A 274,375-nucleotide genomic window follows, 5' to 3' on the forward strand; every position below is an offset into this window, starting at 1 on the left:
ACTTGGCACCCTGGCCAACTCCTCATCTTTCATCTCCCTGTTTAGAGCTCCCTCTTCCATGAGGACCTCTTGCTTCTGCCCTCCTTGTTGACACTCATTTTACACTTCTGCTGCATTTAGTATGTTTCCACTGCAGCAACTGTTGCAGTTTTAGATTTGCCTATTTGCATGTTTACCTCCCCACCAGATTGGTCGGTCCTCCAGAGAAGGTAATGGGTCCTTTCATCTTTGTATCCCTGGCTCCTTGCACAAAACCAGGTGCAATGCAAATATCCAATTGATGTTTGCTGACTAAATAGACTAGTAAATTATTCTATGGAATTGCATATTCCTTCAGGACTACTATTAAAAATCAGGGGAAAGATGATCATCAAGCACACGTGCGTATACACACAATGGTACTCAAAGAGAAGAAGAATGCCACCCAATGTGGAAACCAAGTCCTCTGCTGTTACAGACGATAATGGCAACAATTAACCACAAGCTGGTCCCTCTCTGGGTACAGATCCAAATGAGAGAGAGACAAAGAACTCAGTCAGAATAGTGAAAGCAGCATTGTTTCTGGCAGTCAGGCTGGAGAACGTGGAGGCTTCTAAGACCCTGTTGAAATTCTGAATATCCCTGAATATCCTATTCAGTCAGGGAGAGGGAATAGCCCTTTCCCCGAATGAAGACCTTGGGATAAACCATCCCCCAGAAGAGTGGCCAGAGCCCTGACCCACAGGTCTGCTCCTACAGGGAAGTGGAGGATGCTGCTTCCAGAGATCAGGCTGCTCAGAAGGACAGCAGTAAAGGCTGTTGTCCCCCTCCATCCCTCAGGAGAAGACCCTTCCTCTGTCTCACCCACCAGAGAAAGTTACTTCTGTTTCCAGGAGGAAAAAAGGAAGAGTGGAGAGTGGCAGAAGTGTTTCTGTCATATATTTCTCTCCTGGGAGTGGAACGGAAGCTCCCTTCTCTCTGTAGAAACACCAGCAGTGGGGGGACACATTCCCCCACTTGCCCCCACTGTGGAAGTGCTTCCAGAAGGGCTGATAGGGCGCCTGGGTGGCTCAGTTGGTTGGGCGACTGCCTTCGGCTCAGGTCATGATCCCAGGGTCCCGGGATCGAGTCCCACATCGGGCTCCCGGCTCAGCGGGGAGCTGCTTCTCCCTCTCCTGCTCCCCCTGCTTGTGTTCCCTCTCTCGCTGTGTCTCTCTCTGTCAAATAAATAAATAAATAAATCTTTAAAAAAAAAAAAAAAAGAAGGGCTGATAATTGTAGAGTCAAGTTTAAGAAGGAAGTGAGAAGTTTTTCCAAAGTCAGAAGGGAAATGGAAAAGTTCACATCACGTGAATCTGAGGAGAGCTGAGAAGAAGCCTGTATAAGAAACTCAGAATCCGAAGTCTAAATACCCCCCAACTTCAAAGCTGGGAGAAGGCGGGGGAATCACTTCACCTCTCTTCAGCCTCCCTTCAGCCATTTGTCAAATGCAGTGGGGGTGGGAATGGGGTCAGTTAACTTCTGTTGTGCTTCTGGTCAAGTGAGATGGCAGAAGGGCTGGGTGGACTCAATATCACTATTGTCATGGGTAATTGTAATAGCCAACGTCACACTCAAGAGATGGGTGACCGGTGAATCCATGCTTCTGCCACTCTAGTCTAGTCTCCCTCATCAATTTCCTCTCCACTTTTCCACCAGGTCCATACACCTCACCAGCCTCTTCCAGCCTCAGCTCTGCCCCAAGACTCCAAGAGACAGAATTTATGCCTCCTGGCCCCTCAAATCCTATTGCAGTTAACATTTAAGAACTCTCCCACACTAATTCGGCTCTCCATGCCCTTGAACTCTGCCTTCAATGTTATCACCACCTCCAGTTATGAGGTTCGAGGGAATACCATGCCTGGGAAATCTCGTGCCCCTTTCTGAATTCAGTAGCCCAAACAGACACAAACAGACCTCCACCCCTGAGGCTCTGTCTAAAACTTGGATGTTGATGGTAAATTCTCAAGTTAAATTCCCTACAACTGCACTTTCTGCCATAGGTTACACAACCAGCAATATTTTGACCTGGGAAAGGTCTACCCCATCATCAGACACATTCAACAGATGAGGACCACAGGTCCTGATGGGGATAAGCAATCTTGGCAAAGATCTCACTGCAAGACAGAGGCGGACTGAGGCTAAAAACTAGTCTCTGGTGCCCAGCTGTGCTGCAAACATGTTCAGCCCTTGAAGTCTGACTCTGTCCTAGACTCTGCATATTTATTTAATCCACACTTGTGGAACACCTGCTGTATGCCAGGCAAGAAACACTTTACAAGCATTAATCCTTATAACAGCCTGAGATATGCAACCTCTGAGAAGCAACTTAACCTTCTTGTGTTTCAATTTCTCCTTCTGAAAACGGGGATTCCAAGAAGTACCTACTTCATAGGGTTATTGTGACAGTACCATTAAGTTAACACACTTAGAGCATAGTACCATAAAACAGTACCCGGTGTAGAGCAAGTATCACATGATTAAATATTTGTGATGTAAATAATAGGAACAAGAACAATGATGGATACAGGAGGGGCCCCTGCCCCAGTCTTAGAGGGTGAGGGAAAAGTTCCTCAGGAGCCACCTACTTGGGTAGAGAGCTGGCCAGTTTCTCACTAGTGAAGGAGCTTCTCACACCTTTGCTCTGGTCCCTGCCAGTGGTCAAATAGGAGACGTAGCTTCAGATGAGAGTAAATACGCTCTCTGAGATGTAAAGATGCATTTGCTAGCTCTTATTTACAGACATGCTAACAATGGAAAACTCATGTTCCCTCATCTGACCAACCCTGAGAGCAACGCCAAAGATTTCCTGTAATGAAGGGGACTAAAAATACTTTTTGATGATGGAGAGGGTGGAAGTTGAGCAATGCTGACTGAGTGAAATACGGAAATGATACCAAATGGCACCCAAGCAACAAAGCAAACAGCCCACCTGGCTTTTGATCTCTCAATCTTACCCCAACACCCGGTGTGTCTTGTTTTGTCCTGGGAGACCATGCTGTGTCTTTGTGTCTGCATGCTACACCTAATTTTCTAGAGAAAAAATTTAGTCAGCCATGACTAATGCTGAATTACAGCCTAAGATGGTTGCCAGCAAATCAAACACCTAAATAATATAACGTTCTCTTCTTTACAACCCTTGGAAGATCTTTAAGAACTGGGAATATGTTTCATGCCTTGGGGACTCAACAACTATCTCCATATTTATTACCAAATTGCTGTTATAATCAGATATATTTCATATTTTCATTAAGTTTAACTGTATTTATTAAATTTAGCCATTTCATTAAACCATCATGGAACAGTTTTCATAGTTCATAAAACTCCTCACATATATTATTTCATTTTACTCTCATCTCCACTCAAGGAGAGATAGTCATCATTCCCACCACCATCGCCCCCTGTCACAGATGGAGAAACTGAGGCACAGAGAAGTGAAGGAGCTTGTCTGAGATCACATGCCAGCAGATGACAGCCTTCTGATGCAAAAACTGTTTCTTCTACTCTATCATGCTGATCCCCTGCAATTCGATTTAACTCTGTTTGGGGTATCCTCATTGTTATAAATCTGTTTATTATGGCTGATTTCCAGAAGAGGCCTCAGCCTGGCCAAGTGGAACCTTCTCTTTTTCTTTGCAAGTAAGTTTTTCCTCTTCTCCTGTCTGGAAAAGGTAGCTTGGCAGCCAATTCAGTGAGCAATTCAATGATTTAGGAACAAATATGTGGTACAGCTGAGTCTCTCCAGATGTTGAGCTAAATAAGGCACAACTGGACTTTTTTGGATCTGACACCTCTTCAAGCCAAACTGGGAGGAGAAGGGGCCTGAGAACCCTTGAGAGAGTAATGATAATATTCTTATTCAGTAACGCCTATTACATGCCAGACTCTTTACAGAGAGGTAGGAGTCAAGATAAATAGCTGATAAATTATACAACTGTATGATAAAATATTATAACTCCCTTCCTTTGGTTAGCTTGCTTGCAGGAGGATTTTTCCACCCCTGCACTGTTGAACTCAGGAGTGGCTGCATGACTTGTGTTGGCCAATGAAAAGTAGACAGAGAAGACACGTCTTCCAGCTTGTGGTTTTCCATCTGCCACATAGACTGGCAGTGTTCCAGATAGAGCTGCCCCGAGTCCCCAGAGAGGGGTGGAGAAACCAAGTTCCAGCCAATCCGTGGTGGCTGAATAGTGTAAGCCAGCACTATTTCTCCACGGGGTGGTAAGCAGCTGATGTTTTTAGACTGTTGTTACAGCAGCATGATACAACTTCTGCTGACTGGTAAACTTGCATGAGATCCCATAGCTAGTATGAGGTTGAGCCAGAATAGTTCTTCTCCAGCATTTAAAGAATGCTTTCTAAGTAAATTAACAACACTAAGTGTTTTCCATTTATTGTCTTTTTTCCCTTTTTTTTAAAGATTTTACTTATTTATTTATTGAGAAAGAGAGAGAGGGAGAGTGTGAGCAGGGGGAGATGCAGAGGGAGAGGGAGAGAGAGAATCCCAAGCAGACTCCACGCTCAGTGCAGAAGCCCGACCTGAAGCTCAATCTCACAACCCTGAGATCATGACCTGAGCAAAAACTAAGAGTTGGATGCTTAACCAACTGAACCCCCCAGGCACCCCTCCTTATATTATCTTAATCAATCCTCACAATGACCCCAAAACATGTATATATAGTTCTTATTTCAATGTTTTAATTAAGGACGTTTTAGCTCACATAGCTCATAAGGAGTAGATCCAAGACTTGAACCCAGATTGTTCTGAATTCATATCCAAATCTCATAATCACTAATCCATGTTGTATCCATGTTCACTTCTTGAGGACACAGGGCTTGAGAAATTGAAAAGAACAGAATGAATTTGCCATCCACTGTCAGACTGTCAGGTGGTAGTTATACACTTACAAAGTCAAGAGAACAAGGTAAGCTGCCCCAATTTATGAACAATCACCCAATGAATACCTTGTGCATGCGCCAAGGAGGTAATAGTATATGGAGCTTCCTTGACACTCCTCCATTCCTGCTTACCTCTTTTCTCAGTTCATTTCTCCTGCTCAGCGACTGACCCAGAGTTCCCTCCTTCTCTCTTGTTAGACAAATGAAGATACAAGAGCTACCTTCCACTCTGAGGATGGAGCCAACAGTACCATGGGGAACAGAAACAACAAAGACTTTGGAAGGAAACAGATCTAAGTTCAAGTTCTGACTTTGCCATTTATCAGATTTGGGAACTCAGGCAAGTTGCTTCCCTTTTGCATCTGTAAAATAGGATAAGTAAGCATGCCTACCTCACTGGACTACTGGAGTGGAAAATGGGTTCTTTTTGACAAGTGCCTTGGGCAGGGCCTGACATATAATACATATTTGATGAATGGTAGTTCCCTTAGGAATTTATTTCCCCATCCCCCCAAAAATTCTGTGGACCTGTCTGCTCTTGCCCTTTGTTCCTAACCTCCCTATCCTTTCCCTGAGAGCACCACATGAGGAAGCTCAGGTTAGCCTATTAGAGGATGAGAAGTCACATGGAGTAGCAGACTTTCCCAGTTGGTAATAAACACCAACTTCCAAATGTAGGTGAAACCATTTTGGACCATCTAGCCTCATCTGAGCTACCAGGTAGCTGCAGCCATAAGAATGACCTCAAGCAAAAGCAACAGATGAACCACCCCACTGAGCCCAGCCCAAATTGCTGACCCACAGAATCATGAGCAAGTAGATGTTATGCACAAAAGATAACTGATGCACAAAGTCTTTAACACACAGCTCTAGGGGGCTGCTGGATTCATAGGATATTCCCATTCTCTAGTACTATCTCCTACATTGCAGGTGTGGACTCCCGGCAGCCCTGCTGCCTTGGTCAAAGGTGAACCCTGTCTGAGATTGGACCAACCATATTCCCTCTTACATCATGCTGGCACTCTAGGTAGCTGGACCACCAGCTGTGGTTGCTGAGATCTCTGGGGTCACCCTGGCTCTGCTCTTCTCAAGACCTGGTCTACCTTTGATGAGCTTCCCTGGTATCCTTCAGATACATTCCATCTCTCCTTGAAATAGCTAGAGTTGGTTTCTGTTGCCTGTACCCCCCAAATTCTTAATGAATAAAAGTCCCCTTCAAAAAGTTTGACCCTGCATATGAGGAAAAGTTAGTCTGTAAGTATGTTTAAATGTTCCTTGTGTCCTGAACACCAGCTGATCTCTGCAGAAAAAGAAAGAGTGAAGAGAAGGCACCAGCCTTACCCTCATGCAGTCTCAAATATGAGAGTCCTCCTGGCTCAGTTTTTTGACTGATTTTTTCCTTAATTTGCAGCCCTGGCAACTAAAGAGAGTTCTGCCAAGTCAGTAGTTATTCGTTATTAACTTGAGTTATAATGTATAATCCTTGGCTTTACCAGGAAAACCCACAAGCAGATCTGAGTCTTTGCTACTTGCCCAAGGCCATTCAGATCCTTGAAAGATGAGGAAGTAAGTCACTTCTCTTCCTTGGTATCCTACTTAGAAGCCCAAAAGGGAGCTAATACTTTTCCTTGTGACTTTTAAGACTTGCTTAAAGGATAGGAATAGTGAATAGGACACTTACAGGCCAGGCACTGTTATATACAGGATCCAAACAACCCTGTGAGAGGTAAGCACTGGTGTTCTCATTTTACAAGTGAAGAAACAGACCTGGAGAAGTGAAAAGGATGCCCAAGGTCACAGAGTCTTAATTCAAGTCCAGGCTTGTTGTCCAAACTCCTGCTTTTCCCACTACCTGGCTGCTTTTCTAAGAAGAAAGCAATAGAAGCTGAGTTGGGGTTGGAGGTGGACGGTGTGTCATGCACCTTATTAACAGTCATTAGAAATGATAACTCCACAGTTCTCCCTGGTTACCAAGATGAATTTATTCCAACACTTCCCAAAGAACAAATTTATTTTGAAATTGTCTCTGTGATATCAATAAGTGAATATCAACAAATGTTCTACCAAAAGGGGGGGCTGGGGAGATTCCTTCAGTAAATAAGATTTGAACTAGTTGCTTTATTGTAGGACACCTCAAAAGCTTAACTCAAAATTTAGAGTAACCCCATGGATCTCCAATGGGAAGATACAGTGTGATATTAGTTGGGGTACACCTTAGGCTGCCATAACAAAGATACTCTAAAATACAGTGGCTAAAATATATCAGTATAAAGATGAGTGGACCAAGGTTGGCCAAGTGGCTCTTCCATCCTCAACACATGAATTCTAAGATGGTACAAGTGGTTACCATTTCTCAGGCAAGGGAAGCAAGAATAGAGGGAGTCTGGAGCAAGAAGTTTTCTCTTTAAGAAGATAATGTGAAAGTTACACACAACACATGTGCTTACTTCCCACTCGCCTAAACTCAGCCAAGTGGACACAACCAGATCAAAGGAAGCTAAAAGATACAGTCTCTAGTTTGGTGCCCAAATCTCAGGCCAAAATTCAGAGAGTTCTATCACCAAAATGCAGAAAGGGAGAACAAATATCAAAGGAAAATTGGCAGTTTCTCATCATTCCCAAATTTATTCACTAACAAAATTCTTTTTTACACAACGTTCCTCAGGACTGGCATTTCATTACCTTATTAGTCAGGATAGGATAGTTAATGATGCAGTGACAAACAACCCTGAATTCCAGAGGCTTAAAACAACATAAGTTTATTCTCACCTGTACTGCATGTCTATAGTGGGGGAGGGATGGAAAGAGAGGGTTTGCTCTGCTCTCTGGGAAGGAGTTGATGGAGAAGCTGTCCTCTGGAACAATGCTGATTTCCAGGATAGAAGGAATGAGAGTGCAGGCGAATCAACCACCACCACATCTAACTTCGAGGAAATCTAGGTTGAGGCTGACAGCAATTCATAGCCTCTTCCTCACATGCATCTCCTTCAAATCAGACCTTTGTTCCCAGAACTGAGGCAGTTTAGACAGAGCCCCCTGTCTCTCTAACAGTGTTCCAGAGTCTGTTGAAGAGAAAGAGGCCTCCTTCTCTCTTCCTTGTCCTGATCTGCCACCATGTTGTACCAATTGGAGTACCAAATACAAGCTCTGGATGATTATGGTAATTGACAAAAGTGTCTGCAATTACTACCTTCCCTGTATCTATGTCCACGTTATCAGGAGACAGAGCCTATTTCTCCAGTTTTTTAATCTGGTTGGGGTTTGTGGCTTGTGTTGACCAACAGAATGAGGCAGAAATGACACTGTGCCCGTTCTGGGCCTCGCGAGGCCTTGTACCATGTCCATCCACTCTCTCCTGAGGAAGACTGCCACCATGATATGATCACTATATGATCCCTGTGTGATCAAGTGTGGGCTCATCTGCTGGAGGATAATAGATCCCACAGAATAGAAATGAGCCATCCCAGCTGAGGTAACACCAGATGATATAGTGTGGGGTGGGGGACACAGGACAGGGCATCCCAAAGCCCAAGAGATTGATCATTAGTGTGCCCTGGAACATAGCAAGGGTCACAGAGGCCCAGGGTAACCACTATCCCAGTCTACATATACCAGGGTTTCCCAGGACATGGGAATTTCAGGGCTAAAACCACAAAGCCTGGGATGAACCAGGATACTTGGTCACCTTACAGCAAGGCTAATCAGTCCATGAACTGCATGGCATTACTTAAGAGGAACTAGAAAGAGTCAGGAAGTGGGGTGTCTTACCCAAGAGCACACAGTTAATTCATTCATCCCTTTTCTTCAATTAATCATACATTCAATGTCACTTAGGTTCACAATCCTGTGACATGGCTGTTTTTCTATAGGTGAAGAAGATTTAATCATAATATACATAATAAAAATAATAATAATAGCCTTTGCCAAGTGTCTCTCATCTATCTGGGATGGTTCTAGGCATTTCACATATATTAATCTATTTAATCTTCACAATAGTCGCAGGAAAGAAGTACCATTATCCCTGTTTTACAGATGAAAAAACTGAGTCCAAAAAAAGGTTAAGTATGTGACAATGTCACATAATCATTAGGTGGCAGGACTAGGACATCTGGGGCAGTCAAGCTCCAGAACATGCGTTCTTTATCAGACACCACACTGTCTGGTGCCCAGCCTGACTGCATTCGAAACAAATCCACCCTCCAAAGCCAGCAGATCCCACCCAGACCCCTCACTCCAGCCGAAATGTCCCACGCATCTTGATGAAGAGGGACGGACAGGAAGATTAAGAAGGTCACAGGTGTGCTGTGCCTGGGTTGAACCTCTGTACAAGAGGTTAACTTGGAGAGTGTTGAACCCTGAAGAGTGTGACCTCATGGGTCAGAGGGACCTGTGATACGGTGCATTACATCACTGTACCTTGCTTTCACAGCTACAAAACTGGGAATCTGGACCAAACTACGATTAAAGCCCTGTCTCGACTTGGGGGAATCCAGTTCACTCAACGATTTCCATTCAACAGAAATAACTGAGGTCAGGAACATCGAGGCAGCCATGAAACATGAAAAAAAAATCAAATTAACCTAAAGCAGCTGGAGCATCATTCCTCTCCTTTTCTTCCTTTGGTAATATGTTTTCCAGGCTGCTCTTCTATAAAAATCAGGCCTCCGATCTCAGGAGCAGCTGAGGAAAAACAAGAAATAAGAAAGATTATTTCTTGTTTGTCTTTATAGATAGCGCCTATAATCAAAGCACTTTTGAACTCTCCACCCCTAAAAAAAAAAAAAAAGCCTGTGTCTGCATTTTTCCCCCTAGAGAGAATGTTGTTGGCTTTCTTCCTCTTCATTTTGACACTTTCACTTCCTTTGCTGCAAGGTGAAGTGGCCACCAGACTCAGGATGCAAGTGTCCATCTCTTTCCACAGTGTTTCATGACACGGGAGCCTCCAAGAAGAACCCGTGTTAAGAGTTTCTCTTCAGGATGATTGGACTGCTCTACCCAGCATTGCTGAGGTAAGTGATTCCTCCAACAGAATCTCTGTGTTACGTTGCCCATAAAAATATTGAAGATGCTCTAGTTGATGATTTATGAGTAAGTCAACTGCTCTTTGCCACTTCCACTTCAAGGTGTAATGAGCTAACCATCCCTTCTGCCGTCTCACTCCACCCAACTGCACTCTGGTCACATTCCCCGCTCTCTGGTGAAGCCATAGATTACTCAGCAGAACCCTGAGGCAGGCTTCAAAGGGTGAGGTTTCTATCCCACTAACCAGACGCTCTCCCTCCCTGAGGGCCAGCAGCACTGATCCTTCCTTGGGCTCTTTCCCTTGCTTTCATGACTCCATGCTTTCCCCTACTTACCCTTGCGGAGGAACACAAGGAGTTTTCTGAAATCAAAAACAGGTATGTTCCCTCTAGATATTTTAAATTTTAGCTCCTTCCTTTCTAATAACCCCTTCCAGAAATGTCAGTAAGGGATGCTAATCAAGTTAGTGGTTTATTGAAAGCAGACTACTTTCAGCACAATGTTGGGCTCTGCTGGGAACCATCTATGACATAGCTGCTATTCTCAGACTTGTAATCTAATTGAGAGACAAGTAGTGCTCATCCACTCATTCCTATGGACATTCAGTACACAATTCTTGAGTGCCTACTGTATGCTAGGTATTAGGGAAACCATACAAGTGGTTTCCAAACTCTGAGCTCTGGCCCCCCGGGGCAGGAGTTAGGGAATGGAGTTATGACAGAGGGTTGTAAATCCACATATGTCACAGTGTCTGCACATTTTTATTCTCTTCTTATTCATGCATTCATTTGACAAATAGGTACTGAGTGTTTATAAACTTAGAATAATGTCTCAGATGTGTCTGTGTATTTTCCAAAAGCATTTGGATGCAGTTGTGATCAATTAAAAACAAATCCACTTAAAAGTTTTACTGAATTTGAAATGTCCTTTTCTCACTGAGTATTTTCTGGGTCAGTGGACACCAGAAGTTCATTCTCACCATGGACCTGCAGAGAAAGAGTTAACACTTTTAAAATGTGTTCTTATACTGGAAAATGTGGGAACATCTGCAAGAGAAGGTTAACAGAGAGTCCATAACAATACCTGAAGGTGTGGGTTTTGTAGGATGACAGGCAGGAATGTGTAGGCAAAGAAACCAGGGAGGTGTGGGGGGGAAGCACAGAAGCATGGGCGGGCACCAACGCTATATTTAAACAACCCTTACCTATGTTGGTCCACGGTATGAAGACCACATTACTTTAAAATATGCACATAAACTCTCTCTTCTAAAACGATTTAGTGACAAGTTATTTTATAAAATTAGTATATCTATCATAACAAATAAATAATCCAGAACATCTAAATCTCCACCTTACTACCCAATCCTGATTATTTAGCTCCATTTACGTAACATAGGTTTTTCTAAAGCAAAATATACTACAGTCGTCTGTGTTCATCATTCTTTATACTTTTCCAAGGGCTTTCCCTATACGTGGTTTGACTGAGCATCACTAGAACGATGAGATGTGGACAGGACAGGACAGGACATTATTCTGATTTTATAGATAAAGTTAGAATGCTGAAGAATAGACAATGAATTACAAGGATACAAAAGTAGGCAAGGGTTAGCTAGGTAAAATTGGCAGGAAAGTGGATTACGAAGAAATGTAAAATGGCCCTGGGATGCAGAATCTGGAATTTGGGAAAGAGGAGGTAAGCTAAAATCCTGTGCTTCTACGGGCGGGCCATCATGAGAGTTCTAAAAAGACTGTGCTCATATTAAACACCAATCTCTTAAAATAGAAAAAGAGACATTTTAAGAAGGGCCTAGAAAAAAAGGCAACAACAAATATTTTTTAAAAAATGGAAAATAAAATCTAGAAAAGACAGTCCAACAAGCAGAGGGATGCACGGCAGGAAAATTAAGGGCAACTAAGTGAGGTTCAAGTTGGCTAAATGGAATTCAACCCAGTAGGACTTTCTGTTAACTGTACTTTCATGGAACAATAATTCATGTGGCCTTAAAAAAGTCCAAAAGATTAAACTATATTGGGTCTCATTTCAGGTGATGCATATTTAAGTGAAAGGCATCACTGTCAAAAGAATGAGCTTGGGTTTGAATTTTGCTTTCAACACACATTAGCCATTAGGCAACTACTTAATACTTAAACTGTCTGAGCTTTGTTTTTGTTTTTTTTCCATCTCTAAACTGAGTATGATAACATTTCCCTTGCATGGTTGCTGCAAAGATTCGAGATGTTATATGCAAAGCACCTAGTAAACTACGCAGGACATTGCAGAAACTCAAGCAGGGAGAGTTGGTATGTTGGGTGGTGATGCTAGGTCTAATTTATATGCATTCTCTTGGCCTGAGCACTAGACTTGGAGTCAACAGACTCTAAGTTTTGGGTCCTGACTCTTCCGCTTAGTAACCATAAGATGAGATATTATTAAAGGTATTTAGGTTTATTCATCCTGAATCTCTTTTTCTCATGTAAAAATGAGTATAATTTCCCCTCCTATTTCTAGTTCAAGGTTAAAATGAAATGGTGTAGGTTAAGTTGCTCTTAAATATAAATGTCGTATAAAAAGAATACCATTGCTACTAAAGTCTTTAAGTGACCAATGTGTCACTATATATGTAACAATTGTATCACTGTAATAAGAACATAGGGTAGAAGTCTCTCCATGTTTTCAGAAGGCCTAGTAGCAACAACAACAAAAACCCCTCAAATTATAAGAAATGTTGAGTTAGCCTAGGGGAAATTGTTCAATTTTATGGATAAGGAAACATTTGAACAGGCTTACAAGGGTCATGGTGGACCGTCCATCTGTAGGTTGACATCAGAAAGGATGAACAGCCTTCTGTCCCGAGTTTATCAGAGAATCAGAGGGTCCTCAGCCCAGGATGTACCAGAGGTAAGCACCCACCCATCTGGCTTAAGCCAGAGAAGTGAAGATATTTAATCACAAGGACACCCACAGGGAGGATCTCCGGCGGCCAACTTGCCCCCTGCCTTTACCTTAGGCTTCTGCTCACTGTTTTCCGTGACTACCCCGTTACTTCGGTGCAACTGCATTCCCCCATGGCTTTAAAATCTCTGCATCTGGTAAATGGGAAGGACTAGGAGAGCAAATGCTAGGTTGCCTGCTAAGCTACAGGACAAAATCTCCCTCGAATGTTTCCGTGTAGGGCCAGAGGGCAGTGAGGGGCTGGAACTTAACATCTTGAAGTTCCTCTCCTCCTTTTGCATTTATGATATCATCCAGGAAACATTTAAACAACCTAGATGGAACGAAATGTCTTGCCAGGTGGTGGCTTGTGATATATACAGACGGCCCCTGACTCACAAAGAAAGACTACAGAGGTCCCATACATACAAACAGCTGCTGCCATCCGCCTGGCCCCCACCACCTTGCAGCTGCCGTGGGCTGTGTGAAAAAATTAAAAAAGAAAGAAAGGGGATAGAAAAAAAAAAAAAAAAAACTTGGACCGCTTGCAGATTCGGCACATTCAGAGGCAGAAGAAGGCAAGAAGCTGTGGAAACAGGAATCGCATAAGGGAATGGACTCTCCAGATGAATCTTCAGCCACGGGCGCTCTGGCATCAGCCCCCACTCTCTTTGCCCTGAAAAATCTCCTCCCGGGAATGACTGTCCTCTTCCATCCGGAAGACTCTATCAATGTACGATTTTGCCTCCAAGCCTTTTTGGAAGAAGGCAGGAATAAATAATTTACCATTAGAAATCTCTTTCAAAAAGCCCCTCCCCTCTTTAATGGTTAATAATAAGAGTGCCTACCTCATGGGGTGGTTGTGAAGACAAAGTGAGTCAATGAAGAAGTTCTTATAACTGCCCAATGTATGCTTTAACACTGAGAAATGTCATAAAAGTGTTGGCTTCCTGTATAACCATGGTTATTTCCACTTTACAGATGAGAGAACTGAGGCTTAGAGAAATTAAATTACCCTAGCTAAGTCATAGAACGTAGAGGTAGAAGCAAGATTCAAATCTAGGTCTGTCTCCAAATCCTATAATCTTAACTACTGTGTACAAACAGTCATATGCCTAGCATTGGGCAATCATTCACACATTAGCAAGAATTTGCTCAAGCACATTGTTTTATGCTGAAAATCAACTCAGCTCAGCTGCACTCAGGAAACAGGAATTTTGACTAAGGAGGGAGGCAAGTAGGTTATTTGGGGAAAGAGCAGAAGAGCTGATCGAGAGACCACAGCTGGGTATTGAGTAGGCAGCCTGGAGGCAGTGACACCCATGGACAGGAGAGGTAGAAAAAAAGAGCAGTTTAGGGGGAGTCAAAGATGAATTCTGACCCAAGTGAAATTTCATCTCGATCTGACTCAGGAGAAGGGGGAGGAAGAGTTCTATCTTTTTCCCCACCTACCATCTCTTGTCCCACCCACGGTTCCAAATTACTTATTAGTACTCTTGGTAGACTACAAGAAAGTTTAAATAAACTTTTGTGGGCTGGCTGGAAACAAAATGCTTCCACTCCCATTTGTCTTGTGTTTCTTTTGGGAAATGTGTGCTGAGTTCCCAACAAATGACTTGTAATGTAATACAACGTCTCCCTGGGTTAGGCACCTTGCTGGGTGCTGGGAATACCAAAGGAGATATAAGGCAAGGTGTGTGCCCTTGAGCAGGAGCCCCGAGGGGGAGAGATGTGTAAGCAGCTAAGAGACAACGCGCTGAGTGCAACGTGCTGAGTATAACAGGAGAGGTGTGTACAAAGTGCCTTGGAGCACAGAGGAGGGGGACGGGGAATTGCTTTTAAATCAACTTTCGGAATCCAACCTCTCGGCAAGTTGGGAGCTGCATGCAATGCATTAGAAGTTACTGTAAGGACGTACTCACCGTTTAGTACTGAATGAACTCATTCTTCAACAGGACTGTTGCCTGCCTTTTTCCTGGCAAGCAGTAATATCAGTATCTGTGTTTTTTTCGAAGAGGTTAAGAGAGAGAGGTGATTGCATGGACCCTGAACTCAGACGGCTCTGGTTTGAATCTGACTTTCACTTACTAGTCATATGACATTTGCCTCTTTCGGTCTCAGTTTTTTTATCTGTAAAATGGGGCCCGTGAAAATACCTTCTTCATAGAGAAGATAAATGAGCTAACGCATGCAAAGCCCAGCGCCCAAGATGGAGTAAACATCTCACCCAAATCTGGCTACAACTCACTGGGTGACAGATATTAATTGGCTTCAAATAATTTCACCAAGTGGAGCTGGGTTTCTGGAAGATCGTTTTAAGGGATACACAGACAAGCATGTTTACATTGTTTTTTAAAGATTTATTTTATTTGGGAGAGGTGGGGAAGGGCAGAGAGAGAGAGAATCTCCAAGCAGACTCCATGCTGAGCACAGAGCCCGGTGTGGGGCTCAATCTCACGACCCTGAGGTCACGACCTGGGATGAAACCCCGACACTTAACTGACTGTGCCACCCAGGCGCCCCTTGCATGCTCACATTTTAATAGCATGTATTTATCTTCACATGTTGGGGGGGGAAATACATAGAACCCATCGAACCCAAATTTTAAAGATATCATTTCCTAAGAGGAATAAAAAAAAATTAGAAATTTTTAGTAAAACTAAAAGAAAGCTATTTAGGAAATAATAGTCAGATGTTACATCTTGTCTTTCAGAATAAAAGTACCAAGCTGACCAGGAGACTTAAATCACGGCTAGGACAGCAGACAGACGTTTCACTTTAAATTTTTCTTCTTCTTTTCTTTTTTTCTTCCCCCCTTTTTTTTGCACTGGGCATGGGCTTGAATTCATTTTAGTTTTCTTAATATCAAATACATATATGAAAGAACATATTAAAAGATTTTTATTTTAAAGGGATATGGGGAAAAAACATCACAGATTAGGAACTGCAGCAAGTGATGGTCTCCCTTTCTGTGTTTTCTCCCTGTAATGAAATTCAAAACTCTCATCGAGGACTCTGGGGAAAGGCACCATTTTCTAATGCCCTAACTAAAGGGAAAGTGCGTCTGAATAGCAGAAAAGAATGCCTTCTGCATGCCCGCGCTTTCTTGGCCCCAATTTCCATCCTGGTGGAAAAATTCCCTGAAGCCTACGACAGCTGAGCTTTTCGCCTGGAATTCAGATGATCAGAAAAGGAAAATTCTACCCTGACGTTCTGGGGGTACTCAAGCAGCTTGTGATGCACACAAAGGCCAGAGAGTGGACCTGCCACCTGCCGCGTCCACCCCACAAGCTGGGGGAGCTCGAGCTCGACGGGATTCGAGTTTGGGGGAGGCAGTGGGAAGGAGACATAAGAGATGAGGACAGGCGGGTGTCGACTCATTCGCTGGGTTTCCCCCAAGTTGCAGTAAGGTCTCTGGGGCACACAGTTACCTCTACCCCTTCTTTGTAAAAATTACCCCCAGGAAAGTCCCTCTGTCTATCACAACAGTTAGCCTTTGAAGCTTATGGAATGGTCATGCCTGGACGGGGTTTCCCTGGGGTCAGTATCCCCATCCAGGCTTCTCCTGGCCCAACTATGTCACCTCCACTGACAGGCTTGAACAGAGCGGAGTGTGTTAAAGGCACACAAGACCAAGGGACACTATGCATGCTATGTCTGTTAAGCAGAGCGGTCGCTTCATACCAGCCTATGCGTCTTCTCCTCTCTCACTCGTCCTGTGCATATGGCCTCCACTAACTGAGCATCCTCCCCTGCCCTCCACCAACCTGGTCAAGCAGTCTTTTTCCCCCAGCTAGGAAAGGGAGAAGCAATGAATCCCCTTGTGGGTCCCACCCTGGGAGAGCAGGGACAGAGGAAAGAGTACTCACTGATTGGGGGCAGCAGGTTTCAGATAAATCCTTTTATTTCAGCCTCAAGAATAGGATTTTCAGGTACAATACAGGACACCCAGTTCCATTGGAACGTCAGAGAAGCAACAACTAACTTTTTAGTAGCAGTATGTCTGAAGTACTCATAATAAATACTTAGATGAGATGTTATTTGTTATCTGACATTCCTATGTAACTGGGTGTCTATATTTTCATTTGCTAAATCCGACAACCCTACTCAAGAACAACCTCATGAGGCTGGCATTATTATTCCTGTTTTAAAGATGGGCAAATGAGGTTTGGAGGGATTGAGTGACCGGCCAGAAACCACAGTGCTTGCGGGCAACAGGGTAGAGATGTCATTTTTGACCCAGACCCACTGATTTCAGGACCAATGATATTTCTACAATACCAAACAGGGATCCGAGCCTTCAACAAAAGGACTAGATAGGATGCTGATGGAGGAAAGTGAGACATTCTCGAAGGAATATGGGGAGATTCTTGGGTGCCTTGTCCAAAATGTAGAAAATCATTCAATAAACAGTGTGTGGCTGTAATTGAATTGAATTATTACCACGTTTGGTAGCTAAAAGACTCTGCTCCTTCCCTATACACACTCCTAAGAAACACTTGTCCCCCCCTCCCAGCTCTAGTCCCCCTTCAACAGGACCCTTCAGCTCCTGCAGGGAGCACTTCACCCCATGTGTATAAGCAATGGTAGATGAGGTCATTGGACACAGCTCCAAAAGAAGATTCGAGTCATGTTACATCCATTTAACACATGGAGGAAACCCACAGGGCTGAAGGAATTGGCTGGCCCAAGGAATAAACCTGTCCTCTTTCAGCTGGACAACCTTCAAAGCTCAGTGTGTGTAGCTTAGTCACCTTGCTTGAACCAGGCCGCCTCACCAGAACTTGAAAATATCGATGTGCACTTCAGTTGGTGTTGTTTTAGGATAGCAGAGGCTGTGGGGATAAAGAGAGGGAAGGGGTATTCTCCTAGAACTCTTTCTCACTTGTACGTAAGATCAATCAGTAGAAACCTTCTGCCTGGTTTCCTTCTTAAATCTATGAAGCTCTATGAATCTGGACACAGGCCTCTTTTGGGAGTACATACAGCTCAGAGATGCCCACAAACCTCCAGGTCCCAAGGGAAATTACTGTGGCTCTGTACGTAGGGGGACATCTTACCCTCCTCATCTTAAGTCCCAGTCTTTTCCTCCAGACCCTCACTGGAGAAGCCACCCGAGGATGGAGGGTAGCTAGTAAGAGCCAAGGAAAATGGCATTGAAAGAAAATGTGCACCCAAATCTGTCACCACCGGGAAAGTTGGCTACCTTATAATCATTTTAATATCTGATGATGAAAGCAATAAATTCTCATTGTGGGGAAAATTTGAAAGTGCTAAAAAGTATAAAGAAACAAAAACTACCCATAATCTCCTCATGCTGAGAGAGAACCTCTCCTAAAATTGCGGTGAATTTCCCAAGGATCTCTGTCCATATAATAAACATAATTGGCCTTATACTTCATCTATGACTTTGTATTCCACTTTTTCTAACCTAACAAATTATAACTTCCCTCACATCATTAAAAACTCTTCAAAGAATCTTCATGACTTTGATGACCCATTAACAGATACATTGAAAATGGCATAATTTATTTAATTATTCTCCTGCTGCTAAAGATAGAGAGTGTTTCCAAGGTTTTTCCCTAATAGAAGTAACATAGCAGTGAACATCTTCCTCACATACATTTTTTTATCAGACCCTCGGCACCTGTTCCCTTATGTCTAAAATCTAATATAAAGTGGCATCCGATATTTGACCCAAAGATATGTGTCTTATCATGTTTTCTGTTTTTGCCATGCCCTACAAAGGGCCCCGTGTCTTCCAGAGGCCCCACCAACTGAACTAGTTGGAGAAACACTGTGGTCGAGTATTGAGCAAGGACTACCTAGTCCCTTGTCAAATGAAGGGGGCTTCTTCACAGCCGGGAGTTCCAATCCCCTGTAGACTCGGGCCGTGGTTTGTAAGAGAGAGACAGAGACAGAAACAGAGAGATAGAAACAGAGAGAGAGAAAATCCCAGGAACCATTCTCGGAGAAAGCACCGCACAATGTAATGCCGCTGGGAACGTGACAATAAAAATCCTCAGAACTGTGCCGCTTGGTATTTTTACAGAACCATTGCTTGCTGATTCAGTTAATGATAATGTTGGGTTCCAAATTTTTTCCAAAAGGGAGTCTTAAGTGTTCTCAACTTGGACGGGGCTGGCTTAAAAATAAACAAATAAGTTATATAAGTCCAAACTTTGGAGGATCAGGTTTTAGAAGCCCAAGCTCTGGCGTCGGATTAAAGGGGCCCGCTCACTTCCTGTGGTGGGGCCTCACGTGCAGCCTTCAGGGAGGAGCAACAAGAGAACATTCCAGCGGTCCCTGAAATCCAGCTTCTAATTTGAGCACCAACACCCACCGGGAACCGTGCAGAGGGCACCCCGCATCGCAGGGCTTAGAAGACAGGGGAGAGAGACAAAAAAGCAAGTGCCACCACGGGTAGCTGGGGACGTACTTCTCTTTCTTTGCTTTCTCCCAGTGTCAGATCTTTGGAAAGGCTTAATGGTGTTATTCAAGAGCTGTCATCTTCTGCTTGGCATCTGGCTGCGTTTTAGTGGGAGGTGAACCGATTACTTGAAAGCTTCTAAGACTCCTCCTCCAGGAAGAAAGACGTCAGATTCCTCAAAGTGACCAGGGTGGAGGGAGCCCCACTTTGGGTCCAGCTGTGGGAACTTTCGAGGGACAGGAGCAGCCCAGGGCTCCGGCGGGGTTCAGAATCCTCCATGCACTCCAAGAGTAATAAGAATATGCGAAATGTCACAAATGAGTGTCTCCATTCAAGTATTTAGGTATCGCAGTTATTGAGAGCTTTGTAAGTGGGAGGTGCTGAGGACCCAAGGATAAAAGATAAAGTACAATAGACCCTGCCCTCAAATTGCTGATTCTCGCTGAGGAGAATAGATCTGGTCACAAATAGCCAGGAAATGCTACATGCCCATCACAAATGGCAGTGGAGACGAGGGATGGACACGGGCCAGGAGAGCAAGATAAAAGCAGTACTCACTTCTAGCCAGTAACCGGCTTTCTGGACTGCGGGCCCAGTGTGGCTATAGCCTCAGATTTTCCAAAGCAGGAGAATGCGATTTTTCTGTAAAATATCCCCATTTTTTTTTAAGCTGGCTGAAAAAAATTGTTAACACTATGCAAACTAAACAGAACATACCCATGAGCTGGATCAGAACAAGCCACCAGTGTGGACCTCTGATGCAGACTCTATTTGTTAATATGGAGAAATATCTACCCTTATGAAAAAAGCACTTTACATAAATATGTTGAATATGATCTTGTTCCAAATCATGCATTTAACACATAGGAAAAAGATGGAAGGTGATACGTCAAAGTGTTAACAATAGATTCTGGACAGCAGGACTATAAATGATTTTTTTCCCTCTTGTTTTTCTGTCTTTAATGACATTTTTACAATGAGCATGTGTGGCTTCCATAATCAGAATTTTCAACAAAATTAAAATTTTTATAAGAACACCCAAGTGTTGTTTTATTATGAAACAGGTAATATATTTTGAAAGCTTTAAGAAATAAGGAAAAATTAAATAAGAATAAGAATTATTGGAAAATGTTAAGAATAATAAGGTTTGAGTAATAAGAAAATAAATGGTGCACATTAGACATTTACAGTGAGCTTTACAGGCATTATTTTACTTATTCTTCTCAACTTCTGTGTAACGGGACTACTGTTATTCCCGTGCACAGGGGAGAGGATGAGGCTCAGAGACATTAAGTAACTTGCCCAACGTCACACAGCTCATAAGTAGCAGAGCTAGAATTCAAAACCCAGGTCATCTGCATCCAGAGGGTATGTGTTCTCCTAACCTTAAGAAGGAGATTAGTCCCCCACTTTCCAAGGTTTCAGTTTCTGAGTTTTCAGTTACCTGCAGTCAACTGTGGTTGGGAGACAGAAGATCTTCCTTCTGACAAGTCATCAGAAGGTCAATAATAGCCTCACGCTATGTCCCAAGTGCCTACACCTGTCACCTCACTTCAGCTCATCGTGTAGGCATTTCATCCTCTCCCATCATCCCAAGAAGAAGGTTGAATACGGTACTATCAGGTATTTTGAGAGAGAAAGCGAGAAACCACATTCACATAACTTTTATTACAGTATACGGCTATAATTGCTCCATTTTATTATTATTAGTCGTTGTTCTTCATCTCTCCCTGTGCCTAAATTAAACTTTACCACAGTCTGTTTGTATAGGAGAAGCATGGTATCTATAGGGTTTCAGGCATCCACTGGGGGTCTTGGAAAGTATCCCCCGTGGATAAGGGGTGAGTATTGTACTAGAAGCAAAGTGAATGAGGAAGGTCAAAGAGATGGTGGTCTTTGACCTGAGCCTTGAAGACCCAGTAAGAGTTCCACCCGTAGAGATAGGAAGGAAACAATATCGCAAAGGAGTTGAGATGATCCCAGGGGGCAGAGCAAGAAGTTCTGATGAAGTGAGGTAAGTGGGCTGGAGACAGTCACGAGAGTCGGAAGTACTAAATGCCAGGCAGGCTAAAGAGTTACACTATATTTATAGTCAGTGGGAGCCATTGACATTTCCAGTACCAGAAGGAGATGGGTGCCATGGTGTTATTAACTTGCTGGGACCGCCATAACAAAATACCACAGACTGCGGGGCTTACACAACAGAAACTTATTTTCTCACAGTTTTGGAGGCTGGAAGCCCAAGAGCAAGGGCAAGCTTGGTTTCTCCTGAGGCCTCTCCCCTTGGCTGGAAGAGGGTCTCCTTCTCACTGTGCCCTCCCATGACCTTTCTGCTGGCGTCCCGCCTTCCCCTTCTCCTAAGGACACAGTCAGATTGAATTAAAGCCAACCCAAATAGCCTCGGTTAACTTGATTTCCTTTTTCAAGGCCCTGTCTCCAAACACAGGCACATTCTGAGGTACCGAGGGTTAGGACTTCACATGAATTTGGTGGAAAACCCAGACCATAGACACCGTTCTCATCTCTTTCCCTCCTCCCCATTTTCCTCAGTACCAAACAGCCCAGCGTGAACAATGACCATCTCTGCGCTGGGACCCTCAACACTTATCACTGAGAAATGTGTTATGAATTACTGCTAAGATTTCTCTCCTGATTCTCCTGGAGCTCTGGGAGTTCAGAAGGCCAGTCGGTGTTGGCCCATGAGGTCACATGCAAAAAAGCACAGTCCAAATAGCCATAGGGGATTTTCAAAAATATTGTAATCTCTGACTTGCATCTTCCCAAGCAAACTTAAAGAGGACCCAAATCATAACCCTCCAGCCACACGGGTAAGCCTAATTCTCCCTACTCACGGCAGCTACTTCCTTTCTTCCCTCTAAACCCCTAGACTACAAAGACAATTCTCTCCCCTCGCCTCTTCCAACCTCCCAACTTTTTATTATTTAATTCCTTTCTACAGGAATCAGGGCACAGGGTCATATTAATAATTGTCTACCTCGGGGCACCTGAGTGGCTCAGTCCGTTAAGTGTCCAACTCTTGGTTTCAGCTCAGGTCATGATCTCAGGGTCGTGAGATCGAGCCCTGCATGGGGTTCTGTGGTCAGCGGGGAGTCTGCTTGAGAGTCTCTCTCTTCCTCTGCCTCTGCCCTTCCCCCCCTAAAATAAATAAATCTTTCAAGAAAATAACCGTCTACCTCATCACACGCAGATATGTCTCCCTAACACCACTAACACAAGGCGGCGTTGGCATAACCCCTTGTAAACCAAAGCTTTTTTTCACTTCAATTCTATCTCCTGACGCTTCTAGCAACTCAGGCAACTAGAAGGCAATTTCATCTTTGGAGGCTGGGGGAAGAATGAGGTTTTCAGAAATTTTTCTGACAAACTTAAGGTTGGCTAGTGGTGGGGTAGGAACTTGCCGGTCCCTACAGCCTTCTTCCCAGGACTCGACCCAGGATGCTTCTATTCTCAAAACAGGTGGCAATGGGGGTTTGGCCCACAGCCCGGAAGTGCCCCATATAATATTAAGAACATTGAAATATCCCAGAGTTGCCCCAAAGTAATTTTCTTTTTTTTTTTTAAGATTTTATTTATTTATTTGACAGAGAGAGACACAGCGAGAGAGGGAACACAAGCAGGGGGAGTGGGAGAGGGAGAAGCAGGCTTCCCGCGGAGCAGGGAGCCCGATGTTGGGCTCCATCCCAGGACCCTGGGATCATGACCTGAGCCGAAGGCAGACGCTTAACGATTGAGCCACCCAGGCACCGCCCCCCCCCCCAAAGCAGTTTTCCCTTGCCAGAAAGCACAGTAAGAGATGGCAATCTACATATAAATGCAGGACTTTTTTTTTTTTTTTTTTTTTAAGATCTTTATGGTGTTTGGGAGAGAGGGGGAATTTTTTTTTTTTTTTCCAGAAGAGTTGTATTTTTAAAGCAGTTTTCCTTTTGCAAAGTGGCAAACTTCCCTAGGTATTTTTCACTCTCAAAAGTTCTTGCAACCTTTATTGACACCCTCTGCCTGTGTCAAATGGCAGGAGCAATGGAAGTCATTTGGCACACGGCAGGGAGATGGCAGGGAAACAGTCCCTCCCCTCCACTCGGCTGTCAGGGTAATCTGTTTTCCTCATTGCTGCAAAGGAAACCGTAAGCGCATTTTGCCCACTCCAAACCCCTGAAACTGGAGTTATGAGGTCGGATGGAGGAGGCCAGGAAAAATAATTTCTTGGGGTGGTTTGCTGCTTTCTGAGGCCTTTTACTAGTGACCTGTAATACTAATTACCCCGCTTTCCTGTCTGAATAAGACATCTTTATGATGATTCACGGCTGTGGAAGTCAGCTTCAATAAACAGGCCACTGAAATTCAATTCTGTTGCATCTCAAAACTGGATTCTTAGGATCTTCACAGGTAAATCCAGTCTCCTTGTAATCCAGGTCAGTGTTAGGTATAGACATGGGAGCAGGAACTCCGAGGCCTTCTGGGGGGAAAGGAACCTCTGGTGGTGGCCCACTTGGGGACAAAGCATAGAATCATTTCTTTCTGCTCTTTTGGGTTTGTTTGTTTTTAAAGGAGATCAATGTCTAAGAAATCCTGGTTCCATCATTTATTGGCTACGTAACATTTTTTTGCAACTTTATCTCTCCGTGCCTTGGTTTCCTCATCTGTAAAATGGGGGAAATAGCAGTACCTACCTCACAGGGTTTTCATGAGGCTTAAATGAGTTAATATTTATAAAGCAGTTAGACCAGTACCTGGTACATAGTGAGGGCTCTCTGCGGATTTGAAAAATACACTTGGAGAAAATAGTCATGTTTAATTAAATCAAGCAGAGTGACCTGAAGGGCAAAGTTGGCTGCCTGTGCCCTGGGATCTGATGCTCTCTTTCCTGCAGAGTGAGCCTGAGTAGGACACCCAGAGGTCAGAGCAGCCCTTCAACAATGAACCAAGAAGTGAGGAGGGAAATGCACAGGTCCAGAGCCGGCCGTTTGCTTTCCCAGACCAGCGAACAATCGTTCTCAGAAACAGTTAGCCGACTTCAAAATTTTCCTCCCTAGAAAAGAATTTTGAGGGATGCTTGGGTGGCTCAGTTGGTTAAGTGTCTGCTTTTGGCTCAGGTCATGATCCCGGGGTCCTGGGATCGAGCACCGCATCGGGCTCCCTTGTAGCTCCCGGGAAGTCTGCTTCTCCCTCTCCCTCTGCCTGCCGCTCCCCCTGCTTGTGCTCTCTCACTCTCTCTGTCAAATAAATAAATAAAATCTTTTAAAAAAATGAATTTGAAAACTATACCTCTGCACGCATGCTTAATTTGCCTAAACTTTAATTTATCAAAATTTTAAGATTAAATGATTGCAGAAGATACATTATACACTATAAAAATTGACATTTGAAAAGAAGACAGTTGTATCACTATTTTAAACAAATCCTATGGAGTTATTATCTCGGCAAATATCCTAGCAATTTGCCACCCATCATTACCCATTTAAAAAATACACAAATGGAAAATAAAAATTAAAAAAATATATACACAAACAAGCTTTTCTTTCATACTGAGAAATCGTACATTTCTCTTTTATCTCCTTAAACTATTCTATTTGTCTTCCTCCTCGGAATTTTATCCTAATAAAATTTTTGTAAGTTAGTCTTCTGTTCATCATCCTGTTGTGCTTCTCTGCAACACACATGTGAATATTTTTTCCTCTGGCCACTAGGCTCTAAATATAAAAAAAAGGAAAGAAAGAAAAGAAAGAAAGAAGGAAGGAAGGAAGGAAAGAAAGAGAAAGAAAGAAAGAAAGAAAGAAAGAAAGAAAGAAAGAAAGAAAGAAGAAAGAAAGAAAGAAAGAAAGAGAAAGAAAGAAAGAAAGAAAGAAAGAAAGAAAGAGAAAGAAAGAAAGAAAGAAAGAAAGAAAGAAAGAAAGAAAGAAAGAAAGAAAAAGAAAAAAAAAAGAAAGGAAGGAAGGAAGGAAAGAAGGAGGAGGGAAGGAGGGATGAAGGAAGGGAGAAAGAAAGAGAGAGAGGTTCTTTGAGATTTAAGTATCATAAGTTACTAGCAACATACAACTGATCAAAACATCATCAATATATTTTAACTTTTGATATGTAATTATAATCTCACAAGTAATTTTAGTGCATTTCAATGAGATGGGTGGAGATATTTCCCCCCAATTAGTTAATATATTCAAGAATGACTATCACTTACTATTAGAGAGATTAAAATTAATCTAATTAAAAGATTAGAATCATTGCTATTCCCGACATTCAGTTCTTTGAACTCCTTCCTAAGTGTATGCCCCAAACACAATATAACTCGTAAGCATCTATAACTTTGATTAGGTCTTTCTCCAATTTTACTGAAAGTAAATAATTGAAAACCATCTAATTTGGGAAAGGATTTGTTATTCAGTCATTAATGTCTCATTCTGTGAAGTATAACCAAAAAGGCCAAGACTTGTAAATTACTATTATTTTACTTGCTATCTTTTCATTTAGAGGCACTTTGTTAAATTAGTTTCAGTAAGAGTTGAGAAAATCAAAATACTTATTTACATCTTTTGGAGTAGAACTACGTTAATGTTTTTATCTTGTGGGGTGCTTTAAATAAAATTTTGTCAAAATCTTATTCAGATTTGGCTCATTCAACTGATGAAAAATATTCTATCATATAACCCAATTATCAGACAAATCAGCCAAGTTAGGTACATTTCTTGTCATTAAAAGTGTGACTTTATTTCTTAAATGAGTGTCTTAATAATCATTTTGGAGAGTATTATTTAAAAAACCACTGAGAAATAAATTATGGAATGCATCATAGAAAATAGATTACTAAAAAGCAGCCACGTTTACATTGATATAGATCAGACATAATTAATTTTATAATGAGTGTAAAACAGGATAACAATGCTGTTTCTCATTACTTGATTTGCGATAAAATAGCACACTATTTTCACCAAATTATGTTATTTGTGGAGCCAGAAATGTGATAGAAAGCATGATACTCTTTCTGTAAGTTGTGTGAATCTGTGCTTCTAACTCTGATATGTGGCTTTGGGAATAATTAAATAAGAATTATGTCCAAAAATCAGAAGTAATTTTGTTAATTTCCTTAGTTCTCATGCCTAAACTTTTGTTTAATGAAGTTATTTAATAAGAAAGTAATATGTATCCATATACTACTAAAACTAACCGAACCAACATGTATCAAATACCTAAGTATTTATTCATAAGAAGTAGGTAAGATACGATTTTTATCAAAATCAGCTCTAACAACCTCATGGAATAGCATATACAATATCTGAAAAATGTAACCTAAAATTTCTATCTTCAGGTTTTATGCAATGTATCATGGAAATCTTGGTGGTCCGAGAAAATATTCCAGTTATATCTTTTAAGAGTTAGCATCATTAATTAGCCTGGACAGCTCAATTGGTGTCAGGCACTTTCCTTTCCAGTTAATGATAAGTCCTAGGGAGGAGGAATCAGACTTTTCTTAAATACACAAATTCTCCCAACACACACATGCACACACATATGCACAGATGTTGCCGTTAGTAGTCAGATTCAACCACAAGAACAAAAAGATTATAGGATACCCACCCATCAGATAATAATGGCCAATATTTAATGGGCACTTACTAGGTGCCAGTCACCGTTCAAAGTTATTGACATATACTAGCACTTAACTGGTCCTTATACAGCAACTTTGTGAGGTTGGTCTGATAAGCGTCCCCATTACCAGAGGAGGAAATGGATACTCAGAGGCCACAGGACTGGCAGCTGGGGAAGGCAATATGTCATCCAAGGGCGCCTTAGCTCAGTTTAATCATCACACACTTGGCCTTCCTGGCACATGAGTTCATTTATTATTACTTCCATTCCATAATTAACCACTACTGGTCCGTAATAGCAACCCCGGTGGTAGGCAGAATAATGCCCTCCCCAAAGGACATCCATATTCTAATCTCTGGGACCTGTGAGTGCGTGGCAGGAGGGCCTTTGCCGATGTGATTGAGTTAGGGATCTTGAGATGGAGAAAATGTCCTGGATTACCCCAGTGTCCTCAAAAGGTGTATCAGGGAACGGGAGGCCGGAGAGTGAGAGTCAGGGGAGACCTGACCGTGGAATCAGAGGTCAGAGTGAGTGACTGCTGATTGTGAAGATGAAGGAAGGGGCATGAGGCAGAGAACAGCAGCCGCCCCGAGAAGCGGGAAAAGGCAAGAAAACAGGCTCTCCCCTAGAGCATGCCGAAAAGAGCACAACCCTCCCAACCTGTTGATTTTAGCCACATAAGGACCAGGGCAGACTTCTGACCTCTCCAACCATAACATAATAAATCTGTGTTGTTCTAAGCCGCTATGTTTGTGGTATTATTACAGAAGCAATAGGAAACTAATTCAACCGCCAAAGCACAAAGCAAGGGCATCAATCAGAGGAGGGCATGAGCATCGACCAACCATCGTATACAAGCTGATGGCAGCACCATGCTTGCTGCCAAATAAAGCCGGGAAATACGTTTGAGCAGCTAAGAAACAACAAATAGGTTCTTGTTTCGGTTCTTGCCTCTTGTCTCCGTTTTGGAATAAGTGAAGATTATCCATGGAGATTCTCATTTTTACTTTTACAAAATTGACTTTGGTGGTTCTTTTTATGAAACTTTCCCCTTCTTTGCTTCAGTATCAATTTTTGCTTGAAGAAATTTTTGCTTGCTTTTCAAAACTTTCCCTTTCCGAACATTTCCTGCTGGGTTTGAGCCCTGACTCTACCAGTGAACTTGCTCCCAGACCATTGGCATTATTATAATTGCTGCAGTAATAATTCATGTAACTACTACCCCGTGCTCAAAGGAAGCACCTTCTCTGCTCTTACATAATTGCTAATTCCGCTGTCAGACGGTCTTCCTGCATCTCAAGCTCCACACAGCAGCCAGAGGGAGTTTTCACTCCAGAAATCTGACAGTGTCATTCCTCTCCTCCAACTCCTTCCCTGACTCCCACTACACTGAGAATGAAGAACAGATTGCTAAGCGTGAGAGCCAAGCGCCCCTCGTGATCGGCCTCCCCTCATGGTCTCCCAAACTCACCTGGCGTCTCTTTCCCAAGCTCTGCCAGACTCCAGCCCTACCACGCTGCTCATCGCTCTGAAACGTGGCAGGTTCTTTCAAGCCTCTGTACCTGCACATCCTGCTTTCTTTACCTAGAGCAACATCTGCTCCCTTTTCCATCAGGCTAATGCTGTCCCCTCCTTCCCTGACTCAAGGAGAGATCTGATTGTTTCCCAGCATCACCGGCAAAGACATAGTAATAGACATACAGGTGTGAGTCCAGAACATCCACCCATTTACCTTTGAGCTGTGGTTTCCTATGTCATCTATCTCTGATTTCTCTGATTTCCTGGCTGGATACTGAACTACCAACCTCTGTTTTCTGGCTTTTTGGCTTTGGTCTTTTCCACTGGACCACCGACACTGTAATGCTCAGTCCCTTGAACCTAGTACCATCTGTAGCCCCAGGTAAGAGACATTCCCAGAGGATTCAGCCTCAGGTCATAGCCACCCATCCCCCTACACACACACACACACACACACACAGCCCAGATGAGAAAACACTAAGGGACACTGATATAATAACAATAATCTATACCTATTGGGTACCACAGCATGCCAGGCATTATGTTAAGCACTTTGTTTCTTTCATAAAAAAGAAAAATCAGGGTTCCTGTGTGGTGCACTTGGTTGAGCGTACCATTCTTGGTTTCAGCTCAGGTGGTGATCAGGGTCATGAGGTCAAGCCCCGTGGCCAGCTCCATGCTCAGCATGGAGACTGCTTGAGATTCTCTCTCTCCCTCTCCCTCTGCCCCTCCCCACTCCTTCTTCCCCATGCTCACACTCTCTCTCTCTATAAAATAAATAAACCTTTTTAAAAAAATGAAAAAGGAAAAGAAAAATCACCTGCAGGTATTATCTTTTCTCCACTGACAGATGAGGAAACTAATTTCACTAAGATGAAATACCTTGTCTAATGCCATAGAGCTTTTAGTGATCGAGCAGCTGGATCACATGACTTTTGGGAGTTCATCAGTTAACCAGCCCCAGTCCATTGTTTTCTGATCCTGTGGACCCCCAGCCACCCCCACCACACTTGAAAGTACTTCTCTGAACTACCAAAGTTACTTTTCATTTAGTTCACTGGAGTCTAATTGTGTGGACCTGTGTGTCTCCCTAGAGACATGAGCTCCTCAGAGTAGGGATTGTGTCTTTCAAAACTGAGCACACAAAAAAAGCACAAAAAACGTCTTTCTAAACTATTACCAGTGGTCCCAAAACATATCCATTGCCCTAGCTTTGCACACCCTCCTTAACTGCATTTATGCATACACCTACCAGGAAGCTAGGAACAAAATTTTGGTCTCCTATCAACCCTCTCAGTTCAGGTTCCCAGGGCAATTATGAGTTCTCCTTCTGAACTGATTTTTAACTGGCATATTAGGTTGGTATTGTAAGTCACTTCCAAATCCCTCAAGAAATCAAAAGTGTTTTTTATTTATAAAAGAATGCATATGTATGTGAGAGTTTAATAAAATCCTAGGAAAGTGAAGTTTAAAAGCTGAAAGGATCTATGGGGGGGCAGGGTCAGCTGGTTCACATCTTCCTTTTTGCAGACAAAACAAGCAAGGTCAATGCCAAACTTAAAAACTAGTCCCTGAATACATTTTGTGTTTGGCCCACCTGATTCTTTTTTTAAGTTGAGTCAATATTTTTAAATTGTGTGCTCATACACACACACATACAGAAAGAGAAAGTGGGAGGGAGGGAGAAAAAGGGTTGTGTTGGTTCTGCTTCTGTTGAAAAATTGAAATATCTGGTAGCCTCTAGGTATATACCCAAGAGAAATGAAAACATCTGTCTATGTGAAAATTTGTACATGAATGATCATAGTGGCATTATTCATAATACCCCAAAGGCAGAGACAGTCCAAATATCCATCAACTGATGAATGGTAAGTGAAATGTGGTAGATCCATATAATCCATACAATCCCTAGAATGGAATATTATTCAGCCATAAAAAGGAATGAAGTGCTGATACATGCTGTAACATGGATGAACCTTGAAAAATAAGTGAAAGAACAAGTCACAAAAGGCCCAATATTAAATGATTCCATTCATATGAAATGTCCAGGATAGGCCAACCTGTAGCCAGGGAAAGAAGATTAGTGGTTGCATGGGGCTAGGAGAGAGCAGGAATAGGAGTGGCTGCTAATGGGTAATGGGTCTCTTTTTGGAGTGACGAAAATGTTCTAGAACTGATTGTGGCAATGGCTGCACCACTCTGTGAATATACAAAAAAACATTAAATTGTTTAAAAAAATACGCACATATAGACATATACCTGCATATACATGGGTGTGTGGATAGATATAGACATGAATATGTAGCAACAGGGGGCCCACATAACTGTGGAATTCTAGTAATTATTGGCTGGATCTAAGTCATGGCTACCGCCTTTGAATGAAACTTCTTCCAAAGTCTCCACCACTCAGCTATCCCCAACTACAAGCTTCACCCACTTCACTCAACTGTTTCCTGCCTGGCCTGGGTCTTTGAGTTTTCAGCTTTGGATCAAGACTATCATGGAATTTCAAAGATATAAAAGATGTCACCAGTCTAATCTCTTTACCAATAGGACAACAGGAGTCCCCATTCTTGTCATGGTCACCATCATTCATGGTCACCTCATTCATGGTCATGAACACCATCCTCTGCTTAAATTCTTTCAGTGAGGGTCATTCACTCCGTAGTAAGTCATCCCATTACTATTGTTGCTACTGTCATTACTGTTAATAACATTTATGTAAGGACTTGAAATTTACAGAATGCTTTAACTGCTTTATCTTGCTTGATCGTCGTAACTAACCTGTTAATTACTTATTGTTATCCACAGTTTACAGATAAACACACTGAGAAATTGGATGACTTATCCAAGGAGGTGGAATTTGAGCTCAGATTTCCTGACTTCAAATTCCATGCTGTTATAGTATGAAACATTGCCAACATACATAAAAGTGCAAAATCAAGTAAGAGACATCCAGGTACCCACCATTGAGATTAAAGAGATGTCAACTTTTGCGGTATTTGTGTCAGAACTCCCCCATGCTCTTTCTCCTGTGCTGGGGTTTACCATCCTTGAGAGGACCCGATCATCCCAATGTGGTGTGTATAATTAAGTCCAATCCCTCCATCATGGAGGGCCATTCTGTCTTCATTTTAAACAGATGTTCTTGAGGATTTCCTTGGTTCAAAGGAAATGTCTAAAGGAAAAGGAGGACACAGAGGGAAGAATGATACAGAAACCCTTGGTGAATGTTCTTATTTTAGCATATATCGTTCGTGACAATCTCTCCCTCTCATTTTCTAACAATTGGTTAACTCTACTTTCAAAAACTCCATGAGACGGACCCAACTGTTTTGTTACACTAGAGTACAACTGTGTCAAATAAGTGGGCTTTAACTAGGTGGGTACGGGCCAGGTTGTAGTAAAACCAATGGTGCTGTTGTGCTGGAATCTACTCAGTGGTTGGGGAAATAACCTGATGTGGGGTGGAGCAATTTGGAGAGGCTTTTCCAACTCTACCACTCGTTGACTGTCCCATCCACACAGTGGTTGGTGTCCCCGGGCCTCCTTTCCATCCTATGTAAAATGGAGCTAAGAACACAGGCTGGACCCCTGTTATCCCTGCCCCAGCCTGGTCCAGATGTGCTCTTTCACCCAGCACAGCTAAGGAAGAATCACCCTATGCCTGGAAATGCAACTCATTTCATGAGCTGAATGCAATCAGAGGGCTTAACCAACTGAGCCACCCAGGCGCCCTTGAGGACTGAGGAGCCATCTCAAGATGAGTCATCTGGCTCAAGAGTTGATTGTCAGTGGTCCTAGCCACACACTTCACCACCAATAGCCATTTCATTTTATCTCTGCACAGATGTTCAAACCACAGATTTCCTGGGTCTGCAGCCTCCCAGGAAATGGAAGCCAAACAACAGATGATTCATATTTCCTCTCAAGTGGCAAGAAAAACTATCTGCCACGGAAATCGCCACCAACCTTGCAAGGCCCTGGCCTGAGGTTCTCCTTCCATGTGCTCAGCTGATGGGCTTGGGCTCGCCTGGGTCCAGAGACTGTCTGTCCTCCCACTGGGTTCTCTCCAAAAATGAGAGGGGAAAGACAGAAAGAGCTGGAGGAGGAGAGGAGAGTTAACATTTATTAAGTGCCAGTGTGAGCTGGGTTCTGACTCCATGAGCCACTTTACATCTATTATGTCATGCAATTTCACTACAATAAAGTGAGACAGGTATTCGATGCTATCTGCCATACTTTACATTCTCTTTTTATTGTCCATTTCCCTCACTAAATGGTTCACTGCTCTATCTCCAGTTTCTAGAACTGGGATATAATAACATATAGTGAATATAAATAATGCTCATACCAGCTACTGTTCTAAGTACTTTAACACACTAGCTCAAGCAAATAGTAATAGTAATAATCAGCACTTAGCTTTTGCCAGACCCTGTTCAATTTTCATACATTAACTCAATTATTTCTCACAACAACCCTATGACTTCAAAATAAAACAAAACCAAACAAATTACTATCTCCACTTTCCAGATGATACAGCTGAGGCATGGAAAAAAAAAAAAAAAACTGGCTTGCCCATTCTCCTATAGCTAGATTCAATTCCAGGCTCTAGTTTCAACCATGATACTAGTCTGCCTCTCTCAAGATAGAGGCTTAATAAATATTTGTTAAATGAATAATCATACCCATTTTACAGATGCAGAAATTCAGCTACTTGCTAAGATCCCACAGCTTGTAGGACCAAACTAGGATTCAAACTGAGACTTGTGTGATCATAAACTACCATAACCACAGCCTATGAATTATTTTTAATTATAACAAGATATACAAAGCATAAAGTTTGCTGTAGTAACCACTTTTAAGTGTACAGTTCTGAGGCATTCAGTACATTCACGCTGTTGTGCAACCATCATCACCATCCATCTCCAGAACTGTTTCATCTTCCCCAGCTGAAACTCTGCACCCATTAAACACTAACTTCCCATTCCTATAAAATTCTTAACAGGGAGAAATGTGGCCAGAGTTCAACCCTGGAGTGAGAATTCAACTATGCGGGATGATTTGAGAGGAGCGATAAAGAATTCCCGCCCTTGAAATTTGCTCCTCTGTTAGCGGTCATAAATTCGGACATTATACCATTAGACAGTCATTCTTTTGATTTTTTAGAGATCTTGAGATCTTCAAGAGCCCAAAGAGAAGGTTGGGATATCAGGCAGCCACAATGCAGGGATGTCTTAAAGGGAAGATTAGGAAGGTTGGCACCGAGAAACTCCCTTCTCTCCTAGCTTGTTCGAGACGGGGGGCTGCCTTCTTTTGTTCACTCATCAAATACTGGGGAGTGTCCATCGTGTTCCAGGCACTGCTGAAGCGCTGGGGATATGCTGATGAGCATTATCATGGGGCTCCACGGAAGAGTAAACAGTATGACCCTCCATGCTATGGAAGAAGGGCTCGAACTCTGGGAACACATAGAAGGAGTTCAAGGAAGGCTTCCCAGGAAAAGCAACAACTAAGCCCAGAACTAAAGTTTGCATAGGGGTCATCTTGATGAAGGTGGCTGGAGAGAAGTGGAGGGAGGGCAGGAAGAATGTTCCAGGGCAAAGGGCACAGTACGTGAAAGACTGGAAAGCGAGATATCAGTGTGAGGAATAGCACAATTGTCAGCAGAGGGGATGAGGCATGGTGTGGGGAGAACAGAGAGAGAGAGAGAGAAGGCTGGAGTGGGTGTGGGGACCTGATCAGGTCAGGCCTTCTAAACCAAATGAAGGAATATGGACTTTATCCTGACAGCAACTTGGAGCTACAGTGGATTTAAAGCAGGAAGGCGGCACACTCAGATTTGCATCTCACAAAATGTGGAAGACAGAAAGGAAGGAGGGACAGAACTGGGAATAGGGCGACCGGGTAGGAGTTGATTATGTAAATCAGGCCAGAGATGAGGGTTCTCTGAACCGGGGTAGTTGGCCACCGCGGAGATGAAGTTGGTGGACAGGTTCAAGAGTGACCGTGGGAGCAGAATTAAGAGGACTCGGTGATTTTGGAGAGATGGGGAGAGACAGGAGTCACAAATGATGCCTGGGTTTCTGGTTTGAATAACCAAATGGCTGGTGGTTATATTCACCTATTCACTGAGATAAAGGACCCTGGGAGAGTGGCTGGTTTGGGGAGAAGTTAATCAGTTCCATTCTGGACAAGTTCAACCCAGGGTCCTGTGAAACACCCCAGGAAAGATGTTCAGGAGGACAGCAAAAAGGGCCCGACAGGTGCTGCTGGTACGATTCTCCCTTTTCTATACATGGGGGTTAGATAGGGTGGAGGAAAAGTTGACAAGAGGAACTAGAATCTAGTTAATTCTAGATAACAGCTACCCACTAATCCACTTATATATATATATATATTTATTTATTTTTATATATATAAAATAACATACACGTTAGAATGGAACACAGTGTTGCTGTGAGACAGTTCTTCTGGGTCAGTAGAGTTTGAAGATCTAGAGCGAGCATGCAGGGGCTGGGGGACAAGGGGCAGGAAATCCCTGGAAATGAGCTTGACAATTTCAGTCCGGTGCTGTTTATGAATTTCTTGATCACAGTATACTCGATTTCTACATTAACAACACTGGCACAGACGTGCACCAGTCAAAAACCTGGCAAGTGGTTTATTGTTAGAGGTGATAGAAGATAAAAGATGCTCTGGAGTCAGAGAGTGGTGATGATTGCACAACCTTGTAAAATACTAAAAACCACTGAATTGTAGACTTTTAAAGGACAAATTTTATGGTATCTGAATTATATCTCAATAAAAAAGAATTCTTAATAAAAAGAATCCTGGCCAGTACTCTTCAGTCACAGTGACCCTGCGAGCTCTTCCCTTTTGTAAGTGTTTCTGGTTGGCCCAGGGTCCTGTGATGTATTCCGCCTTCAGGGACTGAAGATGGTGCCCTCCACCCTCGAGTAACCTTTCCACATCCAATCCTGATGCTTCTCCTTGTCATTGTTGCACCTCAAGAGCAGAGCTGCAGACCCGGCAGCAGGTGCATTTGCTATTGAGGAATGTAAAACGTTGTGAGGAAGATAGAGTTTTGAATGAAGTTAGTAAAGCCCGTAGAGATATATTTTTACATCCAAAGCTATGAAACAAAATTTTTTTTATTTAAAAAAAATTTTTTTAAAGATTTTATTTATTTATTTGAGAGAGAAAGAATGAGAGAGAGAGAGCATGAGAAGGAGGGTCAGAAGGAGAAGCAGACTCCCTGCTGAGCAGGGAGCCCAATGTGGGGCTCAATCCCGGGACTCCAGGGTCATGACCTGAGCCGAAGGCAGTTGCTCAACCAACTGAGCCACCCAGGCACCCCTGAAACAAAATTTTAAATTGAGAAGATACTGTTGACTTTTTATTCAACTCCTTAGCTATGTTTAGGTGCCGAACTTAATGCTTTACAGGCTTTATTTAATCACTGTAATGATTCCTTGAAATAGATAGCAGTATTGTACCATGAGAAAGTTGAGGCAAAGATGACTAGCTACCCCAAGTTCCACAGCTAGTGGCAGAGCCCAGATTTGAACCAGACAACAGAACCCAGTGCCCACTGTACTATCTCTCCTCCCATACCATAGGTGCCCAGAAAGGACTTTATTCGGCTCATCTATAGGACTCAGCTTAGACATTGTTTTATCTCAGAAGCTTCCTCAAAAGCTCCTACATTTGGTGAGATGTCCCTTGTCTATGACACAAGTTGCCTGTATTTCTCCTCTCACGTTATTTATCACACTAGGACATGATTGCCTATTACTTCAGCTGTACTGATTGTAAATGGTGTGAGGGCAGGGATCACACCCACCGGGTCCTGTTATCTATCCCCAGGGCCCGGCATGTGGGTGGTTTTCCAAAACCAAATTGAATGAATGAACAAATTTCTATGTACCATCCCTTACTCTCAAGAGACTTTTCCGGACCTCCCTACTCTGTAATTTAATTCATTTTGCTTTGTTGTAGGTAATGCACATAATATAAAACTCCCCTCCTCCAATGGATTCTCTTTCCAAATGTTCAATGCTTTTCTAATTTTGTGACTCAGACTTGTTGACTGGTTTTTGCCTCTGGGGTCTGTTCTCCTGCTTTTAATTGTGGTCCCAAACTTGTGGTATAATTGGGATATTGGTGATGGAAAAAGGATGGTTTAACTTTTACCTAACTGGGTGACATAGCTGAGTAGGTATTTCTTAATTTTCTCTCTGGTACTCAAAGTTAAAGACTTTTAGCTCTGTTATGATAGCTTTGTACCAAGTACATGTCACGGACTTTCTTTTACAAGTGCCTCCATCCTCCTCCCCAATATGGCATTAGTATGACTCTAAAGACCAAATGGGCTCTGCTTCCATTTTTCATTACTACTCCCACAACTTCATTGCAAAACCTCTACCCTTCCTTTGCCTTTACTTCTGTCTTCCATTTCCACCCCCAATAGGCATGACCCACAATTCAGTCTCCATAAACAAAAGGTGCATTGAAGTAAATCTCATTGCAACTGATGTAGGCCGTTCTGTGACACCCTGGAGTACAGAAAATGCCACATTTCTTTAGCGTCCTAAAGTAAATTAAACCTATAACAGGCCCTGCACTCAAAAGGATCAAGAGTTGCCAAATCAGAGAAATATTCCAGGTTTATTCTTGCCCCCTGCATCACACAAGAAACATGGGGCTTACAGAGATCAGAAATTGGGGGGAAGGTCACAGGTCCCTCACCCATCATTTCAGTGATACCCATGAGCTGCTAGTTGCAAAATCCTATGGTAATTTTTTCTGTTTTCATCTTACTCAAACAATCAGCAACATTTGAAACAGTCAGTTTCTCTCTCTTCCCCAAAAACTTTCTTTCTTTCCACTTTTCTGGCTTGCTCTTCCCCTTCCCTGGCCTCTCCTTCTCTGTGACTCTGCCAATTCCTCCTCATCTTCTCTAACTCTAAAATCAGAGTACCCCAGGCCTCCATCTTTGGACCTCTTCTCTATCTTCACTCCTTGTCTAGATGAGCTCATCAGGCCCCACAGCTCCACAGACCATCAATCCGCATTGATAATTTCCAAAGTAATCTCCAGTTCTAACTTCTCCCTTCAACTCAGACCCCTATAGCTGACTGCCTATTTGACATCTCCACTCAGATGCTGAACAGATATCTACAATTTAATATGTCCAAAACCTGATCATTCCTCTCCCCACCAAATCAGCTCCAACCTCATTCAATCCATCTGCAAATAGGATTGTCTCCTGCTTAGAAATATAATTCCTCACCTCTTCTTCTACTGCCACCTTAGTCCAGGTCACTAGCATATATATTTTTGCTTGGATCATTGCATAAAGGGTCTATCTGCTTCACTTCCATCCTTATCTTCTAAATCTATTCTTCTCACAGCAGCCAAAGTAATTCTTTTAAAACAAAAGTCAGATTATATCTATGCTTGAAACTTTCCAATAGTTTCTCATCACAGAGTAAAATGCAAAGACTTTGCAATGTTCTGCAAGTGGTTACATGGTCTGGTCCTTTGTGTCTGGAATACTCCTTTCCAAATATCCACATGGCTTATTCCCTCAAGTCCTATATGTCCATATTCAATGCAACATTCTCAGTGGAGCCTTCTCTGACCACCCTATATGTAATAGTGTCTCCCACCCCTCTCTGTCTCTCTCTCTGTCTCTCGGCCCCCTTACCAGCTTTAGTTTATTCTTCTGCATGGCCCTTAGTATGATTTCTCATAAATGCATTTATGTCTGTATCGTCTGTCTCCCTCCTCTAAGATGTAAACTCAGTGAGAGAAGGGACTTGGGGCTGCTTTGTTCGCTGCTGCATCCTGCACTCCGACAGGATCTGCCTCCAACTAAAGGCTGTTGAGTGACTGGATGATGGGCTGCCCCTGTCTGTGGAGCCCATGCCAAGGTGGTGACTGCCAGCAACCTCCCTCTCTGCTCCTCGCCAGGGGTCCCCCACTCTCTGCCCTCGTTCCCAACCCTCAAAGCTTTCCACGCAGCCATCCCCACTGAACACTGTGCCTTAGGGTGCCCTGCCACTCACACAACCAGCCCCTCCACACCTCCTTCCTGACTTGCAGGACTGTAATTTCACCTTGACCTTTCAAACACACACACACACACACACACACAGTGCTTCCTCGTGCCCTGGAGGGAAGATGAGCCCTGAGAGGTGGTGTAGCATAAAGCTTAATAGACTTTGGAGACCAACCTCTGTGTCCAGTTCCCTGTCACTTAACAGTTGTGTGACTTGGGGCAAGTTTCTTAACTTCTCCGTGTCTTCCTTTCCTTATCTGCAAAATAGAGATGATAATGAGTCACTTCCTCATGGGTTTGTTGTAATGATTAAATTAGTTAATTTATGTTAAGTGCTTAGAATCATGCTTAGCACAATGTGTGTTCACTCTGGTTTTTGTAAAATGTCCGTGTCTTTCACAAGGGAGGTGAGCTACAGATGAAGAGATGGCTTTTTCTTTCCCAGGGATTCTGCAGCAGCCGCAGAAGAGAGGGAAGAGGGAAGGGGCAGAAGGAGGAAAGGGGTAGGGAGGGAGGGAGGGAGGAAGGGAGGAAGATAGTAAGGAGAAAAACAGATAGATACATTAAGTATGTTTTCATTAAACCCCCCTATTGTGCGGATAGAGTAAAAATTCACATCAAGGGAACTCCTGATTGGAGAGAGATGGGCCCACGTGTAGCTCCCACAACTTCTGTCTCCTGTCAGTTGGGGATGACTGTCCGGTTGCTTTGAGGAATAAATTCATTTCTTCATCAAATATTCCCTAGATGCTCACCATGAGCCAGAACTGTGAACTCTAAAACACCAAGTTAACTACAGGCGAGCGCAATTTCAAGCTGGAAGGCCATGCTTAATGAATGTATCTATTATTCTTGATGTAAAGTAATTTTAGCTTGGGGAGCAGGTGAGGAAGAGGGAGACCTAAAATCTGTATTAATTGAACCATTTCTTAAATCCGTGCCCACCCTACCTTGCAAAGTTTTCTGTATACAATCCTACCTCCTCCATCGGACTGCCCTACCCCAAGTCTGCTGGGCTCAGGGGCTCAGGCCACTGGAGAAAGTGCCATTCAGGGCCAGCAGCACTTGCCCCTGCATGTGGCCAGTGGAGGTGGGCTTCCCCCCTCCTTCAAGTGGGGCCTCAGGTCCCAGGCACCATCTGGGTGGTAGGCCTGACAGCCGAGGTGATGGTAGGCCGGGCCAGGAGCCCCATGGGAAGCAAGCCGGCCATGCACCCTAGGGCCTCCTCTGCCTGGTCTGCGGTGGGGGTGGGGGTTGTAGGCAGGTGCGCAAGGCACACAAGGGGCTCGGGATGGTCTGCAGGGAGCCCCGTGCCCAGGTCAGGCTGTGTGTCCGTGGAAGCCCTGCAGGACTGGCCCCAACCGGAGCAGACACTTTGATTCCTTTCCTCTAAGGCACCACCTGGCAGTGCCTGGCACTCCCCATCCTGAGCATGGCTGACAGCACAGGCGGAAGAGTAGGTGGTGGTGAGGGGTGACATACAACAGGGATGGGACCACTGAGGTTGGCCTTTCAGTAATTGCTTGGTGGCCTCTCCTCTTCCTCACTCTATCAGAATACATCAATTCAGCGCAAGGGGCGCAGGATTTATTGTGCCTGTCCGTCAGGAGCGGGAGACTATGGTGCTGCCTGGCTGCGGACCTCCACCGGACCGTTTAACCTCACTGAGCCTCCATTCCCTCCCTGAACATGACTACATTGGGCAGATCTCTGAGGACTCTTTCCAACCCTAAGAGTCAGTGATTTTTTTTTGGAAGAAATAAAAGACATCATTCTTGCATTCGAGGAATGCTGAATCTAGCTAAGGAAATTGACCTGATGCCCAGGAAAAAGGTGATAGCCTTTGAAGGCAGGACATAAGGAAGGGTCTCCCCGTGCTCTGTAAGAGTTCTGGAAATGACTCACAGAGGAAGGCAGTGGGCCTGGCCCTTGGGGGCAGGTAGGTGCACTCCCACCATCTGTGATGTCATCCAATGTGTTGATGGGTGTGGGCAGCTAGTGGGGACCCCAATAGGTGTGGCTTTGCAAGAAGGTGGCCCAGTGGGGCGAGATGACCTGGGTGTGAGTCCAAGTTAGAAGTGACAAGACTCTGAAGTGAGACAGGCCAGGAGGAAATCCCAGCCTGCTGTGAGGTGCCCCGTCTGTCTTGTCCCTTCAAAAATAGTGCTGCCCTCATAAAATGGTTGCTAGGATTCCATAGATAAAGTATGCCAAGTGTTTAGCATAATGTACGATAGGCAGTGAGTGCTCAATAAACATTAGCGGGAGCCCTGTTTTCTTACAGTTAGTATGTGCCCTGGTGCATCCTCCCTGAGTTGGCCTGAGAACAGTCCCACCCCCTGCACTCATTTCACCCAAGATGTGGGTCAGAAAACTGTGAGAATCTGGCAAGCGCAGAGTTGGGCCCCTTTCCAAAGTCCGTACCAAGGTCCCAGCCTTAGTGCCAGGGCCACATGGCTGAAAGGAGACGTCTCTGGTGGCAGAGTTGCATGGGGGAGGGGCCTCAGAGGACCAGGGATGCCCACCAGCCACCAGGAGCCCAAGGAGGGGGTCAGCCAGCAGGTCCTCTGAGGGGGCACGCAGTGAGGGCTTGTGACTCAGGCTTTTTTTTTTTTTTTAAGATTTTATTTATTTATTTTGACAGAGAGAGAGATCACAGGTTGGCAGACAGGCAGGCAGAGGGAGAGGGAGAAGCAGGCTCCCTGCTGAGCACAGAGCCCGGTGTGGGGCTCGATCCCAGGACCCTGGGATCATGACCTGAGCTGAAGGCAGATGCTTAACCATCTGAGCCACCCTGGCGTCCCTCGTGACTCAGTCTTTCTCAGGCAGTGGCCGGTGTGTACTCATCTTCCACAAGGAGAAGCAACGTGGTGGCAGTTCCAGCCCTGGGCTATCTTTCACTGACAACTTAGTATGTAGGACATGGCCCCACAGTCTTCACCACGCAGGAGAGCCCAGTGCCAACCACACGGGGCAAACAGGGCTGCATTAGCGCTTGCCATCCCAGAGTCAGGCTCAGAAGTGATGAGGGGGGATTCGTTTTCAGCTTTTCTTATTGCCCCCTTTTCACAGTTGGGCACTGCTCTAGTTACTATACTCACAAATGCAAATCCAGACCAAAGATGCAAAGAGTAAGGCGAAATAACCCAACCCAATCCGCTGAATTGAGGAAAGTCAATCATAGGCATATTTTCTTGATAAAGATATGCATAAGTAAACATGTGGCCTAGAGCCTTATACCCCAAATAAATTGATAATATGATAGTCTAAAATAAAACACCGAAAGCTTTACTGCTCCCTCCGGAAACACCCCAACCGCCCGAGCAAAATGGAAAGATTTAAGACATTCTAATGTACACAGCCCCATCGCGGCTGCAGTATGATTATTGTCTTTCAAAGCAATGGTTTTTCACTGATTTGTTTTTGTTTGGTTTGGTGTCTTTCCCCCTCAATGTGATGAGTCTAAGTGAAAAACTTGGCAGCGAGAGGGAATCTGACCATCATTGTGGAATTCGGAGTTGCTCTGTGTTATCCCCTTTCTCCAAAGGTGGAGATTTCTTCCCCCGTCCCTCCCAGAAGCTCACCATGGCGGGCTGTTTTCCTAGAGTTTATGTGTAACTTCCTTGGCTGCGGAGGCCAGGCTCTAGGTTAACTTCTGGAAGTATCTTTGGAAACTCATTCTCAGGCAAAACTCCAAGAAAAAGAGGCCCATGGTGAGGAACTGACATAATTTTTTACACCACAATGAGCATATTTCTGCAGGCAACTGCAGTGAAAACAGGTTGCCAAGACCAATATTGATCTAGTCCTTCATCCAATCAACAAATGCCATTGTTTATAAGATATGATTTTTCTTGGTTAAAGTTCAGAGTTAAACTCCAAGGATTTTCAAAACTATAAAAATGAGAGGCTTTCATACCCTCAAAAAAAAAAAAAAAAATTCCTGGCCAGCTTTCCTCTTCCATGGCTTTTCAAAGTCACTATAAGAAATGTAGCCAAAAAACCATCTTTGGGGTCTTTTTTTTCCTCTGAACTCTGATAGTTCCTTTTTTAAAGGAAGATTATACTCCATAAAAGCGCCTTAAATCTTTGTCCCTCTCCTGAAAATCATGACCCATCACTTGCACAGATGACTAGCGTTTACTTTTCTGCTTCGGGCCTCACCCACCTGCAGAATCCCATAAATCAATTCAGGTTTTTCCAGGTTTAGATTCTAGCAGCGCCCCCACTTCCCACCCCTCTTCTCTAATGTGGAAATGACAGTCTTTTCTAAGCCCCTTGGAGCAAGGCAAAAGGTCTGATTTTGAAATGAAAAGCCTTAGCAGATAAATGGTGACCAGATGGTGCTTTGGAAACCAGTTCCTTGTGGGCCTTCTAGATCCAGATGAGTCTCGCCTCCTGGGAGCGGGCATCGGTGACGAGCAGGGCAGGTTTAGGATGTGGAACTAGGGTGGGATAATAATGAAATTTATGAGATTTCCAGTTGGGCAGCTTATTCTTTAAGAAAAAAAAAAAAAAGTTATAGTTAACAGGGGCCTCACCTTCTTCTGCATACCTGCTCCCGCCCCCCAGGACCTGGCGGAGTGGCTTGTCTACATGTGGTGCTGAGTGTTAGCTGAATGATGGTTTGATTGGTTCATTTGGGGATGCCAACAGTGTACGGATTCATTCCTATGGCCATGTCTCTCAGTTCACTTCTCTAGTTGGGAGGAAATGTGAGCTGAGGATGGTAAGCATCCACTCCTGCCACAAATGGGTCCTGCGTGCCTATCACACACCAGGCTTGTCTAGACACTTGGGTCCAGCCATGAATAAAACCGACAAGCAGTCCCTGCCCTTGGGGAGATTGTGCTGTAACGGGAGGGGAGTGGGCAGATTATAAACACTGAACTAATCTCTTAGAGGAGACACTTTGAGCGCATTGATAGGATGTTCTCTTCCAAAACACAAGCAGGGGAAACAAGTAAAAGACACAACAACCCCGGGACTCTGTGCATCAGCAATAGGAACCGTGGCAACACCCCGAATGCATCGAGCCATCATGAGGCCAAGAGCTGGGGGTGGGGGTGGGGGGCTAATTCTGAGCACTGACAGCTCACATCCACGCAGAACTTTCCAGCCTGTCAAGAGCTTTCACAGACTCTGTTTCCTACAGTCTTCACTAGAGCCCCTGCAGAGTGGGCAAGGACAATCTTTCAGGCCTATAGACGAGCAATCCGAAGTTTCAAGATCAAGGTCGCAAAACCCACACGGCAAGACTGGGCTTCAAGCTGAGCAGAATGATGGCGATAATAATAACAATAATAAATAGGGCGCTTGCCACGTGCTCACCCCTGTTCTAAGTGCTGCATAAGAATTAGCTCAGTTTAATCCTCCAAACATCCCAATGAGATGGATAGGACTGTTTTCCTCGTCTTCTAGTTGAGAGCATTGAGGCACGGAGAGGATGAATCGCTTGTGTAAGGTTACACCGCTAACGAGTGGCAGAGAGTTTGGATTCGAAGTCAGGTCTTTCAAACATAAGCAGCTTCCTCAAATGGTAGCTGCAGCTCTGGGTCCAAAAGCAGTGCAGTCTCTCAAGTGCAGAAAAGAAGGTTGATTGGTTCATCAACTGGCCAGGCATGAATCAATAGCCACATGCCAGAGGAGTTACCATCTCTTACAGCGAACAACCATCTCTCTGTGCTAATAATATATTTCATGAGTGATAGTGATATTAAATAAGAGGGAGAGAAACTCAAAGGATTTTTTTAATTGTCTGAGGATCCCTTTGCTGCAAGCCAGACATCCCATTAGGATGAAGCTGGTTTGGGGCACCTGGGAGGCTCAGTCAGTTAAGCGGCTGCCTTCGGCTCAGGTCATGATCCCACGGTCCTGGGATGGAGCCCTGCATCGGGCTCCCTGCTCAGGGGAGAGCCTGCTTCTCCCTCTCCCTCTGCCTGCCGCTCTGCCTACTTGTGCTCTCTATCTCTCTCTGTCAAATAAATAAATAAAATCTTCAAAAAAAAAAAAAAAAAAGGATGAAGCTGGTTTATCTCTTACTCCTTTGAAATTAACAGAGGACCGTGATTTGCAGTTTTCTTGCTTGATGTTAACCACTCGGTGATTTCGCCCTTCTCTGAACTCCTGCTGTACCCAGGCTTGACAAGACAATATTACGCGTAATTACACTTTGCTTTGCACTCTGACATAACTGTTCTACGTATGCCTATCCTGTCTCCCCAAACAAACGGTAAGATACTCAATGATTAGATCTATATTGGATGCCTTCATTGGCCCTTCAGCACTAACCAAGGTACTTGATCACTGTTTGTTGACTGCTTCAGTGATCATCTCTTAGGTAAGTTTTCAGTGGTTTTCCAGAAGTATTTGTGCTTGTTCCATATTGGTTGGCTAGAGGTATTCATTTTTTCTTTGTTTTGCTCTGTTGCAGTTAGAACTATAAATATTCATATACAAAGACGGTGTGCTGGTAAATGTTTAGCAGCAAGCTCTCCAGGAAAAAAAGAAAACAAGGCCTTGATCTATATAGCATTTCCCATCCTCTGACCGTGGCCTATTTCAAGCTACCAGCATGACGTCAACTGGCTTACAAAACTCCTGAATTTTAACAATTGGTTCTAGTAAGCCGTGAATGTCGTTCCAAAACACGATAATTTCTCCCCCTAAAATATGATCTTTGCTGGATATGGTGATGTGGTTTTCTATCTCAACAAAGGCTTTCTTAGTGAGGGATTGTATTCAGGTTTGCCTGAAATACAGGACCTTTGGTTTGTATGTATGGTAGTTTGAAATACACACTTTAGCTGTGTAGAATTGCTCACTTCGTCCTTCCAGAGTCAGGTTGTACGAAAGGCTTTATATTTAAATTGATGAACCTAAAGAATTAAAGTCTACTCTCTTAAGTTAACCCAACAACCAACCTACATTCTATCCCCTGCCTTCTGCCCCCTTCCTTCTTCCCTCCCTCTGTTCCTTCCTTCCCCCCTCACTTCACCTTCTTTACTGCCCATGTCTTTTTCATCTTGAGTGGTAAGCTTTGCTCTTAACTTACAGTGACGTCGGTGGGACGAGAAAACACTTGGGGAGCCAATGATCTTGCCATCCTAAACCCATGTGAAAACCCACTGTAGAACTTAAAACGACTGTTGGATCGGTTTCCTTTCTAGCCAGTTTTCCAGAAAGTCCTTCTCCTAATTCAGCTTTTTACTTAGGGTTCCTAAAATGTCCTTAATGGGCTGTGTCCTGGGCATAGTCATTTTAGAGGGGAAGAGATAATTCTCTACCCAGTTTGGAGAGTTTCATAGGGTTCTGAGAATGTTGTCTTCTCTGAATTTATAAAGATTCTAACTGCTGGTTTCCTCCTCTGCCCTCCTGGACAACCCCCCCTCCTCTTTATTAAACCTCTGGTTATGAGAAATTCTACTTGCTGTGTGAGTTGAGGGAGGGAAGGAGGGAGGTTAAGACCTATCCATATGTGGAAACTGGCTGCTTCACGACTTGGCTGATGGGGCTGCCTGGGTGTAGGAGAGCAGCAGAAAGCAATTACATTGCTTCAAAATCATTCCCATTGCATCAAAACCATCATTACTATTTTTTTAAAAAAGAAGCTATATGACATTAACAGGTTTTTAAAGGAAAGTAATAAAGATCTGTTTTGTCTAAAATATCAGTGAGACTTTCTATTAAATTTGTTGCGACAAAACCCACTTTTTCTTGATGACTTGGTTCTCAAACACTTCCGCAAGCTCGCATGCTCTTTCTCTCCTTTCTGCTACGTCTGGCTCTTTCATCAGTCTTCCAGCGGGAAGCCTAGGCACGGGTACTTTCAACCCAAGAGCCCGCATGACACCTTTCTCTGAACTGCTCAGACTTCTCCATTTGGTTTCGTAGTAGATGGGTGTTTTCCACTCCAAGTGAACTAGAAGCTCCCTGTAAGCAGAGGCCATTTCACATTCTGCTCGGGTCCCTGTGTTCTGCAGAGCACAGGGGTGTGGAATCCCATAATGATCAGAGCCAGAAGGGCCTTTGGTGAGATCCTCTCACCTAGGCATTGTTACTTTGGTCCATGGAAACTGTCCTCCTCAAGGTATCCGTGAGCTCCCTGCAGTGAGATAGAAAGGACTCTGTGCAGCTGTGTGTGGATACATAGGCATGTATGAGCCTGTTGGCGTTTTACACGGGGGAAATCTTCATCGGTTTCTCAAAGATGTCACTGTCACTAAACTTCTGGGGAATTTGGATATTACCGAGAAAGGAACTGAGTCTCAGAAAGAAGAGCTATTTATACAGTAAATAATCATGGCATCCATACACTCATGAAAGAAACATTCATTTCTGAGATATATTTCACATACCATAGATTCACCCCTTTAAAGTGTCCAAGTTGGTGGTTTTTAGTCTATTGGAAGTTGTGCAACCATCACAGCTCTCTAGTAAGGATTATTTATGGAGAGCCTTGGGGCCAGCTACTGTTCTTAGTGCAGTGGATAGAGCAGATAGATTACATCTCTGCCCTCCAGAAACGTAGCTTCCACTGGAGCAGACAAGAAATAAGTAATCAAACAAGGGAACAACCCTGCTCTTGGTTGACTTGTGTCCCCCGTGAAAATTCATAGGTTGAAGTCCTGACCCACAGGACTTCAGAATGTGACCTTATTTGGAATTAGAGTCATTGCAGATATAATTAATTAAGATGAGGTTGTTCTAGAGAAGGGTGGCCCCATATCCCCTTCATGAAAAGGGGAAATTTGGAAATAGATCCATACACAGAGAGAATGCCCTGTGAAGGGAGATATCTGGGTGATGCAGCAGAAGCCAAGGAACCCACCAGAAGCTGGGGTGGGGCCTGGAGCAGATTCTCCCTCAAAACCTCAGAAGGAATCACCTGCCACCACCCAGTTTGTGGTGCTTTGTTACGGCGGCCCTACCTAACTAATACCTTCATCTAGCTTGTAATTGCCTACAAGGAAAATTATAAGGGTATCATGGGACAGTTGGGGAAGGGGGCTACATTTTACTTTGTACAGAGGGTGGTAATGGAAGTCCTCTCTGAGAAGCCTGGCATGGGAAAATGAGAAGAAGCCACCCGTATGGAAATCATAAAAAAGCATTCCCGACAGTGGATACAGCAAATGCAAATGCCCTGAGGCAGGAATGAGATTAGACTGTTGGAAAAGCAGAAGGATGACAGGTGAGGCTGTGGTACGGTGGTCATAGGCAAGACTGGGACCAAATGAGAATGAGAAGGTAGGAAGGGGCTAGACCCACCTTGGCTTGGGAGAACCATACTAATGGGTTTGGATTGTTTCTAAATGCAATGAAAAGCAACTGAAGGATTTCAAACAGGATTGCCGAGATCAGATTTATATTTGGAAGGGCGGCTCTGGCTGTTGGGTAGAGACCAGATTGTAACCAAGCAAGAGAGCTGGCTGTGAATCCGGGTGGGGGGGCACTGGAGAAGCCCAGGGGTGAGAGGCTGTGACTTGAACTAGAGGGGAGGCTTGAAGGTGGCAAGGAGCAGACCACCTGGAGATGTGTTCTCAAGACAGAATTAACAGGACTTGGGTGCCCGGGTGGCTCAGTTGGTTAAGCATCTGCCTTCGGCTCAGGTCATGATCCCGGGGTCCTGGGTTCTAGTCCCGCATCAAGCTCTCTGTTCAGCGTGGGGTCTGCTTCTCCCTCTGCCCCTCCCCCCAACTCGTGTACTTGCTGGCTCTCTCTCTAACAAAAATAAATAAATAAAATCCTTTAAAAAAAAAAAGAATTAACAGGACTTGCAGGTCGGGGCGATGGCAAGAGAGAACATAAGGGTGTCGCTCAAGTCTTGGGCTTGTGCAGTTAAGTGGAGGGCAGTGCCATTTACCTAGCTGGAACGGCTGGGAAAGGAACAGATTTCAAAGGGAAATCAAGGGCGCCTGGGTGGCTCAGTCATTAAGTGTCTGCCTTTGGCTCAGGTCATGATCTCAGAGTCCTGGGATCGAGTCCCACATCAGGCTCCCTGCTCAGCGGGAAGCCTGCTTCTCCCTCTCCCACCCCTCCTGCTTATATTCCCTCTCTCACTGTGTCTCTCTCTGTCAAATAAATAAAATCCTAAAAAAAAAAACAAAGGGAAATCAGGAGTCTGTTCAATTCACATAAAGTTTGAAGGAACTCAGAGATACTCAAATATACTTGCTAATTAATTTAAATGTGTTTTTAAAACATAAATACCTGTTAAAAGCGAATTAACTTAACTTTTGCTGAGAGAACATTTCTGAGCTTTTGCACCACCTCCGAGGTTGCGAGTCTCGTGCTCCAGGGCCACTCACCTAAGAGGAAAGCGACTCCCATACATTGGAGGTGCTTCTGGAAATTTTTAGCTAACTTCCAGCACCTCTTAGCACATCTCCCTCTCTCCCACTCTCCCCAACCCCTTTCATTTCCTTGCCGGTCTCCCGGACTTAGTTCATTCAAGAAATCGTCTTGGGCCACCTCCTCAGTACTGGGCAGCATGTTCCATGTGAGCAGAACAGCAGTGGATGTTTCCTAGGGCCATCCTAACATTACCAACGGAGTGGCTTAAAAAAATGCAAGATGTATTCTCTGAGTTCTGGAAACCTGAAGTCAGAAATCCACAAGGGTGCATTTCTTCCTAAAGCCCTAAGGGAGATTCCTTCCTTGCCTCTTCCAGCTTCTGGTGGTTTCAGGTCCTCCTTGCCTGTAACTCACATGGCCTTCTCCTCTGTGTGTCCTCAACCTCCCCCTGTCTTGCTCTTAGAAGAACACTTATCACTGGACTTAAGTCCTGCCCAGATAATCCAAGATGATCTCATCTCCAGATCCTTAACTTCATTACATCTGCAAAGACCCCTTTTCCAAATAAGGTCACATTCACAGACATTGGATGGACATAGATGGTGGAGGGTGAGGGGCACCATTCAACCAACTACAAGCAATGAATGTGAGGCTTGCTCTCTCTTCTTACCGGACATTAACTGAGACCTGAAGGTAAATATCAACTAGCAGAGCAAAAAAGAGAGAGACAGGCAGAGGAACTGGCACATTTGAAGAGAGAGCATGGAGCATCTGAGGACATGAATCGAGTTAGAAAGGGTGCGGGAGGAGGTCAGAGAAGGTGGGCAGAGCCGGACCATTGAAGGCCTTGCCAGCTCTGGGAAAATGTTTGCACTTGGAGGCAATGGGGAGCCAGTAGGGATTTTAGGGGAGGGTCATGGCCAGGTGTGCATTTGAGAAGGGTTAGCCTTGTGTCTTACAGAGAATGGGTGTGAGAAAGGAAAATTGGGAGCAGACCGGTCAGTTAAGATGCCCACTGGGAGTCTAGGCAAAACATAGCAGTGGCTTGGACCAGAGGGGTGGAAGGGGAGTTTTGGAGTAGAATGGTAGGTCAAACCACCAAATTTTACTGGATCTTGTCTCTCCCAACCAGAGATTTGATTAGTCATATTGAGAAAAGCAATATGTGGAGACCATGCCTTATTGTAGTCTGGTAAAACCATTTAAAAAGGGAGTCGACCTTTATAAATTAATTTGAAAGGCTTGAGGAAGACCTTTTTAGGAGGGCAAATGGAAAGCTTATAATGATTGGTACTGAACTCACCCTGAAAATATCCCTTCCTTTTCCATTCAGCTATGTACTCTTGTGGCCTCGAAGAGTGACACTGGTGTAATTTGGAGGTTTTAATAGCCTCTGCATGGAATATGTGGATGTGTGGTTGCTACAAGTATTTTCATTCTGTATTTTTATGGCCTGAGCTATTTTAGCCAGTGATCCCCATGCCAAGAGGACCCAAGTAGACCCCAAAAGCCCAATTATTGTCTCGAGGAAACTGGATGCCCAATAACTTGGACAGTCATGAGAAGCGGCTGTCCCAGGATCCAGGGCCATGGGCCCTCCCTCCACGCAGAACCGTGGAGTGGTCCTCCTGGTTGAAAGGTAGAACATCCTCCCTCTCTTGGCAGTGTCATTTGTATTCAATGTAAAACCAGAAGTGGATGGAAAATTTGCCCACTTGGAAAAAACCAGCAAAAATACAAGCCAGTATTGGGTATTTTCACCCAATTCCTTCCACTATGACACAAAACTTTTAAATTCCCCTCCCCAAGACCCAGCCTGCTCTGCAGCTGAGGCTGTCCTCAGGCCCAGATTTGGGCTGGAACTGTCCTTGTCTCACGGATCGGTCTCATCTCTCCCCACAGTTCCCCATGGGGACACAGCCTGAGTCTTGGGATCTCTGTTGCTCCTGCAGAGTCTCACAAGTCCTGGGCCTACAGATGTGCTAAGTACATCCTCAGCGATGAGCAGATCTGTGATCAAAGGTTTTGGCAAGGGGGGAGAATAAAACAAAACAGAATAAGGCACTTCCACCTTAAGAAAATACAGTAAGAACATCTTACCAGCCAGCAGTGTTGATTTCCCACAAGCCCTGCACAGGCAATTCCGAGACTCAAGGCCCACTTGGGGCCCAGCGCCATGGCCAAGGGTCCTTCTAGTTGTGTGGCCTCGAGCAAGGCCCGGCCAGGGCTGGGCCTCCGCGGTGTGTTTTTTCGAGAGAGGAGTGGCGGGAGGAGACCCCATGCGTGGTGATGGGCACTTCACCCTCTCTACTGTGGCCTGTGGCCGTGTGCATACACCGCTCTCTGTGGCGGGTGGGGAAAAAGCTGCAGACAGATTCTCAGTGATGTGCCCAAGAGAGAAGCGAGCAGAGGACTCGAACAGAAGTGAAAGCCCGCCCCAGAACCGTGGTTGCTGAGCAAATTCCCCTTGAGGCACCCGGGTGGACACTGCGGGCAGGAACGCGTGGCTCTGCTCCTGTCCAGTCCTCTCTCCACCCGCCCCACCCCTAACCCCCCCATAAAGGACACTTGATCGGAAAAACACGAAGGTATAAGCACTCCTACCAAGATGTGCTTGTGGGTTCAAACAGGGCCACCACCCTGAGGCCTGGTAGGCCTGCTGGCTCCTAAATGGCCCTCTGACCACTCAGTTTCTGTCACCAATGCCATCCGTGCCAGGAGCGCAACCCCCTAAGGGCCGGGCCTTTCCTTTTCTTTCCGCCCTAGCTCCTTCCCTTCCCAATGGGGTCTCCAGACCCGGCTCTGCACACAGCGGGCATCCGAAACCACTTGTTGATTAACCCTTAAAAATAAGCCGAGTCGGGGTGCTCAGAGCCGGGAAGAGCAGGATGGGGGGCGGAGGGGCATGGAGCTGCACGGGGCCGCCGCGTGGAGCCAGAACTCTAACGAGAAACAGGCCCCGGCACTGAGGGGAAATTCATTACCCTGCCTCTCCTTCCCAGCCCTTCTCCCCAGAGCCAGCCACCAGAGAGCTTCGGGCCCAGCGCCACGGCCAAGGCCAGGCCTCGGCCCCTCCCAGGGCTCTACAAACCCCACCCCCCAGCCTGAAAGGTAATGCATGTATTTATAGCCCAGTTCGTCCCCCCAAAAAAGGATTTCAAGCATCTTTCCAAGATGGAAATGATACCGTTAATGAAGTAAATTTAAAAAGAAAAATGAGTCAAGGGGAAAGTCAAGTTAGGATTATCTAAGGTTGGAAATTCAGGCTGAGGGAGGGCTGGTTTTTAAGAAGAGGATTCTCGGGATTCCTTGGGGTGTCAGCAGGCGGGGTTCTGCCCCAGTCCACCCACAAGTCCTGAGCACCTGATTAAGGGAAGCAAGATTAGCCAGAGAAGATGACTGTGTGTTCTTGGTGGCGAGCAGGGCGGCTGTGTCGAAAATCAGGGCAGAGTACTCGGGAAAAATACGGATTGGGACCCAAGCACGGTCTAAGTCAAGGAGAATATGTTGGTACTGCCCGTGGTCGCCGGGGAGTGAGATGGGGAAGCCCTGGGGCCCGGTTCAGGTCTGGGTTGCACGGCTGGCCAACTGCTCCTACCCTTCATTTGTAATTTCCCTCAGCTTCGGCTGTAAAAGGGCTTGTGGCGAGCCTCCGAAATCCCCCTGAAAAGAGAGCGAGCATGCACCTAACTCGACAGAGCAGGCGTGTGTACTGACTCCACGCATTTGCATGTATGAATCCCCGTAAGACTCCTACCAGCCCCGTGAGGCAGGCGGGCCGTTCTCTGGAGTTCACGGATAGGGAGGCAGAGAGGTGGGAAGTCACTTGCTGAAGATCACACTGGTACTTGGGAGAGGCAGGGTTTAAAGCCAGGCACTCTGCTTCAGGTTTTGTGCTCTGAGCCACTCCTTTACAGTGTTTCCAGCCTCCAAAAGTGATAGCTACCTCCTACACATGCAGGCCTACGGAATAAGCGGATGAGTTGCCATCATACCTCATTGAATAGTTGGAGGGTGGCTGTTTATATCACACCTGCAAAGGTGTATGTGTGCATTTTAAGCTTGGATAGATTCTGCCTCACTGGCCCTCAAAAGGCTGTATCAGTCGTCACTCTCAGTAACAGTGTTAGAGACCTAGGTTTCCAAGGCACTAAAATAACATCTTACACTGCAATATGATCTTTTTTGGGTGTTTTTTGTTTTGTGTTTTGTGTTTTTTGATTCAACAAATGCTTAGTGAGCCCTTGCATTGGGTCAGGAACTGTTGTAGGCACTTGGGATCGATCAGTGAACAAAAGAGACAAAAATCTCTACCGTCACAGAGTTTGTGTGGTGATGGCTTTAGACTCTTTTGTCGTCATACAGACTTGGACTCTGGTCCCAGGATTTCCTGCCTCTCGCTGGGTCTCACACAGAAAGAATTTAAACTGAAGGATTGAACAACCGTTCCCTGAACTCCGAAGGAACAAGCCTCCGTGATGTCATTGGAGTCTCTGAGTGCCTCAAGAGAGGGGTATTCCCGGTATAAACATCCCCATCCTAGAGATGTGGAGCCAGAGGCGCCAAGAGTTAAGGCCCTCATTCCAGATGGCCCGCCCAGGGCTAAGGGGCGGAGCAAGGAGAGAACTTTGGCCCAGAGTCCGGTGCTGATTTCACCCCACCATCGCGGTTAGATCACTAGGAGGGAATTCATCTGGGGCCCAAACACATATTTTGGCCCTTAATCCTATAGCATCTACTGATTGCATCATTCATTTGGCACTCAGGATATGTTTGCCCAGATCCTTATTTTTTTGCTCAAGTATGTACACATTAATCTGTAACAAAGACAAATATTATTAACGTATTAATTCACGTTATCTTCCCTCTTCTTTTAGATTCTGGTTTTCTGAGTCAGTTTCTAGACTATGGTTCATCAAGGGCAATCCTATTAATGGACCAACAGAAGAAACTAAAGAGGCCAGAAAGGTTAAGCCGATCTTCAGAATAAAGACCAGAGGAAGTACGGGACGAGAGGGACAGCAAGGTCCTTGGGCTAGGTGTCTGGAGAGGATTTTGAGATTTGAAAAGTGAGAGGAGGGAAGAGAGAGCATTTTGGAAGAAACAATACTGACCACCTGGTAGGTTCTTAGTAAATGTTTCCTTACTGCATAGATGAACAAACAAGAATGAATAAAGGAAAGAATGAATTGAATGAGTTGAATGAAAAGCCACCATGTCTGTGGAGGCTACTACAAGTGGCAGAGATGAGGAGAGTTTTTAAAAGGCTTTACAGTGCATAAAACATACGTTTTGGATGTTTCCTCAGAGACCAGGTAACAATTATAATAATTTTTGACGGTGGATGTGCTTCTTTTTTTATTCTTTTTTTTTTTTTAAGTATAGTTGACATACAATGTTAGATCAGTTTCAGATGGACAACATATGATTCAACAATTCTACACATTATACAATGCCTACCACAGTAAGTGTAGTTACCATCAGTCATTATACCCCGTTATTATAATGTTATTGACTAGATTCCCTATGCTGTACTTCTTCATCCCCGTTACTTATTTATTTTATTTTATTTATTTATTCATTTATTTATTTAAAGATTTTATTTATTTATTTGACAGAGAGAGACACAGCGAGAGAGGGAACACAGGCAGGGGGAGTGGGAGAGAGAGAAGCAGGCTTCCTGCGGAGCAAGGAGCCCAATGCAGGGCTCGATCCCAGGATCCTGGGATCATGACCTGAGCCGAAGGCAGACGCTTAACGACTGAGCCACCCAGGCACCCCTTATTTACTTTATAAACTTGAAGTCTGTAACTTTTAATCCCCTTCACTTATATCTCCCATCCCCCCTTCCCTCCCCGTATGACAGCCACCAATTTGTTCTTTGTATTCATGAGTCTGTTTCTGTTTGTTTGTTCATTTATTTTGTTTTTTAGATTCTGCATATAGGTGAAATCATACAGTATTTGTATTTCTCTGCCTGACTTATTTCACTTAGCATAATACCCTCTAGGTCAATCCATGTTGTCTGGATATGCTTCTTTGAGGAGCATTCCAGAGATGTGGACCATAGGACTTGCTGGGTTTTATATGGGTTTCACATTGAGGAATAACCATGTGATGCGCTCCATGAAAGGCTGAGTGTACAGAAATGAATAAGACATGCTCTCTCACACTAAGGAGGTCACAGACAAGTAAACAGATAGCAATGTACATCTCACTTTGTCAAGGACTAAAATAGGGGCATGGGTAGAATGTATGGATTCTCAGAGAAGGCAATCCCAATTTGGCCTGGGGTCCTGGGGAAAGTCTCATGAAGGAGGTTATGTCTGAGGGTGGTCTTGAAGTATAAGTAGCAGGAGCTTTCCAGGTAATGAAGAAGAGGAAAGGCATTCCAGAAAGAGAAAGAGCAGAGACAGAGAACCCTGATCTGACAAGTTGGAGGCAGAGAAGAGGGAAAATTCAAGGAGGCTGGAGGGAGGACATGAGAGGAGCCCGTGCTGGAGGATAGCTGGGCTGGTGGTAATAGGTTTTGTGCTCCCCGCTGAAAAGTTGGGTTGGTCCCTAGCAAGCAAAGCCAGCAGAAGAGAAGAAAGAGGAGCAGATTTTTTCCTAAGGATATAAGAGTGATATCAGAGGATGGATTGGGGCCAAGAGAGACTCGGGGCTGAGAAACTATGTTTTATCTCCCACCTTAGTCCAGTACTTGGGGGTGATTGTCCAAGTTGGTAACCATGCTCTCCAACTTACTAAATCTCTGAACTTTGGGGAGTTACTTGATTTCTTTGTGCATTAGTTTTCTAAATGGGAATAATAAAACCCACCTCATAGATTTGGGGGCACCTGGGTCATGCAGTTGGTTAAGCATCCAACTCTTGGTTTTGGCACAGGTCGTGATCTCAGGATCATGGGATCGAGGCCCAAGTAGGGCTTCATGCTCAGCACAGAGTCTATTTGGGATTCTCTCTCCCTCCACCCCTCCCGCCTCTGTGCACTCTTTCTCTCTCTAAAATAAATAAATCAATCTTTTTTTAAAAATGAAAGGCAATGAAAAGACACGGAGAAAACTTAACTGCATATAGCTAAGTGAAATATGCCAGTGTGAAGGCTACAAACTATTTGATTCCAGCTACATGACATTATGGAAAAAGCAAAACTATAGAGACAGTAAAAAGATCAGTGGTTTGCCAGGGATTGAGGGGAAGGCAGAGATGAATAGGTGGAGCACAGGGGATTTTATGACAGTGAAGGTATTCTGTATGCTACAGCAATAGTGGATACATGTCATCATACATTTGTCAAAACCTACAGAACATCCAACACCACTAGTGAAGTCTGACATAAACGATGCACTTGTTAATAATGTTCATCAGTTATAACAAATGTGCCACACCAATGCAAAATGTTAATAATAGGAGAAACTGGGAGGTTGGAGAGGGAATATAGGGGAACTCTGTAGTTTCTGTTCAATTTTTCTATAAACCTAAAATGACTGTGAAAAGTACAGTTTATTCATTTAAAAAAAATCAAAGACAAACACGAGTAAAAATAGAAGTAAGGCCACTAAATGGGAAGGAAAAATAATAAAAAATATGGATTGATCCAAAAAATCAGGAGCAGGGAACAATTAGAGGGGCTAATCACCCAATTTCTGCAGTTCTGAGATAGGGAGACTGAGGCTCAATGGCTCTGTGATGGCCATCTACACAAGCGGGGTTACACAGGACTTAATCTGATCCTTTCTATGACCCTATAGGCATAGAATTCCCGAAATTGCCTTGAAGAGTGCCAACTTCTGTCTGTGGTTAGCTCCATTTATCTAGAATGGCAGGCACAGAGTGGCCTGGTTAATTTCATATTCTGTTTAAGTGAAGGTTGCCATGGATACCATATATAGTCATCCAATTTTCTCAGAATTAAAATGTATGCAATAAAACTGGTTTAAGGAGAAAAGTAGGCCAAACATAATTTGAATTTATTCAATGATGAGTTCTTAGTGACGAGGCAGGCACTCCAGGATCCATCAGGGCCTCAATGTGTCATTCCAAATTTCACTTATCCTTGCTCAGAACTGCAGAGACAAAAGGGCTGGGAGAGGGGGATGAACCCTCCTCACTTGACCATAAAGAAGAACGCTGGAAGTGGCTTTTTTGCTTAACCCCCAGATACTCACCTGTGTCTCTGTCTCAAGAAAGCAGTGTGGAGAATGTTTATGCAGCAAGAGTAGAAGAAAAAGCTCTCATTTGAGTCATCTGATGGTTCCATCCTGCATGACTGGCAGCCATGAAATTAAATCAGAATCCTTTCCTGTGTCCTTTGTCATTACAAAGACCTGGGTAATTTCTTAACTAACCAAGCTCAGTCCTCCAAGCAGAGAGGTTAGCTGACTGTGGAACGAGTAGGACCTGCTGTTTAGATCCCAGCTCTGGCCCATCCTGGCTACAACACCTTGGCTAGTTACCCAATATCTATGTAAAATGGAAATGGATAGTAGTCCCGTCCACCTCAAAGCGTGGTTGTGAGGAGTCAAAAAGAAAATGCAGATAATGAGCTTGGCCCGCAGTAAGTGATAATAAATATTAGCAATTATTATGGCCGTGGTTAATATTCATCTAGTCCGTGGAAAGGACCTGCCACGAGACTCGGTATCAGGCTCCAAATGACACTGAATTAATACCATCCCTGCCCCCGAGTTGAGCTGAGCTTTGCAGAGTCTTGTATTCGTTTATTTCTTTATTTTTTTCATTTGGAGTGGCTGCTATTTCGGGATATCTGAGGCAGCAGGCCCAGGGTACATGACCATATGTCCACCTCATTCCAAGAACACTCTCCCAGAATCTGCCGCTTAGGATGTGGAAATCCGTAAATGCAGGGCAGCCTCCGCTTTGGTGGTGGAGCATCTGGGTGCTGCTGACATGCATCAGATGTCAGCACATTTGCTGCACGTCTCCCTGCTGGCCGAGCCCGGCTCCGGCTGGCTTTCACATTCTCATTCCCCGGTGTCCCGAGAGAACGCTCCTTCACCGCTCCGGTTTCTGGGGTTCCCAAACTGCTACTTGTTTCCAACCCCACCCCACCCCCCACCCCACCCCCGGCAGCTCTCGCCCATGAGACAGTTCTGGTGTGATGAGCAGGCCATTTGGGCTCCCGTGTTCCTGCAGTTACTGGACACATCGCCTTAGCTTCCCCACCCGCCCTCCCCCTAGACCTTTCCCTTTCATCTGGAAGCAGGGATCTGGACACTGTCTTACAGGTACGCTTGTGAAAGTGAATCTGCCACGGGGATTTATTTGTTCAAGCTTATTCGCTTTTCCGAGGCAATCTGGTTGTAATTTCAGCGGCAGACTCTTGGTTTGGCTACTTTATCCATCACTCTGCGTTTTGCCATTTTCCCCAGTTGCTGCTTTGCAGGCTGTCTCTTTCTGTTTGGGTTATTCCTTTGAAAACATACACCCAAACACACAATTGCGCACAAACGCACACTCACACTCACACCCACATACAGACGTGCGGGAGTCTCTCCCATGCAGGAATTCAAGTGAGTTGGGTATCTGGATCTCAAGGTCACAAATATTTGTCCTTAAGAGCGACGTTCGATTCAGATAGCCGTGATCTTTGCCACTTTCAGTCCCCCTTCCAAGTCGTGTTTTGCTCCACATCTCACGAGGTTCTTAATTCAAGTCTGTATTTTCTTGCATCTCGTTTCCAAGACTCTGCAATCCCCCTCTCTGGAAAAGACAAGAAAAACAATGCCCAAGAACACAACATGTTACTAATCAACAAAACTCTAGGTAAAACTCAAATTTTACAATGGAATTGGACAAAGGGCCAAGCAGCTCTCCCCTAGGAAATAATCTGGAGCTGGCGAGAGTACGTCTGTTCCCTCTGGCCGGCTCTCTAAGAATAGCCTGACCGGGCTGGTGTCTGAATGCTGCCCGTTCATTCATATAGAACTTGGCCCCACAGGGGCCAGAAACTCTCTGTACCCAGAAACTCTCTGTTACCTTGATATTTTGAGTACTACATCTGAATGGCTCCTTGTTTTGGCCCTGACTTTTTTTCCCACCTCCATTAACTCAGCTCCACAGGCGGAATCCGCACTTAATAAAACAACTATCGGCTAATGGTGCAAGTCACGGGAGCCTTCGAGCTCTTCCTGGCTTTGTTTTTCTAAAAAGTACCCAAGACTGGAGCCAAGCGAATCAGCATATACCCATGGGCTTCCTTGGGAGAAATTAAAACAAGTTAAGTAGCGGGATGGAGAATCAGGCAAGGAGCCGAAAAGAAATTTAATAAACTCGGTGCCCCTCTTCTCTTTCCTTTTGGTGAGATCTTACTGAATGTGGTGGAAAGTTCTATGGGTGTTTGTGGTGGGCCAAATTGCCTCCTCAGTTGGATTAGGGTGTTGTATAGCTGAGTGAAATGGCAGGAATCTGTTTTGAGTGGGTCAGTGTGCTTTAACGGATAGAACGGAACCCTGGCACACTTCAGAAATGGGTGAAGAGGGGTGCCTGGGTGGCTCAGTCGGTTAAGCTCTGCCTTCGGCTCAGGTCATGATCCCGGGTCCTGGGATTGAGCCCCGCATCGGGCTCCCTGCTCAGCGGGGAGACTGCTTCTCCCTCTCCCGCTGCCCACCCCCCCAGCTTGCGCTCTCTCTCTCTCCCTCTGTCAAATAAATAAATAAAATCTTAAAGAAAAGAAAAGAAAAGGGTGAAGAATTATATACATGTCCTCCATCTTTGTATCTTCTTCCTTCTCTTGGGCCTTCCAGAGTACCCACAGGTTGTGCTGCTTTTAACTTGGCTACAGTACCCGCCCCCCCCCCGATTCCTGGGGGGTAGGTTCCAAGACCCTCAGTGGATACCTGGAACTGCAGATAGTACTGAGCCCTATACATACCACCTGTTTTTTCTGTACATACAAAATATAAAGTTTACTTTATAAACAAGGCACAGTAAGAGATTAATGACAATAACTGATAATAACATGATAACATACAACAACTATAACAATATACTCTAATAGGGATGCCTGGGTGGCTCAGTTGGTTAAGCGTCTGCCTTCAGCTCAGGTTATGATCTCAGGGTCTTGGGATCAAGTCCCTCGTCTCTCTCCCTGCTCTGCAGGGAATCTGCTTCTCCCTCTGCCCCTTCTCTCAATCTCTCTCTCTCTCAAATAAACAAATAAAATCTTTAAAAATATGTATACTGTAATAAAAATTACATCAATATAGTCTCTCTCTCTCTCTCTCTCAAAATATCATATTGTGCTGTAACTGTGTTCACACTTCTTGTGATGATGTGAGGTGACAAAATGCCTACGTGCTAGAGGAGATAAGATGAGCGACGGGGGCACTGTGACTAGCAGCACTAGGCTCCTATTGACCTTCTGATGACAGATCAGAAGGAGGATCATCTGCTTCCTGACCACGGGTAACTGAAACCACAGAAAGCAAAACTGCAGATAAGGGGGCACTCCTGCCTTTGAAGGAACTGCACCCCACCTCGAGCATCCCCTCCTAGCCAGAAGTACTTGCCCCTGAACTTTGCATCCTACTTCCCTGCATCAGGATGTTCCCCTCACTGGGAGGCAGGAAAAAAGTCACAGCAAAGGGCACAGACTTAGGTGACCCGAGACCTAGGTTCAAATTCTGTCTCTGTCACTTATTAGCTGTGTGTCCTTGAGCAAGAGACCTCACCCCTCTGAGCTTTGGTTTCCCTGTCTATAAAATGTGGATTAGGGGCACCTGAGTGGCTCAGTCGGTTAAGCGTCTGCCTTCGGCTCAGGTCATGATCCCGGGGTCCTGGGATCGAGTCCCGCATCGGGCTCCTTGCTCCGCGGGAAGCCTGCTTCTCCCTCTCCCACTCCCCCTGCTTGTGTTCCCTCTCTGACTGTGTCTCTCTCTGTCAAAAAAATAAATAAAATCTTTAAAAAAAATAAAAAATAAAAAATAAATAAAAATTTAAAAAATAAATAAATAAAATGTGGATTAATAATAGTGCCGATACGGGCATTTTTAGGGGATAATAATAGTAGGATAAGAAGGGTAGGATGAGGGTGCCTGGGTGGCTCAGTTGGTTAAGCAACTGCCTTCGGCTCAGGTCATGATCCTGGAGTCCCGGGATCGAGTCCCGCATCGGGCTACCAGACTCCTCCCTCTCCCGCTCCCCCCTCTGGTGCTCTTTCTCTCTCTCACTCTCTCTGTCAAATAAATAAATAAAATCTTAAAAAAAAAAAAAAAAAAAAGAACGGTAGAATGATAGTAAGAAAAGCACAATAGGATAAAATCAGACAACAAATGTGAAGTACTGAATCAGGATTAGAAGCTAGGTAGTCTGACGAACGAGACCACATGCTTGGTGACTGAGCTCTGCTGCTGTCTCTAAAATGGTTTTTAAAAAGTCATCACGAGACACATGTTCATCGTAGTGCTATTCACGATAGCCAAAAGGTGGAAATGACCAGGTTGACCAAATGTTTGCCTTTCTCATTCTTACACTGCTGGGCACCATAATTCAGGCAAACTTGTTTTTTTATTATGACTTATACGAATGTACCGATAATACTAAGAACAACAATAACAACATTTAACGCTTACAGAGCAAGCGATCGGCAGAGCCAGGGTTTGAATCTGAGATGCTCAAATGAGACCTTGTTCTAATCACTAGGCTCTACTGCCCACGGTTGGTCTTTTAGGTAAGTTCTCTTGTTTCATTAAATCCTCTTTATCTCTCATACGACCAGTGGTTCTTCTCGTCTCCTGGCAAATAAGTTCAGTTCATCTCTCTTCTATTTTTTTCCTTCAAAGAGTCATTGGCTTTCCACACTTTTGTTTTAGCATCGAAATGGCCCACAAAACAGATCCAGAGTAAAATTAAAATGACAAGCCTAGCTTTTGCATTCTGGCATCTTATAACGAAGTATGAGAAAACATCTCCACCGATAAATTTTGACACCTTGAGTAAAGTATTCCACTCTTCTGTCATTTTTATCCTCCAGCCCTGAGATTATGGCAGGAATAAAGGCCTCCCCTGGGCTGTCTGACAATATCCAACAAGGAAACATGTAAGTGGGCCTTATAAATATCTGCAAAAGTGATGGATTCTGAACATTAAAAAGCATAATGAGAGAAACAGCCACTTCTATGATGTGACCTGTTTACAAAGTCTATTGACTGAAGGAAAGAGATCAATATTTTAACACCATCTTATACCCCAAAGAACCACAAAACCATAGGAGAAAGGCTGGAGCCTCAGGGAACCAAAGGGTGATTATTTTAAATGATCAATTGTTTAGATTGACCTGGCCAAGCAGCTCCTTTGAAGTGCTCTTTTGATTCAACGAATCACTTTTTTGACTGAGATGGCCAATCGGTTCAGCCCAGTTGTAAATTTAAGGCATGTGGTCCAAAAGGAAATGTAACTGATGCAATTATTGATTTAATTATTTGTAAGATTTATTTATTTATTTGAGAGAGCGATCGGGGGGGGGGGAGGGAAGGAGAGGGGCAGAGGGGGAGAGAGTCTTAAGAGGACTCCGTGCTAAGCAGGGAGCCCAGCTCCGGGCTTGATCTCAAGACCCCGAGATCACAACCTGAGCCCAAACCAAGAGTCCGACGCTTAGCCGACTGCGCCACCCAGGCACCCTGATCCAATTATTTTTAAAGTGTCTATTTTATCTGGGACGTCTGGATGGCATGGTCAATTAAGCATCTGCCTTCAGCTCAGGTCATGATACTGGGGTCCTGGGATCGAGCCCCACGTTGGGCTCCCTGCTCAGCGGAGAGCCTGCTTCTCCCTCTCCTTGTGCTTGTGCTCTCTCTCTCAATCTCTCAAATAAATAAATAAAATCTTTTTTTAAAAAAGGTGTCTGTTTTATCAGTTCCCATTTTCTTCCCATCTGAAGAAGTGTGCTTGGAAGTCTCAGGGAAGCAATTAATTTATAACCGAATCTGTTTAAGTTGAAATATTGTATCACCTCCCTATAACGACAATGACAGCCCATTAATTGAGCACTGACTACTTACCATCCGTCATGAGAGGAATGTTTTAGAGTGGCAGTTGAATACGTGGTTTTCGTGGCCAATTCCACCATTCTGTGGCTGTGAGCAAATAGCTTGGTCTCTTTGTACTTGGTTCCTTCACCTGTAAATCATAACACCAATGCCATAGGGTTGTTGGAAGGATGAAATAAATTCACACATGTGAGGGCTTTAAAAGAGTGCCCGGAACCTGGTATAAGTTGGCTTCTTTTTTTTCTCAGCACCGTCTAAGTTTTGTGTTATTACCGCTCCATTATAGTGAAAGGAAGCAAAGTTCAGAATGGTAAATCGTTTGCCCAAGGTCTCACATAGAGTGAGGAGCTGGTTTTCCTTCTGCAGATGCGTCAGCAGTATTGTATGCACTGTAAAAAAAGAATTAAGTCAGTCTCTTTTTTGTATAACTGGCATCCTGAAATGATTAAGATTCAGGATAGCTGGTGCATGACTGGGCTTGTATTTCCCCAGAGGGTAAATAAGGCATTAGTGAATACATCGGAGGACTGACTGTGAGAGAACTTGTGGAGCTATAAATTGAAATACCGGAAGAAAAAAAACAAACAAACTATGAATGATGACCTTCATGTTATCCTAATTTTCATTCTTAATGGTATTTATGTGACCACAGGTGTCAAGGTAGCAAGCTCTTCTGTTACACATTTGACTGTCTTATTACGTATCATCTGATCTGTCTCCTCCAACGAGTTTTTCTTCCCCATTTGGGATTATACTCAGTTGTCCTTTAGAGAATTATAGCCCCCAAGCCTCGAATCCCTTCAGCTTCATGAAGATGTTGCTTTGTCTCTGTTTCCTACGTGTAAATGTTAGTCCGTCTTTCAGCTGCTGACTCTGTCTTCTGAGTTGAACTTTCTGTGCAATTCTCCCCAGCACCTTATTTTTGGGGTCGTTGGGATCATCATGGTTGTAATTCTTTTTTCATTTCCAATCTGTCTCTTCAAAACAAAAATCAAAGTGAATAAGCACAGAGTATATACTCTTATGGAAAAAACACTGAATCAAGCAAGGTCGGGGTCTCATTTGTATGAAAACTGAGACTCTCGTTCAAAAGGAGATTAGAGGGCGCCTGGGTGGCTTAGTTGGTTAAGCAACTGCCTTTGGCTCAGGTCATGATCCTGGAGTTCCAGGATCGAGTCCCACATCGGGGTCCCTGCTCGGCAGGGAGTCTGCTTCTCCCTCTGACCCTCCTCCCTCTCATGCTCTCTGTCTTTCATTCTCTCTCTCTCAAATAAATAAATAAAATCTTAAAAAAAAAAAAAAAAACCAAAAGGAGATTAGAAAGTGTTTCTGTGAAATGTCCCTTTTTGCAAAAGTCAAGGAGGAACAAGTTAGTGGCCATGAATGGTTTCTGTCCTTGTGAATTCCAGACACCTTAGTATTTAGGTGGCATAGAATATTATTAAGAATAACAGGATGTCTCTAGCTTAGGCAGGAAACCATTTTCAAAAAGTGTCAGAGCTCATTGTACAAAAAGATTATAGTTACAAATAGTAATGGTGGATTCCACCTCGGGTTTGGAGGTGAATGAAGGCGGTTTAGAGACTATAAGGGTTTCCTGTTTTGAATTTAGGAGAAGCCAAGACTTTTGTAAATATTTTTAGATGTAATGCTTATGGAAGGCAAAGAATACTAACCCAGAATGTTGAATAGCACAGCTGAACGTTGGTTTGCACATTCTAAGTAATTTAGACTATTGGACAGAGTACTGAACTCCTGTAGTTTTCCCTTAACTTCTTACCTAAAAAGGGCAATAGTGAGAAAATGACTTTAACCAAAATATTGAACAAGTATTTATTAAAAGCCTGTGGCCCAACTAGCATTCTGCAGAAGGCACTCCTAGTAGACCCAAAGGAACCAGAAGATGAAATACACACTACTGAGGATTTATTAGGGGACAGAAGAATAATAAAATTACAAGCATGAAAGAACCCAAGAATAATTCCCTAGTAATATATGGCAGAGGGGTATGTTCTTCCCCTAGATGACCACATGGCTTACTCGCTCACCTCTTTCAAGTCTTGCCCAAATATCACCTTTGTATGAGAAGTTTCCTAACCATGCTATATAAAAATTGCATTAACCACTCACAAACCCTGTCTGTCTCCCCCTGCCCTGTTTGGCTTTTCTCCATCATCTTTTAGCTTATTATAAAATTTTGTCATCTACCTTACAACACCCCCCACCTGTAAATGGAACCTTCATAAAAGCAGGGGCGGTTTGCATTTTGTTCATTGCTGAATCCTTAGCAGGTAGTAGAGTACCTGGCACATATTAATACAGGCTACATATTAGTGCTGACAGTTTTCAAAAATAAGTAACCTTTGGCGATGTTAATGAGCAGAAGCTTCTCGGAAGAAGTGACATGTGTGCCTTTCAGCCCCAAACAAATGGATCTGATCAAACACAGCGATTACAACCACAGGTTTGGAGTTCTGGACCAAGCTCTGCCTCTATGGAGCTATGTGACCCAAACCAAGACACTTAACTTTGGTTTGTGTGGATCTCTGAACACATTTATACCTGGAGCCAAGGACTTTTGACTCTAAATGAGTTTGGAGAAAAAAAAACAAATAAAACAAAACAAGACAAAACTTTGAAAAGAATTACTGCATTCTGTTCTTGGTCTCTCCTGGCCAAAACGGAAGCAGCAAGTATTCAAGGTGATGCTTTGCACAATGGTCGTCTTTGTTGATGTACTTTGGGTACGGCGGGGGGCCTTGGGTAAATTCATGAAGAAAAGTTTTTTCCCACTTTGGGTGGCTGGGCCCCATTCCAGCCTTCTCAGGGCCCTCACGATGCCCTTTAGCTATTCCAAAAGCCCTGCGGGGCACCCATCCAAGCCCGCCTGCTCCCAAAGTAACCCACACTCAAAAATTATGTCTTCCTGTCCTTTGCTCTCCAAGCAAAAAGTCTGCCTCCTCAGGTCCCCTGCCAGTTAGGACTGGATTCCGATGAGCTAATTCCCTCTAGGGTGGGAATGACAGATTGTTGGCTGGGCTAACCTTCTGTTTTCCTCACCACCAAAGTGAGGCCTGATGCTAAAGGAGGAATTGGAAAGGAAGGGAGCTCAGACTATCCCGTGCCCAGAATCTGCCTGCACTTTTACTATATTAAACTATTTCATCCACAACCAGGTAGATGATATTACTCTCTGAGGAACTGAAGTTCAAGAGAGGTAAAGAATGGGCAGACTCCAAGAGTGTCTGTATTATCACATCACTGCACTGAATAAGTGAGCCTAGAAATAGAATTCTGGATTCTCTAGCAGACTTCTGGAGCAGTATTTTGGGCTGTGAAGAGAGGAGTCCTTTGCAGCTTCCTACCTCAGCCACATAACCTCTGGCTGTGACCTTCAGTGAGTAAGCCTTGTGACCTTGAGGGAATAATTTCACTTCTCTCACAGCTCTGTTTCCTCAAAGGAGAGATGGTAATAGTGTCTGTTTTAGTTACGTCTTGCTTGTAACAATTCATTCCAAAACTTAGCTGCTTAAAACCACAATAGTCATCCCGATGGGTCAAGAATTTGGGTGTGGCTCAGGGTCGTTCAGGACGTTGCAGTCAAATGTCGCCCAGGGTCTGCCGTCACCTGAAAGTCTGACTGGGGACTGGAGCATCCACTTACAAAATGGCTCACTCACATAGCTGGCAAGTCCGTTCCTCTCCGTTTCGGCCTCTTCACAGAGTTGCTTGAGTCTCTTGACAAAATGGCAGTTGGCTACCAAGAGCAAGCAAGCCAAGAGACCAAGATGCAAGGGCAGTGACTTTATGCCTACCCTCGGAAGTCACATACCATCACCTCTGCCATATTCTAGTGGTCACCCAAGGCAGCCCCTAATTCAAGTGGGAGGGAACCATGCAAGGGACATCTTGGAGGTTTCTACCGCAGAATCTACTCCACAGGTTGTCGGAAGAATTAAAACAGCACGTTAAACCTGGAACATGATAAATACTGAATAAATGGTAGCTATTATTGCAAAGTGCTGAATGCCAACCAATACTAGGGCTGGTTCTGACTCTACACTTTGCCCTGAGTTTTATGCTATTTTGGACTTTAACAGGAGACTCCTTTGTGAAATACATGAGCCCTCATTAGAACCCGATAGGAAGAATCCAGAAAGCCAGAGGGCTCACAAAAAACATCAGCAAAAACAAACACCAGTACAAAGAACAGATGAAGCAAACAACATCTGGGGCCAAGCTCCTGAGGGCCAATGGCAGCTAGTTGGCCCTGGTAGGCTCAACAGCTCAGCCAGCCTGGGAAGCACCTGGAGCACCTTGTCACTACCTCCTAAACTGCAACAGCAACAACAAATGTATCTCTATCTCTTATCTTTATCTTGCAGGTGTTATCACTTAAATAGTGTAGTATAGTGTTTTCCCACCTTGTATTCTGGGAATACAAGGCTGTCTATTAAATCCCTTTTTGGAGCCTTGCAGTGCACATTCTGCGGCATTAAAGACTCTAGGAAGTCCTATACATAAACAATAACACAATTGGAAGGAAAAAAACTCGTTTAGTTAGATGTGACCCAGCACTTCGCAAACTTGTTAGAGCTCAACATACACTTTTTTTTTTTTCTTCCTCTGCAGGTTTAAGCCTCCTATGTGGAAGCACTGCCTACCTCCTAAAGGCATGATCATGCATAAGCCACTAAAACTTTGTGGCCCTTAGTCGCTTCATGATGAGTGTAATGTGCATAACACACACTTCGTAGGGCTGTTGAGAAATGAGAAAGGTACCTTGCCTGGCATCTGGGTCCCAGTAAGAGCATGGACTTGACAGTCAGAGCTTGGATCCTTTGGGTTCCAATTCCAGCTCCACCTTTAAGGAGCTATTTGACCTTGACCAAGTTCCCTTACCTCTCCTTCAGTGTCTTGTCCGTAAAACAAGGAGAATAATTGCACCTATCCTGTAGCTTTAACTTGGGGATAACATAAAAGGGAGCCAGTGAAACACTGAGCCCTTGCTTGGCACACTGCCAGGACTCCCTCGTTGTAGGGCATCATGGTGATTGTGTGGCCGGAGGTCACAGGGCCGGTAAGCGACAAAGGGAGTTGATGAAGCCTAGCCCACCTGCCTCGGAGCGCATGTGTTTTTTCCCCCTCCGTCGTGCCATACAAACCAACAGCAGAAACGAGATGTGGTCATTTTCAGAGCGGCTCTGCAAGAGGATTGCATCGGCAGTTGGGGACAAGTGGGTGGCAACAATTGAGGAGAGCTTCCCAGAAGTGGTGGGGTTGCAGGAGGATATTTAAAGACAAGGAGGCAGGTGGCTGGGCAGATGGGGATGGCAGGGTTTACACAGTCAGGACAGCCGGGACAACGGCTTAGAGGCGTGAGAGGCGGCTGGAAGACGCCAGCTTTGCTGGAACAAAGCAGCAGGTGAGGGCCATAGAGTCCACACTCCACGCACCCAGGGAGGGCTGAGGCAGAATAAAACCCTTGGCAGGGAGACTGCGGCCCCATTTGCCTTTTTCAATCAATCAGCCAACAATTGAGGGATAGGCCCTGAAGCAAAGCCCGATTCCTACCTCCCCCAGCTTCTCCCGAGCCACGGCTGCGAAGATAATTGTTTAACTTCTGAGACCTTCTCCTCCCTCCTGAAGCCACAATCAGCCGTACAGAAATTTATTTGTATGACTGAGCTCCTATTTCTGCTTTTGCCATCACTGCAGATCAGTTCGGGTTTTGTCCCCCTGCCAAGTGCTTTTCATATTTTCCAGATCACTCCAAAATCTGTATGTGCTGCCTGGAGCAGGTTTAAGGAACAATCCAAGATTTCTTTCTGAATAAGCAGTTATTTGTACTTTGTTTTGCTTTTCTTGGTTACTGAAGAGAAACAGTGACATAAAGAAAGCACTGGTAACACTTAGCATTGAGCAGCACAAATGTCAATGGTAGTGACTTTGCAAATAAATAGTTACATTGTCAGGCGCGCACAAGAGTCTCATTGAGGAAATGTGTGCAGAGACTGTTAACAGGGTTAACACTTTAGGCACAGTGTAATCAAGGAAAGACTGTAAACTTTGTACAAAGTGACCTCAGAATGTACTAAAAGCAAATGCCAACCAAGGATCCCAGGATATATTTCCAGACCAGTCACAATGCACTGGAAGGAGAGAAGGAGCGAGAGAAGAGGGAGGGGGAGAATCTGATAGAGAGTATCTTTGTTTATGGAGAAATGGGGAACGTTTCCTTAATTGTTTCGGTGATTATGGCAAATCCAGTTACACTCTGTTTCATTCTCTGTTTTTATCATGGCCAAGAGATTTTTTTTTTTTAATGAGATGTAAAATCCTTTTTCCCACTTTGCACTATTTTTTCTTGTAAAGGATGTTATTGTAAAGAAACTAGAATCTCTTTGGCAAAAACTTAAGTGACTAAATACTTAGGACTCCCACCACCCTCTTCCCAGAGATTTTGGCAGATGACAATGTGGGCGAAGCCATTTCTGTCCTGCCTCCCTGTTTAGGGCTGCCAAATTTAGCACTTAAAAATACAGGATGCCTTATTAAATTTGAATGTCAGATAAACTACAAAAAATTTTTTAGTATAAGTATGTTCTGAACACTGTACGGGACCTACTAAAAATTGTTGTTTATCTGAGATTCAAATTTAACTGAGTACCCTGTATTTCATTTGATCACCCCTTTCCAATTGACTATAGATGTATAGGTTTATTTCTGGACTCTCAATTCTATTCTCTTGATCCATATGTCTATCTTCATGTCTGTATCTTGATTACCCTAGCTTTATAATGAGTTTTGAAATAGAAAAGTCTGAGTCTTCCAACTTTGTTGTTCTTGTTAAATACTGCTTTGGCTACCTTGGGTCCCTTTTAGTTCCACATGAATTTTATTTCTGCAAATAAGCCAACAGCGATTTTGATATGGGTTGCATTGAATCTGTGGACCAATTTGGGGAATATTGCCACCTTAATTGTAATAAGTCTTCCAATCCATGAACATGGGATGCCTTTCCATTTATTTAGGTCTTCTTTAATTTATTTCAATTATGCTTTGTAGTTTCCAATGTATGTCTTATACTTTTTTGTTGTTAAACTTATTCCTAAGTATCTTATTCTTTTTAATGCTATTGTAAATAGAATTTTCTTAATTTCATTTTCAGATTGTTTATTCTACTGTATATCAATAAAATTGATTTTGGTATACTTATTGCTATGACATTTAAGATTGCAAGTTTGAAGAACCACTGTTCTAGTGAGATATAATTTACATTTTCATTGCCTGCTACAAGGATATTACTAGCTTGGCTCTTTGAGAAAATGCCAGTGGCATTGGCTAAGGGACCAGAAACATATAACCTGTCAGACTGTGGGCTCAGGCGAATTGATAGAAGTGGGGAAAAGCAAAACCCCCACAGGCAGATGTGTTGTCCTTCGGTACTGTAGCTGCCGGTTTCTCTCACTAGACTTTCAAACTCTAGGGTCTTCTGCACAGTTCTCTCTCTAAAGTACAGTCTGGTGCCTGCTTTGAGTGTTTTGCCTGACTCACTGACTAAATGGAGGGGGGAAAGTGGAACTGCTCAGGGGACAGAGCTCAGCAGAATCTTATTTTGCTTAAGGGCCTCGAATCCTATTGTGGTCAGGTGTGGCTCATTTACAAGCACCCTGATCATAAAGAAAACAAAAACAAAACAATTTCTAGGGCTACAAAAGTATTATCTATTACCTATATGACATAGTGTACTAGTTTTTTTATTGTTGTCACTTTATAGTATTTTAAAAAAATAGTTGCATAGCATATTGTCCTTTATTCTTCTTGTTCAAGATTGTCTTGACAATCTTTGACTTTTTATTTTTTTAATATCCTTTCCATTGCTGGGTCCTTAGTGGGACATTGACTGGATTCAATAACATTTTTATATTAACTTGGGAAGGATTTTATTTTCATGATTTTTTCTAATCCAAGATTTTGGCATGTCTCCCTATTCATTCAAAGACATGTTTTATTTCCTTCAATAAAATTTTACTGCTTTCTTTATATAGGTTCTAGACTTCCATAGTTCAATTTGTTCATGATTCTATTTTTAAAGAATTTATTTTGTAATGTCTATATGTAACTCATTATTACTAATACAAAGAGAAGTTACTGATTTTTGAAAAATATTTATCATATGCTCAGTCACTGTACCAATCTCTTATTGGTTTTAATATTTTTAATTGAGTCATTTGGGATTTCTAGGCATAAAATTATATAATAGGCACAAAAAATAACTTTGCCTCTTCTTTTTCAATATTTAAAATCTTCATTTGCTTTTCTTGTCTTATTACATAGTTAGAACCTCCCAAATAATGATAAATAATAGTGGTGATGTTCATTTACCTGTTGAAGTCAAGAGTATTTGCTCTTGAAAATTCTGTAGCCAATACAAACTGTAATACAAAACAGGAAAATAAACTATACCATTTTTGGATATAACAATAATTATATTTAGGATATATATAATAATGAATAATTCCCTGAGAGCAGAGTAAGCTCGAGTCTCCACAGGATAGAAATAAAGACTTGAAGGAATTTTTCATTCCTTAAATTCTTAAAAGAAGTGATGGGAGAGAGGAGCCAGGAAGAATCTGATCTATCCAAGATGGCAGATTAAGAGTTCAAAGATTAGGAACAGCTGGGGAGAACAAGAGACCAGAGATCAGAAAGCAGGATTTTCTTGGGCAAAAGCCAAGAAAACCAGCTGGGAGGTGACCACTATGTCAAAATAGTTTTATGCAGAAGCCAAGGAGGGAATGCATATCTCTGAAAGGAAAGAATCTTGACGAGTAATAGAAAGTCTTGACAAGCAGCTTCTAGAACAGAGTTTTTCAAGCTTTAAAAATATGACTTGTCATCTTCCTATCAGTGTAGTGGAGTCCTTTGCCTAGCACAGTGACTTGTATACAGTTGGTCATGAAAAAAAAGTGGTTGATTTAATAGACAAGAAGAGAGAAAAATAACAATATCTCAGAAGCCAAAGAAAAAGCAATGATTTCTAATACAAAAAGAGATGACTTTTTAAGTCTTTTTCTAAGTAAGCATTTTATTGAACGTGCATACAGAGAAGTTACAAATTGTACACCTTAATAAATTATTAACCCCCCCCCGCCAACCACCACTGAGGACAAGAAACAGAACATTACCAGTTGCCTAGATGTTCCCTTTGAGCTCCCTCCTAGCCACTACACCCTTCAAGGGTAATCACAACATAGATTAGTTTTAGCTATTTTTTAACTTTGTGTAAATTAAAATCACACAGTATTTACTTTTTTGTATCTGGTTTCTTTCATCCAACATTGCGTTTTTGAGACTCCTCCATGTTGTTTCATGTAGCAATAATTTAATTTCACTGCTATATAGTTTTTCCATTGTATGAATATAGCACAATTTATTTATCTATTCTGTTGTTGATGGGCATCTAGGATGTTTACAGATTGGAACTATCAAGAATAGTGCTGCTATGAACATTTTAGTACATGTCTTTGGATGAATATATGTAAGTTTCCATAGGGCCTACATCGAGAAGTACAATTACTACAGATATCTGTATTTTCAGCTTTAAAACACATTATTAGGGGCACCTGGGTGGCTCAGTTGGTTAAGCGACTGCCTTCAGCTCAGGTCATGACCCTGGAGTCCTGGGATCGAGTCCCACATCGGGCTCCCTGCTCAGCGGGGAGTCTGCTTCTCCCTCTCACCCTCCTCCCTCTCATGCTCTCTGTCTCTCATTCTCTTTCTCAAATAAATAAATAAAATCTTTAAAAAAATAAAATAAAATAAAATACATTATTAAACAGTTTTCCAAGTGGTTATACCAATTATGTTCTACTAACAATATATGGGAGTTCCAGTTGCTCTATATCCTCACCAAATCTGTGTTGTCGTTTACATTTTAGATATTCTAGTGGGTATGTAATGGTCTTACATTGTAATTTTAATTTGTATTTTCCTGAAGATGAATGAAGCTAAGTGAACATTTTTCCTTTGGCTGAAAAATTAAATCATGTCCAAGGTAAAATATCTAACAATACAATTGTATAGGTGTGCCTGGCTGGCTCAGTCAGGAGAGCATGCAACTCTTGATCTCTCAGGGTTGTGAGTTCAAGCCCTACATCGGGCATGGAGGCTACTTAAAAAAATAAAACAAATAGAAGTATAAAAAATTAAGCCCATGGTATTAGTTTCCTAAAGCTATCATATCAAAGTACCACAAATTAGGTGGCTTACAATAGGAATTTATTTTCTTAAAGTTCTGGAAACTAGAAATCTGAAATCAAGGTGTTGGCAGGGCCATACTTCCTCTAAAACCTGTGTGGGAACCCTTCCTTGCTTCTTCCTAGCTTCTAGTGGTTTATCAGCAAAACTTGGCATTCCTTGGTTTGAAGATGCACCACTCCCATCTTCTGTCTTCATGCGATGTTCTCTGTATGTTTGTGTCTTCACATGGCTGTCTTCTTATAAGAACACAAATAATATTGGATTAGGGACCCACCTTACTATGACCTTATCTTAATTATATCTGCAACTGCTCCACTTCTTTTTTTTTTTTTTTTAAGATTTTATTTATGTGACAGAGAGAGACAGTGAGAGAGGGAACATAAGCAGGGGGAGTGGGAGAGGGAGAAGGAGGCCTCCTGCGTAGCAGGGAGCCCGATGTGGGGCTTGATCCCAGGACCCTGGGATCATGACCTGAGCCGAAGGCAGATGCTTAATGACTGAGCCACCCAGGCGCCCCAGAAATTCAAGGTATCTTTTTTGGGTGACACAATTCAACCCATAACACTCCCCTTCACTCTTTACTCTTTTTTTTTTTTTAAGATTTTATTTATTTATTTGACAGAGAGACACAGTGAGAGAGGGAACACAAGCAGGGGGAGTGGGAGAGAGGAGAAGCAGGCTTCCTGCAGAGCAGGGAGCCCAATGCGGGGCTCGATCCCAGGACCCTGGGATCATGACCTGAGCTGAAGGCTGCCGCATAACCGACTGAGCCACCCAGGCACCCCTTCACTCTTTACTCTTAACAATTTAGTACGTATCCTAGAGAAAATTCCTTATGCATTTACAAATGTATGTATATAATATGTATATGGGTGTTGTTTACATGTACACAAACATATGCCATATATTATCACACTGTACATGTTACTTGACACTTTTTATTTTAAAAACATTTTATTGTGGTAAAAAATACCTGACATCAAATATACCATTTTAACTATTTTTAAGTGTGCAATTCAGCGGCATTAAGTACATTTACAATTTATGCAACCATCACCACTGTTTCTAGAATTTTTCATCATTCCAAACAGAAACTCTATGCCCATTAAGCAATAACTCCTCATTCTTCCCTTCCCCAGGCCCCAGTAAGCTCCATTCTACTTTCTGTCCCTATAAATCTGCCTATTCTAGTTACCTCATATAAGTGGAATCACACAATATTTGTTCATTTTTGTCTGACTTATTTTACTTAGCCTAGTGTTTTCAAGGTTCATCCATGATGTAGCAAGAGTCAGAACTTCATCCCTTTTTATGGCTGAATAATATCCTATTGTATGTATAGACCACATTTTGTTTATTCATCTACTGATGGACACGGGCTATTTCCATATTTTGGCTATTGTGAATAATACTGCTTTGAACACTGGTGTACAAGCATCTGTTTTGAGTCCCTATTTTCAATTCTGCCATATTGCTTTTGCCACTTAATAAATTGTGGCCACCTCTTCAATCAGTACAGATAAGGCTACCCCATTTTTTTCACCAATTGCTTCGTATTCCATAGTATGATGTGAGGATGACATTCTATGGAAGTAAATTTTATCCTGGCTAGGTGGTGAAAATGAAGAGAGAATCTGAGACTATACAATGGAAACATAAGTTTTCTTAAAGTGGAGTTTGTGGAACCCTGTGGTTTCCCAGACATACTCTTATAAGTCTACACATTTTCTTTATAAAGTGAAATTTTGTGCTTTCATTTTTGAGATAATCTATAATATAGTTGTAAGCATCATTTGGATCATCTGAATGACCAGCTGTTAAACAAGTGTTGCCAACCAACGTTGGTACCCTAATTTACTGTGGTGTCTATGATTGTCATGACACCAAGTCAAGGAGTAACACAAAAAGAATAGAGAAGGGACACCTGGGCGGCTCAGTTGGTTGAGCATTCAACTCTTGATTTCAGCTCAGGTCGTGATCTCGGGGTCCTGGGATCAAGCCCCACGTCGGGCTCCACACTCAGTGGGGAGCCTGCTAGAGATTCTCTCTCTCTCTCTCTATCTCTCTCTTCCCCTCCCCCCGTCTCTCTCTCTAAAATAAATAAATAAATCTTTGGGGAAAAAAAAGAATAGAGATAAACCTAGTAAGCTCACTGTGTTACAGACCCAGTGATGTCATGTGCACTATAGGAATGAAGGTGTTTAAGTAGTTCGAATAGAGGAAAGTGGTAGAAGAATGGGACCATCACAGTAGTGAGAAGCCAAATAAAAAAAATCTATGACAGAGTAGTCAGTACTGTTCCCACAGTGGGGGGGAGGGGGCAAGGGGGGAGGGTGCAATAAGGTGGACCAAACAATTTCTCTGGAAACGTTTGAATATAATTTTTAAATTTGCTCTGAGTTCTCTCATTGCATATGTAAAAGCTGTAAGTATAAGGAGACTATAACTAGTTTTCTATTTATATATTTTAAAGTTGTGCTCTTTGAAAGCTAATTTAAATCAATAATAAATGTTTATTCCCTATCAAAAATTTCCATACATTGCTCAAGTCTGAGAAACACTAACCTAGCAGTTTAACTTGATGCAGAATTTCCAGACCACGGCTGTCACAATGGGAAATGTCAGCACAAACAGCTAAATAGGTCTCTGGCTGGAGAACATCAGTTTTTGAACATGAACGTGGATTTATATGTAAATGTTTCTCTACTCCAAAGTCAGAACAAATGATTCATGACATTGGGCATATCAGAAAGGCTGGGCCTAGGAACTAGGCTGGTTTTCCATCTGCCCTGGTTCCACCATATCTGAATCCCAGCTGCCTCTTTTCTAAACTAGAGATTGACAACAGTATGAAACTTGCATGTTTGCTGTAAGGATCGTATGTAACATATTGAAAGCATCTGGGGAATATTAGGGGTGTTCAGTGACAGCTACTGATATTACAGGGTCATTTGAGCTGTAGGTTTGGAGCTTGTTCCATGAGCTTTATGTCATGCTTAAGCCTTTTCCACACTTGGGAAAATAGTCTCAACTGGGTAACTGAATATTACACTTATAATCAAAGTAGTATTTGCTAATGCTATTATAGAATGCAAAAATACAAACAAAACAAAGTAAAAACTCTTAGATTAAAGTCTCATTGATTGAATTTTTTATCAACTCTTCCTGGTTGGTTAAGTTTTGTAAAGCAGATATTTCAACCCTCAATGTTAGAACTATTTTGAAAGTCTGCCATCCACTTTGATACGGTATATTTTGTGGATTTGCCCCTGCATCCCTGGTCATGGCTAAAATCACTGAAACTTCACGTGTGGATGTCCATCTATAAGTTGTACAGGAAATTGAGCTAAAGCTGACTTCAGATTATAACTGGAAGCTTATTGTGGTATTTTACGATCACCCTGGCATCTCTTTGCTTTCTTGTGATTGATTATTATTGTAAAATTGGAGTGTAATGAAGGTCGAGATTCTGGCCCCTCTGAGTTTACAAACAGTAATCATATTTTCAACAGGTACATGGCCTAAAACAACATCAGTGAGAAATGATGACCATCATGTTGAAAGGTTTTGGAATGTTGCTTTACTTACACATTCCATCTTTCCCCTTATTCGTAATAAAAATGTTGAGTAATAAGGTTGGGACACGCCTAATGGTGTCTTCCCTTAACACCAGAGTCTGTCCACTTCCTCTCACCGCTACTGCAACTCTATGGTCCACATCATCCTGCACCTAAACAAGTACTGTAGCATCCTAGCTGGTCTCCTTGCTTCTCCTCTAGCCCCTTCCGATCCATTCCCCATACACTAGGTCAGAGTGGCCTTTCCTAACTGTAAATCAGATCATGTCACTGCCTGCTTAATACTCTCCAATGGTTTCCACAGCATGTAGAAGAAAACCCAATCCTGACTGTGGTTCATACAGCCCTACCCGACCCGGCCCATGCGTGCCCCGCCCACTCCACGGACACCACTCCAAATACTCCTAGTACATTCCCACTCTAGGGTCTTCATGCTTGCCATGTCTTCCTCTGCCTAAAATGCTCTGTTTTGTCATCTTTGCATGGTTATTTCCTTCACATCACTCAGCTAACTCCTTAGAGAAGCCTTCCTTGCCCACACATGCCATCACCCTGGGTCTAACACCTTGTTTTATTTCCTTAAAAGCACTCAGTACTCTGGTTTCAGCCCTGCCGTTTATTGGGAACTACCTTATGCTAGAGTATCTCTCCCCCTAGAATGTAAGCTGCGGGAGTGTCTTGTCGCTCAATGCCTAATATGATGCCTACCCTTAAAATTCTTTCAATAACATTGCTTGAATGAGTGAATGAATGAATGAAGAAATGAAGGAATACCCAAGTTCAGAAATCACCTAAGTTCTAGTCCTAGCTTGGTTGCTGAGTAATGGAGTAAACTCTGGCAGGTACTGAACCTCTTTGGGTATCAGATTTCCCTATGAAATATACTTAGTATATTTCTAGAAGATCATGAAGGGCTCTTCTTGTTTTATACTCCCCTGGTCTGTATTCATTTATTATTTCCCCCTCTTCTTACCTTCCTTCTCTCTCTCTCTCAATCTCTCTCTCTCTTTCTCAGCAGCACTCCCTTGGATTCAAAAATAATTCTAAATCAGTTGGCGATATTTTATGCACAAACAGAATTCTCAAGGATGGATGGTCTGTAGACACTGAACTGTCATCACAACCACATGTTGTAGTGTTTATTTTTCCTGCCCAGCCAGCCCCATCAGAACCACACCCTCCACTGCCAAGCCACAACCCCACCCTGCCTTTGGAAATAAAAATGGAATAGCAGGCTCCTTGGCTTCTGGAAAGAAAAAAAAAAAGAGCTGCACAAATTTAGTATGATGTTTCTGCAGAAGTCAGGGTGCCACTGACAGGATTGATAACTTTATAAAATTTCTTAATATAGTAAAGTCTGTGAAGATGCTAAGGGGCAGTGATATCAAATTTTAGGTACTGCCAGAAATAATTTCTTTTTTTTTCTTTTTCCTTTTTTTTTTTTTTTTTAGTGGGGGTGGGCAGAGGGAGAGGGAGAGAGAGAATCTTAGGGAGACTCCATGCCCAGCACTGAGTTAGAGCTCAATCTCACGACCCTGAGACCATGACATGAGCCAAAATCAAGAGTCGTACGCTTAACTGACTGAACCACCCAGGCGCCTCTGCCAGAGATAATTTCTTCATTACTTTTTCTAGGCCACACCTAATTACAGTTACTACACTTGAACATGCTTAACGTTTAGCCATTTAGTTTATAATATGCTAGAAGTATACATTAAAAAATAGTATAATAATGATTAGATAGCAACACTATACACTAAAATGTATATCATTCCTTATTTCAGATCCTCTGAAAAATGGTCTCAGGAAATGAAAAAGGGATTTCTCCCATGTCTGGAGGAACTGAAGGCAATATCAGCTGCAAGGATAGATTTTTAATTTGCTTGGAAATGCATATCTGCAAACCGAGTTTCTAAAATTTTGAAAAACCACATGGAAACTTAGAATCACAGCATTTATGAGCTTGGAGAACACTGTGCCCTTCCTTTAACAAATGAGGAAACTGAAACTTAAGGAGATCAAAAGACTAGGCTAAGGTCATAAGGCCCATTGTTGCTGGAGATGGAACCAAACCTCGGGTCTCCTGCTTGGTGGTTCCACGATTTCCTCATCATCACACCATGCTGACTTTATGAAACACTGTCATTACTTGCAACTTTCAATCATGGGTGCCAACCCAGAACATAGCAGATCAGGATATAAAATGGTCAGTCCATTAACTGAGAAGCCACTTGAGGAATTATAGTATTAGTTGTTATGCTGTTGTTACAGTAATTGCTAATATTTGTTGAGTTTATATGTCAGATACTGTACTAGGTGTGTTATTTGCATGATCCTATTTAATCTACAACTAGTCCAATGGGGTAGATAATAATAAGAACATTAACATTTATGTGCCATGCACTTTTCTAAGATTTGTACATCAATAAACCATTTACTCCTCAAAACTATCCTATAAAATAGTATTATTACTCCTGTTTACAAGTAAAGAAACTAAGTCATAAAGAGGTTGGGTCTTGCTCAAATTCAGACTCAAGGACATACCCTTAAACCAATGTTTAATCTGCTTCTCTATGCTTTACTGTCTTCTCATTAGTTTCTACTTTCCCATTACCCAACTGTTAGGAGAAATAGTAAATAGCTAACCTAAGCTTCTTCTCCCTGTATTTACCTATCTTCTCAATATTAGCTGGCAGTAGAGACATTTAAAGATAGAGGAACTGGGGCACCTGGGTGGCTCAATCTGCCTTTGGCTGAGGTCATGATCCCAGGTCCTGAGATCAAGCCCCTTGTCAGGCTCCTTGCTCAGCAGGGAGCCTGCTTCTCCCTCTCCCTCTGCCTGCTGCTCCCCCTGCTTGTTCTCTCTCTCTCTGTCAAATAAATAAATAAATAAATCTTTAAAAAAAATAAAATAAAGATAAAGGAACCAAAAAGAAGAGAAAGCCATCTACAACCTGAGTAACTTTGGACAATCCAAGATTTTACTATCTTATCAGCAATGTTTAAACTTCAACAAGTTTTAGGCTATGGCCTCTGGAAGTGTGTTTTCTATCCATGGTGGCTTGGTATAAAAGCATAATCCATGAATTACTATGTGAGCTAGATTCTTTCTGCAAGAAGGAACAGAGATGCTCGTGTTATGTCAGTTAGTGGGGAAATGTGTTACTATGAATACCTGGAGAAGTGGGGAAGCACAGGAAATGGTCTCAGTGGCTGCACAGCCAGGCCTCATGGAGGAGCATCCATTTTTCTTCAGACTGCAGTAGAAGCTCTAGTCAGCCAACAACAATTCTAGTTGTCTACCATAGCAATGACTCATAATCTGCCGTTTGTCTCACAATCTGCACATGATCAATTTACTTTTATCTCTTGTCTTACATTTCTCTCCTGCCTCTGCTCTGAGTCTCTCTTCTTCTGCCTCTATTTATCATCCATGGTTTTTTTCTGTAGGACTTACAATCAAACTCCAGGAGAAAGAGGGGTCTGTTCGGGTACATGAGTAGACCTATTGGTTCATCAAGTAGATGATGCTCCCATCATGCAGAACATTTACACCAAGCCATCTCAAAGTCTATAGATGGCTGCCCATCACCCGCTTCCCCAGTGAGGGATAGACTTCCAGGTCCACTAGGATCTGGATCACACAAAGCTAAGCTATGGACCTACATGTTTAGAAGGGAACATTAATTGTGGCTGGCTCTATGTATGACTTGTCTGGTACACATACAAATCCTCTTTCGTGTACTTAAAGTGCTAATCAGAACAAATGCTCTTACTGAAAAAATAAAGTATTAAATTTAAGAGTAAATTTAAGAGTAAAAAGGAAAAAATAAAGTATTAAATTTAAGAGTAAACCAAACAATAAAGGGTCATTGCTAACTATTCTCTTATTGTAGACTTTGGCTAGAGTTCCATTTTTGGCTGTGGTGTACTCAGAACTGAACATCATACACTTTTTTAATGCTCTTGAACATCAGCTCTCTCACCTGTTGAATCTATAGTCAAACTATTTAGTTGATTCAGGATACAAAAAAAGCAGCTGTCATCTGTCTGTTCTTTGTAACCCAGGAGCTCTGATAAATCTGACATTTCAAAATGGCCTAACGTTGGAGGATTTTGAAGTTGTTTTGTTGATGGGATTGACTTACAAGGTGATGGAAATAACAGTACCTTGAGGTTGCAGCCCATTTTGTATTTTTGAAGTGCTCTTCATTGAAATGCCCCTCTTTTACTCCTTTGTACTTCCCCAGGCCCTGACTAACCATAAAAGGCAAATCCTTTGCAGCTCTGCTGAAAGCTCCTCTCCTTTTCCATGAAGCCATTTTGGTTTTCTAAATCCACCTGGATCACTTTTTTCTCTGAACTCACCGTGGTTCATTGCCTCTGCTGTTCATGCATGACACCTCTTACTATAATTGCTTTTAGGAAACCATAAGTTTTTGCTCGTTTATGGTAATCTCCTTGAGGGCAGAGAAAATGACCAATGTCTTATCCTCTAAGCCACTTAAAACCATATCTAGCACATCAAAGGCATAAAAAAAATAGAGGAGGGGGAAGCATGAGAAAAGGCATGATTGTGCCCACTTTATAGAGGAGGAAGTTAAAACACAGCACTTGGGTGTTGAGGAAAATCTTGCACTAACTCATGGTGGCCCTAAGCCAAAGTACAGAAGCAAAGAAAGAAACTATTGAAAGGTAGAAGAAGAGGAAGAATGAGAAGAGACAGGAAAGGAAGAGATGCATCAGCTGGAGGGCTAAGATGAATGGATAAGCAGGAAAGAGGGGGAGTTTTTTTAAAAGAGAGGGAGATTGGGGGCCTTGGGGGGCTCAGTCAGTTAAGTGTCAAACTCTTCATTTCGGCTCAGGTCATGATCTCAGAGTGATGAGATGGGGCCACGGGTCCAGCTCCATGCTCAGCGGGGAGTCTTCTTCTCACCCTCTCCCTCCTCTCTCTCTCTGCTCCCTGCCCCCCGCTCACACATGTGCATACACTTGTGCACGCTCTCTCTCTCTCAAATAAATAAATAAATCTTTTAAAAAATAATAAAAATAAAAGGGAGGTGGAAGATAAGGGCAGAAGAATAAGGCAGAAATGCATTTTTATAATCTCCTTAAGAAAATGCTTTATGCCAACCAGAAGAGCTAATTTGGGCTTTGGGAAGTAGAGAAAAAATGAGGAAGGTTCTATCCTTTGGCCAAAGGTAAGAGAACTGAGAAAAGTAAAAAAGAGGATAAAGGGGAAGAAGAAAGGGAAGTGGTTGGTCCTTTTTTGGTTATTAAAATTATTCCAAACAAAATCTGTTTTTGACAAATTTGCAAAATCAAAGGGAAAAAAGAAAACCACAATGAAAGGAACTTAAGAATCCAGATTATACTTTTCTTGTTACAATGGAGTATTTTACTATAGTTATAAAGTTATTTTCACCTTCTATTTTATTCTATTGATGGTGTAGACCCAAATAGCACCCTGAAATATCAAATGCTCTATCAAGACCAGGAATGTGACCAGGTATGTGATGTTTTGAGTGAGAAATTCAGTGCAATTTGGATAATTGTAGGCCAAACTTCTAATGCATGAGTTTAAATTCTCTGTCATCATGTAAGAATTTTTCGACCATTTTAAACCAGAACCTTCAAGTGGCTATCTAATCTGGCAATGTTGTATGGCCATCCTAATTTTATTCCTATTATGCAAAAGTGTCGGAGATAATTCATTCTAATTTTATTTAAATTAGAAAGTAAAGGTAGAGGTATAACATCTTTTCCCCTAGTTTTTAGGATACCTTTCTCACCCAGTTTCCTCTTCCCACTCTGACTACAACTTTTTGAGTTTTCTTTGAAACCTCCTCTTCCTAGATTCTTCCCTTGTGTTGGTATTTCTTGGGAGTCCACCTTTGACTCTCTGCTTTTTTTATATTACACCATCTTGTTTGCTTTATTTCCCTTGTTTCAGTTATTATTCAGAGGAAAAGACTCCCCAAACTCTATCTGCCACCTAATCTTTCTCTACAGAGCTTCAGAACCATAATTCCAAGTTGGGACATCTCTAGTGTGGTCCTCAGGCACCATGAATTTCATATGTCCAAAATTTATCTTATCTCCCCACCAAAACTTGTTTCTCTTCCTGTGTGCTCTTACAGCAGCGTTATCATCCATCAGGTTTCCCAAAGCAGAATCCTGGATATTATCTTTAATTTCTCCTTCTGCACATCCATTTATCTGGCCTTATGGAGTCCATCTGTTGTGCATTTCTTGAACTGTCTACTTCTACCAGTCTCAGTTGACTCTGAATTATTCCCACAGCTCCACGATAAAATCTTCCTGACTTTCTTTCCCCAAATTATGTCCGGTGCCCCAACTTGCATTGTACCGTGACTCTCTTTTACAATATATATTGGTTTATGCTGTGCTAAGCTGAGGTAACAAATAGACCCAAATATGTAACTGCTCAGCCATTAGGAGCTATTTCCTGCCCAACAGCCTGAGCTAGTGTTCAGGTGGTCAGTGCAACTTTTCTCCATACATTTAGAGAAAAAGCCTCCTCTTGCTTTACTTCTCTACCACTCCCTATCACTTCTACTTAGATGTCCCTGTTAGAGTTCAGTCACATGACCACACCCAACTGCAAGGGAAGCTGGGAAACGTAGTTTATCTGTCCACCTGGACAAAGAAGCAAACAACCCGTGTGGAAGGAAAGCACTCTGCCACCATAGCACTTATCACAATTGTTATTGTACACTCATTTGTACAATTGCATTATCATATCTGTTTCCTTCACCAGATTTTAAACTCTGTGGAGATAAAGGCATTTTTATCCACAATCTGGTCCCAATATGCCTCAGTAAATAGGTGTTGAATTAATCAATATATTTTTATTAATCTAGATCTCTAGCATGTCCAGCCTGGAGCACTGCAGCAACCTTTTAAATGATTGTCCTCTTTGCTCTCTCCGTAGTGTCTGTCGTCCATAGAGTCTGACCTCCATATTGATCTTTCTAAAAATCTGAGCATTTGATCCTGCCATTTCTTCTACTTTAAAATTCTTCAACAGCCCTGCATTGCCTTCTGAACTCTTTATCTTGTGCTCGCTTCGGCAGCACATATACTGAACTCTTTATCTTGCCAGGCAATTCCCTTCCTGTTCGTCTTTCTAGCCTTACTTCTCATCGCCGTTCTCTTTCCACATTCCCTCCCATCGCATATGCGCAGGTGGTCACTCACACTCTCACACAAACTCTCCCTCTCCCTCCCTCTCCCGCCTCCAACCTCTCACACTGAAACACTGACACTTCCCCCATGCCCTTCCCCTGCTCACTGCTCATTGTCTTTGAGTCTCAGCTTAGTTTGTCCCTTAACTGAGGATGCCCATTAGCCCCCAAGATGGTGTTAGTGCCCTTCCTCTGTGCTCCCATGGCCCTCTGCCCACTGTAGGAGGTATTTCATGGCTTGCCTAAAGTTATTAAGTCCTTCTCCTTCAGCAGACTGTCCTGCCACATCTTATTCCCTGTAGTGCTCCTGGCACTTAACATATTGCTTAGCATATAGTCTACATCCTGGAAATAGAGGATGGATGGATGAATGGATAGATGGATAAATAAATGACATTTCATAGAAGAAGAGTTGTAAGCCACTGTGTTCAATTTCCAAAAAGATTGGGCATCACTGGTGACATCTGTTAAGAAAGCTTTAGTGGAAGAAACACCCGGTAATATTGTGCTAAGGGTAGAAGCGTTAATTATCAAAAAAGTTTTCCAAGTTTCTTTCCATAATCTGAACCTCTTAATCATCATCTTACTGCAAAAATTCCAAAGAGGTGTTTTTCTTCTCTTCCATAACATTAATTGTTAAAACCCACATAGCCTTATCCGTGTACTTTCTGATCGTGCAAATCTTCGATAAGTTGTCTCTTCTCTTGATTTCAAGGTAGAGCAGGGGATGGGTTTACACAGAAACCCAACATTTAACTTCCTTGTTTTTCCTGAGGCTCACGGAGGTAGATGGATCTCTAAATCCAAGGTGTAAAATATATGAGGATTTGATTTTTTTCAGGTTGCGTTTGCCTGTGTCTTGGAGTCTGGAGGGGGTGGGGCTTGGAGATGGGACAAAGCTTGTCCAGGTCCAGGCTTCCAGTATAAATGCAATTCAGTAGCCAGAATAACAGACTCCCAGTTTAGGAATTTGTCAAAGACACTGCCCAAGGATCATTCCTGGGTTCCTCTGAGTATATTAGACTAACAAAAAACAAACAAAAAAAGCAACTTGCATTCATATGTAAATGTCAGTATTCTATCATCACCTGAGCAAGAACAATAGATTTCTAAGTGCCTGTTATTGCTATAGGCAAATGAATGAATTTAATGAGGCAGTCACATGGCAAGAAACTTTACAGTTTCCGAAGTCAGAATAAAAAAAGATCCTCTGACTTAATTTATCTGCCCAATTACATCTGACATTCCTATAATAATAACAAATGAATATTTTTAAAAAATAAGCGTAAGCTTCTAAACCAGTGCCTCTATTCCAAGAATTTCACTGAATCTAAATTTCCTAAAACCGTATTGAGTAGTTTGTAAGCTGTTTTGATTTTTATATGGAGAGAAGAAGGGAAAGAACAACACATGCTATGATTTAGCTTCAACTTCCTACCCTGCTTTATTTTCAGTCCCGTCAGAAAACCACGTTCTTTGCTTGCCTCACTCTTTTATTTTTCCAAAAAAGTATCCTCTTCTCTGCAAGGTTCTGGTCCAAAATAATCAGTATTGGAAGTTGGGCTGTTTTTGCTTCATTTCTGTGGTCTGAGTCATTCTCTCCAATACCAGGATGCCCTTAGGGAAGATACAGAGGAAATGATGTCATTCCCTTTGGTCTTTCTCTTTCACGCTTTGGGCTTTTTCTTTGGGCCTGAGCCTTAATGAATCTGCTTCCTAATTAGCCAGCAAGGAGCACAGTAAACCAAACATGGGTCCTCTGCCTCTCCCTTCTCCCCCCTAAAGGCACACACGCTCTTTGCTCCTTCTGTGGGCTCAGGTGATTTTGCCAGAATTAGCACCTAAATCCTCTCAGCACCATTGTCAAGCAGCTGGAAGCAACGGTATTTATTATGCCTATTTTATGAGCTGGAAACCAAAAAAAAACAGAGTGTCTTGTCCAAGGCTGAGCAAGGCCAAAAGGAGAGGGGAGGGAGCAGCAACTGAGGGGGATGGGAAAGGCGGGGTGAGTATCTCCTGGTTCCTCTGCTTCACCTCCCAGCCATGTCCTTCACATGCAAATGCGGAAAGCAAAGGTCTAAATCCAGAAAATCTGTTGAGAACGGATTTCATGTATTAACTTGATAAACGTATGTTCAATCCTGTGCATTTTAGACGCTGTACCATTTCATCATTCTGACTTTGAATCGGTTTTCTTCTTTTTCTCTGATACCCAGCTTCTCTGGCTGTTCTTCTGGTTTCTTGAATTGGCAATTGACAAATGCATGTGCTTTCATTTGGTGGGAGGAAGAACTGGGGTGCCTGGAGCAGGCTTTGCCACTGTACCCCCACTTCAGCTACCCAGACAACCATGGCACTTGGCCTTGCTCACAGCACTTTCTCAAATACCCTGCCCTCTGAGCCTTACAACTCAGAGTTAGTTTCACTCCTGGCTCTTTGTGTTGAAATGATCTGTTTAATGTGTCTGTCTCCTTGGCCAGAATTCAGCTTCTTAAGGGCAGGGGCTACCTCTTCATTCTTTTTGATCACCCCAGAGCCTTAAATTTTAGTGGAAGCCCATGAAACGACTCCTCAAACTACACGAAAGAAAAGGAGGAACAGGTGAAGGGTGGGTAGAAGGAGGAGAATCCAAGGGAGAGAAGTGAAGGGGAGAAAGGGGACAGGAATGCCTGAAGCAACAGAAGAGAGAATTCAAACTGGCATCCCAAATTAGTTTGAGGCAGCTAGCATTTATTGTTACAAAGGATCCAGAACCTCAGAAGGAAGCAACGCACTTTACTAAAAAGTTACCAGAAAGATTCCATGGAAACAGAAGGAATCCGGCTCATTGACTAAGCTGGTGTGTTCCTCAACATGTGGAGTGGCAGGTATGGGGCTTACGAGACCAATTCCTGACTCTTGACTCTGGGGGTGGGATCTCAGAGATTTTTTAACAAGCATCGCAGGAACTAGAGTTTGAAAGGCCTGGCTGGGGTCTTTCCTGAGTGCCTTCTTCCCCCTCCATCCCACCCAGGTCCTTAGTGTGGAGCGGTTTCCCTCAAAGACCTAGCCTTCTATGGGAAAGCCTGGTTTGTCAATTTGGAAAGACCCCTGAGACTCCAACACATAAACCATGATGCCCTCTCGCTCATTCTGCACAGCGTCACTGTGACATTCGCGCACGTGTGCATGCACGCAGATACGTACCCACGTGCACAGACATCCACGGGTCCACATGTTCACACATGCCTGCAGTGGCTTCCAGATCTCTGCAGGGCCAGCGCCTTGGGTCACTTCTGTGGTCCCTTCAGATGCCTCCTGACTAGGGCAACCCTGACCAAGACTGGGTCTGGATATTTGGTAGGGGAGAGAAAAAGCTGTTTAGGGCAAAAACTCCTTGAACAGAAGAAGTTCTTTGTATTTCAGAACTTTGGCTTCTGTTTCTAGACTAAACAAACAAACAAACAAACCACCACCAAGAGATATTTGAAGGAAAGAGAAAATGAAAAAGTTAAATATATTTTCTAAAAGTCACTACGGATTTGGTGACAGACAAACTTGCATCTTGCCTTCATTTTTTCCAACGTGATTCATTCTTCTCGGTTCCTAACACCTGCCTAAAAACAGGGCTCTCTTCTCTCTGGCCTTAGGGTGTGCCAACCATGTCTGAAGCCATGAGGTAGGTCTAATAACCAGGGGAGGGCTGGGGAGGGGTGGAGGGAAGTCTTACTTGATCTACATAATGTATTCATTGTTTAAAAGCATACATTGCGCAGAAAGCGGTGGTTAGATTTGTGGTGTGAACGGGGAGCCTGATGCATGCTCCAAGAGCAAGAATTTCCATGCCCAAGGTGAATGTTTACACTGCAGAGGATGGAATCCCTGTTAATACCTTAGGTTTTCCTTCCACGAAGGTGGCATTAAGTTTGGGCTTTTCTGGCCCTCTGAGTTTTTCAAAGCAACCCACAATAAAAAAGGAAGGGTCGACCAGCCTGAGTTTACTTGCCGTGAAAAGTGGCTTGTGTTTCCCAAGTTTGCTCGTTTGTAGGACTCCCTTTCTACTCTCTCTCACTTCCCTTCTTCTAGGTTGCCTCAGCCTCATTTTTTTTAGCTCCTTGTCAGTTAATTCACATTTCCTGATTTGGCAAACAGCACCCCCCTACCCCTTTTCTTGGGTAAAACTTCCTGAGTTGACATAAAGAGGGCTGTTACCTCACCAGAGAGCTTCAGGAGGAAAATAGCATTTAGGTTTAATTACATGAAGCCCCACAGTAGTTACCACTTTATAAAATCCAAGTGACTTTTTTACTAAGCTCCCTGTTTTCCAAAGCCGGCTGGCTGGCTGGCCACCTCCAAGAGGGCAAGATGCGGCCCCCCGGCCTTGGCAGGCAGCGAGCACGAGGGCCTTTCCTGCTCTAGCTGGCTGAAGAGAAGCCGGGGGCGGCAGAGAGGGGTGTCGATTTCCAAGGCTCTTCTGGAATCTAAGGGAAGGAGGGCACATATTACGGTTAACCGTTTCTTTGCCCAGAGACGCACGCGGGCCTTCAGAAAGGCCTGGAGGCACGGGGCCAAGGAGCTGTTCACACAACTGCCTCAGTCCCCTCGTCAGCTTTCAGGAACAAGTGGGGAAGTGGGCAGCTGTTGTCATTGGTGGTCACCATGGCCTTTCCCGGTGGCCCTCGCACCCACTCTCACAGAGCTTCGCGCTTCCGCACACAACCAACACGTAGCCACGGGCACTGACACCTTCCCGGGGACCTGTCTGGGCCCATGTTTGCTTCTCTGGCGCTGTCTGCATCATCTCTGCTTTGGGGAAAGAGAGTGTGTTATTGGTCCACTCCTTTGCCACCAGTGGGTCTTTAGTTGGATGTTACCTTCTCAGAAAAGAGAAGATGGAGTCCCCAGACCACAGATGGAGTCCCCACTCGGATGGATCCTAGGCTACCATCTTCTACTTTATTTTCCTCCATGACACTCGTCACCTCCTAACACGTTGGGTACATGCGTTACAACCTACTTCTCTATTCTTCTCTTCTGCCACCAGCCCCTCCCCCACGCCCCACAGCCTTGGCCTCTTAGAAGGGCAACGCCAAGGCTTGGAACATGGGCTGTTGTGTTCACCGCTACACCCCAGCACCTAGAACAATGCCTGGTAGATAGTAGGTGTTCAGTAAGTATTTGTGGGATGATGAGTGAATCTGAGGAATTTCTGAAACCGAAAAGAAGGTATGGGAAGGTAGAGTTTTTGATCAAGGAGAATCTTTCTAAAGTACCAGGGCCAAAGGAGGGGGGATGGAAGGTACGGAGAAAGAGAACATTTGAGTGCTGAGGAGTTGGCTCCCTGCCACTTCATGTTTATGATAAATGAGTGAGTTACATGTCATCGTTGACATCTCATAAATGAAGAAATGGGGCATAGAAAGGTCATATGCTTTCCCAAGGTCACGCAGAGAGAATGTGGCAGGACAGCCTCCGGGATTCTGACTCTCTAGGTGAGTTCTTTCCACTCTGCGGCGGTGGGTTCCCTTACCTCTATCTGGGACAAAGCCTGGGCAGTTGGCATCCTAAGCAGATTCCATTAAAATGCCCAAGACCCAGATTCAGATCCCAGCTCTGTCACTCACTGGCTGTGCAACCTTCAGGCAAGGCTCTGTGTCTCTGGGGTCACCTGCTTCCTATGAAGACAATGGGAAGGTGGGACCTAACATCCTCATTCTTCTTACTCCTCCCAACAGCGGGTCTTAATAACTCCAGAGGAAGAAATTAAAACCCAGAAAGACTACGTGACTTGCTGGTTGGGTTAAGCAACACGTTAAGTTGATGGTCCGGAGCAAAACCACCCAGGTGGGAGGTGTCTTGACATATCATAATTGTCACCCCCTCCCTAAACCACACAGTTTTTATAGCTCAAAAGAGATATTAAGAGTGACATGCTAACTGTGAAGCTATTGCAAATGTAAAGTAGACATACTTGTAGAAGTTTCGGATTTAAAACACGTTCTTTAAGGTGACTAAGCAAAGCCTCAGCAATTATGGCTAATGAGGTCTGGGGGCCGAGGGGTCCTGCTTGGGCGAGGCTTGGCTGCCCCTGAGGATGGATGCTGCACATGCTGGTGGAATTGCTTTCCTGAAACGGTACAATCCACAGAAGTCTATTAAACCACAATCTATGGAAAATCTCAAGTTACCTTGGGCTCCAGGCTTGGCTGTACTCTGCTGTTAACACACCAGAATGCTGTCTCTGTTGACCACCTCTCTGTTGTCGTGGCTTTGCTGGTTAGATGCTGTCTGCGACACACGTGAGAGTCGCTTAAAGGGGAGAGAAAACAAGTCTTTGCTTCACTATGACATCCGGTCCACAGGAGCGGTTTCCATTGTTTGACGTTTAATTGAGCGCATACCGTGTTAAGAAAAACTTCAAATAAGCCAACGAAGTGTCAGTGTTAGTATCCCTGTATCTTCGGAGAAAGGCTATTTAGCCAAGAAATCCTTCTCCCTCTTGCCCTTGCAGCAAGAGCAGAGTCAAATAATATCTTCCTTCTTCAACCTGTGAAATTGGCTTCAATTTTTCTTTTTCCTTTTGGCTAGATGGTAGTCCCTCTTCGCTGTCAGAGAATCATGGGGCCACATAGTTTTCTATAAGTAAAAAAGCCAAACTTGTGAAAATTATGCTCTGATCCCTCTCTGTAACACTAGCACTCATGGAAAATCCAACATTTATGGAATTTCTTAGCTTATGATCTAGGAATCTCCACTCCACCCCCTGCACCACCAGACCAGTCTCTCCCTTCTCTTGGGTCCAGGACTAGACTGTAAGCCTGAGGGCTGTGAAGCCTGGGTTCTCCAATGCGTGGCCCCAGTGGGTTGCCCTTGAGAGTTGCATAGGTGAGTGCCAGCCTGGCTGAGCTGTAGGTGCCCAAGAAAGCCTGGGCAGCCCCATGAAAAATCTGGTTTGTGAAAAGCATGGCATGAAGGACACACAGCCTTACAGGGGTGGAGGGGGCCGATTCATCTCTTTTGCAGGATTTAAACTATCTAGGATGGCAGCGACAGAGGTAAATGTTAGCAAAAGGAAGAGACTTCATTTGTACATGTTGGCTCACATTTTTCTGAGAGAAATGCCCTCCCAACCTTCTCCAGCCCCAAAAGCACAGAGGAAGAATTTTGCTGGCACAATTAGTGTTTTTAAATGTATTATTTTTCACCATAGGTTTCTGTCATGTTTTTTAAAAATTGGATTCAATATCCATGTCATGTTTACAAGTTTTTTGTGCATGATATCTTCATGTTCTTTTTCCTGGTATTTAGCTATATCTTATTTTCCAAGCTAGTTCCTTTGCTCAATATTTATTGAGCACCTACTATGTGCGATGCACTGGGTATAGTATTGTGATTGAGAATGCCAAGGTTTGTTTCTTTTTTTTTTTTCCCTGCAATTTTTAAAATTTTAATTCCTGTATAATTAACATAGTGTTAATATTAGTTTCAAGTGTATGATATGATGATTCAACAATTCCATATATTACTCAGTGCTCTTCAAGATAAGTGTACTATTCATCCCCTTCACCTATTTCCCCCATCCCCCCACCCACCTCCCCTCTGGTAACCATCTGTTTGTTCTCTGTAGTTAAGAGCCTGTTTTTTTTTTTGGTTTGTCTCTCTCTCTCTTTTTTTTTACTTTTTCATTTATTTTGTTTCTTAAATTCCACATATGAATGAAATCATATATTGTCTATCTCTGACTGACTTATTTCACTTAGCATTAGACTCTCTTGCTCCATCCATGTTGTTGCAAATGGCAAGATTTTATTCTTTTTATGGCTAAATAATATTCCATTGTGTGTGTGTGTGTGTATATATATATACACACACACACACACACGCATCACACCTTCTTTATCCATTCATCTATGGAGGGGCACTTGGGCTGCTTCCATATCCTGGCTATTGTAAATAATGTTGCAATAAACATGGTGGGGGCGCATGTATCCCTTCTCATTAGTATTTTCCTATTCTTTGGGTAAATACCCAGTAGTGCGGTCATTGGATCATATGGTAGTTCTATCTTTAGTTTTTTGAGGAACCTCCATACTGTCTTCCACAGTGGCTGCCCCGGTTTGCTTTCCCCACAAGCACACAAGGCTTCTCTTTTCTCCACATACTCACCAAAACTTGTTGGTTTTTGTGTTCTTGATCTTAGCCATTCTGACAGGTGTGAGGTGATACCTCATTGTGGTTTTGCTTGCATTTCCCTGCTGATGGTGATGCTGAGCATCTTTTCATATGTCTGTTGAGAATGCCAAGGCTTTGACATTCTAATTAAGAACTCTTCAGTAACTGCCCCTTTCCCCTCTACTTGCTGTCTTTGTGTTCTGGTTACTTTACCACATATGCTTCATATTCATCTTCAGTTTTTCTTCTACAGATAAGGTGTGCTAAAATATAATTTTCAAAAAGGTAAAATCATGACTCTCATACAAATGTAAAATAAACATATGCAAAAGACTTCACTTAACTCATTAATCCATGAGGGAACCAGAAAGATGTTAAAACAGATTCAAAGGACAATTTGAAGATCAAATATATATGGAGGCAATCTGGAATGCCAAAATGAATTTACCAGTAGATGCAAAATTGCCTGGCACATAGTAGGTACTCAATAAATATTACCTGTTGTTGGTAAACGTCTGTCATACCTGGAAGTTCCTAATGACTATCACTAAATTAAACCTGATTGAACAGAAGGGGGGTTGGTGATCGGAGCCTCGCTATAAACATAGAGGGGCCACTTACAGAAGAAGAAGACAAGGTTTGCCTAGCAGGCTGTTCTGCAAATGATATTTGAAATGTTTACACCAATTCCTGTAGTCGCTTCAACTTGCTTTTAATTTAGGATGATCCTAAGACCAGACTAGACAAGCAGCGATGAATTTCAGTAAAACCTCCCAAGAAGATAGCAGGTTTTTGCATGTCACATTTGAACTTCTCATTTTCAGGTACAGAGAGAGGAAAAAGGATTTTTGTGAGTGGCGTTGAAATGGTCTTTTTAAGACTAGAATCATAAAGAGATGTTGCCTCTCCAGATGGCATGATAGAAAAAGGCAGCCCTGTTTGGTGGCCAGGAGAGCACCCCTTCCTGCCCTCGCCTACCCACGGACCTGTCTCCGTCACTTCATTCTCTGTGCCTCAGATCACTGAGCGCACCATACTTTGTAAGCTGTTCTATAAAGGTGCATTAGGAGCTTGGCAAACATTTGATTCAAATTTCATTTTTTACTGCTTTAAAATTGGTCATTAAAAGCAAATGGTTTGATTAATGCCAGACAAGGCATTTTCAGAGGCCCAGCACCCTGCTGCATACTCCCTTTCCAGGAGAGCGCACAGAGTGGCCCCCGCATTCAGGGTGGAGTCTTCCCCGGGAGCCCTGCCCTGGAAAGTTGTCATGCACAGACCAGGTGGGCAGGGGTGGGATGAAAAATCCACATAGGGAGTTCCAACACTCTGCAAGAGGCTATTTCACACTAATGCTGTGCAGTAGGCAGCCGATAATTCACCTGTCTTTCTCATGTGAATCTACCTGAAGGAAGGCAATGGAATAATTTAATTTCAAAAGTGGACTGGAGGGGGGCGCCTTGGTGGCTCAGTGGGCTAAGCAACCAACTCTTGGTTTCGGCTCAGGTCCTGATCTCGCAGGTGGTGAGATGGAGCCCTGTGTTGGGCTCTGGGCTCCGTGCTCAGTGGGAGTCTGCTTGGATACTCTTTCCCTCTGCCCCTTCCCTACCCCTGCCTCAAATAAATAAATAAATAAATCTTTAATAAAAAAGTGGACTGCAAAACCTTGAAAAAAAAGCAAATGCTTTGGGTTGAGAAAGTTCTGGAAATAGTTCTGGTAATGGCTGTACAACCTTGTGAAGGTACTTAATGCCACTGGATTATACACTTAATGATCAAAGTGGTAAATTTTGTGTTAAATATATTTTATCACAATAAAAATTTTTAAAAAGCAAATGGACACTCAGATGGGTTATATGCTAAATTTTCATAAGTTGGAGACGCATTTCCTCCCATCTTTATTTATTTGAAGACTATCCTGAGACTGAAAGGGGACTATTTAAAAATTGTGACCACTTGCAAATACATTTATATCCAGATCAGAATCTCCTTAATATTTATCAAGTAACCAAAACTAAATACAGAAATACAACGGAGGCTGGGTCTGTAACTATTTTCCATTAGGTCCTATTTCTAAATGTTCGTGTTAAACAAAAACAGCCTCTTGGAATGACATCATAATAAGGAGTTGTTTTCATTGTAACATATAAAAACAATTTATGCTAAAAATGCCATTTTAATCTGTTATATTTTAGGATACTACTGAGAGTCCTATTGCTTAAAAAAAGTTTGAGACCACTCTATGACATCATCTTAAAAATTCTCTCTGACTTGTTTATTATGATAATTATAAAATATTTAGTGTTTGAAAAAGATTTATATTCTGTGGGTTGCTTTTAGCAGCCAGTGAAAAAATAACTTAAACAAGATGTATATTTATCTTCAGAACAGGCAAATCAGAAAGATGGGATTATCCAGTAAGTGTATCCCCCAACTTCAACTGGCTACATGTAAATAATCATAGACACTGGAGTGCTGATTTCTTGATGTCTGAGCAAAAGAGTTATGCTAATTTAATAGTTCTTAGTTTTGAACTTATAAAGTTGTTTTTTAAAACCCTTCTGTTCTAATTTAATCCTCCCTTTTTATTTGAGTCATAGAACTCTTTGAAACAAAGTGCTTCACCCTTTCCAAATTATCTAGATCAGGGAGGACCTCCCCTGACAAATTTTCATGCAAACTTTATGTGTGTGTGTTTATCTAGGGGAAGGGTCATAATTCCATCAAATTTTCAAGGGATTTTACAAGACGTAAATAACGGCCTCTATCCTTAATCTTCCTTTTCTTTTTGCTAATATAAATCTTTTCTATGAATCATCTAAAAAGGAATTTTGCTATGGACAGTACAATCAGGCCACCAAGAGAAATAAACCCTTGAAAAGGAACATATCCATGCCTGGCGCATTTCTTTCTTCTGGGATAAGCTGCCGACACCGTGTCAAAATCCCCATCTACTATGAGATTGTGCTCAAATTTTAATTTCCAGTTTAGTATTGAATATGGGAACGTGGAACAAAATCATCTGAGGAAAAAAACAAAATAAACTGGTGCAACTGGTGCAAGAGAGAGAGAGAGGAATGATACATTTGCATATTCAAATATGCATCTAAGAAATTTAAATTATGACATCAAATGCATTTGATATATTTCATAATATTTTAATTTCAATTTAGTTGAAATCAAGAAAATATTGCCCCTTTGATTTTGAAGTGTAAAGTCTTATTTTTTTAATTAAAGATATACAATTTTCTAAAGCAAAAGGGGTCAGAAGCTACTGATTTTCTGATTTTTTCCTTTTTCTTACTGAATGCATTTAAATAAAATTCTTATTATGGTGATTTTTGTGGTTTGGTAAGGCATCCAGAAAACTTAATTAAAAAAGTAAATGATATTGGGCATTTTCTCACAATATCTAAATTCATCAATATATTCAAATTATGGAATAAAATCGGGTCATGATCATTGAAAGCACCTCTCAAACTGGAAAGTTCTTTTTAATAGTACTTATTTTATTGTTATATGGTATGTGACCTACAAAATCCAAAAGTGAGAGACGAGATGTGAAGACAAAAGAAGGTTACAAATCATAAGATTACTGTCCTCATACTCATTCATCAGAACAAGCCCAGATGTATTTCCTTAACAGTTGTGTTGCTGGATTTTTAAAGGTTGTCTTTCACTTACTAATCCCTTACTGTAATTAAGATTCTTCAACCCACACTTCCTACTTATGGAAATAAATTTTGGTTTTGCAACTGACTAACAGTTACTTGGTCAGAAAGTGACATTACCAAGTTGAGAGTACCCCTAAGCATCTTATCTGGTCCATATCAACTCTATCTTTTCCTCTTTGGTTTGGGAAGAGAAAGCCTATCGTATGACTTCCATCTCTAGGATAGGGTAAGCTTAAATGTTCCTTCAAACACGGATCTTAGTGTCCAGACTCTGGAAAGGCATTTCTGCACGTCCCCAGAAAACTATTCTAAGCCCGCACACATCTATCACTACCATGATGGCAGCCAGGTTCTGATGATCTGGAGTAACATCTGCCACCTTCTTTCAGTTACCTTTTGCTGTATAACAGAACTTAGCAACTTAAAGCAAACGATAAACATTTATCATCCCGACCCCACTCCATTTCAGCCATCCCCAGTGTAGGAACAGCTGTGCCTGCCTCCACACTGGTCACACCGCCACTGTTATTTCAGAGAATCTCCTGCAAGATTCTCGGCCTTGAAATTTTAGCAAATAAAGATTACAGCCTGGTTCTTCCTACAGTCTGAAAAGAGAATGGGAGAGAAGGGAGAAGGGTATGATTTGAGGCCAAAGACAAGAATGTCATCAATAGTAAACGTATAGTAATGGCTCCAAGGTCATGATCGCCATCAAATTCAAATCCCACCCCAAAGCCCTGTGTAAAGATGGCATGTGACCAAAGGCAGATTCCAGACAAGTCCCCAGCAGCATTTTCCAACCAGATTGCTACCTCCTTAATTCTGTTCTACCTAGAAATTCTTGAACCATCCCTGTCTGAATATAAATTAAGTGCATGCCCAGAGCCTAGCCCAGCACCTGATGTCTTAGGGCAGCTTATTGATTACATGAGTAAAATTGCCCCCTAAGAGTGCATTGAAGAGTTCAGTCTAAAAGCCTTTAAAACATTTTTTTCATGCTAGCATATTAATTTTGAAGACTTGCTTTAGACCTTCCTCTGGGGAAGTGATTGTAGAACATGTACTGTGGGTTCTTGGCTTAACATATTTTCTATCTCACATCTGATCTTTCTGTCCTTCAGCATCCCATAACCCATTGTTCTGACTGTGCTTAGAACCTCCTATCCCCACCAGATCCTGAGAACCTTAAGGGCCTGAATTTGGGTTTAGTTCATCTTCTTTGATCCTGTACAGGGTCTTACAAACAGCAGATGTCCACATCAACATTTGTTCATTTTGGGCAATTTCCTTATCTGAAGGGCACCCTGCCTTTTGTAAAATGATGTCATAAACTAAAAAGTACTGACTGGCATTTTTCAGGTGAAAAAGCAAAGGAATAAAAGTAGTGTGGTACGGGAGAAAGAAAGTGAGTATCGATTTTGAACCATTCCGTTGTTCTTCAATCTGTGTTCAAAAATAAAGGAGCTCTTTAGATCATTAAAGAAGGAAGAGAAAGATGATATCAAACAGAAGATGACCAGGAGAGGGTCTAGCCCTACATTTGCCATTCACTGAAATGTCCTTGAAGAGCTCACCTCCTGCTTCCCAGTTCTCCCATTTGCAAAATGAGGGTATTGCACCACACAGCACTGAGGTGATTCCCAATACAATGATCCTAATATATTGAGGCACTGGACTTAATACAACATCTGAGGAGAATAAGGTCTGCTATTTGTCCTCAGAAGTATTCTCCAAGAGGATGTGTAGGTAACTATGGACATTTTATCAGTTATCTATTGCTATGTGATAAATTACCTCACTTTACCCCCCAGTTTTAGCTGAAACTTAGGGGGGGTTAAGCAAGAATACACATTTCTTCTTTTATAGAGTTTCTGAGGGTCAGGAATTCAGGGGGTGCGTTAGCCAGGTGGCTCTAGTTTAGGGTCTCTCAGGCTGTAGGCTAGAAGTTGGCTGGGGGGGATGCGGTCTGAAAACCTGACTGGGGCCAAAGGGTCTGCTTCCAAGATGATGTGCTTGCTTGGATCTTGGCAAGAGATTTCAGTTGCTTGCCACATGGAGCTCCCTGTAAGGTTGCTTGAACGTCCTCATGACACTGCAGTTGGCTTCCCCCGTAATGAGTGGTTTAAGAGTGAGAGCAAAGAGGAAGCCACATGCTTTTAAAGACCTAGTCTCACAAGTCACATATTGTCAATGCTGCCACATTCTATTTGCTAGAAACAAGTTATTAAATACAGCCTGCACTCCAGGGAAGAGAAATTAGTCTCCACCCCCTAAAAAGAGGAGTATCAAAGGATTTCTAAATTTATTTGTGAATTTGTGAACTTACTCTAAACATCATGTACTGGTGAGGGTGGGTCAGCAATGCAAGACAGAGTACGGAAGTTGTAACAACGAACATTTCTAGAGTGACTCACTATTGAGAAAGCATCTCCCCTTGTATTCTCGTTTGGTTGTCACAACAACCCAGTGGATCAACAGCATTAATATCCCCATTTAGAAATGAGGAAATGGAGGCTTAGGTGACTTTTGTAAGGTTATTCAGCAAGTAAGTTGTATAGCTGGTAATTAAGCCCAGATTTTCTGATAGAAAACATGAGATATCTCTACTACCTTCAAAATGGGAACATTGGCAGAAAGGTCTTTGCTCAGACAAGTGTCATTGGCAAGTCTGACCATTCCTTATTACCCACCGATTGTTTTTACTCATTTTTTTCATTTAAATTTTTATTGTCAACTTATAGACTTCATGGACTTCATGACAATGACTTGAGGCAATTTACAAATGAAATAGTTAAGAAAGCAAGAGGAGTAAATACTTCTAGGCACCAGAGTTTATCAGATTACACTTGGCAATAAATTTGGTTCATATTTTTCTGGCAGCAAAGGTGAAAAGAGAAACATAATAGGCAACAGAGGTTTCACTTTCTGACAAGAGGGAGCATACATGTTATCATTGCCTGAGGCTAAATTCAAGAAGGAATTTATCACATGGATCTGTGTACAGATAATGCAACTTGACATTGTGGTCAGTAACTTCAGTCTTGCTCGTGTGATATTCTCATACCAACCCTGTATATAAACAGAGGTCATACCTCACTTAATTTTTGTGAATACATTTGAGCAAGAAGCTAAGAAAAATGCAGCCTAGGCAAACTGTCCTCCAACTTCTTTACCAAATTAAGGGATGGAACTTGGAGAATATACATGAACGGATGATTAATCTGTGTGCTGGACTATCTCCCTCAAATATCAGGCGTTGTAAGTGAGAGTCCTTAAATGAACTGCTGAATCTTATTTCTTTGTCTTGACATCCTCTATCAGCCACCTATAATATAAATGTTCTATATTGTCAGTTAAATTAGGAGTTTGGGATATTTGCTATGGGGGAACAAGGGATGCTGATATTATGTTATAGAAAAACGTAAAACAAGTAAGGGCCATATGAACTCTAAATCCCCTTTTGGACCAAAATGCTATGATTCTGTGACTTTAAGGGTGAGATGCTAATATGCATTCTTGTCGCCATGGAGAGCCAGCCCACTCTGGCCTGGGTGTGAGAAGCAATGCTGTCAAAAGCCTTGGCCAATTTTTTCCCCCAAAAGGAATTTCAAATATATCCAAGGTCCTGGGTTAGTGACTGATTGAAACCACAGCTTTATACTGCATGACATAGGATCCTGGAATAGATAACTTTAGCCTGAAAAAAAGTTAGGGCAGGTGCAAGCAGCTGTCCAGTCTTGCCATAAAAGCACTCAAGTTTAGTTCCAGTAATGATGTGCTTTCTTTAAATGCTACAGTTCTTTCAGGATTTGTCCCATTAGCTGAAAAATACACCCTAAATATTCCCCCCAAAAGTAGATGACTTAGTGTGCTTTTATTTGGATATTAGAGTACTTATAAATATTTCATTTATTAATGGGAATCTGCCTTCCAGAATAGAACTGTAAATTAAACACATAAAAATCAATAGCCCTTATTTCTGTTTTAAACCACTTGGTCTTCCTTCAAGGAAGTAGACAGATAATAAAGTAAATAATCCTTCATTTAAAAAAATAAAAAGCATTCTTCTTGAACACAGTTTCTGTGCCCCTGAGCCAGTAAGTATTCACTTACAAGCTTTGCTTTCTGTTTACCTGTATTTCTGTACTACCTGACTGAGAAGTGCTGCAGAGAGACAAAATCAGTGTGCATGGAAAGAGTAGAGAGAAAAGAGTCTTACTCTTTGTACAGTAACCCAGAGTCTAGAAGAAGAGGCAGTCCAGGAGGGGCGGCCACTTGTCAGAACCACCAGTGTGTTGAGATTCTCTTCTGGTCCATGGGTTGTGTGGACCAGGGGAGATTATTTGCCTGTCCTGTTAATAGGACATTGTTCAGTATAACCTTTTATATCAAATAGAATTATAAACGTTCATTTTCATGGCACATAGAAAACTTCAGACGTTGGAAAACAACCGAAAGATCTTGTTGCAAAGTTGCCATTTACAGAAAAAGAACAGGTTTGACAATTTTACGATCTTCCGAGCAAGGGGGGAACAATTAAGAAATTAGCTCCTGGTGGGGGGAATTTAGTCTGTAGCGTTGTATGAACTGAATGAATAGTCACCAGGAAGAAAAGCTGGGTGAAGATCCTTCTTCTACGCAGAGAAAAGGCAGGAGGGGGCAAGAAGGTGTCCCTGCTTTGGGGAGTGAAAGGTATTTGAATCTAACCAGAGCACAGGACCAGGGGAGGGCAGTGAGCGGGAGTGGGAGAAAAGGAGGGGGGCATTGGCAGGAGTCACACCCCGGAGGCATTCTTCCACTGCTCAGCCCAGGCCCCTGCTCAGGGGCAAGTCAGCTCGGTATCTTTTTTCCTTCCTGGGCTCCAGACCCCCAGGGCTCTCCTGCCTTTCCTCCCTTTGATAGCTATCACCACCCACCCTTTCTCTTGCATCTGGAAGGTGGTGCCCTCAGCTTGCACTTTGTTTCCTGTAAAATAGCACACAGCTTTTTGGTTAAAAAAAACCAACGCTAATTTCAATGCTAATTATGGTAGCAAAATGCTTGAGGAATAACAAAAATAATAGACATGTAGATGGAAAGTTTTAAATTTGAGTCACATGATTCGATTTACATTTTAAGAGACCACACCAGGATATCCCATAGAGAATGGACTGGGAGTGGGGGAGGGGGGTAGAGTAGAAGTAGGAAGAAGGTGGGAAGGTGATACAGGTAACCCAGAGAGAGCTGATAGTGCCCTGGACTACGATGTAGTGGGGAGAGGGTAAAAAGTATTAGATGTGGGGCGTAGTCTGAGCATAGAACTAATGGGACTTGCCAATGGATTGGATAGGGTTGGTGATGAAGAGACAAGAATCAAGGAAGAACCACTGAGCCCCTGGGTGAGTGTTGCCCTATTCACCAGGCTTCGGCCCTTCCTAGGAATGATCCCTTCCAGACATTTCCTCTGGACCGACTAGCTTTGGGCTTTGGGATGAAACGCTGAACATAATTGACAACATCTAAGTAGGGAAATGACAAGATCGCTTTTCTCCTCTTCCATTACACCCGCATTTCCTCCATGAGAATGACTTTGTCGGGTGAAGTGACAAGGATGGCTGCCACCCAGGAAGAGAAGGTGTGAGTGTGTGTGTGCACGCGTGTGGGGAGGAGGAGGGCTTCTCTCTCTCTTTCACAGTGTGGCTGCTTCATCTGGTGAGTAGTTGTCTTTTTTTGGAAAGCAGAGTGGCTGTACTGTTATGGATGCTGGACCAGAAAGCATTGATGTGATGGGAATGGGAGGAAAGGCTGATAGCAGCACAAGACGTAAAAGAATGTGTAGGAATTCCCAAGGCACATTCGCCCCTACTGCACCCAATTCTTGAGCTTGGTTCTACGACAAAAGCCAGTCTGCTGGCAGCCCCTTCCATCTCTTTTGGCCATGCTACATCCAAGAATCAATCACTGGGCTGATTTGGGAATTGGAGGAGAGGTGATGGCCGTGGATGTTCAGCAGCTTGGTCCTGCTCATCTAATAATCATATGATTCAAGGACGTTTGAAGGGCAGAAAAGAGCCTCCTAAGGGATTCACTGCCTCCACAATCTGGGCCCTTCTGCTGCGTTCACGTTCAGACTGGTACAATCGTATAACCACAGGAAACCACTTCATTCCTGCAGTGCTTATATGATATCCGTCTTTGAGAAACAGAGTCTTTCTATTTCGATCTGCTAAGAAAGCACCTGAATTAATGAGCCCAGGTGAGTTCATGAGGGTGCAATGGAGATATAAATAATTCCCTAAGCCTCCACTGAAGATCCTTCCTTGGGATCTGTCTTAAGTGGGGGTTAGAGGGACTAATTTGACTCCTTGACAGGCAGTTTCTGTAATCAGCAGCAGTGATGTCATCACCTCTATAGAATAGAAAAATTGCTAATATTTCGCATGCTGATCTCCCACTATGATTACAGAACACAAGGCTGCTGGTCACACCCACCCCACACACCCTACCCTACCTCTAACGACGCTCTTTTTTCTTCAGCCTCGGGTCGCTGAGAATAGAGGTGGGCCTAAAGTCCATTGCTGAATGTGGCTACTAAGCATCAAGTTGTGGGTGATGTCCCTGTGTTAGGGCAATATTAATCAGGCTCAGTATCAGTCAGGTGGCTTAGTGAAAGAAGGTATTTACTTGCCCTTTCTTTATTCTCCACTCTGTTTCATAAGTTTCAAGGAAGCTGCCATATATGTACTATTAATATCTTATTCTTTACCTTGATGAATAACCATTGATTTTCTTTAACCAGTGACATTAATGTTTATATTCTATTTTCTTTCTAAGTAGAATATTTTTCTATGTACCTGATGTAAGCTTTACATTTGTAGATGGCTACCTACCACACCCTCTATGAAGATCGAGGTCAACAATAAAAGAGCTTCATACAGAGGCCAGAATTCATTCTGCATTCTGTTAACAAGCAACATCCATTTAAAATAGCAATAGTGTTGGGCGCCTGGGTGGCTCAGTCAGTTAAGCGACTGCCTTCGGCTCAGGTCATGATCCTGGAGTCCCAGGATCGAGTCCCGCATCGGGCTCCCTGCTCGGCAGGGAGCCTGCTTCTCCCTCTGACCTTCCCCCCTCTCATGTGCTCTCTGTCTCTCTCATTCTCTCTCTCAAATAAATAAATAAAATCTTTAAAAAATAAAATAAAATAGAATAGAATAGCAATAGTGTTTTCAAGGTCCTGCTATTATTCAGGCAGGGACTCAAAATGATCACTTTTTCGGATCACTTTCTTGGCATACATAGAAGGTTAAATGTAAGATGTGTTCTGTGGGCAACTGTCTGCTTAGTTTCTTTCCTAGACAAGTGGTTAACCCATGTTGCATAGCCTGTGTTTATAGAATTCCAGAAAGGTTATGTCATAGAAATCACTGGTGTGTGTATGTGTGTGTGTGTGTGTGTGTGAGAGAGAGAGATTTATAGAGAGAATGTAAACTGAAACATCTTGAGGAGAAATCCATCAGTTTACAGTTGATAGAGGATGCTGGCCCTAACTTGTTGTCTACTATGGTCACTGTTTTCTGTTTGGTAAGGAGTGGAGAGCCAAAGAATACATCCAAATGGTAACAGAGCACAAAACAGTGAAAGTCAGAAGCACCGATTTATTAAGTCTATCATTTGTAAAGCTAAAAAAAACTTCCTGAAGGTTGTAATCAGATGCAAGAAGCTTCCATTTACATTTTTTTTGAAAAGCCAATTTATTTTGTCCCCAAATCTCTGAGGGTTCTTTAACAAGCATCAGCTTCTAAAATAAACAAAGAGTATAAGGGGGAAAAAATAGAATTTATTAGAAGGAAAAAGTCCCCAAGGAGCTTTTATATTTTTAACATTGCCTTAAATATTAAAAAATGTTATTATACTGTTTATCCCCAAGAAATGAACTAATTTCTTGGGGCCGGGTGAGGGGAGTGCTATTTTAAATTCAGGGTTTTGTTTCTGGTTTTAAAAACACAATTAGCACAATTACTAAAGAAAATGTTTCTCCTGATATCCATAAAACAGTTTAATGTTTTAATTTACCTGAGCCACCAACTAAACACTATAGGCCATTTTGAAAACTTTCCCTAATCCTTGGAAATAGCATGCTTTCTCTTATATTCTTTCATACACTAATCCTTGGAAAAAAACAAACCTTCTCTCATTTTCTATTCAATGTTTGCTATTGTTGTAATCTAAGAAGGGCCTCTTTGAAAAAATGCAAAATTAAGTTTAACCCACAGTTGAGTCTTACATCCTGTGGTCTTGGAATTTTAAAATTTCATTCAAAACACACATTATAAACAAGTCTCCCAAATGACCATCTAGAGAGGAATGTGGCAAAAATCCAGAAACTATTGTAATATTTGGAACTAGCATAAGCACAAATAATCAGTGTGTTTTTTCGAGAGGGGATTATGGGTTGCAGTTTTACAAACCCTACAGGGGATTTGCACAAGATGGGCAAAGCTACTTTCCATACTGGTTGTGTGCCCCCAAAAGAGACCAAACACTTTCCAGTGAATGAAGAGGAAGAAGAGGTATTAAAAGGATCTTCTTAATAACTAATATTTGCCCAATGTAATCATAATTTGAGGAAACATTCTGGTTTATAAATTCCTATAAAACTTAAGTTCAAAGCAGTATTCTTGATGAGCCTGTTTCTTAACACATTAGTTAAAGTATTCTTAACAGTGGAGGCTGATTTGGGGTGAACACAGGTTTTGGAGAGGACAAGGCCTTAACTTAACTTGTTTGCGCAAAACCAAAATCAGTATCACCAGGTCAAGAAAATCCACATTTTAGAGGCAGGGAGGCCGGTGGAGTTATTGACATACAAAGTAATATTCTAAAAAAGCACTTTTAAGAAGTAAATCTGGGGCACCTGGCTGGCTCAGTCAGTAGAGCGTGTGACTTTTGGTCTCAGGTTGTGAGTTCAAGTCCCACGCTGGGTGTAGAGATTACAAAAAAATAATAATAATAATAATAATAATAATAAACTTAAAAAAACAACCCCCCCCAAAAAGAAGTAAATATATAAAAACAGTGTGAGTAGAATTGAGACTAACCATTTTAGAAGTATTTAAAATCTAGACTTCCAAGAACCAAGGTAGAACAGAGAAAGTTGTTAGTACCGTAAGATATATACCCTGTCCTGTAGAAACACCCCATTTCCCTCCCCTCCAAAAAAGAAATGAAAGAAAAGAACTCTAAAAAAAGAATGGGGCAATGAAATAAATATACTTTAAAGCTCAAAAGATAAAATATTTAGGGGCAGGGGGGAGAGTCAACTAAGAAGCTAGAAAGCAGTCACATTTCAAAATGATTCTTATCTTAGCAAAGTTTAATATAATAATATCGTAGGCATTTCTCATTTTATAACTTAGTTAATTTTATGAGCCTAATAATCAAGTCTTCTAAACCCACTTAGAAGAACATCCTTATCTGGAGGATTCACACTCAATTTTAGGCTTATTCCCAATATCATAGTTAACATGTTGGGTAGATCTGAAAACCCTGATGGTATCTAATCTTTTTCTGCCCATAAATAATTGAATGTGAGTAGATTCTACCACCTCTGTAATATGTCAGTTTCAGTTTTAATACACTATTCTGAGAAATTTTTGTGAACTAATATAGCATTTTCGGCTGTTTTGCTTTTAATCATCATGAAAATGCATCATTTCACTGGGAGGAACCAAGGAAAAAGATTTTCTTCATCTAAATTGTACAAATTTGATAATGCACAAACAGGAATTGCATTATCCTGGCAAACAACAAGCAGTTTCTCAGAAGAGATAGGCTGCTTTAAAAATAATGTAGGAATCACTCCCTGGGATAATTATCTCTGAATATTAGCTCTGATAATATGTGACCCTAACAGACAAAATGAAGCTGGAAGTTATTATCTTGTGATTTCTTAATGATGCTGAATTATTTATGCCAAACCTCCTCAACATATCCCAACTTCCTTTACAGTAATTTTTTCAAATGAAAACTTCTTAATAAAGAAGCAAGGTTTGGGGAGGGGTGGAAATGGCATAAAATTATAGCTTAATTGGCATAAGTAAAAAGGCAAAAATAGGGCTTCAACTCTGGTTTGTCCTCTTCTGATCTGGGTGTGAAAACAGCCAAATTTCAGCACTGTGTGTGTGTGTGTGTGTGTGTGTGTGTGTGTGTGTGTGTGAGATGGGGTGAATTATAAATATGAATGACTGGCCTGAGGATTTTCTCATTCATAATTTGCATTCAGAATTTGAATGCTCATCACTTTTCCTTTTCCCATGGAGAATTTACCAAAGAAGGGTAGAAATCCTCAAGTCTATACTTTCGAAAGACCTTGGTCTCTACATACTGCTGAGTCTAAAGAACTTAAAATTGTAAAGGTTGTTGCTCTCTACTTGTATTGTTCAAAACCTTCTTAAAGGAATGACACAGTTAAAGTACTTTGAGCAGCTTAAGTACAATGGAAGAAATTTTTTTTTTTTTTTAAAGATTTTATTTATTTATTTGACAGAGAGAGACACAGTGAGAGAGGGAACACAAGCAGGGGGAGTGGGAGAGGGAGAAGCAGGCTTCCCGCAGAGCAGGGAGCCTGATGCGGGGCTCGATCCCAGGACCCTGGGATCATGACCCGAGCCGAAGGCAGACGCCCAACAACTGAGCCACCCAGGCGCCCCTACAATGGAAGAAATTTACTATGACTAGGGCAGTCGTCCGAATAAAGTCAGTTTACCTCTCCCCCTACCATTTTCCACTCCTGTTTAATTTTTTGCATCATTTCTATCATTATTTAAAATAGTCTTACTTACTTGTTTACCCTTTTATTATCTATGTCTCCATCCCTGAATATAAGAGCAGTGATCTTGTCTTACTTGCTCGAACCTGGATCCCCAGTACTTAGAACAGTAAGTGTTCAGTAAATACTTTTTTTGAATCCCTGGATGATGGAGGAATAGATTCAATGAGGTGAAAATGCATAGAATAAATTGAGCCATCAGGGCCCTGAATGATGTATTTGGTGGAGTAGAGGCAATAGGCAGAAAACTGAGTTAATGAGTTACCCAATGGCAAATTTAGAAGGTTCTACTGAGACAGACTTAGTTTATCTGGCCTGTGTTTCCAGACAGAGGCCTTTATAGTGAATGTCTTAAGAAAGTTACAGATGAATGAATACCCTAAAACATCCAGAGAGGGGCTTTGCTGATCCTATGGCTACCTTGGGCCAGGCATTTTGCATGCAGATTACATGTGTTACTTACTATTCACTACAAATGTATGAGGTGAGTATTAATATTAACCTCCTTTTGCAGACAGTCCCAGATGTTAAGGAACATACTCAAGGTTACCAAGTTGGTATGAACTAAAATCCCTCCCCTGTGCATCACATGGCCTCTGTGAAGTTCCTTTAGTAACAGTCATGAGTCCAAATTAAAAACACAGACACTGTTATATTTGGTTTAGATCCTTTTTTCCAAGTTCTATTTTGTACTGAGACTTGATAACTTTGCTGCAAAAAAGACAGCTAATTATAGAATATTCCTGGAAGGATACTCAAGAAATTGGTTATAGGATTTCCTTTTGAAAGGTTAACTGAATGGAGACCACAGCCGAGGGATATTTGCTTTTCTCTGCCATTGACTGTTACCAGCTAAAAGGCAGGATACCCACTTACATTTGAGTTTCAGATAAATAACAAATAATTTTTTAGTACAAATATGTCCCAAATACTGGATGGGGCCAATTTATACTAAAAATTTATTTGTTGTTTATCTGAAATTTAGCTGTACTTTAACTTGTGTCCTGTATTTTTATTTGCTAGATCTGCAACTCTATGTGCATTCACTACTATGAATTTTAAATTTTGTTCCATGTGTACATATTATTCATTCTAAAAAAATAATCAAAAAATTTTTAAAGTGGTTTTTACAATTTGTCACATATCAAAAGGCAATTTTAGCAAAGGATAAGAAGTAGACATAGCATAGACTGAAATTAAACATGTGGCCTAAGGATAACTTTTCTAAATAAGTAAAAAAGAACTAAATTTGCAAAGATAATTCTGGCATGCATTTTGCCAGCAGAGTACAGCTAAGGGAAAAAAAAAAAAAAGTCTGAAAACACACTTTCTGATGAAGTTGTAGTCATTGGGGCCCTGAAGGAGACACTGCAATCATGGGTCCTGGGACAAGACTAAGTCAGGAGAGGAAAGAAATTGTTACCTGTATTCCCCGTACTTTCAGGGCCATTCAGGTGGAGCCTTAAACTGACTGAACTTTAGAGCTGGTAGGATCTTTGGGGATTTTCTTTTCAGTTTCTTCATCCTTTCCTGCACATTTGAAAATAAGGAAGTTCCATTTCCAACTCCAACCCCCCACAACTCCCCACCCCCATCACCAGCTCTCATCGGTAGCCTAGAGAGGGTGTCCCAATTCTTAGGTTCTCAAGGTAACATTAACGTACCTATTATGTAATTACCCTACAAATCTCAGCCTTGGGATCTTAACTCACCAATGGTAATGAAAGAGAAAGTGACCCAGCAGGCCTAGTATAGGACAGGTTATAGGAAAGGTCAGAAGCGCCCACAGCATTCCCATTCTAGCTCTCTCTGTAACTGAGTATGCGCTAAGGAAAGTTACTTATTTTCTCTGAGCCACAGCTTCCTTAGCTCTTAAAAGGGGTGTTAGGAGTCCACTTCAGGGTCGTGGGAGGATCAAATGGGATCATCATGTACAGAAAGTTCTTGGATTAAGTTGGTACTCAGTCATTTCAACTATGATTTTTATCTTAAAATAAGATCAGTCCACTTCTGAAATGAAACTAGAGGGTAAATCGACTGACATAGTGATGACTATTCCCTAATTTTCTATGGAGTTTATTATTTATTTGTCTGTACTAGAACATTTATATCAGCGTATGACTAAGACAAAAATTATCATGTAATTGAATACAGTTAAATTTTCTGCCTTTTTTTGGTTAACAGCTTTATTGAGACACACGTCACATACCATCTAATTCACCCATTTAAGGTGTACATTCAAGGGTTTTTAGTATATTTAGAGCTGTGCAATCATCACCATACTTTTAGAACATTTTCATCACTCCAGAAAAAGTCCTTCACCCATTAGCAGTCACTCCCCTCCCCCACCCCCCATACTCCCTAGCCCTAGGCAACTTTTTTCTTTCTTCTTTTTTTGAAGATTTTATTTATTTATTTGTCAGAGATTGAGAGAGAGAGAGCACAAGCAGGGGGAGTGGCAGACAGAGGGAGAAGCAGGCTCCCCGCTGAGCAAGGAGCCCCATGTAGGACTCGATCCCAGGACCCTGGGATCATGACCTGAGCTGAAGGCAGATGCTTAACCAACTGAGCAACCCAGGCATCCCCTTATAACTTCCTTTCTATCCCTATAGATCTGTTCATTCTGAATATTTCATATAAACAGTATCATACAATATGGAACTTTCTGTGACTCACTTCTTTCATATAGCATATTTTCAAGATTTATCCATGTAGCATGTATCAATACTTCATTTCTCTTCGCGGCCTAGTACTATTTTATTTTATAGATATACCACATTTTATTTAACCATTCAGCAGTTGATGGACACATGGGTTGTTTCTACTTTTTTGGCTATTATGAATGATGCTGCCATGCATATTCGTGTATAAGCTTTGATGTGGACATATGTTCTCAGTTCTCTTGGCCATCCACGTAAGAGTGGGATTGCTGGGTTTACCTCTAGCCATTCGAGGACCTGGCAGACTGTTTTTCAAAGTGGCTTCATCATTTTATATTTCCATCACATTAATGTGTAAGAGTTCTGATCTTGTACCTCCTTGCCAACACCTGTCATTATCTGTCTTTTTGGTTACTGCCATCCTAGTGGGTGTGAAATGGTATCAGATTGTGGTTTTGATGTGCATTTCCTGGATGGTTAATAATGTTGAATATTTTTCCATGGGCTTATTGATCATTTACATATCTTCTCTGGAGAAATGTCTATTTAAATCATTTGCCTATTTTAATTTTTATTAATTTTCATTTTTTTTAAAGATTTTATTTATTTATTTGACAGAGAGAGAGATAGCAAGAGCAGGAACACAAGCAGGGGGAGTGGGAGAGGGAGAAGCAGGTTCCCCACTGAGCAGGGAGCCCGATGAGGGGCTCTATCCCAGGACCCTGGGATCACAACCTGAGTCGAAGGCAGACGCCCAACGCTGAGCCACCTAGGTGCCCCTTATTTACCTATTTTTAAATTGGGTTGTAGTTTTTATTATTCAGTTTAAGAACTGTTTATCTCTTTGTATATGTTTATATATTCTGGATACTAGATCCTTGTCAGATGTATGATTTGCAAATATTTTATTCCACTCCGTGGGGTGTCTTTTTCACTTTCTTGAGCGTGTCCTTTGAAGCATAAAAGTTTAGTTCTGATGAAATCCAATTTATCTGTTTTTTGGTCTTTTGTTGCTTATACTTTTATTGTCTAAGAAACCGTTGCTAGTACAAGGTCATGCATATTTACCTTAATGCTTTCTTCTGAGTTTTATAGTTTTAGCAGTCATTCCCCTTCCCCCACCATTTAGGTCTCTGATCCATTTTAAGGTCATTTTTACATACGTTGTGAATCTTTTGCCTGTGGATATCTAGCTGTCCCAACACCATTTGTTGAAGACTGTTTCTTCCCCATTAAACTGTTTTGACACTTACGTTGGAAAGTTAATTGACCACAAATGTGAGGGCTTATGTCTGCTCTCATTCTATTCCATCAATTTGTATGTCTACTTTATTCCAGTACCACATAGTCTTGATTACTATAGTTTTGTAGTAAGTTTTGAAAAGGGGAAGTGTAAATCTTCCAACTTTGTTCTTTTTCAAGACTGTTTTGGTTATTCTGGTTTCCTTGAATTTCCATATGAATTTTAGGAACAGCTTGTCAATTTCTGCAACGTGGACAGTTGAGATTTTGATTGTTACTATGTTGACTCTACAGATCAATCTAGGAGTGTTGCCATCTTGATAACCATTTCTTTCAATCTATGAACATGAGATGCCTTTCCAGTTATTTAGATCTTTTTAACTTTCTTTCAACAATGTTTTGTAGTTTTCAGAGCATAAGAACTGAACTTTTTTTAAATTAAATTTATTCCTAAGTATTTTATTCTTTTTGATGCTATTGTAAATGGAATTGTTTTCTTAATTTTATTTTTGGCTTGCCCATTGCAAATATATAGAAATATAATGGATTTCTGTATATTGATATTATATCCTGCAACCTTGCTAAACTTGTGTATTAGTTCTAATACTTTTTTACTTTTACTTTTTTAATACTCCTTAGAATGTTCTATAAGATCATGTCATGTGCAAATAGAAATAGTTTTGCTTTTTTCTTTCTTTTTTTTTTTTAAGATTTTATTTATTTATTTGAGAGAGAGTCAGAGAGAGCATGAGCAAGGGGAGGGTAGAGGGAGAGGGAGAGAGACAAGCAGACTCGCTGCTAAGCAGGGAGCCCGATGTGGGGCTTGTTCCCAGGACCCTGAGATCATGACCTGACCTGAAGGCAGACACTTAACTGACTGAGCCACCTGGGCACCCCATTTTTGCTCTTTTCCAATCTGAATGCCTTTTATTTAATTATCTTGCTAAATTATCTTATTAGAACCTCCAGTACAATGTTGAATAGAAGTGGTAAAAATGGACATCTTTCCCTTCTTCCTGATGTTAGTGTAAAAACATCAATCTTTTACCTTTAAACATGATATTTGCTCTGGATTTTTCATAGATGCCCTTTATCAGGTTGAACAAGTTTCCTTCTATTCTTAGTTTGTTTGATGTTTGCTGGTATAGATCTTCCTTGATTTATGATGGGGTTATGTCCAGATAAATCCAACATAAGTTGAAAATATCATAAGCCAAAAATGCACTTAATACACCTAACCTACCAAACATTACAGCTTAGTTAGCCTAGCCTACCTTAAACATGCTCAGAATATTTACGTTGGCCTATAGCTGGGCAAAATCATCTAACAAAAGCCTACTTTATAATGAACTATTGAATATCTCATATAATTTATTGAATACCATACTAAAAGTGAAAAACAGAATGATTGTATGGGCATAGAATGGTTGTAAGTGTATCAGTTGTTTACCCTTGTGATTGTGTGGCTGATTGTTAGTTGCATCTTGCTGACACTGCCCAGCATTTTGAGAGTATCATACCACGTATTGCTAACCTGGGTAAAGATCAAAATTCAAAATTTGAAGTATGGGTTGTACTGAATGTATATCACTTTTACACCATCATAAAGTCAAAAAATTGTTAAGTTGAACAATCGTAAGGTAAGGGCCATCTGGGTTTTGTTGAGGATTTTGTGTCTATATTTATAGTGTTTTTCTCTTGTGGTGTCTTTGGTGAATTATTTTTAAAAATAATAATCATACCAAAAAATCTACAAGGGTATTAGGTCTTCTCTCTTCCTTGGCTACCCATCCTTAGCCATTCACTAGTTCATATAAATAGCTATTTAAAAATAAATCTTCTTGAATTCCTTATCTTTTTTATTTTCATAAATAAGTTATTAAAATCATAATCAGCTACTGAGTATTTGACATAAGATATTCTCTATCAGGTTGTAATAATAAAATCATTTGAATTTCTATTGTAAAAAAAAAAACTCACTGACAATCAGAAACTCCATTTCTAGAGGTATAACTTGTGTAAGTCATGCTCTCTGAGCCTTATTTGTAAAAACAGGAATAAAGGGGAGCCTGGGTGGCTCAGTCACTTAAGCTTCCGATTCATGATTTTGGCTCAGGTCATGATCTTGGGGTTCTGACATCAAGCCCCACGTTGGGCTCTGTGCTGGGCGTGGAGCCTGTTTGGGAATCCCCTTCTCTCTCTCTCTTTCTCTCTCTCTTAAAAGAAACAAACAAACAGACAAACAAAAACACCAGGAATAAATTCCCCTCCCTCCTACTTTGTCCTGAGGACTGATTGAGATGATATATGTGAGAAGGCTTTGGACAGTATAGACTCAATTATATTTTCTGTCGATTCACAAGTTGCATATCATAGTATCCCTTTAAATAGAAAGCTGCTTGTCTGCATGTTAGATTGGCATACAACTTTTCAAAAACACTCTATTGCATAAAACTAAATACTTCTGTACGTAATCTGTTTTTCAGAAGTTATCTTTCAGTTCTTAAGTCCTTTTTTTGCCTAGGTTCTTTGATTTGTTGCCTATTTCGGAAACTTGGAAAGTACCATGCAAATACAGATATAGCTTTGCTAAGTTAAAAATAAAATACTTAGTGTTTGCTGGTGAAGGAAAATATGATGCTATGTAGGTAAAACTGTGTGATGAAAATCAGATTCACATTTCATAAGAACATTTCTGGAGAACCTTAGACTTGAAAAGTAGGAGCCAAATGCTTCTCCCAGACGATAGTTTATAACTGTCACTGAAGTCAAGAGTAATTCTGAGGGTAGAATTTAAGCCAAGTGTTTGGAAAGCTGGGAGAAAAAGAAAAAAAAAGAAGAAGCATGCATAAATTTCCAAATCTTTCCAAAGACTTAGATGGGAGATAATTTGTAGTTAAGATCTTAAGAAATGTTTTTTCCACTAGTGGAATATTTATAACACCTTAATATAACTTATTTTAGCTTCCACAGGATGCTAATCATGATAGAATTTAGTTAAATAACCATTTAAGTAGCAAAAACTACATATACGACAATACCAGTTATAATATGTAACATGGAATCTTTATTTTTTTAAATTTTTATTTAGTTTTTTAAAAACAAGTTGGCTTTTATTTTATTTATTTATTTATTTATTTATTTATTTATTTATTTTTAAAGTAAACTCTATACCCAATGTGGGGCTCAAACTCATGACCCTGAGGTCAAGAGTCACACACTCTACTGACTGTGTCAGCCAGATGCCCCTAACACAAAGTCTTTAAAGATACCTTTAAATACAGAGTTTCTCCAAATGCCTTTTACAAATAAAATACATCATTATGAGATTGAGATGAAACTTTTCAAACATACTTCTTGCATAAAATTAAGCCCATACTCCAGATTTATTAATAGCCTAATAATTAGAAATTATCTTAGATACCTTTTACCTCCAGTAATTTCACAAGATCTCTTTTTTTAAATTCCTACATGTTGACATAATTAAAAATTTTTAAATTGTTAAAAAATCGTTAAAATAAAACATATGGACAGCCTGATATAATGGCAATTATTAAAAGGGACAATGTACAACTTTGATTATGATGTTCCAGGGGATCCGTGGTTAATCAACTATCTCTGACCCAGCTAGGTATTTCACAAGACAGGAGTTGATACCTCTCACTATTTGTCAGTGCTTGAATAGACTGGTTCCAAAGTTGATTTTAGCCTATTTTGGACAAGGGTGCTAGCCACAAAGGTCATATCTACCAGTTGATGCTTATCATTACACTATCTATGACACAAAGTAACACAGATGCAAAGAGTAAAACCTTTCTGGTAAGCTTTCTTTGAAAAACTGATAAAGGCCATCTGTGCCCAAGGTTAATAGTAACACAGGCCAGAGGAGAAAAACCTACGATCTTTTTCTGTTCTCTTGATTTCCTATATAACCATAGTCCAATTTTTACAAATAAATGTGCCAACCAAAAATAAATACAGTGAACTTATTGAGAGACAATTCTTTCCATTTAATCATCTACATAAGTATCTAGTTTGATCTGTGCAACAAATCTCTAAAGGAGGTAGTACCAGTCCATGTAATAGAAAAAGAAAAACAAAAAACAAAAGAAAACCAAACTGAGCAACAGTATGGGTGAGAGAATTTCCTAAAGAGGTAACATTTACAGAGTGCCTACCGTGTATACAGTTATTTTGTGTGATGTCTGAAATGATTCTTTTTTTTTTTTTAAAGATTTTATTTATTTATTTGAGACAGAGAACACGAGAGGGAGGAGGGTCAGAGGGAGAAGCAGACTCCCCACTGAGCAGGGAGCCCGATGTGGGACTCAATCCCGGGACTCCAGGATCATGACCTGAGCCGAAGGCAGTCGCTTAACCAACTGAGCCACCCAGGCGCCCTCTGAAATGATTCTTAAAAATGTGCCTAAGCAAGGGGCGCCTGGGTGGCTCAGTTGGTTAAGCGACTGCCTTCGGCTCAGGTCATGATCCTGGAGTCCCGGGATTGAGTCCCACATCGGGCTCCCTGCTCAGTGGGGAGTCTGCTTCTCCCTCTCCCTCTGCCTGCCTCTCTGCCTACTTGTTCTCTCTCTCTATCTCTCTGTCAAATAAATAAATAAAATCTTAAAAAAAAATAAATGTGCCTAAGCAAGAAGTTTTACCTTCCCCACTAGCAGATGAGGAAAAATTAGTTTGCCCACAATTGGCCTTCTGACTAGTGGTGGAGGTAGGACTCCATGGTAGACCAGTCCAGTGCTCTTTCCCTCATATCCCAGCTGTTTTTTAATTTTTTATTTGATTTTTCTTAAAGATTTTATTTATTTATTTGTCAGAGAGAGAGGAGAGGGGAGTACAAGCAGGGGGGACGGCAGGCAGAGGGAGAGGTAGGCTCCCTGCTGAGCAAGGAGCCTGATGCAGGACTCGATCCCAGGACCCTGGGATCATGACCTGAGCCGGAGGCCGACGCTTAACTGACTGAGCCACCCAGGCGTCCCCCCAGCTGTTTTTTTCAACTATGTGTGTTCAACATTGGCTCAACACAGAACCAAAATCCACTGCAATATAGGATACATGACAAAGGGGAAAGTTTAGGAAATCAAAATTTATATATATTCCCTTGTAAACAAATAACTGGTATTTTATGATTCATGTGGTATTGTCTTTTTTTTTTTTTTAAAGATTTTATTTATTTATTTGAGAGAGAGAATGAGACAGAGAGAGAGAGCATGAGAAGGGGGAGGATCAGAGGGAGAAGCAGACTCCCTGCTCAGCAGGGAGTCCGATGCGGGACTCGATCCCAGGACTCCAGGATCATGACCCGAGCCGAAGGCAGTCGCTTAACCAACTGAGCCACCCAGGCGCCCGGTATTGTCTTTTTTGAATAGTGTTGTTATTTTGTCATTTTTTGTAAAAGTGGCTTTATCTTGTTTACATCCTAAAAAGAACAAGGCATATCAATCACACATGGAAACATTTTCTTCCAATTACATTAGCTATGAAAACTTTTGACAAATTATTAGTTTTGTACACACCAAATGTGCATTTGATTCCATTCACGTTCCACATCACTAGAGTAAATGGCCTGTTCTTTTTCTTACTTCACCTTCTTGAACTGCTGCACATGTTAGCAAGTTATGTAAAGCTTTGGGCCTGCAAAAAAAAAAAAAAAGAAAAGAAAAAAAATCAAATTCCCAGGGCCAAAGAATCCTATGAAAAGCAAACACAATTGGTAAGAGAAAAGTGAATATTTATTTTTGTTCCTCAAGTTCTCCTAAAGCCCACTCCATGACTCATTTTCAGTGTTCTCTTTATTTCTTTAAATCCTTATTTTCCTTCTAGAATTACATAGTCTTATGGAATCCTTGCCACTCTTTCAATCTACTGTACATTTTATTAACCTTGATTAACATGTAGTAGAAACAATGGGGATACTGTTATTAAGAAAGGGGGGGATTCATGCTTATAAAGATGAATGAAAACCGTAAGTTAATACATTTTTCTGGAGTAGGGTGCTTGGGTGGCTCAGTTGGTTAAGCGTCTGCCTCTGTATTAGGTTGTGATCCCCCAGTCCTGGGATTGAGCTCCAAGTCAGGCTCCCTGCTGAGCATGGTGTCTGCTTCTCCCTCTTCTTCTGCCCCTCCCCCCTGCTCATGCTCTCTCTCTCTCTCTCTCAAATAAACAAATAAAATTTAAAAAAAAGAAAAAAGAAAAAAATTTCTCTGGAGTAAAAATTGTTAATTTTTTTCGTATTTTTTTATTTAAATTCAATTTAGTTAACATATACTGTATTATTAGTTTCTGGGGTAGATGCGAGTGATTCATCAGTTGCATATAATAGCCAGTGCTCCTCACATCACATGCCCTCCTTAATGCCCATCACCCAATTACCCCATCCCCCCACCCACCTCCCCTCCAGCAACCCTCAGTTTGTTTCCTATACTTAAGAGTCTCTCATGGTTTGTCCCCCTCTCTGTTTTCATCTTATTTTTCCTTCCCTTCCCCTATGTTCATCTGTTTTGTTTCTTAAATTCCACATGAGTGAAATCATATGGTATTTTCTTTCTATGAAAAAGTTCCTAATTTTTTTTTTTAAGATTTATTTATTTATTTGACAGAGAGAGAGAGAGCAAGAGGGAACACAAGCAGGGGGAGTGGGAGAGGGAGAAGCAGGCTCTCCGCTGAACAGGGAGCCCAATGGGGCTCAATCCCAGGTCCCTGGGATCATGACCTGAGCCGAAGGCAGACGCTTAACTGACTGAGCCACCCAGGCGCCCCGTAGGTTCCTAATTTCTAATATGAGTTGTCAGTAAGTCTTTCTTGGGCACACAACTACCTCACAATCCAATCACATCAAACCCTGCTTTCCAGCCTGAGAGGCTCTCATTGGCCATCTACAGGAGGTTTCCCAAACTTTTTGGACATGTGCACCTCTTAAAATTGAGTGGGATAGTATAAAGAAATGAATTAACACCAATCTGGATAAAATCACCACTATATTCAGCAACTTAAACACTGATTTTTGAAGTGTTGAAAATTCTTGCAAAGCATGTGAAATACCTTTATTAGATGAATACAACTTACAGATCTATTGAATAAAAACAATAATGATAAAAACTAACACTACCACAGCAGTTATGTGACAGGTATCATTGTAAATGATTTAGACACCCTCAACACTTTGAATCCTCATGATGTAATAAATGTCTTGAATCCTCACGACCACCCTGTGAATCAGGTGCTGTTACCTCCATTTTGTGGAGAGGAAACTCAGGCATTAAAAATAGGCAGTAACTTGTCTAAGGTCTTAGAGCCAGAACCCACGCAACATGGTGCCAGAACCCAGGTTCTTCATCATGAGGCTGCCCAGCAAAATGTTCAATGTTTTACTGTGTCTCATTAATAGAAGATGGTGTAACTTAGTCTTTGAATAAGAGCAACGTTGAAATGTGCCACTGGGCTTAAGCCACCCCAGCAAAGCATGCCCCCTTCATGAATGTGCTTATCTTACCACCACTAACTGCTTCACATGCCCATTGGATATACACTAAGGGGCTCTGAAACTCATTCCTTTTACTATTTAAATATCTTTATTTATTTTTTTTTTTTTTAAGAAATCATATGCCGTTACTCCCTTTAATGTTAAACTCTTGAAGAAAGATTACGTCTAACCCCTACGACAAAGATTCTCAAAGTATGGCTCATGGACAATTTGCATCAGAGTCCCTGACCAGCCTGCTAGAAATGCCCGTTCCCAGGTTCAGCCCAGATTTACTCATTTAGAGTATTAGGGAGTGGGACGCAGGGGATTCTGATGTCAAGTTTTGAGGACCTTTCTCCAGATCCTTCTTGTGACCCTCCTTAGGATGCCTACCCCCTGCTTCTACACACACCAAACAGTACAAGAGTACAAGATACTCTTTCACACCTCAGAGCCTGAACATGTTGTTTCCTGTGCTTCTCATGCTTCTTCCCCCTTTGATGGTCCTCTAAACTCCCCCTCTACTAAGAGTCAGTTCAATAGTCCTCTGTAAGGTTTCCTAGGGTCCATCAGTCCAGAGTTAGGTGCTTCTTCCATTGTACTCCAATGCCCTTAAACTCATTGATCTATCCTAGAATTACACTGCAACTGGTCTGTGTACTGTTAGCCAGGGAGTCCCCTGGGATCTCTGCATTATCTAGCTTTTTAAACCACCAAATATCATGCCTAACATGAAGTGGTAGGGACTCTAAACTTGCTGTTTGGACTTGCTTGTGAGTTCAGTGTTACCCAATGACTGGAGTAAAGTACTGACAGTTCTGCAGTTAATTGTACTGAGATGGTAGGTCAAGTCCATCATTTCTATTAGAAAATAATTTTCTAGCAAATAGAACCAAGGAAATAATTTCATTCTTTCAATTTTTTTCTTCTTACACATTTAATCCTTTTCTTCCGTTTTCCCTTTTTTATGTTTTGTATTTTGAATAGGCAATACATGCACTAGGTACAAAATTCCAAGTATCCAAGACAGCTGACTGGGAGATAAGTCATCTCCTCACCACACCCTCCAACCACTGAGTCCCTTAAGAGTTTCTAGTGTGCCCTTCCAGAGCCATTTTAGATACATAGAGGCAAATAAGTAGGTATTTATCTAATGCTATTTTGTACCTTGCTTTTTAAACTTTGTTATCTTTCCATATAAGTACATAAAAAGCAGCCTCAGCTTATTAACAGATGCATACTATTCAATTCTGAGAATATATCATGATTTTTAAATTAAGTTTTTAATTTTAATTCCAGTATAGTTAACATACAGTGTTATATTCGTTTCAGGTACAATTGTTTTTTTTTAAATAAGACACCTCTTGATTGATGTGTAGGTTGTTACCAGTATTCTCAACCATCAATGATGCTACAATATATAGGTAATTTTATACATGTGTGAGTCTACTTGTAGGATAGATTTCTAGAAATGGAATGGTAGGATTAACAGGTAGTGACAAGTTTTGGAAAAATGGTTTCATAAAGATTATGCCCATTTTCACTCCCATTAGAACATATGTGAATACCTGTTTCTTGGTATCTTGCCAATAGTATTTTCTTTTTTCTTTTTTTTTAAGATTTTATTTATTTATTTGAGAGAGAGAGAGTGAGCACAAGTGGGGAAGGAGGGAGAAACAGACTCCCCTGCTGAGCAGGGAGTCCGATGTGGGACTCCATCCCAGAAGCCTGGGATCATGACCTGAGCTGAAGGCAGATGCTTAACCGACTGAGCCACCCAGGCACCCCTTGCCAATAGTATTTTCTTTCCTGAGGTTCTAAAATGAACAAAGGAAACCCTTCAAGTAAGTGTAGATTCATCTACAGCTCCTAACCCAGGAGCAAGAATTTTTTTTTTTTTGCATTAAATCAACGTAGATGATTGCTCTATAGGATCTCCTTTCCCCAGGCAGGTTGGCACTGCAGCATTCATTGTTGGTCTAACCCCAATACTGTTTTCAACCCTAGAAGGCTTTGCCAGTCTTCAGAATCATTTCTCTTCTGCTGTAGAGTGGAAGACATCCTGTTCATTCTACAAATACCTACTGAGCACCTACCATGCACGAGGCATTGTTCTAGTGGCTTAGGTTTAAACAATGAATAAAATAGACAAAAGTCCCTGTCGTTAGTAAGATTATATTATAATGGAAGGAGACAGAGAGTAAACACAATATACAGGTATGATACATGGTATGTTAATTTATAAATGCCTTGGGAAAAATAGAGGAGGGAATAGGGAGTATGAGGAGTCATCTTCGTGGAGGGTGGTTAGGGAAGGCCTCACTGAGGTGACATTTAAGCAAATATCTGAAAGCAGTGAAAAAATGAGCAAGGTATCTGAAGGAAAGAGCAAAAGAATTTGGTAGTGTGTCTGGTATGTCCTGGGACAGCAAGTTAGACTGCTGGTTAGAGCTTAGTGAGCAAGGGGAAGAGGAAGAGGTGAGGTCAGGGAGGTCAGGGGATTTGAGTAGCAGGTCAGATGTGTAGGTCCCTATAGTGAAATAGGAAAACCATGGAAAGTTCTAGAGGGTTGTTCTGAATGCCCTACTGAGAACAGACTGAGGGAGGGCAAGAATGGAAGGGAAAACCAGTTCGGAGACTTTCTGTAAATCAGGTGAGAAAGGAGATGGGTCACGATGGGCTGGGAGCCATGGAGGTGTAGAAATACTTGGACTACAGGTCTGTTTTGAAGGAATGGCTGGCATGATTTGGTTAGACTGGACATTCGATGTGAGAGGAAAAAGAAGCAAGAATAACTCCAAGGTTCTTGGCTTAAAGAAGTAGGATAGAGTTGTCATTTACTGGATTGGGGAAAGCATGCAGGAAGATCATGTTTTAAGGTGAAGATGAGTTGTGATCTGGCTTGTGGCTACCATGGCTTTCTGTGGCTGGGGTTCTCAGATGGCCAGGGTTCCAAATTAAGTTAATGGCCTGGATAGACTATGACTGAAATGCCTTCTTGGGATGAAGACTTTAAGGAATCTGCCCATGGGCATTGTCCTCCTCCTGAGCTATCCTGTTCCAAAGCAGACTTGCAGTGAGCTATTGTATTAAATGTCCTATATCTTTTTTTTTCTGTGTCAAACACTTAATCAAAGGGATAGGAAAATGCACACACATATCATCACACATAACTAAAAACGTTGAAAACAACTCAAAAACTTGATTTCTTGTCCACTACGTAACAAGCAGAACATGAGCCTCTATTAGAGGACTTACTGTCCTCCAAAAATCAAAACAATTCAGTTCCACATTTGCGGGTCTGTGATATCACCAAGCCCCCAGCTCCTAGAAAATGCCAGGCTGGGCTGGTAAAGAAACCACACCAGGGCAATCTGAAATGTGCCTGACTGAAGAATGTAACCAGGAATTCACTGGACAAATAAATAATCCAAGAGAAGGATACACTTAAAACAGTCGTAGCTAAAACATCTGATGAAACAATACCTAAGATGGAATGAATATTTCAGCAAACACATGGAAAGTGAAGGAAAGAAAAGCCATTAACTCTTGTTAGCGAAAGGAAAGGAAAACAAAACACAAGAACAGAAACTCACATATACGAATTACTTCAAAAGACTAGGAAGAGATTAGGGGAAAGGAATTTTCTAATTGTATCCTTGAATGGGGGACGGAATCTATACTGGGCAACACTGCAAGAGCAGAGAGAGCAGTATTTTTTCCCTATTCCACTCGCGATGCCAGCTGGTAGATCAGAAAGAAAACAACCAATTGCTACAAGAGAGTAGCTAAGGAAATCCGAACTTGTTTTAAACCAAGTAAAGTGGTGTCCAGACTAGGTGACTCAGAGGCATGACTCAAACCCGACACTGGGGGCCGTCAGCTCCCGGAGGCCGGGGGCGCGTCGTCAAACACATTTTAGGAAAGTACCAGGCTCGAGGAAGGCGACAGGAAACCTCCCCAGGGGATCGGCCCGGGGCTCCTCCTGCCCTGCAGTTTGACCTCTTACCATCTGCACCAAGAGGAGTTTCTAATCTCCTGGCTTCCCCTTCTTCCTTTACAGCCCGCCCACCCCGCCACCCATTTTTCTTCCACAAAGTGTCACGCGGCGTGTGTGTGCAAGACGTCGTGCCCCCTCCCAGCGGCTCCCCACCACGCGCCCACCCGCCCCGCCTCCGCGGCGAGCCGCTCCCTTCCCACCCCGCCCGCGCCCGCCGTCCGGACACGCGCGGCACGAACAGCGCCGGGAGCTGCACTAGACAAACACCTGTCCCGCCTGGGCTCCGCGAGATTTGGGGGCGAAAGCATAGGCAACAGTGGGCGCGTTCTCGCGAGGTTTAGGAAATTTCCCACGGCCCGTGTTGTGTCTGAGTTGAGTAGTGGAAGGCGGTGGGAAGGAGGTGTAGCGTGAGACTGGGCTGCCCGCATTGGGCACATGCGCAGTGCCGCTCGCGAGTGCCGCGCCAATCCTGCAGCGCCTTCAGCAGGTCTCCGGCAGCGAATTCCAGTTCTCCGGGTTTTGGGGCTCCCTACAGGAGGCAGTGCTCGATCTGGGAATCTCTAGGAATTGAAAGGGCAAGGCTGGCGGGGGCGGCGAGGGTGGAGAAAGGGATATGGCAGGTAGGAAGGAGGGGTCAGGATTCGTGCCCCTTTCCTTTCTATTAAATGCCCAGACGGACGAAGTTTGCTCCGGGGTTTCCAGGCTTAAGTTGCCTGAAGTGCGTTCCGGGCAGCGACCAGCGTCCTCGACTATGCCAGGCCCACGGAAGGACCCTGGCAGTGTCTGTCCCCATTCCACCTGGGTTCACACACGGCTGGGGACAGCGATGAGGTGCTAAGGCTCACACAGCAGGCAGCTCTCTGCCCCAGGGGCATCTCTGGTTTGAGTGCGAGTGGGGCCTCAATTCCAACGCAGTTTTCACCTCTGGAGAAAACTACGCGGCGCTCTGGCATGCATATATAAGGTGGACATTAGGGGTGTCTTTGCCAGAGGCCTTGGCCTGTCCTCATTTCACACCCAAGGAGAAGAAAGCTAAGTCCACAGAGCTCAACTGCTAAAGTTTTCCATTTACAGAGCTCTGAAGGGTCACAGCCCACGTTGTCATCTTGTCAGTGCGCAAGCATGGGGGGGGTCGAAGAGAGCGAAGACAGTTCTAGGTTTGTCACTTGCCGAACTCCAGGCATCTCTGTAGCTCCAGCATGTAACGCAGACATTTGCATAAGGGAGGTGTCCAATGAACGTCTGAATGAATGAAAAGGGCTGGGAACCAGAGTGAGCGGGAAGCCACTTGGAAAACACCCATTTGAGGAGGTGTTTCATCTAGGCCTGTGAAACGCGGCAGATTTTCCCAGGACCCCTCCTCCCTTCCCCTCGGCCCCGCCTCCTGACCCCTCCATTCCCCGTCCCCGTTGTAATCCCCTCCGGTTTTCCTCAGTCTCCACGTACGTCCCTCAGGGCGCGTCCCAAAACCCGGATAACCGGAACACTCCCCATGGACCACACTGAGGGCTCGCCCGCGGAGGAGCCGCCTGCGCATGCTCCATCGCTTGGGTAGGTGTCCAGGGAAGGCAGCGAGCAGGATCCCCTACTCCGCGGGCGGCGCGAGGCGTCTGGCTCTTCGCGGCGGCTGCGAGGGGAAAAGAAGCGCGGGGGCTGGGTGGAATCGAGGAGTGAGGAAAAAGGGAAGGGGCGGGGGAGAGGGACCAGGGAAGGCGTCAGGGGGAATCTCGCGAGGGTTGGAGTTTTGGCGAGAGTTTGTGGAAGATGGCGCCTGTTGTGACAGGGTAAGTCTGGGGGAATCGGAGCGCTGGGAATCGGCAAAGTTGCGGGCGTCTCGCAGCCCGCGGCGGGCGGCGTGTTCGGGGGCCGCGGCACGCTTGGCGTCCGGGGCCGCGGGGGCGGCGTCGCGTGCGTCGAGCGCGGCGGCGGCGGCGGCGTGTGGCCGTGCGCTGCTCGCTCTGCGCCGCCGTGGCTCGGTCTCCAGCGCGTGAGGGCGGGCGGCGGCGGCGACGCCGGCGGGTGCGGGCGTGAGTGCGGCCGGGCGCGCGGGGCCCACGGGCGCCGTGCGGGGCGCGCGCCTCTTGCGCCGCCGCCCGCGGGCCCGGCCTCCTGGCCCCGCTCAGCTTTGTTCCTCCGGGCGGTCGTCGCCTCCTCGCCGGGCCGGTGTCCCCGGCCCCGGGCGCTTTGTCTTTCCCCGCTGCCCCCCGCGACTCTCTACCCCGGGCCCTTTGTTTCGCCGCCTTGGGCGCTTTGTCCGACCCGTCGCGCCCCGCATCCCTTTTCCATCTCCTCCCCTCAGCTGTCCTTCCTCCCGTGCCCCTTTGTTGTGCCCTTCGCTGTTCGGTAGCTCAGTGACCTGCCACAGCCCAGGCACCAGATTTCTGTCTTTTAATTTTTCTTCCATTATTTTTCTCACGTGTTTTCCTCTCACCTTTATGTTTGCTACTTGATCACTCCCAGAGTCTTTGTCTCGCCCATTCAGTGGCTTATTCGCTTGGCACCCCCTTCCCCTCCCATCATCGGTTGATTTATCCACTACCCACGGAGTGTGTCGGCTGAACTGTCTCAGCCTCGGGGACTCCATCTGGTGCTTCTGCGCGCAGACAGACCCTACGGTTTGTTGTTGTTTTTGTGGGTCTTGAAAGAGGCGTGGGGATACTTGGTTTCCTCCTCGGCGTTCCGCACCCTTTTCTCTTGGGATTATGTGTACACACACACACACACACACACACACGCACACACACACCCCTTTCTCTCGGGATTATAGTGTCTCCAGTTTTCTTCGCGGCCTCTTTGGGCCCATGGTTGTTTTGCTTGGAAACAGTAGCCCTGGAAAAAGATCTGGTCTCTAGGTTATTGCTCTTCCACCTCCGCCCCCTCTGCCCTTAGGCCGTTTCTGATGGCCTAGGCCAAGGTCAGCTGTCGTAGCTTTGCTTCTGGGTTACCTGCGGGTATTGTAGGAAGGTTAGAAGAGGTGCGAGGTATTTTTTTTTTTTTTTTTTTTCTGTTGGGTCTGTGAGACTAGTTTCAGATATCCACATTGGCATTCATTGGGTACGTGAATAGTAGCAGCGTAAATTTTGATGTTAAAAATTTGAACGTTCGTGGGAAAAATTACAGCATTTTCTAGACTATAGGTCTAGAGTTAGTTATTTTACCAGTAACTCCTGCTGCTAAGGAAAAAGGGAGGCATCCTACTTGGGAGTTTTACTTTTTCTTAATCATTAGATAGTTTATAATTATGTGCTTTTGCTCTGTAGATCTGTGACAACCCTTCTGTCCCATCTTTGGAGTTGAAATGAGGAACACGCTTAAGAGTGCAGTTTCTGGTTGATGAATACTGCTTCTAGAATCTTTGTGGAATGCATTAATCAAATACAATTAAAAGACATTTAAGTAATAGTCTTAAGTAAGGTAAAGTCACTTCTAATGTTAAAGGAGCTTTAAATTGTTCAGAGTGCTTATTGTTATGATAATGTAAAAGCTGGGAGTTGGGGGGGGAGGGAGGGTGGTGTGGTGTATTTAAATAGCCTGAATATTCTGGTGCTGAGGAAAAGAAGTATTCAATTTACCAGGATTACTAGATTGAATATATTGTTCAGAAGTTGTTTTTTTTCCCCCTTACTGGTTGATCACTAAGTTTAGAAGTTGTGTTAACCACAAAATCATTTGGAGTGTCATTTCCTTTATAAAGTTCCACATAAAGTGGTACTAGTAGAGGATGTACAAGATTTAGTGTGAGGAATGTTGTTAAACATTTTTTTTTGAAGGCTGTGATTAGAATTAGTAGTTTGATTTTAATTAATGGAAAATCTTTTTTCATAATTGATAATGTGAGGGTTTTGTGAAAATTTGCAGTCTGGGTTCCATGGGTGGATTTTACCCGTAATCATTTGTCTCCCATACTTGTTCTTTGTGCATAATCATTCTTTTGAAGGTAAAATCTTGAGTACGCTTTTTCTGACTCTAAACAAAAGGGTAAATATGGTGTAATAATGGAAGGTATTTTGTTCTGACTTGTACATGTAGGAATGATCACACAAACATACAAGCCACTTTTACAAACCGTGTTGTGTTTTTTGTTTCTAAATTGAATTAAGACCTTTATTTTGTGATCATATAAAACATTGCTTTTACTAAATTATATCAAATAGCAACATACTTAGAAACATACGGGATGAGTTGTGGTTGGGACATTCATTCTGATTATCGACTATTAAAGCTTTAAATTTGTTGTCCATGCATATTGCAGATGGGTGTGCAGAGTGTATTTTCAGGAAAAAAATAGAAGCTCACTTGAGGTATTTTCAGATCTGTTCTAATGTATGCTTCTTTGTATTAGATTATTTAAGTAGTTAGGTTTATTTAAAAGTTACCTATTGTCTGATAACAGTTTTCTATCAGTGTCTTTAAAAGGGTAAGATAAAAAATGGTTTGGGAGAAAAGCCACTCTTGCCAGCTGTACTCCATTTGTACTTCATTAAATAATCTTTGGCACTCTGGATGGATAAGATTAGGGAAAAATGGTGTGTTTGAAAGTTCTTACAAATCCTAATTCTAGGATTGGGTTATTTTAAAAAATAAAGTTTAAAAACCTAGGATGTGGCTTTACAACGTTTTTTGCATCCTCCTAATGCTAAATTTCATGTTATTTCAACTAGGGGCAGTATTTTCTCATGGATTGACTAAAAGTTGTTATTCTTGGCATCTGGCTTTATGATTATTTCCAAGTTACTCTACTTCCCCTGGGCCAATTTCCTAACTATGTAGTAAAATGGGAATTGTAATAACTTGCCACATCTGCACAGGATTGCTGTGCCTTAGGATTTGCAGAGAGCATCCTTGCATGAAAGGTGTGGTTAAATTCTAGGAATTGTTACTGAAATAAGCTGATGTGAAGTAGGTCATATTTTATAGAAAGTCAAGTAGGAGGTTATGAACGAAGTTCTTGGCAAGTCACAGTGGTGATAGTGGGATGAAAAAAATGAAAATATGTATTATAGTTTGGGTAATAAAACCAATACATTTTTTTCCCTATAAGCTTAGAGGGAGAGAGATAAGTAAAACAAATTACAGGGTGGTGTATTTGTTGTATAAGAGATTGAAAATCTGTCAAACTCAAGTAATACTGTAAAATTATGGGATGCTTTCCCTCTATTGATCTGTTTTCTGCACTTGGTGATTTTTTTTAAAGTTTTTATTTTATGCGTGTGGGTAGTATGTTTTAAAAGTGGTGGCACAAAATGTTTTCATTAGACTCTAGGCCAAATCTGTTAATAGTAATGACTATTTTCAGTATCCCTTGTAGTTTTTAATGCTTTGTCATTTGCTCTAAAGAATATTTCCAACAACCAAGGGCCATGATTTCAGGCCCTTGATCAAAGGCCCTTGGCCCTTGATCTAGGAAAGTGTTTTACATTTAGGAGATGCTCCGTAGACACTTAACTGAACAAACGAAACCTGTTGTTTCTCTGTTCTTGGTAGATGATACAACATCCCAGCTAAGTTCCCCAAGCTAGGTTTCTGGATTCCTCTCTTACACTAACCCTTCACATTTAGACACTAAGAACTGAAAATTTTCCCTTCTGAAAATCTCTTGAATCTGTGTCCTTCATCCCTGCTGCCACAATTCATGTTCTCATTTCTCTCATGGGTTAGTATAAACATTGGCAGCTTCCTTTTTCTGTTTGTAGGTTCACCTCCTTTATCCAGATTCCACACAGTCTAAATAGCAAATCTGATCACTTCACTTCTTAGTTTAAAAACCTTTCAATGGCTCCCCCTAGCAGCCTTCATTAAAGAGGCAGTGGAGTAGAGAGTATGAGTTCACATTTAGGATTTAATCCGGACTGGGTTCCAGTTCTGTCTCTGCCATTTAAAACCTCATAACACTGACAAGTGCTCTGAGTTCTTGCGTTTTCCATCAATTGCAAGATAATTATTCTTAGCTCAGTGGGTCATGGTGAGGATTGAATGCAAGAAAACATTTAGTAGGATACCTAAACACATAGCAGGTGCTCAAAAAATGTTAGCTAGCTTGACATATAGGGTCCTCTATACCTATTTCATTTACCTTTTCTGTAGCTGAACTGTATGCCTATCTTTCCTTTACTCTTTAGTGCTCTGGCTATATTTAAGAATCTGCAGTTCCCTGGATGGGTGTAGCAGTTTAATGCCTGCCAGTACGTGAAAAGTGCTGGTATTAGTGGGTTATTATTCAAGACTTAGGTCTGACGATATTCTAACGGGATCTTCCAGGCTGGGGCCAGTGCCCCTTTGGTGTGTTCTTAAAGGGCTCAGGATAATTCTCTTGGAAGTGTCATACTAAGTTGTAATTGTCACATTCAGAGGCTTTTCATTAGCTACCTGGTGGCAGATACCATTTTTTTTCATAATCGTTTATATATTCTTATACTCAAAAGAGTGTCTAGCACATGATAGGGACTCGGTAAAAAGATTTTTTTGAACAAGTGACTCAAAAAAGTACTTTGAAACCTTGGCGCAACCTGGTTCCTGTAGGCAGAATTTGACGTACATGGGAATGTATTGATTCTCTAGGAAATTTAATTGCCGAAGTACCCAGAGAAATTGATATTTTCAGCTACAGGCGTTCTCATAGCCTCTAAGAACATTATAGTAGAATCTTAGCCAGAAGTTCCTTTTGGATTATACTATATTGTTTGTACAAAACTGTTAAGTTTAAATTTCACATTTTGTTTTTTGTATGGTTGACCAGTGTTTCTCAAAGGGTTCCATTATTTTTACATGTTCTAAGTCCTTCTTAGATGCACAGGGATGTACATTAAAACTTAAGACTCTGCTTCTTTTGCGGGGGGGAGCCATGCCATGGAACCAAATAATAACCTGATAACCTTGATAATCTTCAGGAAGCCTCTGGAATTGTGGACAGGTTACGATTTCTCCAAGCTTCAGGTTCTACCTCTATATAATAGGGAATGATAATTTTGTTGTATTTATCTGACAGGCATGTGACTATCAAGTAAGGTAAAATACGTTAAATTATAAAGGCCGAATAAAAATATTTAAGTGATTTGTAAATACTAAAGCACTGTATACAAATATTTTCATTGTAACAAATGGTTTCTCCTGCTAACCTTTCACAGGCAGTATTCAAGATGGACTTTTTATTTTGTAACCTGTGGTTTGTGGGTCATGTTTTAGGAAGGCAGCAGTGTATTTAGTGCAAAGGACCGCAGCTCTTGAAATATGTGCCTTGGCATTTTGAGCAGACATATTTGGTAAATTACTGCTTGACCATGGATGTTGTCATTGAGTCACCCCCAACTTTTGGGGTCTACTTGTTACTGCTGTCTTCTCTGCTTGGACAGCCGTAATAAAGTAGGAATGTTGAATGTCTGGCTGCAGCCATCTTTCATACATCCTGCCCACAGTTCTGGATGCCCCTGAGGCCTGGCACAGCATCATGGTGTCACTTATGCCTCATTAGACCTGCTTCTGCTTCAGGGAATGAAGTGATATCCTAGTAGTATGAAAAGGATAATGTGTTTCCTGAACATACTTCTGAGGAAAAGCAAGCATTAGAGGCACTCTGACTTGGGTTGTATAGTTGGTAGTAATTACCTATCTGCATAAATATTTATGTAGGTTTGTTACGTTGAGACAGTGTATAATGATAAGCATGACAGCTTTTTAGTCAAATTGGTCATGTTCATGGCAGTCTTGGAAATATCTGCACTATTTTAAGATTACAGAAACAATGTAGAAACCACTGCTGCTTAAGTATCCTAAGTTGCAAAAGCCTTGAGATAAAAATGCTGCACCTGTTGGATGTGAGCTGGAATATACTAGAAAATCAAGTTGACTTTTTTTTAACTCCCCTCCCACGCTTCCTTTTCTATATTCAATAGTTTTAACTTGGCCTTAGAGCTAACGTTTTTTCTGCACATTGTTAATTAGATGATAGAATTGTAAATGAATACGAGTGTATTTCTCATAAAAAGTTTATATAACCAGGAAAAATGTTTATCACTTTATGAAACCCTGTTATTTTTTATTAGCATGGTAAAGATTGTGTTATATAACTGCAATATTAGTTGCCTTATAAAGTATAGAACCAATGTTGTAGGGTTTTTTTCTTTATTATTATGAAGACTTTATTTTGGAATTAATTTTGCTCCAGACCATACTAACTTTCGGCTGGTTTGTGTAACTGGAAGAAGGGTCTTTGTTCCCTTATTGGAAAACTGCAGACCTACTAAGATCTTGCCTTATTTTGCTAACATACCTTTTTTTTTTTAATTTTTATTTTTTAAAGATTTTATTTATTTGACAGCGAGCGAGCAGAAGCAGGGGTAGTGGCAGGCAGAGGCAGAGGGAGAAGAAGCAGGCTCCCCGCAGAGCAATGGGGCTCCATCCCAGGACCCCGGGATCATGACCTGAGCTGAAGGCAGTCGCTCAACCAAATGAGCTACCCAGGCGCCCTAACATACCATTTTTTAAAAAATATTATTTATTTGAGAGAAAGAGTGCACACATCAGGGGGAGGGGCAGAGGGACCTGGAGAGGGAGAGAATCTCCAGCAGATTTCCTGCTCAGCGGCAGCCCACACGGGGCTGGATCTCATGACCTCAGGATCATGACCTGAGTTGAAACCAAGAGTCGGATTCTTAACTGACTGAGCCACCCAGGTGCCCCGTGTTTTTTTGTTTGCTTTTTGTGTTTTTTGTTTTTAATGGACTTTATTTTTTAGAGCACTTTTAGGTTCACAGGAATATCGAGGGGAAGGTACAGAGATTCCCCATGTTCTCCCTGCCCCTGTACATAAATAGCCTCCTTCATTATCAACATCCCCCAGCAGAGTGGTAGATTTGTTGTAATTGATAAACTTACATCGATACATTATCTTTCTAAGTCATAGTTTACATTAGACTTTGTTCTTTGGGTTTGGACAAATGTAAATCTATCTACCAGCGTAGTTTCTTACAGAGTAGTTTCATTGCCCTAAAAATCCTCTGTGTTCTGCCTACTCATCCCCTTCCCACCCTTAGCCCCTGGCAACCACTGAACTTTGTATTCTCTATAGTTCCCAGCATATATTTTCCAATCATTTAACTTTTGGTTTGAGTATGAGAAAATTTTTGATTCAAAAAATTATGTAGTTCTGTACAAAGCTCCTGATCCATACACCAAGTGGAGGAAGCAGAAACATTGAGGTTCCCAGTCATGAGGGGAGGGGTTAAGGGGAATGCCTATAACCGTGCCTTAGTGGTTCTTCTTTATAACTGCTTAAATATGTTTTAAAGAAACAGTTGTTGAGCACGTAATAGGTGTGACTGCTATGTTAGCGGTCTTATAAAGATGGCCAAGAGGGCGCCTGGGTGGCTCAGTTGGTTAAGCGCCTGCCTTCGGCTCAGGTCATGATCCTGGAGTCCCTGGATTGAGTCCCGCATCGGGCTCCCTGCTTGGCAGGGAGTCTGCTTCTCCCTCTGACTCTCCCCACTCTCATGTGCTCTCTCTCATTCTCTATCTCACAAATAAATAAATAAAAAATCTTTAAAAAAAAAAAAAAGATGGCCAAGAAGTTGTCTGGTGAAGCTCATGATTTAGTGAAAAGTGCACAGATAATTATAATAAGGGAGATTATAAGTGCTGTAACATGTATAGTGGTGGGAACACAGGTGTGAATGATTATCTTAATTGGAGGAGCGTTCATAGAAAAGGTGAGAGCTGATAGGGGTGTTAGGAAATAAAACTGGAAAAGTTGTTGGGGCTTCTTGGAGGACCTTGAGTGCAAAGTTAAGGGTTTGGATATCAATCAGGGTTTGGGGTAGGAGGGCATTGAACATTGTTGAAGAAGTGAGGCAGGGTGTAATCAGTGTAAAATAGATTGGGGTGGATGGAGACCATAGGAGAAATGTAATCAAGGTCTCATCTTCATGGTAGCAGGCCTAGGAATGGAAAGAATAGAGCAGCTCTTTCTGGAGACAGGATGGTATTGGGAGCTTTGCAATCAGTGCGCTATAGATCTGCGGCTATGAGCATTTCACTTAATCTGTCTTGCCATTGTCTGGAAAATTGGAGAAAATAATACTTCATGGTATTGGTGTGAAGGTTATATGAGATACGAGAAAAATACCTAGCTCAGTTCTGGGAGTAGTAGCTGCTCAATAGGTCCTACTCTTCCCCTTATCTGGAGTAGAATTTAAAGGATAAGATGGGGGAGCAGGGAAGGGTGGAAGGGAAGGTGGGGAGAAAAAAACAAACGATGGAAGCTGGGTGAAGTAATTAGAAGTGGGAAAGTCTGAGTGAGGTGAGCAGGTACAAGAGAACCTGCATAACAGTGCTTTGTTTCTTTTAGCTTTTGAACAAATGCTGAATAATTTGCATATTTCTGTAACATTTTTGCATACTTTTGTAACATTTAACATCTTTCTGCAGTTATATAAATATATCTGTATTGAGTGTGCCTCCCTTTCTAAGTCTGATTTGTCAGCCACCTCTGTAAGGACAGGATCAGTATTTTACTTACCTTGCATAATTATGGCGCAGTTGTTATCAGCCAGAATGTTATTTGCTAGATGGATAGGACTTGAATGGATTTAATATATAAACTTGCCACTAGGTGGCACTTAGTCTAAGTGATAAATCTGATATTCAGCATAGATTAGTTTTTCTGAGAACCATGGTGAAACTGACCTGGATTATGGTCTGCTTTCTGCCATTTCTGGAGCACAGTTTTTGAAGTGGAATATGAAACTTACAGCAAATAGAAAACTCATAGTATTGAAAAATGGAAAAAGCATAATGCCATTACAACATGTTCTGTAGAAAGAAACTGAAGGGAAGCTCAGTGAAATTGCACAAGTGACCAAATTCCCCATCTCTAAATGTATAGACAGTGAAGCCTGGTGGGTTAGATTTTAGGCGATGGTTTTTATGGTTAAAGGAGGAGACTGTAGGAATTTGTTTCTTATAATGAAAGATGATGATGAGGTATGGTTTGTAGGGATACTAGACTGTGATTCTAGGTTATTTACATTTTGGTGTGTTGTATTCTCCCTGTAACATACCACAGTATGTAATTATATCCAGTGTGACAAATGTTATAGATTATTAACTCCGTTAGATTAAGGAAACTTCAGAGCTGGAAAAGACCTTGCTAATCATGTGTTCTAAAGTAATTACTTTTTTTTTAAAGATTTTATTTATTTATTTATTTGACAGAGAGAGAGCGCACGCGCGCACACAAGCAGGTGGGAGAGGCAGAGGGAGAGGGAGAAGCTCGATCCCAGGACTCTGGGATCATGACCTGAGCTGAAGGCAGACGCTTAACGGACTGAGCCACCCAGGCACCCCTAAGTAACTACTTATTTAAATGAGGGCACAGATGGACTGAGTAATTTCCAGTTGGCTAATGGCTGAGACCCATTCAGTGATTGAGCTGGGACTAGTTCTGGTTTGCTTTTTGGGGAAGACTTGTGCTGGTCTTTTTTCTGTTTATACCACTCTGCTGCTTTTTAATGTTACAAGAACTTTGTTTTGTCTTTTTTTTTTTTCCTGTGGGTGTGGACTTAGAGCAAGAATACAAATCTCTCAACCCCAAGCTTGGTTTGGGGCTGCTGCCAGTGTTGCTTAATAAATGGTCAGCTCTGAGCCTGCCTCTTCTTTCCTCCTTGGCTCTTTTCCTGTTCTTGATGCTGCTTGTGTTCTCTGTCTTATATTTTTGACTGACCAGGGTGGCTTCTTTTAGAACACATTTGTTCTCAGTGCACACTTATCACCTACTCTGCTTTAGTTGTCCCTACTCCAGAATTGCCTGGGTTCTGGCTCACCTGGCTCACCCCAGTCCCTGCCTCTTGCCTCCCTAGCATCTTAGTTCTGCCACTCGCACTAAATTGCAGCTGGTTGTTTCCAGAGGCTCTGTTAGAGAAAATGGAAGGACAGAAGAAGAGATTTAGAAAAAGGAAGACCGTCATATAGGGAAGGGGCCACAACTTGAAATTTTACACTGGAAGATGTACTCATTTATGAACCTGGTGATTTTTATACAGGGGTTTTTCTAGCGTATATGTCAGGACATTATTCCCTAACTGTGGAACTCATTAGATGTGTTGTATCTGTCATCTGTGCTTAACCAAATGTCAGGGAAGTGAATTAAATCCATTTCAGCAGTCCAAAGATAGTATTGATAGTTTTGGTAATTTACTTACATCTTATAATAATGAGTGTCGTCGTTTGATTAAATGGATAGTACTGAATTAGTGGGAGTTGCCACATCACTACTGTAATGTTCAAAAAACAAACTTAGTAGCTGTAGCTTTCAAAGATTATTTCCCAGTTACTAGTAAACATGCCATTTTTCATCCTGGCCTCCCCCCGCAATATAGGGGAGATTCTTTTATGTATAGGATTTAGGAGCATATCATTTACTTAAGCCTCATTTCCAAGGATGTAACTCCTGAAAGTTGTCAGTTGGTATATTAAATATCTTAAATGACATGAGAATTTAAATTAACACGGTAGCTTAGGTGTACAGTTGATTTATTTTTTCTTCTCATTTTTAGCTTGTTTTTCTAATTCAGGCAAGTGACTATGTTGATGTCGAAGTTTTTCTCAAGGGTTAATTAATGTCATCTATAGATACTTCAGATGATTTTTTTCTGTTGGAAAAATGTATATAAGAAATCCAAAAGTAATTTAAATATATCATGGAAAGGCAGCCACTGTAGTCTTCCACCAGGAAATTAACTACTGTGAACAACTGGGAATATAGTCTTCAACTTTTTTTTTTTAGTGGAAATGCTGACATTCTATTTATTGTCAGTAGTTTAGCAAACATATTAAGGGGTTTTAGGGAATTGACATTTTGTTAAGTTTCTACTGAGTCTTCAACTACATTGAGGGAAATAGTATCTCCATTTTATAGATAAGAAGTCTGAGGGTCAGGTATTTAATTAATTTGACTCAAGTTCAGGAAGCTTTACTTCTGCCTCTGCCATTCATTGCCCTCCCTGTACTGATAGAGGTTTTGTTTTTCTCTACCTAAATGATAAACACCTGAAAGCTTCCAAACTCTCTCCTAGGTGGCAAGCAGTATCAGAGAGAATTCTAATAAAGACTTTAAGGAAAAGGGGATTATATTAGATTATTACTTTAGATGAAGTATTAGGTTTACTGTTTGATTATTTTAAAAATAAATGTATATTCTAGAAATGCATTCAAAGTTAGATTTGACTATGTATTTGTAACCATATTTTTCTGATGAAATGTCTTTTTCTTATTTTGTGTAATAATTTTATTTTCCAGATGATACTTTTTGTCAATTTATATGAAGTATTTTCTCCTAGTGTTTCATTTGTCATTCAATTTTATTATTGTCTTAAGTGAGTTTAAAATTTTTATGTAGTCAAATTTGTAGTTTTTCCTTTAGCTTTGTGTTTTGCTTGTCTTCCTCACCCCTGAGATTATGAAAGCATTCTTTTTTGTTTTTCTTTTTTTTTTTTAAGATTTTATTTATTTATTTGACAGAGAGAGAGACAGCGAGAGAGGGAACACAAGCAGGGGGAGTGGGAGAGGGAGAAGCAGGCTCCCCACTGAGCAGAGAGCCGGATGGGGGGTTCGATCCCAGGACTCTGGGATCAAGACTGGAGCCGAAGGCAGACGCCCAACGACTGAGCCACCCAGGCGCCCCCATTCTTTTTTTCTTCTTCCAAATGTTCTTTTATAATTTAAAAAATTATTTATCCCTTTAACCCTTCTCGGAGGTTTTTGGTTGGTTGGTTTGTTGGTTGGTTTTTTTGCTGTGTGTTATGTGATGTAGGTTCTGACCTTATTTTTTCTAAATGTATACATTTAGAACCAAATGTATTGTTTTCATATAATCAGTTTTTTCTGTCTTCTGTTGTATAGAGTTGTGGTTCTTAAAATGAGATCCTTGGAGGGCAGCAATAGGTTAACTTGTTAGAAATGCACATTCTTTCACTCCACCCCAGAGCTCCTGTCTCTGAAGCCCTGGAGGAATAGAGTCCAGCAGTCTAGTTCAGCAAGCCCTCCAGGTGATTCTGATGCCTGAAGTTTGTAAATCACTGTGAGAACTCCTCTTTAAGGAAGGGCAGGCCCTCTACTTGTGCCCTGGATCCCATCCTTTCTCGGCTACTCTAGACGTTGGAGTAGCCAGCTAGCCTTCCCTGTCTCTGGCCTCAGTTTTTACCTTTCTCTTAAAGCATCCTTGACAGTTATATAAACATGCTGTTGTTTCTCTGGATTCCACACTCCCCTTTGGTTTTATTTCTTCTTTGCCCTTTGCAACAAACTTCCTATGGAGAGTTCTTTCTGTCTCCACTCTCCATTTCCTCTAAACCTACTTCAGCCAGGCTTTTTATCTCCACCATTCAACAAAACTGCTCCTCTCAGGGCTCCTGGATGGCTCAGTCGTTCGTCTACCTTCGGCTCAGGTCAAGATCCCAGGGTCCTGGGTTCGAGCCCCTTATCGTGCTCCCTGCTCTGCGGGAAGCTTCTCCCTCTCCCTCTGCATGCTGCTCCCCCTACTTGTGCTCGCTCTTTCTCTGTCAAATGAATAAATAAAATCTTAAAAAAACAACAACAACAACAATCCTGCTCTCCTCTCAACTTACCGGTTCCCTCTATGGGTGAATGTAGTGATGAGTTTTTTTCAGGTGTTATCTGACTTGATCAGCATTTGATATCTTGGATCACTGCCTTCTTATTCAAACATTTTTTTCATTTGGCTTGTAGGATACCACACTCTTGGGTAGCCACCTTGATGGCACCTTTTTCTTGGGTCTCCTTTCTAGTACTTTCTCATTCTCCCACATTTTTCCTGCTTTTTATCCCACATTCTGTACTCCTTCCTGTTTTATTTTTCTCACTTGTATGAATCAGCTTCTCACGATATGTATTCTTTGCCTTTTGATTTTGTCTTTCTCTGCCCTACTAAAATAGAGTGCTTGGTACATAGATGATACTCAGTATTTGTTGAATGAATGAATGAACCAGGGAAGTGTTCTAGCAACATCACTTTTTGAATGCTCTTTTTCTCACTGATCTGAAATCCTGCTTATATTCCTGTATGTTATAAAGTTTTATGGGCCCCCAGTGTTAGTACAGATTCATCTAATGTGTTTTAAATATAATCTGTTACCTGAATGTGGTTCAGTAGCCTTGAGATCTGTTGTTACATTTAGTCTTTGCCATTGTCTGGTGTGGAAGGTAGTAGTATTCTGTTTAATAGAAATTTAACCAAATTTACCTGTGGGAGAGTTGGAATTCAGACTCACGTCTCTGGATTCCAATTTCATTGTGATGAGCATCTTCTAATGATTGTGTAATCTAGTATGTGATAATGCTACTGGGCATTCCTCCTCTCCACACCCCCACCCCAAATTCAAGATTAACCTTCAGTCATCTGCGCGATTGGTTGTGCTCTCTAACCATAAGATCCCCTTCCCTCAGTCTAGCCAGAGTAAACATCTGAGACAGGAGGATGAAGTTGAGCAGGGAATTGGTTTATGTGGGATTTTTTTAAAGTAGACTTTGTTTTTTTTTAACAGTTTTATGTGGGATTTTTGTCTCTGCATTTCAGTTTATGATTTTGGAAAAAAGGTTGTAGAAAAAACACAGGCTGGAGGTCGTGAAATAGGTTCTGTTCAGTAAGAAATTTTGGTGATATCTCTGCTTCACTTTTTTTTGGCGTGAATAATGCCTCTTTGATCTAGGCTTTAATTTAAACATGATACTATATGTGTCACAGAACTTAGAAAATAATTCTTGTACTGTAACCAAAAGTATTACTAGTAAGAATGACTTGAGTCTCATGCTTTTGGTACTCTAGATACATTCATTCTTTGTATTATACTGGAGTACTTTTAATTTTGTTTTATGTCAAACTGTTTTATAAATGTAATTTTAAAGTTTTTGCTGCAAATGTTGTTTTTCCAAGACAGCAGCTGTGGATGTGGCTTAAAAACTGATGAGCATCTACAATGACGAGTCTTTATGGAGCAATGAAAGGCTGCTTACAAATTGTAGCCACGGTTGAAATGAATTGTGTGTTTGTTATTTGTGAATCCCTAAGGGTAAATGTGTTTTGCGGGGGGTGAGTTAGGATAGTACAAACTGAGAGTGTTTCTGTTCTGGTAATCTTCGGAGCAGTCATTTCTGCTAGTGCTCTTTCTTATGACTGAAGGAATTTGGAATATTTTGCTTAACTACTTTGATGATTGTTTCTTTAATCATATTATTTGGATATATTTAAAGGTAAATTGTAATTTTAAGATATTTTATTGACATTGTTTCTGTCATCAAATATTTTTACTCTCAACAACTACTGTGTATAATAGCTCTTGTGAATGATCTTTACCTGTGTCTACTGTCTAAAACCCTTAAGTGTTGGGTTGTTTGGAACTTAAGTATTTTCTGTTTGGTATGATTAACTCATACATATCAATAGTTTTAGGCACAGTACATATACTCATTTTTATTTCAAAAGCTTATGGCTTTAATAAGTTACTGAACAAGTTCAAATAGTTAACTCTTAAGTTATTTTTTTACTCCAAGATATTAAATACCACATCTAGAGTTGAGCTACAAGAAATAAAGGAGTTGTGGTATTTTCTATCAAAATATCTAGAAGATAAATTTCTCAGAAGAATTCTAGAAAATGTTTATTTTTTAAAAAAAAGGAAGGGTGGAGAAGTGACATTTGGAACAAATGAGGATCTGTCACCAAAAAAAACCCCACCGCAGTAATATGTGGGATTATGGCCAGTATTTCTGAATGTCTTAGGATATATATATTTGCAAATCTCTGAACTATTTATATATTTAAATCATCATAATAGATTCACTTTACTTTTAAAGACAGTACTTAACATGCTTCCTGATCATAAATTGTTGGCTATTGAAGATATTCAAAAATATGTTGTTAAAATTAACTTTTTTTTGTTAAATTTAGTCTCATTACTCCTAGTAATAACGTTTAAACTTCAACAGTAACATCTGTTCCTTTATTGTGTGGGACATGTTTTCGGGAGGATTTTATGCACATTAAAAATAACAATTTTTGTGAATTGTAGTTATTTTCTGTAGTCACTTTTAGATACAAAAGCATTCTCTGTGAGTTACCTCTGATTCATAACCACATTTTAGTAGAGCAGATGTAGACTACCAATGGAATAATTAGCCAAAAAATATTACGGCTTAGAGAGCCCTTTGTGTAACATTTAATTTCTTGGCCAGTTTATATGAAAAATTAGTTTTGAGGCAGTTAAAATTTCTTCTCTTGGGATTTCACAGTTGTTACAGATAGCTGTAATCACCAGGGAAGTAGAAATAGTATTTCCATCAAACAGATGGCTTTCCTAGCCCTGGTCCTTAACACTGCCTGCTGAGATTCGTGTTTATGTTGGATGATTTCCTAATCACACCTTTTGAAAGATCACACCTGGTAGCAGAATATGATGCAGATGATAAAATGACTTAGTGAATTTGAGAACTTATAAAAGTTGGAAGTGTGTATAGTTCCCACGCTCCTGGGGAAGGTAATCTGTTTGTGTTAAGAGAAATCAGTGTGGCTCCTAATGCTTCAGCTGTCCTTTCAAGGATTCCTTAGCTACCTCTTCCACTTTTTGACTTTCATTAGCTCTGACATCAGTGTGCTATTTTCATTTCTGTCTGGTCAGATGACCAGCCCATCCAGTGCTTTGAGGCACTGGGAGTTTTTGTTAGGCTTAAGGATAGGTTTCTATTGTGTATGAGGAAGATTTTCAGAGAATACAGTGATGCAGGGGCTTACAGTTATAAAATCGCATCTTTTTTCAGCTCTAATGTGAAGCTTTTGTGGAGATTTTACTTGTTACTACGAGGATTATCTTTCCCCTTCTGTTTTCTTTCTGTTGGAAGTTTCAAAACACGTGCACACATGTATTAGAGATTCACATGTATACTTATGCTCCTGAAATTTCAAAACCACAGTCAATATGATTCTAAGAACTTTACATTTTTAGGCTATATTTACTCAATAGCAAGAAATGTTTGTTTTTTTAAGTCATTTCTTAATGACATCTGGAAGAAAGCCAGTGATATTTTGGAAGTAAGAGAAGACAGAGTGCCTTTTGGAAAGATAGGGCAGGGCTTTACTTTTAATATAACTGGTCAGGGCAAGTTGTAAGAGTTACGGTAGATTGAGCTCAACTTTGGAGCTATCAAAAATTTGTCAAGAAGGAAAAAATTTCTGGTGCTTTTACACAGGTTGTTGGGGCAGGGTGGTGTTACCATTTGTTGAGATGAGGTGGCACTGAGTTAAATGGCATAGTAAAGGAGTTAGTGTTGGTGGGGAGAAGTTTCTGGGTTTGAGTGTGTTGAGCTTGAGGCCCTTGTAAGAGATAGTTGAAGATATATGGTGGCCAGTGATGTATGGTCTGTGGTTCCTGGAGCTCAGGAGAGAGGTCAAGGTTGGAGAGACATACCGGAAGACTGTGAGATGGTAATTAAAATCTTGGGAGTGGGCAAAACCTCCCTGGGAGAGTTGGAGTTAAGCAGGGACAAACTGCTGGTGAGCACCAACATTTAAGGAATGGGTAGAGGTGTGGAAACCAGTGGAAAAAAACTAATAAAGAGGTGGGACAAAACCTAGACAGTGTAGTGTCACAAAAATGAAGAGAGTGCTTTTAGAAGGTGGGAAAACTAGTCAGTTGCGTCAGATGCTGCAAAGAGGGCAAGTGCTATAAATCCAAGTGTTCACCAGATTTAGGACTTGAAAGACCTTGGTAAGAACAATTTCAGTGGAGTGGTGGGAGCTGTAATATGGTTTGTCATGGGTGAGGACGTGGAGACAACTCTTTCAGGAGCAATGGCTGTGAACTTGTGAGTGGAGCCATAGGTGTTGTGATGGTGTTTTTAAAGGTAGAATAGGCTTGACTTGTTTAGATGCTGATCAGAAGGAACACAGGGAGGGGATGATACTTAGATTGAAACTCTTTGGGTGCTTTTTAAAAGGGGTTTTGTTGGGGAGGCGGGCTCACATTCAGTAATGCTGTGACTATGAGGACATTCATGAATTTGACTCTGTTAATGTCTCAGTCTTTTCACATTGACTATCTCATTTTAAGATTGAGATTCTTTATTGTTTTTCTCCTGAAGAGATGGTGTTCATGCTTGATTCTTCCATATTTTCTTGTTTGGTGTCTCTGTGATTCACTGAAGTGGTGGATTTAGTCAATTTCTGTGAAGCCAGAGAAGGTTGCGTATCTTTGGGGTCTTTATCCATGCACTTCGAGAGCTGTGTGGCACATGCAGCAGTTTGTTCTGTTTTGTGCTGTATCACAGTCTCTAGACTTCTGATTGCTCCCCTGTGTCCATAACATGTACCCTGGTATTTGTGAATGTGTATTTACATAATTCATAATACATATTATTACATAATAATACAGTGAACTGTTGTACTTTAATAATGGGCACATCAAAATGTGTACAGGATAAAAATGAAGTAAGGTTTTAAAGATACTTTAATAGAATGACAGAATCCTTTTTTATCTTCACAAGGTATTTTTTAGTGGCACCACTGTATTTAAAGACCACTTTGCTATATTTGAAATTGGGAAAGTGTACATAATATACTTCATTACTTTTTAAAATATTGGTTAATTTTTTGTGATAGAGTCATTCAAAGGGCTAGATTCAAGTTCATTTTATTTGTGTACAAATCAGGTGATTTTTCTTAGCTGACAAGCCATTGTTTACCTTACATGTTTTTAATTTTACAAAAATAACTTCTAGGTAGCATACTACAGGAAGCTGCTTGTCTTCACAGGAAAAGTAATCAATTCTGGGACATTTTTGTATAAGAAGGAAGAGTAACTGTCAAGTTTCACAACCCCTTTAAGTGCTTTGCCACCAGATAAAGAGCAGACCTCCCTGTGGTACAGGAGATTTTCATGGTTACTCCTTATCTCATGAAGATACATTGTTTTATAAAACTGGCCACATCTATAACATCTGGTAGTACTTTGTGCCATTCTGTCATCATGTTTGTTGCTTGCTAATGATAGATGAAATGAATGAGTTCTTGTGTGATGGGATTTCAGTAAGCTTTTTACAGGAATCTTCTTTTATTTTGGTTAAAGCAGCCACTCTCAGCGGATAATGCTCTCACTGATTTTCCATAAAATGCTTTTATTAAAGAAGCCAAAGAAGCTCCCTTCTGAAGACACTTTGTCTTTTTGTTCAGTGCTCTGTCAGTTGCACCTGGAAGAGTGTCTGTTATGTAAAGGGCACTCAGGAAATATTTAACTGTAAAATGAATTTGCAGTTGAGAATATTTTCACATAGATATTTTCTTAGAAATTTTTGCATTTCATGCAGAAGTCAGCAAAGACTATAAACTGAGGCATATTAGAAAAACCATCTATACTACCAACTATATGGCAAATTTCCCACAGTATGTAATTTTTTTTCCCTAATAGTAGTCTTCATGATTTTCAGCAGTTTTGTGTGTATATTTATAGAGTAATTTACTGACAGAAAATACAGTTTGGCTTATGTTCATGTTATTCCCCAAGTCATATTTCAGCCCTTTCTACTGCAGCAGGAAGAACAAGTCTTTCCCCGTGGTAGGTGGCTTCTTATCTTACAGTTTTATAGGAAACCGCAAGTAAAAGAGGCATGTAAACTTATATAGTTAAATTCAGGGAAATTTTCCAAAGTTCTGAGTTGAAAGTCATGACTCTTTAACCTTGCTGGAGAGAAAAAAAATGACAACCTGTAGCAATATGGTATGTGTTTAGGTACTTAATTTTTTAAGTATCTTGCTAGTTGTGATTGCTTTATACTGTTATTTGCTAATATTTCCGGGGTGAAATTTGTATGTAGTGTGAGGTTATTATTGATAATAGATGTAAACCTATATTTTTAAAAGTTATCTTGGTTATTTCTGTCTTATCTTTGACTGTCTTATCTTCCTCTTTTTTTTTTTTTTTAAGTATTCTCAATGTCCAAGTGGGGTTCAGACTCACAACCCCAAGGTCAAGAGTTACATGCTCTATGGACTGAGCCAGCCAGGTGGCCTGTGACTGTCTTGTTATATTCTCATGTGGTTAGCTAATTGTTATTTTTACTTGGTAAAGAGCAAATACTAGGAGGAAAGAGGTACCCTTTTGCCATTTGTTTAGAGTGCTTGATTATTAGTATTCTCGCCAATGTCTGTTTTGTTGAGGAAATCATCCTAAGGTCTTTGTCTTTTTTCTGAGAGTTCAGTTCATGGAAGTAGGTAATTAGTGATATGCGTAAACAAATCAGTCAGTGAGAGCACCATTACCGACCCTTCACATTGTGGGACATCTCTTTCCTCAGGTTGGGATCATCTGACATAAAATGAGCTCCAGTGTTAAATTCAAAGATTTTTGAGCATCATCTATATTCTAGGTACTAGGATATTCCGGTGGACAAAACCAAACAATCTCTGCCAGTGTATAGAGGTTACATTTTAGTGAGAAAGGGTGCCTGGCTGGCTTAGTCGGTAGAGCTTGGGCTCCTGAGTTTGAGTTTACTTAAAAAAAGTCATACTAAAAATACATTTTAGTGAGAGAGAGACAAAAAACATTTAAATAAGTAAAATATTGAGATAAGGCTTTAGAAGAAAAAGTTGGGGATAGGGAGTATCATGTCAGGAAGAGGTTGCAACAAGATAAAGTGCTTAAGGAAGGTCTCACTGAGATGGTGACATCTGAGCCAAGAACCTCAAGGATAAAATGAGAATTGAGGCATGCATGTATGTGGGGGAGGAACATTCCGGCAAGTAGGAACAGCACTTGTAAAGATCCTGAGACGGAGTGTGCCTAGATTACATACGGTATGTGAAGTAAAGAGGAATGTCAGAGATGGCCCCGTGGGTTTTGGCCTGACCAAAGGTAAATGCAGGGTTGCTCTCATTTGATGTGGAGAACAGATATTGGGTGTGAGAGTATGAGATGAGATGTATGCGAAGTAATAATTTGTGTGGCTTCTGGATTTGCATGGGGACAGATTAAAAAATGCAGGCGGACCAACTCTTGGTAAGAAACATGATTTTGAATAACTGTTTTACTCTAAATTGATAGTTAAGGAAGATGAACAAATTTATTTGCCTGAGCCAAATGTAACTGTAAAGGAAAGGCACTTTCCAGGAGTTAACATGTTTTACACGTTAATTTTGGATTACCTAAATAATTACTTGAAAAATTTTTGCTTTATTAAGGTGCATTACTTTTCTCCCAATGCTGTTGATTTAAACAATGAATAGAGTACTATTATACAGATTAATATGTAATCTCTGACATATAAGAAACAAATACTAAGATAGTCAGATCAGGAAGTAGAGAAGTATGAAGTCCTAATATTTAGATCAGTGAGAAAAGGACATAAATATTTGACCACTGTGATACTGTGATTTGTAAGAAATATGTATTTGGTCAGTCTGATGACTGCACTGTCTTTTTCATATATATATTTTGGTCTTCACTCACTGTGCATGGCTCACAGCTGCTACCCTTGGGATTTCCTAAGCTGTGAGAGTGATAAGGGTTTCTTTCTTGTACTAATGAGATGACTTTTGGAAAGCACCTTAGGATGGGGGCTGGTTGCCAGGGGAGCCGACCATGTGATTAGAGGGTTGGAACTTACAGTCCTCCTCCCCTCCTCACCACCTCTGTAGGTTGAATCAATTGCCAAAGGCCGATGGTTTATATAAATCATGACTCTGTAATGAAACCTTCACTAAAACCCAAAAGGACAGAGTTCAGAGAGCTTCCAGGTTGAACACTTGGGGGTGAGGTGTTTTATGTGGGAGGTTTCACTTGGGAGAGTGTTGTGCCTGAAGAGGGCATGGAAGCTCTTTGCCCCTTCCCCATACCTTGCCCTGTACATCTCTTCCACTGGGCAGTTCCTTAGTTATATCCTTTTGTAATAAACTGGAAATCTATTAAGTAAAATGTTTCCCTCAGTTCTGTGAGCTGCATTTGCAAATCAGTCAAACCCAAGAAGAAGGTTGTTGGAGCCTCCAGTCTATAGCTGGTCTGTCAGAAGCACAGGTAATAACCTTGACTTGCGACTAGCATCTGAAATGGGGGTGGGGGGCAGTCTTGTGGGACAGAACTGTTTACCTAGGGGATCTGTCTCTGGGTAGTGTCAGAATTGACCTGAACTGTAGGACATCCTGCTGGTGTCCAGAGAATTGCTTGTTGGTGTGAGAAACCCCCTCCCCAGTTGGAATTGGTACCAGAACTCATTTAACCACATACTTAGGTCCCCAGGTATTACTTGAAACAATTTTTTTTTAAATGTTTTATGTTTTGAGCAATTAATCAAGGCAACTGTGTTTATTAAATATCTTTAGATGGCCTGTTTTCTATACAAACTATGTCTTATCTTTGCTGTGAGCTTTCTGTTTTGATAGTATGTTTTTATATTTGGAATTATATGTGTGCTGGATAGAACGTACTGCCTTAGTTTACGCAATAGATTACTCAGTAGGGTCACTTTGTAATATCAGCGTCTCTAGTTAAGAAGGGAAGTATGCTGAGAGCCACTTTGGTGTGTGTGTGTGTTCCTTGTGTGTCTACTTTGTCTGAGATCACAATAAGTTATTGCTTATGATATTGTTGATCTTTTTTTACAGATCAACAAAAAGTCATTTAAATTGTTTTAAATTCAAAGTAGCATTAATCTCTACTTCTGCATTTTTGTCCTAATGGTAGAAGTTTTAACACACATTTCATTGTTTTGTCTGTAGGATTGGCATTTACCTCACAGCTTTTAAAAACCAAAACCAAACAAAAAAACTCTCCATGGCATTTTATTAAGTCCATAAATGCAGAAGGTTCATAGGAATTGTTTTGTCTCATGCATACAGGAGTTTCTGCCACAATGCCAGATAGTATCTTGACAAACCTTCAATTCTGCAAAATCCTGCTGTGAAAGTAATAAAGCTTATATTGTGGCATAAGGGATGGGGCAGACTACTGAAAATCTATGGAACTCTGCTCTTGAATACTAACCCAAACCAGTAACAATTCTAATAAAAAACAAAAGACTAGCTTTTGTGTGCCTTGTAGTACCATCAGTCTTTGGAGTCTTAAACCCTGAGCTCCAGCCTCCTCCTAGTTGTAGGTTCTAGAAGGGCACTGCTTGTAAGAGCCTATTTTCATTAAAATTAAAAATCTAATCCAAGATGTGTAGCCTTCTTCATTAATACATTGTTTGAATACTGGGGGGAATTTTTTTTTTCCCCCCAGCTTCCTCATCTGCACAGGCAGCTTTGCCAAATAGGTGGAACTTAGCTAAAAGAGGAACAGTTCCTGAAGCCACTAAATCAACCACTACTTGTAAGAAAAAAAAGTACTTTTGTAAATTTTCAGGTTTTTTTTTCCGTAAAATATTCATCTGTTGCTAAGGTTTTATCTCTAATTGTGAAAGAGCTTGTTCCAGTTGCCTCAGAACATTAACATGCTAGGAAAAATTGTGTTATATGCCAACATGACTTCCTTTCACACCAGCTTCATCCCACTATTTCCAGTCACCTAAGAAGTAATTCACAGCAGAGGAACCTACATTGTAGAAGAACAGAGTTTATTTTTGTTTTGTTTGGATTTATAAAATTTGTATAAGATGACTGGCAGGTGAGTGTTAGTTTTGGAATCAGACCGGGCTTCGAATTCTGGCTCTGCTATTTAAATGTTCTTTTCTACAAGTTACTTGACTTCTTTAACCCTCAGTTTCCGTATTTATAAAATGGGATTATTATACCTACCCAGAGTTGGTAGTAAGTAAATGAGATAATACTAGACAATCTTTTTTATGCACGAAGTTTAATAAATGTTAGCTCTTAAAATTCACAGTATTCTTCAGAGCATGACATAACATATACCACTACCAAGGTATATTTTCAGCAAGTTTTAACATTTTCAATAATCTTTACATCTTGTCAGTTTTATTTAATATAAAATATGAGAAGACAGGATTGTGTTTTTACCACCAAATGTAGGTCACAAGGAAAGCATACGTAAAATGTGGTAAATGAGATTTGTGTTTTCATCTTTTGGCAAAGATTTATATAGAAAACTGATCAAGTAACCAGAATATGCAGAAGCTGTGATTATATTTAGGCTCTTATGATGTGAAGAGGACACAAACAGGTTTTTTTTCCCCTTAGATTACAATAGGGATGAACTTTTTTCTATTTAAATGCCATGGATAGTTTATATTTCATACATTTTGCCCATGACATGTGGTTTTTGAGGATTCTCTTCCAACTCAAAGCTTTCATTTTGTCAAATAAATTGAAATGGAACTCCATTTAGAACTTATTATTGAATCTTTTTTGAATTGATGTTGCCTATTGACATTTTTATTTCTGAAGTTAAAAATATTCCATCTGTGAACTGTCTAGTATCATACATTGGAATATTTTCAACAAATGGTATTCAGAGTCGTTTCTTGAAAACCTGGTACAGGGAAGAATTTTGAACACCTTAAGTTTTATAAAAGCTGAGTTAAGAAAGTTTAGTCCTCAGTAGTTTGTGCCTTCAGTGAGGATTCTGTCAGTGCTCATAACTATAATGTAAGGAGAACACAATGGCTCCTATAAATAAGAGACATTTCACAAGGAACCTTGAGGTACGGGAGGAGAAATGATTTATTCACTCTGAGGGTTCAGCAAAACTTCAGCAAGGATTTTTTTCTTCCTCTTCTTCTTTTTAAACTTTTAAATTATGCCAGAGGAAGATGAGTTCTGGAAATCTGGAGGCAGGAGATTTTGTTCAGGAATACCTAGGTACTGACTCTGTCCTCCACCCCTGCCAGTCAGGATGTGGTTCTTGTTGGAGACTGATGAGTTTATTCACAAGCCACGAGTACCAGTGTTTGTAAACATTCCTTTCAATGGAAGAAAACAGAAAGTCAGTTGAAAGGTAAGCTTGAGTAGTGGCCTAGTGAGAATGTGGCTGTTTTGCTAGAACTGAACTCTAATGTGTTACTCCCAGCTGTGAGTGCCAAGGTAAATCTGTGCCAGCATAGGCTGCATGTGCTTTTGCTCTGTGTGGCCACTGCCGTCAGTTAAGTTCCGTACCACTGGCTAAACAGAGCAGGGACTAGGCCTCGTCTGTCTGTTTAGGCTCTTCCTGCTGGTTTGTGACCTACTGGCATGTTACCCAATTAATACAAGGATAGATTCCTATGTCATTATTACGATAGTTAGAAGTTCCTTCCCCAGAGGTAGCCACTGTTAAAAATGTGGGGTATATTCTTCCAGACAATATTCTGTTTACCTACGTGTTTAAAGTACATACATACAGTTTGGGTTTTCTTCAGGGCAGATGGGCTTATATTGTGTTCATATCTTATGTGTTACGTTTATTTTTAAAATTTAATGGTAACTAGGGGCACCTGGGGGGCTCAATCGTTAAGCGTCTGCCTTTGGCTCAGGTCGTGATCCCAGGGTCCTGGGATCGAGCCCCGCATCGGGCTCCCTGCTCAGCGGGAAGCCTGCTTCTCCCTCTCCCAGTCGCCCTGTGTGTGTTCCCTCTCTCTCTATGTCTCTCTCTGTCAAATAAATAAATAAAATCTAAAAAAAAAAAAAAAAAAAAGGTAACTCTGGAGTTCTTTTCTTGGCATGTATTTAGGATTAGTTCACTCTTTTTTTTTAATCAGTATAGTATTCTATATTCATAATATAGGTGTAACAATTTAGCCAGTTCCCATTTGGTGTACAACTAGATATATTTCTCTTTTAGAAACAACACTGTAGTAAATATGTTTGTGTGCCACATTTGCATGAATATTTTTGTAGGACATACTTGGAAGTGGAATTGCAGGCATAATTCATTTACAGCTTTGATAGATGCTGCCAAGTTGTTCTCCAAAAGCTTATATTACTTACACCCATATATATAGCAGTATGTGAGAGTTGATGAATAGATTTCAATAGGAATGGAAACCAAGGGGATTCTGTACAGATAAAGAAGCATGAGTAAAAGCATGGAGGCAGGAGGGCCTAGTAGATCTGGTGAGGAAAGAGGGAGTAAAGAATCTGATGTAGGGTGCCTGGGTGGCTCAGTTGGTTAAGCGACTGCCTTCGGCTCAGGTCATGATCCTGGAGTCCCGGGATCGAGTCCCGCATCGGGCTCCCTGCTCGGCAGGGAGTCTGCTTCTCCCTCTGACCTTCCTCCTTCTCATGCTCTCTGTCTCTCATTCTCCCTCTCTCAAATAAATAAATAAAATCTTTAAAAAAAAAAAGAATCTGATGTAGAGTCTGGAAGTAAGGGGCTTGTGGAAGGTGAGTCTAGGAAGGTAGGCTGGATCAAATAACAAAAGTATTTTTTAATGTGTTGTTCAGAAGTTTAAACTTGAATAGACAGTGGAAGCCTTTCAAAAGGTTTTTTTCTTTTTAAAGATTTATTTATTTTAGAAAAAGATCGTGTCTGTGCGCATGCACACAGGTGAGCACGAGTGCAGGGAGAGGGAGAGGATCCCAAGCAGACTCCCCACTGAGCACGGAGCCTGCCCTGGGGCTTGACCTCAACCCTGAGATCATGACCTGAGCTGAAACCAAGAGTCACGCTTAACTGACTGAGCCGCCCAGGCACCTCCCCCCTTCAAAAGATTTTACGGGTGAGCTGTATTTCAAGAGCAGTAACTGAAGGCTAGGTTTTTGAGGATGGGGAGATTGGCTATGAGGCTGTTAAAATGATCGTCAGCTATAATGAAGGCTGTGGCATTAGAAATGAGAGGAAGGAATCAGATTCAAGCAGTGGTACAGATTTAAAATCAGTTTGTAAGTCTTGGTGGCTTAGGGTAAGAAGGTAAAAGGTTGAATGTTTTGGCTCTCTGAGTCCATAGGTGGTGCTTTTTATGAAGATAATAAAAACAGAATGAGAAATAGGTTTGGGAAAAATAAGGGAAATTTTTATTAAAATATAAGGAAAAAGATAAGTTACTATCCACTTATCTATTTCTATAAGGTGTGTTCACTTTTTTTATTGTGGTAAAATATACATCACATAAAATTTAAAATTTCAGCCATTTTTTTTTTTTTTAAAGATTTTATCTATTTGACAGACACAGTGAGAGAGGGAACACAAGCAGGGGGAGTAGGAGAGGGAAAGCAGGCCTCCCGCGGAGCAGGGAGCCCGATGCAGGGCTCGATCCCAGGACCCTGGGATCATGACCTGAGCCAAAGGCAGACGCCCAACAACTGAGCCACCCAGGCGCCCCAAATTTCAGCCATTTTTAATTGTACGGTTTAATGTTACTAAGTACATTCACGTTGTTATACAGTTATCACCCACCATCCCATCTCCAGAACTTGTTCCATTTTCTAAATTGTAGCTCTAAACCCGTTAAACAATGTCTCCATTCCTCCATACCCTGAGCCTCAATAAGTAAATTGGAAGCCACAATTCTGCTTTTCTATCTCTATGAATTTGAATTAGGTACCTCATAATAAGTAGTCATAGAGTATTTGTCCTTCTGTGACTGACTTATATCACCTAGCATAATGTCTTCAAGTTTTATCCATTTTATATAGCATGTGTCAGAATTTCTTTTTATTGCAGAATAGTATTCCATTTAGTATTCCATTGTATGTATATACATTTAAAAAAAAAATCCATCCCTTTGCCAGTGGACACTTGGGTTGTTTTGTTGGGGGTTTTTATGGGAGAAAGGGTAGGGTAGGCCTTTGTTTTGTTTTGTTATTAGAGTGTGAATGCAATAAAATTGAGTTTGATAAAACTGTACAAACCACGGTATTCTTGTATAGGTCCACTGTTAGGAAATAGTGTTTGTTGCCACAAAGATGAGTACAAAAGATCTTACTTTGTACAACTCATACATATCATGGCTATTGGAAAAATGACCTAAAATGCTTATTCTACCAGTGGGTAGATACCATAATGGTCAAAGGTATAGCATAAACAGGATTTAAAAGACCTGGGGTTAAAATAAATAAATAAATAAATAAATAAATAAATAAATAAATAAATAAATAAATAAATAAATAAATAAATATAAAAAATAAAATAAAATAAAAGACCTGGGGTTTTTAATAGAATGATTGGAATATTGTGAGGCTTCAGCAATATGTACACAATTTTGTACACTTTGAAGTGCCTGAAACAGAAGGTGTTGTAATAGATGGTCTAGTCTGGTTGACTGAGGAATCAATTTTTGAAAGAATTTCGAATTATTAGGTAGATGAAATAAGACAGCCCTGCACCTGATGAACTAACCTAAGTGATACAGGTTTTATAAAATAGAGTTAAATGAGTTGCCTCAAGAAGGTGTTACCTGTCTCCAATATCTTAATTCCTTTGTCATCATAATTTTCTAATTGAAGTTACAGTGAGAACAGACAAGTGAGAATGAGTGTACGAGGGAGGTTCCTTTCTCTCTTTATTCATTACTCTCTTGAAAACACATACTCACTTTCCTTGTTCTCTGCAGTCCTCTCTAGCAGAGTTGTAATTGTGGGCCCATCTTCTGAATTGTGACTTCTGTTAATATATTTCAACACAGTTCCATTTCAGGAAAATGTGTGTGTTGTTTCGGAACTCACTAATATATGCTTTTCCTTGATGTTCCTTTCTTATCAAAACATATACCCACATATATTACTGCACATCAAACTTTGATAACATTTGGCACTGGAAAATTGAAAAGCATGCAGAGAATACAAAATACAGGTGAAGATGGTAATGGAAAAATAAAACAGATTAAAAGGAGTCTCTGGAGACTTGAACTAGTCCTTTCTAGGATGGCTGAAGTTACAGGATAGCTCTTCAGCTTTATTAATTTCTTTCAGCCTCATTGTAAAAGATAAGCTAATAGAAGGTAGTTGGTAATTTAAATGAGATGCTTAGCATGTGGAAGGCAGTCCATGAATGTTGTCTGTTAAATTTATTATTTCTAGTGCTTGCTTCGGCAGCACATATACTAAAATTTATTATTTCTAATCTATGGGTTTGAAACTGAGAGGCATTTTAGTGGCTGGAGAGCATCAGATAATAATTTGCTGTTCTTACCTGAAATTGCCTTGTTTTACCTCTACAGTGTTTGAATATGGACTATCTCTCTTAAATTAGTCTCTGTAATTAGAGATTTTCTTAAATATTCTTACCACATTGTTTTATTTAATACTGACAAGTGCAGATGGCACATTAATTTTAATTAATGTGTAATTAAAATACTAAGATTATCAGAACACTCGTTTGATAAATAAAACTTTTACCTCCTTAGTTTGTTTTTGTTTTTGTTTTTAATATTCAACTGCAGGAAAGAACTAAATAGACTAACTTGGCTGGTCACATCTCATTAGCCTTGGCAGAAAGCTCTGATAAACTGGAATAAACTCTGTTAGAATATCTGAGCATATCCAATTTATTATGTCCAAACCAAACTACTGAAACCTTCCTCCTTAAATCTGAAGTCGGGGCGCCTGGGTGGCTCAGTTGGTTAAGCGACTGCCTTCAGCTCGGGTCATGATCCCGGGGTCCTGGGATCGAGTCCTGCATCGGGCTCCCTGCTCTGCGGGGAGCCTGCTTCTCCCTCTCCCACTCCCCCTGCTTGTGTTCCCTCTCTCGCTGTGTCTCTCTCTGTCAAATAAATAAATAAAATCTTTAAAAAAAAAAAAAATCTGAGGTCTTCCCCATCTCCGTAAGTAACTCCATCCTTTGGGTTGCTGAGGCTAGAAGAAACCTTGAAGTCACCATTGCCTCTTACATTTTTCCCTCCCAACTCCACCATCCAGTGTGAGCAAATGTTGTCATTTTGTTTTTAAAATATATGCATGTTTTCATCACATGTGATATGTCCACTGCTTTCACTCTGGTGTAAGGCTCTGTCCTCTCTACCTCCATAGTCACAGTGGCCACCTAATTGGTCTCTGCTGCTTCTTCCCTTCTGCCTTACCATCTTTCTCTGCTCACCAACCAGACTCCTGCTGAGCTTTCTTGGCTCAGATGTTGATCTTCCTCAACTCAAAATTTAGAATAAAAAGCTGAAGGCCTGGGGCGCCTGGGTGGCTCAGTCGTTAAGTGTCTGCCTTCTTTCGCTCAGGTCATGATCCCAGGACTCTGGAATCGAGCCCCACATCAGGCTCTGCTCGGCGGGAAGCCTGCTTCTCCCTCTCCCACTCGCCCTGCTTATGTTCCCTCTCTCACTGTGTCTGTCTCTTCAAATAAATAAATAAAATCTTAAAAAAGAAAATTAAAAAAAAAAAAGCTGAAGGCCTTCATGCTTAGTGGTATCCCCAAGAACATGTGCGTGCACACCCCTACCCACACTCACACACTCATAACGTCTCATTTAGTATCCTCCTGCAGTCTCTGTGTTCTAGCCACGCTGGTCTCTTACTTCAGGATCCTTGGACCTGCTGTTTATTTCCTTTGCGTGGAATCCTCCTTTCATTACCTCCTTCAGATCTTGGCTCAAGTATTACTTAAAATTGCACCCCATCTCCTATCTTCCTTGTCCTTTCCTTCTCCGTTTCTCTTCATAGTGTTTACTCCACCATATGAAATTCTTTTTTTTTTTTTTAAGATTTTATTTATTCATTTGAGACACAGAGATACAGAGAGAGAGAGCATGAGCAGGGAGAGATGCAGAGGGAGAAGGAGAAGCAGGCTCCCTGCTGAGCCAGGAGCCCGATGTGGGGCTCGATCCCAGGACCCTGGAATCATGACCTGAGCCGAAGGCAGTCCCACCATATGAAATTCTTAATTACTGTGTTAACTCTGCCAAGGATTTTGGTCTGATTTGTGCACGGAAGTGTCCTTAGTGCTTAAAAAAGGGCTGCCACATTGTAGTTGTTCAAATATTTGTTAAGCTAAGGAACTTGTCGAGAAAGGAGAGAATGCTTGAAGGCATGAATTAGAGCCACAGACTGGATCATTGCCCACATAATTGAAATAAACGTTAAGTGTGAATTTTTTTTTAAACAAACTTAAACCATAAGTACTTCTTGAACATTAAAACATTCCTAGGAAAGTGTTTTATTTTGATTCTAGAACTGTGGCGTTAGCAGATATTGTGCTTCCAAAGTCAGTAAATGTTTATGCATCCTCAGACAGTATTTTAGATGCTTTCACATATAATATGCATTATTACTGCAGTTTTATGCTGGTATTAGCCACAGAGAGATTGTGATTGTTGAAAAGTTACATGTTCAGTAAGTTTCTAACCTGTGATTCCTGACTCCAAGTCCAGAACTTGATCAGCACATTCTTGTATCACTCATGATGACATATTCTTTTAAGTCACCAAAATTTACATTTTATTTTAAACAAAAAGAGACCTAAGCAACTAAGCTGAAGGAGAAATAATAGAAACTCAGTTCACCCATAAACACTTTTATAAATATGTATATACATAAAAAGTACAGAGAAAGTAGAGGTAAACTTGATTCAGTCTCTTTAGCAGTTCTTAGTTCTGGAATGGAAAGAAACTTCTGTTGATTTGCTTGTTTTGAATAAATGTATAGTAGGGTTTATGAGCTGATTTACTTTACTACTACTGCTTTTCCTTCCCTAACATCCTTTACTCAGCACTTTTTCTCCATTTTTTTAAATTTTAAGTTCAGTTAATTAACATATAATGTATTACTGGTTTCAGAGGTAGAGGTCAGTGATTCATCAGTCTTTTTTTTTTTTTTAAGATTTTTTATTTATTTGCGAGAGAGAGAATGAGAGACAGAGAGCATGAGAGGGAGGAGGGTCAGAGGGAGAAGCAGACTCCCTGCCGAGCAGGGAGCCCGATGCGGGACTCGATCCAGGGACTCCAGGATCATGACCTGAGCCAAAGGCAGTCGCTTAACCAACTGAGCCACCCAGGCGCCCCAGTGATTCATCAGTCTTATATAACACCCAGTGTTCGTTACGTCAGGTGCCATCCTCAGTGTCCATCACCCAGTTACCCCATCCCTCCAGCAACCCTGTTTGTTTCCTATGATTAAGAGTCTCTTGGGCGCCTGGGTGGCTCAGTTGGTTAAGCGACTGCCTTCGGCTCAGGTCGTAATCCTGGAGTCCCGGGATCGAGTCCCGCATCGGGCTCCCTGCTCGGCAGGGAGTCTGCTTCTCCCTCTGACTCTCCTCCCTCTCATGCTCTCTGTCTCTCATTCTCTCTGTCGCAAATAAATAAAAATAAAAAAAAATCTTAAAAAAAAAAAAAAAGAGTCTCTTATGGTTTATCTCCCTCTCTGGTTTCATCTTGTTTTTTTTTTTTCCTCTCTTCCCCTATGATCCCCTGTTTTGTTTCTTAAATTCCACATATCAGTGAGATCATATAATAATTGTCTTTCTCTGATTGACTTATTTCACTTGGCATAACCCTCTAGTTCCATCCACGTTGGGTGCAAATGGCAAGATTTCTTTTTTTTTTTTTTGATGCTGAGTCCTCAGCACTTTTTTTTTTTTTTAAGATTTTATTTTTATTTATTTATTTGAGAGAGAGAAAGAGAGAGAACATGAGAGGGGGGAGGGTCAGAGGGAGAAGCAGACTCCCCGCCGAGCAGGGAGCCCGATGTGGGACTCGATCCCGGGACTCCAGGATCATGACCTGAGCCGAAGGCAGTTGCTTAACCAACTGAGCCACCCAGGCGCCCTGAGTACTCAGCACTTTTGAACTACTGGTTTTTCATGTCCCTCTCCACTTTCCCCAGCCTCCTACCTTTGGTATCGTGGACAGGTAACAACATGCTAACACCAATCTGTTTGAAAAAGAGTAGTTGTATGTTTGTGTATGCATGCGTATGTGTATTTATGTGTAAATTGTACCTGTGTATACTGTGCCATCTAGAATTCTAGCAAAAATATGGAGGCATATCGTGGTTAAACCCCTGGGTGTTTGCTACTTTAAGGGTAGCAGCAGTATCAGGTGCTTTGATAGAAGTTTTTATCAATGTTATTGAAGATTAAGATACACATTTTAAGAAAAGAGTTTTCCCAGTTGGGAGTTTCTCAAAAGTAAAATTAGCTGAATATTCCATCTTTCAGAATTGCTAGATCACAAGTGTCTTAGTTATTGAGCCGTGCTGATCTTGACTTTAGTCTCTTCATTACAGGTTCTGATGTCCCCTGGTCCCTAATTGGAAAAGGAATTACAGTTTTACTATCAGGATGGGAATCAGAATAGTTTATTATTCTTAGGAAGATTCTTTGAAAATTACTCAAAAACAGGTTTAGCTTTAGATTTATAATCCTTTTTAGCATTGCCAAAACCTAGAGTTGAAATTCTTGGAATATGTGATTTTCATACTTTTGATAATAGCGGTGATTAATTTTCTGTCATTATATAACAAGACTGTTTTCAAGTATTTGGTTGACAAAACTTGTTTAAAATTCAAGTGTCCATAGGACACATCGTGTAAATTATGTTATCTAATTTAAAAGACTTTATTTCATCAATTCAGTATTCAGTATTTTTAAACATTTTTTTTATAGATACTAAATCTGTGAGGATTTATTTATGTAAAAATACCAACTTGGCTCACATGTCTTACACTGTAGGCACTGAAAATATTTAAAAATTTTTTCACTTCTAGTCTCACCTGTTTCATTTTTTCTCTCCTTTATTCTTCTATTATCATGTGATGTTAAAGTCTTATTTCACACACTGCTCCTGCAGTTTAGGGGTGTGGGAGGGTGGGGCAAAATAGCATGTGAAGAAGTCCGGAGACCTGAAACACCATGGGGTGTTCTGAGAACTGTGTTAAGTTCCAGTGTGGCTAGAACACACGTTGTCTTTGTATGGGTAGGAGGAGACCAGAAGCTGGATCAGGAAAAGACCCTGTGGGAATGCAGTTCTCCAGCTAAATACCAGCCCAGCAACCTGTATTCTTTCATACCTTTCTTAATGTTGTGTTCTCTTGCCCAAATTTAATTTCTTCCAAGAGTAAGTCTACCTAGGTATAGTTCAAAGCTGGCAAATTTCTGTATCACCTTTAACGATCGCTTAAATTTTTTCGGTTGAAATTTCTGGTGGTTTAAGAGTAAAGAGTAGAATTTAGAAAGAATAAAACAAAAATATGTGACAAAATCAAAAGACTTTTATGGAGTGTCTTCTGACCTTAGATTTTTGATTTAATTGGTAAATATTCTTGCCCCATGTTTAGGAACATAAAGTTGAAGGATAAAAAAAAGAAGAACTTAAGAGTCCATGGTTTAGAAAGTGACTTGCTACTTGTCATGAAATCAGTTTAGTGGGTTACAACTAGCATTTAAGTAATTTATGACAATAGGATACAATTATATCTACCAGAGTGTGTATCAGGTTGTTATGTAAAAATCTACTTTTGATTATGGTAAGCAAAGTTTGAAAAACTCTATTTAATATTTGTATATGCTTTTAGCATTTCTGTCTGTATTTTAAAGACAGTATCCATTCATTTACTCAGGTATTTGAGAACCCACTGCTCTTTCTCCATCCCATCTCCCATTCATTGGGTCACCACTATGTGCCAGATACTGTTCCAAAGCCTTTACATGTATTAACTCATTGTTTTCTTCCATTACATGAATGTTATTTTTATCCCAGTTTTTCAAAAGGAGAAGCTAAGGTGCCTAGTGATTATTAACTTGCCTGAAATTGCATAGCTGCTAAGTTGTGAATCTGGGATTCAGTTCAAAACCAGGCAGTCTTTTCTTCAGAGCCCTTTTTTCTAACTACCAAGCTTTAAATAGTTACCTATGTAAAAACACCTTTCTCAAGGTACTGTGATAAGTGCTGGAGGTACGTCTGAAATGGTTCTTGATCTCATGGAACTTAAATATTTATAAATATATTTACAATCTTCTATGTTTGTTAAAATATATAAATACATACAGACATACCTAATGTGGGAAAACACTATATATGGTTAAGTAACCATATGTAACTAGCATATTACCATGTTTCAAATTTCAGTATTATTGACTATAATTTCCATTGTATGGAAATTATAATTGTATGGAAATTTCATGCCATAATTTAACTATTCTTGTGTTGTCGGAAAGAAATTCCTAGTCCTTTCTTAGTAAGTAATATTGAATGCATTCATTATTGTCATTTCAGATTACTCTGTGAGGCTGTTTATAAAAGCATAAAAATTTCAAGTTACTGGTATCTGTTTCTAATTTTCTAAAGTAGTTTTTTTTAAGATTTATTTACTTATTTATTTGACAGGGAGACACAGCCAAACAGGGAACACAAGCAGGGGCAGTGGGAGAGGGAGAAGCAGGCTTCCCGCAGAGCAGGGAGCCCAATGCGGGGCTCGATCCCAGGACCCTGGGATCATGACCTGAGCCGAAGGCAGATGCTTAACAACTGAGCCACCCAGGCGCCCCGATTGTCTAAAGTTTATGCTTTAGCAGTAGTGCTGATCTACCTTCAAAAGCATTATATGTTAAATATTCAGTAGTTACAAACAAAACAAAATTCAGTAGTCAGAAGTGGTGTTCTATATTAAACTGTCTTCTTTCAAAATCTGTTTTTAATGTCATTGTAGCATGTATAAACCATTTCTAAATATTTTCTTTCATTCACTCAAATATTCATGTGCCTACTATGTTTTAGAGCATATCACGAACTTTCTTCTTCTCGTTGTCAATCATGTATCCAAAATGGGGTGTATAACATTTGCACGTACTTAGATCATTGGTGCCTAGTGTGTTCCAGGTTTTTGGGAGTTAGATAATAGGTTTAGGAAGATAAAGACAGCAGCTACCCTCTTGGACATAGCATAGTGAAGGAGGCTATAGCAACTTGCATGGAAACCTATTTGTCTCTTTTATAAGAAGTGAAATGTTTTGTAGACAGATGCATAGTCTTTAATACACACTAGTTTTGAAATTAAAAGGTATGTGGTTGGGCATCAGAATTTCTGATGGGCATTCCTATTATAATCCACTATCTTGAGATATTAATGTTTATAAAATGAGTTACACAGAAGGGTTAATGCTATTACTGATGAAAGTATTTTTTAAAAGACCTTTTAGGTTTTTTATGGTAACAGTTTGACTCTTAAATGTAATAATTCCGCAAGACTTTGTTTCTGCAATTTAAAAAACGGTTTCTTTGAGTCATCTAACTTGTTACCAAACAGTGGCATGCAGTGTGGATGCATGGTTTCCATTCAAATTTGAAGTTGCTTGGGAGTTTCCTGTCCCTTAATTTGGGGGATTTTTTTTTCAGTGCTTTTTGTTTCTCTTTTAGTTTAATAATGTTTTGAAGCACTGAAGTAAGCTGTCCATCTGCTTTTGTTGTTGTTGTTGTTCTGTTTTATTTTGTTTGTATTTTTAATTAGTGATAACCTGACTGAATGACCTCACCTCCCTCAGCAAATAAATGTCTCTTCCCATGAGGCTAATACCCGTAGCAGTTTATGGGACGGGGCCCAGTTGGAAAAATGTGGCCTATACCTTTTTTTTTTTTTTTTTTTTGAGTAGGCTCCACACCCAACCTGGGCTTGAGCTCATGACTCTGAGATCAAGAGTCACAGGCTCTACTGACAGCCCGCCAGGCCGCCCCGGCAGTGTACCCTCTTAAGGAAAATACTTTCCATGCTCATTTTTGTTTGGTCACCTAAAATTTATATTGATAACTGCTGTGACTTTCAAGTCCTCTTTAAAAGATCTCCAAATGTATCACTTCATGAAAATACTAGATGTCATTTGTAGGAATCAAATGGAGTTTCTGAATGGAGTTTCTGATTTTAGTGATTATATGTGATCCTAATTTTTAGTGGCTTTACTAAATGTGTATACAGTCTTGTTTTACAAATTCATTTACGTACATTGACTGGATTTTGAGTGAGACTCATTTGTAAAATTTAATTATTGTTATATCAGCCAGGTTGGAAAAACAAACATAATTGTTGGACTTGATTTCTTCTGGAAGATAGATTGGTATAGCAGATTACTTAAATCTCTCTGAGCCTCGATGTCCTCGCTGTAAAAGGAGGCAGGCACCCTGTCAGTCTTAGGAGTGGTAGATCAGGATGAAATAACATGAAATGCTCAGCACAGTTCATGGCATAGCATCAGTAAGTGTTAGCCTCAGTACCACCCCTTTCCCCAACTGTATTCTGCGACAGAATTGTAGTACAAAAGTGCTGATATGAGGCGCCTGGGTGGTTCAGTCATTGAGCGTCTGCCTTCGGCTCAGGTCATGATGCCAGGGTCCTGGGATCGAGCCCCACATCTGGCTCCCTGCTCCTCAGGAGGCTTGCTTCTCCCTCTCCCACTCCGCCTGCTTGTGTTCCTTCTCTCACTTTGTCTCTCTCTGTCAAATAAATAAAATCTTTAAAGAAAAAAAAAGTGCTGATGTTCTGGCTAGAAGATGTAGATTTAAGTCCTAGTTCTTCTACTGCATGCTTTCTTGGATCAGTCACTTGACCACAGACTGTTTGTTTTCTCTTCTATAAAATGAGGTTCTGAAAATTAAATGATGTAATGAGCAAGTGCTTCAGATCTAGGCTTTTTTCTTTATTATCTAGACTATTTATTATAACTTGCTTTATTTCCCAATAGTTGACATAAATTTTTATGTGCAAGGGGGAGGAGCTGTACTTCAGAACATTAACCCAATAGTTGGGTGGAGGACACATTTATTTGGAGGAGCAGAGTATAGGAGGCAATGCCATTGTCCTTCCAGGTAGTTTTAACACATACAGACCCAGTGAGAGGCTTCAAGCTGACGTAGGAAGGGCCGGGGGTTGCACTGAGTGGTAAAACAATCAGTTTAAAAAGATGGCTGTGGCTGCAGTGATTTCACTGGACCAGGTCTCTTGATTCTGTTCTTCATTAGTTTCTACCTCTCCTGGTAGAGTTCTTTCCTATATGCGATCCTGCCACTATGATCAGCTTTCTGAAGAGTGACCTACATTTTGTAATCTGCATTCCCCACAACCTGCAATGAATCTAAATCTCAGAAATATGTAATTTTCTGACACTGGACTATAAAAGGTTTTCATCAGTTGACTCTACTTTTTCAAACAGGAAGTGGTTCCACTTTCTCCTTAGGACATACTTTTTAGCTCTAGCTGGGAAATTTGTCATTTTCCATTTCTTGCCTGTTAACTTGACACAAGCTGTTCCATAGGCCCAGAGTATAACAGACCTCTCCCAGTGACTTTTTTTTCCCCTTTGGAAGCCCTTTTATTAAAAATTTTCTGATCAGTTATCCTAAGGTAATTTTAATTGCTTTATGACAAATGTATGTGATTATTGATATCAATATGATATTGATAATTTAGTTGTATTTTCTTTGTGTGGCTTGAGTATTCTGTAACTATTATAGAGTGCCAAACTTGAGGCAAAAGTAGAGTGAATTCTTAGATTTAAAATGTGACATACAAACTTCTTATCCTATCATTTTAATAATGAAATGTTTTAAATGTTCTTAAATAACAAAGGTGAGTTGGAGTGGGGAGGAAACGGGGACAGACAACCTGCCAAGGCAGTCACAGAGCCCCAGTACAACTTGATAGTTAGCCATTATTGTCCATTGATACGTGCATACTCTTAATGGAAGTAAGCTTCAAAAACGGGAGCTCCATGGAATTTCAATTTAATGACTTCCATGGAATTTAAAATGATTCCATAATTAAAATGGGGCAGGGCCCTCTGCTGTGTTTATTAATGAGTTCCCTTTTGTGCAGGGGTGTGGGTGATTTCCAGCTCTCATGCAACACAGAATACGATAGGTGGTCAGTCAGAGGCACCTACCAAGTGTTTAGACCTGTCTTTTAAGTTATTTTCATTTCTTCAGAAGAACTGAAGAATCTGTTGGGGCAAAGAGATTTGTGGGGTTTTGATGGATCTCCATAAAGCAAAAGCTGTCACTCTGACCACTCAGCATGTACCCCTCATTCATCTGAGGGTTCACATTAAAAGTGACAGGGTGGCGTAGTAGCAGCAGCCTCTCTGGTTTTCTTAGTCATGGCAGCAGTTAACAGTGCACGTAACACACCAACACTCAAGTCCTTATTTTTTGTTTTTGTTTTTAAGTCATTGAAATTATGAGACTATCATTCAGATGGAAGCATTGTAGTTCTTCGGAACCATTATGATCTCAAAAGGAAAGGAGAATGATACAGATACACTGGCTGAGGTGTTTTGAGGTGCATCGAAGTGTTCCAAGCTGTGACTTACCTTAACATGTTCTTGAAGTACCATGGCGTGGATTAAAAGGTATGCTTTAGAAATCTCCCAGTGACCCCAGGGTCATGGATAGAATGAACGCTCATGATTCTGTATTTAATTATCACAATTAAATTTTTAAGAGATTTTATATTTAGATTGTAGATGTGGTATGGATTTATGGTAATAGTACTTTTATTTATTTGAGAGAGAGATTTATTTGAGATTTTATTTATTTATTTGAGAGAGAGAATGAGATAGAGCATGAAAGAGGGGAGGGTGAGAGGGAGAAGCAGACTCCCTGCTGAACAGGGAGCCCAATGCGGGACTTGATCCCGGGACTCCAGGATCATGACCTGAGCCGAAGGCAGTCGCTTAACCAACTGAGCCACCCAGGCGCCCCAATAGTACTTTTTCTTTTGTTAAAAAAAACCCATATATCATAAGGTTGATGACTGATTTCTCCCTCCCTCCCTCCCCCCACCTCCTTTGAGATACAGTTATAGAAGACACTGGGGTAGATATTTTCCCTGGATTTTAATAGTAATGGGCTGTAATTTCTTTCACCAGATAGTTTAGGTATTAGTCATGTGTTGGTCTGTAATTAGCTTTGTGGTTTACATCGTAGACTAGTTTCTTTGCAGTGCTGTCATTTCATGGCCTGAATAGGAAATAGATAAATGCCTTAGTTGGAGCCTTAATTTGACCAAATAAAATAATTCTTATGTGGACCATTTATAGTTTGTGCTTGTTTTTGTCTTTTACAAAGAATTTTTCCTGAGAGGAAAATGCATGGCTCCTTATTAACAGTGATTGTTGTTGCTTCACTAATTGTATGTATGTAATTAATCATTTATGTGTTTGTGGTATGTAGTCCTCCTGTTATTTGTGGTTGCTAATAGTGGTAATTCTAGGTTTCATATTACCCACTCAACTGTCAAAAATTGTTAAGATTTTTATGTTTGTACATTTTATTTGACTGATGTAGTCAAAACCACTTTTTAATTATTTGTAAACAACCTAATTTTGTATTGTGTGCTTGCTACTAAATGTTTTCCTATGGATGGTGGAAGTGAATGAACCCAGGAAGAATGCAGAGTTTATTAATGTTACATTAGGTTCAGAATTCTTTATCTTTTAGGTAATAAAGAAAAATATGTTGGGAAGGTAATGGTTTAAATCATGGATAGATAAATTTAATAGAAATACAGTAATGCAGTCTGTAATTTTTATCGTTTCAGCTGTCTCAACGTTAAGATCCTTTTGATACATCAGCAGTTAAATTCTAAATGAAATTTAGTTATTAAACCTAAGACAAAATTGCTTTATATTAAATTCCAGTCTATAATGACAGCGATCTAATCAAGTTTCTAGGTAAAGTAGGCTGCTTATTAACCAAGGCAATCATTCACTTCAGCCGGGTATTTTATGTCTGATGGCACACAATAGTGTCTCCTCTCCAAAAAAAGATCTTTTCTGACATAATGGGTTGGAGATGATAGTCGATACATTGTTTACAAAATGTAATTCTCTATAATATTTGTTACTTTAACTTAAAAAATCTTTTTTTGGGGGTAGTGCTTGGGAATCTGTTTTGTTTTAACTCCACTGAGGATTCTTAATGTACAGCCAGGGTTGAGAACTCGTGTGGGGAAGTGTTCATAGAATTTATAGCTTAGTGGTTAAGAGCTTAGACTCGGGGGCCAGCTGACCTGTGTTTCAGATCTAACACTTAATTTTATTACTTTGACAGGTTGTAAAAATGATCTGGAAAAAAAGTTTAAATTTGTATCTTAAAAATGTAGTAAATAAGTATATACATATATAATTTATGTTAATGCATTTTATACATGTGTATATAAAAATACATATATGTGTCTCTGTATAAATATCTACCTATATCAATAAATTACACACACAGTGCTGGGTAGGAAGCCAGTGTTAGACTAACAGTGGTGATGATGATTAAATATCCGATCAGGAACCTGGGGGGGTGTAGAAGGGGGGTGCTGTTACATTTTTTTCTTGAGTCTTACACATTCTCATGATCTTCCTAGAGCTAAACAAACAATCAGTATTTGATTGATGTTTTCAGTTCTTTGGGCTTTTTCTCATCAGTTAAAGGTGGCCACTAGAGACCTGTAATTTATCTATGGTCCTCTTATCCTGCTAGGTTGATGTGTGTGTCTCTAAAGCTATGTTTTTTTTTAAATTGCAGGTTTCAACCCACTCATTTAGTGGGTCAAGAAATCGATTTAATGGGTTATGACCAGCATTAAGACAACATATTAGAATAGAAAATAAGATACCAGGTGCACTGAATGTAGAAAAGAGTATTTTAAAAAATACTTTTGTTTCAAGTTTTAAGATTTTACTTATTTATTCATGAGAGACAGGGGTAGAGAGCGAGAAAGAGAGGCAGAGGGAGAAGCAGGCTCCCTGCTCCCCGATGCGGGACTCAATCCCAGGACTCTGGGATCATGACCTGAGCCGAAAGCAGACGCTTAACCGTCTGAGCCACCCAGGTGCCCTGTTTCAAGTTTTTAAAATGCAGAAATAAACAAAATATATACCCATTTATGTGTGTGTTGATTGGATTGTTTAAGTACCACTAAGTATATGCCTACCATAGTCACAGATGTCCCTCACAGGTGCTGTTAGTTCTGTCTTTTTTTGCCTTGCTAAGAAGTGACCAGGATAGGTTCCATTTTGTGGCTTGTAATGGTACGCCATGCTCTATATCACCTTCAAGGATCACCCTACCATCCCTTTCGTTTGAAGTGAAGGTTATTACCGGAGAGTATCTAAGGAGTAGAGGAGAATAGGAGAACGTAATAACAGCTTTTGAGTGGCATTAATCAAGGCTGTTTTATCGAGTGTTCTAGTATACTGCCCCTTGGCATACATCCTGGTGTTTATTATCTATAGATCCGTGTCTTCAAACTGCCAGTGGCAGCCCATTCTGGAGTCAATTTAATAAGTTGTTGCCTTTCTCCCCTAATTAAATGAAACAGAAAAGAACAGAATAGCAGATGTCATGATTATATCCCAAATTTTATAAAATTTTTGTTTCAGGAGCATGTATATATACTGAATTGCAGAGACCCAAGTTCTGGTAACGATCATCTGAGAAACAATATGAAACTCAGTCTTATAAATCGAGGTTGCCAAACTGACCTCAGTCAGAAAAGACTTCAGATATCTAAAGCAGGATTGTCAGCCCAATAGTCTTACCTCTGATGGTAGGTTATAATTAATTAGATGTGAGACGTTGTTTTTGTTTTTTGTTGTGTTGTTGGCTCCCTAGCTTGCTTGCCCTGGTAAATATTTATAAAGGCTCATCGGTAAGAAATTTAAAATATTTCCTAGTTGAGGAATTTACTCTTATGCTACATTGATGAAAGTGACCCATTCAATTAAAAAAAAACCCAAATCTGATAATATATACTAAAACCCACCCATTTCATTTTCCTATTCCTTATATGTTAAGACTTTTTCATGTAATAGGTGCTTCTTTAATTCAGAAGGTAGATAAAAATTTAATGTTGCAAAAAGATTAAGCATAAATCAGATACGTGACAATATTTTGGGTGGTTAAATGTTAGAACTTTTAATTTTTTTTGGATTAGTGCCTGTGCCTACCACGATGTCCTCATAACAGGCAGATATTTGTTTTACAGATTTGTTGAAGATGATCACAGTTTCTGGTGAATATTTTAAAATAAATAAAGCTTCATGGTAGGACAATATCAGCATATGTATGTTTTAGATTGTGTCTAAAATAGTTTCTTCTGGTAAATTGTTTCATAGCAATGGAATTTGTATATTAGTTTTCTACACTTGGGAGTTGAAAAATGGAAGAAATCTTTGCCAGAATAGGAGGCCAAAAGATAATAAGCACAATTCATCTTTCTCTGCAAGTTCTTGGAATTTGAGTCAAACATACATAGTTACTGCTCTGAATTGGGTACGATACACTAAACTTAAAAATCATGTTTTGAAATTACAGAAGATAAAGTAATAACCACCACTCCCCCCAACCACTGGATTAAGTTCCCCAATGATGGCTGCTTGTCTTTGCACTAGTAGGTACAGGCATATGTTGCTTGTGGTGAAGGTAGAAAACAAGAGCCTATGGATTCTATTACTTTGTTTCCCCAAAACCTCCCAGCCCCCACCTGTCCTTGCCTTCTCCCAGACTCTCCAATTCTTCCTCCCCTTATCAACAGCATTGCTTGGCTTTTCATCACTGTTTTAGTCCTCTTACTACGACCTCATCACTTGCTACCTCATGCTGCTTGTCCTGTTGAGAGCACAAGGTTTCATGTCACTTTGTGGCATTTGTTCTTCAAAACTGTGTTCCTTCACTTGAGTTATCATCTTGCGTGAGAAGGATAGCAACTTGTATTCTTGAGAAGGAGAGCAACTTGTATTCTTTTTCTTTGGTAGATTTTTCTTCCTAAAGTGTAGTTTAGAAAGAAACTAAACTACGTTCTAGTTTAGCTGTTGGCCTAAAATGGAGATCAGTGACCGCAGGTGGTACTCCAACCACATACCTAGGAGTAGAAGAAAGAACATAGCATAAATTACTATGTTAATTATTAGATATGGTTCCCGTATACTTTTGGTTACTAAAAACAAGTTAAAAACACTTGAGGAATGAAGATGAGCTGCTTCGAGAGATTTTAAAAAGATGTTTTTGATTCTGAAAATAACAGTTTAAAAAATCTTTTGTATAAATGGTAGCATTGTTAGCATTGGGCACTTTCTCAAGCTAATTTATATTTCATTACTTTGAAAAACAGTGCTATTTTGCATGTGTCTGGGATCTGGGATATCTTATTAAAAGAAAACTTTAGAATCCCATGTCAAGCATGAACCTAATTAAAAAGTGGAATATGCTGTACCAGTAATTGTCATGAAAATCAGGGACTATCTTCCTTTTCAAAAACACAACAATGTCAGTTTATCTTGTAATATATATATTTTTAAAGATTTATTTATTTAATTTAGGTTTGGGGGAGGTGAGTGTGCGCAGGAGCCAGGGGAGGGGGAGAGGGAGAGAATCTTAAGCAGACTCTGCACTGAGCACAGAGCCTGACGTGGGGTTCGATCTTGCCACCCTGGGACCATGACCTGAGCCGAAATCAGGAGTCAGAGGTTTAACCGACTGAGCCACCCAGGTGCTCCTATCTTGTAATATTGAACTGATAGGCGATTATGAGGAGAATATTCTGTAGGTGTGCCAGAAAATGTGTACACATGCCAAAACTGTTGCTTAAATGAGGAGTACAGTCTTCTTTATGGAGCCCTTATCTGCAATGTAGCCAGGTTCTTACACATCAGAGCAAGTGAACTACAAGTCGAATAGCGGCAACCCTCGTTGCCCCCACAAGTCTTCAGGCATTGCTTTAACAACTATCATGTCAGCATATAATCTTTAAAAATAATGACTGCAGGGGCACCTGGGTGGCTCAGTCGTTAAGCGTCTGCCTTCGGCTCAGGTCACGAGCCCCACATCGGGCTCCTTCTCAGCGGGGAGTCTGCTTCTCCCTCTCCGTCTGCCTGCCGCTCTGCCTACCTGTGCTCTCTCTCTGTTAAATAAATAAAATCTTAAAAAAAATAATGACTGGAAATGTACTACTTTGGAAATAGTGATCAGAAAGGACAACTGCCTACACCCCACCGCCCCCCCCCCCACTTCCTTGATTATTTATTTTAAGGAATCTTGGGAGGAACTCTTAGGGTAGTTGGGTAGGACAAAGCATTTTCAAAGCACTTTGGTTGAGTGCTTTTGTGTTTCATTGCAGCAGTGGGTGGACAGAGGTGATTAAAAATGTGCTAGCAGTGCTGATGGTAGCAGCTAAGCAGCTAGATTAATCAAGTATGCATGAAATTTAGCTTTATTAAAACTCCATTTTGATTGAAATTCCTGTGGAAAAAGTAATCTGTGAGTGAGAAGTTGTGACCTGGGGCAGGGACAGAGCAGATGCAGGTACTACGTTATCAAACAGGGGTGACTTGGAACAGGTAAAACCCACTGAAGGCACTTTTGAAGTAAAAGCTGTTACTCCAGCTGCTGGGAACCAGTTTTCAGTCCTACCCTCTCTACCCCCGCAATTATACACTCTGTTTTGTTGACTGCCATATCCCCTGCCCCTAGACAGGGACTAGTCAAAGCAGGTACTTAGTAAATATTTGTCAAATGAATGAACTTTTGATAATATAGGTTATTAAGATATGCATCTGTCCTGCCATGGCAATTTACCAATGGACAGAATGAATGGATATATAAGGAAGTAATCACATTTTGAAATGATTGTGACTTCTACTGTTTTGTCATCAGTGAACTCTTTTGTGAGTTAGAATGTATATTAAAGACCAAGAAAAATCTTTGGGCCCCTGGGTGGCTCAGTTGGTTAAATGTCCGACTTTTGATCTCAGCGCAGATCTCTATCTCAGGGTCGTGAGTTTGAGCCCAGGGTTGGGCTCTACGCTTGGGTGTGGAGCTTACTTTAAAAAAAAAAAAAGCGAGAAAGTCTTGAGTGCGTAATAGCTAACATTTAATGAGTATTGGACTTAACAAAATGCCTCCTCCACCTCTCCAGGTTGTTAAAATTAACATTTGTATTTTACATATGTGGAGACTGAAGCCCTAGAATTGTGAAAGGGCTAGAGTGTTGTTGTTGTTGTTGTTGTTGTTGTTGGAAAGACCTGGACTTTGGGGGAACAAAAGTTGGAAATAGTTTATACAATAATTCAACAGATTTTCCTCACAATGGTAGATCTCCAAGTGTGAGATTTTTTATCGGGAGAGAATGATTGTAATCTGTGCTTGTATCCCACAGAAGAAAAGCTCTGTATTTGAACTAAAACATTTCCATATTTGGGATTGACCAGATTTAGTTTGTTAGGAGGTGGACAATTGCCCTTTTATGGCCGCTAGACACTCCATCGCTTTTATTTCTCTTCAACTTGGTGGCTCTGGCACTTCCTCAAGCAATCCTTTTTCTCTTCCCTTTTACTGCTATCTTGCATTCCCGTGTTCCTCTCCTCTCTTCCCTTCCTACCCTATAAGCTCCTCCCTCCCTCATTTACATGCAACCTGAACAAACAAGAACATTTGTTCTACATTCCTCTTATTAAAGTAATATGTGAACAGTGCTTTTGAGTCCGAAAACTGGGCAGATCAAGTGAGAAATGAGGATGTTATGAAAATAGTATGAAATATAGGTCCTAGCAAGTTGTCCAGAAGTCAAGAGGGCTGACCCCAGGACAAGCAGTATTCCTCTTTCAGATTAAAAGATTTGTTGGGTATAATGACCAGACTAGTAGGATTAATTCTTGAGGAATACTAGAACCAAACCGAGGCACTGAGGGATAACCAGTAAAAAAATAAAAAATCACCAATTTGAATGACTTCCCTTTAATTTTGGTTTTCATTCCAAAGTTCAAATTTATACTTAAAGAATTAAGGATCTAATTTCAGTCTTAAACTTTCCTTCATACCTAGGAACCATCATCATTTTAAAAGCCCAGGAAGTTAATGTGTTAATTGCATCATTATATTGGCTTATATATAATGAGTCTTATATTAGTATTTAATTATTGATATTACAATGAAAAACTGCCTGGGTGAAATTGCTGGAGACCTATACCTGATACATGTAAGTTTTCCTTTCAGTTAGTTTTAGACCCATCAAAACTACACGAAGGAACATGGACTTCCAAGGACCTCTTTTCAGGAGTATTGTTTGTAGCTCCATTCAGATCTTTTTTTTAAGATTTTATTTGACAGCAAGAGAGGGAACACATTCAGGGGGTGAGTGGGAGAGGGAGAAGCAGGCTCTCCGCTGAACAGGGAGCTCGACGTGGGGCTCTATCCCAGGACCCTGGGATCATGACCTGAGCCGAAGGCAGACACTTAACGACTGAGCCACCCAGGTGCCCCTCCATTTAGATCTTTATGTCACTATAGAATCTGTCAGAAACGTGGATTATCACTTTTTTTTAAGTTGTCAGCATGCTTCATTAGAACATTGCTGTTCTTGAGCAAATAATAACAGTAATCTATAGCAGGACACTCTCCGTGGATAAAATAGTTTAATGAAGGTGAGGAAATTGTCATCATTGTAGCTTTTTGGACTTGGGTGAAGTCTGCATTTTTGTCTGCATTGTAAAACTTGTAAATTTAATATCGTTTATTTGGGAGACTATAATTTTTTTCTCCAATGCAGAAAATAATTTATTTTAGATTGGTTCATAATTATTGTTTAATTCAAAATAGTCTAAATAATATTAGAGTTTAAGACCTACTATTCCATAATTTTTTTTTCTATGGCCTTTTTTTTTTTCTTTTTTAACATATGACTTGCTATTCTGGTTTATTGGTTTAGTGAACACACGTTGTCTATAAGCTTATATTTGAAAACTTGATGTTAATACTGTACACCCTGAGTCAACATGTGAATAATACAAGCTTATAGCTTTGGCCATATTTCTCTGATGTGCACTTCTGCTATTAAAAAAAAAGGGGGGGGGTCGCCTGGGTGGCTCAGTCATTAAGCATCTGCCTTCGGCTCAGGTCATGAAAACAGGGTCTTGGAATCGAGCCCTGCATCAGGCTCCCTGCTTCTCCCTCTTCCACTCCCCCTGCTTGTGTTCCCTCTCTCGCTGTGTCTCTCTGTCAAATAAATAAATAAAATCTTAAAAAAAAAAAAGATTGTTCAGCATGAAAGTTATGGCCTAAAAAAAATCCACTGTGCATAATTATGGAAACAGGTTGGCATTTTTTTCCATTACTGGGATATTTAGTTATAATTCTTTAAAGGCTCTGGATTCCACTAATCCCTAGAGCTGTTAACACATCAGATTTCCCTGGTTTATTTAACCTTATTGCCATTGTTTCATATTCTCTTATCCTTGGAATTCAACAGTTTGGTTTACTGAGAAATAGTTTATAGGTTAAAAAGTGATTTTTCTGAAACATTAAATAAATTTTCATATGATAGGTGGTTTGTTGAATGGAAAAAGCAAATAGACATTTATTTTTCAGTGAATTAGGGGGGAAAAAGTCCTTACTTGGGGAAGGCAAAGAAGATAAACAGTTTAAGGACCATAGGGTAGGTCTCATTATCTTGACCTTAGTATGGTCGGTGTGTAATCAGAAGTAGGGGAAGGTCCTACCTTGTGACTTTCTGAGCTTCAGTTTTCCCTTCTAAGTTTGAAATAATGCCTACTCTTAGGGTTGTTAATGAGAATTAAATGAGAGCATATATAAGGAGATACATTCTGTTTGTTGTTATGTACTTTTTTCTTCTGATATATGAGGCCAGTTTCGGAAGTTGTGGTTTTAAGTAGTAACGGGAGCTTTATCTAACCTAATGGAATCAGGGAATGGAAATATAGAAGATAATTTGAAATACAGTTGGTAGCATTAATCAATGAATTGCTTGTGACAGAAGGTAAGAATGAGGAGAAGAGGTCAATAAAACTCATACTGTAGAGAAGAGAAACTGCGTGTCTTTCGGGAGCACGCAGGTATGGAAGTTGGTGAAAGGAATGTTAAGAATTAAGTTGCTGCAGTGGAGTTTAAAGAAAACCTATCCTATTTTCTGATTAGACAATTGGATGTCAGGCAGTTGACTGGACAGTTAATTAGTAAATTAACTCTAACAACGGCTTTGCAGTTTGCCTAATTTAAATTCATAGCACAGCAAAATACTGAGTAAATACATAGCACGAATGACCCAAATGATGAGAGTTCAGCCTGCATCTGTGAAAGGCCTTATCCTTGTTTTCTTCATTGCTACCCCTTAAATCCCAAAACTTTTGCTCCTGGGTTAGTGCTTCACCACCGTAAGATCGATATTTTTAATCACTTACAGTCATATTCAATGCAGAACGTTTCTTTCATCTGTGTTGGGCCGAGGCTGTTCAGATGATTGTTAAGAGTATCAGGTTGCTTAGAGCACCACCCAGGGCAAAACGGTTTGCTGTCAGATTGTACTATCAACCCCTGTGTTGTGTATTACTTTTCAGAGCCCACCCCTCCACCCCCGGGCCTCCTGTGAGGCTTGAGGAGCAGATACTAGCTCCTTGGCCTGTGTTTTTGGTCCTAGGGGCGCATGAAGGCAGTGTGACAGGTTAATGGCTCAGATACACTTTGGCAGAAAGCCATTCTTTAAGATTTGAGTTGTGGTTAAAGACCACTTCTTCAGAGTGGTTTTGCCTTACCACAAATGCAGGTTTATTATAATATGACATGTGATAACAGAAGGCAAAGTTAAAATTCGGAAGAAATATCGTTTTGGGTATTAACATTCAGGCAGGAAGGTATTTCTTTATTCATGCAAAGGTGCTATAAAAAACATTTTGGAGGGGCACTTGGGTGGCGCAGTTGGTTAAGCATCGAACTCTTGGTTTCAGCTCAGGTCATGGTCTCAGGGTTGTGGGATAGATCCCCGTGTGGGCCTCTGCACTCAGCAGGGTGTTGGCTTGGGTTTCTCTGTCCCTCTGCCCTCCCACGTGTGCGTGTGGATGTGCAAATGCTCTCTCTCTCTCAAATGAATAAATCTTAAAAAAAAAAAAAAAACCATTTTGGAAATCTCTTCCCCATTCTGAACATATGACTTTTGATTTTATTATTTTTGTTTATTAAAATTCTCCATTTTAATTCAGTGTCCTATTTTAAATTTTATATTTTAAAATGATTGCCATCTTTTATTTTGCCCTTAGGGACAGGATTCTTTGAAAGTGCTTAACTCCTTTATAAACCTGAGTCATAGGGACGCCTGGGTGGCCCAGTCAGTTAAGCATACTTTCGGCTCAGGTCATGATCTCCAAGGTTTTGGGTTCCAGCACCCCCCCCACCCGCCATGGGCTCCCAAGGAGTCTGTTTCAGATTATCTCTCCTTCTGCCCCTCCCCTGCACTTGCGTGTGTGCTCTCTTTCTCAAATAAATAAATAAAATCTTTAAAAATAAATAAATAAACCCGAGTCATAGCCTTACCTTTATGCATTAGACTTTATTTTGGCTATCCTATCCATAAATGTTCTGGTCTGGGTTATTTAAAAGGAAAATAAAAGGCGGATGCACTGCTGAATTCAAATACTTCAGAATACCAAACTGTGTGTTTGAGATTTGGTTATTTAAGAAATTGGCCAAACATGGCTTGAAGGGAGTTGAGCTAGTACTGTGTCTGTATAATTTCTACCAACAGAAAAAGGAATGTAAAACCTCTTTGTTAACTGAAGATGTCTGTGTAGATTCTTGGTCCTTTGCAACTCAGAAAAAAATGTACCTTGCAGAATTATGATTGATAGTGTAAATAGTAGAGTCATGAGACTCTCATAGTTCCCAGTGCAATTGTAACATTTGCCCTTGTGCAGGGAAAATGTAAGAGTAATTGTCCAATTTATGACATACACATATGTGCACACATGTCTGTATATATGTGTGTAGTAGCTGAGGTATGGCTTCCACAGTAGTTGTCTTTAGATTTACTAAATTTTATGTATGTATAGTTTTAGACAGCATTTTTTCACTTTCTAGTATTCAAAGAAAAATTTACCCTTTATCTTTGTAAATTTTAGTCAGTAGCTGAAGTACTGGAAGGGTAATGAAAGAAGGTTTCTGAACTTTCAGGTTTTTTGTTGACCCTCATTGAAGCAAACCAAATCTTGTTATCACAGAAAGTTTTAGAATCAATTACTGTACTCTAAGATCCTATCGTAAAAATTCATACCCCAGGGACACCTGGGTGGCTCAGTCGGTTAAACATCTGCCTTCAGCTCTGAGCCCCCCATGGCTTCGCACTCAACTCCACTCCTCCCCCCTCCCCGTTCTCTCTCTCTCTCTTTCAAATAAATAAAAAATCTTTTTAAAAAAATTCATACCCCAGGCACCCTCTTCACATGTTAGCGTCCAGAATTGAACGGTAATTAAATTCTATCTTAATGCAGAGTGTATGGAAAATCATGAACAAAGTTCATGTTATGTTTTGTTCGGAACAAGTTATGTTTTGAACAAAATTTACCATTATGTAAATTTGGGCAAGGTGATTTTTAAGCTAATTTCTTCATCTGTGTAATGAGGATAGCAGCACCCACCTTGTAAGACTGATGTGTGTATGAAGTTGAGATAGGGGGGCACAGTTGCTGGCCTCATGCCAGCCCTCTACTAGCTGCTATTACAGTGTAATCTGTAGGGATAGGGCCCTGTTTCTTATTTGTTGCCAGTATGTTGCAAGTCTAGTGCAGTGCCTAACACACAGTAGGCACTTAAATGTGTATTAAATGGTTAAAATAAAAAGGAACCATGGGACACCTGGGTGGCTCAGTGGGTTAAGCGTTTGCCTTCAGCTCAGGTCCTGATTCCAGGGTCCTGGGATCGAGCCCCGCATTGGGCTCCTTGGTCAGTGGGGAATCCGCTTCCCCCTCTGCCTGTCGCTCCCCCTGCTTGTGCTCTCTCTCTCTGACAAATAAATAAAATCTTTAAAAAAAATTTAAAAAGGAACCAGAATCTAGGAAAACAGTTATACCATTCCCTCCCTCCTTCCTCTTCTCAGTTTTAGATGAGATAGGCAAAGGAAGCCAATTTTAATAATGGGAGCATTCCAATCCTAGTACATATTTAGTATTTTTCCATGACACTGCATAATTAGTGATTTTTTTTTAAAGGCACAATCTTGTGATAGGTTATATGCCAAACAGAAGACCACAGATAATCCTAATTTTTTGCCTACTAGGTAGGAGAGATTGTTGGAATATCTGATCTGCAGTTTGGATGGAGAGGGGAGAAGAGTTTTGTTAGGACTTATGTCCTCACTGACATAATATTTAACTTTTCTCAATATGGAATACATACATCTTGGAATGGTGTAGCCAAGGACTAGAAATCACCGCATTATAAAATTTTGGTGTTAAAATTTGAAGACAATAGGAATGAAGTCCAGGAAAGAACTTTTTTCCCTCAAAACCAGCCATTCATTCAAAAATATTAGATATGTATATTTATACACACACACACACAAATATTTTTCTAAATTAATGTAATAAACCTACAAAAACAAGGCACACAAATTGTTAATGTACAATAAAGTGAATTTTCACAAAGTGAATATACATGGCGTGACCATCACACACAGATGCAGAAATTACCAGCTTCCTAGAAGCCCTCTTGTAGCCTCTTCTAGTCTTAGTCTCTATACCGTTCTTTAAAGGTAACCTGTATCCTGGTGAACACTGTAGATGACTCTTGCTTGTTTCTGAATTTCTTATAAGCAGAATTATACAGTTTTGTACCTTTTTGGGTCTGGTGGCTTTTGCTAGTGATCACCTGATCACATCTGTGGCGATAGTTCACTTTGCTAGTAGCACTCTAGTGTATGATTATTTTATAATTTGTCTGATCCTTGAAAATGGCCTTTTGGTTATTTCTGGGGGTGTCTGCTGATGCTGTGGACATTCTTGTACATGTCTTTTGGTACCCATTTATACACATAATGTTATAACGTGTTTACTAGTTCTGAACGTCATCAGCAATACTAATCGCAGTCAGCAAGCATATATTGGAAACTGTTGCCAGTCATCTTAGCAGTATTGCTACATTCTCAGGTGTACTTTTATTAAGGAAAAGGCACGGACCTTTATGTACTGCCTAATTGCATGATACTGCTTTTGAGGCTATTCTATTCCACAGGCAGTCAGGATTAATTTAGGAAGAGACCCATTGGACCTTTTACAGGGAAACATTCTTTTCCTACTTCTCCTGTTTCCTTCCATGTGATGTGTAATGCTAGGCCTCTCTCCACCGTGTTTATCCTTTGATTCCTCACCAGGTACATGGAAAATTTTATTTTTAGAGTATTAGGACTCCATATAGAATCTAACTTTAAAATTGCAAGGTCTTTTGGCTTAATAGTTATGCTTTTTTTTTTTTTTAACTGAAAATTACTTATTTTTCCATAGTTTTTTAATTCTTGGGAGGCAGGAACTTACCCTGAGAAACCTCCTGAAATGTAACTTGTCTTCTTCATACCCTTTCCTACTAAAAATCTCTTCGGCCCTTTTTGCTGTAGGTCAGGCTTCCCTAACAGAAATCACTGATAGTCACTTCTTGGGGTTCTGACCTATCTCAGTGCCAAACGCCTCTTGTTCACTTGTCCTAGGCAGTGGTTAACAGATAACTAGAGCCCTTTCCAGACAGATGTTTTATACACTAAATGTTGCATATATTTCCAAGAGTAAAACCCGTGAAGAACAGGTGAAAAAAATCCTGTTATGGATGGTTGTATACTCCTACAGCCTTTTTCTTCTTCTTCTTCTTTCTTTTTTTAAGATTTTATATATTTATTTAGAGGCGAGCTCACACAAGAGCGGGGTTGGGGGAGAGGGACAAGCAGACTCTGCGCTGAGCATGGATCTCTCCTCAGGGCTCAATCCCACAGCCCTGAGATCACAACTGAAGCCAAAATCGAGAGTCCTAGCACTGACTGAGCCACCCAGGTGCCCCATTCTTACGGCCTTCTAAATTTCATTTGAGATAAGGGAAAATGTCTTTTACTTTTGCTGGCTTCTTCTTTCCTTCCTTCCTTCCTTGTCTCACTAGCATTGGAAAGAATATTTAGGAGATGAGAGAAAAGTTAATTCCTCTTCTGATTAATATCAGATTTATTTCTTCTTGCAAAAAAATTTCAGTTGACCACCTAGCCTTCAAAGAACTGACAACTTAACATGTCTGACAGGAAATTTGTAAAGAGGAAAAAATCTTCACTACTTATAATTTGATATAGGGGTGAGAAATAAGAGGGGAAGTGCATGGGAGAAAACTTTGTGACTTCATCTCATATACAAGCCAGTTGTCCATGATCAGCTTGTAGATTTTGTGTGAAAGATGTTTAGTCCTAAACAGTTTTTGATGGGTTGCTTACATGCTGTCTGGGCTGCCCTTCCTTGAAAGGTATAGATTCTCAGATAAACTCCTCTCTTTCTTTTTGTATCTTTGCTTTAATAGTAGTAGGAACCATTTGTGTGTATATGTACACGTGTACTTTTTATATATACATATACTCCTCATTTCTTTTGTTTGTTTTGGCACCTACTTGTCTGTTTTTGTTACCAGACAGGTGTCTCTTGACCTGGTAGTAACATAGGACCCCTTAAAGCAAAGCCACTATCCCTCTGTAAGCCATGGGGTTTTTTTGGTTTTCTTTTTAATGAGATTACATGTTTTGTTTTGTTTTTTTAAGATTTTATTTATTTATTTGAGAGAGACAGAGATAGCAAGAGAGAGAACAAGTGGGGAGGAGAGGGAGAAGCAGACTCCCACTAAGCAGGGAGCCTGATGCAGGGCTCAGTCCAGGACCCTGGGGTCATGACCTGAGCCGAAGGCAAACGTTTAACCAATTGAGCCACCCAGGCGCCCCTGTAAGCTATAGCTTAAGGCAAAACTAAATGTATTTTTTGTGTGCGGTAAAATGTATAGAACCTAAAATTTACCATTTCAGCTATTTTTAAGTGTACAGTTCAGTTGCAGTAAGTACATATACATTATTGTACAACCATTACCACTGTGTCTCCAGAGCGTTTTCGTCTTCCCAGATTGAAACTCTGTACTCATTAAACACTAGCTCTCCGCCCCGCCCCCCCACCTCCACCTGCAGCCCCAGCCCCAGCTCCTGGCAACCACCATTCTACTTCTTTGTCTATGAATTTGACTGCTCTAGGCACCTTATATAAATGGAATCCTAGAACATTTGCCCTTTTCTGTCTGGCTTTATTTCACTTACCATGTTTTCAAGGTCATCCACATGGTAGCATGTATCAGAATTTCCTTTTTTAAGGCAGAATAATATTTCACTGTATGTATATACCACATTTGCTCTTGTCTTCATTCATCAGCATAGGCATTTGGGTGGTTTCCGCCTTCTGGCTGAGGCGAATATCGCTGCCATAAGCATTGGTGTACAGTGTCTGTTTGAGTCCCTGCTTTCACTTCTTTTGGGTTTATACCCAGAATTGGAATTGACGGATCAAGTAGTAATTGTTTAGCTTTTGGAGGAACCACCGTACTGTTTTCTACAGTGGCTACACCGTTTTACATTCCCATCAGCATGTACAGATTCTAGTTTCTGTGCATTGTCTCCAGCACTGTATTCTCTGTTATTGTTGATGATCGCCATCCTAATGGGTGTGAAATGGTATCTCATTATGGTTTTGATTTGCATTTTCCTAATGATTAGTGATGTTGAACATCTTTTCACATGCTTATTGGCCTTTTGTTTATCTTCTTGGACAAATGTCTATTCAAGTCCTTTTCCTATTTTTTTTTTCCTTTTTCTATTTTTAAATCAGGTTTTTTGTTGTTGATTTAGAGGAGTTCTTTTTATATTCTGGTTATCAGCCCCCTATGAGATGCATGGTTATTTACATGTATTTCTAAACCAATATACATATGTATTTGTTTCGAAGGATCCATTTCAGTTTTACCGTATTTCTTAGAGTAAATATCATTGAGTAATCCAGCCTTGAAGGAGTAGTGGTGTTTTATTGAGTGCTTATGCAGTGCCAGGCACTCTTAGATGCTATACACATACGAACATTTTAAATTCTTGCAAGAATCCTGTATGGAAGTACTTTTATCTGTGTTTTCAGTTGAGGAAACTGAGAAAGAGTTTAAGTAGCTTCCATTAGTTTGCCTTAAAGCCAGGATTTGAGAGTAAGCAACCCAGCTCCTGACTCCATGTACTTAACCACAGCACTTGGTTACCTCTCCTGTGTATGATACATTTTGTGTTCTCATCAGATGATACTTTCCACTTCTTGAACACTGCCTTACAAAGCAGTTTATAAGGTCAGGTAAATATCTGAAGGAGTTCTTAACAAAAATTAAACAGATAGTTAAAATTGAAACCTATTTAAAGTTCTTTAAGTTGCGTAGTATTTCCCTTTGTGGCAATATGTTTTCCATAAGGGTGTGAATTTCCTTATTTGAATTGGGCGTATTTTTTCTAAAGTAGCTCACCCAGTGAAATTTGCGGAGACAATTTTTTTGAGTAAATTTTTAACTTGTGTGCCTTTTTCTGTTTTTATTTTAAGTTAGCTGTATTCTAGACTTGGTGTGAGTTGATTCCTAGAGAATGCGATTTCATTTTGCTATTTACCTAGATCAAACTTAATTAGTAAAGAATAAAACACCTGTTTAATTGTATAATGCATTGTAGAGCAAAATGGAGTTTTTGCCACTGCCCACCATTATCACAAATAATTGTGTGTAGAGTTGTATGTATTGTTTTATATGTGTACTTGGGGGGAGAGGATAAAAATGAAGATCTTATTTCCTCATTGAAAATGAATGCTACTAACTGGATTGTTTTTTGTTGTGTGTATATAGCCATGACTGGGAGGTTATATGTAATCAGCAATCTATTCCTAATTATACACATTGGAATTTAAAATTTTTTTGTTAATACAAATGATGCTTTATTCAGTATCTTGGTATGCATATTTGTCTACCTATATAATAAATTTCCAGAATCAAAATGACTAGGAATTTAAAGGAATTCACATTTAGAATTATAATAGACATTGTTAAAATGTCTTCCAAAAAGATTGCACAAATTTAAACTCCCAACAGTGCATGAGATTTCCTGTTTCTCCACTTGTACACTAGCACTGAGTATTATCAAACTTTACATCTACAGCAAGCGAACCTTGCATAATTGTCGTGAGAACATAAAAGCTATGCCAGGAAGCTGGCCATAGTCTTTTATGTGACACCTCCCATGAATGTTTTTTGATAGATTTGTCACCACCAGGTTCTGTGGCAAGCAGGGTCAGGCCAGCAACTTGATCAAGAGATTAGTATTTCTCTGAGTGTGGCCTTTTTATTCTGATATAATTTTAGTTTACAGAAAAATTGCAAAAATAATACAAGGAAGCTCACCCAAATATTTCAAGTGTTAACATTTTACCACATTTGCTTTATTCCTCTCTATATTTACACACACACATACACACACACATTTATTTTCTCTAGACCATTTGAAGGTAAGAAGTAGACAACATACCCCCTTACTTTTTTCCCTAAGTACTACAGCAATTTTTTCTAAAAGTCAGGACAGTCTCTTACATAACCCCGGTACAATTATCAAAACCAGGAATTTAAAATCAATATAATCTTGTTCTCCACTCTGCTAGTTTTATTCAGATTTTGTCAGTCTAAATAATGTCCTTTATAGCAGAAGTAAATGCTGGATAGTATGTTGCACTCAGTTATTATGCGTCTTTAGCCTCTTTGAATCTGGGCCAGTTCCTCAGTTTTTTGCCTTTTATCACCTTGATGCTTTTAAAAGTATAGTTCAGTTATTTTGTTGACTCTTCCACGCTTTAAGTTTGTTATGTTTCCTCATGTTAAGACTCAGGTTCTGCATTTTTTGGCAGTAACATCCCAGAAGTGATACTGTACTTTTCTTAATGCATCATGTTAGGAAGCAGTTGAGGTCAGTTTGCCCCATTCAGTCTTTTGATACATGAAATTAGTTTACCCAGTGTCCGATCACCCCCTCTTGTGGAGGCCATAGATTTTAAGATGCATACTTTCCATATGAGATCTTCATATGCAATGTTAATGGATGCCAGTGTTCTCGCAACTCAGTCATGCCATCTGGATAGGAAGACTGATGGCTCTTGTAGACTTAACCTGGGAAAGTCCTTTCTCAGGATGGATTTTTGGGAAGGCACCCTCAACCTGGCAATAATCTTGGAGATACCTAAGAAGGCAGTTGCTGAGCACAGCTGGAGTTGGTCTCAGTCACCCTTCTTTCTTTCTGCTCTTCCTGCTGCTTTTCAGAAACTGCTGCCAGATTGTTAACAAAGTTCAGTTGAAATTTTTCTTTTATTGTAAAGAAAAGGTAGAATAAAAATTAAGGAAAACAGTGCTTTTCAAATGTTCTACCCAGTCCACAGAATTAAGAAGGGGAGCATGTTTCTCCACCTGATGGGGCTGCAAGCATGGTTTGTCTTTGAAGTCTACCCCTTAGGATATCTGTTCTAATAGAAACATGTTTAATAAATGTGATAGTCCAGGAGAGTACATAGTGCTCGGTTGTCTTTGTTTTTTGTTTTTTTTTTTTAAAGATTTATTTATTTATTTGAGAGAGCGAGAATGAGAGAGAGAGAGAGTACATGAGAGGGGGGAGGGTTAGAGGGAGAAGCAGGCTCCTCGCTGAGCAGGGAGCCCGATGCGGGACTCGATCCAGGGACTCCAGGATCATGACCTGAGCCGAAGGCAGTCGCTTAACCAACTGAGCCACCCAGGCGCCCGGTTGTCTTTGTTTTAGTAGCCAAGGACCGCTGGTTACACCTCAACAAGTTTTGAGCAGTATTGTTATCAAATGTGGTTCTTAAGGTAAGAGCAAGTTCAAAACTAGAAATTGAAGTACGACAAAGGCGGACATGTCTACAAGTTGTGTGACTTAAGAGGCTCTTCTCTGCCATGGATGGAGAATGAATAAGCTTTTTACAGTAGAGATAAATTACATATTTATTTTAAAAATATTTTCAATTGGGGCGCCTGGGTGGCTCAGTCGGTTAAGCGTCTGCCTTCAGCTCAGGTCATGATCCCAGGGTCCTGGGATCGAGCCCCGCGTCGGGCTCCCTGCTCTGCGGGAAGTCTGCTTCTCCCACTCCCACTCCCCCTACTTGTGTTCCCTCTCTCGCTGTGTCTCTCTCTGTCAAATAAATAAATAAAATCTTTAAAAATATATATATATATATTTTCAATTGGTCAGCTAGTAATCTTCAGTCATATTCAGTGTAGGTACAATATTTAAGTTGTTTTTTTAAAATTTTGCATTTATTAATTACATAGAAGAACATCTTTGAATATATGTCACTGTCCATTTGTCCCAATGGCATATACATTCCGTAAAGGCATAGATTTGTGTCTCTTGTTCACTGTTGTATACCAAATACCTATACCTGGTTCCTACTAGGTGAATCAGTGACTCTGGAGACAAGGACAGAATGTCATATGCAGCCTTTTCTAATTAGCCTTTCCTATTTTTTTGTGACTAAATTACTCAACAACTTGTAGTACATTTTGCTTTGCTTTTCATATTATATGTTGTCATAGAATAAAGTTTCCTAATTTTCCCTCAGTCAAGTACTATTTTATTTCACTATCTTAAATTGTAGGAATCCCAATACTTTGAAACTGTATAAAAATAATATACTGTTTACAGCAAATTTGGTGTAAAGTTTGGTTTAATTACGAGTTTGAATTGTTCATGCTTTCCTTCCTTCTTATTTCCTGCAAATGCTGCACCAGTGTTTCTTGCCTTCATTTATTTTAATCTCATTATCCTCGTTTCTGTTTAGGCAGAAATTTATGAAATACAGAAAAATAGAAATTGCTTTTAGTTCCACAACCCTAGGGCAGAAGAGTTTCCCACATGACTTGTGCTTGCTTTTCCAGCGAGCTCTGTGTTTCTAATATTGTTAACGAGGTAAAACTAGATAACATCAGGTTCTTGGGGCTTTTTTAGCAACATGTTACCAAATTGTTCTATATTCAGAAAAGATTTTTCTTGTATCCTCTCCCCCACTTTTTGATTTTTGACTTGATTTTCTCGTGTGAATCATCTGTTAGGTAGAAAAGGTGTTAAGATGGTGAAGTTATGATAAAATGTTTATCTTGTTTGTTCTCAGTACGTTTGTGGTCATGCACTTTCTTAACAGACTGGTAAATATAGAAGGAAATGTATCTGTGTTATAGGAGAAAACAATATTGCATTTCCACTGTGAGCTTAAAAAGGAAGTGTGTAATATAAGTGTAATGTGTATAGAGGTTTTTTACTTATTTGGAAATTCTAATTCATTGGAGGATATCTGGGAACTGCAGTACTATTTATAGGTAGGAAACACTATGTTTAATGATTGAGGTAGCTTTTTAAAAATCCTTTTACTTCAGGTATATGAAAATAGAGTAATTAACATTTTCTTCAGCTCTTCCTATTTTGAATAAAAGATCATTGTTAGAAAGGGAAAGCTAGTGAAGTTAAAGCAAAATGAATTTGCTACTTTAAAATTATACTTATGACATATATACTTTAGATCACATCAGTTTTCCTGAGCTATAGTATTATAAGAGCATTGTTAGGTAAATGACATGGATTTTTGTGTTTCATTCACCAATATGGGTCTGAGGGGAAAATACACAGAACAGAACAAGAAAGAAAGGACATGCGTTAGGGTATAATCATCTGTATATAAGCTAACTTTTGTTTGTTACTTAAAAAGAAAAGCCAGAGTCATAACTTTTTTCCTTAAATATAAACAGGATTGATTATTACATTTAATCAAAATGACATTTTACATAATACAGCATGCATAAAATATGAGGAACTTGATGCAGATGACAGCCTATACTATCAAATGATCCTACAATCTTATATTCTTTGTTACGATGGAGAATTAACTCAGTATTTTGTAGAATTAAAACCATCCTTTGGGTACTTAACGATTTAGATTATTTTTTATTGTTAAATACACCATAAACCTTATATGAAAAGCATCTTAGGTAAGAGTGGTCTAAAATTGGTTGGTCCAGCTTATTTCTGGTTCAGTTGTTAACACAGATCATGTCAGTAGACACCTTGTTTTTCTTGTACCTGCCTATCTCACCATTCCCTGTTGGAAGAGGGAGACAGAGCTTAATGTTTAAATTATAATCAATCTCTGAGAAATTGATAATGGACTATAGTCATTTCTGCTGAAAAGTGAGTATTTTGAATACATGATATAAATATTACATCATGAATTTTGAGTCATTCATGTTTAAAGATGGACCTTTTTGCAGTAGATAATTCTTGAAGTTTTATGTATTAGTTGTATATCAGATTAGTAGTGAAAATGGATCTTGTTAAGTGCAGGATCCATACAGTACCTTGTTATAACTTGACATTTTCAAGTATGTAGACCTGTGAATTTTATTAAATAATTAGAATTTAGTTTAATTGCAGCCTTCAGAATTTTGCATTGTGAACCTACTAAAGGGCATTTCATGACTTTTCTCAGAAAACCCCTTTTCTTACTCTTCCCCCCTTGTAGTAGATACAGTAACCATTAGTTTTAATGAGATAAATAGGAATGTGATCACATATTCATTAAAGAAAGGACTGGGATGGCACACAACAGTTATTGGAGATGCTTTATTATATACTGAAGAAGCAATTTAATCTTATTAACATTTATAAGATACCTATCCTTAGGATGGCACCTAGATAGAATGATGCTAAATGTTGAAGTGCTGTTCAAGCTCGGCATGCACACTGTTGAGTTCTCTTGCACATGCTTTCTATGGGGGCAGGAGTTGTACTGCACGAGCATGCTCTGTAATTGTTCACTTCATTAACAGGTATTTCTAAAAAGAGAGACAGATACTTTAATCAATATTTAGTTGTTAATCTAATTTTGAAAGCATTTCAGAGCACCAAGGAACAAAACATTTCAACTGAGTGCAGTGGATCTCTTACTAGTCCTGTAACAAACTTATGTTAGATCTCAAAGGGTGCTTGATGATTGGAATATTAGTAGTTAGTACAAAGAGTACCGTGTCATGATCTTCATTGAAAAGCTTTCTTTCATTTGTTAACTATGTCTCTCTGAAATTTTCACCATTTTAACCCCTTGAGTAGGTTCTGGCCACGTCTCACTTTCCTTCTTTTTATAAGAGGGAAGGGGGTGAGGGGTTGGGTTAGCCTGGTAATGGGTATTAAAGAGGGCACGTATTGAGTAGAGCACTGGGTGTTATACGCAAACAATGAATCATAGAACACTACATCAAAAACTAATGATGTGTAATGTATGATGATTAACATAACAAAATAAAATTTAAAAAAAAGTATAGCTGTGCTCTTACATATATATACAAAGAAGTATTTTACAGGCTGTCTTAAACTTCTTGGTTTTTTTGTAAATTACATCTAACCTAGTGAGGCAGTTACATTTTAGTCACATGCTGTAATGGTACGTTTAATCAGCTTCAAAGGTTCAAAAAATTCTTTCCTGTGGAAAAAGATGCAGGAATAGATTTTTGCCTTTAATTCCATAACCGAATTCCACAGAGTTGCCAGTAGTTCAGTGTTTTAAAACCGATGGTGTTCAGTGGCCTTGCTGATGTTCCTACCAAAACATTGTGTTTTTTGTTTCTTGGTTTTTAAAATTTAATATCCTATAGGGTAAAATCAAAGAATTAATAAATAAATCTTCCAACAAAAGCTTGGATTATTTACTCATATTCTTATGCTATTTCAAATAAGTCAGTTTTCACTATTTCAGGGTTAACAAAAATATTCATAGTCACAGATACCCACTGTTTATAAATTGTGAGTTCATAAACAACGTCATATGGCATTAAGTTACACAACAAAATGAACTGCATTGGATTCTAAGACCTTTATCATCAAAGTTGATAATTTTGTGGGACATCAAATACAGTGGAGAAATCTTAAGTCAGATTAGGCTTCACAGCCTCTAACTGTGACTGAACAAGTCATTTAACCTGTTTATAACTGCAATCTGCTTAAAAAAGAAAACAAAATTCTGTTGGTCTTTTTCAAGGGTTGTGCTTCCACCATCTCTCCGAAGACCTGATTTCCTATTTCAGAGGAAATAGGGCATCACGTAGGAATTAGTTTCTTCTTCCTCTGTACCTACTTATCCTTGTTAGCATCCCAATTAATTCCTTTATTTCATAGTTTTGGCTTACTGATTTATAACTAAAACACCGTAATAACTACTAACATTTGTTGAGCTCTTACTGTGTACCAGGCACTGTTCTATGTGTTTTCTATATATTGACACATTTAATCCCTTTAACACCTCTTTGAGGTAAACACAGTCACTGTGCTCATTTTACACATGAGGAAACTGAGGTCTAGGGAGTCAAGTAACATCAGTCACATGGCATGATCTGAATCATGGATTTGAACTCAGCCAATCTCACTCTAGAGCATTTTTCTTAACCTTCGTGCTGTATTCTAACTCAAGCCTGTTGTGCTTTCTTGTCCTTGCTCAGGCTTTTCTCTTTGCCCTCTTACAACCAGTTGAAATGCTTTTTTGTCCACTTAGCATATTTCTTTCTGAAGGGCCATATAGTATGAGCTAGTTAAGTAGACAACATTTAGGATTTTTCATATAGTTGACACAAGGTTACACTAGTTTCAGGTGTACAGTATAGTGATTCAACTTCTCTCTGTGTTATGCTGAACTCACAAATGTAGCTACACTCTGATAGTATACGACACTATTACAATATCATTGACTATATTCCCTATGCTGTGCCTTTTATTCCCATGACATATTCATTCTGTAACTGGAAGCCTGTATCTCCCTCTCCCCTTTACCCATTTTACCTATTCCTCCCCGCCCCCCCATACCCCTTCCCTCTGTCAAGCATCAGTTTATTCTCTATAGGTCTGATTTTGTTTATTTGTTTTGTTTTTAGGTTTCACGTACGAGTGACATCATAGGGGTGTTGTCTTTCTCAGTCTGATTTATTTCAGTTAGCATAATACCCTCTAGGTTCATCCATGTTTTCTCAAATGGCAAGATCTCCCTTTTTTATGTCTGTGTAATGTTCCTGTGTGTGTGTGTGTGTGTGTGTACACACCGTATTTTCTTTATCTGTTTGTCTGTCAGCACTTAGGTTGCTTGATGTCTTGGCTATTGCAAGTAATGCTGCAATAGATATAAGGGTGCTTATATCATTTTGAATTAGTGTTTTCATTTTATTTGGGTGGGTACCCAGTAGTGGAATTATTGGGTCATGAGGAATTTCTATTTTTAATTTTTTTTTAAGATTTTATTTATTTATTTGACAGAGAGACAGAGCCAGAGAGCACAAGTGGAGGGAATGGCAGTAGGAGAGGGAGAAGCAGGCTCCCCACCGAACAGGGAGCCTGATGCGGGGCTCGATCCCAGGACCCTGGGATCATGACCTGAGCTGAAGGCAGACGCTCAGCCATCTGAGCCACCCGGGCACCCCTCTATTTTTAATTTTTAATTTTTAATTCATTATGTTGCCTTTTTTGTTTTGTTGATGGTTTCCTTTGCTGTGCACTAGCATTTTGTTTTGATGTGGCCACAATAGTTCATTTTTGCTTTTGCTTCCCCTTTCTTGGGAGGCCTACCTAGAAAAATGTTGTTTTTGCCAATGAAGAGATGTTACTACCCGTGTTCTCTTCTAGGATTTTTATGGTTTCAGGTCTCCCATTTAGGTCTTTAATCCATTTTGAGTTTATTTTTGTCTATAATATTAAAAAATAGTCCAGTTTCATTCTTTTGCATGTAGTAGTCCAGTGTTCCCGACACTTTATTGAAGAGCCTCTTTTCTCCATAGTATATTCTTGCTTCCTTTGTCATAAATTAATTGACCATATAAGCATGGGTTTATTTCTGGGTTTTCTGTTCTGTTCCATTGATCTGTGATCATGTTTTTGTGCTAGTGCCTAACTGTTTTTGATTACTACAGCTTTGTAATATACCTTGAAACCTGGAATTGTGATACCTCCAGCTTTGTTCTTCTTTTTCAAGGTTACTTTAGCTGTTCTGGTTCTTCAGTGGTTCCATACAAACTTTGATAATATTTGTCAACCTCTAGGTTTAAATTTTAACTCTGCCTACCACTTAATTTACTTTGTGGGCAAGTTGCTTTCTACCTTTTTAAAATGAGCCCTTATGTACTTCACAGAATTGTTTTGTAATGATTAAAGATGGTAAGGTATAAAGAATGTACAGCAAAGTTCCTGGCACATGACAAACTAAGCTCTATGCCACCTCTTGGGCTTTGAGGATTTTTCTGAGTGTTGCAGGTTGTGTGAGACTGGGGGTCTTTGATTAGTTGTTGTCATTGTTGGGTTTTGTTTGTTTGCTTTTTGCAAGGTGTCTCTAGGAGGTACCTGTCACCCTCGTCTAATCATTGTGCTACATGCTCAGAGTGGGTGTGTAAGGCCTATTTAGGGTGCGTTTTTTGTTTAGGAACCATTTTTAAAGTACGTATTTTGTTATTTCTGGGCATGGATGGTTATTAGAGGATTTTCCTTTATGCTGTTCTTTAGTAGAGTTGAAATATAAGTCATAAAGGAGATTTCATGGTGCCTAAAAAGCTTCCTACGGAATGTGTCGTACAGCCTATATATTTATTTTTTTTCTTATTTTTTCCAGAAAATTTGGTGAGCGGCCTCCACCTAAACGACTCACTAGGTAAGCATTTTAGTCTTTCACACGAACCTTTCATGGAAATATCAGATCCTGTCATCTTAAAAACTGTATTAGGTGCTCTTGAAAAGAAGTTATTCAAATACTGGTATCTAGATCATAAGCTTATTCCCATCCTTCCTCCACATCCTCCCTCCCCCACCTCACCAAAAAGAGGATAATAGGATATAGTTCAATGGGGAAGGTGTAAAACCTTTCAAGAATCTTGAGTATAATACAGTTAATATAAATAGGGTGACAATGTAAAGATAGCTTCCTACATCTAGCCAATCTAGCTGCATTTAGGGTAGCACCTGAGGATATTTAATAAATGCTTTAGAAAAGAATTTTAAAGAAAATATAAAATTTTACTCACTTTTAAGGAAACTATAAATATTACATTGTGTTCTAATTTACAATACACATTTTAATTACAAATGTTATTTGAAAGTATTAGTCTTGAAAATGATTTTTAAGTTTTTCAGCAATCAGCAGTTGTAAAATAAAAGGTAGGACACCTAGTTGCACAGTTATATCCTAGAGTTAATGTTAATCCTGTATTCTTAGTATCTTTCAAGAAAATTACGTGCGTATATAAGCATATGCTTGTGTTTTGTTTTGTTTTTTTAATCGTCTGGCATCATACTCTACCATTGTTCTGGGCCTTTTAACTCCACTTACTGTACGTCTTCTACTTTGTTCTCTTTCATGTCTCCACAGTTTTTCATTGCCTTCACACTACTCCTTTAATATTTCACATTGATGACCATTGGGGTTATTTCCATGTTATTGTTATTATTAAAAAGGTGTTGCACACAAAGAATGATGGGGACATGCCAGAAGGACACAGAAAGGGAACCAGTTTGAAGAGGTTCCCTTTTAGCCAAATCATGGACACTTTAATCCTCAAAATAAATAATGATAGTAATAGATAAGAACCAATAGAATAAAATACAGTTTAAAAGTCTACACTGAGTTAAAGAAATGATCCTGTAGTAGAGGGAGAGGAATTCTTTTTCTTAAAGCAGAATTCCACCTAATACATGTAGAAGGAATGATGGAACTAGGAAATTACACTTTGGCAACCACTACAATGATAATTGTTTCAGGCAAAAATCATCAGTGAATGCTTAAACTATTGATTTAAAGTCTGATAAGAAACAGATATTTACTTTGTCTCTAAGCATATCCTCACAAAGTATGTATTAATTATAAAGTGAACAATAGTAACATAACAGTGAAAAAACTTGGCAGACAATACCTTAATGAAGTGATCTAAGTTAACATCACTAGTAATGGACATATAAACATCATGTGCATCCTGAGGAGGATGACACAATGTCATTTTTGTGATGATCCAGCCAAAAATGCATAAGCTAAATCTAAGCATAAGAAAACACACCAAACAGACACAAATGAGAGACATTCTATAAAATAAACAGCATTTGATCTTCAAACTTATCACGATCATGAAAAAGAAAGACTGAGGAATAGCAGATTAATGAAGACCAAAAAGACATGACCCCTAAATTCAACTAAATCCTGGGTCAGGAAGAAGAATTTTTCTTTTGTTTTAAAGCTGGAGTTAGCAAATGTTTTCTATAATTGGCCAGATAATAAACATGTTAGACTTTCTGGTCCATACTGAGGCTATTGTGACTTCTCATCTTAGTTTTTATATCCCCAAATCAGCCATAGATATCAATACATAAGTGAATGGTATGTCTGTATTCCAGCTCAACTTAATTTACAAAAACTGGTGGCTATCCTGATTTGGTCCAGGAACATTAGTTTCTCAACACTGCCTTCCACCCCCCAAATAAAGGACATAAAGGATGTTTGTGGGACTGTTGGCACATTTGAATAAAATCTGTATATACAAGTATTTGTATCAGTGATCATTGCATTATGCTTGTTTAAGAGCATGTCTTTGTTTTTAGGAAATTAACACTGAAGTATTTTGGGTATAAGGGCTTTAATGTCTACAATGAGCTCTTAATGCATTCGTTTAAAAACATAAATATGGTAAAATACTGATATTTAGGGAGTCTGGAGGAAAGGGGACTAGGAATTCTTTGTACTACTTTTGCCACTTTCCTGTAAGTCTGAAATTACTTAAATTTAAAAAAATTTCTAGAGACATTAAATATAATTACATGTTTGTAAATATCTTGAAATTCTAAGCACATGTGTAGACATTTTGAAAGTTACAATTTAATAGGTATTTTTGTTTTATTACCAGTAATAATATATTGGTTATGGAATGACTCCTAACCATAAAATATATTTTGATGAATAAATCACTTGCTTTTAATGGATACCTCTATAAAAATAGCAATCAGTGTGATGATAATAAATATCATAAGAAAATTGTCCTTTCCTTTCCTTTCCTTAAATATATACAGTAATATAATTAGGTCCTGTTTACTTTATCATGATTTTCCATTTACCCTTTAAGCAATTTTCCCTGCTTGGAAAATTTTAGTAAGCTTTTAAGTCTTCTGCTTTTGGCCAAGATGGAGTAACAGGAACTGGAATTACTCTCCAAACTGAAACTGCTATAAACCTGGACAAAATATATAAAATAACAGTTTTCAAGATACTGGATGGCAGGCAAGAAAGGACAGTGATCCTTGAGAGACAGGAAACAAGTGAGGTGAGCAGGTGGAGCGTGGTAAGCACCTTGAGCTGAAGAGATGGAGCTAGGTATCTAGGGGTTCAAGGTGGCTAGAGTTCCCTGGTCAGAGAGCTGGAGAGGAAAGAGATCCAGAGATCTGCAGAAGGTCCTCTCTCATCTTCAGCTGAGTATTGATCGGCACACATCTGCTGGGAAATTACCCAAGGCTGGGGATTAAAAACCAAGTTGAATTAGAGAAAAAATTTCCCGAAGCTCATACTACAAACTGCCTGTTCCCAATAGCTAAAGTGGAAAAATATTATACTTCACGATGCATCTACTAGAGTACTACTACACAGAAGGGTTTTCCGTTAGTAGTGATGCAAAATTTGGCTAACACTAATGCTGCTCTGGTTTTACCTAACAAAATTTAAAAATAAGATTGAAAGGATCAGATTCTTTCCAAGTAACTTAAATGTATACCAGAACAAAGCTCAAGAAAATTTGCAGGAATAGAAAAATATCAAATACTCAAAAGTAAGATTTACTGAGTCTTAACATCTAATCAAAATACCCAGTCATACAAAGAAGCAGGAAAATATGATCCATATGAGGATCTAAACCAACTCTAAACCAACCCAGAAATGACATACATGATGGAATCAATGACATTATAGCAATTATTATATTTGTCTTCTGTATGTTCAGTATGCTAACATCAGGAGTTCACCTATTTTTTTGTTAAAGGGTCAGATGCTAAATATTTTAGTTTTTGAGCTCCATGTAGCCTCTGCTGTAACTACTCAACTCTTGTAAAAAAGCAGCCATAGACCACATGTAAACCAATGGACGTGTCTGGACACTGGAGTACAATTTTTGTCACAAAGAGGGGTGCATCAGATTTGGTTTATAAACTGTATTGTGATTCCTGAGCTAGAGGGAAGATTGAACAAGTTAAATAGAGGACATGGAAGATTAAAAAGGTATCTAAATCAAATTTCTAGAGATGAAAATTACAATATTTAAGATGAAATACACTTGATGGAATTAATTACAGGTACATGTTGCTGAAAGAAAGACTAATGAAGACATAGCAGTAGAAACTAGCCAAAATGAACATAGAGGAAAGGTCTGGGGGTAAAAAAACATGATCATAAGTGAGCTGTGGTTTATGTTCAAGTGGCTAACATCCAAGTAATTGGAGTCATCGTTTGACTAAAAGAAGAGATGAAGAAGTAACAACTGAAGCTTTCCTTAATTTGGTGAAAACTGTTAAAACCATAGTTCTGAGAATTCAGTAAACCCAAGTGCAAAAACTGCACTGGAGCATATAGTAATCAAATTGCTTAAAGTTAGTGATAAAGAAAATGTTAAAAGCAACAGAGAAAAAAAAATACATAAAGGAATGTCTCCCTTGCTAGGGAGAAGACAGTGAAGCAAGAGCTTTAAAGTACTCAAAGGGGGAAAAAAATGCAGCAACCAGCAACCTAGAATTTTATCCTGAGGCAAGACAAAATAAAGACCTTTTTAGACATAAAAAACTGGAAAGGAGATAACAAATATTATAAATAAGTTTCTGCCAAAAAATTCAACAACTTTTGAAGAAATGCACAAATTCCTTGAAACTAGTAAACTACTGAAGCTTACTCAAGAAGAAACAGATAACCTAAATAGCCCTATTATCTAAAGAAATCAAATTTGTAATTATAAACCTTCCCACAAAGAAACCTACAGGCTCAGATGATTTCACTTTTGAATTCTGCCAGACATTTGAGAAATAAATCATGCCAGTTCTTTATATACTGTTCCAGAAAGTTGGAGAGCAGGATATTCTTTCCATTTCATTTTGTTGAGGACAGCATTGCCTTGTTAAAAGCAGGGCAGAGACATTTTAAGAAAATAAAACTATAAACCAATATCCCTTACAAACACAGATGCAAAAAGTCTTAAATTTTCACAATGAAAATAACAATATGGCTTTATCTTACAAATGGAAATCAGTGTAATTCAGTATAATTCAGTATATTAACAGAACAAAAGGGAAAATCATGTGGTCATCTCAAGAGGTTTGGAAAAGCTTTTGACATTCATTCTTGATCAAAATTCTCACCAAACTAGGAATAGAAGTATTTCCTTATTCTGAAAAGGTATACCTATGAAAAAACTATATTTAACACGATACTTAATTGTGAAAGACTGAATGTTTTCCCTCAAGATCAGGAACAATGCAGGATTGTCTGTTTTTACCATTTCCATTTAACATTGTACTTGAGGTTCTAGTTAGTACAGTAAGTCCAGGAAAGAAAAGAAAGGTATCCAGATTGGCAAGAAAGAAGTAAAACTGTCTTTATTTGCAGACATCATGATCAGCTATATGGAAAATCCTATGGAATCTATTAAAAAAAGCTGCTAAAACTAATAGGTGAGTTTTATCAAGGTCGTAGGAAACATGACCAACATATAAACATAAATTGTATTTTTTATATGAACAATGGGAAATTGAAATTTAATAAAAAATGCTATATTTAATAGCATCAAAAATATGTAATGTTTAGGGGGAAATCTGACACAAGGCGTACAAAAACTATACACTTGAAAACCTTAAAATGTTGTTGAGAGAGCTTGAAGTCCAAAATAAATGTTCTTGAGAAAGAAGAATCAATTTAAGATGTCACTTCTTCGCAAATTCATCTACGGATTCAACATACTACCAGCCAAATCCCAGTGAACTTATTGTAGCAGTTGACAAGCTGTTTCTAAAATTTATATGGAAATACAGACAACCTAGATTAGCCAAAACAACCTTGAAAAAGAGCAGTAAGAAGGTGGACTTCTTGTTTTCAAAACTTTATAGAAAGCTGCATACAGTAATCAAGGATGGTATTGGCGTAAAGATAGCCAAGGTAGATCACTGTAACAGAATAGCAGCCAGAAACAGTTCTCGTGATCTATGTTCTTCAATCAAAGTGCAAAGGCAATTTAGTTGAGGGGTTTTTAACAAAGGATTCTGGAACAATTGGATATCTGTATGTCCCTACCATTTACATACACATAAACACAAAATAACTATGATCCATGTCTAGAACCATATATAAAAATTAGCTAAAAATATACCTAAATGTAAAACTTCAAATTATACAGCTTTTAGAGGAAAATATTGGAGAATATCTTTGTGACCTTGGGTTAGGCAAAGATTTCTTAGATATAACACCAAAAGCACTATCTCTGAAAGAAAGAAATGGATAAATTTTACTTCATCGAAATTAGGAATAAAGCATTTGTATCCAGATTATGAAAAGAACGCCAAAAAAATAAGGAAATAACCTGTTTTTTTAAATAGGAAAATGATTTAAACAGATACTCCAGACAATGTGTATATATGGCAAATAACCATTAAAGAAATGCAAAGTAAGACCACAGTGAGAGGACACCTGGGTGGCTCAGTCGGGTAGGCGTAGGCGTTTACCTTCGGCTCAGGTTGTGATCCCAGGGTCCTGGGGATTGAGCTCCACCGTCGGGGTTTCTGCTCAGCGGGATCCTGCTTCTCCCTCTCTCTTTTGCTCCGCCTGCTTGTACTCTCTCTTTCTCTGTCAAATAAATAAATAAAATCTTAAAAAAAAACCCAAAAACCAAAAACCTTAAAAGACCACAATGAGATACATGTTAGAACAGCCACCACTCTTATATCCTTGTGGTGGGTATGTAAAGTAGTATAACAACTTTGGAAAATAATCTGGCACTTTCTTAAAAAGTTAAGTATACTCCTACCATATGGCCCAGCCATTCCATTTTTACATATTTAGTAAGAAAAATTAAAACATAATGTGAATACAAAGACTGAAACACAGATGTTTGTGGTAGTGTTAGTTATAATAGCCAAACAGGCTTAACTCAAACATCCACCAGCAGGTGAATGGATCAACAAATTGTGGAATATTCTACAATGGATTTCTCTTCAGCAATAAAAGGAATGAACTGGTGATACATGCAACAACACAGATAAATCTTACGATAATTACTGTCAGGTTTCAAAAGTAAAAAAAAAAATGGATATTTACTATATGATTCCATTTGTATAAAGTTCTGGGAAATGGAAACTAATCTATAATGGCAAAGCAGACCAGTGGTTTCCTGGGAACGGAGAGGTAGGAGGAGGGATTACAAAGAGGCAGAAGAGAAACCTGGGAATGATGACTGTCTTCGTCTGGATTGTGGTGATGGTGTATCCAATATGCCAAAAATTACCCAGCCGTACACTTGAAAATGAATACATTTTATTGTGTTTCAGTTAAATCTCAATAAAGTTGCGGGGCGCCTGGGTGGCTCAGTTGGTTAAGCGACTGCCTTCGGCTCAGGTCATGATCCCAGGGTCCTGGGATCGAGTCCCACATCGGGCTCCCAGCTCAGCAAGAAGCCTGCTTCTCCCTCTCCCACTCCCCCTGCTTGTGTTCCTGCTCTCGCTGTCTCTGTCTCTGTCAAATAAATAAATAAAATCTTAAAAAAAAAAAGAACTCATTAAAAAAATAAATTAATTAATTAAAAAAAATCTCAATAAAGTTGTAAAAGATTTTATTAGCTTTTGTCCTTTAAAAATACCTTAAAAGGAATTAGCATATCTTCTAGGGTAAGCTTTTATTTCTTTTTAAATCTTTTTTAAAGAGAACGAGCTTACAGGTTTTTATTCTTTATTACCTTTTTAAAAAATTATTTTTATTTTTTAGAAAGGGAGAGAGGGAGGCACAGGGCACAGGGAGAGGGAGAATCTTAAGCAGGCTGAATGCCCAGCACGGAGCCCAATACAGGGCTCAGTCTGACAACCCTGGGATCGTGACCTGAGCTGAAATGAAGAATCAGATGCTTAACTGACTTAGCCACCCAGGCACCCCTTATTCTTTATTATCAAAGCTAATACAAAGAAAATTTAGTAAAAACAGTTTGTATAAAACAGAAAATTGGATTGTAAAATCAATGACCAATTCTGATAAGACTTTAATTTTAAGCCCAAAGTAAAAATTAAGAAGTTTCCCTTTTGATAGTATAGCAAATGTAGATTTTCTCTGGTTCCTTTTAATCATATTTTCCCATTTTTCCTTTAAAGAGTTTTCTCTGTTGGAAAACTTTAGTGTCTTTTATTCTATTAAGAATGTTTTTGGGCGCCTGGGTGGCTCAGTTGGTTAAGTGGCTGCCTTCGGCTCGGGTCATGATCCTGGAGTCCCTGGATCGAGTCCCGCATCGGGCTCCCTGCTCGGCAGGGAGCCTGCTTCTCCCTCTGACCCTCCCCACTCTCATGTGCTCTCTCTCTCATTCTCTCTCTGTCAAATAAATAAATAAAATCTTAAAAAAAAAAAAAAAAGAATGTTTTTAGGGGCATCTGGGTGGCTCAGTTGGTTAAGTGTCTGTCTTCTGCTCAGGTCATGATCCCATGAACCCCGAGTTGGGCTCCCTGTTCCGTGGGGAGCCTGCTTCTCCCTCTTCCTCTACCCCTCCCCCATCTCGTGCTTTCTCTCTCCCGCCCTCTTTCAAATAAATACATTTTAAAAAATGTTTTTAAAGGAATTTTATATCTCTTTTAATTGGGGGGAGGTAGGGAATTAATTCAGAGAGGGTCCCTTAAAAAATAAATCTTTTTTTTTTTTTTTTTTTTATTTGAGAGAGAATGAGAGACAGCATGAGAGGGAGGAGGGTCAGAGGGAGAAGCAGACTCCCTGCCGAGCAGGGAGCCCGATGCGGGACTTGATCCCGGGACTCCAGGATCATGACCTGAGCCGAAGGCAGTTGCTTAACCAACTGAGCCACCCAGGCACCCAAAAAATAAATCTTTTAAAACGACCCTATTCTGTCCTTACCCTCATCTTCCAAATTAAGCAATATTGAAAAATTGTCTTTTTATTAGAGGACAGTGTTTTGAATAGTGCTTAGAACACAGTTCTGCCTACACAAAATGTAAATTTTTGATTAAGGATAATTAACACCATGTACTACTCACCATTATCGTGGATTCACTTTTTTTTCTTTTAAATATTACATTCTTTCAGAAACACATATATAGAAGCAATTGAGTACTAACTTACAAGGGCATCCTACTCTCTTGACATAGTCCCCTTCATGAGACTCACAGGTATAACTGACTGTGGATTCGAACACAAAACAGACCAACCAGACCTTGTATTGATGTAGAGAAACAGTTCTTTTATTGTGGAGGCTTCTCATTTTGTCATTTAGAGCCTGGGGTCATCAGTGAAAATACTAGATGCAATGCAACTAGGTGTCAGTCCCTCCAGGTATGCTGAATAGATCAGCGAGCGTGCCTGTTCTTACGTGAGAGTGTGTTTGAGCTCTGCAGTTACGACTTGCGGCAGAACTGTAACACGTGCTTTTAGAAAACATAGATGTTATTCAGCTTACAACACCCTTGTACTAAGAGACTTTGCCATATTGTCAATAATCAGAAGGTTAGACCTGAAATTTTGAATATGATTGAGTTATAGGCAACCTTCAAAGGCATGTACTCTTAACTTTCTTCCCCTCTGCGATACTGCAGACTGGTATCCACGAACTCATGCGTTTGCTTGAATTCCTTTACTGTCGGGATTTCTTTCATAAGGTTCTTTTTTTTTTGAAACCCTATCCCCTTTGGTCTCACTACCATACCTCTGTTCTCACTGTACTGGTACCTAACTCCATTACCGTCCTGGTCAAACCTTTGGAAAACTCAGTTGCCATTTGGCTTATTTTCAGGTTGCCCCAGAATAAGGAATAACATCCTAAGAGAATGGTTAAAAGAGAGGTTAAAATTTAACCTCTGTATCTGTTGTTTACTTCAACACAGGTTATATACATTTTGTAAATATTTGTGTATTAATTTTGGGGTTCTGTTGTCTTTGAGTGAGCCCATATTTTTTCTTTTTGAATCTCTTTTCTTTCTTGTCCATAGCATGCAGTTTTGAGAAGCATTTTACCAGTGCCTAATGAGAAACTCTTAAAGCAATGTATTCTTCTTGTCTGCCCTGGATTATAGTTAAAGTCACTATTTGCTATGCCTATTTATGATCCGTCCCTTTCAATTTGTGACATGAGAATTATCCATTCTTTTTTATTGACTTAGGTCAGATTAATGTCTGCTTTGGTTCTTTTCAAGAAATCAGAGGTTACTTTACATTTTATATTACAGAGTACAATATTCATGTTTTAACCTAATTATGGGTTTTCCTTTTACTTCATCATAAGACAACCATGAGTAGCAAACACCATGTAAACTAAGTTGAAATGAAACAAATTTAGATTTATAGTAAAATAAAACCATAAAGTTAAATATACATTGATAGTAATATATAATATATATATTAATATATATTGCTCTATATAATTTTTAGTCAGGTAATTAGTTTATAAATGGTAAATAATTCATGTAAAAGTGGCTGCAGCTAATATCCAACTTCACTTAGGCCAGTCGTATCTTTGTAGGGCATCTTGGGGGAAGAAGAAAATGAGCTGGAATAGGAAGGGTCCATGTGGTCCCTGGGATTCGAGGAGCCAAGTTTGGATCAACCAGGCCTAGATACCTAAGAACCAAGGTGATGACCTACCTTTCAATGTCAGTAATCCCTCCTGCTACATGTTATCAAAATCCTCAAGTCTGATTTTTCTCTACACGAGAAGTAGCGTTTCCAAAATAAACTTAAGTAAGTAGAAACTTAAAATAATAGAACACAGAAGTAATGTTCTATTAGTGATGTTGACCCAGTCCCTACAATGTAATGGCTTTGTCTATTTGGGAGGGAGAATAAAAACCACCAAGAGTTTATGAAAGGATTTGTCTCATAGCTGTGAGACAGGATTTAAAGCAGTTTACCTCTATATCAACTTTCATAGAATTTCATAGGATTATGTATGGATCATTAATTTTATTTTATTACGAGAGGGAATGGAATGAAATTTGCCAGCATTCTCTTAGGAACATGACCTGTATTGTTGTTTGGCCTTGGTCACCAATAGATACAGAAACCTAGTGTAGCATCCTTAATGTTTCCTTAGTATTATGAGAATAGACTTTGTTAGCCCTACCCCTAGATTATCATTTTCAAAACTGGCACTTGAGGGGAAGACAAGAGATCCTGGTCTGGTCTGATAGTTGGGCCAGTATTGTATTACAGATAACCTCTGTTGAAGATTTATTTAAGATTGAGTAGTCCTGCAGTGAAAGAACTGATTTTACTTTACATGAACCAGTTGCTCTAAAACTTCTTTGAGCAGAGCACTCTCACATGCAGATTGTAACTGTTGTGGAGCTCACTGTGAGAAGTACTGTCTGTGATGATGTGAAGAACTTACCTGGGGAATCTGACAGAAATAGGGCAGCTCCAGGAGTTTGTTGGGGGGGTGGGGCATGAATCTGGACACCTTTTGGCAACATTCCAGAGGAGCAGTGAGAAGAGTCCAGCAGAGGCTTCTGAGCTATCCAGGTGTCCCCAAGTCCAATTTCAAGGAAGAGTTTTATTTAATAATTGTATTAAATGTCAGCCATGTGGTATACTTAATTGATTAAACAAATTAGAATGTCATTATTCATAAAAAAAAAAAAGAATGTCATTATTCATTCTGTTTTGCAACTTTTAAAATTATCTTTCTGTTTTTTATTGCCTATGCAGGGGTCAGCAAATGCTTTCGTTTTGTAAAGAGCCAAGTAGTACATATTTTAGGATTTGAGGTCCACATGATGTTACACAGTCTCCTTTTCTTTTTCATAATCCTTAAAAAATGTAAAAGACGTTTTTAGTTCCTAGGAAGTATGAAAACAGGCTGCTGACATGGTTTTCTAAAACCTGGCCACTAGGGCGCCTGGGTGGCTCAGTTGGTTAAGCGACTGCCTTCGGCTCAGGTCATGATCCTGGAGTTCCAGGATCGAGTCCCGCATTGGGCTCCCTGCTCAGCGGGGGGTCTGCTTCTCCCTCTGACCCTCCCCCCTCTCATGTGCTCTCTCTCTCTCTCTCTCTCAAATTAAAAAAAAAAAAAAATTTAAAAAAAAAATTTAAAACCTGGCCTCTAGTAGTGTTTCCCAAAGTGTACTTGCAGCTCTCGAAAATGTTTGTGGCGGTGGTGTAAATGGGTTTCTTTTCTATAAGACCGTTCCTGTGGGAACTTCTATTATTTGGATTTTAGGAGTGACAGAAATCTAACTTGAGAAATAAGGGGACTGAACCTATTGGTAGGATGACTGGATGACTAGACCTCCCCACTCTGTGGATCACTTCTCTCCTAGAGTAGTTGGGGCTGTGGCTGTGATTGCTCCCAGCTCATATGTCTCATATGTCCACACCACCACACACACACACACACACACACACTGTAAATCGCCTATTAGTCCCTTGGCCCAAGCATGGAGGTAAATGAGTGTGGAGTAAGGGGCTCTTTTACAGAAGAATGGGCATTAGCACCATAAGAACATTTTTTTTTTAAATGAATTTTGTTTGCAGTATAAAAAGGTTCAAATTTTAAAGGAAAACACAGCCAAAAAGGGGACAAATACAATGACAGGCAGTTTGAACATACTAACCTAGCATGGCACTTGCCATTATTTCGTGTTAATAAAAATATTGATAAAAATAAAATTTTCCACTTTTCTAAAGCTTCCGTGTTTTGAGTAAGCAGACTCTTTCAAAAGTAGTTGCTACACAGTGTTCTTCAAATAATTTTTAATTGGTTTTTATTCAGAATGAATATTTTATGTTCTAAGGAATCATTAAATGAAATTAACAAAGAATATACTCAAACTTGTTAGAATAGTAACTCTTCCAAGAAATTATGAGTTTTAACTTTGTCATTCTTTTTAACAATTCAATAATACAGAGTAATAATTTTACTAGTAAGAGTCTTACAATACCTACATTATGTTTTCCAATGATAAAATTTCCCTCATTCTTTTTTAAAAAGGCAATGGATGATTTTGCCATTTTATTGAAATACTTTTGACTTTTTCTAAACCAGTCAGTGGGTTTCAACCCAGGTGACCTCCCCCTTGTACCCCGCTCACATTTGCCAGTATCTGGAGACAGTTTTGGTTGTCACAGTTTAAGGAAGGGTGCTGCTGGCTTCAGACGGGTAGAAGCTAGAACTCCAGTGCACAGAACAGTCTCCTCATAGCACAGGATTATTTTGCCCAAGGTGTCAGCAGTGCTGAAACTGAAACCCCATTCTGTTGGTGAAACCCTACTCTATTTGGATGAAAGGCACATGGGCTCTCATTCTTTGGGCTTTATTATTTAATTGTTTTTTTTTTAAGATTTTATTTATTTATTTGACAGATACATAGCAAGAGAGGGAACACAAAGAGGGGGAGTGGGAGAGGGAGAAGCAGGCTTCCCACCGAGCAGGGAGCCCGATGCGGGGCTCGATCCCAGGACCCTGGGATCATGACCTGAGCCGAAGGCAGATGCTTAACGACTGAGCCACCCAGGCGCCCCTTAAAATTGTGTTTCTTTAGAGTGTATCATCTTTGTTATGGCTCCTTAAGAATGCTGGAAGAAATGATCAAACTTTAATTACCGGAGAACATAATTTTAATGGGTTTGATGTTCTATTAAGGAAGCAAAGGTGTTTTTTTTTCCTTGTTGAAAGAAGCTATTTGGCAAATTAGTTACAAGACAACTATTAATGGTTATCTGAAGGTTCTTGTTGCTTTTTCAAGAATCCGTATTATAAATATGAAGGGAGAGGATGAAAACTGGAGCTGTCATCTTGCACTCACCATAAATAACTTGAGATCTGAAATCTTCTGTCACAATCATAATTGTACACAGCTGCTTTCAATACAAGCAACTAGCGTGATGGCCAGTGCCAGGATAGAACAGGCTCTCAATAAATCTTTAATGGGAAGATGGATAAATGTAAGGTTTACCTGTCATGGCCACAGATAGTGTGCCTTGCAAGTCAGGTGACATGCCTGATCATTTACCTGCAGGCCCTTTTCAAGTTTGCTCTCAGACTTCAGTGTAAGTACTGCCAACGCCTTGCCCCCTCTTCTGAGAGTATAATAGTAATAGTAGGAAAGTTTACTGACACTTGGTGTAAGTTAGTTGGGCTAACTTACTTAAAATACATAGGTACACTTCTGTCTTACAGGTAAGAAAACTACGTGTGTGTTTCACAGCAAAGCTGTGCTTTTAACTGTTGCAAAGTATCTGATAGTATAATTTCGTCCTTGAGAGTTGAACTACCTAAATTTGAATTCTGGGTGTTTATTATCCTCTTGAGAAAGTTACTTAACCTCTCCCCCCGTTCTAAAATATGCCTAATTGTGTGTCTTAAAAGAGTTCGTGGTTTGTTTGGAAAGACAAGAAGAAAGACATGAAATCTGACAGACATACCAAGTAATTGCTAAATGATATAATAGAAATTATAGATGTAAATAGATTATAGGGGGTGAAATATACTTAAAATTGCTACTTAAAATTTTTCTTTAAAAAAAAATAAAATTTTTCTTTTCAAGTATATAGCAACTTTTCAAGTTTCTATGCTAAGAACTGGACTTCTCCACCAGTTTTGTGAAGATACTGGCCTTCTGACTTTGCTGTTGGTTTCTTGTCCACCCTGAACTCTATGATTAATCACCTGAGTAACACCTCAAATACCTTATCTTCATTATCCTTTCCAGGCTGTACCTCTCTTATCCAGTACCCAGCAGTTTTGAGAATATGCTCTCTGTATTCCCAGTTTTGGAGTGCTAGAGGGAATTGGCACCATCATTTATGGATTCTACCATTAGCCAGCTGGTCCTTTGGTGGTGATCTTCATTTTACTTGTCCATTGTCGGCTGCTTTTTGCCATTCCTTTGAGGGTGTTGCCAGATATTTATGGCTCTTTTCTTACCATTAGATGGTACAGTGGCTTCTCATTTTACAAATAATTTGTAAAAGGTATTCTGTTAGCTGGCATCCATTAGACTTCTTGCTAAAAATAAAGTGACCTTGACCTCTGCAGCATCTCACCTTTTGATTCTTACCCTCTTTCAAGGTTGTCTCCTTCCATAGCATCTAATAAACAGTCTCATTTCTACCCCTTTCTGGTTCTTCACCATTTCCTTTTATACATTTTCTTCTTGACTCTCCTGTCACCGTGCTTTCTTTCTGGGAGATTTCATTCACTGTGGTGGCTTCATGTGTGAACTATATACCAGCAGACCCCACTTTTGTTCCCCAGACCTATCTCTGGAACTGCAGATGGGAATTTCCAACACCCTATTGAATACTTAGAGCCTGGAGGTCAGGGACACTTCAGAATTCACATTTGTCAAACAGAATCTGTTAAGCTACACGCACTTCTCCCAGACCAAAATACAGTTAGCAAGTCTTTCCGTCTTCCCTCCTACTATCTTCCATTACCTCTTTTTCAGTGTGTCAGCCTTTTTTTCAAGTTTGTTTTGTCTCAGTGCTTTTAATCCTTTCTCTATTCCACCACTAAAAGGGAAATTAATTGAATGTTTAAAGAACCTTAAGATCTCGCATTGCCTTTTTGTCTAGGTTGAAAATCCACAGTGTTTTTCTGTAATGGGGTTTGGGTAAAATTAAATGATGATCTTTTCCCAATTCTCAAAGAGAAGGATTTTATTTTATTTATTTATTTACATTTAAATTTTTTCCCAGGTCCCTTAAAAATTTTATTACTTGCTACCACTTTTATCATCATCTATCATAGAGTGGTATTTGAATTAACTTAAACTTTCGGAATTAGTATGTAAGTTTACAAATGTCAACATTTTTTTTTTTAAGATTTTATTTATTTATTTGACAGAGAGAGACACAGAGGGAGAGGGAACACAAACAGGGGGAGTGGGAGAGGGAGAAGCAGGCTTCCCGCCGAGCAGGGAACCCGATGCGGGGCTCGATCCCAGGACCCTGGGATCATGACCTGAGCCGAAGGCAGACGCCCAACGACTGAGCCACCCAGGCGCCCCAAAATAACATTTTCAAGCGGTTTGACAAGCCTTTCACACCTGGACTCAACCCAGTGTGTCCCCTTTCCTCACTGCCACGGCTCACTTTTGACTCCTAACAAGAACTGCAACACACTGGGCAAGACATTCAAAGTGGTTTTAAGAATCTTCTTACCTTTCTGGTTTATGAGGATTAAATGAAGCAGTGCACATCAAATGCTTAGTTCAGGGCCTGGCACATAGTAAATACTCAAGAAATACCAGCTGTTGCTTTGTTGTTGTGTTGATCTTATTCCTCAGCCTGAATCTCCATGTACCCAAATGTGCAGGGTCTCTGGTGTCTTTACACATACTACTCCCAGATGCTGGAATGCCTTCGTCTTTCCTCGTCCCACTTCCTGTGCCTACTCCTTTTACTTTTTGAATTTAACTCTTCTAAGAAATTTTTCCTAGTGTGTACAGTTAACCCTTGAACAACAACATGGGTTTGAACTGCATGGGTCCACTTATATGTGGATTTTTTTCCATAAATGCAGTACAGTACTGTAAGTGGATTTTCTGTATGATTTTAATAACATTTTCTTTTCTCTAGCTTACTGTGTTATAAGAATCCTGTGTATAATATGTATACAAAGTATGTGTTAATCTACTGTGGTATCGGTAAGGCTTCTAGTCCACAGTAGGCTATTAGTAGTTAAGTTTGGGAGGAGTCAAAAATTGTATGCAGATTTCTGACTGTGCAGGGTGCTGGCTCCCCCAACCTCCACATCGTTCAAGAGTTAACTGTAGTTCTTTATCACCCTTCCCCTCCTTGACACAAATATTCCCTTAGTGGTGCTTTTTGTTCGTACCTCTGAGTCGTGTATTTTATTACAATTTGTTTTCCAAACTCTTGTCTTCACTGGACTTTTAAGCTCCTTGTCAGCAGTAGGGAATCATTCTCAAGCTATTGGATCTCAGTGTTACCTGCCCTGCCTTGCCAGCTAACAGGTTTTCAGTCAGTAGCCACACTGGCTGCCATCTAGATTATTTCATTAATCTCTACAACCACTCTGTGTTAGGGCTGCATTATTATCTGACTGGGTGAGGTGAAATGATTTGCCCCAAGCCACTTTCTAAGTGCTACAAGTCTAGAACTCCCCACATTTAATAATGTACTGTTATTGCATAGCTGTCCTCTTACACATTTGTCTTTTATTCACAATATAAATAAAATAGCATTTAATACATTAAAAGTGCTTTTTGATTGTTTTTGCTTTAATTTCAGAATGCATAAAACATCTCAAGAATTGGGACTGCAGATTCAGAATTGTTTGATCTGTGTAGGCTTTATATACTCTCGTATTGCTTAGCAAAATAATCGAGAGAATAAATATTTCAGACAGTGGACTTTTTATGCAGTTTATGCATAATAGGCAGTTGAAGTAGTTTGTACTTGAATTAACACTATTTTTTTCCAAAATTTAATTTAGTTTTACACTAATTTGAATTAACCTTTATTAAATTTTATTATGTCTTCGGTAACATCCTTCAGGGTAATTGTGTGTTTGTGTATAAATGATAGCCTTTTCATAGTCTTTATGTAAGGCTGTTATTTTAAGAACATGTAATGATAATACATGTAATAAGTTTGGGTGACTAGTGATTTGTTATGGCTTTGTATTCATTGGAAAATACTGATTGTGGTAGCTGGGGGAATGGCGCTGGTGGTGGTGGGGAATTAGATTATTAAATATAAAAATGTTGCACGTCATTAATTTTACAGACAGTTGAAAGCAAAGTAAACAATGTATATAATGATTCTAGTTATTCTGTAGAAGTTGTAATTGTGATTTAATTCAGTTACATCATAAATTCCAGGAATGAGGGACAGTTTCTTCTTCCCTTTTTTTTGTTTTTGGCAGTTTCTTCTTTTAAAGAATAAAATACAGAGTTGAAGATGAACAATATTTATTCCCCCATCGTATAATATTCTTTAAATTTAGTTATTGGATTTGTTTTGCTTTTTTGTTTTCATTTTTATATTTGCTTATTTAAAAATATATTTAATCATTCTTTTCATCACAGAGCATAGTAATATTCTAAATCTCACCCCTCTAATAGTAATACTTATATTTTATTTTAGGGAAGCTATGCGAAATTACTTAAAAGAGCGAGGGGATCAAACAGTACTTATTCTTCATGCAAAAGTTGCACAGAAGTCATATGGAAATGAAAAAAGGTAAGGTTATTGTTTTTCTGGTGGGTAGTTAATTGTAGCTATCATGAATTTGCAAGTGATTTATTAATATACAAGTTAGAGGGTGGTTTCTTTTATTGGGTTGCTTTGCAAGTACCAAATGAAAAATAGGGGATTTGTCTCTATTGAAGGGGAGAAACAAAGTGAACTGTGGCATATTTAGTAAAGATCATCTGGCTAGGTCTCTGAAGTTATGAAATGAAATAATCCATAATTTGCCAGGTTGGGGGGCGGCCTACATGATATTCCCTAAGTATTACTGTGGTGCATTAGCTCTTTCAAAAAATAGCTCTCCTTTTGGTGGAAAATGTAGTTTTATAAACGTGACCCTCCCCCCCAAAGTACTTTTGAAAAGGAGAAGGCTAAATAAACACCTGAATTGAGTGATTATAAAGCTCTCCACCTTGACCCTATGCCTATTCAGGTTAAGAAAAATAGCAACACTGGGGCGCCTGGGTGGCTCAGTTGGTTAAGCGACTGCCTTCGGCTCAGGTCATGATCCTGGAGTCCCTGGATCGAGTCCCTGGATCGAGTCCCACATCGGGCTCCCTGCTCGGCAGGGAGTCTGCTTCTCCCTCTGACCCTCCCCCCTCTCATGTGCTTTCTCTCTCTTTCATTCTCTCTGTCTCAAATAAATAAATAAAATCTTTAAAAAAAAAAAAAGAAAAATAGCAACACTGAGTTGGTACTCAGTTTGTACTCATAATGTAGACACTACAGAAATAACCTAGAAGTCATATTCGCAGAATTAAACTATAACAAAGTGATCTTCATATTTAGTGTTTGCTGCAGTATCTTATGAATTTCAGCATTTGGGACTTTTGCTGTTTGTTTTTTTCATTTGGTTGCTGGATTTTCTTGTCTTTGGGACTTCTTTGAGACTGTGTTAAGCATTTCGTGGACAAAGGCTGCTTGTGGGGGAAGATGAAAGATTTTTTGGATTGGCCAGAAAAGCCCAAACTGAAGTGAGAGAAGGAATGAAAATTCAGGTTTGGATATTGGGTTGAAAGGGATGACTGGTATTTTAGAGTTTGTGAGATAAAGGAAAACTTAGCATAATGCATAAGAGGAGCGAGATGTAACTATGTGACTAATGTCTATGCTGGAAGAAAGTTAAGAGGTCTCTTTCTTAAAGCCCTCTCAATCCAAGCTGAGGTGATGGTGAAGCTGTGTAATTAATAACTTTATCCTCAAATAGGATGAGCAAATTCAAGCAATATTTAGGACTCATACTGCCAAAGTGTTCTTTCTTACCATTATTGAAGCTTACTAAACTTCTGATTATTTTATCTTAATTTACTAATAAAACTTAGCCATCTGATTTAGAATTAAATATGGGAAGAAGTTAGTATCTACAGTTTGAGGCATAGAGTCAAGTCAAGATAGTGGCTCCTTTTTTTTTTATGAAGTCAATACTGGATATTCATTTATATATATATATATATATATATATATATATATATATATATAAAATGAAATTGAATGTGTGTGCAGAGCAGATTGTTGTAGAAACAGAGCAAGTAAACACCCTTAATATTTGATGAGTTAGTAGGCCAGCCATGCACCTCATAATAAACCTGAAGAAGAAACACTTCACCAGTGTTTCTGGACCAGACTGGGAATGCCTTACAGATATTTTAAAATTTTAATCCTCAGAATAATCTTGTAAAATCAGTATGTTACAATCCTCATTTTCTTAGTGAGGAAACTAAAGATCAGAAACTTTAAATATGCCCACGTTCATCTTAGTTTAGGAATCGATGGAGCCAGGATTAGAACCCCTGGGACTATAACTCCAAATTTCATATTCTTTTTATTGCCCTAATTTTCATAGCTTTCCATTTTGTGTCTGAGTGCTGGTCACGTACAGTAAGGCTTGAAGATGAAGGAGGTAAAGATGCCTAAAGAACACAAAGTTTGCCCCAGATCGTTCCTTTACCATCAGCTCCATGAGCCTGGGCTGCATCTGATGGAAATAGGAATAGATGTGCGTTTATTGCAGCGAGGCTGTTCTTTCTCTGGATTTTTGAAGGTGCATTTTGGTATAGCTGGATTCATTCATTAATTCATTTTTTCTTTATTTTGGTTAGGAAATTAGGTGCCAGGTACTATACAAAAGAATCTTGACTGGGAATTTTGGAAGTCATTGTGTCATTTAATACTGAGTAACTGAGGCCCTGCAGGGAAAGCAGAAAGGAACAGCTACTTAAAGAGTTATGCCTAAGTCTAAATAAGGTTCCTCTTGTTAGTTACTGTTGAAAATGAGTACAAAGCTATAGTGGCTTCTTGAGTAGGTGATTTAAAGGTTATCCTTTGTTGTGATTGCCTTCGTTTTCACTTCCTCTCTATTTGGGTCTGGCCTGGCCTATCTAAAACAGCAGATAAAGGAGAGCTTGAAGAATCTAAGCTTCCAGCTTCCAAAGACTGAAGAAATAATGATGGAAAGGCCAGAGTAACTACTTTCCTGTATTTTTTATATATTTGTATTATTAAATTTTCAGAGTAGACGTGTATTTGTTTTACATACGAAGGTGGAAACCTGTTAAAATTACTTGATTTTTAAAAAGGATCAGTAGTAAGGGACTGCTCGGGAGGTCCAGCGTTCTGGATGAAGCCTGGCCAGTTACTCACGGGTGGCGCACGTGGTGGAAAGAAAGATTCAGGCCTTTCTGAAAAGCCGCTAAGGCATTAGGCACAAGGTAACCTGGGGACATGACTGCAGTCTTCTTGGCATATAAAATAAGTCCAGAGAATGATGCTAGAAATGCTAGGTCAGGAAAATTTGTCCTAAAATTTTAACTTGTCCTTGGTATTAACTTTGGTGCCTAATAACAAATATTTATCTTTTTGGACATCTGTTATCCCACTCATGTTAGTGATTAGTTTTACTTTTTCATTAAAGAAGGTTATTCTAGGTTAAAAAAAATAGACTTTTAAAAAGATTATTTTGTCTAGAGGAAAATTTTCAATAAAGACGGGGAAACTACAGTTGACGTATTAGTATTGCTTCAACTTTGTGTCAACGGAAGTCATTAAGCAGTAGTGAAGGTGGTAGAGATACTGTTGAGGCGACAGTAAAGCCGTGTAGACAACGAGGTGATGCTCCTGAAGTCATACTGAGAATGTGTGTTAATTGAGGTAACTGTGGTGTGCAAAACGGTTTCTATTTTGGTGCTTTTGGATTGAATAATCATCAAAGGATAATGATTCTGCAAAGGTCAGATAACGTAAATGATGTTTGGATTTTGTCTAACCTAACCTATTTTGTGTATTAGGCTGAATAAAAAGGCTTCTTTGAATCTGTAAGGTATTTTCCAGAACTCATCTTAGGGTTTGAGGAAAAAGTTGTTGAATCATTCTCTGAAAATAATTTAAGATGGACTTTTTAAACTAGGAAATGAATAACATTGTAAATGTGTGCATATTGCCACCAAGTGGCAGGAAAAAAACATTGTTTGTCATAGTTGCTAGATAAGAGCTGTAGGAAATACTAGAAAATCAAGGCACATTGTTTTGTAGCATATTCTTTCAGAGCAGCTGCTAAACTCTGCGAGCTGACCACTTGTTGGTCAAACTTTTCACTGTTTGGTACGTATTCACCAGTTGCCCACATTCAAAAAATCATGGATTGCACACGGCATTATAAGGCGTATTATAATTTTTCTTCTGTTAATTAGGTGGCCTTTTTTTTTTATCCTCACTCCCTTTAATTTCTTTTGTCTGTGTTCTTTTGTTGTATGTTTATCTTCTGTTTGATGAGGTTACTACTGAAGTCTGTGGAAATGCAAGCCTGACTCATTAGCTATTTCCAAGGGGATGGCAATATTGGGGTGTTAAAATATGATTTCATCAATGCATTATATAGAAATAGTCTGTTTAGACTGTATTAGATTCGCTGTTTTCTTATATCATGACTTTTGAATTGTAGAGTTGATTAAAAAACAAGGCTAGTTCAGAGGCATTTGCAAAGAGTCTTCTTCGTTTTTCTTATTTATTGCATGATTGGAAAGCACTTTCAATATAGAATCTTGGTCTGAGTTTTAAGTGATAAAGAATAGCTTGCCAGCCTAATTTTATACCTTGCTTATGCCATTTTATCACAGTACTCTTGAGAAAACCAGCACTACCCAATCTTGTACAGCTTTAGCCCTTTTTATATTTTTCAGATGTGAAATAAAAGCATCTTTTGTGATAACTTGCTGAGATTTGACTCCCACTTCTGGTACATTCTACTAAAGCACCGCTCTTTGAATTTTATAGCTGGTATACCAGTTTACTAAGGAATCTTAATATCAGTGTTCAGTAGAAAACACTAATAGGAGACAAGTTTCCTAAATTGATGCCTTCTCAACCTCCCAGTAGTGTGCCAGCTAGGTATTTGAGGCTGTGCCATGGTAAGCATTAGGTGGCTCCCAGGGTTAGAGGCCAGAAAGATCCCTGGTGTAGACTTGAATTGATCCAACTCCAGAACTAGGCTGGCTGATCCAGGCATCCCTCCAAACTTGGAGTGACCTGGAGCTGAGCCCACTACCTCAGCTGTGACCTCTGTGTCCATGGCCACAGTGAGAGTATGCAGGCATGAAAGCTGCTCTGCTTCCTTTTTATTGGTTTAGATAAATATGGGAAGACTCCAGAGGCTTCCCTCCTTACTCACCTTGACTCCCCAGGGCCTACTCGGTCTACTTCCCCATTATCTAGGCTTCATCTTCTATTCTCAACTCCAGCCACGCTGGTCTGTGTTTGTTTAGACAGAGTCCACTTTAGTCCTTCCTACTTTAGAGCCTTTCCACTTGCTCTTCCCTCAGCTGAAATGCTCCTACCCCAGCTACCCATGGCTTCAGGTTGTGACTCAGGGTCACCTTTTTAAGGAAGCTTTGCCTGGCCACCCAGGTCGTCTACATTTTAAGTACCCTTTATTTGCTTTATTTTTTCCCTTAGTATTTATCATCAGCTAACAGAATATAGAAGCCATTTTACTCATTTATGTTTTTGGGTTTTTTTTAGTTCTATTAAGAGTGTGAATTCCATCAAGACAGGAATTTTTGTCTTTTTTTTCCTACTATATTCACAGTGCCTGGTACACTAGGGGTACAGGCTAGGGGTATAATAATTTGATGAATTAATTAATATTACATAAATCCAGCTCACTTCTTATAAATGAATATAAATTGCTCCTAAAGTGGTCTTTTAGAGTTGAGCAAAAAGTAGATGTTATATAATTTTGATTCAATTCAGTCAATATTGTAGTAGGTGCTAAGGCGGGGAGCAAACAAGAAGTAGATACTAACTACTTTTAGGAAGGGCTGAGGCCAAATCCAGCCTGGTGTTGTTCGTGTGTTACATACGCACAAGTAGGCACGTGTACACATTTATTTGTTGTTGTCGTTTTCTTAAGCCTGTGTGCTGTTGGCCTACAAAGTGTTAAAAAGCATGAATTAGTCGCTAAATTTTAAAATTAGGAATTTCATCTAAAATTTGATTTCAAGCCTTTGTTGAACAATTGGAGGATGGGCCCAACACTAGGCCCACATGCAGGTAGTTCAGCAAAGTGATTGAGAGGGTGTGTACTCACCGGCTTGCTATTCTCTGTTGTGCCTTGTTATCATTAGAGTGACACATCAGGGGCTGATTGTCATTGCATTTAAGTTCTTCTTTTTCTTACAGTAGGCTTAAAAGAATTAAGAAAAATTTTCCTTTACTCATAACTGTACAAAAAGTGGGAATTACCATGAGGGCTGTGCGTTTCAAGAAAGAAAGGAGGGAACCTACTTCTTGGAGTAATTAAAGGATATTCCGACTTATTTATTGTACACCTGCCTCACCCACTAAATTACTTACCTGGCTACTATTTGAGAGGGTATTTGGGTTTTCAGGCCCCTTGATGAGACATGGTGTAAATGTTTTAAAGTATGCATAAACCACTGTGTATAATTGAGCAAAAGCAGATTATGCCCTCCATAAGGACTAGATTGATGGTCTGAACTGTAAAATAAGGGGCTTGAGCTAGGTTTTGAAATAGTAGATATTTCTTTTTTTTTTTTTAAGATTTTATTTATTTATTTAACAGAGAGAGGGAAAGCACAAGTAGGCAGAGCAGCAGACAGGGAGAGGGAGAAGCAGGCTCCCCGCTGAACAGGGAGCCCGACGCAGGGATGTTGGGATCATGACCTGAGCCGAAGGCAGACGCCCAACCGACCATGCACCCCGAAATAGATACTTCGTAGTTGCTAGAGAGGAGATAGCAGTTGACTCTTGCATGACATTGGTTCCATCTGCAGGCTCTTCTTACGTGCAGATTTTTTTCACTTAATACAGTATAGTATTACAAATGTATTTTTTTTATTTTCTTAGTAGTATTTTGTCTAGCTTTATTGTAAGAATACAGTATATAGTACATACAACATACAAATATGTGTTGACTGTTTATGTTAATGGTAAGGCTTCCTGGTCAACAGTAGGCTATTAATTTGGGGGGAGTCAAAAATTAGACATGGATTTTTTGACTCCATACGGAGTTGGCACCCCTAACCCCCATAATGTTCAAGGGTCAACCGTATAAGGAAGTTATTCTAGGTGGGAAGAATTTTTGAAGGCAGGTTTTCAGCAGCTAGCAAAACAAATCCGTTGGTAATCTGTGAGGTGAAAGGGTACAATGCATTGTTCTTTCAGTCATCCACTTGTACCAGGTGTTCAGGGTGTAATATATAACACATAGGAATCCAGTTGTCCATTTTGCTTGTAATTCTTCTACTTTTATTAATATTTTGAAAGTTTCTACTTTGGATATTGTTCTAAATCTTTTTTCCAGGTTAATTACCAAATAAAGTATAATAGCCATAACAATGTCATCAATTGGGGCGCCTGGGTGGCTCAGTCATTAAGTGTCTGCCTTTGGCTCAGGTCATGATCCCAACATCCCTTCGCATCGGGCTCCCTGCTCAGTGGGAAGCCTGCTTCTCCCTCTCGCACTCCCCCTGCTTGTGTTCCCTCTCTCGCTGTGTCTCTCTCTGTCAAATAAATAAATAAAATCTTCAAAAAAAAAAAAAAAAACCACCGTCATCAATGAATAATATGTCATTTTAAGTAGATCTTAATTAATAATTGTAGATTCTGCTTTGGTGTATCATCTTCTATAACCTTTTAGACATTGTTGGATTTGCTGAATTCCAATAGTTCAGAATTCTGGGCTCCGTGAAAATTTAATACTCCCTGCTCTAAAAAGTATCTGATGTAACTGAATGCATAATTCTAGGATAGACGAACCTGCCCTGAACAAGTGTAGTCTTTGTGAAAGCCTTGATTTCCATGCTCTGTACATGACTATTTGCATTACAGAAGGCTTCACCAAAATGTTTCTTTAGGAGATTACTTAATGCATTTCAGTATAATTTTGTATTCATATGTTTGAAGAAAAATGCTTTCTTGAATCTAATTGCATTGTTTTTGTATTTTTGTGGTGTGTATATTGTTTCAGGTTTTTTTGCCCTCCTCCTTGTGTGTATCTTATGGGCAGTGGATGGAAGAAAAAAAAAGAACAAATGGAACGAGATGGTTGTTCTGAACAAGAGTCTCAACCATGTGCATTTATTGGAATAGGAAATAGTGACCAAGAAATGCAGCAGCTGAACTTGGAAGGAAAGGTAAATTAAAACTGTTGGTTCTCTTAAAGGGCACCATGGTACCAGCTTATTTGTTTTTGTGCTGATGCTTTTTTTTTCTTTTATCTCTTTTGGTAGCAATTTTCTGAACACCGCCCCCCCCCCCCCCAAGACACACCCAGCCCTACCCACCAGAGATAAACTTGTCAAATAGCTGTGGTCTAGTCATGAGCTGTGGACATCTAAAGGTGGCACATAGTAAGCTTCCTCAGATTGGGAGCAGTTTTAGCAGGCTATGAATCAGGTTTCCATTAGAAGCCAATAATAAATTTAGGAGGCTAATCTGTCATGTGACTGACAGGGGGGACATGATATTCAATAAACAGTGAAAATACATAGTTCAGTAATATTTTACTCTCTCTTAATCTTACTCTTATACTAGAAGCAAAGTGATAGAGATAAATTCTTAGAAGTATTTACCTGGGTTATAAAGATCGTAAATGTTTTACTTAGCTTCTGTGTGAAGCAAAACTACAATAGACAAGAACAGCCACAATCAGCTTTACTCAAGACTTTTAGGAATTTTCTTTGATTAATTTGTTAGGGAATGGAATTTATATATTAGTTTTACTAATTGTATTTTATGAAATTAGAACGTAATCATTTCAGTCTGTACCTTTAGTATTCAAAAATAGTTCTTATTGACTTAGCATTTAACTATTATTTTGTTTTCCCTTGATATTAAAATTTGAAAAATGTTTAGTTCTCAACGATCACATGAATGTCTTAAAATAGTACATAAAAAGATATTTCCTCATTCAGTAAATCCTTACTGAGTATCTTAGTGTTTGCTATGTTGCAGTTGGCAGTAGGGATGGGGGCTGGCAGGTAACATTGAAGGTGATGAGCTAGGAGGTTTGTACACTGCAGTTCAATCTTAGTCATTTACAGATAATACACAGAATCTGCACCAAGAAGCCTTAATAACAGCCTTCTTCAAATATTTTTATGACATTTGTATCTTTATAATTTTTATCAGTCAGGCTTGTCAACTATGTATTTTTTAATTAGATTTTCAGTAAAACTTATCACAATAAAGGTGGTTTCATTTTAAAAGAAAATAGAGCAGTAAGAAATATTTCTAAATTATGACCCTTGAGCCAAAGTAAAGGATATTTTTAAGTGGTAGGCTGATCTGATAGGCCTTAGCTCTGTCTCACCTGTTTTCCTGTCCTGCAGAAAGTCTCAGAGTTACGTCTCCAAGCTGTACATTTAGACACTTGGTACTATGAATTGACTACTTAGGTAGGTAGTGAGAAGCCAGGGATTGTAGCTACCAGCGTATTTAACTGTTAACTGAATTTCATTGCCTGCTTTAACCAATTCCAGCTTCCAGCATTTTAAGGGAATTAATACCAAGCAAACAGCATCCCCACTTGCTTTTCCCAGCATCATGGCTTAGTATATCTTTCTTCAACTTACACCATTATGTACTTTCCCCAAGCCCTAAAAATTCACACAAGACAAAAAGAATACCTGAAAGCTTGAGTATTAACTAGTATTTAAAGCATCTACTAATGGGGTAGTATAATGTCTATAAGCCAGATTTACTTGTTAATATTATTAGTTTTAATGAAAAATGCTATTAGAGAAGTCTTACTTTATATAAAGTAAGACTTGTTGAGAGTCAGCAGAAGGCATTCCAGGTGGAAGTAACATCATATGTGCTTGGAGCCTAAAGGTGTAAGAACATGGTAGGTGTGGACCTACGTAGGCAAAGATGGCCTGAGCAGCGCGATGCTGAGCTTCAGAGAGGGGCCCTTTGCTCTTGCCTGTCTCACTTCACCTCAGTGCATTTAAGATAATACTCTTTTCTTTCAATAGTCTGCTCATTGAATGGTTCAGTTTAGTCACTATTCAAAAAGAAGGGATATTTGTTTTGCACTCTTGGGTATTTGTACTTAATACTCATTACAGTAAAGTTCTAGTATATGTAGCCCTTCTTATGGTTATGACATTTGACTCTATGTTGATAATATTTTGGATCTGAGATTTTACCTAATGATGTTTTAAATTTGTTAAATACTCATTTCCTCAATTTTATATCTTACATAGTTGGAACTAGGTAAGCTATACAAGATGAATTAATCCCTACTTAGCCCGCTTGTGTTTTTCTTATTTTCAAAAATTACATCCCCTACACCTCTCTTGCTAGCACTATTTATATAATTCACATATTTCTACAGTACTTTTGCAGTATTATATCTGGTATTTCTCATTTCAGGGCACATGTTATTACTGTGGCCTGAAGATCTCGTCTTGAAAGAGTTGTTCTTAAGTTAAATTGTTTATTATTTATAGAAAGGTTTATTTTATGCCGTTTTCTATTCTAGAATTTTGTTTAGGTAATCTAGCCTTTTAGTATGATGAATGTAACTTTAAACTTTATTAATTTATTTTCTTAATGCTGTAATACTTTTTCTGAGTAGTGACTTTTTACCTTTTTTTTTTAATGGAATTTGAGTAGCTTGTGGTCGGTGGTCTTACAGTTTTTTTAAAAAAAAATAATGGTTCTAGTACAGTTGTCCCAGGTATGATTATTTTTTGGGGGATTAAGACTCACTTCTGTAAAAAATAGGGATACGTTTTCCTTTTTTTCAAAGGGATATATGTGCGTGTGCTTTTTCTAAACAAAATAAAACCCTTTGTGTGAAAGTCTTTTTCCCATGAGAATTTAATTGTCTTCATTTAAGTACACATTTCATTTTTGTTCCCTGTAACTGTCTGCTTTAGTATGTTGATACCCATTTTCCTAGACTTTGTCTTTTTTTTTTTTTTTTAAAGATTTTATTTATTTATTTGAGAGAGAATGAGAGAGAGAGAAAGCACATGAGAGGGGGGAGGGTCAGAGGGAGAAGCAGACTCCCTGACAAGCAAGGGAGCCTGATGCGGGACTCGATCCAGGGACTCCAAGATCATGACCTGAGCCGAAGGCAGTCGCTTAACCAACTGAGCCACCCAGGCGCCCCTAGACTTTGTCTTTTATGGTACAGAACAATTCCATAGTTTAGGCTTAATCTGACCTTCAGTGCTTCTTATTGTATGGCAGAGCGGTAAGTCCCGCCACAGCATCTCTGAATGCTTGGAGATCCCTGAGTAGAAGGAGCTGCGTGAGTGTGAAGTACTGTTGTTTTTATTTTTCTTTTTACTACTGTTAACTTTATCTTAATTTTGTCTTCTGCAGAACAAAGCTTCTCAAAGCTTTACCACACTTCTGAATTTAGGAAAACTTAATTGAGTGTAAAATATTCACATGGCAACTACAGTTTCTTACATAACTTTGCTATTGAGAAATGAAATAAGCTGCGGCATTATTTTTGTTCTGCTACTAAAATTGCCCATGATTACAATTTAAAAAATTTAAAACCTAGACTACATTAGCTATTTCGTAAATGAGTGGCGTTTTTCCTGATTTTTAAAAGAAACGCACAACAGAGGTTGTCAAAGAAACTTGTTTAGCCTAATTTTAAGGTAGAGCATTGATCTTTTAAAAAATACTAACATTGATTTTAAATACCTAAGCTGTGTTTTAAGCATCATTTACCCAATCTGGAAAAAGAGATCAATAATTTAGTTCCTTGCCTAATTCATAGGGATTAGGGGAATAGGAAAGAGTTTAGAATTGTCACATATATTTGAGATAGGAGCATTGAGAGTGTCTTTCCTGTTTTGCCAGTGCTATACCTCTGTAATTCTATCTTTTCAGTTACCAGAATGTATTTTCTGGTAAACTGGCATAATAACTTGCTGCATTTATTTTCTGTTACCTTTCAGTCCAGTTCTTTTTTTGAGTAAACACTGCCCACAATGAGGGGCTTGAACTCATGACCCTGAGATCAAGAGTTGCATGCTCCTCTGACTGAGCCAGCCATGCATCCCTCAGTCCAGTTCTTTTGATGATATAATATGAATTATCCCATTGGGCAAAGTCAGCCATTTTTTTAATACTCCTTTCTGGCATAAACTATTTTATAATTATCCAGTTGGTCTAGCATAGTTTTCATCAGACTTATAGGTGGTTGCTCTAGTGTTCAGCTGTATAAAGAAAAACACTATATGCACTGTTTTCAAAAGGACCACTGCTAAAATATTTTAATTTTGTTGAATTCTGATAGCCTTATTTATATGTTTTCTTTGCAGAAATACAGTCATGGACTATTTTAACTGTAAAATTCTATTCTAAATATTTGCTGTAGCATTGGTAATTCTGTGATGTAGGCATAAGGCTATATTAAACAAGAAAAAACTGTGTTTTAAAGCAATCTTAGGGTAAAATGGATCACAACATTAGTATTTTATAGCCTTGATAAAGACGCCTGTACTTTGTCTTTCAGTAATTGTTACAGTTGGTTTTATCAGTTATTCATTGAATTCATTCATTGAAAACTTAGCCGTGGCCATACTGAGCTGTAAGTACATAACCAACAAGGTTTTGGTGCTCTTGAAACTTTCCTTTTCTTTCACAGAACTATTGCACAGCCAAAACATTGTACATATCTGATTCAGACAAGAGAAAGCACTTCATGTTATCTGTAAAGATGTTCTACGGCAACAGCGATGACATCGGTGTGTTCCTCAGCAAGCGGATAAAAGTCATTTCCAAACCTTCCAAAAAGAAGCAGTCATTGAAAAATGCTGACTGTATGTATGCTTGAGTTTTCTTTTTGCCACCAATTTCCATCGTAAATTAATAAGACAGATACAGCTATTTTTTTAATTGAGAATCACTTTTTGATAGCAAGTTCACTTTTTTTTTTAAGATTTTATTTATTTATTTGACAGAGAGAGACACAGCAAAAGGGGGAACACAAGCAGCGGGGGAGTGGGAGAGGGAGAAGCAGGCTTCCCGCCGAGCTGATGGGGGGCTCGATCCCAGGACCCTGGGATCATGACCTGAGCCGAAGGCAGACTCTTTAACAACTGAGCCACCCAGGTGCCCCAGCAAGTTCATTTTTTACTAATGTTTTTGTGGCCCTCACTTGATCTGAAACGGTCACACTCGCTTATTATTGCCACTTTATGGGCTTCCTTTTTTTTTTTTTTTTAATTGAAATGAACAAGACCTGGTCTAGGGAAATGGTTCCCAATCAGACTGGGTTCTTCACTGCTCTCCAGGCACATATGGAAAAATGGGAGGTTTTTTTCCTTTTGCTGTCACTGACTGCAGGGAGTGATTGAAGGTGGCATTGGGTGTGTTGGGCCAGTGATGCTAGATGTTCTCATTCACATTCCACGGAGAATTGATCCGCAAAGAATGTCAAAAGCTCCTCTTTGAGAGACAATATTCCCAAACGGGCTTTGGAAGGCCATCCTGCAAACCGAAACAAAATTTTTAACATGGTTGCTCTGGTAAAGACTCCTGTCTTATGAGCAGATTTTTAGACTACCAAAGATAAGTGCTGTCTGATTAAAGTATGCATTTCAACCCCTACACCCCATTTTCTTTCTTTATTTTTAACTCTTTATGATGAAAACTTTCAAACTTACACTACTTTCTCCCTTTTACCATGGTGACCATGCACCTGGCCTCAACAGGTTTTGCCAATTCGGTTTCATTATTTCCATGGCCTCTTCCTTCTTTTGACGGCTGGAATATTTTAATGGAAATCTCAGATATCCTGTTCTTTCAACCACCGTTTCTACAGTAGTGATTCTTAACAGATAGCTTTCTTTTTAAACATCAGTATACCTAAAAATGCAATATGTATCTCTGCAAATATGCAAAAATGCAAATATGTATCTCTAAAGATAGGGGCTCTTGTTTTTTTTAATATAGTTACAATACCATGATCACGTACAAACAAAATATGTTATTGAAACAACTATAAAAAGAAATAATTTCTTCATCTTGGGGCACCTGGGTGGCTTAGTCGGTTAAGCGTCTGCCTTGGGCTCAGGTCATGATCCCAGGGTCCTGGGATCAAGCCCCACATCGGGCTCTCTGCTCAGCAGGAATCCTGCTTCTCCCCTCCCTCTCCCTCTGCCTGCCGCTCCACCTGCTTGTGCTCTCTCTCTGTCAAATAAATAAAATCTTTAAAATAAAAAAAGAAATAATTTCTTCATCTCATCAAATGTCTAGTCAGTTGATCAAATTAAAATTGTCTAAAATGTCATTTTTTAAGTATTTTGCTTGAATAATTCAAATTTAATCTCCACCAGATATAATTTATATAATTTTTATATAATTTATATATATATAATATAGAATACATATTGTGTTGACACGTCCTTGAGTATTTTTATCTGTGGATTCCCTCTTCATCTCTCTCTCTCTTTTTAATGTGCTTATTCAGGAAACTGAGTAATTTGGCTCTGAGAGCTTTCCACATACTGGATTTTGTTAACTTCATTTCCTTGGTGTAGTTTAATGTATTTTGTACATTGGTAGTGTCAGAGAGAAACACACTAGAACTGGACACTAGTTAAAAGTGGTAAAGATGGATTTTGTTCAGTATTATCACAGTAGGGAAAAGAGGCTTCAGTGTAGAACTCAATTCCAAATACATCAAGGACAAGTCAGGATTTATAATCAAGGAGCAGAGTGAGGGGAGGGTCAGTGGGTAGAAAATTACTAAGAGGAAACATTAAGCGTAGGGGGGTTCTAGAGGAGCCAGCTTAAGAGGCTTTTTGCTAAAGCCTGGCCTAGGTGATCAGATGTACAGGGTGGGAGATGGGGAACTTGGGTTCTTGGAGTAACTGGCTAGGCAGGCCAATTACTGGGCCCAAGGAAGAGGATTACTTGAAAACAGGGCTCAGAGGAACCTGTCTGTAAAGTTTGGTCAGGTTTAACTTAAAAGCTTGGTCAGATTTAAATTTGTTGTTCTTTGGGGTTTTTTGTTGTTGCTAGAGGACAAAGCTTACTTTGTAGTGATAGAGTATTCTTGCTAATGTCATGTATTCAGACTATTTCTAATTCAAATTACTGGATTTTATTTAACCTCTGACTTTTTCTATTGATCATAAGTTTCTTATTGGCAAAGAACATATTTCACTTCCAGAATATTTTCCTGCTTACATAGACGTGTTTTGTTTTGTTTTGTTTCCAAGAAATTTCACATACCACTATACTTCAGGGTATTTAGAAATAATCAGAATCTCTAAAATCACAAAGGCAGTTGACATCAACTTGGTAAACCTCCTCCTAGACCCCTCTCTGTGAATACATTCCATAGGATTGGATGTGAGCACATGGAGAGACACGTGTAATCCCATAAATGTGTGTGTGTACATGTACATGTGTATACACCTAAGGGAACCACAGTATACGGAGGCTTTTATCATCTGCTTTTCCATTCAGTGGTCTTCTAGGGAGATATTTTCTTTATCAAGTGCATTTAGATACACATTATTTAAATAGGTAAATGATATAATTTATTTAATCAAGTTCCTACAGCTGGATATTTATTATTTAAAAAATAATTTCCCTTTAATGAACAGCACTGCATGAAACATACTGTGTAGCTCTCATTTAAAAATTATTTTTATGGACATACTTTATATCTTTAGTGTGACATTATTAATGAGAGTTACCTTGACTTTTTTTTTTTTAGGACATCAATTTGTTAGCACGATCTGTTAATTATTAAGTTATAATAAAGAATAATCATAACTTGCCAAGTACAGGTCCCTTCCCCTCAATCACGTAAACAGAAGCTATTTTTTCTTTGCAGTATGCATTGCCTCAGGAACAAAGGTGGCTCTGTTTAATCGACTTCGATCCCAGACAGTTAGTACCAGATACTTGCATGTAGAAGGAGGTAATTTCCATGCCAGTTCTCAGCAGTGGGGAGCATTTTACATTCATCTCTGTGAGTACGAAAATGTGTATTTGATGTTTTTAGTGTGAAACTGTTATTCTTTGATAGTAAGATATACAGCTCTATTAAGTTTTGTTGTTTTCCTAAGTAGATTAATGAACTCTACAAGGTAATAATTCAGCCTCTTTTTTCCCTGCAATGCAGTGGATGATGATGAATCAGAAGGAGAAGAATTCACAGTCCGCGATGGCTACATCCACTACGGACAGACCGTCAAACTTGTGTGCTCTGTTACGGGCATGGCGCTCCCCAGGCTGGTACGGCTCTGCTTCGGCTTTAGTTGTGTGTAGGAAAAATAAAAGACACAGCATGCAAATGTAAAAATACACTTCAATTTCATGCTTTTTAATTTAAGAAGATGTATCAGTAATCACTGCTATTCATTATTCACAGTTATATCCCACTTTATTGTGTTTTTATGAATGCATTCTTACTGACTTTCTGTTACACTAGTATCTCTAATTTTGGTGGAGTTTTCCTTTTTGGTTGTATATCTGAACATGTTCGATAGAGGGCACTAAATAATTATGATTTCCTTTCTTAACTAATACAGATACTCTGTCGTCATTTTCTGTGGTACCTGCTCTGTCCCACCACAGGACCAAGTTCTCAGAAGCATAGAAGTTCTTACTTCTTTAAAAATATAAGCTTAGTTTTTATTAGTTTACCCTCCTACAAGAAGATAGATTTATTGAAAATTAAATTGTCATTTCATACTCAGAGAGGCATGGTGTTTAGGGCTTTTTGTTCACTAGGATGGTTTTGAAACTGTAAAAACTGCATTTCTTAGCAAAATGAAAGCAAAAGCCCCTTATACTCCCTCCTTTATGTTCCCCTTCCTTTTCTGAAACAGAGTACAGTTCAGTTAAGATGGAGGGGATTTATGAGTAGCCCTGATTCAAGGTCAAGTTGGCGGACACAGTGTTGAGCTGTATATCCAGTTTATCTCAGAAATATGGTAAATATTGTACCAACAAGCTACAAAGCCAGCATGGAGGAGAGAACCCCAGTTGGAGTAATCCCTGATGTTTTATGAATGTAGAATTCACCAGACACATACCTTAAGTTAAAGTGTTTGCACTACCTGTTATCAGATTTCTTTCCTCTTCTCAATAATTAGAAATGACCAGGGGTGGCTGGGTGGCTCAGTCGTTAAGTGGCTGCCTTCGGCTCAGGTTGGGATCCTGGAATCCTGGGATCCAGCCCCGTGTCGGGCTCCCTGCTCGGCAGGGAGCCTACTTCTCCCTCTCTCACTCCCCCTGCTTGTGTTCCCTCTCTAGCTCTCTCTCTCTCTGTCAAATAAATAAATAAAATCTTTAAAAAAAAAAAAAACTCTTTAAAAAAAAATACTTAGAAATGACCAAAGCAAGTTTTTGATGCCAAATACTAGTGAACATCTTTGGTTTCCTTATTGGTGAGAGGTCATTCAGCAGTGTCTGTGTCCAAAGAACTCTTGTGGGGAATAAAATTGAACCAAACATGGCTCATGTTCTCAATGTGTTTATTAGCTAGTGGAGAAACAGTGGAGTACATGAATAACGGTACTCTAGACAAACCATGACTCTCATGTGATGGGGAAGCAGGAGTCAGTGCTATAGACCTAGAAGCTCTAGACTTACATCATTCAAAAATCAGTTATTTCTCTAAAGTCCAAACCTCATCAAATTTAAATGTAGCTTGAAGACTTTAGCATTGAATTGAAACATATTGCTTGAGTTTAGTCAGTCTCCCAGACTATGTTAGAAGTTATAATTGCTAAAAGTGTACTGTTTCCCTTTAAACTCAAAAATTGGCATGGTGTTAGTAGAATGGCAAATATTCTGACTAATAACTGTAGAGCTAAAAAATGTAAACGTGAGAAAAGTTAACTTTAAAGATTGGGACTTTTATACAACTGTGGCTTTGCTTAGTTAAAAATCTTTGAATATTGAGATGTAAAGTAGTAAAGCCAACAGTATTGCATGATATTAATAGTACAGTTCTAAGTACTTTCACATATATTGATTTAATCCTCATAAAACTGAGTAGTTACTATTAAGGATGTTCATTGTGGAGCAAAGTATTACAGTCCTACATATATACATGCATCCTGCAAATACTCCTGAACCTTCCATGTGCCAGCCACTGTCTAGACACTGGAGATACATTGGTGAGCAAGACAGGCTTTCTGTCCTCATGGAGCTTACATTTTGTTAGGGAGATGGACAAAAAATCAGCTAAAGAAATACCCATATTAATGTATTAAAGGTTAAAACAAATGAAAAGAAAATAAGCTAAAAAAGGATAAAGTGAGACTTGTGGGAGTGCTTCCAGGGGTCAGAGAAATCTTTGTAGTGGAGATATTTGAACAGAGACCACAAACTGTGAAGAGCATTTCAGACAGCATGAGTGCAAAAAGAACTTAAGATGGAAATGTGAGACAAATAGTAAGGACGCCATGGTAGACCAAGCCAGGGGAGGGCTGGAGGCAGGAATTGAGATATTATCTACATATAATAGGAGGCCACTGGAGGGTTTTAAACAGGGCATGGTGGCTGGTTTATGTTTAGAAGGGTAATTGCGGCTGCTCTGTGAAGAGGAGAACGTGGATGGGGTGTAGCAGTGGGAGCAGAGAGACCGCGGTTGGGCTTCTGTCATCATTCAAGCAAGAGTTGATGGTGGCATCTTAGACCAGGATTGTAGTGGTAAGGTGAGAGGTGACAGATTTATTTGAAAGGAGATGTAATAGAATTTGTTGACAGATTGGATGATGGGGTATAAGAGAAAACAAGGGAGTCTAGGGTGACTCCAAAGTTTTTGGATTGAGTGAATGGTGGTGCTATTTATTGAGCTGTGAGTTGGAGAAGGATCACTTGTAGGAGGAAATTAAAAATCTGGCGTTTTTTTAATTTTTTTTTTTTTTTTAAGATTTTATCTATTTGTCAGATAGAAGAGAGAGAGCACAAGCAAGGTGAGCTGTAGACAGAGGGAGAAGCAGGCTCCCTGCTGAGTAAGGATCCCAATGCGGGACTCAATCCCAGGGCCCTGTAATCATGACCTGAACCGAAGGCAGACGCTTAACCTACTGAGCCACCCAGGCATCCCAAAAGTCTGGGTTTTGGTGAAGATTGCGGTAGCCTATTAAACATCTTAAGTGGAACTGTTGAGTTGGTAGTTAAATATGCAAGTTGCGTGCCAGAGGAGAGAGGTTAGGGCTAGAGATGCAACTTTAGGAGTTGCCAACCTCTAAATTGTACAGAAAGGAAATAGGATGGAGAGAAGAGAAGGGGGTCTGAGGACTCGGCTCTGGGACAGTCTGAAGGCCAGTGAGAAGGCCAGTTAGAGCAGGGCTCTCCCCAAAAAGGAGGATGTTCTGTGTCAGTGCTTCTGAGAAAGCTAGTAAGGTGAGGACAGGTGCCTCCTGATACCCACGGATTCATCTCTCCGGAAGTCCTTGGTGGCCCCCGACCAGGGCAATTGTAGTGGGGACTTTGAGACAAAAAGCTGGAGTTACTTCAGGAGATTAGACAGTGTGGAAGAAGAGTTTGCCATAAAGGGGAGCTAAGAAATGGAGTGGAGAGGGTGGAAGAGGGACACGTAGTCAAGGAGGGATTTTCTTTACTTTTGATTTTAGATGAGAAATAGTTCTATAACATGTTTATATGCTTTTGGGAGTGATCTTCTTCATAATCATCAAACACCTAGTGATTACATTCTGTGGCCTAAGTGGCATCTCAGACTTGACAGGATTCTCTTTCAGACATCTGTATGTGTTTTGTGAAATACTTGAATTATAAAATTACTAAATAGCGTTCAGGCTGGGCAGGCAGCCAGCCAGCCCTGGAATCACACTCTGGTCCTTCAGCTTCTAACCAGGTGATTATGAATAAGTTACCTGGTTTCTCTGAGCCCATTTCCTAATCTGCAAAATGATATTTTAGGTTTTTAAAACAGATATGTTAGCTGATGAACTGCACTGACTAGCATACTCACAGTATCTTTAGAGACAGTTTTTTCTTTGATGTCATTGTATATTATTGGAAAAGCCAGCTGTATTTGCTGCACAAAATATGGTCCATTGGCCAACAGAATTAACATCAGCTGTCAATTTGTTAGAAATGCAGACTGTTAGGCCCCCATGAGATCTTTGGGATTAGAAGAAGAACCCTAGATGATTTGTATACACATCAAAGTCTGAAAAGCAGTGATCTGGAAAGCAAGTATCTGCCCGCCCTGTTTTTCAGGTGTTCTTGGAAGAAGGTAACAGCTTCCACATTCTACCGTGCTTGTCATGTGAAAGTATTTTTTACACCTCGCCTTATTGTTTGTAAATGTTTCTCCATATGTGATAATCTTTTTTTTTCTAATTATTGAAATACAGATAATTAGGAAGGTTGATAAGCAGACCGCATTACTGGATGCAGATGATCCTGTGTCACAACTCCATAAATGTGCATTTTACCTTAAGGATACTGAAAGAATGTACTTGTGCCTTTCTCAAGAAAGAATAATCCAGTTTCAGGTACGTTTTAAAATTATTGGTAAAAATGTACTATCTTCCAGTTAGCAGCATACAGAAACCTAAAACTCTCATTTAATGTTAATTGTACCCAAATACATGAAGCTGTTTTCAGATATTTATCTCAAGTCCAAAGGTTCTTTAACCTACATGATCCTGAGACATGGCCGTCACCGTACCTCAAGGAAGAACTCAAAACGATAAAAATGTTCTTGGAGAAACAGTTAACATCTAGTTCTGGGAAATCGAAAAGTTCCTCAGATCTTTCAAAAGTAGATTTTGAGTGTTTGGTGAATCCACTGAAGCTGTGTGAAGACACTGTATATAGATACACATATATTTTGGGGGAGGGTTCATAATTATCAGATTTACATTGGGGTCTTCCTAGATGGTCATGACGAGATGTTTTGTAAGCTGATTTTTGACTACATTCATTCAGAAGTCTTTCATGAATACATCTGTGACATGGACAGATGATTTAATAGGATAATTATACTTTCATGTGAAACTCATTTGTCAACATCTGGAGACCTGTTTCAGAGAGGTGGCCACGTGCAGCCATTCTCCTCAGCCCGGAGCGGATGGACCGGTCTGGGTGTTTCAAGGTAGGGGTAGGGGAATGCCAGTTCACATCTCAGCTCCCTCCTGCTGAAAGTGCATGAGTTTCTAACTGCTCTTTAAGCTTGAGGGGTTCCTAGCTTCTTTCTTAGGGATCCATAAAGAGTTTTAATTAGCTATTTACATCACGAATTCTCATCTTTTATTAAAGAAATTACACAGGTACTGGCGTACTCTCAAATGGTCATTATGAAAGGTATTATTTTTAATATGTCACCAGAGTATTTCATATTATAATAAAAACTGCTGAATGTGAGGTTGCCAAATTAAATATTCTGTTTATGTTTATTTAGGGACTGGCAAAGCATCGTGTTTGGAAGTTCATAAATTTGCACTGAATTCTCTGCCTGTTAACTCCAGTGTACGAGTGCTACTTTGTTAAAATTGTCTTATACTGCAATGTATATAAAACTCGATTTCTAAACATTCTTTCTTCATAAGGCCACTCCATGCCCAAAAGAACCAAATAAAGAGATGATAAATGATGGAGCTTCCTGGACAATCATTAGTACGGATAAGGCGGAGTATACATTTTATGAGGGAATGGGCCCTGTCCTTGCCCCAGTCACCCCTGTGCCTGTTGTAGAAAGTCTTCAGGTAAGACCACTTACTCACAAGTTGACTTTTATTTTGGGGTGTTTTTGTTGTTGTTTTAAGATTTTATTTATTTATTTGACAGAGACAGCGAGAGAGGGAACACAAGTAGGGGGGGGGAGTAGGAGAGGGAGAAGCAGGCTTCCCATTGAGCAGGGAACCTGATTGTGGGGCTCAATCCCAGGACCCTGGGATCATGACCTGAGCCCAAGGCAGATGCATAACCGACTGAGCCACCCAGGCACCCCTATAATCATGTTATTTAAAAAGAAGAGTTTTGGGCACCTGGGTGGCTCAGTCATTAAGCGTCTGCCTTCGGCTCAGGTCATGATCCCAGGGTCCTGGGATCGAGCCCCGCATCTGGCTTCCTGCTTGGCAGGGGGCCTGCTTCTCCCTCTCCCACTCCCCCTGCTTGTGTTCCTGCTCTCGCTATCTCTCTCTCTGTCAAATAAATAAATAAAATCTTTAAAAATAAATAAATAAATAAGAGTTGTATTCATTTTTTTCACAAATCATAGTCAAATGAAAAACTGATCTGTGTACTTCAACGAAAAATGAAAATTTTTCTCAACATTGTTCTCATTTTCTGTGACTTTCAGTTGAATGGCGGTGGTGATGTAGCAATGCTTGAACTTACAGGACAGAATTTCACTCCAAATTTACGAGTGTGGTTTGGGGATGTAGAAGCTGAAACTATGTACAGGTACTTAATGAAACTTCTTACATCATCGGGAGTTTTTGATGGGGGTGGGTACATGAGGTTCATTCCAGTTGTGAAACGTACGTGGCTTCTAAGTGATTTTTGTCCCCCCCCCCCCCCCCCCCCCCCGCAGATGTGGAGAGAGCATGCTGTGTGTTGTCCCAGACATTTCTGCATTCCGAGAAGGCTGGAGATGGGTCCGACAGCCAGTCCAGGTCCCAGTAACTTTGGTCCGTAACGATGGGATCATTTATTCCACCAGCCTTACCTTTACCTACACGCCAGAACCAGGGCCACGGCCACACTGCAGTGCTGCGGGAGCCATCCTTCGAGCCAGTTCAGGCCAAGTGCCCCCTAATGAATCAAACACAAACAGCGAGGGAGGTTACACAAACGTCAGCACAAATTCAACCAGTGTCACATCCTCTGCAGCAACAGTGGTGTCCTAACTACCGTCTTTTTGCTAGGACTGAAACTGACTTGAGTGCGGCAAAATGGTGACAAAGAAGAGAGAGAGAAAGAAAAAGGAAAAAAAATGAACCATCTTTTGTGGTTTCTTGGGAAAACTTTTCATACCAGGTGATACTGTTCCAAAACCCCATTACCTACAAGTGCTGATTGGACGTGCAGAAGCCACAGTAAAACAGACAAGCAAAACATGGAAATGTACAAACTATTGGAATTCGGTGTTTTTTTCCAGCTGTTCTTTTTGTTTGGTTGGCTTTTGTTTGGTTTTGTTTAAATGGGCAAGAAATAGAGATGTGGCTGGAATAAAAGTTAATCAACCTAGAAGACACAAATCTAACATAGTTTTTACGGACCAAGGAACTTGCATAAGCTTTAGCAAAAGGTACATTTTCACCATACCTTTTTTTTTTATATCACAGTATCTAGTACACCTTTGTTACCAAATAGGTTGTTTTCCTCCCTGCCCCTCTTTGAGCTTCTGCTCTTCAGTACATTGAAGTTCCAAGCCTGACCATGCTTGTTTAATCTAATTACCATATTCTTCCAGGGTTTTTTGTTTTTGTTTTTATTTAAGGCTGGAACTATTTTTTTTTTTTTTTTAAGCAGATGTCTTAATGACTTTTCATGAGTCGAAATTGTTTTGATTTCAGCAAGTCAAATCTTGTAAAGGCCCGCATATTTTTTTTTTAAGATTATATGAAGTCTGTGCAAAAGCTTTAAAAAAAAAAATGCCTCTGCCTTGCCTGCAATACATGCAATGTACGTTAACTTCGTCTCTGTTCTCAGACACTGTCCATAGTTACTTCCTTGTTTTCCTTTTTTTTTTTAAAAAAGTATTTATAGCGGTATTCCAAGAGGTGGAATTAAATGTGGCCATTTAGTCCTTAATGAATTAATGGCGCAGAACATAGTATTTGGAGTGTTATCTCCCCTTTTCCCATGCGTAAATGTATCTCCATGTTTCAGGATTTGTTCAGGTCCCTTCCCCCACCTGTACCCCGCCCCCCCCACAACTCCCTGATCTTGTACATAACTTGTATTATGTGTAAGTTAAACATATTATTTTGAACTTGGAACGTTCCCAGTGATTTCATTCAGCAGGGTGTTTTCTGCCTTGTCGGCATATGACAAAAAATATATATATATATATCATGAGAAGTATTTGCTACCAGTTGGTAGATGGTGCCCTTATTGAGGAAAATCTCAGCAAAAGCATGTGTTTACTTTTTTTTTTTTTTTTGGTAGCCTAGGTCAAAACATTGTAACCTTAAAACAAGATGCTTTTATTAGATGACCAACTAAAATAGCTTGGAAGACAGTACTTTTAGAACAGATAGTTGTGAGATTATAAAACTGCAAATGTAATTTATCTTTTCATATCTCTCCTGCCTTTCGTTGTCTTCTCTTCCCCAGTACTGAGTGTCTCCACAAATGTCTCCTACTCAGAAAACATTTCTTTTCCATTCAGTTAAGATTTAGTTGGATTCAGGGTTGTGTGTTGGCCTCGGACGCTCGGCTCACCGATTTCACGTTGCTTCCCTTCCCTCACTTTGGTTATGCCTTCGTTCGGTTTCTCAGAAATTGCGGCCAACTCACTGGGCTACATTTAATACAGGAACCCTGTGTGTTAACTTATAGGACACAGTCTAGTAATACAATCATCCTTCTTAGAGTTAAAAACTACCTCTAGAATGTGGTAAGCTTTTACTGTCCCATAAAACAGGAGCCACAAGTACCTTATGAATGCAAAACTAACTTCCTGCAATGTTTCCAGACAGAACATTGTCTTTCTGGTGTCCTGGGCGATTTTGAAGACATTGTCATCGGAAGACTTTTTAAACATCTTATTAGTAGCCTTTTTTGTTGTTGTTGTCCCCCGAGCTTTGCTGTCTTCATCACCCATCCTTTTGCTCATACTATGTCATTGTGAATACGATTGCTAACCTCTCTCAATCACCTTTTCCTCGGTTTTCAAGGGGGAAGTCATCTGTAAAACACGTTAGTGGTTAAATCAAAGTTATTGTGGTTTTATCTTACTGCAAGCCTTTTTAATTACTCACAGGCTGCATTCTTCTCTCTATATAAGCCTTCTCTTCAGATCTGCTCCAGTCACTAGCTTCTCCTGTAAGCCAACCCAGCCTCACACTTTAAATCTGTTCCAGTGATCGAGGGCAGAATTGTGGCCTTATCTGTCTTTGTTTTTAACTGTTTACTAGCTGCTTCTTGCAAACTTGCTCATTTCCGAGTAGTATTTCTTCTTCTCTGTTGAGTCACCAAAGTAGTCTTTATACAGTGCTTTTCGTTCGGAGTGTGGAAATATTTTCAGTGCCGCTGTCCTTTGAATGGGCCACTCCCCAGGTTTGGTGTCTAGTTAGGAAACTGTGTTAAATTAACCGGTAGCAGATGAGATACTTTTGAAGAACAAACGATTCCTTACCTGTCTTTGCAGCTCAAATTAATTTTTCAAGTTGATGGCTTTATTAAAATGAACTTTGCTTTTTTACTATTTAATTATGCCTTATTTTGGCTCTTTGTTTCTTTTAATAAGATGATTTTGAAATATTAGACTGTAAAGCCTTTTCCCGTTTGTTTTTTTGTTTGAAAAGTCCAAGAATGTACTTACACAGGCATTTCCCTTGCTATTTTATGCCATTCTGCATACCACAAACTAAAGACTGAAATGATTTGTCTGTTGTACCTTATTTTAATCAATAGTTCTTTTGTCAGCTGCTTTTAAAAAAAATCTTCATGGATTGGTGAATCATTTTCAGTGTATAATTTATAGGAGCCTTGTCCTCTGGTTATAGAAGAACACAGCCCCTCCTCCGATGGCATTATTAGAGATGCTGGTCCTTTTTCCTCGTAACGACTCTCTTAGAATGGTGGCTGCTTCAGTTAGAGAACATTCGAGTTTGGGGTTTTGTTTTTGTTTTTCCATTCTGTTTTAGAAGTGTATCTTCTGCTCTCATGAGCTATGCAATTTCTAAAAATATGCTAGAAACTGAGTCTGTGATCCGGTATGTTTTTATTAGTTCCATTGAATTGATTACATAGATTGGGAAGGCAAGTAAAAGACTTTAAATGTAGAATGCCCTTTTGATTTTGAATGATTTCCCGAATTGAACACTAGGATAATATTTAACCTGCTGCTGACTTTTCTTCAACTGTGGCAACTAAAGGCATCCTCATTTATGTGTTAGTGAAGTATTTATCATTCTCTGCACAGACTTATTTGCGATCATAACTGGTTAGTTTTTCTGTGTGTGTGTGGTTTTTTTTTTTTTTTTTAATGAAATTGGTACCATCTGTGCCCTCACAGAATATTCCCAATGCAGTTTTTGAGAACTAAACTCCTCATGTTTAACCAGATAATCCACAGGGGGGAGGGGTTCCTTTTTTAAACAAAATGCTATTCAATTATTAACCAAGTTACTTACTTTTGATTTCAAAAGCAGCTGTGTTTTCTGATGAGTACTGAACAAACGTGTGTAATTTCTGTGCCAGACTTTTGACTTTGTTTTCAAGCACTGTAATGTGGGATGAATGATTAGAAACAATAATATATTAGGGTTTCTATTTAACCCTTTCAGGACTGAACTGTATCTCCTTTTATTAATTTTTCCCTGTGTTGTGATAAATGTTTGCCAGCATTCAGTACTGTGTTGGTCCAGATGTAGGTTTATATGCTCATTTTTAGCTTATTTCTTGTACCTTGCAGCATGCTCTACGCATTCAGTCCTTAAGGGGTTTATTTTATAAACTGTGCGCCTGTAAGGTTTATTAGCAATAAGATAGAAAATTGAGCAAGTTTATACCATAATTTTGTAGAAAAAAGAATCTGCTCAGTTCCATATTTCATCCATGAGAAACCTGCAATACCGCAGTTTCAAGGAATAAATAAAAAGGAAATGTAAACCATTGTAAAAGTCTTCTGTCGAATGTGCCTGATGCATGTATGACCTTCTTTTGATTTCAGAATACTTCATAAAGATACAATTAAATTACATATCACAGTTTGCGTATTAAAAATCTTAGCTTGCTATCTGCATCACATCAAAGTGATAGCTATGTGAATTTCTTTTTCAGTGTTTTTTAACTATGTCATACTTCCGAGAGAGAGAGAGTGTTTTGTGGTTCCCCCCCCCCCCCCCGTAATAAGGGGCTTTGTCACTCAAGGGGCGTATCCTCCAATTCAGGAACATTTCAAGCTACTCTCAACAAGATTAAAGAGTATTTAATTTAGCAGCAGCTTGCTTTCCAGTATAAAGTTGTCATTTGGTTTGCCGTACGGAAGAACATATAATGATGGTTTATGCTCTTTAGTGGGGGCTCCTAATTGGAGAGAGCCTTCTTTGTTTAATAGGGAAACAAAGTAAAGGGGGGGGCGTTACATATTTTTTAAATCATAGCAAGTTTTTTATCTGACTTCTCCCAAAAGAAAAAAATACGTTACCAGAATTTTACTAAAGACCTCTTACTCTAAAAATAGTGATTGTTAAATAAGAAACAATTTAGTTGGAAGCTTTTAAAGGTGGAGATTGATAGTGATTACTTGATGTAAAGTTTAGAAGAGCATAATCATATATTCCTTGCTCTAAATAGTACGTGAGCCCTTTCTAAGCAATCTTACCAAAGATCCATTAAGTCTATTTTCTTCTTCTTGTCACCAAACCCCTAGATGATTGCCATTTATAGAGATGCAGAGGGCAAGCTACATCAGGTTCTAGTGGTAAGTGATCACAGAAGGGAGTCTTCTCCTTTAAAAAAAAAAATCTAGAAGGATAGACTAAAAAGAAACCCTAGAAAAAGTTTAGTGCTGGGAAATCATGAGGGAGATGGATGAAGCCGATGTATGTAAAGAGATGATTTATCTTGACTTAAGGGTTACAGCCTAAACCAGAAGGCCAAGCGATAGCGCCTGAAGAAATGGACAGTCAGTCGTCCACATAGTTCTTTGTGTTCAGGATAAAGTCGTTTATGTGCCTGTCACAGAGATAGTAAGTAGTTGAGTTAAAGGTGTTAGGCTCATATATGTGGAAATCATGACTTATCTTGGTTCACTGAAAAGGCAGGTAAATATCCTCTAATACAGATAAGGGGGAAGGTTTTGACAACAAGGACCGTTCATACCAAACATAGATATAACTGTTGGATTTACAGAATGTTTTGCTTTTTGGCACTTTAAACTGGTATTCTCTGAAAAAAAATTGTTTAAAGGTATCTGTGAAGTTGAGGTGTATATCAAGTTCTTTCCGGCATAATGATTGTAGTCCTTGCTTTTCATCTCTTAAATTCTACCAGCTTACTTACTCGTACAAACGTGTAGGTCAGTGATTGCTGGCACCTTTATCTGGTTGGTCATTTCTCCTGGTGCTGGACAGAGTAGGGTCACTAGTATTTATTTAAATCCCGAACTTTCCATCTAGAAGCACCCCCTGCCTTCACCATATAAAGGAGCAAAGAGTGTAAGTAGGTGGTTTCCACAGTGGCCTCTGGGCAGTCCTTGATAGCTGTTCCTTTCACCTAGAACTAACTTTTCTCCTTGCAAGCTTCCTCTCTGTTATTCCTCACCACACAACACAAAGTAATGATAACTAAGTTCTTAATATGGCATTCAGATATTTAGATGATATAATGAAAAGTTTTGGGGGAAAATAATTGTGACTTCAAGGACAATGTCCTAGAGAGTTCATGAGCTTGAGAATTTGCTGGTAGATTCCAAAGGTGCAAATGGTGTGATTTGGGGGAAGAACTTCAGCTGAAGGATAATGGGATATGCGGCTGTTTGCTTAGAAACATGAATGTCCATCCCTAGTTCTGGATAGTGCCAGAAGTTCGGCTTTGTTAAGACACAAGTGGGAACTTTTAAATGGCCAGTAACAGTCTAGGCTCTGAGCTCTATCAGGGTGTTGCCATTTCTGAAAATTTCCACTAAGGGCTTGGCTTGGTCTGCTCGGGCTGCCGTAAGAAAATACCAAGGACTGGGTAGTTTAAACAACAGAAATTTATTTTCTCCCAGTGCTGGAGGCCAGATCAGGGTGCCAGCGTGGTCAGGTTCAGGTGACAACGCTTAATGGCTTGCAGCCAGCCACCGTTGCAGTGGCTTCACAGGGCAGAGAGAGACATCGGTCTTTTCTGAAGGCCACAGTCCTATCTGATTAGGGCCCCACCCTGAGGACCTCATTTAACCTTAATTATCTCCAGATGGAGTCATTGGGAGTTAGGGCTTCAACATGAATGGATGGAGTGGGGGCACAATTCAGTCCAGAGCAGGCTCATCCTAAAAACCTTCTGGTTTGCGGTTTAAACCACATACTGGATGTCCATCTAGATGACCGTATTTGGGTTTATAGCATCGTAAGTCCTGGTTGGGTTTTCTCAGTAGTTAGCTAAGATGATGAATGGACTGGGAGAAGTCACTTTGGCCGCTTGTAAATTGTTTGGTGGCCACTATGTAATCCTCACCACAACCCTGTGAGCTCATGCCTGTTTTAGAGATGAAGAGACAGGCCCAGGATCCTGCTCCTAAGTGCCACATTGGACTTCCCAAGCCCCAGTTACCTAAGGATCAAGGGACCCGGGTTACTAGGGAGTGGTTCTGTGACAAGTTCTGTCTTAAGGAACTTTATAGTGAACAGCTGTTCTATTTCAATCCTCAGATTTTGCAGTTGAGAAAAAGCCCTAGAGAAATTGAAAAATCCAAATGTAGTTGTAGGTTGAAAATGCTTTATAAACTCGAAAGAGCTATTCAGTTGCTAGGTGTTTATTATTGTTACTATTATTATTATGCTAATATCTCCGGGCTGACGTCTTGGCTAGTCCCCCTATCCAAGCCTTACTTGTAAATAATGTGCAAATTTCATAACCCTAGAGAGAATGAGCCTGTACACTTGAAAACATTTTCCATCTTCCAGGTGAAGATAATGGGTCTCATCTCTAACAGGTTTAGTAGCCAATTCTAACTTCACATGTTCCTGGACCCACTATGTTGGTGTTAGGAAGACCAGAGCTCAGAGACCAGGGTATGAATAGTGACCTGAGTGATTGGTGCTCAAATCATAAACATCGTTCCGCCACTGACATGTCTAGGTGGTCGATTCTGCAGCTCTCCACTATTCCTTTGTCCCATTTGTAAGTGGGGGGAAATGACACATAGTTATTAGAAGGGGCACAAATGGAAAGCCCTTAGCTGTGGTCCTAGCTCTGTTGAGCCTCAAAGTGCAGAACACCTGCTTCGGTTGTCCTCGGTGGGGTTCAGGAGTCCATTTGGCTTGGGTCGTTAGGATCAGTGTGAGTGTGGTCCTCAAGCCCGGTTGTTGCTTATTCATTCAAGAAAACCATGATAGGACTGTTTTGCATTTAATACCTCAGAGTTTTAAAAATGTACACCTTCACTGTGATGGCCATTGGAGTTAAAATCGTTCTAAAGTCAGAAACCAAGACCTGTTACTAGGGAAAGGGGATTTTGTAAGAAAAGCAGAAGCCCACAGGATTGAAGGGACGCCTGAATCATGCTTAGAAATAGAACCCCTGTGGGTTAACCCAGGAGCCTGCTTTGTAAGAGTGGTCTGTTCTGGGAGCCACTGCCCCTCTGCATTCCCTGTCTCATTCCTAAGTCATCTCCAGATGCGGTTTTGCAGATAACAGCAACTGGTCATGTGAGCCTAGGTCACTGGCACTTGCTGTGCATTTAGAGGAAAGGTCAGTTAAAAGGAACCTCTAGGGCCTCTTTTGGTTCCCGTGTTGAGTCCTGACTATCAGTAGGGAAAGAGATAATCACCCACAAAGGAAATTGAAGTTGCCAGGATGGGGGAACAGACACTAGGCAATCACTCTAGAGGGCTACAAACAGTATATTCTGTAATAAAGTGTATTAAGTGTATTCTCTGTGCTAAAGCCTTTACGTGAAAACCTCTCTTATTCCTCAAATTCCTATGAGCCAATTTAGTAGGCAGTTTTGAGAAGGATGCTCAGATCATGAGCCACATTAGGAAAAGCCCTCCCATCTCCTCTGGCCTTTTAACCTTTAAAAAAAGCTCCTTGCACAGGATGGGCTCTTGGGAACTGTGTGCTTTTTTTTTTTTTTTTTTTTAAACCCCATGGTAGCTGATCGACTCAGGACCACTGAAGGAACTTCCTGTCGGGTTCTGCAGGTGATTGTGCAGGGAGCAGATGGGAGATCACATGGGCCTTGTTTTGACATAGGAACTGACATGGGAAGGGAACTGGTTTATAGGGAGCATGAAGCAGACACCCAAAGAAAATTGGTAGCACTCCCAATTCCACCCCCTTACTAGACTTAACTAGATTCCTGCTCTTGAGTTCCCAGAGGTAAAACCCATTATCCTTATCATTGCCCTTCAGCGCTTGAGTTAACTTGAATAGGTTTTTATTACTTGTTACTGGTGTCCTGACAGGTAAGTCTTACTGTTGTTACCTTAATTTTACCAATGAAGAAATTAAGAAAAAGAAAGGCAAGGGTCATTTGCAGCGTTCCACAGCTTCAAGTGGCAAAGCTGAGACTCAAACCCAGGCGCACTGGACCTGGGTAATTAGTTGGGGTAGATAAGGGCTTGGAGGCACTACTAAGATGCCTCCAAAGAGCAGAGAGAAGGTAGCGTTTGAACAGTGCCTCAGAGAGAGAGGCATTCAGGATTTCAGCAGGTAAGTGCTGGGGTTCGGACTAATGGAAGGCAAGGAGCTGGGAGCGTCTGGGTGTGCATGGTCAAGGGCGAGTTCTTCAGTGTCACAGGACCATGGGGGTACTAGTGGGGCGTGGGAATTGGTTGTTACATGGTTTTGTATAAATATGACAGGTTACCAGGGTCAGATGGGTAGAATCTCTAGCTATGTCTGTTAGGGGAAAAACCATTCTCTGAGCCTCATGTCTTTCCTTGTGGAATGGAGTGACCCTTCATTAGGATGTGTTCGTATTCTTGGCCTCTGCCCCTTACTCAGTATTAGTAACTTTGCGGAATTGGTTAATTTTGCTCTATTACAACCAGTCCCTGCAGATGCAGCAATAAAAGCTCTGCTTACATGGAGCTTTCCTGCTAGCGGAGAGAGGCTAGGTGTAGATACAAAACTTACTTATTTACATGCACACATGTATTTACCTAATAAGGGCTCAGACTGAAAACGTCACTCATCTAGAGGTCCGAGATCATGGAATCTGACCATCACAACAGCCCAGCAGTGTCCTGGGGTATATATGGGTGAAGATTACTGTTGTATCCTAGAGGTACTGAGTATGTTATGTTCAGTATGAAGGTCTTTCATCAGGAAGTCGGCTGTGACTCCAGGATTCCCATCGGCCCTCTTTCCAGAGAGAGAGCCCCTCCTGAGCCCCTCCTGCCCCAGCTGGAGTCAGGGATGGAGGCCGAGGCTGAGGACTGCGTGAGGACCGCGGGGACCCTGGTGCGGCTTGGCACGTGGACCCAGGAAGCCCAAACAGCAGCCGACCTGCCATCCCTGCTGGTTTGATTCGGGAGTGACCTCTCCCCTACACAGAGTGCAGCCAGGAGAATGGAGATGCCATTTGCAAGATAGGGAAGGCGGGGTGGGGGGGAGGAGGAGACCCAGAGTAAATTTTAGGTATGTTCATTTGAGATGACTATTAGACTTCACGTTAAAATGTCAAGTGAGCGGTTAGGTGTTCAGGTCTGGAGTTCAGGGGGGCAGTCTGTGCTAGAGATACTCATCTGGGAGCCCCTCCCAGGTGGATGGTGTTTAACGCCATAGCCTGATGGGATCACTGAGGGAGGGGTATAGGTAAGAAAGGGGTTCCAGTACCGAACCCAGGGCAGCGCTTCTCCAACTTTATAGTAGGTCGGTGGGCGTGGGTCTTGAGATCCTGCATTTCTAACAAACTCCCAGGCAACTCTGGTGCTGCTGTCTGGAGACCCTGTTTTGGGTAGCGAGGGCCTCATGTATCCCCAGAGAGGATTGGGAGTGATTGACAGAAAGAGTAGAGTGCCTCTTTACTCCATAGAAGTGATTATGTTTAACATCAGTGTTTTCCGAGTCACTATGAACTCACTAATAATGGTTTTAGAAGAAGCTCTGTTTCTTTTTTTTTTTTTTAATTGAACTCAACCCCAAGATCAAGAGTCACATGCTCTACCTACCGAGCCAGCCAGGTGCTCCAAGCCTTACTGGTTTTTAAGCACAGAGGTAAAATTTCTCTTTACGCTCAAGAAGGCCTTCTATACCAGACCGCAAATGGACTAGGCAGATGCTTGTTACAGGGCCGATCGTGTGGCCTGTCTAAAAATTGAAATGTTCACATGCAATTATAGGGAGGATGCACAGGAGGCTTCATGACCTGACAGTGTGTCAGAAACCCCAGAGCCCTGTAGCATCCAAGCAGTTGGTGTACCCAGAAGTTAGAGGAATGTTGAACAACTCCTGCGTTTAAAAAAACCTTGGTTTGAAAAAAACACCAAAACCCCTCATTTTTAAGCTCCCTTACTCATGAAAGCAATTCTGCAAGTTCAGAAAGACTGAATTATGACAAAAACCTCCAGGAGTGGCATCTTCACTCAAACCGGCCAAGCTGCTCTTGGCCACTTTTCTGTGGCGTGGCTCTCGGAAGGCCACGTCTTCTTTCCCTCACTGTGATCTTAGATCTAAACGACATCAACAGTATACAAGTTCCCTCTAGGGAAGAGGATTCTAGATGCAAGGTGAGCAGAGAGAGGCGAAGTAGGAGAGTCCAGAAACATTACTAGCCCAAGGGGAGACACACACACATACCCATCATACACCACTACCATCCTCTGAATATGTGTTAACAACACCAGGGGTCTCTTTGGAATGTGATGTGTAACATTTTCTGTCATGTGATTGGAACCCTGGCTGGGTGTCAAGAGCAGAGCTTCGGGCCCATACCCTGGAGTCTGGCTCACCGTGGGCAGGCGGAAAAGACTTGAGCACAGGCACTGGGGCCCAGGGCAAACTGAAACTGCTTTTGTATGTTTCCCTTTCTAACCTGTGAAGCAGAAGTGGAGATACTTAAAAAGATTGAAAGTCACACATTAAGGCATACGAAGCACTTTGTTTTCTGAGCTGTTGAGGAAAAATATTTGCAAACCCACCTTGTATGAGCCAGATGGAAGGCGGTTTATTACAGTATTGCTTTAAGGCTTTGGGCATCCTTTTACTCACTTCCTTGCCACAGGTGATGATTCTCTCCTTGCTGAAACCCTCTTTCACTTGGCTTCCGGGACACCAAGCTTTCTGGCAACTCTTTGTGGGTCTGCGCCAATAGCTCCTTCTCACCTCCCCAGCCTGCAAACGTGGGACAGCATCAGTGCAAAGTCCTGTCCCCTCCTCTTCCCCAACTACACTACTCCCACAGTGATCTGTCCCCGTCTCCCGTCTATGTGGAGATGACCACCCACATCCTCTTTTCCGCCCAAACTTCTTGCCTGCCCTCCAGGATTGTAGATAAAACTGCTTACTCGACATCCGAAGGCTAACCCACGATTTCCTCACTTCACCCCTTCCCCCCCTTCTCCAATCCCCATCTCTCCCCCTTCCCCAGCCGGTCTTCCCCTTTCGGTAAACGGGGCCTCCATGCTTCCAGTGGCTTAGGGAGAAAACAAAGTCAGTCTTGATTCATTTCTTTCTCTCACATCCCACATGCAGTCCATCAGTAAAGCTAGTCAACAACTCCTTCAAAATATATTCAAACTCTGACCACGTCTCATCACCTCTACCACCACCATTGTAAGCCAAGCTGCCATTGGTTGTCACGTGGGTTATTAGGGTCACTTTCTGACCACTCCTCCTGCTTCCTCTCAGGCCCTCTTAGAGGGATTCTTTGAAAATGTGTCCCTCTGCTGCTTAAAGCTGTTCATTGACTTCTCATCTTGCTCAGAGTCCAAATCCAAAGACCCCTCCTCATGACCCTCACCTGCCTTGCTACTCTTGGTCCTCATCTTTCACCCTCTCCCCAGGCCCACTGTATGCCAGACACGCTGACTTCTTTTGTCTTTCCTAGATTTCAGCAAACATGCTCTCACCTCAGGGCCTTTGCATTGGTGGTTCTGGAAGGTCTGGAAGAGCATCCACTATTTTTGCCGTAAGCATCTTTGCCATGGGCATCTTCACTGCATAACTAATTGGCTATAAGACAATTTGGCCATAAGTTAATAAAAAAAGAATAAGTGGTAGACAATTTGGTTTGATAGTTTGGTTTCATCACCTGGTTGACAGTTTAGTGTCATTTCCCCATTGATGCAACACTCCCATTTTTATATAAATCTTAGCCCTTATAATGGTCTGTACAGTGGCACAGAGTTTTGAACCCACATTTCCCATAGAACTTTAGGACATATGACGATATGCCAAGAACAAAACAGTGTAAAGAGCTTTCACAATGCAATACAAAGCTCAGTTACGCATATGCATCCTAGTATTTAACAACTGATATTTCTCTTAATGAAGGAAGGAATTTTAGCGGGAAAAAAAAAGTACAATACTGAACAAGGAGACGAATCAACAAGCAAAAAAATGTAATACTAGGAATGAAAGACTTCAAAGACAAGTGCTTAGATAGAACCCACAAAATAAAATCCGTTGTTTGCGCATTGCCGTGAATCCACACACAGTTTTTAGATTTTATTTATTTATTTGACAGAGAGACAAGTAGGGGAAACAGCAGAGGGGGAAGGAGAAGCAGACTCCCTGCTGAGCAAGGAGCCGGATGCGGGGCTCAATCCCAGGACCCTGGGATCATGACCTGAACCAAAGGCAGACGCTCAACTGACTGAGCCACCCGGGTGCCCCCCCCCCGCCCCTGCTGACATTTTAAATGTACTCAAATATTTTGTATTTTGCAATAAAGTTTTTAACTTTGTTATTCATTTTTCACATTTCATTATGTTCTTTTTAATGAATGTCCCTCTCTGATTTTTCATGGTTTTACCTTTTATGGCAAAATTGCCTTATGGCCAATTAGTTATGCGGCAAAAATGCTTGTGGCAAAAATGCTTAACAATGAAACTACCGAGAATGGTCTGGAACACTCTTCCTCTGATGTCCCCAAGATCTATGCCCTCACTTCCCGCAGGTTACCATCTTTATGCACCTTATGCAAAATTGTACTTCTACTCCTTTTGCTCTCTGTACCCTTGACTTGTTTTTTATTGATGGTGCTTATCACCACCTGACACTTTGTGTATTTACTCATCAACTTGTTTATTTCTGCCCACCAACCAGCATGAAAATTCCTTGAGACCCGGAGCTTTGTTTTGTTCCTTGCTGTGTCCCCAGACCCTGGCACAGTGCCTGGCCCGTATTGGGTGCTCAGTAAATATTTGTGGAATAGATGACTGTTTCTTAGTCACTGTTGGGTGGTGTGTCCAATCTACCTTGAAAACCCAGGCTTATGCTTTAATTCAGAAACTTGATAAAGAATGACTTACTCTGGAAGTCTAGAAGTGACAGGAACTACTCAAGACCAGAGACACAATGTAGAGACAAGAATATCAACAGTGGGAATGAAGGGATTCTTGGCAGCCAAGAATATGGGATGGTAAAAAATTGATTTAGTGTCTCGGGGTTTTTTTCTCAATGAAGATTTCTGTTATTACATAAAAAGGAAGTGGGTAGGACTTAGGAACTTTGGTGCTTTGGTGGAATTTTGTCCAGTGTTTTTTCTTTGAAAGTTTCTTCCCTTCCATTGTCTCTGTTCTCTCTTTCCAGAATTCCTACCAGTCAGACGATCCTCCCAACCCCACCACCCCAACCGATTCTTTCATTTTCTTGTCTTTTATTCTTTGTTTTTCATTTGTCTTTCTATTCCATTTTTCAGTGAGATTTCCTCTACTTTTTCTTTTAACCTTCCTCTCCATTTTCTCATTTGGCTCTTTTTTTTTTTTTTTTTTTTTCATTTTCTAAAGCTCTTGTTTTTTCATAACATCCTGTTCTTAGTGCATTTGATGGATACAATATATATTTTTTAATCTCTCTGAAGTAGTTATCATAAGATCCATTTTAAGAGAGTTTCTGACTCAAGAAGTCTGGGTTGAGCCCAAGAAATTGCACTTCTAATGGGTTTCTAGGTGATGCTGATACCGATCCAGGGACCACACATTGGGAACCAAGGGTCAACAACTATCTGCCCACATCTGTCTTTCCTTTGTAACTTTTCCCCAATTGCAATTTGTTATCAAGAAATAACGGAAGGAAGAGAGGGAGGGAGGGAGGGAGGGAGGGAAGGAGGGAGGGAGGGAGGGAGGGAGGAAAGGAAGTTGGGTAAGGAGGGGCCTGGAATGCAGCTGAGAAGCTCAGAGGCCAAGATATAAACATTCCTTTCTTCCAAAAGTCAGCCTTGATGAACTTGAATCTGTAGTTGAAAGAGCATGAACATGGATTTGGGAGATCCGTGTGTCAGTCCCAGTCTCTCACCAACACATCGCCTGGCCACAGGAAGTTCCCCGAAACTCTTTGGCCTCTGTCTCCAGGTCTGTAACGTGGGCGATTGTCACAAATGGTCATCAAGGTGCTTGCAGCTGGAAGATTCCATGGCCTGACTGTCATCCAAAGCTGGAAGGCTATTACCAGGGAACAGGCGGTGGTACCATTTGCTGAGCACTCATGTGCCCCAAACTGTGCTGTTTTACCCCCCTGATCTCATGTTTAAAATGCTCCACAACTCTAGGAAGCAGAACTTCTTATTCCCATTTCATGGAGGAGACTGAGGCGCAGAGCAACTAACTGGTCCAAGAGCAAATCGTCAATTACGTCAGAGCTGGGGGAGGCAGCCTGGCACTGAAAAGGGCATTGTGCCTTCGAGGCACAGACTTGGGCTCAGGTTCCGGGTCCGCGTCTCTCCTGGCTTGCGGTCTCAGACACCTCACTTTACTTCTGGAAGCCTCGGTGCACTCTTCTCTAAAATGAGGGTGACGAAATCTGCCTCACAGAGGTTGATAAACATAAAAATGCAGTCGAATGTGTAAAAGCAGTTGGCATGAAGGAGCCATTCGCGAGATGCTACATTTGATTTGGGAAACGCAGCTAGGCTTTTAGGTGGCAGGCAGCCTGCTCGGAAGAGAGAAGGCAAACGTGCATTATGTTTGAAGCCAAGTGGCTTTTCATCCCACGGAGATTTACCAGCTGGTGGAGGGGTGGGGGGCGGGGGAGAGTTACCTGGGTCTGAACAGCCGCCGGCATCCTCTAGTAAGAAGGGCGAATGCTCCCTGTTCCCAGCCTCCCAGAACCCGCGTTTGTCATCTGGAATTAGGCTGCACACCATTCAGGATGCCCCCGGAGTAGCAGAGAATATAAAAGCGAACTGGGATTGGGAAGGAGGCGGATTTCTCCATCTCTGCCCGTAGATTTCGAATTCTGCAAACAGCGAGGCGTTTCAGCCCACAAATGGTTAGAGAGGGGCTTTTTTTTTTTTTTTTTTTTAGAGAGAGAGAATGAGATAGAGCACGAGAGGGGGGAGGGTCAGAGAGAGAAGCAGGCTCCCTGCCGAGCAGGGAGCCCGATGCGGGACTCGATCCCGGGACTCCAGGATCACGACCTGAGCCGAAGGCAGTCGCTTAACCAACTGAGCCACCCAGGCGCCCAAGTGGAGGGGAACGAGCCCTGGAGGGGAAGGGGTGAAGTGGAGCCTCCAAGGACACGGGGCAGAGCAGGGACAGGCTGAGTTAGTGCTGCAGTGTGGCCAGGTCAAGGACGGAGACCTCGAAGAGCCTCTGAGCCAATGGTGGAAGCGGGAGGTGGAGACTGTGTCGGGGTTCTTGCTCCCCTGCAGGGGAGGGGGCTGCCTTCCCGGGGGAGCAGCTCAGCCACCAGCAATTGGTGTTTCCAAACGGCTGCATGGGCTCTTCGGTCTCTGGGAGGCAGGGTAGCCTAGTCGGGGCGAGGTAAGCCGGCGATCGAGGGTCACACAGGTGTGCAGGATCTCACACAAGGGGTTAGGGCCCCGGCATCCGGGTGTTCTCACGCCGGGCAAGGACAAAGCGGAAGCCAACAATGAAAACTGCACAACAGAAAAGTTTCACAAGCAAATGTCGACGTTGAACAGAAGACTCCTTTGAGCCAAGGGGAGGGCATGTGTAGCCAAACACAGGCCCCCAGGCTGTTTGAGTTCCTGTCTCGGCGGGGGAGTCCGAGCAGATTAGCGATAACGACCGTTCCTTTGTTTTCTCGAGATAACGCAATTACAGGTTGATTACAGAACGGCATCTCGGGGGCGCCTGGGTGGCTCAGTCGTTCAGCGTCTGCCTTCGGCTCAGGTCATGGTCCCAGGGTCCTGGGATCGAGCCCCGCATCGGGCTCTCTCCTCGGCAGGAAGCCTGCTCTCCCTCTCCCACTGCCCCTGCTTGTGTTCCTGCTCTCACTATCTCTGTCTCTGTCAAATAAATAAATAAAATCTTCTAAAAAAAATACATTAAGTTGTTGATATGTAGGAAAGAAAATATGTTCTCCTTTTAGATTATATGATGATGGATTCTAGTTATCCAAATAAAGAAGATATTTTGTTCTTTATCAGTCTCAGAAAACATATCTAAAATTAACTTCTTTATTACTTATAATTTCTGCCTGAAACTATGTCTTTTCATACCATTACCAGAATGTAGGATCTAAAAGAAGAAAATCCTGGGGCGCCTGGGCGGCTCAGTCGTTCAGCGGCTGCCTTCGGCTCAGGTCATGATCCCAGGGTCCTGGGATCGAGCCCCGCATCGGGCTCCCTGCTCGGCGGGAAGCCTGCTTCTCCCTCTCCCTCTCCCCCTGCTTGTGTTCCCTCTCTCGCTGTGTCTCTCTCTGTCAAATAAATAAATAAAATCTTAAAAAAAAAAAAAAAAAAAGAAGGCATCTCGGCGGGTCTGTCCGGGGGCGCCCGGCTGCGGAGGCGGGCGCCCGCACGCGCATCTCTCGGAAGCTTCCCCCGCCCGCCCGGACTCCCTCCCGAGCCAGGCTCGAGAAGCTGCCCCGTCTGGGCCTGGAGGCTGGCGCCCGAGGAAGCAGGCCCGGGGCCCTGCTCAGGCTCTTCCCCTCTAAAAGCCAGTTTCTATAAAAGTCCTTGATTCTGGGGCCTGGGGGCAGGGGACAGGGTCGGAAGACCAGACCGGAACTTGCCCGAAGCCAGGGCGGGGCAGAAGAGGGGTAAGAGCTGGGGGAGCGTGGGGCCTGGGGCACGGCCACCCGAGGGGGACAGAGAGAGGCCACTTCCATTTCTTGAAGTAGCTCGTATGTTGCAAGTGAAGGAATGACCCTCTGATCCCACACTCAAGGGAATAAAAGCAGAGGGCTGTGCAAAGACTCGTGGCTGTTTACAGCAGTTGCATTTATAATGTCCCCAAACTGGAAACAACCCAGATGTCTATCATCTGGTGAAAGAATAAACAAACTGGTCTATACATAGGTACTAGGTTGAATGGTAGCCCCCCTCCCCCCAACCCCCCCTACCTCCCCCCACCCCCGCCAAAGTTATATCCACTTGCTAATCCCTGGAACCTGTGAACGGGACTTTTTTCTTTTGGAGAAAGTGTCCTTGCAGATGTAAAGTAAGGATCTTCATAGATTTTGGATACTAACCCTTTATCAGATACGTCATTTGCAAATATCTTCTCCCATTCTGTATGCAGCTTTTCAGTTTTGTTGATTGTTTCCTTCACTGTGCGAGAGGTTTTTTATCTTGAATTAGTCCCAATAGTTCATTTTTGCTTTTGTTTCCCTTGCCACCGGCAACCTGTCTAGTAAGAAGTTGCTACAGTTGAGGTCAAAAAACCAATAATCCAGTTAATAAATAAGCAGAAGACATGAATAGACATTTTTCCAAAGAAGACATACAGATGGCCAACAGACACATGAAAAGATGCTCGACATCACTCATCATCAGGGAAATGCAAATCAAAACCACCATGACATACCACCTCACACCTGTCAGAATGGCTAAAATTAGCAACACAGGAAACACCAAATGGCCAGGATGCAGAGTAAGGGGAACCGTCTTACACTGCTGGTGGGAATGCAAGCTGATGCAGCCACTCTGGAAAACAGTATGGAGGTTCCTCAAAAAGTTAAAAATAGAGCTACCCTATGACCCAGCAATTGCACTACTAGGTATTTACCCAAAGGATACAAAAATACTGATTCAAAGGGGTACCTACACCAGCACTATCAACAATAGCCAAACTATGGAAAGAACCCAAATGTCCATCGACTGATGAATGGATGAAGATGTGGTATGTATGTATACAATGGAATATTACTCAGCCAACAAAAAATGAAATCTTGCCATTTGCAACAATGTGGATGGAGCTAGAGTGTATTATGCTAAGCGAAATAAGTCAGAGAAAGAAAAATACCATGTGATTTTACTCATATGTGGAATTTAAGAAAGAAAACAGATGAACATATGGGAAGGGGAAAAAAGGAGAGAGGCAAACAAACCATAAGAGATTCTAGACAAGAGAGAGCAAACTGAGGGTTGATGGAGGGAGGGGGATGGGGGAATGGGCTAGATGGGGGATGGGTATGAAGGAGCGCACCTGTGATGAGCACTGGGCGTTGTCTGTAACTGATGAATCACTAAATTCTACTCCTGAAACTAATATTACACTATATGTTAACTAAGTAGAATTTAAATAAAAATTTGAAGAAGAAAAAATAAAGGACCTTGAGATGAGATCATCCTGGATTATCCAAATTGAGTCCCAAACTCAAAGACAACTGTCCTTGTAAGTGACACACAGAGGTAGAAGAGAAGAAGACCATGTGGGAACCAAGGCAGAGATTGGAGTTATGCAGGTCCCAGCCCTGGAAGGCCTGGAGCCACTGGAGGAGATAAGAAACGAATCTCCCAGAGGCCTGTAGACATCTTGATGTTGAACTTCTGGTCTCCAGAATTGTGAAAGAATAAATTCCTGTAAATAAATGTATAAGCAATAAACAAGTTTGTGGTAACACATCATATGATGTCATGCTACTTAGCAACAAAAAAGAATGAATTACTGATTACGTGAAATAATTGGCTTGATCTCAAATGCCCCTTGCTAAGTGAAAGAAGCCACTCACAAAGGCTTCAGACTCTGACTACTTCACATGACCTAGAAAAGGCAAAACTCTGGGGACAGACATCAAAGCAGTGGTTGCTGGGGGCTGAGGGGGAAGGGAGAGGACTGAACACAAAGGGGGTCCAGGGAACTTTGGGGCATAAAGGAAATGCCCCATATGTTGATTGTGGTCACAGGTACACAACTATTTGTCAAACCCATATAAAAAGATTGAATTTCATTGGATGTAAATAGTACCACAATACATCTAATCTTTTAAAAAGTGAAAGAATACTAAACATTGTTCTCAAATTTGTAGTATATTTTGTTTACATTGAACAAATCAACACTTTTGTCATAGCCAGAATAAAAACAATGATATACCGGGACACCTGGGTGGCTCAGTTGGTTAAGGGTGTGCCTTCGGCTCAGGTCATGATCCCAGGGTCCTAGGATCGAGCCCTGCATTCAGCTCTCTGCTCAGCGGGAAGCCTGCTTCTCCCTCTGCCACTCCCCCTGCTTGTGTGCTCCTTCCCAAGCAGCTCCTTTATGTCTCAGTTTTACCCTGGACTCTGGATCTGGCTTGTGTGTGGCCTTTGCTCATGTGTGATAGTATGATTTATAATAAGAAATATATATTTGGCTCTCTCTTAAATAAATAAATAAATCCTTAAAGGAGCACCTGGGTGGCCCAGTCAGCTGAATGTCTGACTCTTGGTTTCGGCTCAGGTTGTGATCTCGGGGTCCTGGGATCAAGCTCCACATAGAGCTCCGAACTCACTGGGGAGTCTGCTTAAGATTCTCTCTCTCTCTCCCTCTGTCCCTCCCCCCTGCTCTTGCTCTCTCTCTCTCTCCCTTCCCACCAAAATAAGTAAATAAATGTTAAAAAAAAAAAAAGAAATATGTATTTGGTCTTTGTCCTCATTTCTGGCACAGAGCTCCTAAAACCCTTGGCATTTCCTATGATAAGAGAGATAAATGTTTCTTTTGTTATGTTAGTGAGATGACTTTTCAAAAGCACAGAAGGCTGCGGGCTGGTTTCGGGTGGAGCCAACTTCAGGACTGTGAACCGTCAGGTTGGGCCAACCGCCAGCACCCCCATCCCCCTGCCTTAAAACTTCAGGGAGGGGAGGGGGCCTAGGGGTTCAATTCAATCACCAATGGCCCATGATTTAATCAGTCATGCTTATGTAATGAAGACTCCATAACACCCCGATGGGTCCCGAGAGTTTCTGGGTTGGTGAATACAAGGAGATCTGGGGAGAGTGGTGCACTCAGAGAGGGGGGAGAGAGAGAGAGAGAGGGTGGGGGAGGGGGGCGGTGTGGGCATGGAAGCTCCACACCCTTAACCCACACCTTGCCCTGTGTATCTCTTCCATGTGGCTGTTCCCAGTTTATATCCTTGTATAATAAGCTGGTGATCTAGTAAGTAAAATGTTTCTCTGAGTTCTGGAGCTGCTCTGGCAAATTAATCAAACCCAAGGGGGGGGTCGTTGGAACCTCCAATCTATAGCCAGTTGGTCGGTCAGAAGTGATGAGGGACAGAAGCAGAAAAATGTTCACCCTTAGCCCAGAGGGCTGACCTAAAGCCTGCATAGTTCCAATAAGGATCAAATACGTGCTGGTTGCTACATTCTTAAAGGGTCTCATGACTGCCTCTGTATCTCACCCATAGTTAATATCGAACTGAATGATAAACACCGGGTCTTTCAAAAGTAGTTTTACTAGTAGAAATTTTTAAAAAAGATTTAGTAATAAATAAATATTTCAGAGAGAGATAAGAGATATCTTACAAATATTTCAGAGAGAGATAAGAGAGAGAGATTGCACGCTATGGCAAGCATGAGTGGGGTGGGGAGGTGGGGGAGGGGCAGAGGGAGAAACAGACTCCCTGCCGAGCAAGGAGCCTGATGCAGGGATGCAAGGCTCAACCCCAGAGCCTGACCTGAGCCAAAGGCAGATGCTTAACCGACTGAGCCACCCAGGCGCCCCCACTAGTAGAAATTTGAAGAAAACATTTATGACCTAACACTCCCTACATGTCCCCGCCGCCTTGAGGACTAAGCATATAACCACCAGCTCCATACTGCAAAAGTGCAGTTCTTTCTGCCCACGGGTCCTGTTCCCCTGCTACTTAAATGAACTTACTAAGCCGTACCATACAATGTCTCAAGAATTCTTTCTTCGCCGCTGTGCTCACGGAAGCACAGGTGACAATCTGGATTTGCAACTGACTTCTGAAGTGGGGAGGAGGCAGCGGTGCAGTCTCCTAGGGCTGAGCCCTTAATCTGCGGGATCTGATGTTATCTCCAGGTCAGAATTGAGTTAAATAGCAGGACACACAGCTGGTGTCCCAGAATTACTTGGTGGGGGGAGGGGGAACCCCACAGTGGAATTGGGTACAGAATCCTATTAGGCCTGTGTCCACTTCCTCTGGGTCTCTGGCTGGTGACCTCCACTTCTATTGCCGGTACCCATGACCTACAACTCTTACAGATACTTCCAGGAGATAACTTCATCTTCATCTTCATCTCTCTCCCTCTTCGTCTCCCTCTGTCTTTTGCCAGCCCTAGATCCACCACCTTTTCAGAAAGACATAAATGGTGGGTTCTCTCAATTTACCAGTGGTTGAAACTTTCCAGGTACTGGGCAAAGCCTCAAACTGGAGCAGCAGGAATCAAAATCTGCAAGTGGGTTCCTCGGTGGGGTGGGCGGGGGAGGGAAAGGGACAAATTCCACTTCCATCCTTTGTTTCCTGGACCTGAGTATTCGCTCTTGAGAAGAGAGTAGCATATTTTGGTCTGTGATTCAGTGCATATATGCTAGGGTTGTTTTTTTTTTAAGATTTTATTTATGTAGGGCGCCTGGGTGGCTCAGTTGGTTAAGCGACTGCCTTCGGCTCAGGTCATAATCCTGGAGTCCCGGGATCGAGTCCCGCATCGGGCTCCCTGCTCGGGAGGGAGTCTGCTTCTCCTTCTGACCCTCCCCCATCTCATGCTCTCTCTCTATCTCATTCTCTCTCTCAAATAAATAAATAAAATCTTTAAAAAAAAAAAAGATTTTATTTATGTATTTAGAGAGAGAGTGTGTGAGCTGGGGGAGGGGGAGAGGGAGAGAGAATCTCAAACAGACTCTGCATTGAGGGCAGAGCCCGATGTGGGGCGCAATCCCATGACCCTGAAATCCTGATCCGAGCCGAAATCAAGAGTTGGACGCTCAACCGACTGAGCTTCCCAGGCGCCCCTCCGTGCATGTATTTCTTCCTGAAGGACAGAACCCCAACCCCACCGGGTGCTTCTTTGAGCTGACATCTCAGCTGAGCCATTAATAGTTCCTTCTATTATTCTATTAGGCGCTGCTTCCAGCTGACACAGTGTAGGGTAGACCCCGCGGTTCTCAGGGGCCTGCACCCACCGCCACACCTCTGCGCCATGAATTGCTTGCTTCAGCCGAAGCGCGGACATGCCGGATGGCGGTCCCGGCAGGGTTGCTGTGGGCAGGGAAGGCAAACTTCTGTCTGGCTCTGGCATCAATTCCAGAAAGGACAATTCCTGCCCCTTCCACAGGAAAGGGGACCTGAGGAATTCCACCTGTCACCAGTGTCCCCTAATCTCATGGTAGCATTTACATTTTAGAACCACTTTTGGTACCAATTGTCTTAGCCTAGTTTCCCTCAAAAACCAGAGCCTGCAGGCAGGTAGCTTATTTTGTGAAAGGATCCCAAGAAACAGCGGTGGAGACTGGGAATGGGGGGCCGAGGAAGGGGGAGAGCGGCATAGACGTGCACTATAAAGTTGGTCACTGTGGCAGGCAAGTGGGGTCCATCCCGCTGTGCACCATCCTGAAGGCCAAGCAGAGGATGACGGAGATGTTTCCCTTGCTGGGGCGGGGAGACAGAGGATGGCATTTATCCCTCCCCCGTTGGTCAAGGGGTCAAGGGGCTCCCTTGTAACAATTCCAAACGAGACTCATTGGTGCGTAATTCTAGTTAACCCTTTTGGGCACCTTATGTATGGTGAGTGCTTTTAAAAAAGATGATTACCTTGGTCCTCTGTAATTCCCTTAGGGAAAGGGGCGGCAGGGAAAGCCCAGGGCAGAGGTGGCTCCCGTTCCAGGTGCCTGTTACCGCAATGGCCAAAGTAAACCAGGGGCTGAGAGCAGGGGAGGCGGAACCAGAGGAGGTGAGGCGGAGCCAGAGGAGGTGAGCGGAGCTAGAGGAGGTGAGGCAGAGCCAGAGGAGGTGAGGCAGAGCCAGAGGAGGTGAGGCAGAGCCAGAGGAGGTGAGCAGAGCTAGAGGAGGTGAGGTGGAGGCAGAGCAGGTGAGGCCAGAGCCAGAAGAGGTGAGGCCGGAGCCAGAGGAGGTGAGGCGGGAGCCAGAGGAGGTGAGGCGGGAGCCAGAGGAGGTGAGGCGGAGCCAGAGGAGGTGAGGCTGGGCCAGAGGAGCCGGTGCAAAATGGATACAAAACATCACATCCTTAACCTAATGAATTATCCAGTGTAACACTCAAATATTTTTTATTTTATTGTATTTTATTTAATGTAGTAAAATATACTGTGTAATACATATAACATATAATATAATACAGTATAAGTTTTATTATATTTGGAAATGATTTATGGTTAGATTTTCTCACTTGGCTAGGATTTTGGGGTATGCCTGATGATTGCCAAGAAACTGGCCATTTGCCGATTAAATGTATTAAACATGTAGCTAAATAATTCAAAAGGCAAAATTATAAGAATCTTTTCAAAATAATTTTCTTTTTTTTTTTTTTTACTATAGAATTATGTGTATTTAACATGGGATGTGGGTGTTTGATACGAATGTGGGGAATGGCTTCCAAGAAGACTGAGGTCCTCGGGCCTGCAAGTCTTACAGTTGTCCCTGGTGGGAGGGGTGGGACTAGAAAGTACATTTCTGAATCTGCTCTGATCACAGAGCCGACTTGCTGACTTGGGTTCTAAACGTTTCTTCATGCTCTCCTCTTCCAAGGCCATCACTCTTGTCCAAACCTCTGCCATCTCTTGTATGGGGTTCTCTAGCAGCCCCAAAATGAGTCTCCCCTCATCCACTCCGGTTTTCCACGCAAAAGCCAGCAGGACCTCTCTCAAAATGCATCACATCTCTTTCTCTTGAACCCATTACCCATTACTGGACTGTCAGTGTCCGAGTGTGAACGACGACATTCCTAACAAATCCTAAAGTCCTCCAGGGGCAGGCCCCTGCTTGTCTCTCCAGCCTCATCTCTCCTTCGTCCCCTGACTTCTGCACCACCCACATTACCTCTGCCAACCACCTTCGCCCTGTCTCTTCTTTCTGCCTACATGCCCTTCCTCTCAACTCACGGCGCCTTGAACTCCGACTTACTCTGCTGAGCTCGGCCCAAAGAATCACTTCCTCTGGGGGCTGTCCACTGTCTCTCCCTCCACCAGCACCCTCACTGCTCTTGGCTCCCTGACTTTGCAGTTATGAGGATGACTGTTTGGTCCTTCTTTTTTCAAACCTCCAGCCCCTGACAGAGTGACCAGCACTTGCTCGGTGCTCAGCAGTGGCCGTGAAGTGATGGATAAGGGAATGCGTGAAGGGAAGAATGCCGTATGTATTCCTCTCCCCCTGGTTGTCCAGCTCAGACCCAAGCCCAGCGCTTACTTAGAGGAAAAGCACCAACCAGCAGCGGAGCTGCGAATTCCAAGCTTGGGCAATGGCCACCTGGTGCCCAGCGGACACTCTGACCAGGAAGGGGACGAGTTTCAGACCACAGGCTTTCTCTGTCCCTACAAACCTCAGGATCCAGGGCCCTGAGCAGCACTCTGTCGAGCAGGTGCCCGCTTGGTTGGATCTGTGAGTCTACAAGACATGGGACAGGTGCCCGCTTGGTTGGATCTGTGAGTCTACAAGACATGGGACCTGGCAGTCCTCATCCATTGTTCGGCGAGTGGCATGGATACGGTCTCTGAAGAAAGCTTTCCCAGAAGAGCAGACACAGGAAATGTTATCAGAATCACCCAGAAAAGTTGTTTCCAGAAATGCTGCTCCTGGTAAAAATTTAAGGAGGATGAAATCTAAGGTGGCGTGATGAAGGCTTTTCCATTCACCATGATCACTTACTCATTTCCCCCTAAAAATAAAAAATTTCAGCACCCGCTACGATCCTTCAGCCTAGGAGGATATGGAAGCAGTATAAAGCATTTCCCCAGAAATCAAGTCACTGGCAGTCCGAGGCTATCAGACGCACGGAGGTGAAACCATTGCACCGTTTATTTAGTCCCTTGACAAACAGCGAACCCCTGTTAAGTGTCGGGGCTCTGCTTGGCACCAGGTGTCAGCGGCTGCAGTATGACCTGCAGAGGTGTAGTTAGGGGCATGGGCTTTGTAGCTGATTGCCTGGGTCTGATTCTTGGTTCTGCACTCCCCCCCCCCCCCACTTTTTTTTTTTGGCTGTGTAAACTTGGGCAAGTTACTTGAACCTCTGTATGCGTTTTCTGTGACGTTGGGACTAACGATACTACCTACCCATAAGACTGCTACCAGGCCTGCATCACCGCTTGAGAAGTGCCTGGAACAGCACGGTGGAAATCAGCCTTCTGCAAATTCTTAGGACTGCTCAGAGTACCCTCTCCCTGTTTCCCACGGTGCGGATCCTTTGTAATTCCTCCCCACCATCCTCTGTGCCTTCTCGAGACAAGATTTTCAGAAGTGATCCCCCTGGGCTCTCTGCTGCTCCTTGGGGGTCAGCGCGGGGCTGCATTTAGGAAACTGGGGTGGAGCACATGACCCAGATTTCAGCCAATCAAAACACCGCATTTCCTGGCCCCGGGCTGGGAAAGTCTTGGGCGCTCTTGCAATCCGCGGGACTCCCAGGGCCCTGCGTTCGCTTGCGAGGGTGGGTCGCCTCCTCATCTTACTTGAGAGTGGAAGCCTGAGCTTTCCTGGGCAACGCGGAGTTCTGGGTTCACCATAGAAGCCCCATGTCCGTTGGGTGAGAAGCCCAATTTAGTTCCCAGCCCATTACCAAGGCAAGACATTATCTTTTGGCTTAAACCGGAAATTTGCTGCCTCTTGGGACAGAAGGTCCTTACAGGCCATCGCACATCCATATGACAAACACCCTTTTGAGTGCCTGCTACCTACCTGCCAGGACCTGTGCTAGGTGTGCGGGGGGGGGGGGGGGGGGTCGGGGTGCCTAGTGTGGGAGGGAGGTGATGCTACTGTCCTCCAGACCTTGAGTTCTAGGGTGAGACGGTGAGACCCAGGCGCTGTCTGCTCGCCCCTCCCCTCGGGACATTTGGGAAAGAAAGCCTCTGTCGTACGTACATTCGGGGCCAGCTCAGCTGCAGGCCATGGGTTCTCTGTGTTCATCCTCTGGAACCCCAGAACCACCCTGCCCTTGACCTCTGCTGTCGCTTTCTCACCTGCTCAGGAGAAGCGCGGACGTCGGGGTCTCCGCTCCTCCATGACAGTGCCCCGTGGCGCTGCCCAAAGCCATCCGACTCTACAGAGGGACCTGTGGATCTAAGTGGAGAGGAGAGTGGCAGTCCCCACAGTCGTACAAGAGAAAACACACACAGAGCGCACTGCGAACACACCGGCACACGCTAGGTCCTCGTTTTCCCCTCCGTCAACTGATACGCCCTCTTCAAAGTCTCCAAGAGAGGAAGGAAAAGCCACCCTTCATGCACAAAGACGAGTTTGCTCCTGGATGCACCTTCCACCCCTACTCACGCCTCCCCCCGGAAGACACACACAGTTCTTGCAGGTAATACATGGTAGTTGTGGCTTCTCACTTAATTCAAATTTTTTAAGCGCCTGGACTCCACAGCCAGCCTGCCTGGGTTCGTGTGCCAATTGCTAGCTGGAGGACCTTGGGTAATTTACTTAACCTTTCTGAGCCTCAGTTTCTTCATCTGTAAAATGGGAATAATAATAGTGCTTGCTTCTTAGGGTTTTTGTGACAATTTTTTGAGGGTCTGTATGTGACATTTGTTCCGTTGGTTCCTCAAACATGCCGAGAGGTTCCCACCTCTAAGCCTTTGCACCTGCTGTTCCTTCTACCTAGTTTGCTCTTCCCAGATCTTGGCGTGGCTGTCTTCCTCACCTCATTCAGGTGTCTGCTCAAATAGCATCTTTTGAAGATGACTGACATAATAAATCTCTCCCCCCACCAGCCCCCTAGTTCATTCACTCTTTATTGCATTCTCCCCCCCCTTTTTTTAAAAGATTTTATTTATTTGAGAGAGAGAGAGAGCACAGGAGCAGGGAGAGGGGCAGAAGGAGAAGGAGGAGACTCCCCAGTGAGCAGGGAGTCTGATGCAGGGCTCGATCCCAGGACCCTGAGATCATGACCTGAACCAAAGACAGACACTTAACAGACTGAGCCCCCCAGGCGCCCCTCCATTCTCTGTTTTATTTTCTGTGTAGCACTTACCACTCCTGCATTTGTGACTTGTCTGTTGCCTTTCTCTCCCACTAGAAGGCTTGATCCTAGAGAGGAGAAGCTGTCTCATTCACCCCTGTACTCCCAGGGCCTGTTATGGCTCCATAAATATTTATTGGATGACTTTGTAGAATGAATGAACTGTAGGAGACCACCCAGCAGGTCACTGGGATGCGGGGGCAGGGGACTTAGGCAATCCCTGCCTGTCAGAGAGAAGTTGTCCAGGAGGCAACTCTTAAACATGCACACACAAACACACCTGTTCTCAAGGAAAAACAATTCTCGGAGACTTTACATCTATTTTCAGGAAGGAGAATCTTTCCTGGACTACAGCATATAGAGCACCTACCTGCCTCTGGACCAGAGGGGGTTTTTTGTGGTTCTGGGAGGCGACGGTAGCTCTGATCAGTCTGAAGAATCAGTAACCAGATGTTGGGTCTTTCAGTGTATAAAAATCAGGACCCATTGTAGGACCATCAAATTCTTGGTGGCCGTTCCTGAGCCACCCGACTCTTGGAAGAATCTTCAAAGTTAAGAATGTGTGTGAGTGTATGTGTCCATGCCTTTTCTTTCTGGGGCGATTTTACTTATTGGTGCAGACTTCCCTCTGATATGCATGGGAAGTAGTGTGAAGGGATCTATATTTCCCTGCAAGCATCCCTCCGTGACAGATCAGGTACAAAAGAAGTATAGTGGGGGCGCCTGGGTGGCTCAGTGGTTAGGTGTCTGCCTTTGGCTCAGTTCGTGATCCCGCATCAGGCTCCCTGTTCAGGGGGGAGCCAGGTTCTCCCTCTCTCTCTCTCTCTCTCTGCCTGCCACGCCCCTTGCTCTGCTCTTTCTCTCTGTCAAATAAATAAATAAAATCTTTTTTAAAAAATATAGTAAATATTCTCTCTCTCTCTCTCACCGTGGGGAGCAGGGAAGATGGATTTCCTGGCATATCCTACTAAGCAGGATGCTGTACCTGCTAGATTTCTGAATCTCTACATTTCTGGGCTTGAGTGTCTTCAGGAGACACATTCAGACCCAATTTGCTTTTTTCCAAACTCACAAACTATGGAGGAGTAGCCATAAAGCCCGGCAGAAACAGCACATCCATCATACGAGGGTATAACATAATTTATTGATTGGACATTTCATTGAGCTCCAGTTTATAATCTAAGCTTTTAAAACACTTAATATGAAACAGTTTATATTTATTCTTTTGAAAATGGGATTTTACTGCCAAGTCTTTTTTAATCGGTCTTGTTTCCCTAATTTTCTGTAAATGTTTTAAGTTTCCCAGGGGCTTAGTTAAAATTTAAATGTACTCAGGCAAAGATAGTGTTAAGTTTCGGCCAGTAGATGGCAGCACTTTGAACCTGGCCTGGAAACTAGATTTTCTTGTTGGATGTAGCTGAGTTTGCCAGTGAGCCAGAGCACAAGCAGCCTGGGTACAAACAGGAGCCCCATGTGCTCTCCAGTCATCATCTTGATGAGCATTCTTCTAACGTCCATTTGCATCTCTTTGTTTGATGCCATTTGTCAGGCGGTATAAATGGAACGCCCACGTCGTGCCAGGTGGGGTAGTCGTGGCAGGAAGGATCTCTGCCTTGCTGAAGCTATGTTTCAGCGTGAATCCTTGGCTTATCATCCCAATGCAGATGGTCTCCAAGTGATTTTTTTAAAAATAAATGTATTGTTATTTTGTTTATTTATTTTTAAAGATTTCATTTATTTGTTTGACAGATAGAGACATAGCGAGAGAGGGAACACAAGCAGGGGGAGTGGGAGAGGGAGAAGCAGGCTTCCTGCTGAGCAGGATCATGACCTGAGCCGAAAGCAGACACTCAACCGACTGAGCCACCCAGGCATCCCTCTAAGTGATTTTTATTATTTATTTATTTATTTTTAAAGATTTTATTTATTTACTTGACAGAGAGAGAGACAGTGAGAGAGGGAACACAAGCAGGGGGAGAGGGTGAAGGAGAAGCAGGCTTCCCGTGGAGCAGGGAGCCCGATGCGGGGCTTGATCCCGGGACCCTGGGAACATGACCTGAGCTGAAGGCAGACGCTTAACAACTGAGCCAGCCAGGCGTCCCATCTAAGTGATTTTCAAAAGCAGGTGTCTTGAGGTGCAAAGCAAAGGTACTACAGGGTGGTATGCAAGGCATTCTCATTTCAGCACGCCGCACAGTCCAAATGGGTATGGTCACCAAGGATGAAAAGCAGGTTCCATGCCTCACTAAAGTGAGTTCTGCACCAATTAGGAGAAGAAGATTTCGTTTCTGGAAGGTTCGATCATTATCTTAGAAATGAACAAACAAATTTTTATGACACCCTGGGCTCTGAGTTGATTAATGGTCAGTGAACATGGATGGGCCTGGAAAATGTTTGATGGGGTAGTAGGAATTTGTCTTGTCTTAGACATCTATCTTTAGGGTTTGTTTATGTAGTTGGAGATTCAGAAATGAGGCTGCCTTCCCAGCAGTCAGCGTTCTGTTCTGTTGTGTCTCCTCAGGCCTAGCAGGGGAGCCAGGAGGATTGCAAAAGAGAGAAGGTATTACTCACAGGTCCGGGACACTGGTCGGTGAGCCAGCCAGGCTCATGCTCCCATTTTGTGTGATGCTACTGGACCATCCTAAGCCCAGCTGATTGGTCCAGCATAGGTATCTAATGGGGTGGTTGTCAATTCACTGGGGGCTCAGTTAGGAATAGCAGGGGTCTGAAGCATGGCAGCCAGAAAATGGGCTAGTGAGGATGTGCAGAGGCCCAGGCAGCAAGCATCAGAGGGGGTGGGCTGGAGTCCATGTGTTTGGAACAGTATATAAGGAGATGGGAACTTGGACTGGAGCAAGCTCAACCTATTCCAACCTTTCCTTTGATAATAAGAATCACTCAGGATGAGGGGGTGGGGGTGTACTTATTAAATATACAGATAACCAGTCTCTCCCCAGAAACTCTGATTCAGGCAGGGGGTCTAGGGTATGAGTTTCTTTATTTCTAACAAGCTCCCCCAGGGTACTGATGGGCTAGTCCTTGGACCACACTTCAAGTAACAAGGGCTCAAAGTCCCTTTCAGCTGAAAATTCTACAATGGGTTTATGTCCCTGGAACAACTCTAGTTTGTATGTAGTAGGGAAAAGAAGATGGACACCACTATTTCCGTAGGGCTGTCCTATGGCGGTCTTGTGCTTGACTCTACAAAAGCTATCTCACTGAATGCTCTTGACACCCAACCTTGTGACTGTCTTATAATTCCTACTGTACAGAAAATGAAAGTGAAGATCAGAGATGTTAAGTAACTTAACCAAGGTGGAAGAGTTAACAGGTGAAGGATTTGGGATTCAAAACAACTTCAGACTGGTCTAACACTCATTAATTTTTAAAAAAGATTTATTTATTTATTTATTTGAGGTGGGGGAGGGGCAGAGGGAGAGAGAGAATATCCAAGCTGACTCCCTGCTGAGCGTGGAGCCCGACTCGGGGTTTAATCTCACGACCCTGAGATCAGGACTTAAGCTGAAACCAGGAGCTGGACGCCTAACCGACTGAGCCACCCAGGTGGCCCCTCGTATTTATTAATTAATTAAACTAATTCATTTATCCAAAAAGAATTACTAAATATATCTGTGAACCTGGCCCTGTACGAGGCATTAGGATCTAAGATAGGTAGAACAAATGAGGCGCTGGTGCTCATGGAGCTTAGAGTTTAGCAGGACAAATGATGTTGACATGGGAAATGACACCATGAGTGAAAACAGATCCCCAAACTGCCACTTGTCACTGGGTCCATTGCTGCCACCCTGGTCTATATCTCCCTCATCTCTTGCCTAGGGGACTGCAGTGATCTCATCCCCTCACATGCAACACTCCTCCCCAGATCTTGACGTGGCTGGCCCCTTCCTCTTACTTAGGTTTCAGTTCCAATGTCACCTGCCTGGGGTGGCAGCATATGCATAGCAGGTGAAAGTGCAGACGGTTGCAACAAGACCAGGCCTGCAGCCCAGCTCCTCTACTTCCCAGCCCAGTGATACAGGGCACGGTACTTGGCTTCCCTGAGCAAGAGTTTCCTCATTTGTGAAAGGGTAGGAATAGTACCTCCCCCATAGTTGCTGTGAGGATTGAATGAGCGAATATACATGAAATACTCACAGTAGTGTTGGTCATAGGGTAAGCAGCGTGGAAGCTTCTGCTTCTGTTATTCCCTGACCACCTGACCTAATAGTAACACATCTCCTCTTATCCACATGTACCGTATTGTCCCGTTTTGTTTCCTTCATAGTCCTTTGTACCAAACCACTACGTGTTTACTCATGTATTGTCTGTCTCTGCACCTCCGGGATCTACCCAGGGAACCTGAGCATTGTCTGTATTTCATGTGTCTCCAAGTCCTGGAGTGAGGCTTGGCACATAGCAGGTTCTCAGCAACTCTTTACTAAAGGAATGAATGAATGAACATAGAGTTTGGGTCCCATGGCAGAACAGAGCTGTGTTCTCCAGCCCATGCCAGGTAGTTAGGAATGGCTGCCTTCTATGGATACTGATTTTGACCCAACTATGTGCTTTATCTGCAACGTGAAAGCTACAGCCTTTGCCATGAAGAATCGAGGATGGAAAGAAATAGATGGGCTTTGTCGGCGTCCATTGACCTCTTCCTTGAGTAGTTTGAGCCTTCCTGGAAAATCTTTAAGGGTTTTAAGCCCAGAAGTCAAAACTCAAAGCACACATAGTTATCAAAGGTTAGGGCCAGCAGTCTGTCTTGGATCATGTTGGTCCATGTCATACCCTTGACATTATATTTAAACATGGATTTTTATATTTAATAAACAAAAGGGCCCTGAGAGATTCTCTGGAGCCTTGTGCTAACATTAATCATCTTTCCAAACACATGCTGCCATTTGGACTGGGGATCTGGCCAAACGTTCTGGGAGGGTTGGGGAGGGGGAGAAGTCCTCATACACCCAGCTAGAATTGCCAACCCATGCTTCAACTTTTTCAGAGCAAATGATAGAATGAAACAGAAGCATAGATTTTGCCATGCCTTTCTTTCAGTATTTTAAGCCTTCCCCACCAAATCAGCTACATGTTGGGGTCTGACCCGCCTTAGGCGACTAGGACTGTGAAATCAGGAGACCTAAAAAAAAGTGTCCCCCGTTTATAAATGCCTTTCTCACCTGCTAGCTGATTCCTGAAATCTTAATAGCAAAGCCTTTCTTTTCACAAAGAGACAGTCACTTGAAAAGCACATACATTTGGGAGGGGAAAGTCTGTAATTGAAATTCAGTCTAAGAGGTGAGAGGTTGACCTCAGACCTTTTAGGCTGAAAGGTTTTGATAGGGGGAAGACAGAGGACAGAGGAAGGGAGACACAGAGAGAGAGGTAGTAGGCAACAAGGAAAGGGCCCTGTGTCAATCAGCTCTTGCTAGGGTAAAGCTGTGTAACAAATCATTCAAAACTCAGTGACATATGTGAAGCATTGATTTCTTGCTCAAGTGTCTGTTGGTCAGCTTGGGTTCAGCTGATCCGTGCTAGGCTCTGCTCATCTTGGTTCCAGATCTGCCCGTGTGTCTGTCATCTTTCTTGGATGAGCCACAAGCTGAGGAGTAAATGGAAACAATTCTTCTTCCATCTCAGGCTCGAAACTTGCTCACTGTCACTGTCCCTCTCCCAAGTTCTTTTGGCCAAAGTAAGTCACACGATCCATGCCAATATTGAGGGGTAGGGAAGTACATGCTTCTCATGGAGGAGCTGATGGTGTCAAGAGAAAAGATACTTGCTGAATGATCATGTAAACTTCCACGCGTAACCCGGGTGTTGAAGCCATTGTGCCAACCTCACAATGCGCTTCACTTTGCGGTAATCCCTTTCGGTTTTACTGGCTTCTCACAGAATTAGGACATTGAGTCCCAAATGGTGCTCAGGGTCTTTGGGCTGTGTTACCCTCTCATGCACCATAGTTAGAGTCGGCAAAGGACTCCCCATTCCTCACTGTTCCTCCCCTTTCCACCACTCACCCCAAATGCCAGGACTCCAGGCCCCACTTCTCTATTTCTCTGGGCTAAAATTGATCAGATTCCATTTCCTTCTCTAGGCCTCTTTTTTTTTTTTTTTTTTTTTTAAGATTTTAATTTTATTTATTTGAGAGACAGAGAGAGAGCGTGAGCACATGAACGGGGAGAGGAGCAGAGAGACAAGCAATCTCCCTGCTGAGCAGGGAGCCTGATGTGGGGCTCGATCCCAGGACCCCAGGATCATGACCTGAGCCGAAGTCAGATGCTTAACCAACTGAGTCACCCAAGCACCCTCTCTAGGCGCCCCTGGAGGGGTGGGGGGTGGGGACAACACCACCACCCTCCGCAATAAAAAACCAGCCATTGTCCAGGATACCTGAATTTCTTAAAATTCCCCTTGTAAACATGAGGGGTAAGAGGGCCAGGAACTGGAGTTTCAGGCTCACTCTAACGAGATTATCTTTCCCACAAGAAATTCAATAATAAAGGTTATTTGCATAGTTAATGAGTGTAATTTGTTATTGCCAAGGTAAAAAGAAGAAACTGACTGATCAAAACTGACAGCAACAGGCCTAAACAGTTTCCCATGTGCCCCGAGCGCGCCTGTGCCGAGCCTCTCGCCTTCGGCCTCCATCTTCGCTGTGCCGGCCCCTCGGCACCCACTTAGGGAAACAAGAGGAATGGCAACCATCAGGGGCTGCAGGACAAAGGGGCGGCGTGGTTCGTCCTCTGGTGGCCCTGGTTCTTGACTCCGGTCGGCTAGATCAGCCCATCCCAGCCCCTCGTGCACCCGCAGGACCCAGCTCCCCCCGTGAACGCTCCCCCAGTGGGGGCGACGGGGCGCACAGACGCTGCCTGGCGGGGGCCGCCTGGGGCGGGGCGAGAAAGGAGGGTGAGGTCACGCGTGTTGACCAGTAAGTCCCTGGGGGTGTGAAGGAGCCTCAGAAAGAAGACATAGCAACATCGGCGTCCCAGTTTTACGGGGAATAAAAGCCTGGTGAGTCCACCTTTAAAGTATCGGGGGCGGGGCAGGGAAAATGACATAACTAGCCCATGGGGTCCATTTCCCTCTGGGCTTTTGTTCAAATGGCGTGGGGGCTGGTTGGTGGCATTCACGCCTGTCTTGGGCACACCCTGAGCAGAGGCCCCTGGAGGCATTCAGAGGGCGCCTGGCCTGCCCTGCACGTTGGATCGAAGGGTGGAGACAGGAACAGCAAGCAAGCAAGGTTTGCAAATGAGAAGCAATGCCGCCCAAAACTCCCTGTGCGGGGTCCGATGGTGCCGGTGGGGATAGAGTTGGGGGGCGGGTGTCAGAGGGCGGGGGTCAGATGGCAGGGAGTCCAATGGTGGGGGGTCAGATGTCTACAGAAGATTCTTTTCTCTGCATTTGACCACATTACCTCTTGGTCCGTCCCAGCCTGTGACTCAGCTGCCCCACAGTGGCTCATGAGCAGGAGCCTGCGGTGACGTCTACAGGGAGTCAAACCTAAAGAACAGAAAGCTCCAGAACAGAGATTCTGATAGTGCATCCTATGAGCCATCGCATAAATATCATCGGGGAAGTTGGTTAGTAATGCATATTCCCGAGCCCCACGCCAGCCCCCAGGGATGAGGCCCAGGAATCTGAATTTATATCAAACTCGTCCCATGTTGTCCTACAAACTAATGTTTGAGAACACTTTCTTCCCTTCACTTTTTATCAGGGGATCCCTGCAATATTGCCTTGGGCTGGGAAAGTGGCGCCGTTTGTCCCATTCCGGGGACGTACACTTTCTGAGGGCAGGGTTTGGTGGCATCTGGGAGCTTAGAGTGGCAAATGCCACACTGCTGTGTCTGTGAGTGAGACCTGTGCCTTATTTTCTTTCTATAGGCACAGGGGTAGGCTCCTCTGTCCCTGGAAGCTGGCCTCCCCTGTACACTCATGCTTCCCATGTACTAGTCCCCGGCGAATTTTGTTCCCCGGCTGGTAGCCCTTTTGCACTTTCAAGAATTGGCCCGAAAACCTGGGCACCTGCTCAGCCCCCTACTGGGGACTCAGTTTTCTATGAGGGGCTTCCTTTGGTGGGTCCTAGTCCTGCACCTCACTCACTTGTCCCTCTTCCGAAGGGGCCAGTGAATGCGTGTGTCTCAAGTGGGACTTCCTGTGGGTCACTGTTCCCCCGCTGGACCAGAAGAGGGAGAAATGAGAGGCAGGGGAGGAGGGGGGGCCTTGGAAGCCGGAGAGAGGGAGGCGGGGTTTGAAGAAGCTACGCTACTGGGGTCTTACACATGGAGGGGTCAAGAGCCAAGGAAGACAGATGGCCTCGAGAAACTGGAAAAGGTGAGCAATGAGTTCTCCCCTAGAATTTCCAAAAGCAAGACAGTCCCACTGATGCCTTGATTTTAGCCCAGTGAGACCCATCTGGGGCTCTGACCTCTGCGGCTGTAAGAGCGTGAACGTCTGGTGTCATCCCAAGCCATGAAGTCTGTGGGAACTGGGTACAGCAGCAACAGGAAGTGAAGACAACACGGCCTCTTTGCCTTGACTCCAGATGAGGGGCCGCAGGGCCGGGACCCGCCAGAGACACATCACCCAGAGGCACCCCACCCTTCCTCCCGAACTGGTTCGGAGGTGCGCCAGTGCCTACCTGTCCTCTGGGGGTGCGGTGCCACATCCGGTTTGATTTCTCTTCTCTCAATTTCCTGACCTGCCTTCCCCGCCCCCAGCACCTCCCCAGCGCCCCTGTCCCTGGATGCGGTGGCCAGGGGTAGCAAACAGAGATACAGCGTTACACGGGACATGCTTCTTGGGAAACACTATTCACAGGGAAGCTGAAATTCAAATTCAAGTGGCGACCTTACACCTGGAAGGTGCCCAGGAAAACACCTGCTGAAGTAGGTCTTGGGAGCTGTTGGCCCCAGGCCAGGGAATTTTTCCGCTGGGCTGAAAACCCATCGCTTGCCCATCTCGTTTATTTATCCCCCGACCAGCTGTTCCCTTATCACAGCTGCGGTTCTGTGCGGGAGGGATGAAATCAGAGCCCAAGTGGGAGAGAGCAGTTGAGGGAGACGAGGTCTGGGAGCAGGTGGAGGGACTTAGCCCAAGCTCCCGGGGGGTTCTGGCTGGTGTCCACGGCAGGGCTTCTGGGAGGCTCCATCTTCTCTGACCAGCCCGGGCTGGTTCTGGGCCACAGAAAGGAGAGCGGCCCTCTGAGCACTGCCCCCGTCGGGGAGGGAGATGGGTAGTGCGTGAAATGGAGAGCCTCATGGAAAGCGGTCTGCTCACTCAACAAGGCCAAGGGCACAGCAAGTCTGGAAGTTAAGACCCTGAACTTGTGATGCCAAGCTTTATTCAAATCACTGGCTAATCCTGATATATTGACTGATATATTACAGGCCCTAGGATCATAGTTTATTAGTCCTAGAATGAAGCTAAATTAGTGGTTTTCAAACCATGTTCTATGGAACCCAGGGGGTTCCACTAAGATTTCAAGACAGTGTCTCAGAGCCCCATTCCTTCAACTAGAACAACTATACCATTATCTCTTCCCTCTTTGGGCTTCCAAACAGAATTGCTTGGGGGAAAAAACGAGAAGTTTCTCTTTGTTAAAATTTAGAAACCATTAGTTTAGTCCAAATATTTTATTTTAGAGGTAGGGGATTCATTCATCAAACATGTTTTGAAAACCTCCATATATGATGCTCTGTGCTAGATTTGGGGGTTGTTTGTTATTGAAGCAAATGCAATAAAAACTGACCAATAAATCCAGAACCCCCAAGCAGATTTCTCCTTGCATTTCCTTGGTATCTTAGTCCATTCGGCTGCCATGACAAAAGTATCACACCCTGGGTGACTTACACAACAAACATTCATTTCTCACAGTTCTGGAGACTGAGAAGTCCAAGATTAAGGTGCTAGTAGATTCAGTGTCTGGTGAGAACTTACCTCCTGGTTCATAAATAGCCAAGTGACTTCTCATGGTGAAAAAGGTGAGGGAGCTCTCTGGGGTCTCTTTTATAAGGGTGCCAATCCCATTCGTCAAGGCGCTGCCCTCATGACCTGATCACCTCCCAAAGACCCCACTTCCAAATACCATCCCATTGAGGGCTGGATTTCAACATATGAATTTTGAGAGGACACAAACATGTCTATAGCAATTGGCTAGAACCAGTGGTGTGTTAGAATTGGCTTTTATTGGCTTGCAAGAGCCAGTTGTTAAATTTTCAGGAAACTCGGTAATAAACACTCAAAATGCCTCACTTCCTAATTATTTTACTACACTCAGCTATTATCTATGCCCTTGATGTCATTGTGTTGGAGTGGTGGAATACTATAAAACAGTGTGATACTGCACATCTCCTCCAAGTTCCATGTCCAATAATGTCCCACTGGTGACTTGAAGTTGGCCATGGTGGGGATCATGGTACCATGGAAATCAGCAAACTTTTGCTACAAATTAAGACTTTTTTTTTTTTTTTTTAACTGGAGGGTACCTCATTAGACATTACTACTGGTGAGGACTGAGACCCAAACTTACCCCTGAACCAACAACTAAGAAAAGAGAATGAGCTTGTCATGCCTAGTGTAACTCCACCATGATTTATTCCTCAGAACTGGACTTTTTTTCCCCCTGGACATAATGCCTGTATATAATGCAAACAACGAGGAGCAGGGTGGGGTAACGAGCTTTTGGTGGGCAAAGGCACTGTTACGGGAGCTCAGAGGAGGGAGAAAGCCTTTCCAAGGACGCCTGGGTGGCTCAGCCGTTAGGCGTCTGCCTTTGGCTCAGGTCACGATCCCAGGGTCCTTCCCGCCCTGCTCGGCGGGAAGCCTGCTTCTCCCTCTCCCACTCCCCCTGCTCGTGTTCCCTCTCTCGCTGTGTCTCTCTCTGTCAAATAAATAAATAAAATCTTAAAAAAAACCAAAAAGATTTTGGAGGTTTTATGGAGAAGTTAACATGTGAGCTGAGCTATGAAGAGTGATAGGGTTTTATCAGGAAGAGCTAAAGATAAAAGGAGCACGTTGCAAACTGGGGGAGCCAGAGATGTTTGGGGGAACAGCAGATCATTCTGTTCTGAACGAAAGAAGAGCCTGATTGATTGATAAGAAAGGAAGTTGGGAAGGAGGGTTGACTCCCAGTTGCTGGGGACTTTAATACCAGGCTAAGGCAATGGGAGAGTGGGGTGAACTGGAGGGGAGAGAATTAGGGGTTGAGAGGCCAGCTGAACAGCTACTGTGGCTTTTTGGATGATAAGTACAGAGGGAATTCTGATTAGAGTGTTCTCAATAACAACCCAATACACCAGCCAGACTGGGCGCATAACTGACCCAAGTGTCTTAGATATCCCTTATGATGGCTATCGTTCCCTAAGTGCGTCCTCTCTGCCGGATCCCCTTCACGTGTAGCACATGTGTTGAAAGATCTGGCCTAATCACAGGAAACAAACAGTGTTGCTGGAGGGGAGGGGGTGGGGGGATGGGGTAACTGGGTGATGGATATTAAGGAGGGCACGTGACATAATGAGCACTGGGTGTTATATAAGACTGATGAATCAAAAAAAAAATATCTGGATCAATCAGGAAATAGCTTTATTTTTCTGTCTTCAATCCCTATCTGTTAGATTATCCCAGCCCCCACCATAATTATCTCTGGCAGCCCCCAGAGCTTTCCCATCTCTTCCCCGTCTCTTTTTTCTCTTCGTTAGAACAACTTAATTTTTTAGGTATTAAATACGACATAAATCAAACCTTTTACCTCACATCCAGTTTGCGGCCTTCTCCCCTTTCCTCTAAGTCAGACTGGTCCCAGGCAAGACATCTGCTGGGGAAGAAGAAGCTGAAGGTCTTTCTCCCCCGCCCCCCCCCCCCCGCCCCCAGCTTTCTCTCTTCCTTGCTCCATCTCCTCCTCTTGAGGCTATGGCGGGGTGGGTGGGGGGGGGGACAAGTGGTAAAACTGCAAAAGTGAGGTTGTTTGTGATTCTTCCTCAGTGGACAAATCACCTTCGTCCTGCCAGATGTGCAAATGCTGGCTCTTTCCTCTGGGGGGCAGCACTGTAGGTTTTTCAGAGCCTTCTACCAACCCTCCTACCATACCCCGACCCCCCAACCACATACTGTGGGGGGGCCGCCAATACCGCCTGATTTTCTGAGGTAGGCGACGCATTCTCCAGTCAGCTCCTGTCCTGCTGGCATAGCTCCCGTGACCGTTGCTGTCCCAGAATGAGCAAGCCTGGCTATTCTCTTTGATGTCTGCTGTGTCCATGGAACCAGACCCTCTTTCCTCTCTGCTGTGGACTGAATATTTGTGTCCCCTTGAAATTCACCTGTTGAACCTCAATCCCCAGCATGAGGTTATTAGGAGGAGGAGCCTTTGGTAGGTAACTGGGGTGTGAGGGTGGAGCCCTCAGGAATGGGATTCATGCCCCTGTAAGAAGAGACAGAGGGAGGGCGCCTGGGTGGCTCAGTTGGTTAAGTGACTGCCTTCGGCTCAGGTCGTGGTCCTGGAGTCCCTGGATCGAGTCCCGCATCGGGCTCCCTGCTCAGCGGGGAGTCTGCTTCTCCCTCTCCCGCTCCCCCCTCTTGTGGTCTTTCTCTCTCTCACTCTCTCTCTCAAATAAATAAATAAAAGCTTTAAAAAAAAAAAAAAAAGAAGAGACAGAGGGAGTCTCTCTTCTTCATTTGAAGCAAGAGGGCGTCCTTCTGTGAACCACGAAGAGGGTCTCATGATGAACCAAATCAGCCAGCACCTTGATCTTGGGGTTCCCGGCTTTCAGAACTGTGAGGAATACATCTCTGTTGCTTAAGCCCCCCAGTTTAGGGGATTATTGCTACAGCAGCTCAAACCAACTAAGACACTCTCCATCCTTGGGAAGCTGGTTCCAGCCAGGCTCTTCTTGAACCCTTTACAGCATGAGATAAAAGAAACAAATCCTGAATCCAGGAGACACAAGTTCCCTTGGAACTTTTCCCCAAACCGAGGTCCCATGAAAACAAGGACGAGATGTCAGTTTTCCGTTCTGGCAAAAATTCCACCCTCTCCAAATGTTTCTGGAAGTCTCTCTTGCTTGGGTCTATGGTCAGAGGAGTAGACAATGGCACAGAATTCCCCACTCACTCAATTTACAGCACTCTTCAAAGAAATCCTCTCTTTCTCTTTTGTGTTCATACAAGCAGGAGAAAGGTGAAGAAACATGTATTCTAGAGCATGTCTCACTGTCTCTCCGTAAATCAGGGGACTGCAGCGAGTCCCCCTTTTGGAATGTTGGAGGACTTGCCACTTCTGTCCACAGCCACAATCTGAATCCAAAAACTTTCCTTTAAGATCCTTTGATATTATTTTAAATTCAGTATCATTAATTTCCTTCACACCCCTGAGGTGAGCTCTATGGACGAGGACTGCATGCTTGGCCCCCTGCGTAATGGTCTGCAGTCCTACAGCCGGTGAGTGCTGCTGGGTCTGGGTTAGGAATTCAGCCTAGGAATGTCAACTTCCTGACATCAAAGTCCACGTTCCCCACTGCTTTCTGATACCACCTTTTACTGCTGGGTAAGTTGGCCCGGTGTTTGTCTCCTCTCCGATGATTCTGAGAGAATAGATCTGCCTTAATAATGTCGATGATCCACGAAGGGGTGAAAGCTTGTTTACTGACATTATCTCTCGGCTTCCCTGCGAGGTGGCAACGTGTGTTATCTTTCTTCTAAAAATAAAAGCAGGGCTAACAACATCCAGGTCACTGTGCGCAAAGCCAGCTTTCAAATCCTCCACATTCAGGGAGCTCAGAGAGAGGACCACCGTCAGCGGAGGGAGGGAGGGGAGGGGGACACAGATGGGACCTCTCTGCCTTGGGGACGTCATAGCACAAGGACTCGGAACTGGAAAGCATCACTGGAAACAGAACAGCCGGCCTGTCTTCTTGAACCACTAGCTGTCACCTCGTCTCCACAGCAGCCCGGCAACATTAGAATGGGCCCCCATCCTGTCTGTCATTTACCAGCTGCGGGACCTCGGACACATTACCACCCCCTCGCAGCCTCAGTTTCTTCACCGGTGAGATGTGGACCATGATGCCTCCCACACCTTGCTTTGAGAATTAAATGCGTAGCAAACATCCGTTCCTCCCTTCGAGGAGTGTTTATTGTCGCCTGCTGTCCCCTGCAGTGACTTGCCACAGTGCATAAAACAGGCTTTAATCAGTGTTGGTCCCCTCTTGCCTAGGCTAAATTTATCTCGGGAGTGGCTTTCTGTGCCTGCATTTCAATGGCAACAGGGGCTGGTGTTGCAGGGACTAGCTTCCCACAGGTGGCTCTGAGCAGCTGGGGCCTAGAAGGGGCTGAGGGCTGGCAGAGTCCTCTCTGGGCCCTGTGCTTTCTTGCCCTGGCAGGCTTCTCACAGAGGTGTTCCAGAGGTCAAGGCTTCCTCAGAGGTGGTTATGTGCTTGGGTGTCGAGGAGCTTCCTCCGACTGCAAAGTCAACGGGAAGCCAATGAAATTAAAGAGCAGGTGTGGGCTAAGAAGAGGACACAGCAAATTCTGAGCCACCGAGTCACAGAGTATCAGAGAGGGATCGACAACCTCTCATTTCGCACAAGAAGGAACTGATACCCAGAGATGGGGTGTGACTTGCCTGGGGCCACACAGCGAGCAAGCGAGAGGGCTGCGACTGGAACACAGGCTTCTGGATTTGTGGTCCAGAGTACATCTGCTTTGCCCACAGAGCAGGTGTTTATGTCAGTGAACTTGAACGCAGGATCAGCTGGATTTCATGTACATTGTGGAGGACGAGAAACACAGTGTGGCTGCCCATCAGCATTGTCCTTTGTCAAGCTCCGCTGCATACTCAGTGCAAGATGCTCGCCCTGCCCCCAAGTGGCCAGGAGAGAACTCGCACTGAGGAACAACTCCATTCAAATGTATTCATTCGTTCACTCATTCGTTCATCCCCCCGAACACTTATGAGCACCTGTATGTGCTATGGGTGCTGGATAATTCATGCTTGTCTGACCTCTCTTCCTGGGCAAGAAGGAGGAGCTAGGATTCCTCAAAGGCTGGGCTTTAAGAGAAGCCGTGGGGGCGCAGCTGGCCTTCACTACAGGAGGGGTCTAGGAAATTTGGAATCGATATTCCATTTGAGGGTGGCTAGGACGCCACGGGGGCCAGACACATCCAAATCAAGGAAGCAGAGGGATGGAGCACCTTGGTTGGAGCAGAAATGCTGTCCAGAGGGGTCATACAGGAGAACAATGGATGGGAGAGAAAAGCTAAGGGCACCAAATGGGCTTCGATAATATCTACAGCCCTAAAGAGTCAGATGGGTACTTTAGCATGGAGTAGGATTGTTGTGATGGTTCTTTGCTATTCTCCTTAACGAGAATGAGGGCAGAGAAGAGCAAAATCGAAGGATATAATAGACCAACCCCTCCCCCACTTTTCTATCTTGCTAAAAAACATACAATGTTAAATTTACCACCTTCACCATTTTTAGGTGTACAGTTCAGTACTGTTAAGTATTTTCACACTGTTGCGCAACAGATCTCCAAGCTTTTCATCTTGCAACACGAAAACTCTATACTTGCTAAACACGAACTCCCCCTCCTCGCTTGCTCCCCCAGCCCTTGGTAACCGCCCTTCTACTTTCTGCTTCTATGACTTTTGACCACTTTAGATGTCCTTTGCCTGGTCCTTTTAAAAAATCTGTGTCTAGCACTGTTCACAGATACAACATCCTCCATTAGTAACATCTCCAGTTGCGCACGTACACACACCCCCCCACACGCATGCATGCACATCCACGCACACACACACACAGACACACACATGCATGCGCGCGCACACACACCCAGGAAGAGAGCAAAGGGAAGGGAGAGATGACAGCACATACTCACATAGCCAGCTCTTGGGTGTTGGGAAAACCCTTCCAGAAATTCTGGCTACTCCCCCAAGAATATGCCCCCTTGCTGAGAACTGCTCCTGTGGACGGAAAGAGCGCTCCCAAAGCATAGGGGGCAGAGCAGAAGTCAGTCACAATATTTATTGAGCAATCCCAGCGTGCAGAGTGCTGGGCAAAACACTGGAAGGAATTACAGTGGAGGTTGGAGGTTCGACAGCTATTGTCATGTGCGTCACGATTACAGTTTAACCGAATGGAGGAGATACATGTTAAGCATACGCAAACATGTGTGACCAACATATAGATACATGCATTGCTCATTCACCACTACAAGTTTATCATGAGAAATTACCACAGTAACTGGGGCACCAGAAGCCATTGGGACATATAGGTTAAGGAAAGATCAAAGATACAAGTTGTAATTCACTGCACTGGTAATGTGTGGAAGCTACCTGAAAACACTAGAAAATACTAGGAACTTCGTGAATCTGTTTTCTTAACTGTATGGGCCCCTCTAGTTCCAATTCAAATTAGTAATCCACTGCAGCAGGAAATAAAGGCAGTTGATTCCACAAACTACTTGAATAGCTTTATGTTAATAAAAATGTTTCTTAAGTAAAATCAGCCTGTTGATGATACTGTTTCCAAAGGTGAGACACAGATTCTGAAAGTTAATAGCATTTGTCTTCTTTTTTAAAAAAGCTTCCATTATATGAAAGACCATCCAATGAATTTTAGTGAACAGAGGCATATTACTGTCCTGTATCTGGGAAATCTTATTTATATTTTTATGTACTTTTTAAATTATTTTAAAGTAGGATTGCCAGATAAAATACAGGATGTACGTTAGTGCATGGGGCATTCTCATGCTAAAAAAAATTATTTGTTGCTTATTTGAAATTAGAATTTAACTGGACATCCTGTATTTTTATTTGCTAAATCTGGCAGCCCTATGCAGCTGTTAACGCACCTTTGGAACTTCCAGACGTTCCCAATAATGGGGGGAGGGCCTAATTTATCTTTATTTATAGGCTAACACTGTCAAAGGGGAAGGCTTTTTCTTCTGGAAGGAAAATTGTAGATTTTGTAGAATTTACTTAAATAATGGAGACAATTTCACGTCTTATTCCTTTTATCATTTAGCAGTACATGCTTTAGTCCATCGAATTTTTTTATCTTGAAATATTTGAGATGACTGGTTATAAATACTAACATGACACGGCAGCCCGAGAAATAGAAAAACTAACATCTGGCTTGAAAAGTCCCCTATAATAAATGGTCATGTTCTCAATAATGTTTCATCTGTTAGCACACAGCCATCCCACCCAAAAAATTAAATGGTGGCACATCTTAAGTTACACAATATCCCTTCCCCTATTCATGACCCCTTCTTGCCACTGTCTTCCCTTTCTCCTTTTCACATGGATTTTTTTTCCATGATTGAAATCACCGACCTTTGTGCATCCTGAAGAATGTCAGGCCTGGAACAATGGATGGTCACGGTCCCATGAAAGCCAGGAAAAGAAAAACTCACTTGTCAGATACTTGGAGGCATGGACACTATGAACTTCCTCCCTCCCTTCTTCCTTCCTTCCTTCCTTCCTTCCTTCCTTCCTTCCTTCCTTCCCTCCCTCCTTCCTTCCCGGCTTTCTTCCCTCCCTCCCTCCTTCCCTCCTTCCTTCCCTCCCTCCTGCCTTCCTTCCCTCCTTCCCTCCCTCCTTCCTTCCCTCCTTCTTTCCTTTTTTATTCCTACACTAGCATGTACACTTGTTTCTGTCCAAAATGCCTGTGTTAACTTATTTAAATAGTCAAGACAATGTTACCTCGAAAAAAAAAAAAAAGAAAGAAAGAAAGAAAAGTGCTGGCAGAGTGGATTGATACATTCTATTCTAGAAATGTACTTCCTACTATCTAAATTTATAGCTCATGTCTTCTTTTAATTGAGATTTCTAAATTGGAGGAGAGAGATTTAACCCTAGTTTTGCAAGGAAAAGTTCACATGGAACTCTAGCTGTTGTGAAGGAATGTAAAATGATAACAATTACTGAATTCCAACATCCATTCACTATTTTTTTTCTTTTTTAAACACACTGAAGAATACACTTATATGTAAAGAACATACTTATATGTTTGGTTTGTACATATATATTACTGACAAATACATAGGTTATATTTAATGGGACAGACAGCTTTGACCTTCAAAACTATTTGCGAATGGGGTCCGAGAATGCCAGTTTTTCTTCTGGGACTGGCTATACATGTTTCTGTTTCCACCCCTGGACAGGTACACATAGGTTACAACTCTCCTTTCTACCTGGAGTCCTTCTGGGAAAGAGGCAGTGCCAGATGAGTATGAGAAATTGAGGCAATGGGGTTCCATTTTGCCATATAAAGGAGGAGTTAAGCGATATATGTCATTAAAGTAGAAAAAAATTTTCTGTGTGCCTTCTGGCTCTTAATGTTCACGATGGGAAGATGGCATTCCACTCAGCTATTTGCCGCAAATCTCTTTTCTTTTTAGAAACATAAATTCCCAATTCAATCTCTTTAGACAACATTCCTTAAGCTCTTTTGATGACACCATAAAATTATGTCTCTGAATGGCCCCGGCCAACCTCAAAAAGAAAAAGTCAGGCTGTTGTCTTACTTCAGAAAAATGGCCAGAAGAGGG

At 41.4% G+C, this 274,375-nt stretch overlaps 1 protein-coding gene and 2 long non-coding RNA genes across 9 annotated transcripts; 2 read left to right on the forward strand and 1 right to left on the reverse strand.

Annotated features, from left to right (window-relative positions):
- The first annotated feature begins 9,783 nt into the window (after positions 1-9,783).
- On the forward strand, positions 9,784-232,313 carry RBPJ (recombination signal binding protein for immunoglobulin kappa J region). Of its 7 annotated transcripts, none has more exons than XM_064584348.1 (12): positions 9,784-9,926; positions 161,864-162,046; positions 188,225-188,263; positions 205,928-206,023; positions 213,516-213,681; positions 218,166-218,340; positions 221,370-221,507; positions 221,661-221,773; positions 225,877-226,017; positions 227,074-227,229; positions 227,826-227,929; positions 228,060-232,313. In XM_064584348.1, the coding sequence occupies exons 2-12, from the start codon at positions 162,030-162,032 to the stop codon at positions 228,373-228,375; spliced, it is 1,461 nt and encodes a 486-aa protein (XP_064440418.1). In that variant the 5' UTR covers positions 9,784-9,926; positions 161,864-162,029; the 3' UTR covers positions 228,376-232,313. The 7 variants fall into 7 exon arrangements, with proteins under 7 accessions (XP_064440418.1, XP_064440415.1, XP_064440414.1 ...); XM_064584349.1 differs by lacking the exon at positions 9,784-9,926 and adding an exon at positions 123,391-123,407; XM_064584347.1 differs by lacking the exon at positions 9,784-9,926 and adding an exon at positions 123,534-123,640.
- Positions 9,941-32,481, forward strand: LOC135363578 (uncharacterized). Its single transcript, XR_010409326.1, has 2 exons — positions 9,941-12,837; positions 13,422-32,481. It is a non-coding gene; the product is annotated as an uncharacterized LOC135363578 (long non-coding RNA).
- LOC123848663 (uncharacterized) lies at positions 115,543-123,252 on the reverse strand. The gene is made up of 3 exons (XR_006791845.2): positions 122,124-123,252; positions 115,911-116,028; positions 115,543-115,813 (listed from the first exon to the last, which is right to left on the reverse strand). It is a non-coding gene; the product is annotated as an uncharacterized LOC123848663 (long non-coding RNA).
- Positions 232,314-274,375: the final 42,062 nt, after the last annotated feature.

Source organism: Mirounga angustirostris, unplaced genomic scaffold, assembly GCF_029215605.1.
Source record: "Mirounga angustirostris isolate CCGP_5_RB_7025 unplaced genomic scaffold, mMirAng1.0.hap1 SCAF_2, whole genome shotgun sequence".
Classification (NCBI taxonomy): Eukaryota; Metazoa; Chordata; class Mammalia; order Carnivora; family Phocidae; genus Mirounga; species Mirounga angustirostris.

What these genes read in the sequence shown, in the direction of transcription:
- RBPJ (XM_064584344.1), top strand. Translation starts at nt 123,349, where the DNA reads ATGGACCACACTGAGGGCTCGCCCGCGGAGGAGCCGCCTGCGCATGCT. An exon ending in AAAGAATAATCCAGTTTCAG is followed by an intron (nt 226,018 to 227,073) that starts GTACGTTTTAAA and finishes TTTCTTCATAAG; the next exon opens with GCCACTCCATGCCCAAAAGA. An exon ending in CTGTTGTAGAAAGTCTTCAG is followed by an intron (nt 227,230 to 227,825) that starts GTAAGACCACTT and finishes TGTGACTTTCAG; the next exon opens with TTGAATGGCGGTGGTGATGT.